Source organism: Lepidochelys kempii, chromosome 8, assembly GCF_965140265.1.
Source record: "Lepidochelys kempii isolate rLepKem1 chromosome 8, rLepKem1.hap2, whole genome shotgun sequence".
Classification (NCBI taxonomy): domain Eukaryota; kingdom Metazoa; phylum Chordata; order Testudines; family Cheloniidae; genus Lepidochelys; species Lepidochelys kempii.
The window spans coordinates 39839411-40127768 of NC_133263.1; the positions used below are offsets into that span (position 1 = coordinate 39839411).

At 50.3% G+C, this 288358-nt stretch overlaps 1 protein-coding gene across 7 annotated transcripts; it reads left to right on the forward strand.

Annotated features, from left to right (window-relative positions):
* The first annotated feature begins 106529 nt into the window (after positions 1–106529).
* PCDH1 (protocadherin 1) lies at positions 106530–235904 on the forward strand. 7 transcript variants are annotated; one of them, XM_073356195.1, is made up of 6 exons: positions 106531–106850; positions 117670–118484; positions 120780–122972; positions 173587–173806; positions 223178–223221; positions 232443–232525. In XM_073356195.1, the coding sequence occupies exons 1-5, from the start codon at positions 106805–106807 to the stop codon at positions 223201–223203; spliced, it is 3300 nt and encodes a 1099-aa protein (XP_073212296.1). In that variant the 5' UTR covers positions 106531–106804; the 3' UTR covers positions 223204–223221; positions 232443–232525. The 7 variants fall into 7 exon arrangements, with proteins under 7 accessions (XP_073212293.1, XP_073212296.1, XP_073212297.1 ...); XM_073356192.1 differs by lacking the exon at positions 223178–223221 and having other exon boundaries at positions 106530–106850; positions 232443–235902; XM_073356196.1 differs by lacking the exons at positions 223178–223221; positions 232443–232525 and adding an exon at positions 231063–231097.
* Positions 235905–288358: the final 52454 nt, after the last annotated feature.

Consider the following 288358-nt stretch of genomic DNA (forward strand, 5'->3'; position numbering starts at 1 on the left):
AAACTCAGTAAGTGGCTGGTGGTGCATAGCTCTCCTGCTACTAAGAGGCCCCATCTGCAAGCTTTCTGCCCCAAGGAATTCTTGTGCTGAAGAAGCATTTTATGGTTTCCCTCCCCAAACTGGTCTTCTGATTAAAGAGATGGTATCATGTCCAATGTGGCCCCAAATTAAGGTTTTTGGATGTTTAAAAGCAAAATGAAAAGTTCACTTCATTGGCGCTGTAGCTCATGAAAGCTCATGCTCAAATACATTGGTTAGTCTCTAAGGTGCCACAAGTCCTCCTTTTCTTTTTGCGGATACAGACTAACACGGCTGCTACTCTGAAAAGCAAAATGTTACTGACCCAAAGTCCAATAGAAACAGTCCTAGGATTTTCATGAATTCCAGCAGAAACAAGTTAAATAAATCCTCCCCTGGGCTATTGCAGGAGAAGCATGGAATGAGCCTTCCTGCTCAGTTTTCATTGTTCAGCTCAAACACAATGCAGAAAATAAACAGGAGCACCAGGCACGCGAAGCAGGGCATGCCCCCACACCCAAACCCCACTCCCTGGCAGGAGCGCCGGGTGGGTGGGAAGAGTGGGGCAAGCCCCCATGCCCTGATTCCATTTCCCTGGCAGGAGTGCCAGGGGGAAGGCACAGGGGGCACTGCAGGCAGAAGGGGTGGAGAGGGCCCCACAAAACCCTAATCCACCCCTGCCCTGGGCTAGGGTATTCGCTCCTTTATTTCTGCCAGTCCCAGGAACAGCCCTCTGTGACTTACTGGGAATGGGCGGGAGTCAGTGGGGCCCACCGAGGGCTGGGCCTGGAGAGCCCTGTGCCGGGACCACCCACAGTGCCCACCTACCAGCTCGTAAGGCCTAGAGCAGTTGGCAAAGTGCTGGGAAGGCTGGAGAGCTGCAGCGTTTGCAGTGCCTGCTTGTGGTGCACACCTGCTCAGAGGCCCCTTCACCCACCTCCTCCTCCTGCTGATCCAGGTCAGCTGCTGCCTCTGGAGACCAGGATCCTGCTCTGCATCTCCCCGTCTGCTCTGGCCTGGCTCTGGTGTAGGGCCAGCCTGCCTGGAAGCAGGCCTAGTCCACCCTGTGGTTTGGAGGCTCTGCTGTTCATGTGTGGTCTGTGCAGGCAGACCAGCTGGCCCTGCCACCTCCCTGCTGGGCCCACTGCCCTTGCATAGAGAGCAGGCGTAGGGCTCCCAGGGCTGCACAGCGGGGCTAGCCGGAGTGGAAAATGCTTTGAGAGTGTCCCTAGTGAGACAGGCTGGGTGAGGATAGGTTTGCACAATTAAGGCTCTACAGCTGGGGAGGAGGGGGCCTGAGAGGCTGGGCTAGGGGGAACAGTGGACAGGCAAGGGCAAGCAGTCTGTGCTTGTCCTGCTAACCTGAACCAGGAGCTGCTCCCAACCACTGCATTTGTAAGTGCTAATGGGCAGGCTGCGTCACAGTGTCTGGGGCTCTGGCCCTGAGAGACCGTCTGGGGTCAAACCCTGCAGCCAGCTTTAAATCAGGGCAAGAGACTCTTGTGGTCAGCAACAGCCTTGGCAGCTAAGAGCAGAGCATACACACTGCCAGTGCCAGGTTCTGGCTGGTCTCCAGAGGGGCCATCCCGGGCACGGCTGCTCAGCTGGCCAGACATCTGGAATAGCAGGTGTTGGCTGCTGCTGGCAGACGGATACAGGTCATGAATGGTCACCGGCTCATCCCCCTTCTGAGTGCCTGTGGGCACCCTCATAGGTGCAGGAGATGCTCCCTGGCCAGTCTCAAACACCAGATGGGGCAGCATGGAGATCTGCAGAGCCTGTCCACTTGCAACCATTGTGCAAAACAGCAGTCACATGGCACCAGCCAGGCCCTGAGCCTGGGGTCACAAGGCCAGAATCGTGACTGAGAACAGGCAGGCAGCATGGAAGGGGAGGGCCATGAGGGCATGGTGTGGGACTGGAGGGCACGCGGGGAGGGCCATGGGGGTATGGCAGAGGGCAGGAGGGTATAGGAGGGGGTGAGCCAATAGGAAGGTGAGGGTGCTGGATGGCCATGGAGACAAGTGGAGCACAGTCCTGGCACTGGCAGTGCCCCGGCATTCCTTCTGTTCCAGGTCACCCAGCCCGTGTAAAGGCAGCCAGGGCACAACCCCAGCTATGAGCGCTGCAGATCAGTGCTCCCCTCTCCTGGGCCTCTCGCCATTTCCCTGACCCCTGGCCACCTGCCCCCCCCCCGTCTGCCCCTCCCATGCCGTGCAGCCAGGATGCCCTGGGGCTGCGCTATGCGGGGGCCGCCACACAGCACTGTAGCTCATTCTCCTCACAGAAAGGGGCTCTTGTTTCCCCTCAGACTTGCTGCAGGGGGCAAGGAGGCCAGGCGCGACACGGGCAGCTGCCAGCCGCCACAAGCCTATTAGCACTTGGATAGCCAAGTGGGCTCCAGCAGGCGTGGCGGGCTGCAGATCCCAACTCCCCCTGTCACCCGCCCCCACGATCGTCCCAGGGAGTACAAATGTCCGCACGCAAGGAGCTGGCTGCTGCTTCAGTGATGGGGGAGCTCCTGCCTCACACCAGCCCACAGGCCAGCAGGGACCTCCATGGGGACCCGGCCAGGAGCAGGGAGAGCCCAGGCCTTGCAGCCTCCACACACCCCTGCTGCAGCGTGTTGGGGGAAATGGGACGTGTGCCAGCACCTCCCCCTCCCCCAACAACTGCATGGGAAGGGCACGAGCACCATGTGGCCAGGCTCCCCAACATGGAGACCTCATCGTCCTGAGGCCAGCTACCGCCCCACTCCCTGTACTAACATCTCCCTCCCCCAACCCCTGCACCAGCACCTCCTCCCTAGCCTGACACCCTGATCCCTCCACCTGCATCTCCCCTCCCTTCTCCCCAACACCCCAAACCCTGTACCAACACCTCCCCTCCACTGACACCCCAATCCCTGCACCACCTTCCCGTCCCTCAACCCAATCCCTGCATCAACACTTCCCCCATCCTTCCCCTGCATGAACACCTCCCCACCCCTCCCTGACCCCATGCACCAACACCGCCTCTTCCCTCCCACAATTCCTGCACCAATACCTCCTCCCTCCCCTGATACCCTGATCCCTACACCTGCAACTCCCCTCTCCCTCCTCCCATCCGGATCCCTGTACCAATACCTCCTCTGATCCCCGCACCAACACCTGTCCCCTCCCCAGCACCCTGATGCCTGAGTCAACATCCCTGCACACTGAGACCCCTCCCTCGCACTAAATCCCTGCACTCAGACCTCCTTCCTACCCCAAGGGTCTAATAGAGACTGACATGGGTAGGCTGTAAGCCTGGCGTTCCCGGCCTATGCCCTGCACAGTAGGTATCTTGGAGGGCACTGGAAAGGGCACCTGAAGAGGTGTTGAATCGTCTGGCGGTGGGTAGAAGCTGCCCGCTGAGGCTGTGCAGAGCACTAGCAGCCCGGCATTGTCTAATGGACTCATCAAACCCTATTGCTCAGGGTTCCACAGAAAGCCCATTCTCCATGCCACAAAAGGGGCAGAGGGCCATTCCGTTCTGGCCACCCGGCTTCTGAATCACCAGACAGGGATCACTTCCAAGAGTGGCACTGGTGGCCCCTGCGAATCTGCTCTCCATGGGACCACTTGCCCGACAGGCTCACTCCAGCCTGGGGGGTGACATGCAGCTGGCATGCTCAGATGCCTGGAGACAGGCCCTGTATGACAACCTTCGCTCACAGGGCCAAGCTGGGAGTCTGGGCTCCCAGGGCTCTGGGTCAGTTGTGATAGCAGAGCCCCCATCTGGTGGAGCGTTCCTTCCCACTGGCCTCTTGTGGGCCAGGGTTGCATTCTCTCCTGCTGGCTCTAGTGGGGACTGTGGCTGGCTCTAGCAGGGCAGGAGGCTGTGTTCCTAGGTGTTGGCTCCCGCAGGACCTCGGGCAGCGTTCCCTCCTGCCAGATCTAGAAGGACCTGGGGTCATGTTCCCTCCTGCTGCCTCTTGTGGGGTCTGGAGCTGAGTTCCCTCCTGCCAGCTCTAGCAGAGCTAGATGCTGCATTCACTTCTGATGGCTCCCACAGAGGCTGGTGCTGCATTCCCTTCTGCTGGCTGCCGTGGGGCCTGGAGCCACGTTCCGTCCTGGTGGCTCCCACAGGACCTGGGGGCCCTGTTCCTGTTTGTGGGCTCCCGCAGGGCCTGGGGCCAAGTTCCCTCCCACGGGCTCTCATGGGGCCATGGGCCACGTTACCTCCTGCCGGCTAGAGCAGGGCCTGGAGCTGCATTCCCTGCTGCTGCCTCTAGCGGGGCCTGCAGCCGCGTTACCTCCTGCTGACTCTAGCAGGGTCTGGGACCGCGTTTCCTCCTGCTGAGTTCCATGGGGCCTGGGGCCACGTTCCCTCTTGCTGACTCAAGGAGGGCCTGGGGCCACATTCCCTCCTGCCAGATCTAGCAGGACCTGGGGTCAAGTTCCCTCCTGCTGGCTCTTGTGGGGCCTGGGCCGCATTCCCTCCTGGTGGCTCCCGCAGGGCCTGGGGTCACGTTCCCTCGAGTCAGCTCCCATAGGGCCTGGGGTCACATTCCCTTCTGCCAGCTCCAGCGGGCCCTGGAGCCGCATTCCTTCCTGTCGGCTCTAGTGGGGCCTGGGGTCGCGTTCCCTCCTGATGGCTTCAGGAGGACCTGGGGCCGCGTTCCCTCCTGGTGGCTTCAGGAGGGCCTGGGGCCACGTTCCCTCCTGCCGACTCTTGCGAGGCCTTGGGCCTCATCCCTCCTGCTGGTTCTGCAGAGCTTAAGGCCCCGATCCCTCCTACTGACTCCACAAGGCCTGGAACCGCATTCCCTCCTGGTGGCTCCCGCGGGGCTTGGGTCTGTGTTCCCATCTGCCAACTCTAGCAGGACCTGGGGACACATTCCTTCCTGCTGGCTCCTGCGGGGCCTGGAGCCGCGTTCCCTCCTGCCAGCTCTAGCGGGGACAGGGGCCACATTCCCTCTTGCTGGCTCTAGCAGGGCCAGAGGCTGCATTCCCTCCTGCTGGCTCCTGCACGGCCTGGGGCTGCGTTCCCTCCTGCTGGCTCCTGTGACACCTGGAGCCGTGTTCCCTCCTGCCAGCTCCCATGGGGCCTGGGTCCACATTCCCTCCTGCTGGCTCTGCAGCGCTTAAGGCCTTCTATGATGAGATAACTGGCTCTGTGGATGAGGGAAAAGCAGAGGACGTGTTATTCCTTGACTTTAGCAAAGCTTTTGATATGGTCTCCCACAGTATTCTTGCCAGCAAGTTAAAGAAGTGTGGGCTGGATGAATGGACTATAAGGTGGATAGAAAGTTGTCTAGATCGTCGGGCTCAACGGGTAGTGATCAATGGCGTAATGTCTAGTTGGCAGTTGGTATCAAGTGGAGTGCCCCAAGGGTCGGTCCTGGGGTCTGTTTTGTTCAATATCTTCATTAATGATCTGGAGGATGGTGTGGATTGGACCTTCAGCAAGTTTGCAGATGACACTAAACTGGGAGGAGTGATAGATACGCTGGAGGGTCTGCCAGGCCCTGGGGCTACATTCCCTCATGCCTGCTCTTGGGGAGCCTGGAGCTGCATTCCTACCTGCCAGATCCCGCAGGGCCTGGGGCAGCATTCCCTCCTGCTGACTCTTGTGGGGTCTGGGGCCGTGTTCCCTCCTGCCGGCTCTAGCAGGGCCTGGCGCTGCGTTCCCTCCATCTGACTCTAGCAGGGCCTGGGGCAGCTTTCCTTCCTGCTGGCTCCCACAGGACCTGGAGCCGTGTTCCCTTCTGTCAGATCTAACAAGATTTGAACGCTCCCGCAGGGCCTGGGGCCGCATTCCCTCCTGCCAACCATAGCAGGGGCTGGGGCCGCGTTCCCTCCTGCCAGCTCCCACAGGGCCTGGGGCCACGTTCCTTCCTGCCAGATCTAGCAGGGCATGGGGCCACTTTCTTCTGTGCCAGCTCCCGCAGGGCCTGGGGCTGCATTCCCTCCTGCCAGCTCTTGTGGGGCCTCGAGTCCACAGGCACCGGCTTCTGCTGGTGCCGGTGGGTGCTCGACCCGCCCCTGTCCCCAGCACCACCCCGACTCCAACCCTGCCTCGCCCCCTCCCATCCCTGCCCCGTCCCCATTCCAACCCTTTCCCCAAAGTCCCCGCCCCAACTCCGCCTCTTCCCTGCCTCCTCCCCTGAGCATGCTGCATTCCCACCTCCTTCCCCCTCCCTCCCAGAGCTTGTTGCGCCGTGAAACAGCTGTTTTGCAGAAGCAAACACTAGGAAGAGAAGCAGGGATGTGGCGCGCTCAGGGGAGGAGGTGGAGGTGAGGTGGGGCGGAAGCGGGTTGGGAGGGGAGCTTGGCTGCCGGTTGGTGCAGGGCACTCACCAATTTTTCTCCGTGGCTGCTCCAGCCCCGGAGCACCCATGGAGTTGGTGCCTTTGCTTGAGTCTTGTTCCCATCTTCTGAATCCCGTGGGGGCCTCGGGCCACGTTCTGTCCTGCTGCCTCCCGCAGGGCCTGGAGCAGCGTTCCCTCCTGCCAGCTCTAGTAGGGCTGGGCCGCGTTCCCTCCTTGTGGCTCAAACAGGGCCTGGGGCCACATTCCCTCCTGCCAGCTATAGCAGGGGCTGGGGCCACATTCCCTTATGTCGGCTCCCGCAGGGCCTGGGGCCGTGTTCCCTCATGCCGGATCTAGCAGGTCCTGGGGCTGTGTTCCCTATTGCTGGCTGCCACGGAGCCTGGAACCGTGTTCCCTCCTGCCAATTCCCGCAGGGCCTGTGGCCGTGTTCCCACCTGCCAGCTCCAGCAGGGACTGGACTGCGTTCCCTCCTGACCGCTCTAGCAGGGGCTGGGACCGCGTTCCCTCTTGATCGCTCTAGCAGGGGCTGGGGCCGCGTTCCCTCTTGACTGCTCTAGCAGGGCCTGGGGCCGCTTTCTCTTCTGCTGGCTCTTGTGGGGCCTGAGGCCTCATTCTCTGCTGCCGGATCCTGAAAGACCTGGGCCGTGTTTCCTCCTTGTGGCTCCCGCAGGACCTGGGGCCACATTCCCTCCTACCGCATCTAGCAGGGCCTGGGGCCGTGTTCCCTTCTGCCGGCTCTACCGGGATCTGTGCCACGTTCCCTCTTGCCAGTTTCAGTGGGTCCAGAGGCCGCTTTCCCTGCTGCCAGCTCTAGCAGGGTCTGGGGTCGCATTGAATCCTGCTGGCTATAGCGGGGCCAGGGGCCGCGTTCCCTCCTGCTGGCTCTAGCAGGGCCTCGGTCAGCTTTCCTTTGTGCCAGCTCCTGCAAGGCCTGGGGCCACATTCCCTTCTGCCAGATCTAACAGAACATGGGGCCGGGTTCCCTCCTGCCAGCTCCAGATGGGCCTGGGTCGCGTTCCCTCCTGGTCGCTCCTACAGAGCCTGGGGCCGCATTCTCTTCTGCCAGCCATAACAGAGGCTTGGGCCGCTTTCCCTCCTGCCAGCTCCCACTGGGCCTGATCCCGCGTTCCCTTCTGCCAGTTCTTGTGGGGTCTGGGGCTGTGTTCCTTCCTAGCCAGCTGCCGCAGGGCCTTGAGTTGTTTTCCCTCCTGCCAGCTCCCACTGGGCTTGATGCCGCGTTCCCTCCTACTGAATCTAGCAGGGTCTGGGGCCGCGTTCCCTACTGCCAGTTCTTGTGAGATCTGGGGCCGCGTTCTCTCCTGCCGGCTCCAGAGGGGCCTGGGCTGTATTCCCTCCTACCAGATCTAGCAGGGTTTGGGGCAGCATTCTCTCCTGCCATCTCTTGTGGGGCCTCTAGTCGTTTTCCTTTCTTCTGACTCCCGTGGAGCCTGAAGCCATGTTCTGTCCTGCTGCCTCCCGCAGGGCCTGGAGCCGCGTTCCCTCCTGCCAGCTCTAGCTGGGCCTGTGGCTGTGTTCCCTCTGGTTGATCCCGCAGGGACTGGGGACATGTTCCCTCCTGCTGGTTCTAGCAGAGCCTGGGCTGCATTCCCTCCTGGTGGCTCTCTCATAGCCTGGAGCCGCGTTCCCTCCTGCTGGCTCTAGCAGGGCCTGGGCCGTGTTCCTTCCTGCCAGCTCCAGCAGGACCTGGAGCCGTGTTCCTTTCTGTCAGATCTAACAAGATTTGAACGCTCCCGCAGGGCCTGGTTCACTTTTGCCAGACCTAGCAGGACCTTGGGCCACATTCCCTCCGGATGGCTTTTGAGTGGCCTGAGGCCACGTTCCCTCCTGCTGGCTCCTGCGGGGCATGGAGCTGTGTTCCCTCCTACCAGTTCCTGCAGGACCTGTGGCCGTGTTCCCTCCTGCCGGCTCCAGTGGGACCTAGGCCACGTTCCCTCCTGTGGCATCTAGCAGGGCGTGGGGCTGCATTCCCTCCTGCTGGATCTAGCAGGGCCTGGGGCCTCGTTCTCTCCTGGTGGATCCCGCAGGTCCTGGGCCGCGTTTCCTCCTGGTGGCTCCCACAAGGCCTGGGGCTGCGTTCCCTCCTGCCGGATCTAGTTGGGCCAGAGGCCGCGTTCCCTCCTGCTGGCTCCCATGGGGCCTAGGGCCGCGTTTCCTCCTGCCGGCTATATTATGGCCTGGCATCGTGGTTCCCTGCTGCCAGGTCTAGCGGGGCCTGGGGACGCATTCCCTCCTGCCGGCTCTAGCAGCTCCTGGGGCCGCTTTCCTTCCTGCTGGCTCCCTCAGGTCCTGGGGCCACCTTCCCTCCTGCCAGCTCCCGCAGCACCTGCGACCACAGTCCTTCCTGCTAGCTCCTGTGAGGCCTTGGACTGCATTCCTTCCTGCTGGCTCCCACAGGGCCTGGAGCTGTTTTCCATCCTCTCAGCTGCCGTGGGACCTGGGGCCATGTTCCCTCCTGCCAGCTCTAGTGCTGCCTGGGCCTCCTTCCCTCCTGGTGGCTCCTGCAGGGCCTGGAGTCGCATTCCCTCCCGCCAGCTATAGCAGGGGCTGTGGCCGCATTGTTTCATGCCAGCGCCTGCAGAACCTGGGGTTGCATTCCCTCCTCCCAGCTCCCACAGGGCCTGAGGCAACATTCCTTCCTGCCACATCTAGCAGGGCCTGGGGCCGTGTTCCCTCCTGCCAGCTCTTGGGAGACCTGGGGCCAAGTTCCCTTCTGCTGGTTCCCGAGGGGCCTGGAGCTGCATTCCCTCCTGCTAGCTCCAGATGGGCCTGGATCCACGTTCCCTCCTGCTGGCTCCCGCGGGGCATGGAGCTGTGTTCCCTCCTGCCAGATCCCGCAGGTTCTGAGGACGCATTCCATCCTACTGGATCTAGCAGGGCCTGGGGCTCCTGACGGCTCTTGTGGGGCCTGGGGTCATGTTCCCTTCTTCTGACTCCCGTGGGGCCTGGGGCCATGATCCCTCCTGCTGGCTCCCGCCGGGGTGGAGCCACGTTCCTTCCTGCTGGCTCTAGCGGGGCCTGGGGCCGCATTCCCTCCTGCTGGCTCTTGTGGTGCCTGAGGCCTCGTTCTCTCCTACTGGATCCTGCAGGGCCTGGGCCGCATTTCCTCCTGGTGGCTCCCACAGGGCCTGGGGCTGCGTTCCCTCCTTCTGGCTCTAGCAGGATCTGCGACTGCGTTCCCTTCTGCCAGTTCTAGCGGGGCCTGGGCCATGTTCCTTCCTGCTGGCTCTTGCCTCTATTGACTTTACTTCTCCTGTGCACCTTAGCAGTGATCACATGGGATAATCTAGTTGGGGTGAATGTGTTCCTTGGAAGGTAAATTCAAAAGTGGGAGAGAGTTGTAAATGCAATTTTAGGGTGGGGAAAACAGCATGAAGGATAAAGACGGGACACCAGGCAGCCCCAGTGCCCCCTTCAGGGGTTCCCTCATCACCCCTTCCTCTGGGTATGATTGGGCGTACCTGTCCTACCAAATCCCAGAGCCCCTCTGTTCCCACCCCCAGTGCTCCATACATCCAACCAAAGGGCTGAGAGAAGCGAAGCAAGCTCCGCCACCAGCCTTGTGTTCCCGGGGCCCTGGTTGGGCTGTTTCCCTGCAATCTTTCCAGCGCCAGAGTCACAGCGGGGGCAGGGGGTGAGGGCAGGTTGCCAGGCTCTGAGCAGCTCTGTGTGCAATGTGTCTTGTCCATGAGAATGCAGCCCTGATCCCCACCATCTCCTCACCCCTGCAGGGCACTCTGGGCCATGGAGCAGGTGTGGGTGAGGCAGGAGGGTGCGGAAACCCAGAGCAGCAAGGGAGGAAAAGGGTATTGGAGAGATACGGGGCCACCTGTGTCCCGTGGAGATGATGGGACCATCGGTGGATGGGAGAGCTGGGTAGCCTGTGGGGGTTGGAATCTGGTGAAACTCAGCATTGGGGCAGCCAGGAGTATCGGGGATGGGGGGGCAGTGAGCCTATGTTGGGAGCCCTGGGTGGGGGGACTGGACCTGGGGAGGTTGCAGGAGCCTTCCCCATTCTATGCCTTCTCCTATGCCCTCCAAACCCTCCCTTCCCAGCTGGGGGCTGAGGGCACTGCCCCCTTCCCACTCCACCAGGTTCCATGCTGCTCAAGGGGCAGTGAGGTGGGGAGAGACTGCCAGCTCCCTGGGGCCGGGAGAAGAAACTACAGCCCAAGCCCTGCTGCTCACAGAGCCCAACACAGCAGGTGGAGGTGCCAGTGCCACAAGATGCCAGGCACACGGCTGGACTGTAGGGGGATGACATGTCCATGTCCCAGAGCCCCCGGGCCAGTCCTGGATCCCACTGTGGTCCCTGTATGATGAAATAGGACCATTATGAATTTTTCATAATGTTTTGTATGAATACTGTGTGCCTCAGTTTCCCCTATGTGCTGCTTGGGTAACTGGTGCATGGGAACTGTGTGGGCTCCTGGAACTGCCCATGAGACAGGCATGGGGGTGGCACTCAGCAGCTCAGAGGTGCTGCTCAGATGTGGGCTCCTGCATGGGCTTGGACCGTCCATGCCCAGCAGGGCTCTGGCTCGCCCTCCCCAGGCCTGGCTTGCCCACACAGGCCTCACTCACTGTCTGTGATGACTGGCGTTACCTAGGCTGGTGCGTGGGGCTCTCCTCCAGCCATGGGATGTGCTGGGCTCCTGACCCCTGCCTGACTCCCCACCTCTCTCCCCTGACTCCCCCTAGGGCTGTGAGCAGCTCTCCCATGCTGTAGTGCCAGAAGTGGGCCTGCTGGTGAACCCGTGCCACCCTACACAATGGGGGGTGGGGGTTGAATGCCAGTGGCTGCCTGGAGCCCTGGCTGCTCTAGCACTGCCTCCATTGTTCCCACCAGGGGAGCCATCCAAACAGCAGCACCAGGGGCTTTTAGGCGATCAGGTCTAGTGAAAAAGCAGCCTTGTGCCTGGCTGCCTGTCCCTGCCCCTCTGCAGGGGCTGGGATCCAGGGGTAGGGTTGCCAGTCATCTAGTTTTCAACCAGAATGCCCAGTCAAAAAGGGACGGTCAGCGGCGCAGCAGGGCTAAGGCAGGCTCCCTGTCTGCCCTGGCTCCATGCGGCTCCCAGAAGTGGCCTGCATGTCCCTGCGGCCCCTAGACATGACCCTGAGCGCCAGCTCACAGCTCCCATTGGCTGGGAACCGCGGCAAATGGGAGCTGTGGGGGCAGCACCTGCAGACGGGGCGGCACACAGAGCCCCCATGGCCTTGCCTCCACCTACGGCCGCAGGGACATGTCACCGTGTCCGGGAGCTGCCTGAGCTCAGCGCCGTCCACAGTCCACACCCCAAACCCCCTCCGACACCCCAACCACCTGCCCCAGCCCAGAGTCTCCTCCCACACCAAAACCCCCTCCTGGAGCTGCACTGGGCACCCCCTCCCGCACCCCAACCCCCTGCCCCAGCCCTAAGCCACCTCCAGCACCCAAACTCCATCCCAGAGCCTGCACCCCTTCCTGCACCCCCAAATCCCTCATCCTCAGCCCCACACCAGAGACCACACCCTCAGCCAGAGCCCTCACCCCCACTGCACCCCAATCCTCTGCCCCAGACCAGAGCCCCCCTCCCACCCTGAACCCCTCATTTCTGGCCCCACCCCAAAGCCCGCACCCCCAGACCACAGCCTGTACCCCCTCCCACACCCTTTCCTCCTGCCCCAGCCCGGAGCCCCCTCCCAGACTCCAAACCCCTCATTTCTGGCCCCACCCCAGAGCCTGCACCCGCAGCCAGAGCCCTCACCCCCTCCCGCACCCCAACCCACTGCCCAGCCCGGTGAAAATGAGGAAGTGAGCAGAGGATGGGGGAGAGCGAGTGATGGAGGGAGGGGGGGTGGAGTGAGCAGGGGACAGGGCCTCAGGAAGGGGCACAGCAGGGGGCAGGGCAAGGGTGTTTGGTTTTCTGCAATTGGAAAGTCGACAGCCCTACCTGGGGGTGACAGTGCTGGAGGGCTCCTCAGGGCTGGTTGCTGTTCTTCAGTTTGTAGATGACGGAGGGGAAGTTCCGCACACAGTCCTGAGCCCATCTCACCTTGGGTGCAGGCCCCAGGGCAAGGCACCCCACCGCGGCCATTGGCACTGCAGGAGGCAGCTCACTGGGAGCAGCCAGGAGCAAATCACAGGCTGTATATTACACAAGCACCTTAGCAACTCACTGAATCTGCTGTGCATAGCATAGCATAGCATAGCAAGGAGAGAACAGCCACTCTGGGGCACCCGCCCCTCAGCTGGGTGCAGGGCTGGAGAGCAGCTGCTGGCACTGGAGCCATGGCAGCCAGTGACAGGGACAGGAGAGTTCACTGCATCCCCTGGACTGGATCAGTGCAGACTGGATCCCCTGCACCCTCAAGCCAGCCCAAGCTGGCACCCCATGCCGGGAGAAGCCCAGGCCTTTGGCAGAGCAGGGCAGGCCAGGCAGCAGAGGCTGCAGCGGATCCAGGCAGGCAGCATGGGTATATTAGTGCCTAGGCCCTGCAGTGGGCCATCCCTCAGGCCTCATCCACTCAGGGAAACCTCTGCTTCTCTCAGCCCTGCTATCCAGCTAACAAAGTGGGAGGGAGTGGGATGGAGCAGGGTCTGGGGGTGATAGAGTAGGGTAAGGGATGGATCCACTACCACAGGAAGGCGCTGTGCCCCAGGAGAAGTCACTGCACAACCAGCCTGGGCCCTGCCCCTCCTGCCCCAGAAGCTCCCTGCCCTCTCTCCACCCTGTGCCCAGGATCAGTGCTGCTCACTCCACAGTTAGATTCAAACCTGAGAGGAGGGCTTTGCTTTTTCTGCTGACTAGTGTGAGCCCTGGATCAAGTAGGGGCCCTGGCCCAGACTTATGGAGGTCCTGCTGCATGATCCCCAACGTGACTGGGGGCCCCTAGGCCCAGATCCAAGGGGGGCCCTGCCATGATTCAAGGCGATCCCTGCAGCCTGGGCCCAGCTCAGAAGGGGGATCCCAGGGTTGGGGAAGTACCAGCCCCTCAAGAGGGAGCAGGGCTCTCTCCTGCCTGGGCTGCAGGATCATACCGTTTCCCATCCATCTGCTCTCCTGTCACATCCCTGTCTCCCTGATTATTTTAATGAGTATAATGATTCACACCTGGGCAATTCAAACCCGCTAACAATAACAATTTTAATTAGTTTCCACTACAAATCTGAAATGTCGTCATTAACATTTAAAATGCCTGCAACTGGCAGCTCCCTGCAAAGCAGAGCATGGGTGGACCTAGGGGGTGGAGGGGAACTGGGATGGGTGGGCCATGGGGCAGGTTGGAACTGGGGCAGGTGGATCAGCTGTAGGGCTGGGGAGACTAGAATAGGCCAGGGAGAGGGAGTGGAATGGGGCAGGCAGATGGGCCAGCTAAGAAGAGGGACACATAACCTCTGTCATGTGCCATGGCTTTGCAAACCCCTCTCCTTGTGCCCCCCTTGCCACCACCTCCATTTTAACCCAGCTCCGAGGCAGACCAACAAGGAGGGGAAATAGCTGTGAAGTAGGCTGCCTGGTGACTAGGGTACCCCAGCGAGGGATGGGCAGGCAGGGCCAGGGTGCAACAAGCTTGTCAGATGTTCCTGAGTGAATGGGCCAGCTGGGTGTTTGGCTGGCACTGGCTCTTTCCATATCACTCTCAGATCGATAATGGTCCATGCGAGCTGTGTGCTCAGTGCTGCCGTCAGGGGACGGTGCAAAGGGCCCTCGGGTATAGGGGCTATTTAAAGAGCTGGACATGTCAGTTGGAGGCTGGTTATAATTTCACACAGCTCTCTCTGGAGCTTTTAATGCTCTACAAGGCTGGAGGCAAGAGGCAGGCTGCAGTGTGAGATCAGGACCATCAGGGACACTGGGAACCATCAACACACACACAGGTGCATTCACTGACAGACACACACGGGCACACTCACTGACACACACACACACACACACACACTCACTGACACACACAGAGACACAGATGCACACATGCACAAATGCTTGCACACATAGACAAACATGCGCACAAACACACACATACGGGCTGTTCTGCTTTCTACTTCTCATGGGAAAGCCCTAGTGGCCAATGGCAAGGGCACCTCAAGCCAGGAAAAGGTTTTGCATCTCCAAATGTTGGCTAAGACCTTCCTCCTGTACCGAGTCATCCAGAGCCCTCACTTATCCTAGCATCGCTCTGGGGCATTTTGGGGTCAGCACTGACTCTGTGGGGAGAACTTCTCCTGGTGAGCCCCTTGCAGCACAGCGCCCCCTAGCACCATGTTGGGACACTGGGGCCAGCACTGACTGTGTGGGGAGAGCACCCCTCATAGAGCCCCCGCCCTGCTGCCTGCAGCACCCTGAAGATATTCCCAGGCAAGCACTGCCCTGCTCCAACCCTGCTTTGTTTCTGAACTCTGAGCAGTGAGACAAAGGGTTCTCTACTGCTGAGACAGCCAGCCCCATGCAGGGAAAGACACTGGCATAGGAGAGGATGGGGGGCAGAAGCAGCAGAGTGGCACTGAGGCACAGAGAGAGCCCCTCCTAGAGCGAGGCCCAGGGACCTGGGGGGTGAGGGACAGAGATCACACTTTCATGGGGATGGAGAAGAGAGGAGCTGGGGTGAGAGAAACAAAGGCAGCTCCCTCCCACTCAGTGCAGAGAAGGCCTGGGGTGAGGGGGCTCAGCAGGTGGCTTGTTGGTTGCCCTGGAGTCTGTATGTGGGTCCCGGCCTGTGGGTGCACAGAGAGCAGGCACTCAGAACCTTGCAGCAGAGTCTGACTCAGCCCCTCAGAGCTCTCCCCACTGGGTTTCTCTTCCTCTCCCCACTGTGAAGAGTAGAGTGTTGGGAGAGAGGAGAAAGGGCGAGGGGCTTCCTGGGCTGCCACTCCAGCAGTGCACAGGACTCTGTGCTCATCCCAATGCTACTAGCTGGGGGCGGGAGGAGGGGCAGGATCCGCCACACAGGCACGCTCAGCCATGAGATTTGTTTGATGTCTTGATTTGACTGGTTCCCCTCCCCATTCCTGGTCTTTACCATCACATCCTGGCCAGGCTTGGAATTCCTCTCCAGAACCAGCCATAGTCTGTCCAACAAAGGAGCTCCTTATTCATCCCCAGAGCAGCAGGAAGGGGGGAGGGGAGCTGGGCTCGAGGAAAGGATGTCATTATTAGGGTGACCAGATGTCCTGATTTTATAGGGACAGTCCTGATATTTGGGGCTTTGTCCTATATCGGAGCCTATTACCCCCCACCCCCGTCACGATTTTTCACACTTGCTGTCTGTCACCCTAGTCATTATCCAAAAACTAGCAGTAACAGCCCAGGGAATTCCTAGAGCTTAAGGCCAGAAGAGACTTCAACTGGCAAATAATGTTTATCTTAAAAGGTGTCCAAACATGCTAAGCTATAGAAATGTTCTGCCATGGAGACACCATGCAATAGGCATACAGTCATGTTTGGTTCATGTTAGTACTTGTGGACCGAGGTCAGACTAAACCAATTTTTAAAGCCTTTAGACTTTTTTATCCTGATTTTTCCTCAGGGCATCACTGCGGGACAGAGTTCAGTGGTCCAGGTGCATTTCCATTGTTTAACATGACTAGGTTTCTTTTCATTTAACCTTAACTCTGAATTCCCTGCCCTTGTGATGCATGTTTCTGGAATAACTCCTCTTGCCCTGTAAGGTAGGTTACTGCTGTGTGCTCTCCACCTTCACTGCAGCGAAACTTCCCTTTTAAAAATGTACCCATTTCCCCCATGACCAGTAAACCAGCCACTCAGAGGATACTCCAAAGGGCTATTGCGAAGGAGCTGAAGGTCTGTAGAACCAACCTGGACAGTTTATTTTAGCTTTTAGGGGCACATTGTCCAGCACACTCTCTGCTGTCCCAGAGCAGCCAGCAGGGATAGGCCACTTCTGCTGCATCGACAGCTCTCTGTGCAGCCAGAGCAATGGAAGGTAGCTGGGGTCCACACCTATCTTCCCTGGCTGCTGACCTCTGCATTGCCCCTCCCTCCTGGCCTCTACATTGTACAGCACGAGTGCCCACCACACGCACATGCACTGCCTTCTGCCCCAATGGTCTCCTGTGTTCCTGATGGACGTGATGCCAAGCTGCCCTTGGTGAGTGCGACACCCTCCAGTGCTGGCAGGAGGCTGCGAGGAGTGCTGTGAATGGCTGTAGTGGCCATCTTTGTAAAGGGCGGTCCATGATGTCAATTCCATTGAGAGCCATAGGAGATGTCAGCCTGAATGCAGGAAACAGCCTGGAGTAAACCTCCCACCCGGCCCATAAATGCCATCTGTGCACCAGGAGCTAGATGCGGGTGCAATCCCTCTTCCACGTCAGTGCCAGTCCCTTCAGCCTCTGCATGGCTCTCTCTGCCCGCCCGGCTCCCTGGGCTGCTGCGGCCTGTTCCCAGCTGAGCTGGGCTCTGTGTTGCCCAAGGAGGCCCCAGCTGTGTCTGACACTGGTGTGGTGCTTGGCCAGTCCCAGAAAGGCCTCACCAGCCTTGCCCAGCTGGGCTATGGGTAGGCTGCTGCGCACAGAGAAGCTCAGAGGGCTGTGCAGGGTGGCCACAGGACAGATAGACGGTGGCCGTGTGGGGACAGGGCAGTGGGCGAGGTGGGCACTGAGGGGGCCAGAGGCTGTAATGCTGAGTGCAGGGAGCCAAGAAGAGATGACCAGGAGCAGAGTGCCCTGGAATTTCACCAGGGCTGACCCAGCCTCGTTGGGGATTGCAGCTCCAACCCTTCACAAATGCAAAGCTTGGCAACAGGTTGGGCAGGTTTCCTGGGTGCAAGCAGGCAGCAGGCCAGGAGCTGCAGGGGCAGGGAGCCATGTAGGACTGCTGCACACTCTCCCCACAACCCCTCGGAGCAGCACCGGCTGTTGTCTGAGTGTAAACAAGGTATTTATTATGCAGATGAGCTCATTAGCATCTCCTGGTTTCAGCGGCACTGTGTCTGCAGCTGGACTCATGGGACGTGTCACAGGAAATCTCAACACAAAACTTTTAATTACAGACAAATGGGTGGACACGTTGTTGTTGGCAGCTCTGGGTGCTTCCTGCCAGTCAGGCTCAGCTCCCGTTGCCAACCTCACCTGGACGGGCAGAAGCATCAGTCCGCCACCGCCTGAGCCACAGGCTGCTGGAGAGGAGCGTGTGTGGAGCCAAAGCAAGAGCAAGGCTTAGGGTTGCCCGGCGTCCGGTTTTGACCAGAATGCCCAGATGAAAAGGGACCCTGGTGGGTCCGGTCGGCACTGCCAACTGGGCCATTAAAAGTCCGGTAGGGGGCACAGTGGTGGCCCACGGCTAAGGCATGCTCCCTGCCTGCCCTAGCTCTGCGCAGCTCCAAGAAGCGGGCGCCAGGTCCCCGCAACCCTTAAGCGCATGGGTGGCCAGGGAGGCTCCACATACTGCTCCCTCCCCAAGTGCCGGCTCCGCAGCTTCCATTGGCCGGGAACCGCAACCAGTGGGAGCTGCAGGGGCAGCAGGAGCAGGCAGGACCATGGCTGGGGGTGACGCCCTGGTCTCCCTGGGTAGGGGAAAAGCAGGCAGGCCTGCTGGTCCTGTGCTGCTCACAGAGTGAACAGGGCACATGGTTGTAGTTCCACCCTGCTCAGGGGCTGGCCTAATTTGCCCTCAGCAGTGCCCCTGCGCAGTCTGATGTGCCATCCCTGCCAGACTCCCCCATGTGCCAGGCTGGAGGCCAGTCGTAGAAGGTCTGGAGGTGGAATCACTGCCAGGCTCTCAACCCTCCAGGCTCAGGCATCTGCCAGCCAGCAGAAGGTGCTCATGCTACCTGGTGCTGTCCCGATGCTGCGGAGTGGATGTCAGGGGCGCACAGACAGCAGAGCCACGCTGCCTTTGGCTCCCTGGGGCAGTGGAGCAGGGTAAGGGTGAGGGGGAAGCCCTCACAATGCCATGGCTCTGCCCTGGCATTGCTGGGCTCCTCGGTACAGGGAGCTAGTGCAGTGACCATCACTGTCCTCCAGTTAAACCCCCGGGGAAAGTGTTGCAATCCCAGCATTGCTTCAGAGTCACGCTAGTGTCCCTGGGTCCGCATGCTCACACCAGCACCATGTGTGACCTGCCAAGGACTCACTCCTTGGGAGGCTCTTGTGCCTTGGCGTCTCCGTTGGTAGGCATGGTGTTGGGGTTCAGTCTGGGCTGATCTGGCTGTGGAGGGGCACTGGGAGCTGGGTGGTGATTGGGCATTCACTCTGCCCACTCACAGGCAGGCTGGGGGCAGCGTCCCAAGCACAGACATCCCATGGCAGGATGCTCCTTAAACCCGTGTGAACAAACCCAAACGCAACTACAGAGCTTAGCACTTCCAAGGGCCAGTGCTGGGGCAGCCAGGCCCAAAAATGTCTCCCCCTCCCCCCAGGGTTCTTGCCATGTCCTCATCCCCTGCCCCCCGATCTCCACTCGCCAGGGGGCTCTACGTGCGCAGAACACAGAGACCCCAACCCAGTCTCCTCAGCCAGCAGAGCCAAGGGAAGACGGGCCCAGCCCAGAACTCCCCTGCCAGGTCCCTGGCAGGGCTGAGGCAGATGCTGCCTTGTCAGAAGGGAAGGCTTGGCCGTGAGCAGCCAGGGCCAAGGGGGACTCCAGGTGTGAGCCTCCCAAGAGGGGGAAGGTTGCTGAGTTAGGGCTCATCTCCCCCCACATACATCATCCCCCCAAGATGGGTATCAGAGCCATCGGGTTGCCCCACAATCCTCCATATCTCTGGGGCACAGACTGCTGGGAAACAGGGACTCCCTCCACTGAATGGGACCCTCGCCATATAGCCCCCGGACTCCAGGCTGCATAACACTGGCTTTGCTGGGCCCCCCAAGAGCTGCCTCAGCCCCTCCATGAACAGCTGCCATGGAAAGGGAGCCAGTCAGAGTGCTTAGGCTCCAGCAGCTTGGGGGCACCTGGCTGGCATTGCTTAGCCAATGTGATTGAGATCCCTTTGGATCATGCTGCCCCTTCCTCCACCAACCTCCCTGGGGCCAGCCCTGCTCTCCTGACTTCTGCATTTCTTCCCTTCTCTTCCCCACTCTCAGTTCTTTCCTTCATTCTCTCTGGGCTGCTGCAGCCCCTTGGAGCCTCTGTCATTTTGTGCTTACCTAATATCCAATAGAAACTTGTAACTGAACAAAAAGAATTGGTAGGGCAGCTCCGCGGCCAATTGCCTGCTAGGGAGTAGCCAGAGCCCGGCCTGTGCCAGGATCTGCTTGTTATTTGGTGAAAGAACAGTCATCCCAAGCTGTATCCAGGGCATGCGCTATTCATCTGTCACTGTAGTCAAGAGCTAGTCAGTCAATGATGGGGGCAGAAAGTCTAGCATGTGACCACAGTGAGCACTCATGCCGTCCATCGAGGGCCACACATTGTCAAAGGGAGCCCATGCCATGCCAGGCTGGTATGACCCAGCCAGTGAATCCAACATGTGCTGGTTCTTATCACATCTGTGATCCCCTCCAGCCCGTCCCAGGTGCTGCACAGACAGACGGAGACAGGGCCCCCCACAGGAGCTCAGGGTGCATGAGTGCAACACTGAGGGCTGGGGAGCGGCGGGAAGAGGGGAGGCTGCTCAGATCTCACCGTTCCACGCGTCGCTCTCTGCAGCATCTAGGAGCTGCTCCGAGTGACAAGCGTGTGGGCAGAAATGGGGCTCCGGGCGCCAGTGAGTCACAAGCAAACACAAGGGTAGGTACGCAGCAGCTATGGGCCCCGAGTCGTTGTCCCAGCTCCCAGGGTGGGTACTCAGGATATCCCCTCCCCTGTGCCATGCCCCAGAGCCCCTAGCACTTGACGCTGCTGAGTGGGTAACAGCAGCCAAGACAGCAGCAAGGTTACACTCAGAAAGCAGCTGCATTTCGCCACTACTAACCTCTAGGCATCTGATCCTGATGCTGATCCCCTTCCCAGGGAAGGCAGGCGCTAACCACTCTGGCGTTCCCTGGGGGCTGCCCAGATGCATTGCTTTCTCTATCTGCAGCAACTTTTGCCTCACACAAGGAAACTGAATTCCCAGCAATTGGCAGCTAATGCCCGGCCAGTCTGAAAAGCACAGTTATGTCAATGTAAGTATCTTTTAGCACTGGGTCATTAGACCCTGTCCAGGCAGGAGCTGTCCCCTCCAATGCAGCATTGTGCAGGGAGCCCCTTTCCTCACTCTGATCACAAAGAGCAAGGACAGACTCAGGCAGAAAGCCTGCAGGACAGCACCACGCGTGGGACTCCCTGCGGGATCTGCTGCATCCACCCTGCATCCCACTTTGACATCCCGACATGGCCTGTGGGTCAGTGCTGAGAATAGGCACCTCCAGGCTGGCCTATGGAGCACCAGGGATGGAAGGTCCGCATGGTCAGAGTGTAGCTGTCTGGTCATTTGCACACTTGCCAGGGAGGGCAGACAGCATTGCAGGAGGCGGCAGGCAGGTGTGGTGCTACCCTAGAGACCATGGAGCAAACAAAAGGCCTTGTCTCCACATTGATGCAGAGCCCAGTGAAGGCCCAGCACCTGTATGAACTGCCACTCGTGCCCGTGCAGGGTAACCAGATCTCACCTGTGCAGATCCCAGGCAGATGCTGGCAGGACTGAAAGCTGACACCCACACAGTGATGTAGTGCCAGGGACCTGAACCAGGCATCGGGATTTGGCTGGGGCCTGGGTTGGAGTAGGTTTGACCAGCAGACCAGTTTGAATGGCTGTTCTCATGGGGTGAATTGGAGAGAAGACTGGAAAAAATTAAATTCAGTCATGTTTCAGAGTAGCAGCCTGTCACGGAGTCCCCAGGCGATGCTCTGGAACTGCTCCCTACGAAGCCAGTCAGGACTCTGGGGAAGTTTCCTCTCTGTGAGCAGACTGTCTGCAGGGCAAAAAGCTCACATGGCTTCCACCTCCCTGGGTCTGACCTCGGAGCATTCAGCATCCTCTGCCCCTCCATGCACTTCCCACACTGAGTCTGCCCAGGCGGGGTCCTGGGGAAACCAGAGGGTCCTGCACCCCAACTTCACAGTCAGATGTGACTCTCAGCCAGCCAGTAAAACAGAAGGTTTATTAGACGACAGGTCTAAACTAGCTTGTAGGTACAGAGAACAGGACCCCTCAGCCGGGTCCATTTTGGGGGGGAGTGAGCCAGACAACCCCGTCTGCACTTCACTCCATGTCCCCAGCCAGTCCCAAACTGAAACTCTTTCCAGCCCCTCCTTAGAATCATAGAATCATAGAATATCAGGGTTGGAAGGGACCCCAGAAGGTCATCTAGTCCAACCCCCTGCTCAAAGCAGGACCAATTCCCAGTTAAATCATCCCAGCCAGGGCTTTGTCAAGCCTGACCTTAAAAACCTCTAAGGAAGGAGATTCTACCACCTCCCTAGGTAACGCATTCCAGTGTTTCACCACCCTCTTAGTGAAAAAGTTTTTCCTAATATCCAATCTAAACCTCCCCCACTGCAACTTGAGACCATTACTCCTCGTTCTGTCATCTGCTACCATTGAGAACAGTCTAGAGCCATCCTCTTTGGAACCCCCTTTCAGGTAGTTGAAAGCAGCTATCAAATCCCCCCTCATTCTTCTCTTCTGCAGGCTAAACAATCCCAGCTCCCTCAGCCTCTCCTCATAACTCATGTGTTCCAGTCCCCTAATCATTTTTGTTGCCCTTCGCTGGACTCTCTCCAATTTATCCACATCCTTCTTGAAGTGTGGGGCCCAAAACTGGACACAGTACTCCAGATGAGGCCTCACCAATGTCGAATAGAGGGGAACGATCACGTCCCTCGATCTGCTCGCTATGCCCCTACTTATACATCCCAAAATGCCATTGGCCTTCTTGGCAACAAGGGCACACTGCTGACTCATATCCAGCTTCTCGTCCACTGTCACCCCTAGGTCCTTTTCTGCAGAACTGCTGCCTAGCCATTCGGTCCCTAGTCTGTAGCTGTGCATTGGGTTCTTCCGTCCTAAGTGCAGGACCCTGCACTTATCCTTATTGAACCTCATCAGATTCCTTTTGGCCCAATCTTCCAATTGGTCTAGGTCCTTCTGTATCCTATCCCTCCCCTCCAGCGTATCTACCACTCCTCCCAGTTTAGTATCATCCGCAAATTTGCTGAGAGTGCAATCCACACCATCCTCCAGATCATTTATGAAGATATTGAATAAAACCGGCCCCAGGACCGACCCTTGGGGCACTCCACTTGATACCGGCTGCCAACTAGACATGGAGCCATTGATCACTACCCGTTGAGCCCGACAATCTAGCCAGCTTTCTACCCACCTTATAGTGCATTCATCCAGCCCATACTTCCTTAACTTGGTGACAAGAATACTATGGGAGACCGTGTCAAAAGCTTTGCTAAAGTCAAGAAACAATACATCCACTGCTTTCCCTTCATCCACAGAACCAGTAATCTCATCATAAAAGGTGATTAGATTAGTCAGGCATGACCTTCCCTTGGTGAATCCATGCTGGCTGTTCCTGATCACTTTCCTCTCATGCAAGTGCTTCAGGATTGATTCTTTGAGGACCTGCTCCATGATTTTTCCAGGAACTGAGGTGAGGCTGACTGACCTGTAGTTCCCAGGATCTTCCTTCTTCCCTTTTTTAAAGATTGGCACTACATTAGCCTTTTTCCAGTCATCCGGGACTTCCCCGGTTCGCCACGAGTTTTCAAAGATAATGGCCAGTGGCTCTGCAATCACAGATTGCAAAATCCTTCTCTGGGCTTTGTCCCTTTCCCGGGCCGGGAGGTCACCTGATCCCTTTGTTCTCCAACCCTTTAGCTCTCACCTGGCAGGGGGGAAGGGCCAGGCCATCAGTTGCCAGGAAACATGGTGTTGGCCATTCTCTGTGTCCAGACCCCTGCACACACCTGCCCTCTAGGGTTCTGCAATGATCATACACCCTTACCCCACCACCTAGATACTTAAGAACTGCATAGGGGAAACTGAGGCACCTCCACACTATTCAGAGGAAACATTAAGAAGAGTCATTGAACAGTCATCGCTTCATCACACAGCCGTGTTAGTCTGTATCCGCATGTGCGCCCAGAGACAGCAGGGCTCAGGCCCTGCCCCTACAGCCTACATAGGCCTCAGCCACTTGAGTGCCTGTTGCCCCTGTCAGCCAGTGTCCAGGGGGACTTCACCCTCCCTTGGCCAATAGGTCACAAACCTTTTGATAGGCAGCAGCAGAACACTGGTGATCAGGGCTCCTGGGCTCTGGTCCCAGCACTGGGAGGGGAGAGTAGCCATTCAGGTGGGACTTTCAAAGGCCCTGAGGAGGTTAAGTGCCCAGCTGCTATTGATTTTCTGCTACCCTTTGAGTGTCTGAGACTCGCCCTGGCTGAAAGGCAGTCTGGCTTCGCAGCTAAGACTGGGGCCTGCTGTATCAGTGACTGTCAAGGTTCCTCCCCCACTCTGAACTCTAGGGTACAGATGTGGGGACCTGCATGAAAAACCTCCTAAGCTTATCTTTACCAGCTTAGGTCAAAACTTCCCCAAGGTACAAAATATTACCCCCGTTATCCTTGGACTGGCCGCTACCACCACCAAACTAATACTGGTTACTGGGGAAGAGCTGTTTGGACGCGTCCTTCCCCCCAAAATACTTCCCAAAACCTTGCACCCCACTTCCTGGACAAGGTTTGGTAAAAAGCCTCACCAATTTGCCTAGGTGACTACAGACCCAGACCCTTGGATCTTCAGAACAATGAACAATCCTCCCAACACTTGCACCCCCCCTTTCCTGGGAAATGTTGGATAAAAAGCCTCACCAATTTGCATAGGTGACCACAGACCCAAACCCTTGGATCTGAGAACAATGAAAAAGCATTCAGTGTTTTACAAGAAGACTTTTAATAAAAAATAGAAGTAAATAGAAATAAAGAAATCCCCCCTGTAAAATCAGGATGGTAGATATCTTACAGGGTAATTAGATTCAAAAACATAGAGAACCCCTCTAGGCAAAACCTTAAGTTACAAAAAAGATACACAGACAGAAATAGTTATTCTATTCAGCACAATTCTTTTCTCAGCCATTTAAAGAAATCATAATCTAACACATACCTAGCTAGATTACTTACTAAAAGTTCTAAGACTCCATTCCTGTTCTGTCCCTGGCCAAGACGACTACAGACAGACACAGACCCTTTGTTTCTCTCCCTCCTCCCAGCTTTTGAAAGTATCTTGTCTCCTCATTGGTCATTTTGGTCAGGTGCCAGCGAGGTTACCTTTAGCTTCTTAACCCTTTACAGGTGAGAGGAGCTTTCCCCTGGCCAGGAGGGATTTCAAAGGGGTTTACCCTTCCCTTTATATTTATGACAGTGACACAGTGCTATTCCCAGCCCGCTTGAACCATGGCCTGGGGAATGTTTTCAAAAGCAGGTTGGTGACTCAAGTCCTTAAGAGGCAAATTTGTAAAGACACCCAGGGAACCAGACACCCAGGCACCATACATCCAGGGAGCCCAGACACCCAGGGAGCCAGACAATCAGGGAAGCATACATCCAGGGAGCCAGGGTGCCAGACGCCCAGGGTGTTGGGCACCGCCATGAGTTGGAAAGTCCCACTAGGTCCCTTAATACTGTTACAAATCTGACCTAAAGGCTCATTTTCCAAAGTGATGTAGGCCAGGCGCTCCTTATCTGCCAGCACCTCGGCTCTGCCTCGGGGCAAGTCCCACTCCCACTATGGCTTCCCAGGAGTAACCCACCTTCCCTTTCCAGCAAAGCACCTGTGCTGCAGTTTAGAGCACTTGGCAGAGCAGAGGCAGCAGTGAGATCCCGGATGCCCCCACAGGGGTGGCTGCTTCACAGGGACACCGTAAGATGCAGTACCTGGCTGTCGGCAGAAGCGGCTGTGCTGCTCTGCGTATGCACACTCTTGGCTAAGTTTCTGTTACGCACTTTGATTCCTGCTCTTCTTATGTGGAGTCCCAGGGCTTCAATGATGCAACAGCCGAATACCTTGCCTGAAGCACTGTGATGCTATCCAAGCCCATAAGCTAGGAAAAATTGGTTCTGATTAGCACTCGCACAGCCCTCCTGAGATCATGGAGCGTGCAGCACTCACATGTTGTTTGTACCCCACACGGCAGGTCTCCCATGGGCAGGGCTGCCTTTCACCCACCGCTTTTTTTACTGCTGAGGTTGTTCATGATTTTTCTTTTTGATTTAAATGTGATTGTATGTGCATGAGAGAAAGAGAGACAGTGAGGTGGTGACTGAGTGTACCCTCACCTGTGTGTGTGTCAGTTCTGTATTGCTGTAGGGCCAAGGGGTGCCAGTCATGGACCAAGGCTCCATTGTGCTAGGCGCTGTACAGGCAGAAAGCTTGCAATCTTGGTGTCAGAGGACAGACAGCGGAGCAAACAGATGGGAACCCAGTGAGCTGATTGCAGACAGCCGAGCCATTGTCCAGGCTCCTGTTGGCCTTCCTGCAGAGGGGAGAGGTAAGGAAGGTTTGAGGGATCAATGAGGGGATTTGTGCAGGTCCTCCCATGTTAGGGGGCAGCATGGGAGAAAGTGCAAAGGGGCTTGCTGGAAAATCTAGCAAAGGGGTGATTTGCTTAGGGTTGGCACCATTGGCCAGACCAGGGCTGCACAGCGGGGTGACATGGTCCAAGCAGGGATTTCCCTCCCCCCCCCCCGCCCGGCGAATTTCCCTACCCCCCCACCCCCCAGTTTAGTGAACTACTTACATGCCGTGTTGCCAGTTGAGTGATTGTTTGGGAATTTGAATTGAAACTGAAACATTAATACACACTTTAAAAGCATATACAGTGTATGATAAAATACGTGTATCTGAAAAAGTATAATAGATTTGAAAAGTATAAACTGACTAGCTTCCTTCTACAGTTGTTGTTTTTTATGACAATGTCAGTGCATTCATTTCAGTGTTGTTGGCCAACCTAATTCAAATTATGATTTGTAAGCAAAGTCTAAATGAGCTCTCCCTGACAGCTAGTGATGAGCTGCGGGGAAAGGCTTCAAGACCAGATTGTATTTCCATTCACACCTAATCTACCTAGGTATCCAGCAAACAGAGCTGCATTGCCCAAGTGATAGATTTTGGCTGGGGCTGGGTTACAAATCACGTGAATGTGGGGGTTGGGGGGTGGGGGTAATGAAATGTTGTTATTCTTATTGTAGGAGTAAAGAGCACTAGAACTGTACTTAGGCTGTGCTGATTGAGGGCATCAAGACAGAGGGTGGGGACACGTGTTTTACTTGATGGTCTGCCTGAGTCACAAGTACTATTTGACCTGCCCCTCTCCACTGTTTAAAGACAGAGCTGATTAGTCTCCATAGAGAGTCTTTTGTTCTGTTAAGTGACCACTACAGCTGAAATCACTGATAATCAGATCTAAGTGCTCAGAACTGCTGGGGGGCAGTGTTTCTGTGGAAGAGACGGCCCAGTCTGCACTAGGAGCGAGGTTCCCCCACTGAGAGCTCAGCTGAAATCACTGAGAGCTGGGTGGAACCTCAAGAGACCAACTCGCAGAGGTCACAGTGGCAGCAGAAGGTGACGGTGCAGGACCATTGGCAGCAGAGCGATGGAGTGAATGGTGGCACAATGAACAACAGTGGCCAGAGCGAACAGTGAGCAACTGGAGAAACGAGCAAGGTGCCTTCTTGCCCCACACCTGGGAGGTAAACTCATGTGAAAGCACCTCTGAACTCTGAGTCTCCACTGCCCAAGGACAACACGGCTGAGTGTTAATGAGGCTGTTAACAATGCTGGAGATGCAACACAGTTCATGAGAACAAACATGGCTGCGGCATCATACTGTCTATTTAAGAAGAGATACCACACACTACAAACTGGAGGCCAATGTTAAGTGAATTGTCACTTGTTCATCCTCGAGTTGAACACTGGTTCCAAACAAGACCAGCAGATGCTCTCACTGTCTTTCTGCAGGAAACTCAGCTGACTGGCTAGACGCATGCGGTGCAACAGTGAAAGACTCAACAGTTGAAAAAGTGAAGAACTCTCACCACATTCAAAAAATTTGCATACATGGCTGATGAATGCACCGATGCAAATAGGCATCAAGTGTTAAGTCATTGTGTATGTTATATTGATGTCAGTGGTAGGCCAGTAGATGCATTTCTAGATGTTCAAGTTATAGAAGACACATCGGCTGCATCTTTGACAACCCAAATCTTAGAAGAGTTAAATAAATGCTTATCAGTTGGACCCCAAACAGATGGCTGCTTGTGCATTCGATGGAGCTGCAAACTTCTCTGGAAGACATGGTGGAGTACAAGCTTTGCTCAAGAAAAATGTAACCCTAATCTTTCCTATACACACTGCAGAGATCATCTACTCCAACCAGCGCTAGTACAAGCTGCAGGCTCTTCAAAAGACATTTAAAAAGCTATAAATGTAATGTCTTCATTATATTATTTTTTCAGCAAGAGTCCAAAAAGACTGGATATCTTGGAAAATATAGAAGAGACACTGGGACTGAAGTTCAAATTAGTCCAACCTGGGAAAACCCTCTGGCTTTCTCATGAGAGATCCTTGGCTGTTGTCTTAAAATTACTCCGGCCATTATTACTGGCTTTGGAAAATATGGGATGGATCTAAGTAGTGAGACTGGTGGATTACTTTTGCTACTATGTTCAGAGAAAACTATTGCCATTCTCTCTCTTGTAAGTCTACCGCTGAAACTAGTTGGACAATTAAACAATGCCATCCAGGCATCTGCTACAACAGTAGTAGATCTTTGTCCAGCAATAGAAGCTATATTTGGATCAATCAGAGAGCTATGCATTGAGAAAGTACTGGAAGAAGCAAAGACTTCAGTCCAGAAGTTGACTAATGAAGGCATTTATATTGAATCCTTAAGTGAAGAGGACAAGAAGAGTTTGTTAAGGCAACTGAAAAAGTACACAGACTTGATTCTTAAAAATCTACAACAGCAACTTCTAGAGTCTACTCAACCTCTGTAAGCTTTTCCAGATCCCTGTCCTATAAAACACCAACATTTGAGTGGAGAGAGGCACTACCAGTAATGGGGCTGCCATGTGCTCAGGACAGAATAGAGAATTTGAACACAGAGTGGAATATCATATGACGAATGAATGAAGATTTGACTTCAACTTCTTTTTTATCATCACTAGTGGCTTGACCTGATCTTTATGATATGTTTCCTGGGATGAAAGAAGTAGGAATTCCTGGGGAAAACACTGGGTCCAAGTGACAAGCTGGAAAAATGATCTTTGCAGGAGCATTGTGAATGGATCTGAGTGGAGGTAAAGTGGGATGTGTCCAGACCAGGCAAGAGGAGGGTGTGAGATGTTGAGAGCCTGGAGGAGAGAGCTAGCTGCGTGGATGGAAAGGAAAGGGAGCAGCAAGGTTTAAACACAGCCTGGAGGTGAGGAACTAGAGAGATGGCTGAGTTGAAGATGATGCCCAGGCTACAAGTCTGAGTGACAGGAGTAAGGTGATGCTCTCCGTGGGGACTGAGAAAGAACATTTGTTCCCATGTAGGTATTTACAGACTGTGATCAAATTCCCCCTTAACCTTCTCTTTGTTAAACTAAATAGATTGCACTATAAATAGATTGACTATCACTGCAAGGAACATTTTCTTATCCTTTAATCATTTTTGTGGCTCTTCTCTGACCCCTCTCTAATTTATCAACCTCCTTCCTGAAGGCTGGACACCAGAACTGGACACAGGATTCCAGCAATGGTCACACCAGCGCCAAATCCAGAGTTAAAACAACCTCTCTGGTCCTACTCTAGATTCCCTTGTTTATGCATCCCAGGATTGACAGCATCACAATGGCAGCTCATGTTCAGCTGATTATTCTGGATGACCCCAAAATCTTTTTCAGCCACTGCTTACCAGGATAGAGTCCCCCATCCTGTTACTATGACCTACCTTCTTTGTTCCCAGATGTATACCATTATAGTTAACTGTATTAAAGCTCATATTGGTTGCTTGCACCCATTTTACCAAGTGATCCAGCTTGCTTAGTATCAGTGACCTGTCCTCTTAATTATTTATCTCTCCCCCAATTTTTGTGTCATCTGCAAACATTATCAGGCTGCGAACTGATCCCTGAGGGACCTCACCTGTCTGATGATGATTTAGTGTTTACAATCACATTTTGACATTTATCAGTTAGCTGGCTTTTAATCCATTATAATGTGTTCTGTGTTAATATTATATTTTTCTAGTTTTCTATTCAAAATGGGATGCCATTCCAAGTCAAACGCCTTACAGAATTCTAAGTATATTACATCAACACTATTACCTTTATCAACCAAACTTGTAATCTCAACAAATAAAGATAGCAACTTTAGTTTGACAGGAGCTATTTCCCATAATCCCATGTTTATTGGCATATTGGCACAACACTGGCTTTGTTCCAGTCTTCTGGAACTTCCCCAGTGATCCAAGTGTAACCCTTCTGCCCGTCAGAGTTGGCAGCAACAAGGGCCAGGTTCAGTATCTAGGGGTTCCATTCCAATAACACAATGCAAAACTGGCTCGAGCCCCCACCCTGTGACCTGGGACAAATATATACCACCCCTGCTGGGCGCCTCTAAGAGGCAATACTTCCCCTCTCGCAAGCACAGAGTCTAACGGTATGTCTACACTATGAAATTAGGTCGAATTTATAGAAGTCGGTTTTTTAGAAATCAGTTTTATATATTCGAGTGTGTGTGTCCCCACAGAAAATGCTCTAAGTGCATTAAGTGCATTAACTCAGCGGAGCGCTTCCACAGTATTGAGGCTAGAGTCGACTTCCGGAGCGTTGCACTGAAGATAGCTATCCCACAGTTCCCGCAGTCTCTGCTGCCCATTGGAATTCTGGGTTGAGATCCCAATGCCTGATGGGGCTAAAACATTGTTGCGGGTGGTTCTGGGTACATATCGTGAGGCCCCCGTTCCCTCCCTCCCTCCGTGAAAGCAAGGGCAGACAATCGTTTCGCGCCTTTTTTCCTGAGTTACCTGTGCAGATGCCATACCACGGCAAGCATGGAGCCCGCTCAGGTAACCGTCACCGTACATCTCCTGGGTGCTGGCAGACACAGTACTGCATTGCTACACAGTAGCAGCAACCCATTGCCTTGTGACAGCAGACGATGCAATAGGACTGGTAGCCATCATTGTCATGTCCGAGGTGCTCCTGGCCACGTCGGCCAGGAGCGCCTGGGCAGACATAGGCGCAGGGACTAAATTTGGAGTGACTTGATCAATTCATTCTCTTTAGTCCTGCAGTCAGTCCTATTGAACCATCTTATGATGAGCAGGCAGGCAGTATGGATTGCTAGCAGTCGTATTGTACCATCTTCTGCCGAGCAGCCCTGAGATGTGGATGGCATGCAGTCCTTCTGCACCGTCTGCTGCCAGCCAAAGATGTAAAAGATAGATGGAGTGGATCAAAACAAGAAATAGACCAGATTTGTTTTGTACTCATTTGCTTCCCCCGCCTCCCCCGTCTAGGGGACTCATTCCTCTAGGTCACACTGCAGTCACTCACAGAGAAGGTGCAGCGAGGTAAATCTAGCCATGTATCAATCAGAGGCCAGACTAACATCCTTGTTCCAATAAGAACAATAACTTAGGTGCACCATTTCTTATTGGAACCCTCCGTGAAGTCCTGCCTGAAATACTCCTTGATGTAAAGCCACCCCCTTTGTTGATTTTAGCTCCTTGAAGCCAACTCTGTAAGCCGTGTCGTCAGTCGCCCCTCCCTCCGTCAGAGGAACGGCAGACAATCGTTCTGTGCCTTTTTTCTGTGCGGACGCCATACCAAGGCAAGCATGGAGGCCGCTCAGCTCACTTTGGCAATTAGGAGCACATTAAACACCACACGCATTATCCAGCAGTATATGCAGCACCGGAACCTGGCAGAGCGATACCGGGCGAGTAGGCGACGTCAGCGCGGTTGCGTGAGTGATCAGGACATAGACACACATTTCTCTGAAAGCATGGGCCCTGGCAATGCATGCATCATGGTGCTAATGGGGCAGGTTCATGCTGTGGAACGCCGATTCTGGGCTCGGGAAACAAGCACAGACAGGTGGGACCACATAGTGTTGCAGGTCTTGGACGATTCCCAGTGACTGCGAAACTTTCGCATGCATAAGGGCACTTTCATGGAACTTTGTGACTTGCTTTCCCCTCCCCTGAAGCACATGAATACCAAGATGAGAGCAGCCCTCACAGTTGAGAAGTGAGTGGTGATAGCCCTGTGGAAGCTTGCAACACCAGACAGCTACCGGTCAGTTGGGAATCAATTTGGAGTGGGCAAATCTACTGTGTGGGCTGCTGTGATGCAAGTAGCCCACTCAATCAAAGATCTGCTGATATCAAGGGTAGTGACCCTGGGAAATGTGCAGATCATAGTGGATGGCTTTGCTGCAATGGGATTCCCTAACTGTGGTGGGGCCATAGACAGAACCCATATCCCTATCTTGACACCGGAGCACCAAGCCTGCGAGTACATAAACCGCAAGGGGTACTTTTCAATAGTGCTGCAAGCTCTGGTGGATCACAAGGGATGTTTCACCAACATCAACGTGGGATGGCCGGGAAAGGTACATGACGCTCGCATCTGCAGAAACTCTGATCTGTTTCAAAAGCTGCAGGAAGGGACTTTATTCCCAGACCAGAAAATAACTGTTGGGGATGTTGAAATGCCTATAGTTATCCTTGGGGACTCAGCCTACCCCTTAATGCCATGGCTCATGAAACCGTACACAGGCAGCCCGGACAGTAGTCAGGAGCTGTTCAGCTACAGGCTGAGCAAGTGCAGAATGTTGGTAAAATGTGCATTTGGACGTTTAAAGGCGCGCTGGCGCAGTTTACTGACTCGCTTAGACCTCAGCGAAACCAATATTCCCACTGTTATTACTGCTTGCTGTGTACTCCACAATATCTGTGAGAGTAAGGGGGAGATATTTATGGCGGGGTGGGAGGTTGAGGCAAATTGCCTGGCTGCTGGTTACGCGCAGCCAGACACCAGGGCGGTTAGAAGAGCACAGGAGGGCGCGGTACGCATCAGAGAAGCTTTGAAAACCAGTTTCATGACTGGCCAGGCTACGGTGTGAAAGTTCTCTTTGTTTCTCCTTGATGAAACCCCCCGCCCCTTGGTTCACTCTACTTCCCTGTAAGCTAACCACCTTCCCCTCCTCCCTTCGATAACCGCTTGCAGAGGCAATAAAGTCATTGTTGCTTCACATTCATGCATTCTTTATTCATTCATCACACAAATAGGGGGATGACTACCAAGGTAGCCCAGGAGGGGTGGTGGAGGAGGGAAGGAAAATGCCATACAGCACTTTAAAAGTTTACAACTTTAAAATTTATTGAATGCCAGCCTTCTTTTTCTTGGGCAATCCTCTGTGGCGGAGTGGCTGGTTGGCTGGAGGCCCCCCCACCGCGTTCTTAGGCGTCTGGGTGTGGAGGCTATGGAACTTGGGGAGGAGGGCGGTTGGTTACACAGGGGCTGTAGTGGCAGTCTGTGCTCCAGCTGCCTTTGCTGCAGCTCAGCCATACACTGGAGCATACTGGTTTGATCCTCCAGCAGCCTCAGCATTGAATCCTGCCTCCTCTCATCACACTGCCGCCACATTTGAGCTTCAGCCCTGTCTTCAGCCCACCACTTACTCTCTTCAACCCGCCACCTCTCCTCCCAGTCATTTTGTGCTTTCCTGCACTCTGACATTATTTGCCTCCATGCATTTATCTGTGCTCTGTCAGTGTGGGAGGACAGCATGAGCTCACAGAACATTTCATCATGAGTGCGTTTTTTTTCCTTTCTAATCTTCACTAGCCTCTGGGAAGGATAAGATCCTGTGATCATTGAAACACACGCAGCTGGTGGAGAAAAAAAGGGACAGTGGTATGTAAAAAGACATTTTATAAAACAGTGGCTACACTCTTTCAGGGTAAACCTTGCTGTTAACATTACATACATAGCACATGTGCTTTCATTACAAGGTCGCATTTTGCCTCCCCCCACCAGGTGGCTACCCCCTCAACCCTCTCCCTTCCCCATGGCTAACAGCGGGGAACATTTCTGTTCAGCCACAGGCAAACAGCCCAGCAGGAACGGGCTCCTCTGAGTGTCCCCGGAAGAAAAGCACCCTATTTCAACCAGGTGACCATGAATGATATCTTACTCTCCTGAGGATAACACAGAGTTAAAGAACGGATGTTGTTTGAACGCCAGCAAACATACACTGCAATGCTTTGTTGTACAGTGATTCCCGACTACGTGTTACTGGCCTGGAGTGGTAAAGTGTCCTACCACGAAGGACGCAATAAGGCTGCCCTCCCCAGAAACCTTTTGCAAAGGCTTTGGGAGTACATGCAGGAGAGCCGCGAATGCCAGGGCAAAGTAATCCTTTCACATGCTTGCTTTTAAACCATGTATAGTATTTTAAAAGGTACACTCACCGGAGGTCCCTTCTCCACCTGCTGGGTCCAAGGAGGCAGCCTTGGGTGGGTTCAGGGGGTACTGGCTCCAGGTCTAGGGTGAGAAACAGTTCCTGGCTGTCGGGAAAAGCGGTTTCTCCGCTTGCTTGCTGTGAGCTATCTTCATCCCCCAAACCTGCTTCTGTGTTGCCTCCATCTCCATTGAAGGAGTCAAACAACACAGCTGGGGTAGTGGTGGCTGAACCCCCTAAAATGGCATGCAGCTCATCATAGAAGCGGCATGTTTGGGGCTCTGACCCGGAGCGGCCGTTCGCCTCTCTGGTAGGCTTGCCTCAGCTCCTTAAGTTTCATGCGGCACTGCTTCGAGTCCCTGTTATGGCCTCTGTCCTTCATGCCCTAGGAGATTTTGACAAAGGTTTGGCATTTCGAAAACTGGAACGGAGTTCTGATAGCACGGATTCCTCTCCCCATACAGCGATCAGATCCTGTACCTCCCGTTCAGTCCATGCTGGAGCTCTTTTGCGATTCTGGGACTCCATCATGGTCACCTGTGCTGATGAGCTCTGCATGGTTACCTGCAGCTTGCCACGCTGGCCAAACAGGAAATGAGATTCAAAAGTTCGCAGTTCTTTTCCTGTCTACCTGGTCAGTGCATCTGAGTTGAGAGTGCTGTCCAGAGCGGTCACGAGCACTCTGGGATAGCTCCCGGAGGCCAATACCATCGAATTGTGTCCACAGTACCCCAAATTCGACCCAGCAAGGCCGATTTAAGCGCTAATCCACTTGTCAGGGGTGGAGTAAGGAAATCGATTTTAAGAGCCCTTTAAGTCGAACTAAAGGACTTCATCGAGTGGACGGGTGCAGGTTTACATCGATTTAACGCTGCTAAATTCGACCTAAAGTCCTAGTGTAGACCAGGGCTGAGTGTAGCAGAAGCCTTTTAATAACAGAGAAGCAATGTGGCATTATGTTGGGGAAACACCACCAACAGGATTCATAACACAACCCATGAGCAAAACCCATCCCAAGCAAATTGGGCCATGTCCTTTCCCTTTGGTTCTTGAGTCCAGCAACCCAAAAGTCACTCAACCCAAAGTCTCTGCTCCTGGTCAGTGCAGCCCCAGAGTTCTAAAGTTTAGCTACAGAGTTTTACCTCCCAACCTGGGTGGAAATGGGAGGGTTAAGGGGCACCTTACGTGGTCTGAAGCCAATTGCCCTGCCGCTCCACTCCACCAGCCATCCCACAACTGCTCCGCTCCACCAGCCATCCTGCAAACTGCTCCGCAATATATCTTCAGGCTCCCCCACTGCTTAACACAACACTCAGTTATTTCAGCTCTTAATAATTTTAGCTCTTTTGTGATTTCAACTCTCACAAATCTTGGGAGACAGGCCAGTCCTTGCCTACAGACAGCCCCCCAACCTGAAGCAAATACTCACCAGCAACCACATACCACACAACAGAACCACTAACCCAGGAACCTATCCTTGCAACAAAGCCCGTTGCCAACTGTGCCCACATATCTATTCAGGGGACACCATCACAGGGCCTAATAACATCAGCCACACTATCAGAGGCTCGTTCACCTGCACATCTACCAATGTGATATATGCCATCATGTGCCAGCAATGCCCCTCTGCCATGTACATTGGTCAAACTGGACAGTCTCTATGTAAAAGAATAAATGGACACAAATCAGATGTCAAGAATTATAACATTCATAAACCAGTCGGAGAACACTTCAATCTCTCTGGTCACGCAATTACAGACATGAAAGTTGCGATATTACAAGAAAAAAACTTCAAATCCAGACTCCAGCGAGAGACTGCTGAATTGGAATTGATTTGCAAATTGGATACAATTAACTTAGGCTTGAATAGAGACTGGGAGTGGCTAAGTCATTATGCAAGGTAACCTATTTCCCCTTTGACAGGTTTCAGAGTAACAGCCATGTTAGTCTGTATTCGCAAAAAGAAAAGGAGTACTTGTGGCACCTTAGAGACTAACCAATTTATTTGAGCATGAGCTTTCGTGAGCTACAGCTCACTTCATCGGATGCATACCGTGGAAACTGCAGTAGACATTATATACACACAGAGACCATGAAACAATACCTCCTCCCACCCCACTGTCCTGCTGGTAATAGCTTATCTAAAGTGATCATCAAGTTGGGGAAATGGCTCAACTTGATGATCACTTTAGATAAGCTATTACCAGCAGGACAGTGGGGTGGGAGGAGGTATTGTTTCATGGTTTCTGTGTATATAATGTCTTCTGCAGTTTCCACGGTATGCATCCGATGAAGTGAGCTGTAGCACGTGAAAGCTCATGCTCAAATAAATTGGTTAGTCTCTAAGGTGCCACAAGTACTCCTTTTCTTTTAGCTTGTAGTAGGGGAGCCTCAGAGCTAGTGTACCATTGGCCCAAAGTGAATTCAGCTCAGCAGCCTGTAACTAGACTCCTAATAGAATCAAAGTTAGCTCTAACATTCCACAGTGAAGGGGGAAGAAGGTGCAATTGTAGGGTCCTCACCAGGAGCCCATACACCAGGTATTAATACCTGTCCCCAGCCTCTATCCATTCACTGCATTTGGAACCCATGTCCCTTGCCTAATGAATGCTACTTAGTTGATGGCGAGTCCCTCCATCATAACAAAAGGCCAAGTATAGTTCCACTGTCCTTGATTCACATAATCAGGATAACAACAATTTATTCTTCCTGCCCCAATAACAGAGGAACTGGGGGTCCCACAGCAGCCAAAGTGAGCATTTAGGCAGCTATGGGTTCATGCTAGGCGGGGTGGGTGTGCCAGTGCAAATGAGATCAGCCCCTGAAGTTCTTTCACAACTTGCCACAACTCACCACCAGATGTCAGGGTGGAGCTCATCCTGACTCTGCTTACACAAGACTTATTGAAAATCAACATTAACAGTCCAGGGAACTCCTCAGCCAGCTCTTTTAAAACTCTGGGATGCAAGTTTACTGGACCTGCTGATTTAAAATGTCTAACTTTAGGAGCTGCTGTTTAACATCCTACTGAGATATTAGTGCAAGAAAAAATGTTATCAGATGATATGACTACATCGTAAATGGAAAAGAAATATTTATCAAACACTTTTGCCTTTTTCTTATTGATAGTTCCACCATTTCTATCTCACAATGAACCAATACCAATACTAGGATTCTTCACTGATGTCCTACAGGTATTTATTAACAAGCAGGAGAAACAAGAATCAGGGTAGGTTATGTGACTGTTTCATAGGCTTTTTAAAGCTTTTAACTTATTCTGGCAGTCAGGACTCACCCTTAAATTGCTACCTGATGGAATTTGTAGAAAATCTAAGAGCATCACTGAATTATAGAAATCATAGAAATGTAGGATTGGAGGGGACCTTAACAGGTCATCTAGTCCAGTCCCTTGCACTGCAGCAGGAATAAGCAGACCATCACTGATGGGTGTTTGGCTAACCAGTTCTTAAAAACCTCCAATGACAGGATTCCATGAACTCTGTAGGTAATTTGTTCCATTGCTTAACTGTCCTGACAGTTTGGAAGTTTTTCCTAATGTTCAATCTAAATCTCCTGTGCAGCAATTTAAGACCATTGCTTCTTGGCCTGTGATCAGTGATTAAGAAGAATAATTTATCACCCTCCTCTTTATAACATACTTGAAGATTGTTACCATGTCCCCCCTCAGTCGTCTCTTCTCCAGACTAAACAAAGCCAATTTTTTTTCAATCTTCCCTCACAGGTCATGTTTTCCAGAACTTTTATCATGTTTGTTGTTCTTCTCTGGACTTTCTCCAATTTGTCCACATCTTTCCTGAAATGTGGTGCCCAGAACTGGACACCGTACTCCAGCTGAGGCCTTATCAGCACTGAGCAGAGTGAAAGAATTATTTCTTGAGTCTTGCTTACAACACTCCTGCTAATACATCCCTGAATGACGTTTGCTTCTTTTCAACAGTGTTACACTGTTGACTCATATTTAGCTTGTGATCCACTATGAGCCTCAGATCCCTTTCCACAGTATTCCTTCCGAGGCAGTTATTTTCCATTTTGTATTTGTGCAACTGATTGTTCCTTCCTAAGTGGAGTATTTTGCATTTGACCTTATTAAATTTCATCCTATTTACTTCAGATCATTTCTCCAGTTTTGTCCAGATCATTTTGAATTTTAATCCTTTCCTCCAAAGCAGGAGTTTTCAACCTTCTTCTTTCTTTCTCCAGATAAAAGCCAGGTCGAGGATTAAGGGGTAGGAAGCAGGGCAATTACTAAGCTTCAGCTTTGGACATTGGGGTTCGGGGCCCTATCAAGTCTAATGCCAGCCATGCTTGGCAGACCCCCTGAGATCTGCTCATGGCCCGCAGAGGCCCCCGGACCCCTGGTTGAGAACCACGGTTCCAAAGCACTTGCAACCTTTCCCAGCTTGGTATTGTCTGCAAACTATAGAAGTGTACTCTATATGCCATTATCTAGATCACTGATGAAGATATTGAACAGAACTGGACCCAGGACAGATCCCTGCAGGATCCCACTAGATATGCCCTTCCAGCTCAATTGTGACCCACTGGTAACTACTTGGTTTTCCAAACAGTTGTGTACCACCTTATTGTAGGTTCATCTGGGCTATATTTCCCTAGTCTGTTTATGAGATCACAGAATCATAGAATATCAGGCAGGGACCTCAGGAGGTCATCTAGTCCAACCCCCTGCTCAAAGTAGGACCAATCCCCAACTAAATCATCCCAACCAGGGCTTTGTCAAGCCTGATTTTAAAAACCTCTAAGGAAGGAGATTCCATCACCTCCCTAGATAACCCATTACAGTGCTTCACCAACCGCCTAGTGAAAAAGATTTTCCTAACATCCAACCTAAAACTCCTCCACTGCAACTTGAGACCATTACTCCTTGTTCTATCATCTGGTACCACTGAGAACAGTCTAGATCCATCCTCTTTGGAACCCCCTTTCAGGTAGTTGAAGGCAGCTATCAAATCCCTCCTCATTCTTCTCTTCTGCAGACTAAATAATCCCAGTTCCCTCAGCCTCTCCTCATAAGTCATGTGCTCCAGCCCACTAATAATTTTTGATGCCCTCCACTGGACTCTTTCCAATTTTTCCACATCCTTCTTATAGTGTGGGGCCCAAAACTGGACACAGTGCTCCAGATGAGGCCTCACCAATGCCGAATAGAGGGGAATCATCACTTCCCTCAATCTACTGCCAATGCTCCTACTTATACAGCTCAAAATGCCGTTAGCCTTCTTGGCAATAAGGGCATACTGTTGACTCATATCCAGTTTCTTGTCCACCGTAACACCTAGGTCCTTTTCTGCAGAACTGCTGCCTAGCTACTCAGTCCCTAGTCTGTAGCGGTGCATGGGATTCTTCTTTCCTAAGTGCAGGACTCTGCACTTGTCCTTGTTGAACCTCAGATTTCTTTTGGCCCAATCCTCTAATTTGTCAAGGTCCCTCTGTATCCTATCCCTACCCTCCAGGGTAGCTACCACTCCTCCCAGTTTAGTATAATCTGTAAACTTGCTGAGGGTGCAATCCACGCTATCTTCCAGATCATTAATGAAGATATTGAACAAAACCGGCCCCAGGACTGACCGTTGGCGCACTCCGCTTGATACCAGCTGCCAGCTAGACATGGAGCCATTGATCACTACCTGTTGAGCCCGACGATCTAGTCAGCTTTCTGTCCACCTTATAGTCCATTCATCCAGCCCATACTTCTTTAACTTGCTGGCAACAGTATTGTGGGAGACTGTATCAAAAGCTTTGCTAAAGTCACGGAATAACACGTCCACTGCTTTCCCCTCATCCACAGAGCCAGTTATCTCCTCATAGAAGGCAATTAGGTTAATCAAGCATGACTTGCCCTTGGTGAATCCATGCTGACTGTTCCTGATCACTTTCCTCTCCTCTAAGTGCTTCAGAATTGATTCCTTGAGGACCTGCTCCATGATTTTTCCAGGGACTGAGGTGAGGTTGACTGGCCTGTAGTTCCCCGCATCCTCCTTCTTCCCTTTTTTCAAGATGGGCACTGCATTAGCCTTTTTCCAGTCATCCAGGACCTCGCCCAATCACTAGGAGTTTTCAAAGATAATGGCCAATGACTTTGCAATCACATCCGCCAAGTCCTTTAGCACCCTCGGATGCAGCGCAGCTGGCCCCATGGACTTGTGCTCGTTCAGCTTTTCTAAATAGTCCTGAACCACTTCTTCCTCCACAGAGGACTGGTCACCTCCTCCCCATAGTGTGCTGCCCAGTGCAGTCGTCTGGGAGCTGACCTGGTTCATGAAGACAGAGGCAAAAAAAGCATTGAGTACATTAGCTTTTTCCACATCCTCTGTCACTAGGTTGCCTCCCCCATTCAGTAAGGGGCCCACACTTTCCCTGAGCTTCTTCTTGTTGCTAACTGTGACAAAGTTCCTCCTCTGCTTTGGTGGATCCTGTGCTTTTTGGCAGATTTGCTCACCTCAGATGTTCACAGCAGCCCTCAGTTTGGCTGCTTCTGCTAGAGCCTCAAACCTGCCGTTCACTAAGCAAATCTCATCACTGGCCAGCATGGAGGAAATGGAGAACAATCTCCACAGTCTCTGTTTCCCACGTAGTGGGTCGGGGACAGGCCAGGTCCCTTTCCAAATTAGACCTTCCCTTCTGTTGTTGCTCACAGACCAGGTCCACTCCTCCTCCAGGAGTTGGGGTAATGGGGGGAACCCGGGCCCACCCTCTACACCAGGTTCCAGCCCAGGGCCCTGTGGATAGCAGCTGTCTAGATCTCTTGTAACAGCTGCATGACAGCTACAGCTACAACTCCCTGGGCTACTTCCCCATGGCCTTCCCCCAACACCTTCTTTATCATCACCACAGGATCTTCCTCCTGAAGCCTGATCACGCTTCTCCTCATATACTCCTCAGTCCTCCAGCAGCATGCCTTCTCACTCCTTGCATGCACTCCACTAACTGATGGGAGGTCCTTTTTTAAACCAGGTGTCCTGATTAGTCTGCCTGCCATAATTGATTCTAGTATGTTCTTAATTGGCTCCAGGTGTCTTAATTAGCTTGCTTGTCTTAATTGGTTCTAGCAGGTTCCTGATTGCTCTAGCGCAGCCCCTGCTCTGGTCATTCAGGGAACAGAAAACTATTCATCCATTGCCCAGTATATTTGTCTTCTACCAGACTCCTGTACCCCACTGGTCTGGGTTTGTCACATAACATGCCTGTAGAAACCCTTCTTGTTACTCTTAACATCCCTTGCTAACTGCAACTCCAAGTGTGATTTGGCCTTGCTGATTTCACTCCTGCATGCCTGAGCAATATTTTTATACTCCTCCCTGGTCATTTGTCCAATCTTCCACTGCTTGTAAGCTTCTACTTTGTGAGACAGTGTCAAAAGCCTTACTAAAGCTGAGATATATGACATCTATAGCTTCCCCCTATCCACAAGGCTTGTTATCGTGTCAAAGAAGGATATTAGGTTGGTTTGACATGATCTGTTCTTGACAAACACATGTTCTTGAGAAACCTATGTTGACTGTTACTTATCACATATTTTTCTTCCAGCTGCTTACAATTTGATTGTTTGATTATTTGCTCCATTATCTTTCCAGGTACTGAAGTGAAGCTGGCTGGTCTGTAATTCCCTGGGTTGTCCTTATTCCCCTTTTTATAAATAGGTTCTATATTTTCCCTTTTCTAGTCCTCTGGGATCTCTACTGTCCTCCATGAGTTCTCAAGGATCATCACTAATGGCCCAGAGATCTCTTTAGTCAGTTCCTAAATTATTCTAAAATGTGATTCATCAGGCCCTGCCAACTTGAAAACATCTAACTTCTCTAAGTGTAAGTCTTCACAAGCGCTTTAATGTGATTGTGTAGTCGTGGCACCAGCGCTGGGAGAGGTCTCCCAGCACTGTAAAAAAACCACCCCTATGAGGGGAGTGGCTACCAGCGCTGGTGCACTGTCTACACGGGCACTTTACAGCGCTGAAACTTGCATCACTCAGGTGGGTGTTTTTTCACACCCCTGAGCAAGAAAGTTTCAGCGCTGTAAAGTGGCAGTGTAGACAAAGCCTAAATAATTCTTAACTTGCTCTTTTCCTATTTTAGCTTCAGACTCTCTGTTACAATGATGTTTATTATATTAGTCGTCTGATCACTGCTAACCTTTCTGGTAAAAACTGAAACAAAAAAGGTATTTAACACTTTGTCCCTTGTTGAGTTTTCTATTATTGTCTTTCCCTCCTCATTGAGTAATGGGCCTGCTGGGTCTTTAGTCTTCCTCTTGAGTCTAATGGATTTGTAAAATGTTTTCTTGTTACCCTTTATGTCCCTAACTAATTTAATCTCGTTTTGTGCCTTGATCTTTCTAATTTTGTTCCTACATACTTGTGTTGTTATTTTATGTTCATCCTTTGTAATGTGAGCTAGTTTCCTCTTTTTGTCTGACACTGACTCCTTTTTGAGTTTCAGGTAATTGAAGATCTCCTGGTTGAGCCAGGGTGGTCTCTTGCCATAATTCCTACTGGTGAGTGCATGCATCAATCCATCAAATGCAGGATCAAAAGAAACAACAAGCAGACAGAGCCTTCAGGTTAGAAAGGGGAGAAGAACAGGGACGCAACCTCAACCTGACCCTCCTCAGCACAGACATCAGGGACTTACCAGCCCTGCTGGAACAAGCCCCAGATGGGGACTCCAGGGCTTGATGCTCCATGGTGCTGAGCAGCCTGGGCTCCTGTTGATTGTGGGTGGTGAGGGCCCTTGTACCCCGCAGGAGTGCTCAGCACCTTGCAGGGTTGAACCCAAAGTACCTGCTGTGTGCAGTTGATCTGGTCTGTCACCCCTACCTGATGGTCTCTAGGCCTGTCATCCTGGAAAATACAGTCAGATAAAGCCTGCAAACACCGTGAAGTATTACAGAGACACGGGGTGAAATCTGGGTCCCTGGAGTCAGTGAGGTGTTTTCCAAGATTTCACCCTAGAGGACTGAACCCATCTGAAGTGGTGGATTCCTGGGCTTTGTAATCAACACCTCAAGAGCTTCTGCCTGGCTGTACAGACACTAAAGCCCAGATTGGGAAAGGTGGTTGGGTGTCGCTGCGCCCAGCATTGCAATGCCTAACTGAGTTAGAGCCTCGGGCTCATTTTCCAAAGAGAATTAGGCCCTTACACACCAAGATCCCATTCACTGGCACTGGGATATCGGCTCCTAAGGGCCTTAATCATGGCTAAAAATAAGACTTAGGCCTGGGCTACACTTCAAGGATCGCCCTAGTGCTCCGTCCCTCAGAGCTGTGACCAGTTGTGCCCCTGAAGCTCCATACATAGGTGCCTGGACCCCAGTGCAGATGCAGAGCTCAGTGGAAGAATTCTTCATTCACCTTGCTGCCACTTCCCAGAGAGGCGGATCAATGACAGTGATCCATCGATGTAGGAAGCGCCTGCACTGCAGTGACACAGCTACAGCACTGAGCACAACAAGGCCTAAATACCTCCCCAAATCCAGCCCTTAGGCTCCGTGGGTCTCTGTGCCAAAAGCAGACAAAGCCCCGCTGCCCCTCCTGCCAGGAGTATTTGACAGTGGCATGTGCCAGCCAAGCTGGGGCTTGAACACAAGCTGTGACAAAAGCCCAGTAAAAACCTCACACCTTCACATCACGCTGCAGCCTGGGAGCCTGCAGCTGGAGCCCTCCAGCACAGAATGGCCAGATCTTGCTTGCTAATCAGCGTGGGGGGCGTCTCAGCCATGGCAGCACAGTCCCTGCCCCAAACCCAAAGCACCAGGGAGTCGAAAGCTACAGTGAGAACACATCCCACTCTGAACCCCGGCCTCAGGACTAACAGCCTGGGCACAGGTCCAAGACCGGAGCCTGGTGCTCAACACACGAGAGCCTGGGAAGATCACAGCCCAGTGCGATGGCTCTGGCTGCCTGCCCAGGTCTATCATACACCGCACCACAGCCACGTGTGCAAGCCAATGACAGACTTGCAACACATGCATCAACAGTGACCAAGGATGAGAGCTGGAGTGAGAGGAGCCCAGTGTGAGCCAGGAGCGGAGCTGTGGGGTGGGAGGATGTATGCTGGGGGCTCTGAAATACAAGGAAGTGCAAGAAACTCCCACACATCTTCAGATAAGGGAAAGTGTGCCTGAGCATAGGGGGGAGCTGGCACTGAGCTGGGGCACCCTGCCCCAAAGCAGACGCGGGAGCCACTGGCACATAGGCATAGGGATCAAACAGCATGTGGCCTGGCCTGGGTGGATTGTATCCCCTTGGAGTTGGCACAGCCCAAAGGCTCTGACTCTTTACACCGTGGCCACAAGGGTCTAGCTGGGCAGGCCAATGAAGTATTATTATAGAAACACATTGACAATGTGTGGGAGTGAGTGACTGTGAGTGTGAATACGACAGTGTCTGTGCACAGGTCTCTGGCTGTGTGTGATGATGAGTATGACTTGTGACCATCTTTGGATATGTGTGAGTGTGACAGTCTTTGAGTGAATGTGATCATGAGTGTACTCGTCTCTCCATGTCTATGTGAATGTGACTCTATCTCTGGGTATGTTAGTGTGGCCCTGAGTGTGACTGTGTCTAGATGTGGCTGTGAGTGTGTGTCAGTGTAGTAGTGTCTGGGTGCAGTTGTGTGTGACTGTGAGTGTGATTGGGTGTGGCTGTGAGTGTCAGTGTAGTGGTGTCTGAGTGTGTCTGTGTCTGGGTGCAGTGGTATGACACAGTGACTGGGTGTGGCTATGCATGTGACTGTCTGGGTGTGGCTGTGAGTGTCAGTGTAGCGGTGTTTGGGTGTGTCTGTGTCTGTGTGCAGTGGTATGACACAGTGACTGGGTGTGGCTATGCATGTGACTGGGTGTGGCTGTGAGTGTGAGTGGAGCGGTGTTTGGGTGTGTCTGTGTCTGTGTGCAGTGGTATGACACAGTGACTGGGTGTGGCTATGCATGTGACTGGGTGTGGCTGTGAGTGTGAGTGGAGCGGTGTCTGGGTGTGTCTGTGTCTGGGTGCAGTGGTATGACACAGTGACTGGGTGTGGCTATGCATGTGACTGGGTGTGGCTGTGAGTGTCAGTGTAGCAGTGTCTGAGTGTGTCTGTGTCTGGGTGCAGTTGTTTGACACAGTGACTGGGTGTGGCTATGCATGTGACTGTCTGGGTGTGGCTGTGAGTGTGAGTGTCAAGTGTAGTGGTGTCTGAGTGTGTCTGTGTGCAGTGGTATGACACAGTGACTGGGTGTGGCTATGCATGTGACTGTCTGGGTGTGGCTGTGAGTGTCAGTGTAGCGGTGTCTGGGTGTGTCTGTGTCTGGGTGCAGTTGTATGACATGGTGACTGGGTGTGGCTGTGAGTGACAGTGTGCAGGTGATTCCAGTGAAGAGAGGGAGCGAGTGTCCACGCAACTGTTTTTTCTCTTTCATCGACAAGTATTTGCAGCAGCCAATGTGCTGCTTCCGTCTGGAGTGCTCTGAAGCTGCTTCTACTGCATTTCTAATTCCTGCTTATTGGTGAAGCCTGTTGGGAGCCCATCTCCCGCCTGCTCTGTGTCGAGCTCGGTGTTCTGCCCCTTACAGGGCATCCCTCATGCTTCACTTTGTGCTTCTTTCTTCCCTGAAAATCTGCTTACATCCCTCTCCTGCTTTTCTGGAGTGAACAGAAATGCAGCGAGGGTGAAGGACTATCCTGTGGAGACAGAAATCCATCTGTCTGTCTGCCTCCCCTATGCCCTGCGCATCCCGCTGGGCTTGGTGGAAGCAGAACTCACCTGGCAGGCTGCAGAGTCTGTTGGCCTCTCTCTGGTCATAGGTGGCCCCATCTCAGCCCAATCTATCACACTCCTGGGAACAGAGGCAGTTAGGGGTTTTTGGGGCCCTGGGCCAGAGCAAGTGGGGGCCCTTCCCAACCCCTTTTGCCTGCAGTCCCCCCGCCCCCACCTCCAGAGCTCCTGCTGGGGAATGGGGTGGAGGCGCGGAGGCTTCCCCCACTCCCTGGCAGGAGCACTGGCTGGGCAGAGCAGGTCTGGGTGCAGGAGCACCCATTTTTCCAGGGTTCTCCAATTGGCTGGGGCCCCAATTGGCTGGGGCCCCTGGGCACGGGCACAGACCCCATTGGCCCAGTGACTAATCCGCCACTGCCTTGGAATGAGGCATGGGGCATCCAGCCCCATCATCATGCTCCAACTTCGGGATGCCTCTTGGTGCTGGTGTGAATCCCCCCACCCCGAATGTCACTGCCCAGCCCTGGCAGCTGGGGGACACTGTTGGTGTCTTGCTATTGTCACCACAGAAGGGGAGTCTCTGGCTATCCACCCCGCACCCCAGACAAAGGGTCTCAAAGGGTTGTCTCATGCCCCTCGTTCTGGGGCCCCCACTCATCAAGGACAGGCCCAGGAGGGGTCCTGGATTCCTGGGTTCAGCGTCCCAGCCCCTTCTCAGAAAGGCTCAGCCACTCATGCCTCTCTGCTGCACCGACCCCTACCCACCTAGGGGGCAGCAGGGTCATTGGAGCAGGGCAATTAGCAGGAACTCACCAAGAACATACATGCCACACAATTAGGGGCTTTATACCAAAGACAGGTCACCCAGTTACATGGGAAGTGCCATGGGCATTGTGCCACCTGGTGACTGGGTGAGCGCCATGGGCATTATGCCACCCAGTGACAGGATGAGTGTCATGGGCACTGTGCTACCCAGTGACTGGGTGAGTGCCATGGGCACTGTGCCACCCAGTGATGGGGTGAGTGACATGGGCATTGTACCACCTGGTGGCTGGGTGAGTTCCATGGGCACTGTGCCACCCAGTGATGGGGTGAGTGCCATGGGCATTGTGCCACCAGGTGACTGGGTGGGTGCCATAAGCATTGTGCCACCCAGTGATGGGGTGAGTGTTGTCGTTCAGAAGAGAGACCTGCAGGGCCCAGACCAGACTGGCCTGGGAGATGGCCTGTGGGTATAGCTGCAGTTAGTAGGAGCTACGAACTTTCCTTGCCTCCTGCCCTGCATGGAGCTCTCTTCATTGCCTGGTCCTTTGTGGGTTAATGACACAGGTACAGGCATGGCGGAGAGGACAAGGCAGAACCTGGGAAGGAAGGACATGGGGTTTGGGGTTCCTAGAGTCTGGAGGGGTGCCCAGAGATGGGGCTGTGTGGGGAGCACCCATTGGCAGGAGGAGAAGAGGCACTGCAGAGGCAAAGAGCCAGAAAAGAAAGGCAGGGAAAGAAGAGGGGCTCTCAGGAGACAGCACTGGGATGCAGAGTGTGAGCGGGCAAAGCAAACAGTATGGAGGAGACAGGAGGTGATTGCTGCCCACTGTGGGCTACCACCCTTCTGCTGGGCAGCCAGTGCCAGTAACAGGACCCTGACTGAGATGGGCCCTGCCCTGAACTGTGGCTGCCCCAAGCATGCTGGATCTGATTGGGAGGCTGCTCTTTGTGCTGCCCATGTTCGCTGACGTACAGCACCCCAGGATCCAGGCGTTCCTTGAGCCGTCCTTAGCTCAGGCCTCGCCCCAGCCGCTGGCCCATGTGTGGGCCAAGCACTGTGAAGCACCCCGCACAGCAGGGCCAGGAGGCGTCAGCAACCTCTCTGATTAGGGGGCTTAAATCAGCTGTGCAGGTGAGGGCAGCCTGACCTTGCATTTGGCTCTGGCTTGTCAAGCGTGCGTCATTTTATTCCCACCCCGGATCTTCACCCAGAGCCAAGGCAGATGCTCCGCCCCATGGGCTCTGTTCATGCACAATCGAATGGGCGCTTTCTCTGGTCAGCCCCAAGCCTTAGTGATGGGAAGAGCCAGTGTGAGCATGGTGCCCCCAGCTCCAGGCTGCCTTCAGTCGGAGGAGGGTGGTGCCTTGGGCCCTAGTAAGGTTGTCAACCCTCCAGGATTGTCCTGGAGTGTCCAGGAATTAAAGATTAATTTTTAATTAAAGATTATGTCACGTGATGAAATGCGGGTTGTTAGGCATCCGCCGACCGAGCCACTAAAAGTCCGGTCAGTGGCACAGTGGGGGTCCGGGGCTAAGACAGGGTCCCTGCCTCCCCTGGCTCCACGTGGCTCCTGGAAGCGGCCTCCAGGTCCCTGCAGCCCCTAGGTGCTGGGGTGGCCAGGGAGGCTCCACGTGTGGCCTCCGCCTGAATGCCAGCTCCACAGCTCCCATCCCATTCCCCTACCCCAGCCCTGAACCCCCTCCTGCAGCCGAAACCCCTCATCCCCAGTCCCACCCTCACCCCCTCCTACACCCCAACCCCCTGCACCAGCCCATAGCCCCCTCCTGCACCCCAAACCCCTCATCCCCAGCCCCACCCCAGAGTCTCACCCCCAGCCGGAGCCCTCACCCCCTCCCGCACCCCAACCCCCAGCCCAGTGAAAGGAAGGGAGGGGGGAATGGAGCAAGTGGGGGCGGGGCCACGGGGCAGGGATGTTCGGTTTTGTGCAATTAGAAATTTAGCAACCCTAGATGAAATCTCCAGGACTTCATCCAACCAAAGTTGGAAACCCTAGGCCCAAGAAGGTTCCTCCCCCCACACCCTCCAAATCTTCCAGAGAAGGTTGCCGCTGAGTGGCAGAGGTGTTTGGAAAGGAAATGCCCAAAGCAGCTGTTACCACTCTGCTAGGGTAATAAACAAAGGCCCGTGTGCAGAGAGCAGAAGCACAAATCCATCCTGGGATGTAAGGGGAGGGAATATCTTGGCTGGGGGTGGGAGGACGTCTGGGAAACACACAGGAGCAAAAGGATGTGACCCCCCACTCATTTCACCCATGAGCCCAAGGGACTGGGTGCCCCCCCTCAGGAGCCATCTTCATGCGGGCGGGGAAGGGGCAGCCCTGCGTGAGGCTGGCCTGGCTGGTCAATTTGCATTTCTGGGATCCATAAATCTTTCAGCTGGTGTTTTAACTGGGCTTTGGAGACTAGCCAGGGAACAGCTTCAGCTGAACCAGCCCAGGACTGCACAGGCCAGGTGAAATCATGGCACCAGCCCTGAAGTTGCCCAGGGCCTCTCCCCAAGAACTAGGGTTCTCTCCCCTCCCCACTGTAAACCCTCCTCTCCCCCAGGACCTTCAGCACAAAAGCCAGGGCCTGTGCGACCTGAGCCAAAGCAGAAATGCCATTCGCTGGCAACAGTAGGAGGCTGTTCAGCGTGGACCAGCCACAAGAGCAGCCATGGCATACTCCCCTTGTGTGCTCTGCTGCTTAACCTCAGCCTCTGAGGCAGGATCTTGGGTGCTGAGGGAGGCTGTGATGAGTGGTGAGCCGGGGGGAGCACGCAAGCCGGGGTGTCTGCTTCCTCCCACTGGCAGTGCGATGGGGGCAGTTACCGCTTGCCAGCCACATGGTTCCCTGCATGCTGGAATGGCCCTGTGGGCAGGCTGCAAGAGGGGCACTGGGAAGAGCTGCATCGCCCCAGCCCAACCCGCTTGGGAGTTCAGCTAGGAGCCACCTGCCTCGCCTCTGCCCTGCCCACCCTCACCCCCACCAGCTCTGCTCTCCTGGCCAGCCCGGCGCCTTCCCTTGCTCCCTCCCAGCTCTTCCTCCTCCTCCTGCACTGGGCCCTGGGAGGGCTGTACACGGAAATCCGTTTGCAGCTGCCTCGAAGCCGGAAGAGCTGGCAGTCAGTCAAAGGCAACCAGGCCTCTCCAGCTGGGTGCAGGAGCTGGTCGCTGGGACAGCAGGTCACCCAACGGGCCCAACAGTCGCTCCCCTTCGGGGGAGAGGGCCAGGCCAGAAGGCTGGGCACTCCCACCCTAGCTGGGGAGGGTAAATAGCACTTTGCCCATCCTGTGTTGGGGATTGCCTAGAGCTGCAGGTCCAGCAGCAGCCCCCTCCCCCCGCCCGCTTTCATAGTCTCACCTGTGAAGGGGGATTTTGAGCTGGTCCTGGCGAGATGAGGAGCGGCATGCGGGAGGGGGCAGGTGCAGAGGTCTGCCTTGCAGGTAGGTCGTGCAGCACAGACACACAGGGCAGGGCTCTCCCCCACCAGCACCAGTCATGCCAGTGCCACTGCATGGCACACGGGACCAGCGCCTGACCCCCCCGAGAGAGCGAGCAGAATCACAATGGCCTCAGCCCTCCACACACGCACGAACATGCACAAACACAGGCATATGCAGCACACACACACAACGTGCACATACACATACTTGCACACACATGCACCCTTGCAACATAGACACATGCACATTCAGACATGCAAACATGTGCACACCTACACTCGCACACTCATACACACGCACACATACATACCTGCATGCACACACATTCATACACATATGCATGCACATACCCATACCCAGGCATACACCCATATGCACCCGCACAAACACATACACATATACAAACATATGAACCTATGCACACACATGCACGTGCACACTTACACACACAGATGCACATACACACACATACATATCCACACACACAAAACATACACATGCATACACAACTACACACGCTCACGCCCACACACAGGCACACACATGCATGCATGTGCACACAGACAGACATACAGTCATGCGCATACACACACATACAAATGTATGCAGACATACACAAAGATATACACAGGCACACAGGCACACATTCACACACATGCACACACACATATACTGAGCACGTACACACACATACATATACAGACACAGATACACACGTAGGCACATACACACAATAGACATATACACAACCACACAGATACACCCACGCACATACCCATACACACCGTCTGACTCGGCTTCTCTCTCTCTGCTCTACCCTCAGTCACTGCAGGCCATGCGGCCCCTGCTGGATGGGGTGGAAGGGTGTCCCTGCTCAGTCAGGTTCTCCCCAGGGGTGACGTGCCTTCCCAGGGCTGGCTGATGGCAGGGCTAGACTGATCCCACCCTCCCACCGAGGCAGGGCCTGGGGAGCTGATTGGTGTTAGTGATCGCTTACAGACCTGTGGCGGGTAGGGCTGGGGAGAGCAGGCTAGGATTAGCGCAGTTTGTTCTGGGATTACAGTATTGTTTAGCAGTAGCACAGCCGGAGTAACCCCGCTCCGCTCTCCTGATCTCCATAGGATTAATACTTTGTTCCAGAGGATTACGGCCATTATGAATGTTGTGGGGGTTGGACTGCAGGATGCAGGCTGTGCTCACAGACAGCACAGAATTAACAGGCGCACCAGATCAACAGAACAGTACAACAATCACCACACTGCCCAGCCCAGCGGGCAGGGGCAAGGGTGCCAGGCTCCACAGCTAGGGGCAAAGGATTCAGATCCAGCCCTCAAGGGCAGCTGCCCAGCCCCAGCCCCCTCAAACCAGACCCACGCCCCCAGCGCACCAGCCCCCTTGTGACCATGTGGGGGATCCATCAGTGCACATATGGATTCTGGGTGTGTTGCAGCTCTGAAACTGTTCTCATGCAATTCCTGTATCAGTGAATACCTCTGTGTAAATGTGGAATCCATCATGACTGGCAGGGCCTGTAGCCCCCACCCCTCAGTTAAGCGGGGACAATGAGGAGCAGTTAACCTTAATGACTGTACTTGGACTGCACAATGGTTATGCTAAGGAGGCTGGCTGATTCCATGAGACCCAGCTTTCCCCACCCCTCAACAGAGAAAATTCCCAGCAGCAGAACAAAGGAACCAGGTGTTGATGGTGAGACAGGAAACTCCAAAACCACAGGGACAGGAGCAGCTCAAGCTTTGGGCAAGCAGGAGAGGAGAAGTGTCAGAGGAGGTCTGCTTTCAGGGTGGGAGGAGGGCTTTAGCTTCTCTGACCAACCAAGCAGTCAGAGGAAGCAAGCTGAGACTGAGGGAGAGGGCACAATCCCCTTCCTCACCCAGTCTCCCAGCAGACTTCAGCCCTGCCCCCTCACCCAGTCTCCCAGCAGAGAAACACCCCCCTCACCCAGTCCCCGCAGCAGAGCAACCACACCCTGCCCTCCCAGCAGAGCAAAACACAAAGGTAAACTGAGTACTGAAAAAGGAAATCCCAGCCTGCCTGACCCACTTTACATAATTCCACACCCTATACAACTCAGCCCCACCCAACCCCAGCCTGCCCTGTCCAACCTCACACCCTGACTACCCACCCAACCCAGCAGCCTCCACCCAGCTCAGCTGGACAACAGGTGCAGAAAGAGGAAAGCAGCACTGACCTTCAGCAGTGTTTGGGATGCCCTCGGAGAGCCCCACCACAGGGTCCTCTCCTAGAGACCTCCTGATAGACATAATGCAAGGGTTCCCAGGCGCAACAGGGCTCCCCCTTCCTGACGTGAGGCCCAAATAGCTGTTCTGTAATGATCCACTTGTGCCATTCCAGCATCAAGGAGGGGGCCTTAGAACCAGCAGCCCTCCACTGGCATGACTCATCTTCATGGTGGGCAAACAACAAACATCTATCATCCTCTTCAGTGTTCCACAATAGTCCGTCTGGCATCGATGGATCTTCCCTGCTGGACAGGATGTCACACTTTCTCTTGGAGACCAGCACTATATTCCAGTTATTGTCTCTCTCTTGTCTGGTGACTTATGCAGTCACAGAGGCTTACCGTACAACTGCTTAAATATTGCCGACTCATACAAGGCGTCGGCAGCAGGGCTCAAACCTGGAACCTCTTCAGCTAAATGCATGACCGTCTTCTGACTGAGCTAAAAGACATGTCTCTGTTAACAGGGACTGTAGCAAGCTCATCAATCGCTCGCTGGCCTAGCCACCACTAGAGGGGGGACAAAGTGTCACTCTGACCACCCAGGCCAGGATGGTCACCTTCCCTCTCTCCATCTGGCAGCGTCCCATGGGATGCACACTCTGCAGGAGGGATAATGTTGTCTCCCCTTTAGCTTGCACCTGACTCGGACCTACACAGGTTCCCTGTTCTCTGACACAGGCCATCTCCTCTTCAGTTTGCCTCATTCTCCATTCAGTTAGCGAGCATGAAGTGGCGCTCAGGATCAGCTCCCCACAGCGCACACAAGTTACAAGTCCCCCCTGGTAATCCAGACTGGGAATTTACTCCATTTCCCTGGGAATCAGCAGAGGTGTATTTAAGGGCTGGGTTAAAAGACAGGATCCCAGCAGTGGCTCCAATGTAGCACCTCCACTCCACCCAGTTACCTCCTTTCATAGAAACATAGAAGATTCGGGTTGGAAGAGACCTCAGGAGGTCAACTAGTCCAACCCCCTGCTCAAAGCAGGACCAACCCCCACTAAATTATCCCAGCCAAGGCTTTGTCAAGCCGGGCCTTTAAAAACCTCTAAGGAAGGAGATTCCACCAGCTCCCTAGGTAACCCATTCCAGTGCTTCACCACCCTCCTAGTGAAATAGTGTTTCCTAATATCCAATCTAGACCTCCTCCACTGCAACATGAGACCATTGCTCCTTATTTTCTCATCTGCCACCACCGAGAACCGCTGAGCTCTATCATCTTTGGAACCTGCCTTCAGGAAGCTGAAGGCTGTTATCAAATCCCCCCTCACTCTTCTCTTCTTCAGACTAAATAATCCCAGTTCCCTCAGCCTCTCCTCGTAAATCATGTGCCCCAGCCCTCAATCATTTTTGTTGCCCTCTGCTGGACTCTTTCCAATTTGTCCACATCCTTCTATAGTGGGGGGCCCCAAACTAGATGGAATACTCCATATGTGGCCTCACCAGTGCTGAATAGAGGGGAGTAAACACTTCCCTCGATCTGCTGGCAGTGCTTCTACTAATTCAGCCTAGTATACCGTTAGCCTTCTTGGTAACAAGGGCACACTGTTGACTTATATCCAGCTTCTCGTCCACTGTAATCCCCAGGTCCTTTTCTGCAAAACTGCCACTTAGCCAGTCGGTCCACAGCCTGTAGCAGCCTTTAGTGCCAATCTCCTTACAAGTTTGAATGGGCAGGCCTGTGTTCTTCTGGGTCCCCACACATCCAGTCCTGCCCTTTCTGTGGCTGGCTCCAGGCTATCCCCATAATGGCTTCTTACCCATCCAGGGCTGCTGGGGAGGGCAGGTCACACCCTATTGGTCAGGCTAGCTCGTCTTCTCAGGCTTTCCCTTGTCAGTAATTTGACTCTGCCTCCTCCTCCTAGCAGGCTGCCTGCAAAATGCAATCTGTCCCCAAACCAACAAGACCCCTGCTGTATCTCTCTTCTCTCCCTATGGGTTGCTGAGCAGACTCTGAGTCTGCCCTTGGCTCCCGCTCCCTACCACAGACAGGGTATGTCTCCCTGAGCTACCCACACATAGAGCCCGGGGACCTCCGGACGCCCCTGTGGGTTACAAGGGATACAGATGTTATAAGTGGGATAAATGCATGCGGAACTCACCAGAAGTCAATGAAATCTAAACACTAAACACACTCTAGTTTAACAACACTGACACACGGGTGAGCCAGACTGATCCCAGCTCTGTATTTGTCAGTGTTCAGGTGAGACCTTGGCATGAACTGGCACCTGGTCTGCCAGCGTCACAAAGACAGATTAGCACCGTTCAGCTCTGTGACACCTTGGAGGCCAATACATGGATCTGGTTGAATCTCTTATCTTGGGGAGGCACCGGCCCTCCTCGTGCCTATCTCAGTGCCAAGGGCTGTCCTTCGGGGGAATCAGAGAGCTCTTCTTTGCAAGCCCAAGGGCCTGAAGCATGGCGAGGGGCCGTCTGGGTCACCTCCTGAGCAGCTCTGGAGGAGGATACTCTGATAAATATGGCATAAGCTTTCGTGAACTACAGCTCACTTCATCAGATGCATCCGATGAAGTGAGCTGTAGCTCATGAAAGCTTATGCTCAAATAAATTTGTTAGTCTCTAAGGTGCCACAAGTACTCCTTTTCTTTTTGCGAATACAGACTAACACGGCTGCCACTCTGAAATCTGATAAATATGTCACCTAAGAATAGTGCAAATGCCTTCCTCTGTTCCTCAGCCTTGCCATGACCACCACTTCCAAGAACCCCCCGAGCAGATGACAAAGGCTCTTGCCTGTGTGATAGTCCCTAATGACCATGGCCCAGAGTCACAAAGGGACTTGGGCATTGTGACACTCAGCAGTGCAACACCTAACTTTTGTGTACCTAGAAAACCACAGAAACTTGCTGTGGTTCACACAGCCTAGGTCTGGGCACATGGGTTCCCAGTGTAACGCATGAGGAGAGCGAGGCACCCTCTAATGGGATCCGTGACACTGCACCCCATATTCTTCACAATGATATTATTTTGATATGATTACAACATAGTTATGATGTATTTATGCAAGATAAGTCATGTGAGATGTCATTGGAAAGGTTATGATTTGCTGAATATGATTATCCTATTTGTGTGTATGTATCATTTTTGTATCTGAAGTTATGAATATTGACTATGTAGCTGTATTTCATATGTAGTTACATCTGGGTAATGCCCACTAGACAAGATGCTTTCAGTCTAGTTAGTGGGTGGGGAATGGGCCATTAGGAAAACAATAAGCCTTAGGGCATGGCTACACTGGAAACTTCAAAGCACTGTTGCAGGAACTCTCTCAGCGCTCCTGGTAATCCACCTCCACGAGGGGATTAGCTCCAAGCGCTGGGAGCCTGTTTACACTAGCGCTTTAAAGCGCTCTGACTTGCTGTGCTCAGGGGGGTGATTTTTCACCCCCCTGAGCCAGCAAGTTAGAGCGCTATAAAATGTAAGTGTAGCCAAGCCCATAGAAGAAGCTTATCTCCTACCTGGGGAGCCTTCCTGAAGATGCTACAGACAGCCTCCAAGTAATGGCTGCTGTGACTGTAAAAAAACAAGTTATCTGACCACGTCTCTAGACTCCATCTAGCGATGTGTTTTTCCACAGACCAAGCTTTGAAACAAAGGGTTCTCACCATATGCAAATGCTATATAAGGCAGTGAGTGACATCATCTGGTGTTCTTTGCTCCCCCTCAAGGAGACTCCTGGAAACACCTGAGGAACAAAGACTGAACTGGGGAAAGTGCTGGACCCCAGGCTAAAGGGATTTTTAGCCTGTGAATGGAACACATGGGGATTCCAAGCTGTAAGCAAGTGCATCTTACCTCTTAAGAATCTGCAGCCTGTTTGTATCACCTCTTAGGGTGAGACTCTGTTCTTCATATCCAATCTATTTAGTATATTAATCTTAGTTTATGTTTTTTGTTTATTTGCTGGGTAATCTGCTTTGATCTGTTTGCTGTCCCTTATAATCACTTAAAATCTATCATTTGTAGTTAATAAACTTGTTTTTACTTTATCTAAACCAGTGATATGGAGTGAGGTGTGTGGGAATCATAACTCAGGGGCAAAAGGCTGTTGCATGTTCCTCCCCACACTGAGGGAGGGGGCGAGTGTTATGAGTTTACGCTGTACAGTTCCCTGTGCAGCGCAAGATAGTATAATTTTGGGGTTATACTCCAGAGGGGGTGTATGCCTGAGAAGCTGGTACTTGCCCTAGCTGTAGCCTTCCTATGCAGGGGCTGGTCTAAGCACCTGCATATAACTGCAGTGGGGTGTGTCCCTACCTGTATGTATGTTGGTGAAAGTGCAGCCTAGAGGGTTTTGCAGTTTGTCACAGCAGTGCAGTGTGAGAGGGAGCCCAGGCTGGTGGGTCAGGGGCAGTGGCATTTTTTCCAGAATAAGCAGTTAGCTGTTGTTGTTGGTGCTAATGCCTGAATGGGGCTCAGTGGGGTGAAGGCACTGAGCAGAGGCTTCTAAAACCTCAGGCAGACACAGGACTAAGGGCTCCATGATTAAGGGAAGGACAGGGACTGAAAGCTGGGAAAAGTTCAGCCAGCCTCCCCCCAACCCCAACAGGTGGACAAAGTTTTGCACATTCCTGGCACCTGCATGAGATTCGGGGAGAGAAACTCCTGCCTCGGGCCCTGCCCTGTCCCTTGGGGGTTTGGAAGAACAATGATGGCATCTTGTCCGGTGACTGACTCTGTGTCCCCCAAACACACAGTTCTGAGTTCAAGGAAAGATTTTTAACATGAGAATTTTTACAAACTGGAGCAATGGCTCCTGACCAGTTCCCGTATCGATGTAACCTATATAACTGTGTCTACCCCAGGGCTGTCACTGGTATTGAAATGTCACCCAAATGTCACCCCCATAACCACCATCGCTATACTGGGACTGTCTATGCACACCAGGCCTTAGTCTCCAGTTCTGTCATAGATCCCAAGGCCAGATGGGACCACTGTGATCATCTAGTCTGACCCCCTGTATAACAAGATGGAGACCTATCCCCAAATCATTCCTAGAGCAGATCTCTTAGAAAACAGACCATCTTGATTGAATAATTATCAGTGATGGAGAATCCCCCATGGCCCTGGGTAAATTGTTCCAACGATTAATTACCGTCCCTGTTAAAAATGCCTTGTTTCAGTTGGAATTTGTCTAACTTCAGCTTGCAGCCACTGGATGGGGTTAGATCTTGCTCTGCTAGCCTGAGGAGCCCATTATCAAATATTTGATCCTCAAATTTCTTTAGCTGCCCAGACTCAAGCCAAGCTCACTACTCGGCCTGGCGCCAGGAGCCAGGACCAGTGACTATAGCTGTTTTGGGGGTGAGCTCCCTGCCCCTTAGTGCTGCATGGGTTTCTTTCCTTTCCTCCAATGAGTGCAACCCCCAAATATCCGGGGTTTGCATCCCTGTCATGTGCACGGCCGGCAGGGAGCTTTCCTGGATGAGTCCATCAACCTCTGCAGCTTCTCTGTGTTCATTAAAGACTTGAGCCCTTCCAGGAACGGCACCAACTTCCAAACATGCCCTGAGTGCTGTGGAGGCTGGGCTGCCTTCCCCCGCTGCAGCAAGGCTCTCAGTGCTCCCCCAGGCAGCAAGACTTCGATCTGTTCCGCTCTGCAGCTGGGAAAGCTCCCAGCACCAGTGGAAAGGGGCCAGGAACTATTCACTGGGGCTCCGTTGGTGTACAGTGGAGACCCCCCCTACGCTCCCCTCCTGTCCCACAGCCAGAGGCTCTGGGGCGAGGAACAACAGAGTGAGAACAGAGAGAGTGCACCACTTGTCCAGGACCAGGGACCTGCGGGGGGACATTTTCAGCCCTCTAGCTGTGAGCTGACACTGAGATGGAGGCCCTAGGCCCAGTAGGAATCCCAGCATCCTTCCCTTTCTGTGCCTCTAGGCAGGACGGGAGCTGGCGCCGCACGGTGGCACACTGTATCCCTCTGGGTATCGTGTAGGTGATGGGTGGGGGAGAAGGAAGCTGGGGAGGGGACTGAGACACACTAGAAAGGAGCGCAGCCCTGGGAGCCTGGGGGAGAGGAAAGGCAATTGGAAGTGAGAGATCCTGGCCAGAAGGAGAACAGAGGGATGGCCAGGGGAGAAGGAACTGAGGAGCTGCCCCAGGAAAGGGAGGCCCAGGGTCTAGGACAGGCCAGGGCTGGTGGATGGAGCCAGGTGGGGGGAAGGTAACAGCAAAGCCAGAGGAACCATTGTAGAGAATGCTGGGACGTGGCTTCTGCCCACCCCGTGGAGTTCTCCCAAGCGGTAGCTGTTGGCCCATGGACATTGCCCCAGCTGGACTCCATCACGCTCAAACTGTTCACACCCAGGAGTGGGTTAACCAGCCTGCGTTAAATCGGGCCAATTTCAGTTAGAACCGGTCCAGGGTCTCCTGCCAGCGGATGGGAACTCAAGCAAGGCTTCTCTCGATATATATCATCTGTAGCTATGTGGCTCACTACATGTATGCGCATGCACACACAGACTCAGATTTAATTAAGGAAAATTGTTTATCACTTTGCACTGTGCACAGAACCAGCTCTCATGCCGGCACCCAGTAGCTGACGAGTGCCTCTCCTCACTGTGGGCCATTCGTGGATGGGATCTACTGCAAAGCCCACTGCAGTGAGGGACCGGAAATGAACTTTCCATTTTTCTGACACTCCAGGCTCCATTCATGTACATTAACCACACTTGTTTCTCTCCCATTTCATGGTGTTCTCTTGCCTGCAGCTCACCTGTGGTGCTGCTCTTGTGGGGTGGGTGGTCGGAGATCAGCTGGTGGGATCGTTTGCAAGCATACCTGGGTGAGCCAAAGGCAGATGGGAAGAACGCAGCCTCCTTCCTGCGTGTGGTGGCTTGGCCTAGCCTGGCGCGTCCGGCTGTGCTGTGGTTTGAGTTAACTGACTTCCAGTTAACTTGATGTAGCTAACAGGACAGTAACGCTAACACAGCTGTTTTACAAGGGCTGTTCCCTGGTCATATGCATTCCTGTCAGTTAACTCCATTTAATGGGTGATCAATAAACTTCAGTTCTCACAGGGACCATATCCTCTAGTCTAGACAAAGCCCTGGTGGCCCTAGGAGGCAGAACCTGGTCAGGCTCTGATGAGATGTTTGTGTGAGCCAAGCACTTTTCCTAGCCCAGACCAACTCCTTGTGGACTTGTCAGGACCTGCATGAACTGGCAATCAGCTAATTAAGCAAACAGCTCTGCGCACTAACAGTCACACCCCTAGAGTAGCCATGCCCCATGTGGGCTGCCATGCTGGGCACAGGAGCAGAGAGGTGCAGAGAGCAGTTCCCTGTTCTCTGCACTGTTGGGATGCTCAAGGGATGCTCATATAGCAGGGGATTGCAGGGGCCTGGCACAGATGGGGCTGGCTCTTCACAAGCCCAGTATTTGCCAGCCACACCCCGCTCAGCCCACTGCCGAAGAACGGGAATGACATGAGACAAAATTTTGTTCTTCAGCTGGTTCGTGGGCTCTTGTGTTCTGGATGCTGCCTGTTCAGGCCAAGGCACTTCGTTAGGTAAAACTGGGCTGGAACACGGTGCCTCAGGGCAGGGCTGGATGAATCTTTTGGGGGCCTGCCAGAGGCACTGAGCTGAGGACTGAGCAGAGGCCAGCTGGCTCAGCTGCTGGAGGCAACATCCAGTACTCAGGGCTGGATTAATCTTTTGGGAGCCTGGTGCCAAAAATATCTGTGGGCCCCCATGGATGCAATTGGAGCATGGAGTGGGGAATTCAACCCCTGGAGTGAGGGGCTGGCCAGGGGCATGGCATGGTAGGGACAGCCCCACTCTGCCCAGCCCAGTGTGAAGGCACTATTTAAAAACTGGCGGGCCACTGTGCATTTGGCAACGGCACAGCCCTCTGCTGCTCTTTCCCTCGGGGGCGGGCCCGTGCCTCACCACAGTCATCCCGCCCAACTCACCCCTCGACTCCCTATGGCCAGAGCCCCCCTGGACCTACTATGCCCACCCCCCCCATCCCCACCGCCCCCCTACCACAATCGCCACAAATGCACAGTGTCCTGCACAACACCACTCCTGCCCAGTGCCACCCCTGCCCACAGCCCCCCCACCACTGCCCAGTACCCCACACACAACCCTGACTCCCTATTGCCCCAACACACACACGTTTTCAGTGCTGCCCAGTGCAGTAGTCTGGGAGCTGACCTTGTTCGTGAAGACAGAAACGAAAAAAGCATTGAGTACAAGTGTGATTTGGCCTTCTTGATTTCACTCTTGCATGCCTGAGCAATATTTTTATACTCCTCCCTGGCCATTTGACCAATCTTGCACTTCTTGTAAGCTTCTTTTTTCTGTTTAAGATTAGCAAGGATTTCACTGATTTCAGAGTAGCAGCCGTGTTAGTCTGTATTCGCAAAAAGAAAAGGAGTACTTGTGGCACCTTAGAGACTAACCAATTTATTTGAGCATAAGCTTTCGTGAGCTACAGCTCACTTCATCGGATGCATTCAGTGGAAAATACAATGAGGAGATTTATATACACACAGAACATGAAAAAATGGGTGTTACCATACACATTGTAAGGAGAGTGATCACTTAAGATGAGCTATTATCAGCAGGAGAGCGGGGGTGGGGGAGGGAAGAAAACCTTTTGTAGTGATAATCAAGGTAGGCCATTTTCAGCAGTTAACAGGAATGTCTGAGGAACAGTGGGGGGTGGGGGAGGGGAAATAAAACGGGGAAATAGTTTTACTTTGTGTAATGACCCATCCACTCCCAGTCTCTATTCAAGCCTAAGTTAATCGTATCCAGTTTGCAAATTAATTCCAATTCAGCAGTCTCTCGTTGGAGTCTGTTTTTGAAGTCTTTTTGTTATAATATTGCGACTTTTAGGTCTGTAATCGAGTGACCAGAGAGATTGAAGTGTTCTCCGACTGGTTTATGAATGTTATAATTCTTGACATCTGATTTGGGTCCATTTATTCTTTTATGTAGAGACTGTCCAGTTTGACCAATGTACATGGCAGAGGGGCATTGCTGGCACATGATGGCATATATCACATTGGTAGATGTATAGGTGAACGAGCCTCTGATATTGTGGCTGTGATTAGGCCCTATGATGGTGTCCCCTGAATAGATATGTGGACACAGTTGGCAACGGGCCTTGTTGCAAGGATAGGTTCCTGGGTTAGTGGTTCTGTTGTGTGGTGTGTGGTTGCTGGTGAGTATTTACTTCAGGTTGGGGGGCTGTCTGTAGGCAAGGACTGGCCTGTCTCCCAAGATATGTGAGAGTGATGGGTCATCCTTCAGGATAGGTTGTAGATCCTTGATGATGCGTTGGAGAGGCTTTAGTTGGGGGCTGAAGGTGATGGCTAGTGGCGTTCTGTTATTTTCTTTGTTGGGCCTGTCCTGTAGTAGGTGACTTCTGGGTACTCTTCTGGCTCTGTTAAGCCAAGCTGGTCACCTGCCATATTTACTATTCTTTCTACACATTGGGATGGTTTGTTCCTGCAACCTCAATAAGGATTCTTTAGAATGTAGCCAGCTCTCCTGGACTCCTTTCTCCCTCATTTCAGAGTAGCAGCCATGTTAGTCTGTATTCGCAAAAAGAAAAGGAGTACTAGTGGCACCTTAGAGACTAGTACTTCTTTTCTTTCCCCCTCATGATATTCTCCCAGGGGATCCTGTCCATCAGGTCCCTGAAGGAGTCAAAGTCTGCTTTTCTGAAGTCCAAGCACTTGAGATAACTCGCTGATCATCCTTCTTTCCCAGTACGAGGCAGCAGTCCTCCCCTCTTGTGCTCTCCTGCTCATGCTTCCTCCTGGTATCCCACTTCCTCACTTACCTCTGGGCTTTGGTCTCTTTCCCCCGGTGAAACTAGTTTAAAGCCCTCCTCACTAGGTTAGCCAGCCTGCTTGCGAAGATGCTCCTCCTTCTCTTCGTTAGTTGGAGCCCATCTCTGCCTAGCACTCCTCCTTCTTGGAAAACCATCCCATGGTGAAACAATCCAAAGCCTTCTCTTCCACACCACCTGCATAGCCTTTCGTTAACTTCCACAATTCAACAGTCTCTACCTGGACCTTTTCCTTCCACAGGGAGAATGGAAGAGAACTTGCACCTCAAACTCCTTTATCCTTCTTCCCAGAGCCACTTAGTCTGTAGTGATCCACTCAAGGTCATTCTTGGCAGTATCATTGGTGCCCACGTGGAGAAGTGGGAAGGGGTAGTGATCCGAGGGCTTGATGAGTCTCAGCAGTTTCTCCGTCACATCATGAATCCTAGCTCCTGGTAAGCAGCATACTTCTCAGTTTTCCCAGTCAGGGCGGCAGATAGATAACTACCAGTCCCCCTTAGGAGAGAGTCCCTGACCACCACCACCCACCTCCTTCTTTTTGGAGTGGCGGTCATGGAACCCCCACCCCTAGGACAGTGCATCTCACGCCTTCCAATCGGTGGAGTCTCCTTCTGCTCCCTTCCCTCAGATGTATCATCTAGTCCACTCTCCGCATTAGTACCTGTGGAGAGAATATGAAAAGGAGACTATGAGAGGAGCTGGCAGGTGGGGCTAAGAGGTGGAGAGGAGCCCTCGGCCAGCAGGCAGGCCAAGTGGAGCAAGTCGTGGGCAGAGGGGAGCCAGTGGGCTGGTAGGGTCTTGGGGCATAGTGCAAACAGAGCAGGCTGGGGCCCCTTTTGAGCATGGGCCCGGCTCCAGGGTGCCACTGGCACCACTGTAAACCCAGTACTGCCTTAGGGTCACTTCCTGGAGATTTTAGAGTTGTTATTGCTAAGTGACAACTTTAATCTTTTCTCTAACAAAATACCTCTCCTATGGGCTCAGCTGGGTGCCTGGGCCTGGCTTCCCCTCAGCGTGGCTCCAATGCCCGGCAGGTACCCTGGGCCTGGCTTTCCCTCAGCATGGCTCCGATGCCCTGGTGGCACCCTGGGCCTGGCTCCTTGTTGACTAGCAACAATGTCAATGGGCTCTGTGTGTAGCCCACCTGTGCCTGGTATGAAAGGAGCCGTTGCTCAGTGTGGCCTGGGCTGGGCAGGTCTCCACACTCTGACCAGTCCTCTCCTTCCCCACATGCGGTCAGGTGCAGTGAGATAATTAACAATGTTGGCATCTAACTAGCATCACCGACCATCCCCACTGGGACTGGTGGGGCTGGTCCCACCTCCAAGCCTCATTCTGGCTCTATCTGCAGACACAGGCAGAGACAGCTCATTTATGCTCCGTTCACCTTTTCAAGGTTTCCTTTGCAGCCATCACAGCTAAAGACTGAGGTTTTCCAAAGGAAAGCTAAGATTCAGGAGAACAAAGGAGAGGCCTGCGAGTGCCCCCTGGGCACTCCACTCTCTGGGAGACCCTGCGCTCTTATTGGAAGGAACAACTTCAGCTGATGTGCCCAGTGTTCCTGGCTGCTCAGTGCCTCTGCTGGTCTTGGACTGAGTGTATGTGTTGGGATTTTCCAGCAGATGCAATACAAGTCATAGGTGTCAACTTTTACTTTTCCCTGGGGGTGCTCCGCCTGGAGGCCCCGCCCCCACTCAGCCTCTTCCTCCAAGGCCCCATCTTCTCTCCGCCTCTTCCAGCTCTCATCCCACCCCTTTCCTGAGGTCCCACACTCATTCCGCCTCTTCCTGCCCTCGCCCCTCCCCGGAGGCCCCTCTTGCTGCTTGCCATCCTCCCCCAAGCCCTTCCCTGAGCCACCAAACAGCTGTTTGGCGGTGCTCCCGAACAGCTGTGGCTGGAGGGTGTTGAGCACCCACTATTTTTTTTCCGTGGGTGCTCCAGCGTCAAAGCACCCTCAGAGTTGGCACGTATGATACAAGTATCATTAGAAATCCCTCAATGAGAGAAGCACTAGACTGAAAGGGGGGGGGTGCTCTGCCCCATATGCCATGCTACCGGCTTTCAGTTTGTTCCGGGGCAGAGTGAGCCAGCTGCAGGCTGAGTGTTTGTTCCTCATCCAGTGGGTTTTCCCCCACAAGTAATCAACAAAAGGAAGTAATATTTGGTCCCAGTCTAAGGCCTGTCCTGGTGCCTTGTAGCCGGCCTTTTCCTAAGACAGAGCACATGGCATGAATGCAGAAAGTTGCTACTGGTGATCTGGGAGAAACCTGCATTTTGTGAGCATAAAGTGCCACCTGGCCAAAACCCTTTTGAGTAAGAGCATGTCGATATTTGGCAATTTACCAAAATAGTTATGCTGGGTGCCAGAATTTTGGTCAATTTCCGCAGGTAGAGAAACCCTGAGTCTCTTGTCCTGCACACAGCCCGGTGCAGAGGGCTGAAGGCTGCATTTCCCCGCATCATGTGTGACAGCGCCATTCCAGGAGTTTTGGCACAAGGGTTTGGTGTACACTTTTAATGGCGAGGGTAGTTAACCACTGGAACAGCTTCCCAAGGGTGGTGGGACCTTGTGCAGTAAAGATCGGGTGTGTTTCTAAAACGTCTGCTGTAGTTCAAACAGGAATCAGTTCAGGGCACTTCTCCGGCATGACTAGATAGTCACAATGGTCCCTTCTGGCCTTGGAATCTGTGAATTTTCTGGCTACTTCACCTCTGGAGCCCCTGGACAGGAAGGCTAGAGTGGGGAACCATAATGGTTGGAAAAAATGTATCCAAGTGTGAGGCCTGTGAAGCTGGCTTTGCTCCAGAGTCGAGTGGCTGCCTTTCCAGCTTACTGAAGGCCTCACAGTCTCCTGGTATGCTTGTTGGCACTGGACAGAAGCTTTTTGGTGTGAGGAATCTGATGGGAGCAGGATGCTCATTCAAAGCCTTTATGCAGGTTTTCTTGATGGTGCTAGTATGAAATTTGTCAACAGTTTGCATGCACTGAGAATCTGTATCAATAGGGTGGAAATCTCTCACACATTATTGACAAGTTTCTAGTCTCTTGTGGTTTGGAATAAAGTCACAAATGTTTTGGATTTTCCCTCTGACAGTTCTCCTTGTAGTATTAGGGTTGGGTGGGCAAGTTGCTCTGGATGTAACATGCAGAGAGTTGTCTGTTTGCACAATCCTTGATCTGTGTAGGGTCTTACAACAATATATTGACTGGAGTGTGAGGGGTCACAGGGCCCGGCCCATCAGATGTTGTTCAGTTCTGTTTGCTGAGCTTCTCAAGAAGTGAAGTGATTAAGGAAGAAGTTGGGCGTACTGCCCCTTGCCCCCAGTTCCTGCACTGAGATTCTGTTTTCTCGGAGCTATGAGCTTGTAAAGAGCAACTTTGATAGCCCAGTGGGTTTGAAAGGGGCAAGCAAACCTTGGTAAGACAGACAATGTCACTGTGTTACCTCTCCTGATAAAACATCAGCTGTGGGGAGGGGTGACACTGGGTTTAGACTGAGTCTGCAGATTCCTTCTAGTGCTGGCTGCTCATTTAGGATGTTGATTAGATCTCTGCCCTTAGTTGTGTTTGTCTCATCTGAAAGGGGTCGGGGGGCAGGGGACGACTCTCTAACAGGACCTGTTCCCAGTAGAACTGAATAGTGGGGCTCCCCCTTTCTTTGCAGCCCTGGGCATTCCCCACAGCCTGCCAATGGACACACTAGGGCAGGCAGGGAGATGTGGGACTATGCAGAAGTTGATCTCACCCCACCAGTGAGATTCCAGCCTGACTCCTGTGACCTGGGGAGTTTGCGGCTCTGACTTGTCTGTCAAATCTCTCAGGGTCTCACTGCTGGGTGAGCACTGAAGGATCAGAGTTGAGAGGACTCTAGTGCCAGCCAGGGCAGAGTTTGTGCGGGGGGAGGGGCCATGCTGCCTGCGCCTCTTTGCAAGGCCAGGCTACAGATCAGAGTCCAGTTTTTATAGAGGTTGGGTGAACAGCCCTTAATTTATAACCTGCTGGAGCCACCTGGCACTGAGTGGGCTTGTTCCAGAGTGCGGGAAATGGGGCCATTCTGCCACCAGTAGCTGTCATCTGTCCTTCCTTTGCCACTTGCCCAAGGATGGGGGTTTGAACAACCGCCAAAGCCCGTGTGAAGTGGGCCAGCCCTGGGCAAAGCTGGAGGGATGGGTAGGAATGACTGAGACTGATACTGATGCGTCATATGGTCACAGTGCCATTGCCAGCGGCCTGCTGGCACTGGAAAGAGTTCACCCTTTAATGGTTAATGCCCAGGCCGGCGCTTTCGGAAATACTCCCTGTGCCTCACTTCTGCCTGCTGTAATGTGGGTGAGAACAGGTCAGACTCGGCCCCTCCATCCATACTGGGACAATTAACTAAGGTGTGCGTCTGGAGGTGCCTCATGTTACGTACCCGCCTTTAGCTTCATTGATTTCCCCAAGGGCACTGAGTGAGTCAGCGGCACGGCCAGGATTAGGGCTCCAGGAGCTTGCTGCCTTTATGCCTCTAGGCCAGTGTTCTCAGCATTCCTTCCACCATGGGACCCCAAAGCCCTGAGTCTCCCAGCCCCCAGGCTTCGGTGCTCTTTTTTCCTGAACAAGCATCTATTTGAACACCACCACCACTGGCTTGAGGGGCTGGGTGGGGGGTGCTGGTGCTGGAGGTTAGGGCTGGGCTAGTGGCAGCCTGGTATCTGGCAGTGGGATTGCCAGGACTAGGCGGGTGCCCCAAGGGTTTGCTGGGATGCTGTCATGATGAAATGGGAGCCCGGGAAGGTGAGGGAGGAAGCCAGGGCGATGGGTGGGGGGTGGGACAGGGGTGCTGGAACAATTTGTGAAGTGGGGTTGCTGAGAGCCCTTGAATCAAACTGTAAACCTTGTATATAACAGAAACCACTTCAAGCCAGGGAGTGCAGCAGCACCCCCAGCACCCCTAATTCCAGCACCTATGGAGGTGGGGGGCGGCAGTTAGTTAGCTGTTCATGTCTGTGCAGTGGCCAGAATTAATTTATAATTGTTTTCTTGGCAGGCTCCAGGGGCTGCTGTTCCCTCCCTTTTCAGTTAGCTAGATTGTTAGCAAGGTCTGTTGCAGGGTCTCCACCCTGGCTCAACTGCCATTGATTGTGGGGACTGACAGTGGGCTGGGTCTCTTATTTTCAGCCCAAAGGCCCATTGAAATTAACAAAGCAGGGTTAAGTAGCCTCTTCATCAAATCACTTAATGTCTCCTCCTGCAGCCAGGACAAAGCATCAGTTTAGGACTAAAGCTGAAATGAACAAACGCTTCCCTTGCAGGGAAGAGAATGGAAAACAAGTGAATGCTCTAGACCTGCTGCCTTGTTGGAGTCCATGGGTGTGTGTCCACAAGGATAGATAAGGAAAAAAAGGTGCAGTATGACCTGGGAGCACAGATCTGAAAGGTGTTAAACTACTTCTCTGCCATCCCTAGGCAGCATTACGAATCACTTGAGCAAATTTGATTTGAAAAAGCACCCTTTTCCTTATCAATTTCCCAGCGCCCGTGGCACGGGCCCTGGATCTCCTTGCTCCCTGCAGTTAAAGAGAGAGGGAATCGCCCTGCACTCCTCTGGCACTGTTAATGACACAGCTGGGGCAGCTAGGGCTTGTCTACACAGTGAAATGACATCACTAGTCATCGCAGTATAATGCTCTTTCTGGACACTCTTATTCTGGGCTGAGGGCCTTGCTCTTATTGCTTTGAAAGTGGCTTAAACTAAACCAGAAAAAAGGCCTTGTTATTCTGCTAGACAAGCATCCACGCAGGGACTTATGCCACTGTAAGCAGAGCATAGGATTATGCCAGTGAATTTCACTGTGTTGACAAGCCCTTAGTAACGCTGAGAAATGGACGTGAGCAGCTATTAGGTGAGGGACCCACCTGGGATGCAGAACTAGCGCAGCAGTGAGAACAGGGTTTAGGGCCTCTGGACATTTCCCCTTCATTCCCACCCCAAAGCACGCCACACTCTAGCTCCAGGCTCTCCAGTATGTGCTCGCTATTGACTCTCTACTGCCTCCTGTTGGGCATAGTTGGGTTTCTCTCTCTCTTTTTTTTAGTGTTTGTTTATTTAGGAAGTTTTAACAGGTTTACAGCTCCTTGCCATGTAAACATCAGAGCCAAAATAATAATCATTACATTACAAGAGTGAGCTGTTGTTTCGAACCGTTGTACAGTAATACAGCAGAGTCGTCAGGTATCTCTGTGGAACAGCCTGTTTCCATACTACAAACTGAGCATCTGTAGCTATCCACCATGTGTTGCTTCTGGTAATTGTACTAAATCAAGTGACATCTCTGAATACACATTTTTAACAAACCAGGCATGTCTATCAAATGTTAATAGTAAAAAAAAAACCATACAGGTGTGCTGGGGTTTTTGCAGGTGACTGAATGTACTTTGTCTGAGCATTGAATACATAGAAACCAAATATCTACAAATCTGTTTGTCTTCTGTCTGTTTTGCTGAGGATGTAATTGGTGTGTTCATTTTACCATAACAACCACCTCCCTTATTTTTTGACCCATTCCTCTAGAGCTGGACTAGTTTTCTTTCCCAATGACAGGCTCTCAGCCACTGAGCAGCTACTAACAGATGAGAGATTAAGGCTTCATTTCCTTTTGTGTCATTTCCACTAGGCACCCACAAGAGACTTGCCAAAGCAGCATTTGGTAATAAACACCCATCCATTTGTGATGTCTGGTGATGGAGCATGTCCCAATGCTCGCTAGCTGGACATGTCCACCATGTCCACCAAAAATCTCTTCTTTCACCATAAAAAGAAAAGGAGGACTTGTGGCACCTTAGAGACTAACAAATTTATTTGAGCATAAGCTTTTGTGAGCTACAGCTCACTTCATCAGCTCGAATAAATTTGTTAGTCTTAAGGTGCCACAAGTCCTCCTTTTCTTTTTGCGGATACAGACTAACACGGCTGCTACTCTGAATTCTTTCACCATGTCTCCAACATTTATACCCATCCAGATCTCTCTGTATTTTAACCTGACTGTGGTAAGTTGCTATTGAAACAGTATCGTAGGAAATTTTTCTTGTATCATGTTACAGACTGAGATTGCTGCTCTGTTTGGCATAGTTTTTAATAACTGAAATTGTCTGTCCATCCTCCTCTCCTGCTAATCCCTCATTCTTTGTTCTCCTTTCCCCTCCACTCCTGCTCTTGCTTTTCTTCACCACCTCAGTCCAGTCTCCTCAGCTCCCTAGCCCTACCTCACTGTGTATACAACTTACCTAAGAAGAAAGAGACCATGCACCGTGCCTACTCCAGCATGTATCCAGTGCTGGGTACACTCTCGAGCCTTGTCTGGCTAAAGGGCGGCTCTTCACACAGGCTTGCACCGAAATACCTACACGTGAATTCAAAGCCATGTTCATAGGTGCTGGAACTAGGGATGCTAGGGGTGCTGCTGCATTCCCTGGCTTGAAGTGGTTTCCATCATATACAGGGTTTACAATTTGGGTCAATGGCACTCAGCACCCCCACTACACAAATAGTTCCAGCCCCTCAGCCATATTGTTAGTTCAGCGCAGGTTTACATGTAGCCCAGCCCTGAGACCAAAGGTGTTCTAAATCATGTGAGCTGGCACATATGGTTACAGCTCAGTGCCAATAGGACAGGCTGGTTGAGGTGAACCCACCAGGGAGGCCAGGCTACAGCTTGGCCTGCTAATGTCTTCAAACCCACTTGCCTCATCTGCACTAGGGTTTTTACACTGTGTTAGTGAAAATGCAGTGCCAGCGGGCTGGGCCTCTGTCCATAATTCAGCCTAGGTCATGACAATAGCAACCCAAACCTTGCTTGCCTTTGGGGATTTTAGCAAGAAGCCTGACCAAATTCAGTAAAGTTACTGAGCTTTACTCTAACAGGGAGCTTCCTGGCAAGTCTAAGGAAGTGTAACCACAATCAGACAAGCCAGTCTGGGAAAGGTGGTACCTAAGCTTGGTCGTTAGGCCTGTGAAAGGTGGCCATTCGCGAGTCAGCCTCTCCTCAGCAGGCTGGCTCCGGCAGAGAATGGCCTATCTGGATCCTGTGGTGTGACACGGAGTTGGAGAAATCTGGTTTGGAAGTGGGGTTTGTTCTGCTGAAATGTGTGTGTGTGTGGGGGGGGGGGGTTGCTAAGAAGATTGAGGGAGGGAAGTGACTTACCCAAGGTCCCATGTTATGGCAGAGGCAGGACTAGAATCCAGGTCTCCCAACACCCAGCCCTGGGCTTTGCTCCAGGACCACCCTCCTCTCCAAATGAGTGGCTCTTTTCTGCTCAAGGTGATGTTTAGGTGCAGCTCCTTGTAGTATGCATTGCACCGACACAGCCTGCAGGTGGCAGGCAGGAGTAACCAGTTTACAGACCTGAGTCAAACCCCTCAATGGAGGGAGCCAATATCTACTCAGCCAGCTCCTCCAATTCGTCCCCTAGCCTGCCAGCAAACCTCTGCTGTCTCTGGCCCATGCTCAGGGCTGATGGCATGATCTCCTCCTGCAGAACTGAATAGGCCCTCATTTATCACCATCCCTTTGGGCCAGCCCCCCGCTGTAGGGCAGGCCCCAGATTGCCACTGAGACCACATGTTAGATTCATTGGCCTAACACTTCCTTCCCCCCACTTATGGGTGGGGGAGGTAACACAAGCCTCCCTCCAGTGCCGGCTCGAATATCTGCTCCTGGGGCAAAGCTTTGGTTGGCATTTCCAGCTCTGTGAGCATAAGGCTAGTGTCTTGGTCCCTGTGCTGGGATGGCCAAAAGCCTATTTGCTCCAGCAGCACGCCAAGCACACGCTGCTGGACTTTCCCACCACAGAGCTTCCCTGCTGCCCGTTTAGAGCCGCCTACCTTCTAGGGCGTCAGGTAAGGGACTGGGCTCACTGGAGGTCCCCTCCAGCCTAGAACCTCTCATCTTCTGGTTGCTAGACTGTAGATCCCTGGCTGACCAGGGCAGGATTGGAAGCCCATGACTGTCCCAGCAGTACAGGTTTCACCTGTCCCATTGCAGCCCCCTGGGCCTGAATGCACACTCCTGACAGACACATGTGGTCATGCCGAGTGTGCTCTAAGAGACTTCACAGCCGCTCCAGTGTCAGTGGGTCCAACAGCAGGTTCCCCCTCGTCTGCCCTTCACTTGGGTGGTTTTCTTCCCTAGGCTCTCCTGTGGCCTTAGCTCCTGACCTGTGCTCTGCCCTGTAGCATCGCATGTCGAAAAAGGACCCCTGCTAACATAAGTCCTAGCACTAGCATAAGCCGGCGGCTGTTTCTCTGGCCCTGACCTCTTTACCTGCCAGGCTCTGGGAAATTGGGCTCCCCCCACCCTGAACAGCAGTGTTCTCCTGTGTGCCATGTCCTGGCAGGTGTGTCCGGCAGCATTCACTGTGGGATGGAAGTGAAGGGAGAGATTTATCTGCAGGGAGTAGGATGAGGACAGGTTCCCCAGCCTGTCACGGGCTTCCAAGCACCACGGGGTGCTAAAGCCAGCTCCACGAAGGCCAGTGCCCAAAGGGGAAGCAGCAGAGCAGGAGCTCTGGTTTCTCCGGGACAATCTGCACTAACTGTTTCAGAGTAGCAGCCGTGTTAGTCTGTATCCGCAAAAAGAAAAGGAGTACTTGTGGCACCTTAGAGACTAACAAATTTATTTGAGCATAAGCTTTTGTGAGCTACAGCTCACTTCATCGGATGTGATTTAGTTGGCGATTGGTCCTGCTTCGAGCAGGGGATTGGACTAGATGACCTCCTGAGGTCCCTTCCAACCCTGAGATTCTATGATTCTATGACTCATCCTCCAAGCAAGCCCAGCCCCACACCAAGGCTGCTGTAAGGAAGGAGGTGCCATACAGCCAGTGCCTGAGAATGCTGCCATGCAAAGCAAGCTCCAGGCACAAACAGGGTCCAGAATCCCAGCATCCCCCACCCTACCACTTGAACCTGAGCTCCCACCAGATGCCCTGAGCCAGGGGAAGATCAAGAGCCTGCTGCTTTGGAATGCAGAGAGCAGAGGAACAAAGGCCCTGTGCTGGGGAGAGCTTGCAGGAGCAGAGTGTGGCCAGCTGGCCAGGCCTCTCATGCCGCCCACATTAGCAGCCTGCCTGGGATCTGTGTATTAGCCGTGAATTAATGTCCTGCAGAGACTGGGAACCTGGATCAGGCGGGGATTAAAGAGGCATTACCCCTTTGTTAAAGCTGATGTTTTGGGGATAATCTGGAAGCTTTAGCTAATACATTATTACAGAAACTTCTTCAATCACAGTGGCAGACAGTAAGCAGATTTGGATATTACTGCCTACCGGTGTGCAGGGCCTGCTGCTCCCGGGGGAGTGGGTTTGCATCATGGCAAACACATGCCTGAGCTCCTCAGGCACTCTGGAGGAGCAGCAGGGGGACAAATGGGGGGCAGCGGGAAACAAGGGAAACTCAGCCGCACCCAGGGAATAGGCTCCTGCCCCACTGGGAGAGGGCCCCAGGTAGGGTAACCATATGTCCAGTTTTGGCCGGGACAGTCCCTTTTTAAAGCCCTATCCCGGTCGTCCTGACTTTTTGGCAAAAGTGAGCATTTGTCCTGTTTGCTCTCGCTGACTTGATCAGTTGGCAAGAGCAAACAGGAAAAATGCCCAGTTTTGTTAAAAAAAAAGGTGGATTGTGGAAGAACTTGTGGAGGGGGAGATGAGCGTCAATGGCAGCCCCACACAGTGGGGGAGGCAGGGCTCAGATGAGGGGCAGGCAGGGCTCAGGTAAGCAGCAATGCCAGCCCCAGCCTCACGTGGGAGCAGACAGGGCTCAGGCGAGCAGTGACACCTGCCCCAGCCCCACGTGGGGTGGGGGGCTGGGAGTGCAGCTCGGCCAGCCCTGTGTGGAGGGGGCCTCAAGAGAGTGCCTTGGACCAGTCCCGGGTTGGAGGGGTGGGGGTGGGGGTGGGGGATTCAGGAGAGCGGCTCGGGCCAGCCCCGCATGGAGAAGGGGGTCTCGGGTTAGCCCCACCCTCCCTTTGGGAAATATGGTCATCCTAGCCCCAGGGAGTGCCATGCAAAAAAATTGGCCTGGTCTCACTCACCAGAGGCAGCAGCAGCCAGGGAGACCTCTGAAGAGGCCACTCAGGCCCACCCCACTCCTTACCCCCACTGGAGATTGCTGGGATTGGGTCTCTAGGAGCTGCAGTGTCCTCCAGTCTGGCTCACTCCAATAGCCCAGAGTTTGCCATCTTTCTAATGGCTGGTAACCAGACCCCCTAGGCCTTGCCCCCTGCTCCAGCTCTTCCATCAAAACCCTGCCCTTTCTCTGCTTCTTCCCCCAAGGCTCCACCCCTGCTCCGCCTTCTCCCCCCCCTTCCGCGACCCCCCAAATAAAAAAACCCAGACATCAAGGCATGTCAAATGGCACCAGGAAACACAAGCCAAAACCCAGACTGTCCGATGGCAACTCGAAATACCCTCCAGCTTTACTGTTCAGTTCCTGCCACAACAGGTCCATGGGATCTGGCAGTTGGGAGAGGAGCCCCAGATGGGGAGATCCCCAGCTTTCCAGTCAAATGGGCGCTAGGTGCCAATGACTCTGCTGGGGGCAGTAGGGCTTGGATGAGGCAGCTCAGGGCATGGCCTCACCCATTCCAGGCTCCAACGTCTGGGGGAGGTTGCTCCCTCCTAGCCCAGGAGAGAGCAGGATCCAGAGCCTGGGATGATCAGGGCTCAGCCTTGCAATATGGAGGCAGCAGGAACCAGGGGAGGCTATTTTGTGCCTCTTCAGCCTGCCAGAGGCTTCTGGGCTGAGGACTGAGCAGAGGCCAGCTGGCTCAGCTGCTGGAGGCAGCATCTGGTGCTCAGGGCTGGATTAATCTTTTGGGGGCCTGGAGCCAAAAATATTTGTGGGCCCCCATGGAGGCAATTGGAGCATGTAGTGGGGAGTTCAGCCCCCCCACCACTGCCCAGTACCCCACACACACCCTAACTCCCTAGTACCCCAACACACAAACATCTTCCCTGCCCCCTCACTGCTCAGCACCACCCCGCCCCCATATCCTCCCAGAGACCCACTCCCCCATGCCTTGCCTCCCAGCCACACTCACTGGCACTGCTCGGAGGCAACTGTCTGCCGGGCTGAGCCGGGGTGGGGAATTGCTCCGGCCCCTCGGGAGTGGCACAATCAGCCAGGCCAGGGCCTGCCTCAACCAGGCCACCTCAGGACCCACTTGCCTGGAGGGACCCAGCCAAACCCCCCACACTGTCTACCTCTGCCCCTTCCCTGCCACAACCGGCCAAGACTGGGAAGGCTACTGCACCAGTCAGAGGTGGCTCCGTGAAGACAGGCAGGGCCCCACAGGTAGAGGGAAGCAGAGACTGCACGGAGCTGGAGGTGCACTGGGGTCTGGCCAGGGGGCAGAAAGAATCATAGAATCAAAGAATATCAGGGTTGGAAGGGACTTCAGGAGGTCATCTAGTCCAACCCCCTGCTCAAAGCAGGACCAATACCAACTAATGACAGGTTTCAGAGGAACAGCCGTGTTAGTCTGTATTCGCAAAAAGAAAAGGAGGACTTGTGGCACCTTAGAGACTAACCAATTTATTTGAGCATGAGCTTTCGTGAGCTACAGCTCACTTCATCAGATGTTTACCGTGGAAACTGCAGCAGACTTTATATACACACAGAAATCATGAAACAATACCTCCTCCCACCCCACTGTCCTGCTGGTAATAGCTTATCTAAAGTGATCAACAGGTGGGCCATTTCCAGCACAAATCCAGGTTTTCTCACCCTCCACCCCCCCACACAAATTCACTCTCCTGCTGGTGCTAGCCCATCCAAAGTGACAACTCTTTACATAATCAAGTCGGGCTATTTCCTGCATAGATCAAGGTTTTCTCACATCCCCCCCACCCCCATACACACACAAACTCACTCTCCTGCTGGTAATAGCTCATCTAAACTGACCATTCTCCAGGTTTAAATCCAAGTTAAACCAGAACATCTGGGGGGGGGGGGTAGGAAAAAACAAGAGGAAACAGGCTACCTTGCATAATGACTTAGCCACTCCCAGTCTCTATTTAAGCCTAAATTAATAGTATCCAATTTGCAAATGAATTCCAATTCAGCAGTTTCTCGCTGGAGTCTGGATTTGAAGTTTTTTTGTTTTAAGATAGCGACCTTCATGTCTGTGATTGCGTGACCAGAGAGATTGAAGTGTTCTCCGACTGGTTTATGAATGTTATAATTCTTGACATCTGATTTGTGTCCATTTATTCTTTTACGTAGAGACTGTCCAGTTTGACCAATGTACATGGCAGAGGGGCATTGCTGGCACATGATGGCATAGATCACATTGGTGGATGTGCAGGTGAACGAGCCTCTGATAGTGTGGCTGATGTTATTAGGCCCTGTGATGGTGTCCCCTGAATAGATATGTGGGCACAATTGGCAACGGGCTTTGTTGCAAGGATAAGTTCCTGGGTTAGTGGTTCTGTTGTGTGGTATGTGGTTGTTGGTGAGTATTTGCTTCAGGTTGCGGGGCTGTCTGTAGGCAAGGACTGGCCTGTCTCCCAAGACTTGTGAGAGTGTTGGGTCATCCTTTAGGATAGGTTGTAGATCCTTAATAATGCGTTGGAGGGGTTTTAGTTGGGGGCTGAAGGTGACGGCTAGTGGTGTTCTGTTATTTTCTTTGTTAGGCCTGTCCTGTAGTAGGTAACTTCTGGGAACTCTTCTGGCTCTATCAATCTGTTTCTTTACTTCTGCAGGTGGGTATTGTAGTTGTAAGAAAGCTTGACAGAGATCTTGTAGGTGTTTGTCTCTGTCTGAGGGGTTGGAGCAAATGCGGTTGTATCGCAGAGCTTGGCTGTAGACGATGGATCGTGTGGTGTGGTCAGGGTGAAAGCTGGAGGCATGCAGGTAGGAATAGCGGTCAGTAGGTTTACGGTATAGGGTGGTGTTTATGTGGCCATTGTTTATTAGCACTGTAGTGTCCAGGAAGTGGATCTCTTGTGTGGACTGGACCAGGCTGAGGTTGGTGGTGGGATGGAAATTGTTGAAATCATGGTGGAATTCCTCAAGGGCTTCTTTTCCATGGGTCCAGATGATGAAGATGTCATCAATATAGCGCAAGTAGAGTAGGGGTTTTAGGGAGGAGCAGTGAATTTGTGTGGGGGGGTGGAGGGTGAGAAAACCTGGATTTGTGCTGGAAATGGCCCACCTGTTGATCACTTTAGATAAGCTATTACCAGCAGGACAGTGGGGTGGGAGGAGGTATTGTTTCATGATTTCTGTGTGTATATAAAGTCTGCTGCAGTTTCCACGGTAAACATCTGATGAAGTGAGCTGTAGCTCACGAAAGCTCATGCTCAAATAAATTGGTTAGTCTCTAAGGTGCCACAAGTCCTCCTTTTCTTTTTGCGAATACCAACTAAATCATCCCAGCCAGGGCTTTCTCAAGCCTGACCTTAAAAACCTCTAAGGAAGGAGATTCCACCACCTCCCTAGGTAATGCATTCCAGTGTTTCACCACCCTCCTAGTGAAAAAGTTTTTCCTACGATCCAATCTAAACTACCCCCACTGCCACTTGAGACCATTACTCCTTGTTCTGTCATCTGCTACCACTGAGAACTGTCTAGAGCCATCCTCTTTGGAATCCCCTTTCAGGTAGTTGAAAGCAGCTATCAAATCCCCACTCATTCTTCTCTTCTGAAGACTAAACATCCCCAGTTCCCTCAGCCTCTCCTCATAAATCTTGTGCTCCAGTCCCCAATCATTTTTATTGCCCTCCACTGGACTCTTTCCTATTTTTTCACATCCTTCTTGTAGTGTGGGGCCCAAAACTGGACACAGTACTCCAGATGAGGCCTCACCAATGCCGAATAGAGGGGAACGATAGGGGCTGTCCCTAGCTATTCTGGGGCCCTACACCGCCTCCCCGCGGGAGGTGTGTGGAGGGCCCCAGACCTCCATGGGGGGGGGGCGAGGCGGGGCTGGCATGGGGGGCCAGGGAGGAACTGCCTCCCAGCACTTCCCGCCACCAGTGAGTGCAGGCCCAGCCCTGCTGCAGTTCTCAGGAGAGTGGGGATGGGGATGGGGCGGAGCAGGGGGAGGAAGACACAGGGTGGGGGCAGAGCAGGGCAGGGGCTTTGAGGATGGGGTGGAGTGGGGGCAAAGCTGGGGCGGGGCAGGGGTGGAGCAGGGATGGGGGCCATGGACCAGGGGCGGGACAGTGGCTGGAGCCACATGCAGCTACGCAGGGCATCAGGAAATTTGGTGCCCCAAATTTCCTGGTGCCCTACGCAGCTGCGTACATTGGGTATGAGTAGGGATGGCCCTGGGAATGATCCCGTCCCTTGATCTGCTGTCAATGCTCCTACTTATACAGCCCAAAATGCTGTTAGCCTTCTTGACAACAAGGGCACATTGTTGACTCATATCCAGCTTCTCGTCCACGGTAACCCCTAGGTCCTTTTCTGCAGAACTGCTGCCTAGCCACTCGGTCCCTAGTCTGTAGAGGTGCATGGGATTCTTCCTTCCTAAGTGCAGGACTCTGCACTTGTTCTTGTTGAACCTCATCAGATTTCTTTTGGCCCAATCCTCTAATTTGTCTAGGTCCCTCTGTATCCTATCCCTACCCTCCAGCATAGCTACCACTCCTCCCAGTTTAGTGTCATCTGCAAACTTGCTGAGAGTGCAATCCAGGCCATCCTCCAGATCATTAATGAAGATACTGAACAAAACCAGCCCCAGGACCAACCCTTGGGGCACTCCGCTTGATACTGGCTGCCAACTAGACATGAAGCCATTGATCACTACCCGTTGAGCCCGACAATCTAGCCAACTTTCTATCCACCTTATTGTCCATTCATCCAGCCCATACTTCTTTAACTTGCTGGCAAGAATACTGTGGGAGACCGTGTCAAAAGCTTTGCTAAAGTCAAAGAATAACACGTCCACTGCTTTCCTCTCATCCACAGAGCCAGTTATCTCATTATAGAAGGCAACCAGATTAGTCAGGCATGACTTGCCCTTGGTGAATCCATGCTGACTGTTCCTGATCACTTTTGTCTCCTCCAAGTGCTTCAAAATTGATTCCCCGAGGACCACATCCATGACTTTTCCAGGGATTGAGGCGAGGCTGACTGGCCTGTAGTTCCCCGGATTCTCCTTCTTCCCTTTTTAAAAGATGGGCACTACATTAGCCTTTTTCCAGTTATCCGGGACTTCCCCCATTCACCATGAGTTTTCAAAGATAATGGCCAATGGCTCTGCAATCACAGCCGCCAATTCCTTTAGCACTCTCGGATACAAAGCGTCCAGCCCCATGGACTTGTGCACGTCCAGCTTTTCTAAATAGTCCCTAACCACTTCTTTCTCCACAGAGGGCTGGCCACCTACTCCCCATGCTGTGCTGCCCAGTGCAGTAGTCTGGGAGCTGACCTTCTTCATGAAGACAGAGGCAAAAAAAGCATTGAGTACATTAGCTTTTTCCACATCCTCTGTCACTAGGTTGCCTCCCTCATTCAGTAAGGGGCCCACACTTTCCTTGACTTTCTTCTTGTTGCTAACATATCTGAAGAAACCCTTCTTGTTACTCTTAACATCTCTTGCTAGCTGCAACTCCAGGTGTGATTTGGCCTTCCTCATTTCACTCCTGCATACCTGAGCAATATTTTTATACTCCTCCCTTGTCATTTGTCCAATCTTCCACTTCTTGTAAGCTTCTTGTTTGTGTTTAAGATCAGCAAGGATTTCACTGTTAAGCCAAGCTGGTCACCTGCCATATTTACTATTCTTTCTACACGTCGGGATGGTTTGTCCCTGTAACCTCAATAAGGATTCTTTAAAATACAGCCAGCTCTCCTGGACTCCTTTCCCCCTCATGTTATTCTCCCAGGGGATCCTGCCCATCAGTTCCCTGAGGGAGTCAAAGTTTGCTTTTCGGAAAAAGAAAAGGAGTACTTGTGGCACCTTAGAGACCAACCAATTTATTTGAGCATGAGCTTTCGTGAGCTACAGCTCACTTCATCGGATGCATACCGTGGAAACTGCAGCAGACATTATATACACACAGAGATCATGAAACAATACCTCCTCCCACCCCACTGTCCTGCTGGTAATAGCTTATCTAAAGTGATCATCAAGTTGGGCCATTTCCAGCACAAATCCAGGTTTTCTCAACCTCCACCCCCCCACACACAAACTCACTCTCCTGCTGGTAATAGCCCATCCAAAGTGACAACTCTCTTCACAATGTGCATGATAATCAAGGTGGGCCATTTCCTGCACAAATCCGGGTTCTCTCACCCCCTCACCCCCCTCCAAAAACCACACACACAAACTCACTATCCTGCTGGTAATAGCTCATCCAAAGTGACCACTCTCCCTACAATGTGCATGATAATCAAGGTGGGCCATTTCCAGCACAAATCCAGGCTTTCTCACCCCCCCACCCCCATACATACACAAACTCACTCTCCTGCTGGTAATAGCTCATCCAAAGTGACCACTCTTTTCGGAAGTCCAGGGTCTGTATTCTGCTGCTCTCCTTTCTTCTCTGTGTCAGGATCCTGAACTCTACCATCTCATGGTCACTGCCTCCCAGGTTCCCATCCACTTTTGCTTCCCCTACTAATTCTTTCCTGTTTGTGAGCAGCAGGTCAAGAAGAGCTCTGCCCCTAGTTGGTTCCTCCAGCACTTGCACCAGGAAATTGTCCCCTACACTTTCCAAAAACTTCCTGGATTGTCTGTGCACCGCTGTATTGCTCTCCCAGCAGATATCAGAGTGATTGAAGTCTCCCCTGAGAACCAGGGCCTGCGATCTAGTAACTTCTGTGAGTTGCCGGAAGAAAGCCTCGTCCACCTCATCCCCCCGGTCCGGTGGTCTATAGCAGACTCCCACCATGACATCACCCTTGTTCCTCACACTTCTAAACTTAATCCAGAGACTCTCAGGTTTTTCTGCAGTTTCACACCAGAGGTCTGAGCAGTCATACTGCTCTGTTACATACAAAGCAACTCCCCTACCTTTTCTGCCCTGCCTGTCCTTCCTGAACAGTTTATATCCATCCATGACAGTACTCCAGTCACGTGAGTTACCCCACCAAGTCTCTGTTATTCCAATCACATCATAATTCCTTGACTGTGCCAGGACTTCCAGTTCTCCCTGCTTGTTTCCTAGGCTTCTTGCATTTGTGTATAGGCACTTGAGATAACTCGCTGATCGTCCCTCTTTCTCAACATGAGGCAGGAGCCCTCCCCTCTCACGCTCTCCTGCTCGTGCTTCCTCCTGGTATCCTATGTCCCCACTTACCTCAGTGTTTTGGTCTCCTTCCCCTGGCGAACCTAGTTGAAAGCCCTCCTCACTAGATTAGCCAGCCTGCTTGCGAAGATGCTCTTCCCTCTCTTTGTTAGGTGGAGCTCATCTCTGCCTAGCACTCCTCCTTCTTGGAACACCATCCCATGGTCAAAGAATCCAAAGCCTTCTCTCCAACACCACCTGCGTAGCCATTTGTTGACTTCCATGATTCGACGGTCTCTACCCCGGCCTTTTCCTTCTATGGGAAGGATGGACGAGAACACCACTTGCACCTCAAATTCCTTTATCCTTCTCCCCAGAGCCACGTAGTCCGCAGTGATCCTCTCAAGGTCATTCTTGGCAATATCACTGGTGCCCACATAGAGAAGCAGGAAGGGGTAGCGATCCGAGGACTTGATGAGTCTCGGCAGTCTCTCCATCACATCGTGAATCCTAGCTCCTGGCAAGCAGCAGACTTCTTGGTTTTCCTGGTTGGGGCGGCAGATAGATGACTCAGTCCCCCTGAGGAGAGAGTCCCCAACCACCACCACCCGCCTCCTTCTCTTGGGAGTGGTGGTCGTGGAACTCCCATCCCTAGGACAGTGCATCTCATGCCTTCCAATTGGCGGAGTTTCCTTCTGTTCCCTTCCCTCAGATGTATCATCTTGTCCGCTCTCGGCATTAGTACCTGTGGAGAGAACATGAAAATGGTTGCTTACCTGTATCTGTGCTGCTGGTACATGGACGCTCCCCTTTCTTCTTCTTTGTATCAGTCTTCACTATAAAAGATGCTGGGGAGGAACTGACCCCAACCTGCTCTCGTGGGTAGTACGAGATTGAAGTCAGCAACTGAGTTTTCAAAAGAGGAGGTGCTGGAACAAACATAAATAAAGAGCAACAAATTCGCCAGCCGAGACAGCACAGACAAGAGTTTAGGAGGAACTTCCGAAGTGCCAGGGCTGCCAGTGGTAATGTCTCATCAAAATCAGCTACTGTAGTGGAGGGCAGCAAACCTTGTGCCTCTATTTTTAAAGGGCCCTAGCGTGACCCAGGAATTACAGACCAATTAGCTTTGCTTCAGCACAAGGTAACTGGTTGAAACTATCACTTAGAGCCATATGATAAAACACCTAGAGGGATGTAAATATTGGGCTACTCAGGGCAGGAGTATCCCAAACCCCTAGAGTACCAGTAGCATGCCAAGAATCCCACCACTCTCCACGTTGCAGGGGCTATAGCTGTGGTGGGTCCCAATAACCGCTCAGGCACTCAGGGAAAGGTTATTTTCCTAGGGCTGGAAGGAAAAGGCAGAGTACAGACACCCCTAGGTACAGAGGCCTAAACAGTTACATTTCGAAGTGAGTAGCAGCAGTTCCTGGTTGGATCCCTGCTGGGGCTGTCTAATCCAGAGTCAGGGGTGTCCCTCCAGTCCAGGCTCTATTCAAGCCAGCAGGAGCTTGCAGGTTTCCAGGCCAAGCTCAGGGAGTGTCTCTCACTGGCTCCCTGCCCAGCAGCTGCTGCTCCTCACACAGACCTGCCCTCAGCTTGATGTCTAGCCATCACAGCCTGTTCCAGATGGGGCTCACATTTCCGGGGAAATATTTTTGCCCTCATGAGGCTGCTGCTTCACCAGCCCACCGGCCCTCCTCCTCGATCAGGACCCTCCCCACACCTAGCCAGGAGGTAGGGGACGTGAGTTGCAATCCTTGGGTGACCATATTTCCCAAAGGGAAATGGGACACAGGGTGGGGCTAATCCGAACCCTCCTCGTCCACACAGAGCTAGCCCAAGCCACTCTTCTGAGCTCCCCTCCACACGGGGCTGGCCGAGCTGCTCTCCCAAGCCCCACACCCCCACCCTGCACGAGGCTAGGGCCCTGCCCGAGCCCTCACTGCCTGAGCCCTGCCTGCCCCCTGACCGAGCCTGCCTCCCCCATGCGCGGGGCTGGCATTGACGCTCACCCCCCTTTACATTCCTTCACACCCCACTTTTCTTAACAAAACTGGGCATTTGTCCCGTTTGCTCTTGCCAACTGATCAAATCAGCAAGAGCAAACAGGACAAATGCTCACTTTTGCCAGAAAAGTCAGGGCATCCGGGACAGGGCTTTAAAAAGGGACTGTCCCAGCCAAAATGGGGTGTATGGTTACCATAGGAACAGCTCTGTTCTCTAGTGTGCTTAAGGCCTAACATGGTGCAGCCAGGATAGGTATCTGTGCTGAGACCTCATCCAGCCACCACGGCAGCAGGGTCAGCGCTGCTCTGGGCATGGGGTATAAGGGGACACTCCCTTTTGCAGACGAGGCCTCAGCACAGGTCTGCATTAGAGACACTAACCCGTCCTCATCACACTGGCTGGATGCACTGCTCAGGGTGTCTGTGTCCACCAGTGCAATTGGTCTGGGCAGCCTTACAAGTGGGCTTGAACCACCTCCATTTGCCCTGCCCACTGCATATGCATCTGAGACCTCCTGCAAGAGCTGCCAGCAGCAGTGCCTTCTGGGTGATTTCAAAAAGCCTCATGGGGTTCCACATGGGTGCCCTGAAGAACTGTGGTAGAGGAGGTCCAAGTCCCAGAAGCCCCTGGGAAATCCCCAAGGGACTCCCATAAAGTTCCCTTCAGCCGTGGCATTTTCAAGCAGCATCCGCAGCATGGTGGGCAAACAGCATGCTTGGATCCCATGTCTCGCCTGGAAGCTGCCAAGGTTTGTGCTGCTACCTATGCAACATTTTATGCAAACTAGTTAGCAAGGTCATTTGAACATAAGAACGGCCATACTGGGTCAGACCAAAGGTCCATCTAGCCCAGTATCCTGTCTTCTGACAGTGGCCAATGCCAGGTGCCCCAGAGGGAATGAACAGAACAGGTAACCATAGAGTGATCCATCACATCGCCCATTCCCAGCTTCTGGCAGACAGAGGCTAGGGACACCATCCCTGCCCATCCTGGCTAATAGCCACTGAATTTGCATATTTACACATAGATTCATAGATTCATAGATATTTAGGTCAGAAGGGACCATTATGATCATCTAGTCTGACCTCCTGCACAACGCAGGCCACAGAATTTCACCCACCACTCCTGCAAAAAACCTCACACCTATATCTGTGCTATTGAAGTCCTCAAATAATAGTTTAAAGACTTCAAGGAGCAGAGAATCCTCCAGCAAGTGACCCATGCCCCATGCTACAGAGGAAGGCGAAAAACCTCCAGGGCCTCTTCCAATCTGCCCTGGAGGAAAATTCCTTTCCGACCTCAAATATGGCAATCAGCTAAACCCTGAGCATATGGGCAAGATTCATCAGCCAGATACTACAGAAAATTCTTTCAGGGTAACTTGGATCCCACCCCATCTAATATCCCATCACAGGCCATTGGGCCTATTTACCATGAATATTTAATTACCAAAACCATGTTATCCCATCATACCATCTCCTCCATAAACTTATCGAGTTTAATCTTAAAGCCAGATAGATCTTTTGCCCCCACTGCTTCCCTTGGAAGGCTATTCCAAAACTTCGCTCTTCTGATGGTTAGAAACCTTCGTCTAATTTCTAGTCTAAATTTCCTGGTGGCCAGTTTATATCCATTTGTTCTTGTGTCCACATTGGTACTGAGCTTAAATAATTCCTCTCCCTCTCCAGTATTTATCCCTCTGATATATTTATAGAGAGCAATCATATCTCCCCTCAACCTTCTTTTAGTTAGGCTAAACCAGCCAAGCTCCTTGAGTCTCCTTTCATAAGACAAGTTTTCCATTCCTCGGATCATCCTAGTAGCCCTTCTCTGTACCTGTTCCAGTTTGAATTCATCCTTCTTAAATATGGGAGACCAGAACTGCACACAGTATTCCAGGTGAGGTCTCACCAGTGCCTTGTATAACGGTACTAAAACCTCCTTAGCCCTACTGGAAATACCTCTCCTGTTGCATCCCAAAACCGCATTAGCTCTTTTCACGGCCATATCACATTGGCGGCTCATAGTCATCCTATGATCAACCAATACTCCAAGGTCCTTTTCCTCCTCTGTTACTTCTAATTGATGCGTCCCTAGCTTATAACTAAAATTCTTGTTATTAATCCCTAAATGCATGACCTTACACTTTTCACTATTAAAAATTTCATCCTATTACTATTACTCCAGTTTACAAGGTCATCCAGATCCTCCTGTAGGATATCCCTGTCCTTCTCTAAATTGGCAATACCTCCCAGCTTTGCATACAACCCTAAACTTCATTTGCAACAAATTGTGTGGCCCATGCAGCCCTGGGGACGAGCCCTCTGATTATCTCTGGGCAGCGGCAGGGCAGCTTCCTCCACTCCCCACCCTGCCAGCAGCCTCACACTGGTCTGGGAGTTGCCTCTCGGGGCCATGGGGCGGTTTAGTTGCCATGGTCCAGGCTGCTCTGCTGGGTCAACCAATCAGTGCAAAGCAGTTGACATGGGAGCTGGCACTGAGACCCCTCCAAACTCATCCCAAAAAGGGGCATCCCGAACTGCCCCAAGGATGGGAACAGCTGGTCTCTGGGGAGTTCTGATGTTACACATGGACAACGAGACCATTTTGGCTGAGAGACGTTTATTCAATGCAGTCGTGGCCTGTGTGGAGCTCTCCTAGGCAGGGTCTGCCCCTCCCTGTTCCCCAGCAGCATTTATCACATACTGCACTTCAAGGACACAAATATTAACACAACCTCCAATTTCATCCGACAGGGGGTTTGCAATGAAACCATTCCAACAAGGACAGCCCACAGACTGATGGAGGGGAGCAGGGAACCTATGTAAAAACACACACCATGGGTACAAGGCCTTGCTTAGTCAGGAGGGTTACAAAGAGTTGCATGCAATTATATTTATGTTTTATAATTGTTATTCTGTATTTTGGGTATTTCTTATTATTTCATTTGATCCATTTCCTCCCTGAGGGTTGGTCCTACCCCTGGGGTGAGGGGAGTTGGGAGCCCTGAGTGGGGGATCAATCCTATCCCTGGAAGATGCAGAGCCCTGCGGGAGGTGGAGGACTTAGCTTGTACCTCACTGCACATTCTTCTTGGCTATGTAATGGTGTTGGCGGCGGGGGAGCTCTCTGAAAAAGCCAGGCATCTCCCCTACAAGGCAGGCAGGCCTGACAGACAGGCCTAGCACAAGTGTGCCATGGCAAACACAGGCTATGGGGCAGGCCCAGCTGCCGCAGCTCTCGAGAAGCCATTGCAGCTGAGGCTGGTGCAGGCGGGCAGGGGGTGCGGATGAGGGGAGACCTGATCCAGCAGCCTCCAGAGCAGGCACAGCTGGCCCTGCCCGTCAAGCACATGGCTTCATGCTCTGCTCTGCTGCTGGATAAGCTACAGCAAGTGGTGGGTGTGAGCAGGAGCCTTGCATGGTTCATCCTGGGGCCTGCAGGGAGCAGGGGTAGCTGGACACTGGGTGTGATTGCCTGGGGCCCTGCCCCAGGCAACCCAGGGTACAGGAGGCCCAAAGGCATATAGCCCCCTTTGTCTGGCTTCTACAGGCAAACAGGCCAATGGCGCTGTTCCCATGGCCCGGAGATTGGGGCTCCTGAGGTGCTTGGTGACAACTCAGTAAGTGTCACCCTGGCTGGCAATTCACTGCTGGCAGAGCCCACGTGGGAAGAGGGGAGGGGGAACCATGGGATGTGCTGAGAGAGGGGGCTCATTTGGGATTGGCACTGGGTGGGGCTTCATGAGATATTGTCCAATTGGACCCATGGGAACAAAAGGCTGTGGGAATGGAGCCAAAGGGGAGCCAACATAAGGAGTACAGTGGAGCCCAGTGCATCCCTGCCCCAGCACGAGAAGCCTGGCATGTCCTTGGCCTGGCCTGGGGAGCCTGGTGCATCCCTGTCCTACTTTCTGCCAGCCCCCTTATGCAGGATCACACTGTGGCCAAGGATCCAAAAAGAAAAGGGCTCAAGGTGCCAGGAAGAAGGTGAAAGAAATGGGAGAACCACCAAGCTTCAGGCACCAGAGGGGCCATCTTCAGATATGCCAACTCCCCATATCTGACCCTACATCTTTAAAAAAAGTAAGAAGGAGAACCTGGGGAACTTAGTCCCTGGAAAAATCATGGAGCAGGTCCTCAAGGAAGCCATTTTGAAGCACTTGGAGGAGAGGAAGGTGATCAGGAACAGCCAACATGGATTCACCAAGGGCAAGTCATGCCTGACCAACTTGATTGCCTTCTATGATGAGATAACTGGCTCTGTGGATATGGGGAAAGCAGTGGACGTGGCATATCTGGACTTTAGCAAAGCTTTTGATACAGTCTTCCACAGTATTCTTGTCAGCAAGTTGAAAAAGTATGGATTGGATGAATGAACTATAAAGTGGATAGAAAGCTGGCTAGATTGTTGGGCTCAATGGGTAGTGATCAATGGCTCAATGTCTAGTTGCTGCTGGTACCCAGCAGAATGCCCCAGGGGTCAGTCCTGGGGCCAGTTTTGTCCAACATCTTTATTAATGATCTGGATGATGGGATGGATTGCACCCTCAGCAAGTTTGCAGATGACACTAAGCTGGGGGGAGAGGTAGATACACTGGAGGGTAGGGATAGGGTCCAGAGTAACCTACACAAATTGGAGGATTGGGCCAAAAGAAATCTGATGAGGTTCAACAAGGACAAGTGCAGAATCGTGCACTTAGGACGGAAGAATCCCATGCACTGCTACAGGCTGGGGACTGACTGACTAAGCAGCAGTTCTGCAGAAAAGGACCTGGGGATTACAGTGGATGGGAAACTGGATATGAGTCAACAGTGTGCCCTTGTTGCCAAGAAGGCTAATGGCATATTGGGCTTCATTAGTAAGAGCATTGCCAGCAGATCGAGGGAGGTGATTATTCCCCTCTATGCGGCACTGGTGAGGCCACATATGGAGTATTGCGTCCAGTTTTGGGCCCCGCACTACAGAAAGGATGTGGACAAATTGGAGAAAATCCCGCGGAGGGCAATGAAAATGATCAGGGGGCTGGGGCACATGACTTACAAGGAGAGGCTGAGGGAACTGTGCTTGTTTAGTCTGCAGAAGATATGAGTAAGGGGGGATTTGATAGCAGCCTTCAACTACCTGAAAGGGGGTTCCAAAGAGAATGGAGCTAGGCTGTTCTCAGTGGTGGCAGATGACAGAGCAAGGAGTAATGGTCTCAAGTTGCAGTGCGGGAGGTCTAGGTTGGATATTAGGAAACACTATTTCACTATGAGGGTGGTGAAGCACTGCAATGGGTTACCTAGGGAGGTGGTAGAATCTCTATCCGTAGGGGTTTTTAAGGCCTCGCTTGACAAAGCCCTGGCTGGGATGATTTAGTTGGTGTTGGTCCTGCTTTGAGCAGGGGGTTGGACTAGATGACATCCTAAGGTCTCTTCCAATCCTAATCGCCTATGATTTTTCTATGATTCTACAGAGCACCCGGCTCCGTCCCTCTGTGGGCCTATGGAGTGATCTGCTCTGTCCCTCAGTGACCCAATAGAATGACCGGCTCCGCCCCTCTGTGGCCCTATGGAGTGCCTGACTCCGCCCCCCCGTGGCCCTATAGAGTGCCCAGCTCCATCTTTCAATCACCCTATAGAGTGCCCGGCTCCATCCCTCTCTGACCGTATAGGTCATTCCCCTCTGCCCCTGTTTGTGGCTCTGGAGGTCATGCTGAGCCAGTCTCCTTATTTTGGGGAAAATGCCAGCTGAACCCCAGGGCCTGATCACAGCCAGGAGGGTGGGCCCAGCACTGTGCGGCGGGGGCAGGGAAAGCTGGCTCGCTCATGTGCACTCCCTGAGGTTCTTGGTGATGACATAGTCAGTGTGGGTCCCCGTCTAGCTGTGTGTGCATCTCACATGCTGTCAGGGCTGCATCCCCACTCTGTCACTCCGAGTGCAGAAGGTGGGGGTCCACAAGGATTCTAAAAATTAATACTTGCCACTCCAGGCTTGTATTAAACTCCCAGATTACAGCTTTTCTCTGACCTTGGCTTAGTAAACGCTGCCACCACCCAAATGCAAAAAAAAAACAACCTTGCACCCAGGAAGGAGCACTTGGGAATTCCTCCCTGTGGGGTACCCTCAAGCCCTTTCACACACACACACCCCCTCCCAGGGAAGAGCTGAGAAAGAAAACAAAGGAAATTATCTGTTGCCACCAGCTAATCAAACAGCATATGCACAAACGTCTTAGGGCACCAAAAATCCAATCCTGTTCTTAAAAAAGGTAAAAATTTTAAAAATAAAAAGGAAGAAAATGCATCTGGAACTTAGGCTTTTGCTAGATTTTAAAAGAGCAATTCCAAAAATTAAACACCTAAAATACATTTCTTGGGAGTTCAGCTTAAAGGTTACAAGCAAACAAAAGCATTTGGGGTTAGCACAGAGGAGTCCACAAGCCTTAAATATAAACAGAAATAAACCCAATTGCATCTTCCTAAACATTCCTAATTTACTTACATATTTGGGTTGTTAAATGTAGTTCTAGATATGATCTGATGGTTTTCATATCTGGTTCAAACTTTACACAGCATTCCTGCTTATAGCATTTTTGCTCCAACAGACAAAGGGAAAGTTTCTTTCCCAATTTTAAAAAGTTCTATCTTTCCATTGGCTCTTTTGGTCAGGTGCCCACTTCCTTTTCTTTACTTGGGGGACTTTTAACCCATTACAGGTAAAGCAAGCAGAGAACAGCTACCAAGAGGGATTTTACAACTAACTGGCTGGCTGGATGCCCATCAAAGGGAGCTACCTTCCCCCGCCACACACACACACACACACACACACTTCATTTATCACATGTGCAAGGTCAGAGTTTGTGACCTTATAAAATGTTCTGCAGGATGGCCCAATCAGGAGTGGATGCTGCTTGCTATCACGCGTAGCCAAAGTGATGGTGACCAGAAAGGCCACCCTGACCATGAGATGCTGCAAAGAGCAAACTGAGAGCTCCAAAGGGGGCTCCATGGGATTCAGGAGGACAATGTTGAAGTCACATGCTGGAGCTGAGTCCGACAGGTGGGTAAACAGTTAACAGGCCTTTGAGGAAGCTTGAGACCATGGGGTGTGATCAGACTGCAAATGATTGCACCAGATGACAAGCCAAGATTGCTGCAGGGTGGACCTCGATGGAGCAGAATGACAAGCCAGACTAGTCAAGGATTTTTGGTAACAGAGCCTACACTGGGCCTAGGCTATGCTGGGCTTCCCACACTGAGAACCTCTAAATTTCAATCCATGTCTCTCACAAAGATGTTTTCCTGCCCTGTATCAGGATCTCCTGAACTCACAGGAGCAGTCTCTGTTTATAGCACTCAGCAAGCCAACATTCATGCTGTCGGGTGCAGAGACTTTGACTCCAGGTGCAGTGTATACATTTAATGGGTGGCGCACCTGAGCCCACTTATCCACTGATGCTTTAAAAACTCCCACACCCCAAACTGGATCTATGCTGGTTATGTGATATGTATGTACCTTTCATTATGACAGGTTTCAGAGTAGCAGCCGTGTTAGTCTGTATCCGCAAAAAGAAAAGGAGTACTTGTGGCACCTTAGAGACTAACAAATTTATTAGAGCATGAGCTTTCGTGAGCTACAGCTCACTTCATCGGATGCATAAAGTGGAAAATATAGTGGGGAGATTTTTCTACACAGAGATCATGAAACAATGGGTGCTACCATACACACTGTAACAAGGGTGATCAGGAAAGGTGAGCTATTACCAGCAGGAGAGCTGTGGGGGGGAGGGGGGGAAGAGAAACCTTTTGTAGTGATAATCAAGGTGGGCCATTTTCAGCAGTTGACAAGAACAGTAGGTGGGGGGAAATAAACAAGGGGAAATAGTTTTACTTTGTGTAATGACACATCCACTCCCAGTCTTTATTCAAGCCTAAGTTAATTGTATCCAGTTTCCAGTATAGGGTGGTGTTTATGTGACCATCGCTTATTAGCACCGTGGTGTCCAGGAAGTGGATCTCTTGTGTGGACTGGTCTAGGCTGAGGTTGATGGTGGGATGGAAATTGTTGAAATCCTGGTGGAATTCCTCAAGGGCTTCTTTTCCATGGGTCCAGATGATGAAGATGTCATCAATGTAGCGCAAGTAGAGTAGAGGCATTAGGGGATGAGAGTTGAGGAAGCGTTGTTCTAAGTCAGCCATAAAAATTTTGGCATAATGTGGGGCCATGCAGGTACACATAGCAGTACTGCTGATTTGAAGGTATACATTGTCCCCAAATGTGAAATAGTTATGGGTGAGGACAAAGTCACAAAGTTCCATCCCACCATCAACCTCAGCCTGGACCAGTCCACACAAGAGATCCACTTCCTGGACACTACGGAGCTAATAAGCGATGGTCACATAAACACCACTCTATACAGGAAACCTACTGACTGCTATACTTACTTACATGCCTCCAGCTTTCATCCAGGCCACACCACACGATCCATTGTCTACAGCCAAGCTCTACAATACAACTGCATTTGCTCCAACCCCTCAGACAGAGACAAACACCTACAAGATCTCTATCAAGCGTTCTTATAAATACAGTACCCACCTGCTGAAGTGAAGAAACAGATTGACGGAGCCAGAAGAGTACCCAGAAGTCACCTACTACAGGACAGGCCCAACAAAGATAATAACAGAATGCCACTAGCTATCACCTTCAGCCCCCAACTAAAACCTCTCCAACGCATCATCAAGGATCTACAACCTATCCTGAAGGACGACCTATCACTCTCACAGATCTTGGGAGATAGGCCAGTCCTTGCCTACAGACAGCCCCCAACCTGAAGCAAATACTCACCAGCAGCCACACACCACACAACAAAAACACTAACCCAGGAACCTATCCTTGCAACAAAGCCCGTTGCCAACTGTGTCCACATATCTATTCAGGGGACACCATCATAGGGCCTAATCACATCAGCCACACTATCAGAGGCTCGTTCACCTGCGCATCTACCAATGTGATATATGCCATCATGTGCCAGCAATGCCCCTCTGCCATGTACATTGGCCAAACTGGACAGTCTCTATGTAAAAGAATAAATGGACACAAATCAGATGTCAAGAATTATAACATTCAAAAACCAGTCAGAGAACACTTCAATCTCTTTGGTGACTCGATTATAGACCTAAAAGTGGCAATTCTTCAACAAAAAACTTCAAAAACAGACTCCAGTGGGAGACTGCTGAATTGGAATTAATTTGCAAACTGGATACAATTAACGTAGGCTTGAATAGAGACTGGGAGTGGATGTGTCATTATACAAAGTAAAACTATTTCCCCTTGTTTATTTCCCCCTCTACAGTTCTTGTCAACTGCTGGAAATGGCCCACCTTGATTATCACTACAAAAGGCTCCCTCCCCCCTACCCTCGCTCTCCTGCTGGTAATAGCTCACCTTTCCTGATCACTCTTGTTACAGTCTGTAGGGTAACATCCATTGTTTCATGTTCTCTGTGTATATAAAATCTCCCCACTATATTTTCCACTTTATGCATCCAATTAAGTGAGCTGTAGCTCATGAAAGCTTGTGCGCTAATAAATTTGTTAGTCTCTAAGGTGCCACGAGTACTCCTTTTCTTTTTGTATGTACCTTGTAACCGATACTTGCAATCCCCCATAACCCAAGCCCGACCCCAGATGTACAGTACTTTCCCTCTTAACTTGTGTAAATTTGATTTTAAACATTAACTTTAATAAAATTTTTAAATCTGATCTGCCTGTGGTTCTGCGGGAACAGGTCTGGGCACTCTGGCCAAGCTGGATAAATGGCTGCTTGGGCATCTGCAGGAGGTGTCAGCCAGAACTATCTCAGCTAGTATGGAGCTACAAGGATGATTGTGGCTCTGACCCATCAGATCTTAGGTGTCACACTGGGAAACCAAAGAATCAGTGGGAAGGCCTATAGGAGGCCTTGATTCCGCAGCTGAAGGAAGGCATCTAGTAGCAGTCCTGGACTCATGTCCCCCTTGAGCAAAAGTGCACATATTCCAAGGTCAGCAAGCACCATTGTGACTATCTAGTCTGACCCCCGGGATAGCACAGGCCAGAGACTTTCCTGAGAATCAGTTCCAGGGCAGAGCCAATCTCGATTGAACAACTGCCAGTGATGGAGAATCCACCATAACCCTGGGTAAGTTGTTCTAATGGTTAATTACCCATCACAGGTTTCACTGTGGCACCTGCTCATGGCAGGATCCAGAGATCAGCTCCCATCAGGTCTAGCACCCTTTTCCGTCACTCTCTCGCCCAGGACTCAGCCCTCCAGCCAGATCACTACACAGTTTTCTCCTTCCAGCATAACCAAGTCCCACCTGACAATCTGCCCCTATGCTGTCTCAGGCAACCTTCTGTAACTCCCAGTTTGTGCCATTTCCCCAGTGACTGGCCAGGGAACCCGGCCCAGGGATTCTATTATTAGTTGCCAAGGTCTGCACTGTTTCAGCCCTCACTGCTCTTTCCCTAGGCTTCTTCCTACTCTACCATCCACAGGCGTTCTTCCCTGTACCATCTCCGGGTAAACTTGTCTTGCAGGGCTGGGATCCCAGAGCCTTTGCCCACCCCCTTCTACCCGCAGGGTTTCTTTTTAGCCACCTCTCTGTGCCCAGACAGTGCCTATAACCTCTTCCCCTTCATGCTCACAACTTCCTGGCTTTATACAAGCCCACCCTGCTCCTGCCCAGCAGGGATTCATCTCCAATTAGTGCTTATTAATCAAGCCTGACTCTTCCCCAGGTGTGCCCTATAAGGTTAATTAACCATTTCAGGGCAGGTGTGGGGGGAACACCCTATCACATCCTCACTGTTAAAAATGTATGCCTAATTTCCAGCCTGAATGTGTCTAGCTTCAACTTCCAGCCATTGGATCGTGTTATCCTTTCTCTGTTCAACTGAGGAGCCCATTGTAAATATTTGTTCCCCGTGTAGGTACTTACAGACTGTGATCAAGTCTGCTTTTCACCTTCTCTTTGTTAAACTAAACAGGTTGAGCTCTTTGAGTCTATCACTATCAGGCAGATTTTCTAAACCTTTAATCATTCTCGTGGCTCTTCTCTGACACCGCTCCAATCTATCAACATCCTTCTTGAATTGTGGACACCAGAACCAGACACAGGATTCCAGCAGCAGTCGGACCACTGCCAAATCCAGAGATAAAATAACCTCTTTGCTCCTACTTGAGATTCCCCTGTTATGCATCCCAGGATCCAATTAGCTCTTTTGGCCACAGCATCAGGCTGGGAGCTGCTGTCCAGCTAATTATTAATACCCTCCTCCTTCCCCTGCCCACCAAATCTTTTCCCCTGGATAGAGTCCCTGTCTTGTAGGTAGGGCCCACATTCTTTGTTCCTAGATACACACATTTACATTTAGCTGTATTAAAACACATGTTGTTTCCTTGCATGCAGCTTATCAAGCAATCCAGATCACTCAGTATCCATGACCTGTCCTCATCATTATTTACTATGCCCCAGTTTTTGTTTCATCTGCAAATTTTATCAGTGTTGATTTTATATTTTCTCCCAGGTCATTGATAAAAAATGTTAAAGAGTGTATGGCCAAGAACTGACCCCTGTGGGAGCTCACCCATTCAGTGATGATTCCCCATTTACAAACACATTTTGAGACCAATCAGTTAGTTAGTTTTTAATCCATTTAATGTGTGTCACGTTAATTTTAGTTTTTTAGTCAAGATGCCTTACAGATGTCTAAGAATGTATATATATTATAAAAGCTCTGAGACTTGGTGTTGTTTTTGCTGGCAAGCAGGTCTATTATGGGAATTCCCCACTGGCTGAACACCAGCTCCAAGATGGACCCTGGCAGTGACTGGGGACAGACTGTCTTCTTAGGAAGTCCGCTAGAAGTTGCTGACTCTTGGTAGGTGAAGATCCATTGGGGTTATTCTGTGTCAGTGGCACCATGTCCGGATACCTTACTGGCAAAGTGGTGATGGCAAAGTGGCAAAGCTGCTTGTGTGTTTATGTAGTATATTGATGTCACAGAGTGGGAATTTTTCATAATATTTTATATGAATATTGTGTGTGCCTCAGTTTCCCCTATGTGCTGCATGGTTAACTAGGTGGGGGAAAAGATCGTTTACTCTTTGCAGAGGTCCAGGTGTGATGGATGCCTGGCTGTCTGGGGCCTGGGCTCATGCTCATGGAAAGTCCCAGAAAACAATGCCCAATTGGCCACTCCAGTTGCCCAGAAATTTGGTACCTAGCAACTAACGACCACAGTTGGCCGACCCCTCTGCAGAAAGGCAGCCAGGTGTGACCAGCTAAGTAGGAGGCCAGGTGAACAATGACAAAGGACTGGGGAGAGACCAGGTGGGGGGATTAAGTGTGGGCTGCTGAAGGCAGAGAGATGCTTCTTGACTGGGACTAAGGAGGGGTCAGGAGAGCACTGGGGTCTGGAGGAACCCAGACCGGACTTTGCTGTAACTTTCCATTCTCTGTGTTAACTAAGGACTCTCTACGCCGTGTTCCAAACATCTAATGAACTCTCCTGATTTTACAGTGCTCCAGAGCCAGGAAGCTGGGACTGCATGGCTCCCTTTGGGTGTGTAAGTCTCCCTCCCATGTCCAGTCCAGGTGGACTCACTGCAGGGACCTCATGGCGTGAAGTAGGACAGCGGAAGACTCTGAGGTTCCACCTCAGAAGGTGGTGAAGCCCAGGGACGTACCCAGAGAGAAAGTGTGACCCTTTGGGGGATGACACACTGAGGGGTCCTCCAAGAAACTGTTCCAGAGCCAGGCCTGTGGATCTGCAACAATTGCAGATGTCTGTCAAGATCTGCACTATGGAAATCCATAGAACAGGTAGGAATGCCATGCAAGCTAGTCTGATGACCCAGAGCTCCACCATGTTTATGTGATGTCCCACGTCTGCAGTGGACCAGCTCCCTGCATTTGTACATGGTCCAGGTGGGCTCCCCAGCCTGTAGGAGCCGTGTAAGATGTGTCCAGTATCAAAAGTCATTGTTGGGGAAGGGACCGAGACAAAACCTCCCTTCGCACATTTTGGAGGGCCTACCCAGTGTGACAGGATCCCTGGGGTGCAGCCTGGGACTGTGGGACCACTGTGCCCCCTTAACTCTCTCCAGCCTGGGCTGTCTCTCTCAATGCCTTGCTAGTGACCAGCAGCAAACCCCTCCAGGTGCTGTGATCACTCAGCACAACAGCATGTGGAGCCCCACACACCCAGCTAGATAGCATGAATGCTCCCAGAGCCACTCATGAATCTCACAAAGAAAGGCACCAAAGCCAAATCCCTCAGCTCCCAGTACTGTACCCCAGGAATATACCATCTTGCACTGCTCAGGACGAGCAATGCAGATGTCTTAATTGGTTCACTACTTCATCAATGTAAAATGGATATACACCAGCCTTGGCAAAACCTGAGCAGATTTGCCACACACTTCATACAAACTCACTGGTAAAGATAAACAGTTAAACAAATTTATTGACTACAAAAGATAGATTTTTAAGTGATATTAAGTGATAGGCAAAAAGTTAGAGTTAGTTACCAAAAGTAAAGAAAATATATCCACGCAGTCTAAACTCTCAACCCTATTAGACTGGGCAACATCTAGATTAAGCAGTTTTTCTCACCCCACTGGATACTGCAGTCCTTAATATACAGGTTTGTTCCTTAAACCTGGGCCAATCTCCTGTGTTGGAGTCTTGTTTTCTTCTCAGTGTCTTAGTTGCTTGCAGAGTAGCTGGGGCAGGAGAAAAGGCCCTGCATGTGGCCACTGTGTCAGTTTTATACACTCAGTCCTATGTGCTTGGGGAGCACAAGTCCAGGCACATCTGGGGGCATTGCTGAGTCTCCAGGCAAGGTTGAGCAATTTCCCTGGTGGGCCTCATGCAGGTGAGTCATCGAATTGTAGCTCCCTTGCTGGACAATGGCTGTTGATGGGTTGTTTCACACCCCACATGGGTGTTGATTACTTTCCTTGCTGTTGCCTCTGTGGAGCTAATATCTGGCTGATTCCACAATTTACCACATGTTTTAGTGACAACCATACAACACAATTCTCGTAGTTTCATATGCCTGAATGACATACATATATGGATAGAGAAATGATTTTCAGCAGATCATGACCTTTCCCCTGATACCTTACAAGGCATTCTTTATATGTGAGATCACAATTATATAAAAATGAGGGATATGGAGGTTACAAGATGCTCCCCCAAGGTACAGTATGTCACACACACCCATTCAGCTTTGAGATGACATGAGCTGGGATGTGACTTTCTTGATCATCTGGCATCTCATTGGGGAGTAGATGGACCTGAGCCAAAGCTGAAGGGGCCAGAGGTGAAGTCTGGCAAGCGTTGGCGTGTAAGTGCCCCGGACATGCTGCCTCGCCATGTGAAGCAAAGCTGGATCATGTGGTTGGGTCTGATTATATTCCACTTAGTAACAGTAACAATGGTAGCAATCTGTCCTCCAGAAGATAATTCCTGGCTAACCTGGAAGCAACCATGGCTCCTATGAGCTCTATTGCCTGTGATGGGGTGAGGGAAGATTTTTCACAGTACACAAGGAGGCCCGCAGAGAGAGAGCATATTTGGGGTTTGCTGTCATCTCTTATGGGGCTCTGTCCCTAATCAGCCAGTCATCCAGGTCAGGGCAGATATGGCTACCTCCCCTCCTCTGCATGCAGCCTCCACCGCTAGACATTTCTCAACAACTCTCAGTGCCGTAGAGAGTCTGTAGAGAGTACCTTGTGATGGCAGTTGCTGGGCCGCAGCGCAGATCTGCGGTACTTCCTGGGTGCTTCGTGGAATTTCACATCCTACAAATTGAGTGCCGTGAGCCAGTCTGAGACTGCAGAGACTGTGGAATGATGGAGGCTAAGGCTACCACCCAATCTCAGGCAGTGGAGCATTTGTTCAGTTGCCTCCATTCTAGGACAGGCCAACCCTTTTTTCTTCAGGTTAAAGACATATCAGGAGTAGATGCTTCTTCCCCTAGAATCCTGTGATAATTCTTCTGTGGCTCCCAGACAAAGCAACAAGGCCATTCACTTCTGTTTGCAATAGGTTCTTGTGAGAAGGATCCCTGAAGAGGGCTGGGACATGGGGACAGGGGTGGATCAGGGGGAGAGTATGGTAATAGATGAGGTGACAACATCTAGCACCCATTCACTAGCTGTAATCATAGCCCAAGCCAGTGGAAGGGGAAGGAGGGGGCTTTCAAAGATGATGGTGGGCTTTAGGTTGGTGTTAGAGACTGGGCCATGGGTGGGCAGGGCTAGTGGCCAGAGCAGAAGCTAGGAAGAGGATCCAAACCAAGGGTCAGGGCTGGAGTCAGGACCCGGAGTCAGGGAGAGGAAGCTTGAACTATGAGAAAGGTGAGGTAGCGGGGACTGAGCAGGAGCAAGGCAGGGGAACAAGGCAGGAACAGAAGTAGGAATATGGCTTGAGCAAGCCAGGAGCAAGATGAGGAGCTGCAGACTCAGGGAGCATCACAGCTGCAGGTTTAAATGCATGGAGCAGCCAGAAAACTGCTGCTGCTACTGGGCTTAAAAGCCATCCAGCCGTCCTTCCTGCCCAGTCAGGTGGCGCAGTCAATCAGACAGCCTGCACAGGCCAGTGGTGCTTGTTGGGTGGCCAGGAGACAGATTCTGCCATAGGCCCTGATCCCTGACGTTTGGCTCCGGTACGGCTCCCAGCAGTCCCGTCAAGACTGCTACCTCTGCAAGGATGCTGGTGTGTGAGGGAGAAGAGCAATCACCTCCTGGAGTCAGGGCCTCCTCCTGGGAGGGTACTGCAGCTGTCAAGTCTGGAGTAGGAAGGGTATCTCTGCCTTGGTGGGGCTGGTGTTTGCATGGCTTGTGATGCGGTGTAAATCCCTGATTGCAGGCTGGCCCTCGAATCCTTCAGGCAGTGGAGCCCTTCGTCTGCTTGGCTGCTGAAATGGCAGGTCCTGCATGGTGCACTGCACCTCCCGTGGGATGCCAGACACTTGGGGCCAGGAGGCCTTTTTTGGGGTGACTGCCATGGCCATCAACCTGGCAGCTGTGTCCACTGGGCCATGGCCACTTGTCAGGCTGTGTGTGTGGCCGTTTCACCCTCATTAATGAACTCTCTGAGTTCCTGCCCATTGTCCTGTGGTGGGAGTTTGTCAGGAAAGGGGCCACTTGCTCCCCTCTGAGGAAATGATAGTTCATGCTCATGGCCTGATCGGTCGTGACCCAGCACTGTAATACTGCAGAGCAATAGGCCTTGTGCCCCAGGAGTCCAGTTTCTGATGTCCCTTCCCTTTTGGGTGCCACTTGTAGACCTGGATTTTTCCTGCACTGGATTAGGATGGCACAAACGTATTCAAAGCCCTTTTATTGAACCTGCTACCTCTTTCTGATCCTTTTGCACAAGGGAGGAAGAGTCACCAGGGTCTGCCAAAGTCCTTCGCTGGCTCGAGTCTGCCCTCGTTGTTGGGGAGGGCAATTTAGCTGGGGTCAAGGGGCTAAGGATGTCAAAGACCTTGTGAGACAAGGTCGGGGAGGGGATATCTTTTATTGGACCATCTGCTGTTGGTGAGAGAGACAAGCTTTCAAGCCACAACAGAGCTCTGCTTCAGGGCTGGGAAAGGTACCCCAAGCATCACCCTTGCCCAGACCTGAAGAAAAGCTCTGTGTGGATCAAAAGCTTGTCTCTCTCACCAACAGAAGTTGGTACAATAAAAGATATCCCCTCCCTCACCTAGTCTCTCTCACCTCCCGGGACTGACATGGCTACAACACCACAGCAGACAAAAAGCTTGTAGGACTTTTCCTGGATTCTAGGGGTTTTGATGGCCCCGGTCTCTGCAATCTGGGACAACTTTGAAGTTGTCAGGTGCCCTTGTCAGGGCAAATTCCTCACCTCGTCTGGTGATTGTGATGACTTCTTCACAAGAGAGAGAGATGCTGCCTGTGTCTGGCTCTGACATGGGAAGCCTCATTATTGACATCACTGAGGAGCAAGGTCTTCTCCTCTTCCATGAGACCTGGGAGGGAGATCTGCTCCATCCTGCACGTGATGGTGCTCCCAGTAGTACCAAGGTGGCATGCTGCACAAGTATTGTCTAGCTTGAGAATGATCTGCACACTGCCACTCATGCTTTTCCTGTGATGGAGTCCTGTGTGATCCCTCTGATTGTATAGGAGACAGGACCTGGCTTAGCATTGGGGAAAACGCATGGGTCAGCCAGGGCAATGATGAGTATATGTCCTTCAATGGTAGCATGTTGGACAGCGTGACCCTTGCCAGCCACAGTCTCAATGTGGGGAGTGGCCTTAGTGGAGATAGGGATTCCTCCACCAAAATGTCTCTTGGCATCATGATGAGCTTGGGCCTCAGGGTCAGTGCCAATGTGAGCATGGACGGGTTGGAGGTTTGTCACTAGGGGACTGGTGTTTATATCTTTCCATCTGAGATGAGCCGGGATGGTGCTCAGAGCTATACTTCTACCCAGAACCTGTCCACGCCTATCTCTTGAGGCCAGTCTTTGGAGCTGGGTCCATCAGTGCCCAGGGTTGATGCCAGGGTTGCCAGTACAGAGAGTGCTGGTTCTGGGGATGCTGGTGCCAAAGCAGATGGTGGTGTGGAGGCTGCCCATGCTGGGGTTGCCAGTGCCAATGTTTTCAGCAGCTTTTTCTCATTGTTGGATTGTGGGTGCCTGCTAGAGGGGGCACTTGGCGGGGACAACTTCTTTGGCTCTGGTTTGGGTGTGGCTGTGTCCTCTGGGTCAGAAGTGGCCCTCTAGCATGCTCTAATAGACGCAGTTTCAGATGAGCATGTCTGCACTTATGGAAGAAAAGGAGCAGCAAATGGGGAGCAGCAAACAGAGCATCGGTTTGGAATGTGGCTCTCCCCAGGGCACAAGAGGCCGTGGCTGTGGCCATCTGCGAGTGAGAGGAGCCCACCCGAAGATGGGCAGATCTTAGATCCAGATGTTTTAGATTCCCCCATTAGGTGTGGCAGTCTGCACACAGAGCCAGGCCCCGCTGTATGAGGGGTGTCCAGGGCAGCTTCCAGGGGTACACGTCCAGGACTGTGCATCAGGGGTGGGAGGAAGGAGTCATCCTTTCCTCTCCTTTTCTTGGTTGTTTTCAGTCCCATCAGGTCTGTTTGATAAGCAGGATTCTGTGGTGGGTTTTGTTTATAAATCAGGATTAGCAAGCTCCACAGACAGCAGCAGGTCAGATGCTCATTGGGTCCCCTCTCGCTGCTCTGAGCAGTAAGAGGAAACTGAGGGAGGCCTGTGGTTGCTCCATCCTCATTCCCTCGCACAGGGACACAAGAAGGTGCAGGGCTCATGCACGGCCCTGACAGACACAGCCGTCCTCCCCATGAGGCACATGTTCACCTAAAGTAGGATCCACACTGACACATACTGAAAGCAAAGGGGGTACGCTATCATATGCCCTCCCAGACAGGAATTTGGGTAGAGTCAGACAGAAAAGGACAAGCTGGTGCTGGCCACCTCCTCTACCTTCCCAACAGGGTTTTTCTATTAGTGGCTAATTTATTTTTGCAGAAGTTAGTTAGGTGCCTGTATCCCCCTGGGACTCTCCCTGCGGTTCCTAGCTCCTGTATCTCCTGGGACTGGTGGGGCTCCCAGCTGCCCATATGTCCCTTGCATTAATCACTGGCTTCCCTCTCAGGGTTCAGGCCAGGCCCTGCCAGGAGCAGATGTGAGGTGTCAGTGAATGGTGCAATCCCAGCTCCACAGGAGGTGCTCAAAGCCCAAGCAGGGAGGGGGAGCGTCAGGGCTTCTGACTGGGCTGGGCAGGCAAATCAGATGGAATCAGCCAGCCATTTTTTCCATGTCATTTAGCCTTAAGTATGAGTGAGACAGAGCTTGTGAGTTTGTGCCATTGGGGCCAGATCCCCCCAGATGATGTACTGCCTGGGGTCTGACCCTTCTTTCCGTGTCAGCAGTAATGGAACTGAGGGGGGCTGCCGCACCCCATGGCTCGAAATGGTTTCCATGAAATACAGGGTTTACAGTTTGGTTCAATGGCTCTCAGCTCCCCCACTGTAAACATTGTTCCAACTCCCCTGTGTCCTTGCCTGCTCAGGGGCTGCCCTTTCAGCTCCTGTGTTTGAGCCAGAGAGCGTGCAAGGGCCTGGGTCAAGGACAAAGGAAGTGGAGTGTGTAAAACACTAGGAGCCTGTGAAAAAGGCTGGGGAGATCCCCTCCAGGCCAGCAGCATTGTCAGAGCCAGGAACTTTTCCAGAGAAGCTGAAGGTCAGAGCCATGCCCAAGTACAGAAAGATGGCCATTCACAGCATTTCTAGCTGCTTTCACTTGGCTTTACCTGGGTTTCCTTTAGGGGTCTGATTTGCCTTGGCAGGTACTGGGAGCTGTTCCCCAGAGAAGCGGAAGTGAGCACTGGGGAGGGGTAGAGGGAGGGGGCCCACTTCCAGCATTCAACCGCAGACCTTGGCTTGAGGGGTCCATCAGATGGTGGGATCACAGCCTGAGCAAAGATGGAACCTAGGCATGAAGACAGGAGATGCGTTTGTGGGGACTGAGCTAGCTGGAGGGCTGGGGCTTCCACCAGCCTGCCGCATCTCTGGGCCTCCCATCGCTGCAGAAGCTGGGCCAGATCTGCATTTGCAGCGGCCGACACAAGCTGCCTCTGTTTTCCTATTTTTGTTATTTTTGAGAGGATATTTTAGTGCTGAGCACATTCCCTCCTGTTGCCATGGCAGCCGTGACAGGGGTTATATACCGTGAGAAAAATACCAAAATTAATGAGTGAGTGAAAGTGCAGCCGAGAGAAAAACAAGGTTAAAAAAAGAGTTAAAACAGTAATAAAAACAATCTCTCAATAATTCGGCAGCAGGCATCCTGCAGGCAGGAGAGAGAGAGAGAGACCATTCCAAGAGTGCATGCTTCAGCCTCCACCACAAACCCAGCACAGAGGCATATACCCCACAATCAGAGCAACGCCTTCCCAGCTACAACCCACAATCAGCACAACACCTCCCCAGCTACATCCTACAATCAGTGCAACATCTTCTTTGCTACACCCCAGACACTGATGAGTCTCCCTTGGGATCCCAGTTATGGTCTGGATCCTGGCTGGAGTCTCCAAGCCTCCCTCTATCTCTGCACCCGTACGTTATCAGGAGTGGAGGTAGGCATGAGGGGAGCAGTTCTTTCATGTTGCTCATTTCCTTGTGTTTAGTTTTGGGGATCTTTTGTTTTTAATTGGAGGAACGAATGCATTGTCAGAACATCTGGGTTATTAGCATTTGCTGCCCAAATCCAGGCTGCTGCCTCTCTCGAGGAGCCCAGAGCAGATGAGAGAGAACAGAAGAGCCTTTGAACTCCTCACAGCAGACAGCAGACAGGTTTGCTGCGTGTGTGTTGGGGAGGGGGTATTTATTCTCTTGTAAGGTTCATTTGCTTGCCTTGTTTCCCTTTCTTCTTGCTTTCCCAGAGATTTATCTGGATGCTCTTCACTTGCAGGCTTTGTTCTTCTGACAAGGCCCCAGTGGCCCTGAGGAGCAGCTGTCTCTGTGTGATGCCAGAGCAGACCAGCCTGGGGTATCCTGCCTGGGCCATACTGCAGCCTCAGCACCCTCCTGGAGGGTGAACTGGGCCAGGGGCCTGGGAGACTGATTTTCCATGGCGGTTATTGAGAGGGGTCCTTGGGGACGGAGATGGAAACCAAATGCTATGTCCTGGATTTGGGGGACTCCCTCATAATGGTTCAACTTGCCTGGCCTGGGACCAGCACTAGCACCAGGATGGGAGGAGGAAAGGGGAGTGAAGGCAAGAGGTGGGGTGGGCAAAAGGGCAGGGGCTCCCCATGGGACATGACCAGCACCTTGCTTGGCCCCATTTTCAAATGCCAATTGGCACAGAGAGAAAAATGTCCCTGCCTCCCCTGCACTCTCGTGCTGCCAGTGCCGATGCCCTATGCTATGGAATTATCCTGACACCTCCCCTTCTTAGAGGACATCGGGTCGTTGGTCTGACTGTCACCCAGGCTTCAGCTCATCGAGTCTGATAAGCCTCAGCTGACTGGTCAGATTCCCAGCCAGGGTGCTGCACTGGGCTACCTGGTTTAGGCCCTGCCCAGGGTGGCACCTGCACTTGGCACTGCACACCCAGACAGCGGGCAGTGCAATGCACTGTACGGGTTGGCATGCAGCACAAAGGAGCACAGTGACTGGTGGAACCCATTCCAATGCAGACACCTGGAGAACGTGTCCAATATGTTGGAAGAGGTGCCCATGGTGATATGCCCACCCAGGTCTCTGTACAGGATGGCATATATGCATGTATGTCACCCCTGGCCTCGGAAGCAGCATTACATAAGAATGGCCATACTGGGTCCATCTAACCAACAGTGGGCAGTGGCAGATGCTTCAGAGGGAATGAACAGAACAGGATCAAGTGCTCCATCCCCTGTCACCCAGGCAATGACACCTCAGGGAATGGTTCCTATCAGTGCTGGGCTCCAGACTTTGGGGACAGACCAGAAAAAAATGAGTCCTGATTCCATCACATTATTTCTTCAATGCTTTTACAGTTGGGGCCATGTGTGAATAGGCACTTGCAGACACCCTCCAGGCCTGTGCAAATGCGCAGTCGAAGCAGGGATGCATTTGCAGTCTCCCTCCCTTATGTACAATTTGTACAAAATGTACAATTTTGGGAACCAGACATGCAATTTAGCCACATATTTTTGAAAATATGGGCCTCCAACTGTCACGGAGTGTGGGGGAGTCCAGGCCCTGCACCCCTCTTCCTGGGATTCACTGAGACTCTCAGACAGCCAGTAAAACAGAAGGTTTATTGGACAACAGGAACACAGTCCAAAACAGAGCTTGTGGGTACAACCAGGACACCTCAGTCAAGTCCTTCTGGGGGAGCAGGGAGCTTAGACCCCAGCCCTGGGGTTCCCTGCGTTCCTCCACCCAGCACCAAACTGAAACTAAACCCCCCCCAGCAGGTTCCCTTCTGCAGCCTGTGTTCACATTCCTGGGCAGAGGTGTTACCTCCCCCTCCCGGCTCAGGTGACAGGATCTCAGGTCTCCCATCCCCAGCGCACATTCCCAGGTCAACACTCCCCGCTCCCTGCTGCGTCCCATCGTCACACCAACATATCTCAGATGTTGGGGCTTCTGCCCTGAGTTTATATCCATGGTTCCATAGTGTCTCTTAATGGAACCCATCTTGAATCTTCAGGGCTCACCTAAGACAGTGCTTCAGACTATCGGCCTCTCTCTGCTTCTGGATCTTGGCCCCTTCTCTGAAGCCCTATAATGAAGGCAGCTGTTTGCATTCTGTCTCTAGGCTTGTTATTCCCTCTCTTTAATAATACAGTTATGAATAATAATAAATAATCCCTGGCTCTCAGCCAGCTCTGATTTCACCAGCTCCCTTTGCAGAGGGGCATTGACCTTCAGGGGGTCTGGTCTCCTCCGATTTTGATGTCTTCTGCTGATTGGATTGCAGGTGAATTTACACGAAAGAAAAACCTGGCCCAGCTGGGCAGGAGCAGAGAAGTTTGCCATTAAAAAGATCCAGGAAAGCCTCTGAGTTCCCTGGGAGGGCAAGACCCCCACCCCAAGAGGAACCAGTTCCTGACAACTCTCTGCCTCCCTCCCCTGCCCACCAGGAAGGGAACCACGCTTCGGTGCCGCCCGCTGAAACTCAGCCAGGAAGAGGCGGATGGATTCCTCCTCGGAGAAGGAGCCTTGAACCACGGCCAGGGCTGCCGGAGCCGGCTCCATGGAAGGAAAAAGCAGCCTCTAAAAGATGGTGCAGTGGGTCATCAAAGGCGAGGTGACAGCAAGTGTGCGAGGAGAGGGGCGGGGGGCTGTGCTGTGCATGCAACAGGTTCATGGAGCTCAGCAGGAAGTAGGGCTCCTCCGTGCCGCCCACGCCCTCAGCGGCGGGAGAGCGGAGCAGGAGCTCCATCCCTGGGCAATAAATCTAGCTGTCAATCCGCTCCTGGGCAGGGATGTGAAGAACTGCCTCCTCCCCCCCGCCCTACCGCTCCGAGCCCCCAGCCTACAGATTTCACTCGGCACCAGAGAGCACCTAGCCTGTCTGGTCAGCCACCCCGCCCTTGGCCAGGAGAGTCCCCGCGCAGCTCGGCTGAATGCTGCAGAGACTGACTCCAGGCTGCAAAGGCAGGCAATTCGCTCGCACATTAACGGAGCAGAGGGGCCAGGTGTCACTGGAGCGGCTGGCACAGGGAATGGACTGCCCTAGAGCACACGGGCTGTGGGGCGTAGCCCTGACAAGGAATTGTCTCCCCTCCCCCCATCAGGCTGCCATACACAAGAGGTTCCAAGAAGTGCAAACAAGGTGCCTGACCCAGCCCTGTAGTGGGGGAGGGGGGAGTTGCACTGTCAGTGGGGAACCTGCAGCTGCTCAGCTCTGCCCAACGGGGGTCTGACGCCTGTAAGAAGAGCGTACGTGACTCACCAGGGTGCTGACACCGGCTCAGTGACCTGCTCTTTTGCCACCTTGGCACCCCCGGACCTGGGGCAGGGCTCCAAGCCGCAGCCAGGCAGCCTGTCCCCGCCGGCCCAGGGTCACTGACTCAGGAACGGGGCATATACTAGCTCTGCGCCTTGGCCCACAGCAGGCCCGCGGAAGCCAGAGCTGTTTGTTGGGAGGAGCTGAGCATCCCTGGGCTCCTCCCTAGCTGCATTTCTTGAAGGGGCGGCTGCTGGCTGGGCTGAGAGCGGCGGGGCACACTCACCAGGGGCCGGTGGCAGGGCCTCGACCAACCCCTCTCCTAGCTCCCCAGCGGGCTAGTGAAGCCAAATTCTGGCCTGCTGTTCCATGGGCAACACCTGGCTCTGGCCCCTTCACTGAGCTGCGCTCCGGGCTCCGGCTGGCAGGGAAGCCCAGGGTGGGAAGGGGCTTGTGGGGGAGAAGGGCAGCCGCGCAAGGTCTGTTGCGGGTGAGGGACCGGTCGCGTGCGCTGCTCATAGGGCTCCTCTGCTCCAGGGGAGCGCACCGGCTCGTTGGGAGCCGTGGGCAGCATCTCAAGCAGCTCCAGGAGCGCAGCTCTGCCTTGGAGTCATGGGGCCAATTCCTCCCGCTCCCACGGGGGAAGGGCTGGGCGGGCCGGGCAGCTCCTTGGCCCCCGGAGAGGCGGGATGGGTTGGGGGGGGGGGGGCAGCCGCGGACGCGCCGGCCATTGGGCTGCCCCGGGGCCGGAGCTCTGCGGAGTGGTGGACAACTGGGCGCTGGCTCCGCTCTCCAGCGAGGCTTTCGGGGACACATTGCTCAGTCCCCAGAGAACTGGAGGTCGCTCCGGGGCTCTGCCCTAAGCGCTAGCGCAGGGCTGGGGTCTGGCTTGGTTCCTGGGGAGATTAGCCATGCGCGCACCGATCCGCCCCCGGCCGGGCAGTGCAGGTGGCGGCCCGGGCCGGCTGCTCGCAGGGGAACAGGCGGGTAGCTCCGGCTCCGACCCACCGCAGCGCAAGCTAGAGGCTCCAACTGCCTCCCAGCCGCAGAACTCGGCGGATCCGCTGAGCCCCCGCCCCGCCGGGCTCCACCTCCCGGTGCTGGCGGCAGCAAGAGGCGGAGCAGCAAGGGGGAGGGGGCTAGGTCGGCTCGGTGCGTCCCTGGCACAGCCTCACACACGCCGAGAGCCGGACACTGCGACGGACACGGCTGCGCCAGCCCCGCTCGCCGAGCCGGGAGGGAGCCGCAGCCCCGACCGGCCGCCCCGGGTCCCCCGGGATTCCGCCTATTTCGTGGGGAACCAGCCGGAGGCGCGGAGCGGAGCCGGTCCCGGCAGGGGCAGGGGATGGAGAAGCCGGAGGAGCCGCGCACACGGCGCTCCCCGCAACCAAGTAAGAGCCGCAGCCGGAAGCCTGCCCGGTGCTCGGTGCCCCAGCGCGGCTGGACCCGGGAGCCCCCAGTTGCCCCACAGCGATGCCTCTGTGTGTGTCGGAATGCGGGAGTGCGCGGGTCTTCCTGGCCGGGTCCGCGCGGGCAGGGAGCGAGGCGGGGGCCGGGTCTCGGGGACCAGGCGGCTGCGCTGGCTGCTGGGGCTGCGGGTTGCGTCCAAGTGCGGGGCAGCTGGGTGCCCGGGAAGGGGGAGTGGAGCCCAGAAGCGATGCTGAGTAGCGAGGCGGATGCTGCGCCCAGCGAAGGAGGGACGCGCCTCCCGGCAGCCGGGCGAGGGAGAAGGGGCCAGGAGCGGCTGCCCTTCCGCCGCTTGTGCGGCCACCAACTTTCTTTCCAGGCTCTGTGCTGAGCTCTGTGCTGAGCCGTGATCAGAGGCTGCCCGGGGATCGGAGCCTTATTGGGGGCGCAGCCGCCCCGTCCCCGCCATGGGCTCCCGGGCTTCACCCGTCTCGTCCCTGGAGATTCCCGTGGCTTGTTGGGCGGGGAGCTCCCCCTCTCCTCGGCACCAAGGGTGGATCGCGGAGCTGCCCTAGCCCGAGCCAGGGCCGGGAGGGGTGGAGCTGCTTGCGCCAGGGGCTCTCGCCGGCTGCTCAGGGCCGGGGCCCGGGGCTGGCGAAGCGAAAGGGCTGCCGGGCTGCGCGCTGCAGTGCCCTGGCGTCGCCTGACCGGACAGCAGCGCCGCACGCGGCTCCTGACACTTGTTGTGCTGCTGCCTCCATCCCCGGGAGAGGCTGCCCAGAGCCCGCCAGGAGACCAGCGCCTCCCCGATCGCCCACCGTGGCGGAAACGGGCTCATCTGCATCGCTCCCCACTGGCCGCCGAGCTCCCGACCTGCCCTATAGCTTCCCCAGGAAAACCAAGCCTGCTTCGGGTGCGGGCAAATGCTGCTGTAAGTGCCAGAAAGGGAGTGGGAGCGCGCGCGCGCGCGCGCGATCGCCGCTGGCACAGTGTGTGCGCGCGCGCCACTGGCATGGGGTGAGTGATGTGTTTGTGTGTGAGCGCCACTGGCATGGGGTGAGTGATGTGTTTGTGTGTGAGCGCCACTGGCATGGGGTGAGTGATGTGTTTGTGTGAGAGCGCCACTGGCATGGGGTGAGTGATGTGTTTGTGTGTGAGCGCCACTGGCATGGGGTGTGTGATGTGTTTGTGTGAGAGCGCCACTGGCATGGGGTGTGTGATGTGTTTGTGTGTGAGCGCCACTGGCATGGGGTGAGTGATGTGTTTGTGTGAGAGCGCCACTGGCATGGGGTGTGTGATGTGTTTGTGTGAGAGCGCCACTGGCATGGGGTGTGTGATGTGTTTGTGTGTGAGCGCCACTGGCATGGGGTGAGTGATGTGTTTGTGTGAGAGCGCCACTGGCATGGGGTGAGTGATGTGTTTGTGTGAGAGCGCCACTGGCATGGGGTGAGTGATGTGTTTGTGTGAGAGCGCCACTGGCATGGGGTGTGTGATGTGTTTGTGTGTGAGCGCCACTGGCATGGGGTGTGTGATGTGTTTGTGTGTGAGCGCCACTGGCATGGGGTGAGTGATGTGTTTGTGTGAGAGCGCCACTGGCATGGGGTGAGTGATGTGTTTGTGTGTGAGCGCCACTGGCATGGGGTGTGTGATGTGTTTGTGTGTGAGCGCCACTGGCATGGGGTTTGTGTATGTGCCACTAGCGCTGCGTGTGTGTGTGCCTGTGAACGAGAAGGTACCAGGGAAAGCAGGTGTCCCTTTCTAAATGGCCCAAGCGAACCCTTATCCACCGCTTTCCTTGCCTGGCCCTAGCTCCATGACGGCAGCTTTGGGATTTGGCCAGGGATTAGTTCCCCGAGAGCTTGTAGAGTGTGTGCCCCTCCCCGCGCGCGTGTGCCTTGCCCCTGGGTGCGTAGTGGGAAGGGGGGGGGGTGACCGGACCTGGCATTTCCCCTTTAATCCCTTTCCCCCTTTTTTCTGGAGTCACTACCCAGTTGCCAGCCTCCCTCTGGGACTCAGCTCCCTCAGGGTTCTTGCCCAGGGCCAGGCTGTGCTAAGTCCTGACAGCTCCAGCCTGGCGCGGCTAAGGTTGGGAGGGCTGGTCAGTGCTGGAAGTGCCCCGGCTCTGGGGCAAGTGGGCAAGGCAGGGCAGGTGCGATCTCGTGCATAGTGTAATGTGACTGTGGGTGTCAGGCTCCAGGCCGCTGGTGCCTGCTTCGCAAATCTTGCTCCCTCTGTGCCTAGGAATGGTCTGGGGGTTCCTGCTGCCTGTAGCTGCTGTGGTGGGGGTGGGCCTGAGAGCCCTGGGCAGGGACTTGCTGTGGTGGGATGCACAGGTGTGATTCTCCCTTGCCCTGTTTCAGGCTACTTGGCCAGGCAGCACTGCCTGTAGCTATGGCTGCCAGGATGAGATCTTGTTTTTAGTTGCTTGTTGGTATGATTTTACCAAACGCCAAATCTTCAGGCTGGAATTTCTCACACTCGCTGTCTGCCTTCCGGCTGGATCTTTTGGAAGGGTTCAGCTCAAAGGGCTCAGCCATTTCTGAGAAATACCATGTTTGACCATGTTAGAAACGTTCCCACTGCTGTTGGGTTGAGAAGCTCTGTCACCACCATGCTTGGGGGTTAAGGCTTGAAAGGGGGTCACTCCAATGCTGGGGAGGTGCCTTTTGCTGTTCCTGGGAAAAAACACCCAAATTTGGTCAAGTGAAAAGCCTTTGAAAAATCTTAGTGTGCACATGCTCAGTAGAGAGAGGTTCAGCCTCTAAAATCTCAAAGATTCTGTCTGAACTGAGCATGCTACAGCCTAGGACTGCAGGGCCTGAGCAGGACTTTCCCTGCTGTTTCTCCCCCAAAGGCCAGAGGCTGCTGTGGAGCAGGGGAGCTGTCTGTCCTATGCCCTCAGTGCCCCCCTGCTGTGTCCAGGCAGGAGGAGGAAAAGGGTGTGGCAGGTACTCATAAGAAGGGATGGAACAGAATGGGGGGCGGAAGATGGCAGTGGGGACAGAACAAGGTAGTGGAGGGAGGGGGCAGGAGCCATGCGGGGGGGGAATAGGATCAGGGTGTGAGCATGGCAGGAGCTGGGGACAGATGCGGGGGATGGCAGCAGGGAAGGGGAAATGGGGGGAGAGTGGCAGGACCATGAACTCTGGAGTGGGAGGCTAGGAGCAGAGCTGGGAGTAAGTAGGGGCAGGAAGACAGGAGATAGCAGCAGGGAGAGGGACAAGGTGAAATGGGGCAGAGAGATCTGTAACCACTAGAGAACACTCCCCTCCAGAACCTGGGACTGAATCCAGGATTCCTTGGTTTCAACTTTACTGTTCAGCAAGTATGTGTGAAACCCACTGGTAAAGTATGTCTCCAGCCCCCTCTAGTGGTAGGTCCATATTGAGGTTGACAACCTACTACTGCTATCAGTGAATGTTAGCTTACATGGTGGAGGACTGTGCTAAGGATCCCAGACCCACTGATGACCCACGTTGGTGTCGGTACAGTTTTACACAAGGAAATTAGTGTTTCTTTCAATTGTTAAGTTTTTTAAAAGTAGGAAATAACATCTGCAAAGGAACATTAAGGTTGCAAAGTCAAGCACTCAAAATTAGGGAATGCCTGAATTAATTTTGCATGTAATCTTAATTCAGTCCTCTTGTACCTATGCATTATGATACAGCCTTTAATTATGTGTTCACGTACTTGCTTTTTGCACTGGGCCCCTGTCTCCTTCAGTGCACAGGGCGGATCTGCTCTAGGGATGAATCAGGGTTGTGTAGTGAAGGAGGCTGCTTTCTGTGGAGCCCCTGCCTCCTCTGCTGCAGAGGTTGGAGAGTGGGGAGGGAGTGAGGTGGTAGTGGGGGGAGGGGTTGCAGGAAGAGAAAGGATGGTTTCACTGTGGCAGTTGAATACTGCCTTTAGGACTGGGGTCTCTCCCTCTCTCTGGAATAGGGTCTGTAGCCTGCATGAGGTGTAGGGTAAACTGGAATCTGCACAGGTGGCAACTTAGGTGTTTCTCATTGTGGGGCATCTGGCTTAGGACACCTTAGGCCAAAGCTGCAGAAGTGCTGAGTGCTCACAGCTGCAGCTGAAGTCCACTGGAGCTGTGCTTTGAACATACTAGATCGGGGTCAGCAACCTTTCAGAAGTGGTGTGCCGAGGCTTCATTTATTCACTCTAAATTAAGGTTTTGCGTGCCAGTAATACATTTTAATGTTTTTAGAAGGTCTCTTTGTATAAGTCTGTAATATATAACTAAACTATTGTTGTATGTAAAGTAAATAAGCTTTTTAAAATGTTTAAGAAGCTTCATTTAAAATTAAATTAAAATGCAGATCTTATCAGTTTAGTGTGATCTTTGCCCTTGCTTTTCCTTGCTGAGTTTTCCAATGTCTGGCACGTATTTGGATACTTTAAGCTGCACACAGGCTTCTGAGTGATCAGTTGTTAACCAGCTCCAAGAGGGACAGAGGACAGATTTCATGTGTGAAAATACCTGTTCACACAGGTATGTGGATCCAAATGCTGAAAGCATTGCAAATGCAATTTTCTTCAAACAGTTAAATTTCACTGACAGGGACGTCCAGCTGGTCAGTACAGAGGCTCAACAATCTCTCTCGGTAACTTCAAGTACACTCCACAGAACTCCAAACTTAGATGCCCACAATTCTGAGCTTTTTAACTGAATGAGCTGCATTTCGGAAATCTTCAACACCCATCCACTGAAATACAGACAGATGCAAGTCGCTTTTGTTGAAGTTTTCAGGTTTAATTATAAAAGAAAGCATTGGGCCAAATCACTGGAAATCTTGAAATCTGTCTGAAAATTCTGATTCCAGTTCTTGCATGTACATTCTAATCTCAACATCAAACGCAGTGTGCTGTTCCACGTGGCGTCATAGTGATGTCAGCAGCAAATCAAGACTTAAAAATATCCCAGTACAGTGGCGCTGGAACAATTTTTGTTGTTGCTGAGCCCCCTCTTGCTGAGCCCCCTCTTGCTCCTGTCTGCACCCCTCACTGCCCCAGGCTGGGGCCAGTGGGTCACAGCTGGTGGTAGCTGCAGAGCCCTGGGCTGGTGGCCGGGACCCCAGGCTGACAGCAGAGCCCCCCCGACCGGTGGCTGGGACTCGGGGCCGGCAGTCGGCTAAACGGGGCCAGCGGATGGAACCCCAGCTGGCAGGGGGCCGGCAGCCGGTATCCCAGGCCGCCTTTGGCACATGCCATAGGTTGCCTACCCCGTACCAGATGTTAGCGAATGTTAAGATTGGGCCTTCTCAGATTTGGGCATCTAAAATTTGTTCAACACCTTTGGCAGTTTTGGCCTTAAACTCTCTGCTTCTCTTCCCCATGTGCAAAATAGGGACAACATCCCCTCTACCTGACAGGCATTGTGAAGACACATTCATTAATGTGTGTGAAGCACTCAGATGCTGTAGTGATGAGCAATATAGAAAAGCCCCGGAGGAAATGAATTATTCTTTATTCAGGTCATGGTTTGAGTGGTGTGCAGTAAATAAGACCTGGGGCCATGCAGTGAATGATGAGGATAAACAGAAGTATTGAACATGGAGCACTGTCCACTATGTGCCCTGAATGAGGCAGGGTCCTGTGGAAACAACAGTATGTGAGCATGTAATCCAAGACTGTCTCCTAATGCCCACGCACAAAGGGGATTAATGAAGGTCCCACAGGGAACCTTAATTCTGGCATTTCTTAACTTTTGAGTTCTGGACTTTGCAACCCTCATGTTTCTGTACACAGCGCCTTGGGTGTAATTCTGTAGAGGTTCTGATCCCACCCTCATCACAGCAGTATCTGAGCACCTTCTGATGGTGCATTGAGTGATGCCATGTGTGGTTTGCTCTGTTGCTCACCCTCTTTCTGGGGGAGAGTTGTGTGTGCAGTGGAGTGGTTTGGGTTGTAAATGGTAACTGCTCCCGGTGTTCAGCGGTGCAGGTGGGTTGTAGGAGCGTGCCTGGCTCTCTGAGCAGAAGCTGGGGAGATCTGGTACAGTCCTTAGCTCCTGGAGGAATTGGTTCCAGTGCATCCTGAACAGATGAGCTTTACCATTGGTGGACAGCTTCACTGTGCCCAAGGGGCCGCGCTGTTGGTCATGATTCTCAGGCTGGAGCTCTGCAGCATGTCATTCAGAGCCATGCAGTGAGTGGGAGTTGTTCACGCACCCTCTCTGCACCAGCAGAGGATGGTGGGGGACCAGAGGCAAAAATACAGCGCCTGCTCAGGCCAAGGTGAATTGTCCTGCGAGTGAGTGTTGGTCCATGTTCTGCCTCTGGCTCCTGCTGCAGTGAGAGAGGTAGCAGGGTGAGTGCTGGGCTTGCCCAGCCCCACTAGTGGTCACAGTGGAAGCTGCTGGGTGCAGAGCCCTGCGAGACACCTGGCCCGGAGCCTAGGAATGGGTGACTCAGGTTGCCTGCTAGGCACAGGGACTGCCTTACCCTATGACTTTCACCTTTGCCCCAAACCTCACCCAATGGGAATGACAGTTGGAACCCATGCCTAGAATAAACAAATATGGGGAAACAACCTCTGGGAGCAGCTCCAGGCCCAGCTGCAGCTCCAAAAGGGCCTCACCAGGGAACTCAATAGATCCCGACCGACTCTTGGGGTCTGTCCAACTGGGACTCCCCCAGGCCCGGTGGTTAGATAGTATTTGTTTGTCTTGCTCCATACGCGGCCATTTTCTAAGATACTACCGAGCAATAGGGTGCCTGAGAAGGGCACGCACACTTGCGGTCCAGGCATGTGGCATACTGTGGTTGCTGTCAGCCTTTTGCCTTCCTCTGGGAGCCATTCTCCACCAAAGCTGATTTTGCTCTGTTTCTTCTCTGTGCCTGGCAATGTGCTTCTCCTGGGTCAGGGCTGAGTCTCGGTGTTGATGTCCCTTGCCTTGTTACTGGGAGGGGCTTGTTTTGCTCTCACACTTTGCCAGGACAAATGGGCCTGCCCCACACATGGGCAGCTCCTGGGCTGGATGCTCCTGCCATCCCAGAGCCCCCTGTCTCACTCATGCTGCCAGGGAGGGGTGGATTTCTTAGTCCTGCGTGAAAGGCACTTAGCAAAGCGGGACAGCTCTTCCAGGGAGGGAGAGCCAGGCCCCACGGCTGGGAGCCTGGGAGCAGGGCTGCTAAGACTTCCCTGCGATTGTCATCTGTGCTTGTGGAAGAGGCTGTGGTCTGTGCAGGAGAGGAGGGGCTGCACAGGGTCCCCTCTGCTGGGCTGGGGTCAGGGACTTGTGATGGGCTGTGAGCTAGTGGCTCGAGGACTGCGCTAAACTGTGTGGCACCCTAGCTGCTCTTGGCACTGCCTGTTGCCCCACTCACTTATTCAGGGGAGCACGGGCCCACCCAGGGTCAGAGCACCATGTAGCAGAGTGGGGGTGGGGAACTGAGGGATTCCCTGGGGTGGGGGGGAGGAGAGCTCACAATGAATGGGAGTGGGGTAGTACCCCATGGGATCACTTTGTGCTGTGGAGGGAGACTCAACTCGCTATGTGTGGGGGAGTGGGGCTGGCCATATGTGGGGGAAGGGTAGCATGGGGGCTGGCTCTGTGTTGGGGGGCAGCTTACTGAGTGTGTGGGTGGAAAGAGAAGGGCTGGGGGAGTTTGCCGTGTGGGGGGTGGTCTGGAGCTTACATGGGAGAGGGGTCTTCTGGGCTGGAGGGATCCTTGTGCTTGGGGTTCCCATTGCTCAGGTGTTGCCTCCCACAGGCTTGAAGCTGCAGCATCTCTCTAGGGGCTGTGCTCGTTGCCAGGCAGCTGTAACCCTCCCCAATGCCCCCCATCCTATGGGCACTCGGAGACGCTCCCTGCTGGATAGGGTGAGGTTTGGGAAGGGCACTGCCAAGGGTCCTGTGCTCTGACCCACTGGGGCCTGGCACTGCTCGTGGGGTTGATTTTCAGGGAAGGCAGTGAGGCCAGGCATGCTTGGAGGGGCTGGACCAGGTAGGCATCTCTCTTGCCATTATCTCAGCTGCAGCCCCAAAGGGTGTGCCTGGGACTGAGGGAAGGGGAGGTGGAACTCTGTAGGGGAGTGGGGTGTTGTTCTCATGGGCATCTCCTGCTGTTTTCTCGGCCCTTCCCTTGCAGAGCCTGCCTGTTCAGAGAAGAGCTCGGAGCTTAGAGCTGAAGGTAGCAGCCAGGATGGGGGGCTGAATGTCATGGGGGAGGAGTGAGGGGTTCAAGCCTTGTGCCCGGGGGAGATGCTGGCTCTTAGTGCAGTAACTGAACCAGGAAGAACTGGAGAGGAGGGAATTGTGTGTTTCGGGGTTGAGGTGGGAGGTGTGTGTATGGTGGAGGTTTGGGGTTGTGTGGGGTGCGTAGTGGATAGTGTTGAGGGGCTGGGGGCTGCAGTGTGGGGAGGGAGGAGTACGGCATTGCATGTCTGTTCATCACAGGAGGTGTTTCTGTGGAGGCGTGAGGCTGGGGCATGGGCAGGGTGATGGGTTGCGGGGAGCAGTGCTGTATGTGGGTCCCTGGGAAATAGGGGGTGTGGGGCCATGATTCTGGTTCTGGACAGTCATGCTAGAGGTTGGCAAGTTTGTATAGTGCTTGCGTTTAGGTGCTTGGCTGGGATTGTGTTGTTTCTAGGGAGGAAGTTGATGCGTGTATGTGTCAGGTACATGGCTTTCACTGTGGGCTGCTTATTGGATCTGTATTGGTAGTCAAGCCCTCTGTCTCTTGGGACGCTCCGGTGTGTTGGTGGGGGTCAGACAGTGTGTGAGTGTCGGGGGGAGGTTACTCTGTGTGTGTGTGTGTGCGTGCATGGAGGGTGTCAGACAGTGTGTGTGTGTGCGCGTTTGGTGGGGGGTCAGACAGTGTGTGTGTGTGTAGGGGGGGAGGTTATTTTGTGTATGTATATGTGCAGAGGGAGTCAGTGTGTGCGTGTTGGGGGGAGGTTACTGTGTGTGTGTGTGCGTGGCGGAGGTCAGACAGTGTGTGTGTGTGTTGGGGTGATGTTACTATGTGTGTTGGAGGGGTCAGACAGTGTGTGTTTGGGGGAGGCTACTGTGTGTGTGCTGGTGGTGGTCAGTCTGCGTATGTTAGGGGATCAGACAGTGTGTGTAGTCGGTAGGTTACTGTGTGTGTTGGCGCGGGTCAGACTGTGTGTGTGTGTTGGAGAGAGTTTACTGTGTGTGTGTGTGTGTTGGAGGCAGTCAGACTGTGTGTGTTGGGGGAGGTTACTCTGTGTGTGTGTATGTGTGTTGGTGGGGGTCAGACACTGTACGTGTTGGAGGTCAGACTGTGTGTTGGAGGAGGTTACTGTGTGTGTTGGTGGGGGTCAGACTGTGTGTGTTTGTTGGCAAGGTGTGTGTGTGTTGGAGGTGGTCAGACTGTCTCTATGTGTTGGGGGGAGGTTACTGTGCTTGTGTATCTTGTGGGGCCGGGATAATGAGGAGGGGAGGGGTCTCACCTTGCCTCTCTGCCCCCCACCTGGTGTATGCCCACAGCTCGTACCAGTGTGAGCAGGGGTGGGGCCCCAGCCTGCCCTGTGTAGCCAGGGAGCCCAGCTCGGGGCCAGCACAGCAGTGCTGTGGGGGTTGCACTCCACATGGGGCAGTGCTGAGGTTAGGAGCTGCTTTATGGGGTGGCCCCAGTGCCCTGAGAGTCTCTTCTCCTGTCTGCTGTAATGCAGCCCCCAGGGGCCAGGAGTCAGGACTGGGTCTGTGTGTGTGTGGGCGCAGTTTGTGTCACTGCAGCATGGGGGGTAAGCGTGCGCTTGTAGCAGGTGTCTGTGCCGCACGGGGGGGGGTGCACTTGTAGCGTGTGTCGCTGCAGTGCTGGGGGGGGCACCGTGTCACTGTAGTGCCGGGGTGTGGGTGGGAAGCTCATAGCATGAGTCACCATAGCACAGGGTGTGTGTGCGGTCGTAGCATGTGTCACTGCAGCACTGGGGGGGCGTTGCACACTTGTAGTGTGTCGCTGCAATGTCCGGGTGGAGGCACTTGCTCACAGCATGTCGCTGCAGCGCTGGCGGGGGGTGGGGGGGCAGGGTCTCTGGTCTGCGCCGCGAAGCTGTCTCTCTGGCTAGAGCACGTGATGCAGTGTGTCACTGCAGTGCCAGGGGGAGGGGGTGCATGCTCATACCATGTGTCACTGCAGTGCCGGGGGGGGGAGGGAGAGGGGAGGCGCTTGCTCACAGCGTGTCACTGCAGTGCCGGGATGGGGACACTCATAGTGTGAGTCACTGTAGGGTGGGGGTGGGGATGGGGATGGGGTGCGCTCGTAGCATGTGTCACTGCAGCACTGGGGGGGTTGCACACTTGTAGCGTGTCACTGGAGTGCCAGGGTGGAGGCACCTGCTCGCTTACAGCATGTTGCTGGAGTGCTGTGGGGGATGCAGGGTCTCTGGTCTGCGCCTCGAGGCTGTCTCTCTGGCTAGAGCATGCTGTGCACTGCAGGCGGAAGCCCTCTGCAGCATGCCCTGCGTGCATCTACCTGGGTACAGTGTCTGTTCGCACTGTGACTAGCTGGTGGGCAGGGACAGGCGTGGGGCTGGGTTTCAGTGCCTGTGTCCTTACGCAGGCAGGGCTTGCAGGAGCCTTTCCCCTGGGCACCGATGTTGGGGGGTTGCAGAGGGCTGCTGGAAATCAGCTCCTGTGACTAGCTCAGCAGGGAGGTGAGTGTGTGGAGCAGGGAAGTGCTCAGCTGCTTCATGGCTGGCAATAGGACTGGGGTTTCTCATTCCTAGCCAGGTTGGACATGGAGTGGCAGCGAATGGGGCCTGTGGGGAGCGAGGAGGCCCAAGGGATGGAGCATGCTGTCCCTAATCTGTGGTGTCTTTGCTTCCTTGCAGCCCCTGTCCAGCACAGGATGACGTGGCTGGCAGCCTGCCTGGGCCTGTGGCTCTTCCTGCAGCTCCCCATCTTGGGCGCTGGGACACGCGTGGTCTACAAAGTGCAGGAGGAACAGCCGCCCAACACACTCATTGGGAGCTTGGCTGCCGACTACGGCTTTCCTGACGTGGGGCACCTCTACAAGTTGGAAGTGGGGGCCCCCTACCTGCGTGTGGATGGCAAGACTGGGGACATTTACACCACGGAGACCTCCATCGACCGAGAGAGCCTGCGGGAGTGCCAGAGCCAGTTCCCAGGGGACCGCTGCTTCTTGGAGTTCGAGGTGTCCATCACGGACCTGAAGATGAACAGCAGCCCACGCCTGCTGGAGGGGCAGATCGAGGTGCTGGACATCAACGACAACACGCCCAACTTTGCCTCACCCGTCATCACGCTGGCCATTCCTGAGAACACCAACATTGGGGCACTCTTCCCCATCCCCCTGGCCATGGACCGTGATGCAGGAGCCAATGGGGTGGCCTCCTACGAGCTCCTGGCTGGGCCTGAGGCGCAGGAGCTCTTTGGCCTACAGGTGGCTGAGGATCAGGATGAGAAGCAGCCACAGCTGATTGTCATGGGGAACCTGGACCGAGAGCAGTGGGACTCCTATGACCTGACCATCAAGGTGCAGGATGGAGGCAGCCCACCACGGGCAAGCAGCGCCCTGCTGCGCATAACCATCCTGGACATGAACGACAACACCCCCAAGTTCGAGAAGGCCCTGTACGAGGCGGAGCTTTCGGAGAACAGCCCCGTGGGGCACTCCGTCCTTCAGGTGAGCATGCAGCGGGGCACCAAGCATCGCGCACAAGCTGCACCACCCAGGCCAGCTTCCCACTTTCTTCATCAGTGTTCAAAGGGGGGGTGTGGAGCAGCTGGAGTGTCTCTATATTACTTACTATGATTATTATTTATTAGGTGTATTATGGGAACACTAAGGAGGCCCAGTCACGGACCAGGCCCACATTGCAGTAGGCACTGTACATTATTAGGAGTATTACAGTATCTCTCATCGGCTCCAGTCATGGCTCAGCCCCCTGTGGCCCCAGATGCTGTACAAACACAGAACAAAAAGAACAGTCTTTGTCCCAAAGGCCTCACAGTCTGTCTGTCTGGAAATGTGCTGAGGCACCACCGGGGACCTGGTTTCAGGCATGGCATGATCACAAGTGGCAGGGGTTTTGTTAGTTAGGTTTTGTAAGTTGGTAAGATTAGGAATGGAAAAGAAGTGGGGGAAGGCCAGGGCTGGGCTAGCAGGGGCTGCAGGTCAGGATAGAGGGGCACTGGCAGCGCTGTGCTTGGGAAGCCTGCCCACTGCCTAGCTGTGCTAAATGCTGGCTACAGACAGGAAATTAGTCTCCCTTTCAGCAGCATTAGATGCCTCTGAGAGTAAAGCAGGCTCCTTTGGCTTGGCAGCCCCTGGGAAGTGCCTGCTCCCCGGGGAGATGTGGGATGGTGCAGACTCTCTTGTACATGCACAAACAAAACGTGGCATGGCTGTCTCTGAAGCCCCGGGGCAGCCAAAGGCCGCTTGCATGCCACAGACTCCACAGAGAGAATTTTGAGCCCAAGCGTGGCATCCTAATGCCCATCTTGATTGGCTGGGGGCCCTGAGGGGTGGGTCTCTGTGGATTTGGTGGAAGGGGCACTGAGCTGATGGGAGCTGACATCTGTTTATCTGCAGCTGCCATCTTAATAAGCGGAGCGCGGCCAGCGCTCGGCTGCTCGGCTCGCTAATTTTGATGTGAATTTTAAGAATTCATTTTTCACTGTTCAGAGAGCGAAAGTTGGAGGCAGATAAGGCAGAAGCGACAGGAGAATGGGCTGCAGCTCTGCTGCTGCCATTGCTCAGCTTTTATCTTTCAGGAAGAAAATGACTCCTCAGCTCAGGGAGTGGAGGTAAAAGGTGGAATTTACATTTAACAACTTTTGTTCTCCATCCAAATCTGCTGAGCGAGATAACGGCAGAGCCGCAAATGGGGCAGAGAGGAGCCCGCTTGGAGAGCTGATTAGGAAAGCAAATGTTAGACAAACCTCTGATTCTTTAGAAAGCAAATAATAAATGTGGAAACAGGCTTATGTGAATGCAGAACTCCTGACCAGGAGGTGTGTGTGTGTGTGTGTGTGTGTGAGTGTGAGTGTGAGTGTGAGTGTGAGTGTGAGTGTGAGTGTGTGTGTGTGTGTGTGTGTGTGTGTGTGTGTGTGTGGGGAATAGAGCCATGCAGCGTATGGGCAGCTCTCCTCTGTCCCTCCACTCAGCCAACATCTCTCAGCCCCAATCTGGAGCTGTTCCAGCCCTGGGACCCACCTCCCCCACTTCTGCTGCTGCCCCTCAATCCCAGCCTCTCCCCCCTACATGCTATTTCTGTCCTCGGTTCCCCCACTCCCCAGCTACGCTGGTCCCCATAGTCCTGACCCACAGCTCCCTGCCACCCCCCCATGCTATCCCAGCCCTGAGCTCCTCCCCAGCTCTGCCATTGCCCCACAGTACGGAACCTCAGCCCGCCTCCCATTGTTCCTGTCCTGGGCTCCCCCAACACTCAATTCCGCTCGAGCTCCTCAATCCCAATCTGCAGCCTCCTGCTGTCCCAGCCCTGAGAATCACTAGCTGTCTGCATTGAACTGCAGCAGCCTCTGGACTGGCTTTGGGTCAGGACGGCCCAGGAGCAGGCACTGGGCTGCCTGCGTGGCTTCAGAGCAGCAGCCCAGAATGGGAAGCAGTGGGTTCTAACCCAGCCTTCCCGGGTGGTGTCTTTGGCTGCATGTAACTAGCTTCACTGCAGTGTGGCGGTGGTGAATCAGGGTTCATTTTAGCAAAGAGGTGTGCAAGGGCCCAGCAGGGTGTGGCCGACTCACTTGGACGGGCTGCATTCTAGTTCCTGGCTGTTCCTTCCTGTTGCTGGGTGTCAGACCTGCTGGCTGGCTGGTTCCCATGGAGAATTCCTTGCATGCCAGAGCAGGACAGCAGGGAGTGGGGCTGAGGCAGCCTAACCGGTCAGGCCAGTTTCACTGGAGCAACATGGACAGGGTTGCTCCTGTTCACCTTGTCCTCCTCTTCCTCCTCCCACAGGTGAAAGCCAACGACTCAGATCAGGGCGCCAATGCCGAGATTGACTACTCCTTCCACCAGGCCACGGACATGGTGCGCCGCCTGCTGCGCCTGGACAGGGCCACGGGCCTCATCACTGTGCAGGGGCCCATTGACCGGGAGGACATCAATATCCTCAAGTTCTCTGTCCTGGCTAAGGACAAGGGGGCCAATCCCAAGAGTGCCCGCACCCAGGTGGTGGTGACCATCAAGGACATGAATGACAACGCCCCCTCCATTGAAATCCGGGGCATTGGCCTTGTCACCCATCAGGACGGCATGGCCAACATCTCTGAAGACGTGCCTGTGGAGACGGCTGTGGCTCTGGTACAGGTGTCTGACCGGGATGAGGGTGAGAACGCTGTGGTCACCTGTGTGGTTGCTGGCGATGTCCCGTTCCAGCTGAGACAGGCCAGTGAGACGGGCAGTGACAGCAAGAAGAAGTACTTCCTGCAGACCACCACGCCGCTGGACTACGAGGCGGTGAAGGAATACACCATCGAGATCGTGGCTGTGGACTCGGGGAACCCGCCCCTCTCCAGCACCAACTCTCTCAAGGTGCAGGTGGTGGATGTGAATGACAACGCCCCAGTCTTCAGCCAAAGCCTCACCGAGGTGGCCTTCCCCGAGAACAATGCACCTGATGACCTGGTGGTGGAGGTGAGCGCCAGCGACGCTGACAGCGGCTCCAATGCCAAGCTGGTTTACTCCCTGGTCATGGACCCCTCCTCCAAGGGCGTCTTCTCCATCGACCCTGACTCAGGCGAGATCCGAGTGAAGACCGTGCTGGACCGGGAGCAGAGGGAGCGCTACGAGTTCCTGGTGGTGGCAGCTGACAAGGGCAGTCCCAGTCTCAAGGGCACTGCATCTGTGGCCATCAATGTCGTGGACAGGAACGACAACGACCCCAAGTTTATGCTGAGCAGCTACAACTTCTCAGTGATGGAGAACATGCCTCCCCTGAGTCCGGTGGGCATGGTGACAGTGATTGACGCTGACAAGGGCAACAACGCCCGAATCCAGCTGTCAGTGGAGCAGGACAACGGGGATTTTGTCATCCAGAATGGCACTGGCACGATCCTCTCCAGCATCTCTTTTGACCGGGAGCAGCAGAGCACGTACACCTTTCGGCTCAAAGCTGTGGATGGCGGGGACCCTCCCAGATCCGCCTACGTGGGGGTGACCATCAACGTGCTGGACGAGAATGACAATGCCCCTTTCATCACCTCCCCTTCCAATGCCTCTTACAAGCACATCCTGCCCCACACCAGCCCTGGGCAGCAGGTCAGCAAGGTCAAGGCCGAGGACATTGACTCGGGGGTCAATGCAGAGCTGACTTACAGCATCACGGGGGGTAACCCCTTCGAGCTGTTCCAGATCTCGTCGCAGAGCGGGGACATCACGCTGGAGAAGGAGATCCTGCGCAAGCACCACGGCCTGCACCGCCTGGTGGTGCGGGTCAATGACAGGGGCAAGCCCTCACGCCACGGCACCGCACTGGTGCACTTCTACATCAATGAGACCCTGGCCAACCGCACGCTGCTGGAGACCCTGCTGGGACACAGCCTGGACACGCCGCTGGACATCGACATTGCCGGCGACCCCGAGTACGAGCGCGGCAAGCAGCGCAGCAACATCCTCTTCGGCGTCATTGCCGGCATCGTGGCCGTCACCCTGGTCATAGTACTGGTGGTGCTGGTGCGCTACTGCCGGCAGAGGGAGGCCAAGAGCGGCTACCAGGCGGGCAAGAAGGAGACCAAGGACTTGTACGCCCCCAAGCAGGGCAACAAGAGCAGCAAGAGCAAGGGCAAAGTGAAGAAGAGCAAGTCCCCCAAACCGCCCAAACCGTCCGAGGATGAGGAGGAGACAGGGCTGCAGAAGTCCCTCAAGTTCAACCTCATGAACGACTCTGTCAGTGATAGCCCCCGCATCCACCTGCCTCTCAACTACCCGCCCGGGAGCCCGGACTTGGGGCGCCACTACCGCTCCAACTCCCCACTGCCCTCCATCCAGCTGCAGCCCCAGTCACCCTCCGCCTCTAAGAAGCACCAGGTGGTGCAGGACCTGCCTGCCACTAACACCTTTGTGGGCACTGGGGACAACAACTCAACGGGCTCCGAACAGTACTCTGACTACAGCTACCGCACCAACCCCCAGAAATACACCAACAAGCAGGTAGGAGAGCTCGTTCTGAGCCCGCCGGACGCACCCCCTCTGCATCGGGGCGCCATCTGGACGGAGGTGTGGGAATGAGCATGGACCCACCCCCGGCCACACGGGAATGGCCTGGGGGGCTGGCAGAGGACTAATGGAGCACCTAGCCATGGCTCCTTCCTGGGGCAGGAAAGGGCAGGGGCTGAAGCACTGTGACCTGTGGGCAGCCGCCTGTGGCTGATGGGGGTGGTAGCTGCTGAGCTACATTGCTGGGGGTTCCCCTGACGGGAAGGAACCCTGCATGTGCTGGGTGAGGGGTGTGGATGGACTGGATCCGCAGCCCCTGGGCCCCGGTAGCAGCCAAGCACTGGGCTAGAGACCAGGCCTGCCAGCACCAGCAGATGGCAGTGCCCACCCCTCCCATCCCGTGAGTCGCGCTTGCTTCAGCTGCGCTGGGCTGCCTGGGGCCTGCCTGTTGCTGGTCCCACAAGGAGCTGACTTCCTGCCCTGCCTGGGTCAGGGGTGCTGTGCCCAGCCCCAGCCCATTATTGCTAGCAGCAGCCTCTGAAGTGCCAGCTCTGGGCTTCTGGGGGAGGGGCAAAGCAAATCTGTAAGAGAAGCTTCTTCGGCTCCTGGTGTGGCTGCCTGGGGTGGGGAGCCTGGCCTGTGTCCCAGGGCCAACCCTCGCTGCCTGGGGTGCTTGGCCCTTTGCTCCAGCTTGAGCATCAGGCTTGTCTCTGGAGCTGCAGGAGCTGATGCTGCAGCCTCTGCTAAGCCCACTGCAGAGGAGATCAGAGCACAGCTTGTTACCATAAATGAGGGGGCTGGGCTGCACCAGGGCTGTCTGTGTGTCGGGAATGGGGAGCCAGGGCTCGCGGAGTTGGGGTCTCTGCTGGGGAGCAGGAGATGGCTGTGCCAGTCAGGGCTGGGGAGGGTCTCTGCTGGGGATCAGGTGGTGGCTGTGCCGAGTGTCGGGGCTGGGGAGCCGGGACTGTGGTGGTGGGGTGTCTCTGCTGGGGAGCAGGAGGTGGCTGTGCCGAGGGGAGCCGGGACTTAGGGGGGTGTCTCTGCTGGGGAGCAGGAGGTGGCTGTGCTGAGGTTCAGGGCAGGGTCACTGCTGAGAGTTGGGGCTAGGTGTGTCTTGCTGCATGAGGGGACAGAGCAAAGGTCCTGGCTGCATCTTGAGGGACCTGGGGGGGCTGGGGGGAGAACGCAAATCTGGGAGCCAGGCTGTGGAGGTGATGGGTGAGGTGGAGGGTTCAAGGCCTTGAGGACATCCTGCCTGGCTGCCTCATCTTGCTGGGCTCCTGCTCTGTGGGCCCTGTTGCGATCTGCCCATGGGGGGAGGGGGGGCGCTTCCCACCTGCAGCATTGGCATTATATCCTGTGTGTCCTGGGGCTGGGCTCCCCTCCCCCTCCATTGCATTGTAGGCTGTGTGTCCCATGGGACTTGGCTCCCCCTGTTGCATTGTAGCCTGTGTGTCCCATGGGGATGGGGTCTGCCATGGGCCTGGACTGCCCCCATTGAATTTGCCCTCAATAAAGTTTTATATTTTTGAATGCTGTGTCTTGTTTTCCATAAGGCCCAGAGGCGCGGGGAGGGGGAGTGAACAAAAGGGGGCTCTGCCTCCCCCGCCCCCGCTTCCCCCCCGCAGTCCATCCTCCCATAGTACAGCTGGGGGCAGTGGCACATTATCCACCACCCCAACCACATCCACATTATCCTCCACCCCAACCTCTCTCCATGTGAGGACGTAGCAGGTGAGCCTAGAAATGGCATTACAAGGCCCGGTCCTGTGCAGTCAAGGGGCAGCAATAGTTTGAGGTGCCTCCCCCACACCGTGGAGCCTAAGTTGCACCTGGGGAAAATTTCCAGGGCTGCTCCCCACAGCAACCCCCGTCCCTGGGTCAGGCTCCGCTCCTCCCATCCCTGGGGTTTGTGCCTGTGCCTTGGGGCTAGTTCCTCTCCTGTGCCCTGGCTTCCTTGTGCCTGAGTCCTGTTTTCCTGCCCGTGGGATAGGCCAGGGCAGGGTGGCTTGGGAGGGAACATGGCATGTCCCTGGCTGGCTGTGCCGTGCTGGTGAATGATGGGGGCTGTCGCAGACATCCGGCCCCTCCCTGTGCTGGAATCAAGCTTTGCCACTAGGGTTGCCAACCCGGCAATATTTAAAAACTGGACACTCCAGCAGGGGTGGAACCTCCCCTGCCCTGCCTCTTCCCCCTGAGGCTCCACCCTGCTCTGCCTCTTCCCCCCAAAGCCCCACCCCTGCCCATCTCTTCCCCTGAGGCCCCGCCCCCATCCATTCCCCTTCTTCCCTCCCACCCCATTGCTTGCTTCTGTCTCCGCCTGCCTGGGTCGGGGCTGGGAGCTGCAGCCGCACAACGAAGGTAGGAGGTGGCCCTGATTGAGTAAAGGCTGGAGTGGGTGATGATCTGGCAGCTCCCTGTCTCCCCTGCTCACAGTAACTGGATTTTGGGTGTCCAGTCAATAGATCCGACCGGACGCTGTCAGGTCCCCCTTTCAATCAGATTTTCTGGTCGAAAACTGGGCACCTGGCCACACTACTTGCCACGAGGGAGCTCCAGCGTGCCAGCACACGCCTGGAACTGCTCCATGCACCCTACTGGGTGCAGCGGGATCAGCAACGGTCAGTGCTCGCACCCAGCAGGGCAGCGTGGTGCGTGCATGCAGAGGGGCTGCCTCTGGGAGCACTTACTGACCAGGTCTCGATACTGCAGTGGGGTCTGCGTGGGAGAGGGAGCGAGGAGCCATGCTCCAGCAGGAGAGGGAGCTATCCCTCTGCTTTGCCCTCACACTCAGTCCCTGACCACTGCCCTGTGGGATCCATTCTCTCCCTTGCCCCTTATCCCAGGGGTTGGTTCCTGCACTCTTGTGCCCACTGCAGGCAGGTGCCTATGGAGGTGTGCAGGACACTTGAGTGTCCCGTTCCTTGTGGCATAAGAACGGCCATACTGGGTCAGTATCCTGTCTCTGACAGTGGCCAGTGCTAGATGCTTCAGGGGGTATGTACAGAAGAGGGCAATTGGAGGGTGATCCACCCCATCTTCTCTCCCAGCTTCTGGCAGTCAGAGGTTTAGGGTCACCCAGCGCATGGGGTTGTGCCCCTGATCATCTAGGCTAATAGCCATTGATAGGCCTATCCTCCATGAACTTATCTAATTCTTTTGTGAACCCAGCTATACTTTTGGCCTTCACAACATCCCATGGCAATGAGTTCCACAGGTTGACTGTGTTGTGTGAAAAAGTATTTCCTTATTTATTAAACCTGCAGCCTATTAATTTCCTCGGATGACCCCTGGTTTTTGTATTGTGGGAAAGGGTAACTAACACTTTTCTAATAATTTTCTCTGCACCATTCATGATTTTATGGACTTCTGTCATATCCCCCCCATGTCTTCTCTTTTTTAAGATGAACAGCCAAAATCTCTCCTTGTAGTGAAGCTGTTCCACACCCTTGATAATTTTTGTTGCCTTTCTCTGAACCTTTCCCAGTTCTACTATAACCTTGTTGAGATGGGGTGACCAGAACTGCACGTCATGCTCAAGGTATGGGTGCAGCATAGATTTATATAGTTGCTTTATCTTATTTTCTGTCTTATTTTCTATCACTGTTCTAATGGTTCCTAACATTCTGTTAGCCTTTTGGACCACTGCTAAATTGATGTTTTCAGAGAATTATCCACAATGACTCTGAGATCTGTTTCGTGGGTGGCAACAGCTAATTTAGACCCTATCATTGTATATGTATAGTCGGAATAATTTTTTTCAATGTTCATGACTTTGCATATCAACACTTAATTTCATCTGCCATTTTGTTGCCCACTCACCCAGTTTTGTGAGATCTCTTTGGAACTCTTTGCAGTCAGCTTTAGAATTAACTGTATTGAATAATTGTGTATCATTTGCAAACTTTGTGATTTCCATTTTCCAGATCATTAATATGTTGAACAGCACTGGTGCCAGTGCAGACCCTTGGGGGATCCTGCTGTTTACCTCTCTCCATTCTGAGAACTGACCATTTATTCCTGCCCTTTGTTTCCTGTTTTTTAACCAGTTACTGATCCATGAGAGGACCTTCCCTCTTATCCCATGACAGTTTACTTTGCTTAAAAGCCTTTGTGGTGGGACTTTGCCGAAGGCTTTCTGAAAGTCCAAGTACACTATATCCACTGACTAACCCTGGTCCACATGCTTGTTGCCACTTCAAAGAATTCTAATAGATCCATGAGGCACAATTTCCCTTTACAAAAGTTGTGTTGACTCTTCCTCAACTAATCGTGTTTATCTATGTGTCTGATAATTCTGTTGTTTACTATAGTATCAGCCAATTTGTCTGTCCTGAAGTTTGCCCTGTAATTGCCAGGATTGCCTCTAGAGCCCTTTTTAAAAATCGGCATTACATTAGTTACTGTCCAGTCATCTGGTCCAGAGGCTTGTTTTAGTGATAGGTTACATATACCACAGTTAGTACTTCTGCAATTTCATATTTGAGTTCCTTCAGAACTCTCAGGTTCTGAAGGTCTGGGCCTGGTGATTTATTACTGTTTAGTTTATTAATCTGTTCAATTTGTACTGCGACATCAATGTGGGGCAACACTTTAGATTTGTTACCCACATCAGAGCTAGCCTTTTGGGTATCCTTTTTTGAAAACCGATGCAAAGAATTCATTTAGCTTCTCTGCAATGGTCTTGTCTTTCTTGAGTGCTCCTTTAGCACTTCGATCGTCCAGTGGCCCCACTGATTATTTGTCAGGCTTCCTGCTTCTGATATATTATAAAAAATTGTTACTGTTTATTTTTGCGTCTTCTTGTGAATGCTTTCTTGGCCTACCCATACCCTGGGCAGGAGGCTCTGCTGGGGCCATGCGCGGCCTGTACCCTGGGCAGGAGGCTCTGCTGGGGCCATGCGCGGCCTGTACTCCAGGCAGGAGGTGCTGCGGGGGCCGTGACTAGCCTGTACCCCGGATGGGAGGCAGTGTGGAGTTCTTGCCCGGCCTGTACTCTGGAGTGTGGGGGGTGATGCTGAGTCTCTGTGTAATTCTCTGGGAATGGGGCCCATCAGGATTTGTGAGATCCTTGCAGCCGTGCTATTAGTGGGACAGGTTACCCCTGATGTCTGTGCTGCCTGGGGACTGGCTTTGCCCCAGAGATCCTAGCCATGCTACAGGCAGTTCCAGCTGCCCAGAGCATGTTGTCCCAGGCTGGCTGGAGCCTTCGTAGAATCATAGAATATCAGGGTTGGAAGGGACCTCAGGAGGTCATCTAGTCCAACCCCCTGCTCAAAGCAGGACCGATCCCCAATTAAATCATCCCAGCCAGGGCTTTCTCAAGCCTGACCTGAAAAACTTCTAAGGAAGGAGATTCTACCACCTCCCTAGGTAACGCATTCCAGTGTTTCACCACGCTCCTAATGAAAAAGTTTTTCCTAACATCCAACCTAACTCTCCCCCACTGCAACTTGAGACCATTACTCCTTGTTCTGTCATCTGCTACCACTGAGAACAGTCTAGAGCCATCCTCTTTGGAACCCCCTTTCAGGTAGTTGAAAGCAGCTATCAAATCCCCCCTTATTCTTCTCTTCCATAGACTAAACATCCCCAGTTCCCTCAGCCTCTCCTCATAAGTCATGTGTTCCAGTCCCCTAATCATTTTTGTTCCCCTCCGCTGGACTCTTTCCAATTTATCCACATCCTTCTTGTAGTGTGGGGCCCAAAACAGTTCCACTTCCACTTCCTTTTGGCTGTTACTTCCCTTCTGCTCTGGAGCTGGGTGCTGGGGCTGTCATCCTCCTGCTGCCCCTGGGACCTAGGGGCTGGGAAGAATGGGTTTCTGGCCTAGTGCTCTATGAGTGCCTGCAGGTCAGAGCAAATGGCTGCAAAGCTGCCAATCGTAGTCACATCCCCAGGGCCTGGAGCAGCTGTGCCAAGGGGCAGCATCCCATGAGGCAGCTGCTGCGTGGCTGGGGATCTTTCACAGGGCCTGGGATGAGCGGAGCAGAGCTGGACCCATCTGCAATGCAGCTTCCCAATCAGCAGCATGCGGCAGGGTGGGGCCCTGGGCAAAAAGCCGGCAGGGCACAGATGTCACTCAGGCTCTGGCTCAACATGGCCTAAAGCAGTGGTTCTCAAACTTTTGTACTGGTGACCCCTTTCAAATAGCAAGCCTCTGAGTGTGACCCCCCCTTATAAATTGAAAACACTTTTTTATATATTTAAAATCATTATAAATGCTGGATGCAAAGCGGGGCTTGGGGTGGAGGCTGACAGCTCGTGACTGCCCATGTAATAACCTTGCGACCCCCTGAGGGGTCCCGACCCCCAGTTTGAGAACCCCTGTCCTAAAGGCTGATTCTGGGCTCAGCCCGTGGAAGGAGCCTGTGCCCCCGGGGGGTGTGTGTGTCAGATCTGTGTGCATCGACTCCATGCAGTGTGCCACGCTCACAGCGCCCCTATGCTGTTGCCATGCCATGCTTCTGGATGCACCTTCAGCTAGCACCACACACTGCTGAGAGAAAGAGCTGCCTGGGAGTGCCCCGCCATCAGGCCCTCCCTCATGCTTTGTGTGGGGGAGTCTCTGCCCTACGCCCCCGGCAGGGTCCCCATTTGCCTGTTGCTGTGCCTCTGCAGCATAGCATGGAGCTCCGCATTGGCCTGGCCCTGACTCGGCCAGGGAGTTGCGTGGGGATTTTGTTAATTACCGAAGCCCTGGCTGTTTGTGCGCCCTGCTGGGGATCCAAGTGGCTCTGATTGATATTCCCAGCACTGCCTCTCCCCGGCTCCATTGCAGAGCTGCTCCTTGGTATTCACAGTCCTTCTGGAACCAGGCCAGAAGCTGAGTCTGGCAAATTATTCACCCAATTACTGGGGCAAAAATGGATTCGGCGGCCCTCTGCTTGGGTGTGTTCATAGGCCTTTCTGTCAGTAGCCAGGCTCCTGTGGAAGGGTGGGTATCAGTGCCCAAGGCGCCATGGGGCAGGCAGGGGTGGAGGGCAGGGTGCTGTGGGGTAGCGGAGGTGGAGGGTGCTATGGGGCAGGGGATAGAGGGCAGGGTGCTGTGGAGCAGGCGGGGGTGGAGGGCAGAGTGTTGTGGGGCAGGAGGAGGTGGAAGGCAGGGTGCTGTGGGGCAGGAGGAGGTGGAAGGCGGTACTGTGGAGCAGGTGGGCAGGGTGCTATGGGGCAAGAGGGGGTCAAGGGCAGGGTGCTCAGGGCAGGGTGCTGTGGGGCAGGAGGGAGTGGAGGGCAAGTTGCTCTGGGGTGGGGCTGTGCTTGGGACGTGGGCCAGCTGTTTCCCTGTGGGCAGCTGTGTCGTGTCAGAGTGGGGCTGGCCAGTGCCCGGGTTTTCCCCGTGGGTAGTAGGCAGAATGTACTGAGAGGCGTGTGCTGGTCTCGTGTCAGTTACAGCTGGGGCTGGTGTCTGGCAGTAGGGGCATGTGGACTGTGGGTTACTTGCTCCTATAGTGCGGGGGATGGAGTGTGAGGCAGCCCTGCCCCTTGAGAACCATGGGGTGAGTGCCAAGTCTCCTTGCGTGGCAGGAGTATGTGGGGTGTGACTGCAACTCAGGTGAGGCCCCCGGGGAGCTTGTTGCTGGGATTACACCCAGTGATGCCAGGGGATGAGTGTTTCCTGGGGCCACAAGGGATGGAAGCTCCTGGCTGTGCCGTGGGGGTCAGTCTGCCAGGGAGGGCAGTGCTGGGCAGCTGGGAGGGAGGTGCGCATTTGTGCAGCAAATTCTGTGTGCGGATCCCACTCGTGGTACGTGCGCCTTATGTACGAGGTTGAGATCTCTTGACCTGCAGTGTCTATTGGGGCCATGCATGTCCTTGAGCCCTCCCACACATGAGGGCATATAGGGTAGGGCAGCCCTGCCAACCTGTAGTAGTGAGTTGTCTTTCTGCTGCCCTGTAACACCCCTCCATCCCGTCCGCTAGTGTGTATTTGACTGGCTAGGGGAACTGAGTAGCACGTTTCTGCCCTGTTGGCATCTCTGTTGATTGTTTTCTTTCTTTAAAATCTCTGTCATTCCCATAACTACACTTAGCGCTGAGGCACCTTCCTGCCCAATCACCCAGCCTAAATCCTTGGTCCTCAAGCCATGTACAGTGTGTGATGGACTTATCTTATTAACCAATGGACATGGTTAGTGTCTCTTCGCTTTGGGCGAAAGACGCATTCCAGACTGTGTCTGTGTGCACTGGTCACGGTTTCAGAGATATCCAGCTAAAACTCGGCCTATTGGAGCGATCCATGAGAGGAGCATCAGACTGGGGAGATGTTCCTCTGACTCCACAAAAGGACTTTTCTCCCAAAGATCCCACTCCTTCAGGGCCCCTGTAAGTAGCGATTCTTCCCTGAAGGCTTCCGATGCGAGTACCGAGAACTGGCCTGCATCCCGTTCAGGTAGTCATTCTCAGTTCTCCAATCTGAGTCCCATACTGGCTGGGAGCTCAATGCTAAAGCACAATACCACCTCCACCTCATTAGTGCAGGGCAGATCTGAGCACTGCTCTATGTTCGACTCATGGCACCTATCCTCTTTCCCCAAAGGGAGATCAAAGAAACTGAAAGTGATAGGTCTTCTGACTCTTCTAAACCCAAGCCTTGAGGCCAGCTCACCCTGATGGTGACTCTTTGCCTCACCTGGTTCCGAGTTGGACCAAATCCATTCTGTCGATGACACCCTTGGTACTGACCTCGGTGTTAGTACCTGTCACGGAGTCCCCGGGCGATCATCTGGAACTGGGGGAGCCTCCTCTCTGTGAGCAAACTGTCTTCAGGGCAAAAAGCTCACACGGCCTCCACCTTCCTGGGTCTGACCTCTGAGCATTCAGCATCTTCTGTCCCTCTGTGCGCTTCCCACAGCGAGTCCGCCCAGGCGGGGTCCTGGGGAAGCCAGAGGGTCCTGCACCCCAACTTCGCAGTCAGACGTGACTTTTAGCCAGTCAGTAAAACAGAGGTTTATTAGATGACAGGAACACGGTCTAAAACACATCTTGTAGGTACAGAGAACAGGACGGCTCAGCCGGGTCCATTTTGGGGGGCAGTGAGCCAGACAACCACGGCTGCACTTTGCTCCTCGTTCCCAGCTAGCACAAACTGACTCACTCTCCACCCTTCCTCCTCTGGGCTTTGTCCCTTTCCCAGGCCAGGAGGTCACCTGATTCCTTTGTTCTCCTTGCAGGGGGGAAGGGCCCAGGCCATCAGTTGCCAGGAGACAGAGTGTCAGCCATTTATGTACTCTGGCCCTTTGCTCTGCAACAATTACATCCCCTTATCCCACCACCTAAAGACTTAAGAAATGCATATGGGAAACTGAGGCACCACTATAGTATTCAGAGGAAACATTAAGAACAGTCCCACTTCATCACAGTACCGAAAGACCTTTACTATCTCTTGACGTTGAGTCCCCAGCACTGACCTTGGTACCAATGTCTCTGACACCAATCAGAATTAAACCCTTGCTACTGGTAGTCTCCTATCCTAGCACTGAGAGGACAGGCTTACTCCTCCTCCTCCTCTGGCCACTCTTCCTCTCCAGAATCAAGCTGAGCCCCTTCTCTAGACGTCCATTCCCCTCCACTTCCTAGGGAGCCTCTGAATACAGCAACTCCCAGATCACTGCCAGCAGACTTTAGGGGTCCCAGAGTTCCTAAATATCCCTGAGATGTCCTCATATCCCTTAGCAGATGTCTCCTCAGGCCTCAGCATCTTCTTCGCCCTGTCCCTTTAGCTTCCCATCTTAACCATATTGGCATTCAGGGTCCCTGGTCTAGACCCTCTAGAAGCTGCTCTCCCTCTCACATTACCCACAAATTACTATATTCCCGTCACCAGTTAGGTGCCGACTAGCCCACTAGAAAGAGAGCGAGAACAATATTAGGAGGCAGAGGCTCAAGAGGAAGCATCATAAGATTATGGTTCTCTCCTACAAATCTGTCTTCCTCTTTGCAGGATGAGGTGGTGATGTACACTCCAGTACCACGCCCTGCAACTTCAGTCCTTCCAGGAGTTACTGGGTAGGATGCAGACACTTAATCAAGCTGAGTTTTGATACAAGTTAGTTTCCCGCACCCCTACCCTGCTGCTCCCCTTGGAAGGCTGTTCCAGAACTTCACTGTCTTTGATGGGTAAAAGCCTTCATCTAAACTTGTTGTTGACTAGTTTATAGCCAATTGTTCTTGTGTCCACATTGATACTTAACTTAAATAACTCCTTTCTCACCTGGGGTGTTTATCCCTCTGATGTACTTACAGAAAGCAGACATATCTCCCCTGAGCCTTAGTTTGGTTAGGCTAAACAAGCCAAAGTCCTTCAGTTTCCTCTCATAAGGTATGTTTTCCATTCCTCTGCAGCCCTTCTCTGCACCTGTTCCAGTTTGAATTTATCTTTCTTAAATATGAGAAACCAGAATTGCACAGTGTTCCAGATGAGGTATCACCAGTGCCTTGTATAATGGTACTGTATATTTCTCTGTTGGAAATGCCTCGCTTGGTGCATACTAGTATTGCATTAGACTTTTTCCTGGCCATAGCACATTGGTGGCTTATAGTCATCCCCCTGTGATCAACCAATACACCCAGGTCTTTCTTCTCCTCTGTAGCTTCCAGCTGAAGCATCCCCAGCTTGCAGCAGAAATTCTTGTTGTTAGTCCCTAAGTGCAAGATCTTACAGTTTGCACTATTAAATTTCATCCCATTTCTATTTTTCCAGTTTTCAAGGTCATCCAGATCTTCTTGTATGATATTCTGGTGGTCCTCCGTATTGGCAATATCTCCCAACTTCGTATCATTCACAACTTGTATTGCGCACTCCCACTTTTTATGCCAAGGTCATTAATGAAAATATTAAATAAGATTAGTCCCAAGACTGATCCCTGAAGAACTCCACTAGTAACCTCCCTCCAGCCTGATAGCATGACCCGTTGTAGTCTCCCTTTTAACCATCTCCTTACCCATCTTTCAATTCTTGGATTAATCCCCATCTTCTCCAATTCCACTAATAATTTCCCATGTGGAACTATATGAAATGCCTTACTGTAATCCAGGTAGATTAGATCTACTGCATTTCCTTTGTCTAGAAAATAGGTTATCTTCTCAAAACAAACAAACAAAAAACCAAAAACCATCAGGCTGGTCTGGCACAAGGTATCTTCTGTAAAACATGTTGTATTTTGCCTCAATTACTGTTTACCTTAGCTATTTTTCCTTCAGAATTTGTTCCAAAACCATGTATACAACTGAGGCCAAACTAATGGGCCTGTAGTTTCCTGGATCACTTTTTTTCCTTTCTTAAAAATAGGTACTGTATTAGCAATTCTCCAGTCATAGGGTATGACCTCTGAGTTTATGGATTCATTACAAATCTTTGCTATTTTGGTCTTGCAATTTCATGTGCCAGTTCCTTTAATAATCTTGGATGGAGATTAGCCGGGCCCCCCAGTTTGGTCTCATTAAACTGTTTGAATTTGACTTCCACCTCGGTTGTGGTAATTTCTACTTCCTTGTCATCATTCCCATTAGCCATGCTGCCACTACCCCATAGATCCTCATTACCATTATTAAAAACTGGGAAAAAATGTTCATTTAGGTGTAGGGCCATGCCTAGATGATCTTTAATCTGCACCCCTTCCCAGTGTTTAGCCATCCCACTTCTTCTTTCCTTGTTTTCTTTTTATTTATATGGTAAAAGAACCTTTTACTGTTGGTTTTAATTTCCTTTGCAAGGTCCAACTCTGCTTGGCAGTTCTCACTTTTACCCTACACTTTCTGATCTCCAAGAGGTCGCTTTCATTGCTGATCCAGTCCATCTTCCATTATTTGATTTAAATCACTAGTCAGGAAGACTCGATTTAATCATGGTTTTCTACATAAAAGTGCATTCTTGTTGGTTGTTATAACCTTAATACATATTCTTCACAACTGAGAGTTAGATGTAGGTTTCATTTTTAGGAGGTATGCACTATACATTTTAAAGCAGTGATCTATTTTGAAAACTTTTAAGATTAGTTTTACAGCTATATCAGAAAATGAATGATTGGTGATGTTCTCCTCCTAATACAGCATGGCAAGAAAATCCTCCAAATATTAATGATTAACCTGTTGAATTGGAGATAGTTCACCTCCCAATGACTTCATAAATATCTGCTTCAATTACCTTTGGTAAATGAAATAACCAGACAGACATTTAAATTGTTTTATTTAACTAAAACAAGGTTAAGTATTCTGGATTTTTTTCTTCAACAGCAAACATATAATATTTTAACAAAACAAGCATATGTTCCTCACTTCTCACATTTATCTCCAGACTTCTTCTCCTTGTCCAGGTCTATTCCGACCCCAACAATCTTATATTCATTGAACTTTTTGAAACTTTGCACTTTTAGAGAGAGGTAAGAGATTGACTCTGTGTACACATATTTGCAGAGGGACAATAGAGTTGAGGTCTGTTATTTCTCACCTATGCATGTTATTTATTTATTTAAAACATTTTTGCTGTTAACAAGCCAGTTACCTCTGGAGACACAAATCCACAGTTTGAGAACTGCAAAACTAAGCATCTCTGATGGTATCTTCTAGACTGAGCACTGAGTCCCATTGGGTAAATTGAAAGATTAACCTAAATAATCCATACAGAAGCCTGTGGAACCCATAAGATTGGGTCCCTAAATAAGATTGAGTCCCATGAACTATTGGACCTCATATACAAAACTTTTCTTAAACATTACATGAATATATTGTCTCATCCTATAGAGTTAGAATTTATAATCCCTATTCCTTGATGAGATATCTTTGAGCTATAATGTATCTTAATTAAAACTATCTTTAGTTTTTTTTCCTCAGAAAGCATTTTATGAAAAAAATCCAATTTTAAATTAAAAAAAAAAATCATTTATTTTTATCCACTCTGCCTTGTAGAAGTTCTGTTTTCTCTCAATCACCTGTTTGAAATGCTTGCTTATCAAGCTTGGTTTGCAACCCGTCCCTACCAATGTTTTCCCCTTGCTTGGAATACAGGCTTCAGATAGCTTCTGCAACTTTGACTTAATGTAATTCCAAGCCTCCCCCACATTAAGATCCTTGAGTTCTTCAGTTCAGACCATTTGCCTAACTTATTCCCTTAATGTTTTAAAGTCTGCCTTTTGAAATCAAGGACCTTTGTGGCAGATCTATTTTTGTTTGTTTTGTTTAAACTGAATTAACTCATGATCACTCAAACCAAGGCTGTCCTCTACAACCAGTTCTTCTATGAGCTCCTCGCTATTTAGCAATACTAAATCTAAAATGGCATCACCTCTTGTTGGCTCAGTGACTCTTTAGAGAAGAAATCTGCCAGCTATCACATCCAGGAATATCTGGGCCCTACCTTTGTTTGTAGCACTTGTCCTCTAATCTATATCTGGGAAATTAAACTGTCCCATAATCACACAATTCCCACTTGTATTTATTTCATTAAAAATATTAAAGAGGTCTCTACCCATATCCAAATTGGATCCTGGGGGTCTGTAGCATACTCCAAATGCTATCCCAGTGGAGCTTCTGTTAAGTTTCTTCCTCAAAGTGATTTTGATCCTAACAGATTCTGTTTTATCCATTCCATCACTTCTAATTTTTTTACAGTCTACCTCATTATTATTATACAATGCTACTCCACCACCTTTGCCTTTATTTCTGTCTTTGCTGAACAGCACATACTCTTCAATCCCTGTATTCTAGACATGACTGCTATTCCAACATGTTTCTGTTATCCCTATGATATCTGATTTCACTTCTTGCACCAGTAGTTCTAGTTCCTCCATTTTGTAACCCAGGCTCCTTGCACTGGAATATAGACACCTTAATATAGTTGTTGCTTGGCTTAGCCCAGATTCCTCACTTGATTAGGTACAGTCATTCTACTGCCAGTATCACTGACCTGCCTGTTAGTGCCGAAACCAATGACGCTGTATTTCCTCTTGATGTCCATTCTCCTGCCCTCTATTATTCCTTTCCCTGTTCCTGTGTCCTCTCTTACTTGATTTTCCTCCTGCTCAATATTACAATCAGGTGTGGAGATTACATGAGCATCTCCCAATGGTCTCCCCTGAGTTCCTAGTTTAAAACTCTTTTAATCAGTTGTGCCAACCTCCATCCCAGAAGTCTGTTTCCCTCTTTACTCAGGTTTAGTCCATCTCATGAGAACAGTCCTCTGTCCATGAATGCCTTCCAGTAGTCTAACATCCCAAAGCCCTCCTTATCGTACTACTGCTTGAGCCATCTGTTGATCATCATAGGTAGAATCCCACTGAAGATCACCTGAGCCTCTATTTCTTTAAGCATCTTCCCAAGCATGGCACAGTCTCCCTGGATGTGTTACCATGGTAATCTAGCAGTATCGTTTGCTGCCACATGAAAGTGGGTTCTTTCCTGCTCCCATTAGGATCCTCTTCAGCCTCAGGTCCACATTCTGTATTTTAGCTCCTGGCAGGCAGCACACCCTTCTGTTCTCCAGCTCAGCTCAACCAGCCTTTCTCCTGTTCTTTCTGGATGCAAGTCCACTTGTCTTCTGTTCTCACTTACAACCTTCTGTGAGTCATCCTCTATCCTGCTGTGAACTCTGGCGCTCTCCATTGACTCTTCCCCTTTTCTTGTAGGACTAGCTGCTCTTCTCTTTTTCCTTGCCCTCCCACCTTCTGTTACTGCCTGCTGTGCCCCTTCATTTTCCAGATGAGCAAACCTGTTCTTCAGCTTTATTTATCCTTCACTAGCCGGTCTTTTCCTCTTCTTGTTCTTATAGTCACATGCTTTCACTGGCCACTTTCCTCATTTAGCAGTCTACCATCACAGTTCTCCAGTCCAGCTTGCATGAGCAAGTCTTGAGTTTTCCATTCAGCCTCCTTTCACCTTCCCTCCATCATCTGGTCAAATCCACCTCAAAACTCAGCCGTAGTTTCTACCTGCATCTCCAAACCTCAGATCGTGTTTTCCATCAGATCTATCAGGCAGCACTTTATAAAAACCTTTCAGATACCCTGTCCAGGATAATGTACATCCTGCAGCTTCCACATCCCGTCATCTTCACTGTCTTTTCCATTCCTAGGGTCAATACCAGTGCTGCCTTTATAGCTTTCGTACCCTTCACTCCTAAGCTCCTGTCAAGAAAAAACAAAAAACAAAACCCCACACACTCCTTCCATAAACTCTCTTGTTTTCAACTCTGTTTCCTGGCTCCTGTGGTGCTGTCCAACTGACACCAAGGCCTGGTAGAGACTTATCCACTGCAGGAATCAATGCACCTCACCAGCATTGACAATGACACTCACCCAGCGCTGTCAACACAATCGGGCTTATTAGTCAACTGGACACAGCACATGAAGTCTTTAAGGTTAGCACAGAGACAGGAAAGTTAAAGCATAGCCCAAGTTCATCTTGGCCAGCACAGAGCCCAGCCATGCTATGGTGAACCCCATGGCTCAAGCTCTGTCTGTCTCCGACTGACCTCCTTAGTCAGTTCCCAGGTGAGAGTCCCGACTCCTTCCTGCAGCCACCTCTGATCCCCCTCCTCATCCCTTCCCAGTCCCTTGTTCTGGAGCTGGGGTCTGTGCTCAGCTCTCCTGCTGAGAGGTGGGGAAATCCATCTCCCCCGGGTCTCTGGTTGCTAGGTGTCCATGACCTAGTGACTTTGCTGTTGTCTTCTCGGATTCTGAGCCAGTCCTTTCCCAATGACCCATTCAAACTCAGACAGCTAGTGACATTCATACCTATGTCTCATAGCCTGCCCTGAGAGCAAAGAGTCCTTTGCCACCCACTGGGTAACAATGAAGCATGTAGGGAAAACTGAGGCATACATAGGGATCATAAAAATAGTGCTGAAAATCCCCATTTCATCACAGCTATCACTTACCTGGCATCATTTTCCAAACAGCAGGCACCATAGGCTATTGGAGATTATTATCAAAGTCACTCCATATAGTTCCAGTGTTTTCTCCTCTCTCACTCCCTCTTCAAGGACCCATTTAATGAGAAACAACTGAGGGAAGAAGGTGGATTCCTTACTTTATCTAGGAGTAAGTAAGAAGGACCGTAGGAGTGTAGAGGGAGGGGTGTCTATTCCTGTTACGGTACGCCTCCTGCCCTGGGCCTGAGACAACTAAACACATTCACACACCCAGTTCAATTCAGAATGGTGACACTAGCCTTCAGCATCTCTGCCGTAGAAGCTTAGGATTGGCTTGCAGCTCTCAACACTTTGTCCTGGAGGCTTAGTTTCATGTAGTGAGGATTCTGGTGCACAGTAGGACATGGCCATGACAGTACAGCTCCATGAATGTTCACAAAATTCCTGCCAGTAGTGGTGGCCCATCTGAGCTGGCAAGGAATACACATCTACCTGTACTTGGATGACTGGCTTCTGAGAGGGAGAGTCCCCTCCAAAAATATCTGGCACCCTCAACATCCCATGCTCCCAGCCTGTCCACAGAATTTATAGAGGCCCTTTCAGATTCCAAGTCAGCAGAGCTGTACCTCTCTCTAGACAGGTTTCAGATCATCACATGCATGACTTCCATTACAGCAAGAGCCTATCAAACTCTTAGGTCACATGGCGCTATGCTTATGTGATGCCTCCTGCTAGACTCCACCTCCCCACATCCAAGACTGGCCGATCTGTTTACCTACCCTCCTAACATCTTATAGATCATCTCTTCAAAGTCCTGACTTCTCCTTGCACTGGTGGGCAAAACCACACATGGTCCCCAGAGGGGTCCCATTCTGCACTTCTCCTCCACAACAGGTTGGTGAGGGCCATCTAAACCACCTACAGATTCAAGAGTCCTCGTTGTCAATATGCTGGAACTCCAAGTAATTAGAGCAGCCCACAGAGCCTTTCTGGTGCTCCTGCAGGGGACCACAATACAGATCCTTACAGACCAGAACTCCACAATGTAGTATCTCAACAGTCAGGGTTGCCTGCTCATCCCCTCTGTGGCAGGAAGTGATCTAGCCTGGACATGGTGACATTCTCATATGATAACTCCCCTTTGGTCCTTCATCTATCAGGAACAAACAGCAATTGGGCAGGTCACCTCAGCACACAGGTCTCAGCCAAATACAAGCGGTTGCTGAAGGATTCTGTTCTTGAGGCTGTATTCTGCAGATGGGGCTGTCCTGTCATAAACCTGTTTGTCAGCAACAGAAATAACAAGTGCCCTTCTGCCACAGCAGGTACCAACCCACTGTACCTCCAGGATGCATTCATCCTTCATCCATGCAGTAGCTAAAGTCTGAAAGTCTCCTTTATGCCTTCTCCCCCATCCCACAGATTGCTCTTCCAGGATCAAGGACAAATTCTCCACCCAGACCCCACATCTCTACTCTTGGCAGTTTGGAAGTTGACTGTCTGAGTACAATAGACAAGGACTGTTCCAGAGAGATCCCAGAGATCCTCATACAGAACAGGAAGCCTTTTACCCCTCTCCAATATCAGTCTACAGATCCAAGTGGAAAAGATTTTCCATTTGGGCTTCACAATGAGGTCTCGACCCATTGCAAGCTCCTGTTCCCAAGAGTCTGGATTACATCCTCCAGTTCAGGTTGAGGGGTCTCAGCGCTATCATGGTCTAACTAGCAGCTGTTTCAGCATGCTACACACCCGTTCAAACTTACACTAGTGTTCTCTCACCCCTGTTTCAGAATTCCTAAAAGGACTGGTCTGTGCCAATCCCTTGAGTCAGGAGCCTCCCCTGTCCTGGGACCTTAATGTTCTTATGGGCCTTATGGACACCCCCCCTCCCGCTCTCCCTCCCCTTTCCCAAGTGCTCTCTGCACTATCTCACTCTCAAGCCGCCTTCTGGTGTTGGTCACCTCAGCCAGAGCTCCACCCTATGTTACCTTCTACAGGGATGAGGCAGTGCTGAGACCTTCACCCTAAATTCTTTACCAATGGGGTGTCTGATTTTTTCACTGAAACCAAATAATTCACTGCCCCATTTTCTTCTTCAAACCTCATTCAAACCTGGGAGGAACCAAGCTCCACCCTCTAGCTGTCCAGAGCCATCCTCTATTATTCAGACAGAGCAAAGCCCTTCAGGAAATCACTCTGTTTATTTGTGGTGCTGGGGGAGACTGCAGAAGGTCAAGCCATCTTTTCCTAGAGATTATCCAAGCTGATCACCCAGTATCACAGTCTGTTATCCACTGCAGATGTGCTCCTTCGTTCAGGTATCAGAGCCCACCCAACTAGAGCTCTGGCAACCTCATCAGCATGTGTAATAAATACTTCTGTATCAAAGAGCTGTGGGGCAGCCACTTGGTGTTCAGCACATACCTTTACCAAGCATAATGCCTTGGGTTTGGCAACTAGCTCAGAGGCCAGACTCAGGAGAACAGTTCTGCAATCCTTTATCTATCTGTAACTATGTCCCTCCTGTTAATTTGGGAACTGCTAACTAGCCACCATGAGTGGGATCAAGATGGACAAAGACTCTTTAAAGAAAGAACAACTGCTGACCTAACAGTAACTGTAGTTCTTCAAGATGTTTTGTCCATGTGGATCCCAAACCCCACCTTCCATCCCTGCTCCTTTGCTGTCTGGCTCTTCTGGGATTCTGAATTTGCAATGGAAGTGAGAAGCAATTAGGACCACTCTATCCTATGTACCCATTGGTGCGGGGCATGAGGACATGGAGGACACAGGTGCAGTCCCCCCAGATACTGCTGGTTGAGAGATTCTGATCTTGCGCACGTGAGGTGCTCGCACACCAGGAGCGGGATCCAATGGACAAAGCTAATGCTGAGGCGGGGAGGATGTGTTCTGGGTATGACTGGGAGGAGAGGAAGGGAATTGCCAATCATGCTGGAAGGAGTGGGGGTGTTAAAAAGGCTGAGTAGGGATCACTGCTAGCAGTAGTGTGGGTCACGTGTGAGTGTTCTGCAGGCACACAATGGCCAATGCCTGGGCGTGTACTCATGGGCCAACTGCATCTAGTGTGTTCTCACCGGCATGTGTTTTCCTAGGGTTAGTGACAGGGGTGTCTGGAAGCAGGGACTGTGGAGTGATTGCCAGTCCCACAGAGGGCATGAGTGTGTACCTAGGGCATTGGGGACCGCCTGCCCAATGTTATGGGAGTTGCCTCTTCAGCTGGCTGGGGCTGCAGCACACCACAGTACTGCTACATCTTGCCCTGGGACTGGGGATCTGGATCACACCCCAGGTTTTCCCTAATGATCTTTTTTCCACTTTGCCCTTCTCAGCAGCTCCCTCTTGGGCCACTCTATGTTTCCTTTGGTGAGCTGTCCAGTCCCTTTGTCTCCAAGCTGCCACCTCATGCCCTTTCCCTGCTCTGCCTGCTGCATCCCTGCTCTCTCAGACGAATGGTCTGGACTCTGCCCTGCCAGGTGGCAGAATCAATATGTGATACAGCCAAAGGGAGAGTCGGAGTCCAAGGCCATGGAACAGGGCCACTGACCCATGTGATCTCAAACAGCCTGGAGCCCCCAGCGCGAGCTTCTTCACCTGGCTGAGGACACCAGCAAAGGGGGAGGCAGCATGGCATGTGCCCCCAGGCTAAATGAGTGCTCATATGGGCTTCTTACCTACTGTGCCAGCTGAGAACAAGTGCACTTCCTTGCTGTCCACTGATGTGGGAGGGGCTGCCCCAGGTTATTCCCCAGGGAGCAGGGGGCATCCTGCCACTGTAATTTCCCTGGGAGAAATAAGTCGGGGGAGGGGTCAGCCTTAGTAATACCCCCTTTCCCCACAGTGTGAGACCCACCCCAAATAAAACACAATAATGACATCACTTCCCCTCAACAGACACTCAAGGCTAGTGCAAGCCCGCTATGATCCCCCACAGGGTGGCAGGGTGAGAAGGGGCTCTTCCATTAGAGGAGTACAGGTGGGCAGGTGGATGTGGATTTCCCCTCTGGAGGAAGTGCAGGGTGCGGTGTCTGCAGTAAGGTGCAAAGCTCCAGTTTGGAGGCTACCCTTGTACCTCCCACCAATGCCCCTAGAGCTCAAACATCTGCCACTGTGTCCCACCCCTCCACAAAAGTCTTCCAAAGCGCCGAATCCTCTCGCCTGGGGACCCGTTATCCACAGACCAAGCAGAACAAAGCAGTAACAGTTTCTCCCTCAGCAGATTCATGATGCTGTTTGTGAATCATCCCTGCCCATCCAATCTGTCCCCTGCCTTCTGACATGTCCCTGCCCGAATAATTCCTTCCGTACCCTCTGACCCTCCCCTGCCCTCTGACACGTTCCTGCCCGAACGATTCCTTCCCTACCTTCTGACGCATCCCTGACCTCTGACCCCCCCACCCAACCAATTTATTCATTGCCCTCTGACCCATCCCTGCCCAACCGATCCATCCCCTGCCCTCTGACATGTCCCTGGCCAACCAATCCATCCCCGGCTCTCTGACCCCTCCCTGCTCAATCGATTCATCCTCTGTCCTCTGACTGCTCCCTTTTCAATCATAGAATCATAGAATATCAGGGTTGGAAGGGACCCCAGAAGGTCATCTAGTCCAACCCCCTGCTCAAAGCAGGACCAATTCCCAGTTAAATCATCCCAGCCAGGGCTTTGTCAAGCCTGACCTTAAAAACCTCTAAGGAAGGAGATTCTACCACCTCCCTAGGTAACGCATTCCAGTGTTTCACCACCCTCTTAGTGAAAAAGTTTTTCCTAATATCCAATCTAAACCTCCCCCACTGCAACTTGAGACCATTACTCCTCGTTCTGTCATCTGCTATCCATCCCCTTCAATCCATCCCCTTCCCTCTGATCCATCCCTGCCCAACCGATTCATCCATAGAATCATAGAAGATTAGGGTTGGAAGAGACCTCAGAAGGTCATCTAGTCCAACCCCCTGCTCAAAGCAGGACTAACACGAACTAAATCATCCCAGCCAGGGCTTTGTCAAGCTGGGCCTTAAAATACCTCTAAGGATGGGGATTCTACCACCTCCCTAGGTATCCTATTCAAGTGCTTCATCACCCTTCTAGTGAAATAGTGTTTCCTAATATCCAACCTAGACCTTCCCCACTGCAACTTGGGACCATTACTCCTTGCTCTGTCATCTGCCACCACTGAGAACAGATGAGCTCCATCCTCTTTGGAACCCCCCTTTCGGGTAGTTGAAGGCTACTATCAAATCCCCCCTCACTCTTCTCTTCTTCAGACTAAATAAGCCCAGTTTCCTCAGCCAATCCTCATAAGTCATGTGCTCTAGCCCCCTAATAATTTTCGTTGCTCTCCGCTGGACTCTCTCCAATTTGTCCACATCCTTTGTGTAGTGGGGGGCCTCAAACTGGATGCAATACTCCAAATGTGGCTTCACCAGCGCCGAATAGAGGGGAATAACCACTTCCCTCAATCTGCTGGCAATGCTCCTACTAATTCAGCCCAATATGCCATTAGCCTTCTTGGCAACAGGGGAACACTGTTGACTCATATCCAGCTTCTTGTCCACTGTAATCCTCAGGTCCTTTTCTGCAGAACTGCCGCTTAGCCAGTCAGTCCCCAGCCTGTAGCAGTGCATGGGATTCTTCAGTCCTAAGTTCAGGACTCTGCACTTGTCCTTGCTGAATCTCATCAGATTTCTTTTGGCCCAGTCCTCCAATTTGTGTAGGTCACTCTGGACCCCATCCCTACCCTCCAGCGTATCTACCTCTCCCCCCAGGTTAGTGTCATCTGCAAACTTGCTGAGGGTGCAATCCATCCCATCATCCAGATCATTAATGAAGATGTTGAACAAAACCACTCCCAGGACCGACCCCTGGGGCACTCCGCTTGATGCCTGCTACCAACTAGATATTGAGCCATTGATCACTACCTTTGAGCCAGACACTCTAGCCAGCTTTCTATCCACCTTATAGTCCATTCGTCCAATCCATACTTCTTTAACTTGCTGGCAAGAATACTGTGGGAGACTGTATCAAAAGCTTTGCTAAAGTCAAGGTATTTCACATCCATTGCTTTCCCCATATCCACAGTGCCAGTTATCTCATCATAAAAGGCAATCAGGTTGGTCAGGCATGACTTGCCCTTGGTGAATCCATGTTGACTGTTCCTGATCACTTTCCTTTCCTCCAAGTCCTTTAAAATGGATTCCTTGAGGACCTGCTCATGATTTTGCTGGGAACTGAAGTGAGGCTGACTGGTCTGTAGTTCCCCGGTTTCTCTTTTTTCCCTTTTTTAAAGATGGGCACTATATTTGCCTTTTTCCAATTGTCTGGGACCTCCCCCGATCACCACGAGTTTTCAAAGATAATGGCCATTGGCCCCTGCCTTCTGACATGTCCATGCCCAATCATCCATCCCCCGCCCTCTCACATGTCCCTGCCCAAATGATTCATCTCCTTCCCTCTGATCCATCTGTACCCAACGGCTTCATCCTCTGCCCAATGACCCATCTGTACCCACCTCATTTATCCCGTCCTCTGACCCAGCCCTGCCCAGCAGATTCCTTATACAGAGTTCCAGAATAATGAACTATGCTGACTATTTGGAATGTACAGCTGTGTCTTGGCTGGAATAACCATGATGAGATACATGTCCCGCAGATTGACTGGGTCTTTGAACTGTAGATGAGCCCAGTGTTATACACAGGCCACTGGGAATGATAAGCAATGGGAATGCCAGGGATGCTGCAATTTCACACTGACCAGGGGGAGCAACCATCTTGAGGAATGTCTGGGGAGATCACTATGAAACTCAGGCCATGTAAAACAATGGACACAGGAAAAGCTGGGGAGGTCACAATCATCCGTAGGCTTCAGGAAACTGTGGGTTCAGGGAATGGTAGGAAAGCCATAATTATAGCAAGGTTGCAGTAAAGAGTTCACACAGTTACCAGGGAGAGAGGTTATAGTTACATGGAGGCCACAGGGGGTGATAGGCTCAGTGGATTCCGGGGGGGGCCAATATTACACACAGGCCACGGGAGCAATGGGTTCAGGGAATGGTTTGGGAGGGGCACAATTACACACAGGCCAAGGGGAGCAATGGGCCCAAGGAATGGGGGGAGATGATACTATTCTTCTTCTATGACAATTATGTATTCCCACTTGTGGGGTTCAGCTCCTCTGTCATTGTGATGTAGAATTGTCTTCCAAATGCACGTCTATTTGGGTGCACAAGCAGAGAGGGACTGGTACTCAGCACCTTTGTTTTGCTAGAGCCGTCGCTAATTTTTTCTGTGTATATTTGTAAATATAATGTTATTATAGCATTATATGTAGATATAGGATAGTCATCTTTCCTTTCTGTTGATCCTGGGTCCTCGGCTGGTCCTGTTTTTGTCCTTGAGCTCCGTATCTCTTGTCCCTCAGTCATCCTGGAGACTGCTGCTCACATCCAGTGACTCATGTGCCTGTGAGGATCTCATTCAATTACTCAGTGTGTGGCCTACCATGCCTTTACAGCCCAGACAAAAAGGGAAAGGTACCTCAGATTCCTGGCCCATCTGACCTCTCTGTTCCTGCATCCCATATCTCGACCAGCATCAGTGCCAAGGTCCTGTATGACAGTCCCCTCAACCTCACAGACTGGACTGGGCCACTCACTTCAGCACTTTGGCTATAAAATAGAATCCATTGTTGATCAAAGCCTACTTGAATCTATAGAATGCATACAAGGAGCGTGGGCAGCTGCAAGAAGCTATTGAGCATTATAGGCATGCGGTACTCCTCAGAGAAGATTTCATTGATAGGTATACTAATCTGGCTTCTGCACTGGTAGCTGCAGACTATACGGAAGGGGCAGTATAGGCCTATGTCTCTGCCCTTCCTGTAAGTAACACTCTACTCCAAGAACTCTCTGTCCTACCTGACCATCAAACATACTGCTGCATCAGTACAGATAGAGAAATTTTTGTCTTTAAAAAGTTTGTTTGGAGAATTAAGACTGGAGCCCTAGCCACAAATTTAGAGTTTCTGGTGGTCAGGTTTTTTACAATTAATATTCTATTTACAGTTTTTAAAGGGCATTACATTCTTTGTTTGAGCTGTCTCTGCAAAAATCTTCATCGGGGCATGTTATGCAACTGCTGGTATATGCTTATTGCATAACTGAGATAATAAAGGAAATTTCCCAATCAGTGACTTTGGAAAAGATTTGAGGGTCATAATAGATAATCAGTGAAACATGAGTTTCCAATGCAATGATGGGGCCAAAAGGGCTAATTGATCTTTAAATACATAAACAGGGAAATCTTGAGTAGGAGTGGAGAGGTGTTGTATTTCACCTCTGTATTTGGCACTGGTGTGACTGCTGCGGGATATTGTGTCCAGTTCTGGTGTCCACAATTCAAGAAGGATGTTGATAAATTGAAGAGGGTTCAAAGAAGAGCTACAAGAATGATTAAAAGATTAGAAAATATGCCTTACAGTGGAATCCCCCTCCCTATAATCAACATCATCAAAAGCTTCTATTCCAACTTTACCTGCAGTATTGATCACAGTGAGGTCAATTTTGAAGTCAAAACAGGAGTACGTCAGGTGTGTGTCATGTCTGCAATCCTCTTCAACATTGCCGTCGACTGGGTAATGTGGCGTACAACAGAAGACATACCAAGAGGCATTAGATGAACACTCTTCTCATGCCTTGAAGACCTGGACTTCACAAATGATCTTGCTCTCCTATCACATACCCAACACCGTATACAAGAAAAAACAACCTGACTCAACACATTCAGCCAGCAAATTGGACTGAAGATCAACCGCAATAAGACAGATATCATGACCCTTAATATTACCTCACCATCACCAGTATGGATAAAGGATCACCAACGTAGAAACATTCACATACTTGGACTGTATCATCAGCCAAGATGGTGGAACAAGCCAGGACATCCGGAACAGAATCAGTAAAGTCAGAAACACCTTCAGGAGCTTAAATACAGTCTGGAAATCATCAATATACAACACGAAAACCAAACTCAAGATTTATCAGAACTGTGTACTTTCAACACTACTTTATAGTGTAGAATGCTTGGGAATGACAAAGTATGACATGTCCAAACTGTCTTTATTCCATACAACCTGTCTCAGAAAAATCCTCTGTATCTTTTGGCCCAGAACAATCTCAAACCAAGATCTATTGACACAATGCAGGCAAGAGGATATGAGCAGCATCATTGCCAGGAGGCGTTGGATATGGATCGGTCATGTGCTTCAGATAGAAACTGATTCCATCACCAGAGTAGCAATAAGATGGTCACCTGAAGGCAAGCAAAAATGAGGCCGCTCGAAAACAACATGGCGAAGAGCTGTGGAAGCTGAGCTTAAAAACCTGGGGCACAGCTGGGGAACCATTGAAAGACTTGCCAGAAACAGACAGGAGTGGAGGTGCTTTGTCACTGCCTTAAATGCCAGAGGAGTAATGGGTACTAACTAACTAACTTACAGTGATAGACTCAAAGAGCTCAATCTATTTAACTTAACAAAGAGAAGGTGAAGCAGGGACTTGATTACAGTCTATAAATACCTACATGGGAAACAAATATTTAATAATCATAGAATATCAGTGTTGAAAGGGACCTCAGGAGGTCATCTAGTCCAACCCCCTGCTCAAAGCAGGGCCAATCCCCAGTTTTTGCCCCAGATCGCTAAATGGTTCCCTCAAGGATTGAGCTCACAACCCTGGGTTTAGGAGGCTAATGCTCAAACCACTGAGCTATCCCTCCCCCAATAATGGGTTCTTTAGTCGAGCAGAGAAAGGTCTAACACAATCCTATGGTTGGAATTGAAGCTAGACAAATTCACACAGGAAATAAGGTGTAAATTTTTGCCAGTGAGAGTAATTGACAATTGGAACAATTTACCTTGGGTCATGGTGGATTCTCCATTACTGACAATTTTTCAATTAAGATTGGATGTTTTTCTAAAAGATCTGCCCAAGGAATTATTTTGGGGACGTTCTCTGGCATGTGTTGTACAGGAGGTCAGACTAGGTTGTCACAATGATCTCTTCTGGCCTTGGAATCTATGACCTCATCTGAAAATTGACCCTATTCCTAGGCACCAATCATCAGCCATTGGCATCTACTAAGGCTAAGATAACAGTCAAGCTTAAGCTGGCATTGATGGCATGGGCCACTCTCTTGGCTCCAACTAGTGCCCCAGCACTGAGCACAATTTCTGCACTCTGCATTGATGGGAATCCTCCAGGGCCAAATGGTCCCTTTAAGAAAAAGAAGAGGAAACATGTCCTTTTGGAGAATATTCATAAAAAGAAACAGAGGAAGCATCAACATTCTGTGTCTTACTCATTTCCTCAGAACTGCCTTCAGACTCTCTTCTCAGTGCCATCGACACCATCACATCCCACTTTCCCAATGTGGATCATTCTGGCTTGAACTTACCTGGATACCTTGCCACTGAGTATTCTGAGGACTCAATCTCCATGCTGGAGTGTGAGAATACTGGGGTGGATTCTGGTCACCTTCCCTCAGCACTTTGTGTCATCCAGCTTTCACTTATCATCTAGCCATCCTCTTTTGTCCCAGAACTGACATAGAGAATCTGTTATGCTATTGGGGATTCCCATACAGGCCTTAGGTCTCAAATTCTTTGTTTCAACCATCAGCCTCATCTCATACAAGGAACTGCCCCACTATTGATGCTGTCTTACATACAAGACTTAGACACTTCTGGGCGAATGTCATCTGCACTGATGTAACCTTTGGCTCTTCAAGCCCTTCTTTCTTGCCACGCATTAGGAATCATGCAGACGCCAGTGCTCTTGGCACCAAAATTTTTCCAAGACACGTCTCAGACAATGTTATCACTGGCACTGGGTCACCCAACATTGATCCCAGTGCCCCTTCCTAGCTCTCATAAAGATCAGTCTGGTGAGGATTACTAGGAAGAGAACAGGCCCTTGAAGAATTGTACAAGTATTCCTTGAAGGACATCATGGGAGCCGCCTCCCCTGAAAACCAGATTGGAGCTGCTTCTGCGTTTCCAGCTGATGAACAGACAGTTTCAAGAGCTCCTGGGGAGGATGGCACAGACTGTTCAACTACAGACAGAGGCATGACACTGGAGACTCCCAATCCCTTCCTTGAGATCCTGCAGTCACATCGGAAGGAGAAACTATCTTTCTTACTCAGTTCCAACCTCTTGAACCCAGCCAGGGACATTTGGTTTTCTCCCTTCTCATCATCCCCTTGTTTCCTAATGTGCAAACAGGATGCAGGCAGTACCATCTGAATCATAGAATCATAGAATATCAGGGTTGGAAGGGATCTCAGGAGGTCATCTAGTCCAACCCCCTGCTCAAAGCAGGACCAATCCCCAATTAAATCATCCCAGCCAGGGCTTTGTCAAGCCTGACCTTAAAAACTTCTAAGGAAGGAGATTCTACCACCTCCCTAGGTAATGCATTCCAGTGTTTCACCACCCTCCTAGTGAAAAAGTTTTTCCTAATATCCAACCTAAACCTCCCCCACTGCAACTTGAGACCATTACTCCTTGTCCTGTCCTCTTCTACCACTGAGAATAGTCTAGAACCATCCTCTCTGGAACCACCTCTCAGGTAGTTGAAAGCAGCTATCAAATCCCCCCTCATTCTTCTCTTCCACAGACTAAACATGCCCAGTTCCCTCAGCCTCTCCTCATAACTCATGTGTTCCAGATCCCTAATCATTTTTGTTGCCCTTCGCTGGACTCTCTACAATTTATCCACATCCTTCTTGTAGTATGGGGCCCAAAACTGTACACAGTACTCCAGATGAGGCCTCACCAATGTTGAATAGAGGGGGACGATCACGTCCCTCGATCTGCTCGCTATGCCCCTACTTATACATTTCAAAATGCCATTGGCCTTCTTGGCAACAAGGGCACACTGCTGACTCATATCCAGCTTCTCGTCCACTGTCACCCCTAGGTCCTTTTCCGCAGAACTGCTGCTGAGCCATTCGGTCCCTAGTCTGTAGCTATGCATTGGGTTCTTCCGTCCTAAGTGCAGAACCCTGTACTTATCCTTATTGAACCTCATCAGATTGATTTTGTCCCAATCCTCCAATTTGTCTAGGTCCCTCTGTATCCTATCCCTGCCCTCCAGCGTATCTACCACTCCTCCCAGTTTAGTATCATCCGCAAATTTGCTGAGAGTGCAATCCACACCATTCTCCAGATCATTTATGAAGATATTGAACAAAACCGGCCCCAGGACCGACCCCTGGGGCACTCCACTTGACACCGGCTGCCAACTAGACATGGAGCCATTGATCACTACCCGTTGAGCCCGACAATCTAGCCAACTTTCTACCTACCTTATAGTGCATTCATCCAGCCCATACTTCTTTAATTTGCTGACAAGAATACTGTGGGAGACCGTGTCAAAAGCTTTGCTAAAGTCAAGAAACAATACATCCACTGCTTTCCCTTCATCCACAGAACCAGTAATCTCATCATAGAAGGCGATTAGATTAGTCAGGCATGACCTTCCCTTGGTGAATCCATGCTGACTGTTCCTGATCACTTTCCTCTCATGTAAGTGCTTCAGGATTAATTCCATGATTTTTCCGGGGACTGAGGTGAGGCTGACTGGCCTGTAGTTCCCAGGATCCTCCTTCTTCCCTTTTTTAAAGATTGACACTACATTAGCCTTTTTCCAGTCATCCGGGACTTCCCCCGTTCACCACGAGTTTTCAAAGATAATGGCCAATGGCTCTGCAATCACATCCGCCAATTCCTTTAGCACTCTCGGATGCAACTCGTCTGGCCCCATGGACTTGTGCACGTCCAGCTTTTCTAAATAGTCCCTAACCACCTCTTTCTCCACAGAGGGCTGGCCATCTATTCCCCATGTTGTGATGCCCAGCGCAGCAGTCTGGGAGCTGACCTTGTTCGTGAAGACAGAGGCAAAAAAAGCATTGAGTACATTAGCTTTTTCCACATCCTCTGTCACTAGGTTGCCTCCCTCATTCAGTAAGGGGCCCACACTTTCCTTGGCTTTCTTCTTGTTGCCAGCATACCTGAAGAAACCCTTCTTGTTACTCTTGACATCTCTTGCTAGCTGCAGCTCCAGGTGCGATTTGGCCCTCCTGATTTCATTCCTACATGCCCGAGCAATATTTTTATACTCTTCCCTGGTCGTATGTCCAACCTTCCATTTCTTGTAAGCTTCTTTTTTATGTTTAAGATCCGCTAGGATTTCACCGTTAAGCCAAGCTGGTCGCCTGCCATATTTACTATTCTTTCGACTCATGGGGATGGTTTGTCCCTGTAACCTCAACAGGGATTCCTTGAAATACAGCCAGCTCTCCTGGACTCCTTTCCCCTTCATGTTAGTCCCCCAGGGGATCCTACCCATCTGTTCCCTGAGGGAGTCGAAGTCTGCTTTCCTGAAGTCCAGGGTCTGTATCCTGCTGCTTACCTTTCTTCCCTGTGTCAGGATCCTGAACTCAACCAACTCATGGTCACTGCCTCCTAGATTCCCATCCACTTTTGCTTCCCCCACTAATTCTTCCCGGTTTGTGAGCAGCAGGTCAAGAAAATCTCCCCCCCAGTTGGCTCCTCTAGTACTTGCACCAGGAAATTGTCCCCTACGCTTTCCAAATACTTCCTGGATTGTCTATGCACCGCTGTATTGCTCTCCCAGCAGATATCAGGAAAATTAAAGTCACCCATGAGAACCAGGGCATGCAATCTAGTAGCTTCTGCGAGCTGCCAGAAGAAAGCCTCATCCACCTCATCCCCGTGATCCGGTGGTCTATAGCAGACTCCCACCACTACATCACTCTTGTTGCTCACACTTCTAAACTTAATCCAGAGACACTCAGGTTTTTCTGCAGTTTCGTACCGGAGCTCTGAGCAGTCATACTGCTCCCTTACATACAGTGCTACTCCCCCACCTTTTCTGCCCTGCCTGTCCTTCCTGAACAGTTTATAACCATCCATGACAGTACTCCAGTCATGTGAGTTATCCCACCAAGTCTCTGTTATTCCAATCACGTCATAATTCCTTGACATCACCAGGACCTCCAGTTCTCCCTGCTTGTTTCCAAGGCTTTGTGCATTTGTATATAAGCACTTGAGATAACCTGCTGATCGCCCCTCATTCTCAGTATGAGGCAGGAGCCCTCCCCTCACAGACATTCCTGCCTGTGCTTCCTCCCGGTATCCCGCTTTCCCACTTACCTCAGGGCTTTGGTCTCCTTCCCCCGGTGAACCTAGTTTAAAGCCCTCCTCACTAGGTTAGCCAGCCTGCTCACAAAGATGCTTTTCCCTCTCTTCGTAAGGTGGAGCCCGTCTCTGCCCAGCACTCCTCCTTCATGGAACACCATCCCATGGTCAAAGAATCCAAAGCCTTCTCTCCGACACCACCTGCGTAGCCATTCGTTGACTTCCACGATTCGACGGTCCCTACCCAGGCCTTTTCCTTCCATGGGGAGGATGGACGAGAACACCACTTGCACCTCAAACTCCTTTATCCTTCTTCCCAGAGCCACGTAGTCCGCAGTGATCCGCTCAAGGTCATTCTTGGCAGTATCAAGGTCACCAGTTTTTCACCAACAGCCACCTCTATACTAGTGTCTGCAGCACAAGGAAGATCAGAGGGAACTAGAGCCTCATGTTTTGCCCTTTTGGACAGGCGTACATATTGGTCATGTTTGGCAGGAGAGTATATTCATCTGGCTCTTTTGGCCTAAGAGTAGCCAATTACATCACCATCATACCCCAGTATGATTTTGCCCTTTGGGCTGCCATGATTTTTATCCTGCATTCCCTTCCAGAGGAGCAAAAGGAAGCAGTAAAGAACCTAGGAATGAAGAGTCACATCCTGGCCAGGCTTTCTTTAAGAGCTGCCTGTGAGTCCTCTGACTCACGTACCAGAACTATGGTCACTGGGGTGGTGTAATGAAGATATTCCTGCCTAAAATTCTCTGGTCTTATGTTGGAAATACAGGACAGGATTAAAGATCTTCCCTATGAGGGCAGCAGCTTCTTTCATGAAAAGACTGATGAGGTCTTGGAGACAATTAAAAACATCCAGTTCTGTCCCAGGCCTCCTCACCTTCCTCTCCCTTTTCCTTCCCTCTTCACAAACCCATCTCATGAGAGTTCTACTGGAAGAGGTGGAGTCCCTTTTCAGGAAAAGAGTCATAGAGGAGATCCTGCAGGAACACCAAAAGAAGTGATTTTATTCCTGCTATTCCCTGACTCCCAAGAAGAGCAACCTCAAAACTCAACAGGAACATAAGAACATTTACATTCAAGATGCTCACTTTTTGGTAAATTATCCTTTTCTTATTCCAGGGAGATTGGTATGTGTCTGAGCCTGGGGTAACTACTAGATGCGTTGCTCTGATAGTGGAGGCTGGTTGTATGCCTTTCCAGCAATTCCCTGATTCCCAGGGTGATTTCCAAGATCAAAAAAGACAAAGCCATGATCATCCTGGTAAATCCATACTGGCTGAGATTTGAATCGACTCAACAAGTTCATCCGCCTTTCAAATTCAAGACAGTAACAGCCTCTATAATCCCATCCTTAGGTTCCTGGGCCTGGTTTGTGGCTCTTGTCTTACAAGATGCCTACTTTGACATATCAATTCACCTGGTTCACAAACTGAGATTCCAAGTGGGAGGTTCCCATTACAGAGTTCTTCTCTTTCAACAGCACCAAAGGATATTCAAAGAGTGCTTGGCAGTGGCTCACCTAAGATGACAAGAGAGCCAAATATACCTGTACCTTGAAGATTGGATCATTCGAGGGAGATCACCACAGCAGGTGATCGACTCTTCTCCTAATCCTACATGTTTTCACTATACTGCATCTCAGGATCAACAAAAAGAAGGCATCACTGTTGCTGACCCAGAAAATAGAGTTCATGGGGCAGTGGTGGATTCCACATCGACAAGAGAGAGATTCAGGACTGTGGTAGACCTCATCAATCAGGGGCAGACTTAGCCACAAATGTCTGTAAGGGTATACCTCCGATACCCGGGGTTACATAGTCTCCTGAACTTATGTCACACAGCATGCCAGACCTCAACTCATGCTCCATGCAGGGGCAGTTGAAATCTGTGTATCTACCCAGCACATGACACATGGATATGAGAGTGCAGGTCCCCTGAGAAGTCCTCTCATTGTTCGATTGGTGGAAGAACCCTCTCCACGTATGCAAAGGAGTACTCTTTTCTCCATCTCTACCTACCAAGATGACGATAATGGATACCTTCACACTTGGATGGGGAGCACACCTGTAGACCACCATCAGACCCAAGGCCTCTGGACTCCCAAAGAGACTCACCTCCACATAAATGTTCTAGAACTCAGAACTATTCATCTAACATGCACAACATTTCTTCCTATGCTTTGCAGACTAACAGTCTAAGTAATGTATGCAGTGTTGTTGTAGCTATGTTGGTCCCAGGATATTGGAGGGACAAAGTGGGTGAGGTAATATCTATAACTGGACCAACTTCTGTTGCTGAGAGAGACAAGCTCTGAGCCATAGAGAGCTCTTCTTCAGGTCTGGAAAACTAACTATGAGCTTTTTTGGTTTTGTAACTGATAAACTATAATTAGCGTAAAATAGCTAAACAAAAGGTCATTTCAGACTGAAAAATACCTGATAAATTCATCAAAACTGACCTTTTCCTGTAAACAATTTCAGTTTTGACAAATCAGCATTTTCTGACAAAAAAGGTTCATCTAAAAATGATTGACGAGCTGTACTTAAAAGCCCCGCTTCCTACTATCCAGGATGCTTAGGTACCCCGAAAGCAGGGATTGGCAACCTTTGGCATGCGGCCCTCCAGGGTAAGCCCCCGCGAGGCCGGGCCGGTCTGTTTACCTGCTGCGTCCGCAGGTTTGGCTGATCGCAGCTCCCACTGGCCGCATTTCGCTGCTCCAGGCCAATGGGGGCTGCGGGAAGCAGCATGTACTGAGGGATGTGCTGGCCACTGCTTCCCGCAGCCCCTGTTGGCCTGGAGCAGCGAAATGCATCCAGTGGGAGCTGCGATCAGCTGAACCTGAGGATGCGGCAGGTAAACAAACCGGCCTAGCCCGCCAGTGGGCTTACCCTGGTGGGCCGTGGGCCAAAGGTTGCCTATCCCTGCCCTAAAGCACTCAGGACTATCCATCAGCTCTATCAGGGACATTTAATAGCAACATCAGCTCATCATCCTCCTGTCTAGGATCACACCATATTTTCCCATCCTATAGTTGCTAGATTCCTCAGGGGCCTTATTCATGTGTTTTCCTCAGTTCAGGAGCCCTCTCCTTCTTGGGATCATTAGAAAATCTTAGAAGATTTAAGGGATCTCCTTTTGAGTTCTCTGTCCCATCTGTCTATGAAAACAGCCTTTTTAGAAGCTAAAATATCAGCTTGAAGGGTAGGGGACGGGACATTCAGGCCCTCGCAGCTGGTCCAGCTTACACCTTATGGTGTTCTATCAAAAAAAAAAACTCAACCTAAGTTTTTACCAAGGTTGTTTCAGATCTTCATCTGACTCGGATGATTTCACTTGCCAACGTTCTTTCCCAAGCCTCATTCCAACCAGTAGGGAGCCAAATTGCACACCCTTTTACTTGTTACAGTTCATTTATATTACCTTGATAAAACAAGACCCTTTAGAAGCTCCCCCAGGCTGTTTGTAGCCTTTGCTGTTGGGGTGATATATCAGGCAATATCCACTCAGAGACTGCCCACAAGGGATTCTAATTGTATTATATCATTCTCTGAGTTAACAAGATTAGATTCACTTGTGCAGGTTACAGCCCGCTCCATCAGGGCTCAGGCAGTTTCTGCAGCTTGTCTAAAAAGCATACCATTTTCAGAAATTTGCAGGGCAGCTACATGGGGATCAGTTTATGCTTTCACCCAGAACTGTTCCTTAGTTGAGGGCTCAAGATCTGATGCCTGCTTTGGTAGAGATGTCTTATAATTATTATTTAAATAGGACGTAAGCACCTATCTCATTGCTTGCTAGTCTCCAGAAGTAAAATCCATCTGGACAATCACACAAAGAAGAAAGAATAGTTACCTGCCCTACAGTAATTGTGGGTTTTTTTTAGATGTTTTGTCCATATGGATCTCACAACACACCGTCTTGCCTCCCTACTACAACCTCCTATACCACCTGGAGTATTTATGTTGGGCCCACTCCACCCTTTATGCTCTTTGGAGTGGACATGAGAGCATCTAGAGCACAAGCACAGATTTAACTATCACTGGTGGCCAGAGATTCCGATCTTGTGCACATGGGGCTCATGAGGACCAGAAGTAGAATCCAACAGTGAACAACACAACTTGAAATACCACAGTTACTGTAATGAGGATGATGCAGGAATCAATGGGTGAGGTTCTCTGGCTGGTGCTATGCAAGAGGTCAGATTAGATTATCATAATGGTACCATCTGGCCTTAAAAGCTATGAATCTTTCCTAGAGTTATCACAATTAGTTGAGTTACCATAATTTCTGACACACACTTTGTGGAAGGGATATTAAACCTCAGGCTTCAGGGTTTAAGCCAGTCTCTAATGATTAGAGATCGGGATGAGGTCTAATTTGGGGGAGCAGGGAGAGGTTGCCCCACATCTGCCTATGGCTCTGAAGCAGTTGGTGCTGCCCACTGTTGGCGGCAGGACACTGTACTGGGTGGAGCTGGGTCTGACCGAGTCTGGCCGTTCCTATATTTCTAAGGCCACGTCTACACAATCCACCGGATCATCGGGTAGTGATCGATTTATCGGGGATCGATTTATAGCGTCTAGTGTAGACATGATAAATCGATCCCCGATCACTCTGCTGTCAACTCCGGAACTCCACCAGGGAGAGAGGCGGAAGCGGAGCCAACGGGGGAGCGGCAGCCATCAATCCCGTGCCACGAGGACGCGAAGTAAGTGATTCTAATTTGATCTAAGATGTGTCGACTTCAGCTACGCTATTCTCGTAGCTGAAGTTGCGTATCTTAGATCGATTGCCGCCCCCCACCCCCAGTGTAGACCAGGCCTATGAATCACTGAACTTGCTGGGGTAGTTCTGGATCCCCCATGCATTGAAATAGTTGTAGCCCAGTGGATCCTGTTAATCCTGCTGCTCCTTGTTCTGCCTCAATTCTCCCCCCGACCCCGACCCTTAGATAGTATTTAACAGTATCAGGACAGCTGATTGAAGAATTGCAACTCTGGGTTGGTCTTGTATTCACACTGGGCTATCGCAGTAGCCTTGTATCTCTGAAGATCTGGGACCTTGAGGTGATCAGGGGACAATGGGGACATGCGTGAGTGCTGTGGGAAGAGGCCTGATCTCCAGGTCACAATCAAGGAAGAAAAAATATCTGGGGATAGGTCACTGGAAGTGTCCAAAGTCACTAGGAGTACATATGCCCTTTGTCCGTCATTTTCAAATACGCCTTCTATAACAAATGTGCTCTTTGTGCTGTGAACTGTCTACATCTCAGATGATGATCCCAATATGCCAGCATGATGCAAGGGATATTGTGCTACAGGGAGTGGTGTGAGTGACTCAGTAGGGAGTACTTTTCTCTCTGAGTCAGTGCTGACTGATGCCCCAGTATTGTGCTAGGGGTCATTGTGCTGCAGGGAGTGGGTAATTTGATAGGGGAGTGCTGTCTGCTCTGAGTCAGTGCTAACCCCAAAGTACTAAGACAGGGGTAGTCAACTATTTTTTGTCAAGGTCCAAAATTTCTTGGTCAAGATATAGTCAAGGTCCAGACTCCAGAGAAACATTTTTCACATCACAATAACAATAATGATAATAACAAGTAAATAAAAAGATTTTGTGATGCGTTCAAAAGTGTCTGGTTGTCCAGATTTGGCCCGTGGTCCTCCTATTTACTACCCCTGTACTAAGGGATGCTGTGCTGCAGGGAATACTGGCATTCAAATGAGGGTAAAACCAAAAGGCTGATCACTTATGGCCATTGATGATCTAAGGTCTGGCTTTCTAAGAGCATAAGTTCTTTACCCTGGACAATTTGAAACTAGGTAATTCAAATTCTGCTTCCATAAATCCCTGCAAGTGGTTTCCATCATATACGAGATTTCCCTTCATTTCTAGTCCTTAGATACTGTATTGCACTTCTGTATGCCTGTGTTCTCCCCCAGATGCAGCTGCTTTTCAGTGACAAATGAAGAAGTCTCCATGTGACGCACAGTCAGCCTGTGGAACTCTTTGCCAGAAGATGTTGTGAAGGCCAAGACTATAACAGGGTTCCAAAAACAAGTAGATAAGTTCATGACGGATAGGTCCATTAATGGCCATTAGCCAGGATGGGCAGGGATGCTGTCCCTAGCGTCTGTTTGCTAGAAGCAGGGAATGGGCGACAGGGGATGGATCACTTGATGATACCTGTTCTGTTCATTCCCTCTTGGGCACCTGGCATGATGGACCTTTGTTCTAACCCAGTATGGCCATTCTTATGTTCACAAACAGTAAGGACCCTATGTATAGTGAAGTAAGCTGGACCTGTAGTTCTGTGGCAAGACTGCCTGGTTGGCACAGCAGACTAGAAATCTTGCAGTAGCTCTGGATCAATTTAAAAAGTATTTAATTAATTAATCTGAAATTGACCATCTCATTCACCACCGTGGCCCCCATATCAGGGCTGTTTTGATATTCTGTACATTTGGCTTGGCTTTTAGAGTTTCAGTACTGTAAGGTACTGCGATTGTAGTAGCTGGTGGAGAAGCTGGAGATTTTGGCAACTGACTAGGGGGTAGTTGGGACTTTTGGCATCTGGGGAGGCATCAGAATTAATTGGCAGTTGTCAGACAAGCACATTAGCGATGTTTCTGCTATAATAATTGACATTTGAAGTATCACAATTAGGTTTCAGAGTTAACCCTGCTTTGGATTAATGGGGCAGTTCACACTTGCCTGAACTGTTGTTCCAGGCTGCTTCTCTTCACCAGTTGGGGAAGAAACCAACACCCGCACCTAGGCCAGAGGTACCTGACCAGCAGTTGGCATGATCCCTTCCTCTCTGCTTCTCAGAACCAAGAAGACTCTGGAGATTTCACCAGCAGGGCTGAAGGTGTGAGAACCTCACTCCAGCCACACACTTGAGCCAAACCCAGCCTCGGCACACAACTCACAGGATCCATTGGCTCCATGAGGGGAGACAGCTACACAGCCCAGGGCTCTGGTGACTTTGAGTAGGGGCTGTCAGGTCAGAGATCATGTCACTCGGTGTGGGGTAAGTACCCTCTGAAGTGAGATTGTGTCGTTCAGTGGGGTAGGGCTAGGTGTTTCTGAGGTGAGAAATGGTGTCAGTCCTGAGGGCTGTGAAAAGAGATGGTTTCAGTATGCGGGAGATCCCTGAGGGGAGAGTTGGTATCAGTGGAAAGGAATCTGAGGTGTGAGATTGCGTCAGCTGGGGAGTTAGGAATTGGGCAAGGATGGTGACCCTTGTTGGTGGCGCCCTACTAGGGAGGGCTCTGGCTGAGAGATGGTATCAGTTGTGGAGGGGGCAGCTCTGAGCGGCGTGGTAATGTCAGTCAAGGGGGTTCTGAGCTAAGATATGGAGCCAACTTGGGGAGACACCTGAGGTGAGGAGGTGTTGTGAGTTTGTGTTAAGGCTGTGAGGTGAGAGATTGTGTCAGTCAGGGGTCAGGTATACTAGGGACTCTTCTTCACTGTGCTCTGCCAGGGAGGACTCTGATGTGAAGGATTGCACAGTGGGCACATCATGTCAGTTATTCATTGGTGCCAGAGGGAGGGCTCTGAGTTAAGAGATAGTGTGTCATTTGGGAATTGTTCTGAGGTGAGAGTTGGTGACAATCGAAGGGTTGTTCTGAGGTGAGAGCTGGTATAAATCAGGGTGCGCTCTCAGGTGAGAGTTGCTATTGATCAGAGGGGTGTGCTGAGGTGAGAGTTGGTATCATTAGGATGATTGCTCTGAACTGAAATTTAGGGTGTGTCTACACCAGTGGTTCTCAACCAGGGGTCTGGGGCCTGCTGGGGGGCCGTGAGCAGGTTTCAGGGGGTCTTCCAAGCAGGGCCAGCATTAGACTTACTTGGACCCAAGGCAGAAAGCCAAAGCCTCACTGCATGGGGCTGAAGCCGGGGCCCTGAGCCCCAACAGCTGGGGCTGAAGCCAAAGCCTGAGCAATTGCAGGGCCCCTGTGGCATGGGGCCCCAGGCAATTGCCCTGCTTGCTACTTCCTTACATCAGCGCTAGCTTTTATACGCAGAAACCAGTTATTGTGGCACAGGTGGGCCTTGGAGATTTTATAGCATGTTGGGTGGGCCTCAGAAAGAAAAAGGTTGAGAACCCTTAGGTTATACTACAGCATAATCATCTGGACCCATGGCAAAGAAGCCCTTGAGGAATACCACCATGATTTCAACAATTTCCATCCCACCGTCAACCTCAGCCTGGACTGGTCCACACAAGAGATCCACTTCCTGGACACTACAGTGTTAATGAGCAATGGTCACATAAACACCTCTCTATACTGGAAACCTACTGACCGCTATACTTACTTACATGCCTCCAGCTTTCATCCAGGCCACACCACACGATCCATTGTCTACAGCCAAGCTCTAAAATACAACCACATTTGCTCCAACCCCTCAGACAGAGACAAACACCTACAAGATCTCTACAAGAGCATTCTTACAACTACAGTACACACCTGCTGAAGTGAAGAAACAGACTGACAGAGCCAGAAGAGTACCCAGAAGTCACCTACTACAGGACAGGCCCAACAAAGAAAGTAACAGAATGCCACTAGCCGTCACCTTCAGCCCCCAACTAAAACCTCTCCAGCGCATCATCAAGGATCTACAACCTATCCTGAAGGACAATCCACCACTCTCACAGATCTTGGGAGACAGGCCAGTCTTTGCTTACAGACAGCCCCCCAACCTGAAACAAATACTCACCAGCAACCACACACCACACAACAAAAACACTAACCCAGGAACCTATCCTTGCAACAAAGCCTGTTGCTAACTCTGTCCGCATATCTGTTCAGGGGACACCATCATAGGACCTAGTCACATCAGCCACACTATCAGAGGCTCGTTCACCTGCACATCTACCAATGTGATATATGCCATCATGTGCCAGCAATGCCCCTCTGCCATGTACATTGGTCAAACTGGACAGTCTCTATGTAAAAGAATAAATGAACACAAATCAGATGTCAAGAATTATAACATTCAAAAACCAGTCGGAGAACACTTCAGTCTCCCTGGTCACTCGATTACAGACCTAAAAGTGGCAATACTACAACAAAAAACCTTCAGAAACAGACTCCAATGAGAGACTGTTGAATTGGAATTAATTTGCAAACTGGACACCATTAACTTAGGCTTGAATAAAGACTGGGAGTGGAGGGGTTATTACACTAAGTAAAACTATTTCCCCATGCTTATTTTCCCCCCTACTGTTACCCACACCTTCTTGTCAGCTGTTGGAAATGGGCCATCCTGATTATCAATGCAAGAGGTTTTTTTTCCCCCCCCTCTCCTGCTGGTAATAGCTCACATTAACTGCTCACTCTCGTTATAGTGGGTATGGAAACACCCATTTTTTCATGCTCTCTGTGTACATATATATCTTCCTACTGTATTTTCCATTGCATGCATCTGATGAAGTGGGTTTTAGCCCACGAAAGCTTATGCTGAAATAAATTTGTTAGTCTCTAAGGTGCCACAAGTACTCGTCGTTCTTACTACAGCATAAGTTGACATAAGTCATGTAGCTCAGGGGTGAGACTGAGCCACTCCCTGAGTGACATAACTTATATTGACTTAAGCGCCAGTGTGCAGATTCTCCTGCTGACATAGTGACTGCCTCTTGTGAGGCTGGAGTAGTTAAGTTGACGGGAGAGCTCTCTCCTGTCGTCTTAGAGCGGCTACACTAGAGAGCTTACAGTTGCATTGGTGCAGCTGTGTCGCTGTAAGCTCTCTAGTGTAGTCATAGCCTTAGTGTCAGTCGGGGGTTGCCCTGAGGTAAGAATTGGTATCAATCAGAGGGTTGTTCTGAGGTGAGAGTTGAGATCAATTGTGGGCTTGCAGTGAGGTCAGAGTTGGTGTAAATTGGGGGGCTGCTGTAAGGTGAGACTTGATATCAATTAGGTGAGGTTGCTCTCAGGTGAGAGTTATCAGTGGTCCTTCTAATTTTTTATGTCCGTGTGCGGAATGAATTTTGTTATGTGTACCAATATGGAGGTGATGTGTGAAACATCACCTTCATATTGGTGCACATAACAAAATTCATGTGAGGGGGGTGGGGCCGATAGGTTCGAAGTGTGGGAGGGGGCTCAGGTCTGGGGCAGAGGGTTGGGGTGTGTGTGGGTGAGGGCTCTGGCTGGGGGCTCTGGGATGTGGCTAGGGATGAGGGGTTCAGCAGAGGACTCAGGGTTGGGTGCAGGGGTTGAGGGTTCTGGCTAGGGGTGAAGGCTCTGAGGTGGGGCAGATGAGGGGTGTGGTGGGGTGCTGGCTGTGGGGTGGGGCCGGGGATGAGGGCTTTGGGGTGGAGGCTGCCCCGGGACTGTGGTGGGGAAAGAGGACTCACCCCAGCCCTTGCCGCAGCAGCTTGGGGCCGCAGGAGAGGTGCTTCTCCCTGGCTGTGGCAGCTCCGGTGGGGCTGGGCTGGGCTGAGGGAGGGGCTCCTCTCCCCCGGCCACAGCAAGTCCGGGTGAGGTCCGTGTTGGGGCCGTCAGGGAAGTATTAATGGGAGGTTCCTCCGACGTGGGAGTTAGTGTCAATGGGCAGGGGTTGCTCTGAGATGAGAGTTGGTATCAGTTGAGAGGTTGCTCTGAGATAAGAGGTGGTATAAGAACATAAGAATTGCCATACTGGGTCAGATCAATGGTCCATCTAGTCCAATATTCTGTCTTCTGTCAGTGGCCAGTGCCAGATGCTTCAAAGGCGATGAACTGAACAGGACAATTATCAAGTGATCCATCCCATCAACCATTCCCAGCATCTGGCAGTGAGATGCTTGGGGACACAGAGCATGGGATTGCACCCCAGACCATCTTCGCTAATAGCCATTGATAGGCTTATCCTCCGTGAACTTACCTAATTCTTTTGTGAACCCAGTTATAGTTTTGGGCTTCACAACGTCTCCTGGCAATGAGTTCCACAGGTTGACTGTGCCTTGTGTGAAGAAATACTTCCTTTTTTTTGTTTTAAACCTGCTACCTATTAATTTCATTGCGTGACCTCTGGTTCTTCTGTTACGCGAAGGGGTAAAATAATGGTTTCTTATTCACTCTCTCCCCACCACTCATGATTTTATAGACCTCTGTCATATCCCCCCTTAGTTGTCTCTTTTCCAAGCTGAACAGTCCCAGTCTTTTTAATCTTTCCTCATATGGCAGCTGTTCCAAATCCTTAATTTTTGTTGCCCTTCTCTGCACCTTTCCATTTCTAATCTATCTTTTTTGAGATGAGGCAACCAGAACTGCATTCAGTATTCAAGGTGTGGGCATGCCATGGATTGATATTGTGGCATTATTTTTACTGCCCTATTATCTGTCCCTTTCCTAATAGTTCTTAACATTCTGTTAGGTATTTTTTGTCTGCCACTGAACACTCAGCAGATGTTTTCAGAGAACTATACACAATGACTTCAAGGTCTCATTCTTGAGTGGTAACAGCTAGTTTAATGCCCCCATCATTTTGTATGTATAGTATGTTTTCCAATGTGCATTACTTTGCATTTGTCAACATTGAATTTTTTCTGCCATTTTGTTACCCAGTCTTGTGAGATTCCCTTTGTGACAATTTGAAGTCGCTTTGCACTTAACCATCTTGAATAATTTTATATCATTTGCAAGGTTTCCCACTTCACTGTTTACCACTTTCTCCAGATCATTTATGAAGATGTTGAACAGCACTGGTCTCACTACAGATTCCTGGGGTCACCACTATTTACCTTTTTCCATTCTAAAAACTGACCACTTATTCCTATCTTTTGTTTCCTGTCTTTTAGGTTCATAAGAGGACCTTCCCTCTTATCCCATGACCCCTTACTTTGCTTAAGAGCCTCTGGGGAGGGACTTTGTCAAAGGTTTTCTGAAAGTCCAAGTACACTATATCCACTGGTCCACATGCTTGTTGCTGTCTCAAAGAATTCTAATAGATCGATGAGTCATGATTTCCCTTTACAAAAGCTGTATTGGCTCTTCCCCGACTAATTGTGTTTATCTATGTCTCTGATAATTCTGTTCTTTACTATAGTTTCAAAGAATTTGACTGCTACTGAAGTTAAGCTTACCAGCCTGTAATTGCCAGGATTGCCTCTGGAACTTTTCTAAAAAATTGGTGTCACATTAGCTATCCTCTAGACATCTGATACAGAAGCTGATTTAAGTGTAATTTACCTACCACAGTTAGTAGTTCTGCAGTGTCATATTTGAGTGTCTTCAGAAATCTTAGAATCATAGAATCATAGAATATCAGGGTTGGAAGAGACCTCTGAAGGTCATCTAGTCCAACCCCCTGCTCGAAGCAGGACCAATTCCCAGTTAAATCATCCCAGCCAGGGCTTTGTCAAGCCTGACCTTAAAAACCTCTAAGGAAGGAGATTCTACCACCTCCCTAGGTAACGCATTCCAGTGTTTCACCACCCTCTTAGTGAAAAAGTTTTTCCTAATATCCAATCTAAACCTCCCCCACTGCAACTTGAGTGATATCTTGGGTGATACCATCTGGTCCTGGTAAGTGCTTCTTGAGCACCTTGGTCATCAAATTGCCCCACTAATGGTTTGGCAGACTTCCAGCTTCTGATGCACTAAAAATGTTTTTGCTGGTTTTTTTGAGTCTTTTGCTAGTTGCTTGTCAAATTCTTTTTTGGCCTGCCTAATTTTACACTTGACTTGCCAGAGTTTATGCTCTTTTCTATTTTCCGCAGTAGGATTTGACTTCCAATTTTAAAGGATGCCCTTTTGCCTCTAATTGTCTCTTTTACTCTGTTAAGCGACGGTGGCATTTTTTGGTCCTCTTACTGTGTTTTTTATAAGAACATAAGAATGGCCCTACTGGGTCAGACCAAAGGTCCATCTAGCCCAGTATCCTGTCTTCCGACAGTTGCCAGTGCCAGGTGCCCCAGAGGGAATGAACAGAACAAGTAATCATCAAGTGTTGCTCATTCCCTGCTTCTGGCAAACAGAAGCTAAGGACACCATTCCTGCCCATCCTGGCTAATAGCCATTGATGGACCTAAGCTCCATGAATTTATCTAGTTCTTTTTTGAACCTTGTTATGGTCTTGGCCTTCACAACATCTTCTGGCAAAGAGTTCCACAGGTTGACTGTGCGTTGTGTGAAGAAATACTTCCTTTTATTTGTTTAAAACCTGCTGCCTATTAATTTCATTTGGTGACAACTAGTTCTTGTGTTATGAGAAGTAGTAAACACTTCCTTATCTACTTTCTCTACACCAGTCATGGTTTTATAGACCTCAATCATATCTCTCTTTAGCCGTCTCTTTTCCAAGCTGAAAAGTCCCAGTCTTATTAATCTCTCCTCATACAGAAGACGTTCCATACCCCTAATAATTTCTCTTGCCCTTTTCTGAACCTTTTCCAATTCCAATATATCTTTTTTGAGATGGGGCGACCACATCTGTACACAGTATTCAAGATGTGGGAGTACCATGGATTTATATAGAGGCAACATGATATTTTCTGTCCTATTATCTATCCCTTTCTTAATTATTCCCAGCATTCTGTTCTTTTTTTGACAGCCACTGCACATTGAGTGGATGTTTTCAGGGAACTATCCACAATGACTCCAAGATCTCTTTCTTGAGTAGTAACAGCTAATTTAGACCCATCATTATGTGGGGTATGCATTTAATATGAGCCTCTGTTATGGCCTTTTAAAAAAGTTTCCATACAGCTTGTAGGCATTTCACTGTTGTGACTTGTTCCTTTTAATTCCCATTTAAGAGGGGTGGGTTGGCTTTGTGGTGAGAGTTAGTTTCGGGGAGGAGGGGGAATTGTGCTGAGGTGAGACTTAGTGTCAATCAGAGGCAGTGGTTCTGAGGTGAGAGTTAGGCCATGTCTACACTACCAATTTGTATCGACAAAAGTGTTGTGACACCCAAAAGTCAACATAATAAAAATCACAATTTCATGTTCATACTTTCTCCCTCTGTTGGCAGATTGCGTCCACAGTGGGGGGGGACCATCATCAGTGTGAGCAATGCACTGTGGGTACCTATCCCACAATCCTTCTGTCGCTAGATGTTGTGGGACGATGGAGCAGATCGTGGCGCATGTTGGGACAGTGCTAAATGTCCCGTGATGCATTGCTTTCTGTTCCAGCACTCCATGGGCTTCTGGCTTTCTTTCGCAGCATTTTTTCAACAGCTCTTCTTTGCTCTGCACCCCAGCATCTTTGTGAGAAGGGATGGATCCTGCACTACTCTCCTATGTCTGTTAACTGTCATGAAGACTGACAGGTTCAGACACAGAGAACCCCTTGGGACTGTCACCTGGCGTGTTGGAATTATCTCTGAGCCTGTTTTCCACTGCCAGCTTGGGACACCAGAACCCTGCCTTGTTGAGCCAGACACACTAGTCTGCTGCAACAGAGACCCAGGTCTGGTCCACGCCCCCAAAGCTGCAGACATTAATCAAAAACTGCTCAGTAAGTCACTTATCTCCAGCACCCAGACACCCAGTTCCCAATGGGATCCAAACCCCAAATAAATCTGTTTTACTCTGTATAAAACATATACAGGGTAAAATCATAAATTGTCTGCCCTCTATAAGACTGATAGATATGCACAGCTGTTTGCTCCCCCAGGTATTAATCACTTACTCTGGGTTAATTAATAAACAAAAGTGATTTTATTAAGTATAAAAAGTAGGATATAAGTGGTTTTAAGTAATAACAGATAGAACAAAGTAAGTTACCAAGCAAAATAAAACAAAACATGCAAGTCTAAGCCTAATACATTTAAGAAACTGAATACAGGTAAATCTCACCCTCAGAGACGTTCCAATAAGCTTCTTTCACAGACTAGACTCCTTAGTCTGGGCCCAATCCTTTCCCCTGCTACAGTTCTTGTTAGTTCCAGCTCAGGTGGTAACTAGGGGATTTCTCATGACTGGCAGCCCCCTTTGTTCTGTTCCACTCCCTTGTGTCTTTGGCACAAGGCGGGAATCCTTTTAATCTCTCTGGGTTCCCACCCTTCCTTCTAAATGGAAAAGCACCAGGTTTAAGATGGATTCCAGCATCATGTGACATGTTCACATGCTCTGAGAGACTTCATTACTCATTGGCTGGCACCAACGGACACAGGAAGGCTTACAAATAAACAGCCATTTACAACCAATTGTCCTAATTAATAGGAGCCATCAACATTCCAAGCCTCCATTTATGGTCCACACTTTGCATAGTTACAATAAGACTTCAGACTAATAGTTCATATTTCTAGCTTCAGATACAAGAATGATACATTTCAGAGTAGCAGCCGTGTTAGTCTGTATCTGCAAAAAGAACAGGAGCCTAGACAAATTGGAGGATTTTGCCAAAAGAAATCTGATGAGGTTCAACAAGGACAAGTGCAGAATCCTGCAGTTAGGATGTAAGAATCCAATGCACCGCTACAGACTAGGGACCAAATGCCTTGGCAGCAGTTCTGCAGAAAAGGACCTAGGGGTTACAGTGGATCAGAAGTTGGATATGAGTAAACAGTGTGCCCTTGTTGCCAAGGCGGCCAATGGCATTTTGGGGTGTATAAGTAGGGGCATTGCCAGCAGACCAAGGGACGTGATTGTTCCCCTCTATTCAACATTGGTGTGGCCTCATCTGGAGTACTGTGTCCAGTTTTGGGCCCCATACTACAAGAAGGATGTGGAAAAATTGGAAAGAGTCCAGCAGAGGGCAACAAAAATGATTACGGGACTAGAACACATGACTTATGAGGAGAAGCTGAGGGAACTGGGGATGTTTAGTCTTCAGAAGAGAAGAATGAGGGGGGATTCAACTACCTGAAAGGGGGTTCCAAAGAGGATGGCTCTAGACTTGTCAGTGGTAGGAGATGACAGAACAAGGAGTAATGGTCTCAAGTTGCAGTGGGTGAGATTTAGGTTGGATATTAGGAAAAACTTTTTCACTAGGAGGGTGGTGAAACACTGGAATGCGTTACCTAGGGAGGTGGTGGAATTTCCTTTGTTAGAGGTTTTTCAGGTCAGGCTTGACAAAGCCCTGGCTGGGATGATTTAGTCGGGGATTGGTCCTGCTTTGAGCAGGGGGTTGGACTAAATGACCTCCTGAGGTCCCTTCCAACCCTGATATTCTATGAAGGGGTTGGAATGGGGGCCGGACGGGGTGGGAAGAAGCGGGGCAGGTGTGGGGCCTCATGGAAGAGGTGGAGGGGGGGCGGGGCCAGGGGAACGGGGGGTGTCAGTGAGGGCCAATGCACTAGTCCTCATGTGGCCCTCGTGGTCATTTGAGTTTGAGACCCCTGGACTAGACGATCATAATGGTCCCTTCTGACCTTAAAGTCTATGATGGGGGGGAGGGATAGCTCAGTGGTTTGAACATTGGCCTGCTAAACCCAGGGTTGTGAGTTTAATCCTTGAGGGGGCCATTTAGGGATCTGGGGCAACTATGGGGGATTGGTCCTGCTTTGAGCAGGGGATAGATTAGATGACCTCCTGAGGTCCCTTCCAACCCTGATATTCTATGAGTCTAGTTGAAAGCAGCTATCAAATTGCCCCTCATTCTTCTCTTCTGCAGACTAAATAATCCCAGTTCCCTCAGCCTCTCCTCATAAGTCATGTGCTCGAGCTCCCTAATCATTTTTGTTACCCTCCACTGGACTCTTTCCAATTTTTCCACATCCTTCTTGTAGTGTGGGGCCCAAAACTGGACACAGTACTCCAGATGAGGCCTCACCAATGCCAAATAGAGGGGAATGATCACTTCCAATCCTCTAATTTGTCTAGGTCCCTCTGTATCCTATCCCTACCCTCCAGCATAGCTACCACTTCTCCCAGTTTAGTGTCATCTGCAAACTTGCTGAGGGTGCAATCCAGGCCATCCTCCAGATCATTAATGAAGATATTGAACAAAACCGGCCCCAGGACCGACCCTTGGGGCATTCCGCTTGATACCGGCTGCCAACTAGACATGGAGCCATTGATCACTACTCGTTGAGCCCAATGATCTAGCCAGCTTTCTATCCATCTTATGGTCCATTCATCAAGCCCATACTTCTTTAACTTGCTGGCAAGAATACTGTGGGAGACCATATCAAAAGCTTTACTAAAGTCAAGTAATAACACGTCCACTGCTGTCCCCTCATCCACAGAGCCAGTTATCTCGTCATAGAAGGCAATTAGATCAGTCAGGCATGACTTGCCCTTGGTGAATCCATGCTGACTGTTCCTGATCACTTTCCTCTCCTCTAAGTGCTTCAAACTGATTCCTTGAGGACCTGCTCCATGATTTTTCCAGGGACTGAGGCAAGGCTGACTGGCCTGTAGTTCCCCACATCCTCCTTCTTCTCTTTTTAAAAGATGGGCACTACATCAGCCTTTTTCCAGTCATGCAGCTCCTCCCCTGATTGCCATGAGTTTTCAAAGATAATGGCCAATAGCTCTGCAATCACATTTTCCAACTCCCTTAGCACCCTCAGATGCAGTGCATTTGGCCCCATGGACTTGTGCTCATCCAGTTTTTCTAAATAGTCTTGAATCACTTCTTTCTCCAGAGGACTGGTCACCTCTCCCCCATACTGTGCTGCCCAGTGCAGTAATCTGGGAGCTGACCTTGTTCATGAAGACAGAGGCAAAAAAAGTATTGAGTATATTAGCTTCTTCCACATCCTCTGTCACTAGGTTGCCTCCCCCATTCAGTAAGGGGCCCACACTTTCCCTGACCTTCTTGTTTCTAACATACCTGAAGAAATCCTTCTTGTTACTCTTAACATCTCTTGCTAGCTGCAACTCCAAGTGTGATTTGGCCTTCCTGCATGCCTGAGCAATATTTTTATACTTCTTATAACACCTGTCACCTAAGCACTACTGAGGGTGTTGCGCTTAGGTGACAGGTGTTATCAATCGGGAGGAGCACTCTGAAGTAAGAATTGGTATCAGTGGCTAAGGTTACACTGAGATCAGAGTTGGTATCAATGGGAACGAGGTTGTACTGAGGTGAGAGTTGGTGACAATCGGGGGGTTGCTCTGAGGTAAGAGTTGGTATAAATTGTGGGGGGTTGCTCTGAATTGTGAATTGGTATCATTCAGGAGGTTGCTCTGTGGTAAGAGCTGATATTGATTGGGGGCTGTGATGAGGGGAAAGTTGGCATCGATCAAGTTGGTTGTACTGATGTGAGAGGTGGTATCAATTGGGGCAGGGGGGTTCTCTGCTGTGAGATTTTTTGTATCTGTGGGGGGTTGTGCTGAGGTGATAGTTTTAATGATCCGGGGATTGCTCTGAGCTGAGAATTGATGTCAGTTGGGGTTAATCTGAGGTGAGAGTTGGTACCAACTGGGGTTGTGTGTTACTCTGCTGTGATAGTTGATGTCATCTGGGTGTGTGTTCTCTGAGGTGATAGTTGGTATCAATTATAGGGGTTGCTCAGTGTTCAGAGTTCCTGTCAATTGGGGGGGGGAGAACTGGTATCAGTCAAGGGGGTTGCAATGAGGCGAGAATTTAAATCATTTTGGGGTTGTGCTGGGATGAGAGTTAATATCTATTGGAGGGTTGCTCTGAAATGAAAGTTTGAGTCAATCAGGGGCCTGGTGTAAGGTGAGAGGTGGTGTAAATCAGAAGGGTTGCTCTGAGGTCAGAGTTAGTTTCAAGTGTGGGGGGGGGGGCAGTTCTCCTAAGATGAGAATTAGTGTGAAATGTGGGGTTGCACTGAGAGGGGGTGGCATAAATGAGGGCGGTTTCTCTGAGTTGAGAGTTGGTATTAATCGGGGAGTTGCTCCAAGGTCAAAGTTGGTATAAATCCTGGGGATTTCTCTCATGGGACTGTTGCTGTCAATCGGGGTAGTGCTCAGGTTAGAGTTGGTATTGATTGGGATGGAGGGGAATTGCACTGATGTGATAGTTTGAATCAATCAAGGTGATTGTGTTGAGGTGAGAGGTGGTATCAGTCGGTGCCCTCTGATGTGAATGTTGGTATAAATTGGGGGGTTACTCTGAGGTGTGAGTTGGTGTCAGCTGGGGGTTGCATTGAGGTGAGAGTTGGAATCAATCAAGGGTATTGTACTGAGGTGAGAAGTGGTGTCAATCCGGGGTGCCCTCTGATTTGAATGTTGGTATCAGGGGAGGATTGCACTGAGGTGAGGGTTGGTATCAATTGCAAGGTTGCTCTGAGGAGAGAGTTGGTAGCAGTCAGGAAGGGTTGCTCTACGGTAAGAGATGGTATCAATAGTAAGGTTTGCACTGAAGTAAGAGTTGGTATCACTTGGGGGACTCTGAGATGGGTGTTGGTGTCAGTGCGGGTTGAGGTAAGAGATCAGTAAATATTTCCAACAGCTGGAATTGGGACACTGGGGAGGGCTCTGAGTATAAAGAATTCTTTCCCAGGTGTCTGGCTGGTGGGTTGCATTCACAAGCTCAGAGTCTAACTGATCCCCATATTTGAGGTCAGGAAGGAGTGTTTCCCTAGGTTAGATTGGCAGAGACCCTGGTTTTTTTTGCCTTCCTTTGTATCATAGGGCACTCTTAATTTGCTGGTTTGAAGTAGAGTAAATGATGGATTGTCTGTCACTTGCAGTCTTTAAATCAAGATTTGAGGACTTCCAGCATTCATCCAGAGATTATGCTCCTATCACAGGAGTGGGTGAGTGAGTTTCTGTGGCCTCTGAAGTGAAGGAGGTCAGACTATATGATCATGATGGTCCTTTCTGGCCTTAAAGTCTATGAGTTTATGTCAATCAGGGTCTCTGAGATGAGAGATGGTTTTAGTTGAGGGAAGACCCCTGAGGTTAGAGGTGGTGTCAGGTGTGAATGGGACTTTGAGGTGTGAGATTATGTCAGCTGTGTAGTCAAAGATCAGGCAGTTCTGGCACCCTGTTCTGTGGAACTCTGCTGGGGTTCCTCTGAGTTGGAGATTGTGTCTGTTGTGGAAGCAGTTGGCTCTGAGATAAGAGTTGGTGTAATGTAATTCCTGTGTGGGACTGTGAGATGAGAGATGATGTTAGCTGGAGGACTGCTAGTCAGGGACGGTTCTGAGGTAAGAGATTATGTCAATTGGGGGTTCTCTGAGGTGATATGGTAGTAAGGGAGATGAGGGGGTGATTCCATGGAGCTCTGAAATAGGAGATGATGTCTGTTGGGTGGTGGGGTGTTTCTGAGATGGTGTAAATTGGAGGGTGGACTCTGAGGTGAGAGATCATGTCTGTTGGGGGGCAGATTTCTTTGGTGAAAACCAGAAAGACCCCTGAGGTGAGTGATGGTGTCAGTCAAGGGGAGACACCTGAGATGAGGGGAGGTGACACTTTTTTTTTGGGAGGGGAGTGGGGATACTCTGAGGTTGGAGATGTTGTCCATTGGGGGGCTCATGAAATGAAAGATTTTTTTTCAGTTGGCAGGGCTTAGGGTCAAGAGAAAGCTGTGGTTCTTTGTCCTCAGTGCTTTGCTGGGGAGGTCAGGTTTCATAACCAGTCCTGATCACTCCCTGTGGGTGGCTGGTATCCCCTCTTATCTCTTTTCTTTTCTGCTTTGCAGTTACCTCATCGCCGAGTGACATTCTCTGCAGCTAATCAGGCACAGGACTTGCAGGACCCCTCTCAACATAGTTACTATGACAGCGGGCTAGAAGAGTCAGAGACGCCAAGCAGCAAGTCATCATCAGGGCCCCGGATTGGGCCACTAGCTCTTCCTGAGGATCATTATGAGCGCACCACACCCGACGGTAGTATTGGGGAGATGGAGCACCCTGAGAACGGTAAGAGAGCCTGCTGCATGCATGTCAGCCTCCTTCCTGCAGATTGTCTTGGTGCAGGCACTTCAAAGCCTTGCAAATCTGCATCCCATGGAGGAGGGATAGGTGGGGGGGTTAGTAGCCATGTTGGGACAGCCTTGGACAGCGTGAGGCAGGGAGGCCAGAGAAAGTCACAGTTCTGAAGGCAAGAGACCACCAAGGATGAGAAGGGGCTCAGAAAGGTGGTCACTGGAGAGGAAGAAAGGAGAAAAGAGGACTTTAGAGGTAGGAGTAAAGGAGTTAAAGGGATGCCTGGGGCTGATATGGCACAGGAAGAAGGGGAACCAGAAGGCTTTGATTTGAGTTGTCAGTAGAACATCATGGAGGATAGTTGGAGGGGAGATCTTGGGGGTTAGACTAGATGACCTCCTGAGGTCCCTTCCAACCCTGATATTCTATGATTCTATGATACAGTTTGTGACTGAGCCCATGGGCAAATCACAACTCTTTGTGTCTTGGAACAAAGGCCAGGGGAGTGTCTAGACTAGCATGTACAGTTATATGTTATATGTTAAAACTGGGTCCCAGACTCTTGTTTAAACAGACTCAGAGGAGCAGTTGGGGTAGAAACAAGATGGAGTGGAGAGGGCCTATGGGATTCCTTGGTGTAGAGGTGGATATTGAAGCCATGGGAGCCTTTGTAGTGGCAGAGAGGGAGAATACAAAAGGACCAACCTTGGGATAACAATAGACATTGGAAGAAGAGGGGACATGGTGCAGTATGATTGTGGCAAACCCAAAGGCATCAGGGCTTTCCATTGAGTTTGTTCGCCATAACAGCCTAACTCTTTTTTTTATGGTCCCATCAAAAATGTTTCTTCGCTCCCACCGCAGATCATCTGCCTCTTCTCCATCTCAGGCATGGCGTGGGCACTGTCTTTGGCCCTCCGAGTGCCAGGGGTCTGTCTGTCTCCAACTAACCACTTCCCCAGGCTATCTTCTGTCAGGCTAAGTTGCCTCCTCCTGCCCAGGCTCTGGCCATGTGCCCAATACCTTCCTTACTCTGCTGTCTGCATTCTGACATACAGGAGTTTTCCTCTGAAATGAGGCCTCTCATTAAGTGGGCTGCAGAGAAACCTTTGGGGAAGAGCAGGGCAGCAAAATTGTCGTTGTGAATTTTCCTAGTGCTGGGAGAGATGGAAATAAACAGGGGTTCTCTTACTTGGGACAGGGTAGATAAAGGGCATCTGCGTGAGCACATTGCTGGGCACTTGCTGTGGCCAAAGCCTGTGGGGGGGGCACAGGCAGCCTAGGGGGTTGGAAAGCCACTGGATCTCTCCACTGGGAATACCCTTGGTGCGATGGGGATTGCATGGTGGCAAAGGCCTGGTGAGATGTGCCTCAAATCCCCCCTTATCAGTTTCTGGGACAGGGGCCTGAGAGGATATGGCTGGAGTGCACTAAGCTCCAGCTATTCTGGGCTGCTCAATGAACCCAGCAGGAGCTGCCAGACCAAGTTAGAGCAATCTCTAGGACTGACGTGGCCCCTGAATCCAGGATGTGCTAAAATGGCATAAAGCTCCCCCTCTATCTGTGGGAATTTCATACAGACCACTTCCTCCCAAAGAGGAAAAACATTCAGCCTGGAAAAAAGGGAGAAAGGGGAGGTCTGGGGCCTGGCTGATGGGGTTCTTGGGGTCTCTTGCGTATGCTGTGTAATAACCCTCAGGTAACAGCTGGGTGAGTGGAAGGGACTGTTGAGGGACCTGTGAGGAGAATTCTGATATGACACCGTGTCAGTTGGGTGAGCAATGACTGAGTGTCATCAATAATGACAGTGTTCTGGATAGGATGAAGGCCGTGTGAAAACAGAGGAGGGAATAGGAAAGGAGGAGAGACTGGAGCTGGACAGAGGAGGAGATGAAGGAAGGAGAGAGAGAACAAGGGACAGATGGGGACTCACAGAAGGCTGAAACAAGCAGCAGAGTAGAGTTCCCACTGACAGCATATGGCATCTGCCGGGGAAGATTTTGGTGGGGAAACTGAGGCTCAGCAAGAGGAGGTGACATGGTCAGCCTGCAGTGTCAGCAACAGAATCTTGGCCCTGTGCTTTAGCCACACAGTCCTTCCTCTGGCTAGTGAGACCTGCAGCTGCCTTTAGCCTCTGGGATTCTGACTATTCTGGACTCTTTTTCCCTTCTTGATGATTAATCCTGTTCAGGTCAGTTTCAGCTCCAGCAAAGCTGTCAGCATGCTATTGGAGAGACCCCTTGACTAGCCAGCAGAGGGAGATAATTTAGATCCCACTATGTTGTTGATCTCTGAGATATTCAGTTCTCAGCAGGGGATCAGAGTGCAAGGAGTGAGCTAGACCAGTGGTTTTCAGACTGCGGGTTGTGACCCAGTACTGGGTCACGGAATGTAAGGCACTGGGTTGCAGCCAGCTCCTAGGTTGGGGGGCCACAAGGCTCTGCACATGCCCCTGCCCCGCATGCTGCCCCTGCCCCAAGCACCAGCTTCCATTGGTTCCCAGCCAATGGGAGCTGGGGGTTGGGGGGGTAGTGCCTGCACGTGAGAGCCGCTTGCATGCCTCCGCCTAGGAGTCGGAGCTGCTGCTGGCCACTTCTGGGCCGCAGTGTGGTCCGTGGTGCCAGAAGAGGCAGGAAGCCCCCACTGCAACGCTGACTGGGAGCTGCCTGAAGTAAGCCCACTCCCCAACCCCATGCCCCAATCCCCTGCTCCAATCCTGAGCCCCCCCCAACCCAAAGCCACTCACTGCACCCAAAACCCCTCATCCCCTGCCCCACCCCAGATCCCTGACCCCCTACTGCACCCCAATCCCCTGCCCCAGCCCTGAGCCCCCCCAAACCTGGAGCCCCCTCCTGCACCCCAAACCCCTCATCCCCAGCCCAGAGTCTCCACCCCAAGCCCAGAGCCCTGACCCCCTCCCACACCCCAACCCCCTGTCCCAGGCCAGAGCCCCTTCCATACCCTGAACCCCTCATTCCCGACTCCATCCCTCAGCCCTCACCCCCGTACCTCAACCCTCTGCTCTAGCCCTGAACCCCTCCCACATCCCAAACCCCTCATCTCCAGCTTCACTGGGGCACGGGCATCAACAATTTTCTTCAACTAGGTTGCCAGAAAAAAGTTTGAAAACCCTGAGCTGGACCATAGACAGGACAGGGGACACTCGTCCCGGGTAGTGCCCTGCACAAAGGAGGCACATCCTCTGACTGAAGTACCTGAACATGACTCTCCTGAAAGCTGAAAATATCAGTCTCTGCTCATAAACTTTTCCCCTCCCTCCTATAGTAAGGTGCCTTCACTAACATGCTCACTGCCATGGACAGCAGCCAGGTGTGCACACACACACACATGCACACCACACATACGTGCTTGCCAACACACACATGCATGCACATGCCATGTTCACATACACAACAGGGCTGAAGAGATACAGAACTGTATTTTGTGGCCATCATCACCTGGCCTGGGTCAAGCTCCCCTCACATGTTAGTCAGGCTCCCCTGTTTCCTGAAGCTGCTGGTAAACGCACACAAACTTGATGCAGTGCAGAAAGAGTGAGAGGCCAGGGCTCCACTGATTCTTCTGACATTAACTCTAGCCTGTCTCTATGTTCTTCAGATTGTCTCACAAAGATAATTATATCAACAGAGAATATGAGAATAGGGTCAAAAATTCTGATCCACCTAGGCGATACACTGGGTGACTGTGGAACCAGGCAAAGGGATCTGTAGCTTGAAAGGTACCTAGTTACACTGCTACCTTACTTCATGATAATTGGCTAGAGATTCCTCTGGTGAGGCTAGCATATTAAGATCTGATCCATTAGGAATTTCATAGCTCAGACTAGTAGTGTGACCCAAATTAAGGAGTCCTATGGAGCAGATATCATCATGACTTTGAATCGGCTCATTCAGTTTCTCCAGCTAGTCCTCTAACAGTGCCAACTCAACAAGGGCCATACAGGGAAATCTAGTTTTGTTTCTGAGATCTTGGAAGCATAGGCCATTCTTGCCCACAGAATGAGAAGTTAATGCTGGAGAAACACTATTATTAGATCCCACACAGCTTATCATCTGTGGCAGGTGCAGGACTGCACCCTATTGTACATTTTCTAGAGTTTTATCTAGTCTAGTAATAAATGTTCAAAATGATGGGTCTTCACCATTTTCCCCAGGAGACTGTTCAAAGCCTAAGAGATCTGATGGGTGGATGATCATCTTTTGATATCTCTTCTGCTGGAAGGCAAACTGCATGGTAGTTGTGTCTTTTCTTCCGTAAGTCATCCCTTATTTGGTTATCACAGACACTTTTGGATCCTTCCTTATTGGACACCTCCTACCGTGTAAGCTGCAGTGAAGTTCTGAGTTGCAAAGGCTGCATGAGCCTTTCCAAAAAGATTTAGTAGGCTGTTGAGGGAGAGCTCTACAGTATTTTGGCATTGACATATGCCATCTTCCCTGGTAACACAATTGGTTGGTACCTTTAGTACCTGACTAGGATGTCCCCCACTTCCTATCCAGCACTCTGCAGTGCTGTCATCTGGTAGAGTGTGAAATACTGAGCTGGGGACCCCTGCATTACTTACCTGTAAGGCTGCCAGCTCCCTTGCTCACTCTGAAGACATCTGTTCCCATAATATTGAAACTTGCTCTGGTAAGGAAAGGCTGGGAATTGTTTAAGAACACTTTACTAGATGCCCAAAAAGCCACAGTCCCACAATTTAGGAAGAATGCCAAATTGGTTAAAAAACTACCCGGGGATTAGTGGAGAAGAAAAGGCAGCAATAAAAAAAGGAAATATTTCAAACAAATGGAAGAAAGGGGATGTTGATAGTAACGAATATAAATCAGAAGTTAGGAATTGCAGAAAATTGATAAGGGAAGCAAATGGACACAAAGAGAAATCTGTGGCTAGCAGAATTAAGGATAATAAAAAGAAGCTTATTAGGAACAAAAAGATGACCTCCTGAGGCCCCTTCCAACCCTGAGATATTCTATGATCAGTCCTTTGTGTAGAGCTTCCGTTTGTAGCAAAGTCCCTCCAGAGGTAAGAAGCAGGGTTGAAGACAAGATGGAGAAGCTGCAGCAGCTTTTTATAGTCTCTTGCCATGTGGTCTTTCTTTCTTTGTCCCAGGGACAAGCTGTCCATCACATGGCCTGGAAAAACCTCAGAGTTCTGTCCATAGGCATGTCCCTGCATACCTTGCTCAGTCACAAGGCATGTCTGCCTTCTCTCAGTGGGTCAATTGTATAGCTGATGGTCCTTGGTGTCAGGCTAGGCAGAGCTGACACCAATTTGTCTGGGGTGTCACCCAGAAGCATTGCATAAGTTTGAAATACAGACAGTATAGAGACAATATGCATAACTTCAACTACAAAAATGATACACATATACAGATAGCATAATCATAGCAAGAAAACCATAACCTTGTTTTAGACACCTTATTTGACCCCCTTTCTACAAGATTTGGAGCCACTACAGGACTTTGGTTGCAACAACGATCTATACAGTTACAGATTCTGTCAATAACGTCACACAAGGTCTATGTGGTTGCTCAGACAACTTCCTGGGCCAACACCTGGGATTAAGTAGGGGCACTTGGCCAATCAGAGGACTGCAGGGTACTGTCACTCTGGGTCTCGTGGGTGGTAGTTCCTGCAACGCCTATTCACACCGCTTCCTGGCTGTGCCTCTGCAGGGCCTTCTGCTGATATGGTGGGAATATCAGCCACCCCAGGCTCTGCGTACCTAGGTTTTATTCCCTGCATCCTTACAAAACTGAGGCAATTGAAATGTTTAATTTCAATCTCACTCAAAATGTTTTGATTTACTGAAAATTCAGAACATTTTGGTTTTAAGTTCGATCCAAAACAAAACTTTTTTTGGGGGGGAGGGGGGCGTAGAATTGCCTGTGAATTAAAAAAGCCACTATTTTCCCAGCTCTCTTTCTTAGGCTGGGCAGAGTATAGGCACTGTCAATCTGGCTATGGGCCTCCAGGAACACATTCCAGGTGCCAACCCGATACACCAATTGCCTGGGCCCTGAAACCAGTGCTGGCTTTCCTTAGATCCCCAAGAGCTCGTGCATGCTCTCAGAGGACAACTGAAGCTGCCAGTCTTCCAGTGTACTGCTTTCCCCTTTGGGGACTACATGAAAGTGTAAGCAAATAACACACAAACACAGCTAAGGCATTTCTAAATACATACACACTTAACTCTTAGGTAGCACAAGAGATATACAGATATCCTGTACCCAAATCCCTGTCTTAGTTTCCTCACTCCAAAAGGCCTTTGGGATTTGGCCTGTGTGTTTCCAGGTGGTTCAGGATTCTTCCTCTTCTTTTTCTCATGGGTATTAATGACCCTGCCCAGGGCAGCATGTGGCTATGTGTTGTGCTTTATGGGTGTTAGCAGTCCTGCTTGGGGTGGTATGTGGCTACATGTTGTTGATATGGAATTACTGGGCCTGCCAAAAGAGAGAACATTGGACGCTGTCCCTCTCCTGACGGAACTTGTGCTCCTGGTGGGGGGTGGGGAGCTGCAAGGAGCTGAGAGCCCAGGCTCTTAGCCCCCCCAACACTGCCCCTCTTAAGTCAGTAGAAGTGCTCCTGGTGAAGATGCACATCACCAACAGAAGGATGTGGATGTGAACCGCTGCAGTAATTACTGCAGTGGCTATAAGTCAACCTAAAATAGGTCAATATAAACTTGTAGTGTAGACATGCCCTTAGATTTCACCAACCAATTATCAAGTGAAAACTCCTCAAGCACTTTAACAGCCTTAACATGGAGTCACAGACAGTCCAATCTGGTACTTTGGTCTATCTTGCCACCCAGGTAAGCTTTCCTTTGTGATAGATGGTCCCTTACATCAAGGATCAGAGCAATATTCAAGTTAATCCCAGTCACATACCCCAAGTTAATTGCATCTTTAGATCTCAAACCAAGATAAAGTTTGTAGCTAATCCTATAATAAACTGTCTAAAGATTTATTAAGTAGTTGCCAAAGGAAATAAGAGTTATTTACAAGGTTAAAGCTGGTAAACATATATACACACAAATGAGTTCCAGTCTTAAGTTTCAAAAAGTAATAGAAGCTACTATAATAAGCAAGTTCTATATGTCCTTTAGAGCTAATTTAGTCCAAGCATGGGGATCATTTGCTTATGCTTATCAGTCCTTGCCCCTGAGAGTCCAAGCAGTATAAAAGCTTTGGACAGCTTTGCTTAAATATCTTGAGTAATTTTGTATCGTCTGCAAATTTTGCCACCTCACTGTTTATTGCTTTTATGAACATGTTGAAAAGCAATGTCTCAGTACAGACACCTTGCTTCATTCTGAAAACTGACCAATTTTTCCTACCCTTTGTTTCCTGTCTTTTAACCAGTTACTGATCCATGAGAGGACCTTCCCTCTTATCCCATGACAACTTACTTTGCTTATGAGCCTTTGGAAACGGACCTTGTCAAAGGCCTTCTGAAAGTCCAGCTATACTGTATCCATTAGATCACACTTGTCCATATGTTTTTTTGACCCCCCCGCAAGGAATTCTAATAGATCAGTGAGGCATGATTTCCCTATACAAAAGCTGTGTTTACTCTTCCCCAACAAATCGTTTTTATCTGTGTCAGATAATTCTCTTCTTTACTATAGTTTCAACCAATTTGCCTGCTCCTGAAGTTAGGGTTACCAGCCTTTTTATTGCCAGGATTGCCTCTGGGACCTTTTTAAAAATTGGCATCACATTAGCTATCTCTCAGGGCCGACTGATTCTGCCTAAAAGTGTGGGGACCCCGAGTCCCCACCCCCTCCATGGCCTCACCCCTGCCGCTCCTCTTCCTCCTAAGGCCCCACCCCTGGCCAAGCTGGAAGCTGAAGCCAGGCCACGGAACCCAGTCCCCTCAACCTGCCTGGGGTGGGGTGAGGGCCTGAGAGAAGCCCTTAGCCCATGTCCCTGCCCTCTGAATCCCCACCCCAGGCAGATGGAGGGTCAGGGGCTCCCCCCTGCTGCCTGGGCTCTGCAGGCTGCTCTTACCCAGATGGGGTCCAGCTTCTAGCCTGACCAGGGGGTGGGGTCTCAGGGGGAAGAGAAGGGGCAAAGGGCCAAGCCCATGTCAAAAGGTAGATGGGCCAGGTCTGTCTACTTTGAAAAAGTGGGCGGGCCATGGCCCCTAGGCCCCCTCTATGCCAGTGCCCCTGCCTCCACTCATCTGGTACAGAAGCTGATTAAAATGATTGGTTACATACCACAGTTAGTAGTTCTGTAATTTCATATTTGAGTTCCTTGAGTGGGTGAATACTGTCTGGTCCGGTGACTTATTACTGTTTAATTTATCGATTTGTTCCAAAACCTCCTCTATTGACACCTCAATGTGGGACAGTTCCTCAGATTTGTTACCTAGATAAGAACGGCCATGTTGAGTCAGACCAAAGGTCCATCTAGCCCAGTATCCTGTCTTCCGACAGTGGCCAATGCAGGTGCTTCAGAGGGAATGAACAGAACAGGCAATCATCAAGTGATCCATCCCCTGTCACCCATTCCCAGCTTCTGGCAGACAGAGGCTAGGGACACCATCCTTGCCCATCCTAGCTAATAGCCATTGATGGACCTATCCTCCATGAACTTATCTAGTTCTTTTTTTAACTATGTTATGGTCTTGGCCTTCACAACATCTTCTACTAAAGAGTTCCACAGGTTGACTGTGCGTTGTGCGAAGAAATACTTCCTATTGTTTGTTTTAAACCTGCTGCCTATTAATTTCATTGGGTGACCCCCTAGTTCTTGTGTTATGAGAAGGAGTAAATAACACTTCCTTATTTATTTTCTCCACCCAGTCATGATTTTATAGACCTCTATCATATCCACCCTTAGTCATCTCTTTTCCAAGCTGAAAAGTCCAGTCTTATTCATCTCTCCTCATATGGAAGCTGTTCCATACCCCTTTTAATTTTTGTTTCTTTTCCAATTCCAATATATCTTTTTTGAGATGGGGTGACCAGATCTGCATGCAGTATTCAAGGTGTGGGTGTACCATGAATTTATACAGAGGCAATATGATATTTTATGTTTTATTATCTATCCCTTTCCTAATGATTCCCAGCATTCTGTTAGCAATTCCTTAAAGGAATGGCTTAGGTGTGGGAACCTCCCTCACATCCTCTGCAGTGAAGACAGATGCAAAGAATTCTTTTAGCTTCTCTGCAGAAAAGGACCTGGGGATTACAGTAGATGAGAAGCTGGATATGAGTCAGCAGTGTGCCCTTGTTGCCAAGAAGGCTAACGGCATACTGGGCTTCATTAGTAGGAGCATTTTCAGCAGATCGAGGGAAGTGATTATTCCCGTCTATTCTGCACTGGTGAGGCCACATCTGGAGTATTGCATCCAGTTTTGGCCCCCCCACTACAGAAAGGATGTGGACAAATTGGAGAGGCTGAGGGAACTGGGCTTGTTTAGTCTGCAGAAGAGAAGAGTGAGAGGGGTTTGATAGCAGCCTTCAACCTGAAAGGGGGTTCCAAAGAGGATGGAGTTCAGCTGTTCTCAGTGGTGGCAGATGACAGAACAAGGAACAATGGTCTCAAGTTGCAGTGGGGAAGGTCTAGGCTGGATATTAGGAAACACTATTTCACTAGGAGGGTGATGAAGCACTGGAATGGGTTACCTAGGGAGGTGGTGGAACCTCCATCCTTAGAGGTTTTTAAGGCCTGGCTTGACAAAGCCCTGACTGGCATGATTTGGTTGGTGTTGGTCCTGCTTTGAGCAGAGGGTTGGACTAGATGACCTCCTGAGGTCTCTTCCAACCCCAATCTTCTATGATTCTATGCAATGGCCTTATCTTCCTTGAAAGCTCCTTTAAGTCTTTGGCTAATTACTCTTCAAAGTCGTCTTTGGCCTGCCTAATTATACATGACTTGCAGAGTTTATGCTCCTTTCTATTTTCCTCAGTAGGATTTAACTTCCAAATTTTAAGGGATGCCTTTTTGCTTCTAACCACTTCTTTTACTTTGTTTAGCCATAGTGACACTTTTTTGATTCTCTTACTGTGATTTTTAATTTGGGGTATACATTTAATTTGACCCTGTATATGGTGCAGATCTGCAGTGACTTTAATCCTTTCATAAAATAGGATCCTGAAGTCAGGCTACATTTTTTACTTATTGAGGTAGGCTTGAGACCTCTGTCAGAGCCAGGTCAGTCAGTATGTTGTGTCAGTTAGGAGTGTGCCTCCTACTTTGCCTGAGTTCCAAAACGGCTCACCCTCCCGATTGCCGAGGAAGAGTCATAAGACCTCCAAGCAGCCCACCAAAAGAAGATCTCTGGCATCGAAGTCTGCTAGGCATGGGGTTAAGAGGAAAGTGCAGCTGAAGTCCAAGCACTCCTCTTCTCCAGCACCCAAGAAACCAGCAGCAATGACTCCAGCATCGAGGCAGGTACTGTTGAGTCCAGGCCCTGAGGAAGCACCTTCCACACCTGTGGAACTGCACAAGAAATTTCTGGCAGCCTCAAATGCCTAAAGCATGCTCAGTACCAATGATCTCTTGTCACTTTCAGTGCCGGTATCACCAACAGTACAGGAGTCGGCACTCTTGGTACCACCGGACACAGGGGCTCCAACAACATTGCTGTAGTGCTCATTACTGTGTCAGCCCCATTTGCCTCAGATGGCTTGCTATCTGCGACTTGCTGCGACTTGCGATTTGGCCTCAGTCACTGGTACCATCAGTAGCAGCACCTCCATGGCTACCGGAAGGAGAGCTGTCCTCCTATTAATCAGAGGTTGGGTCTTACATTTTCCAACCTTGGAGCCACTTTCTCTAGTCCCCATCGAAGCACTACTACCCTGCAAGGGATCCTTCTGCAGGAGTACCATCAAGTGGGTGGTCAGGAGGTCACTTGGGGCCTACACCTGTCCAGTTGCCTTTTTGGAATCTGTGGGATTTCCCTATGTTTTCTAGATTATATTTTAGGCATTCTTATTCAGTCACCTTGGAGAGGTGTGCAGTATCTGCCCACCAGGTACCTCCTGTTTTTGAACCTGTTCCTGAGCCCAGTACCAGGTGCCAAGAGCTGGATGAGGAGGTCTCCACTGGACAAGTGATGGAAGAAGAGCAGCCTGAGCCTATGCTGGCCCCCTCTTCATCCTCTCCTGATGACACAGGCTCATCAGGGGGCATTTCACCTCCCGCAGATGACTATAAGGCCCACCAAGAATTGTTAAAGAGGGTGGCCTTAAGCCTGGGCATCCAGGTGGAGGCAGTGAAAGAATCCTTGCACCTCCTGATAGATATTTTGGCCTCAGCAGATCCTTCCAGAGTGACCTTGCCTCTCAGTGAGGCAAATATGGATCCCGTTAAGGCACTCTGGCAGACCCATTCATCCCAATAGGGTGTGTTAAACTTCCAAGGTTACAGTTTCTCTCTGACCTTGGATGGGTAGATGCTGCCACCACCCAAATGCAAAAAAACCCCTCCCTTTTTTGAGAACCCAGAAAGGTGCACTTGGGAATTCCTTCCTGTGGGGTACCCTCAAGCCCTTTCACCCCCTGCTTCAGGGAAGAACTGAGAATGAAAAACAAAGGAAATCAGCTGTTGTCCTCAGCTAATTAAACAACATGTGCACAAACCTCTTAGGACACAAAAAACCCAATCCTGTTCTTAAAAAAGGTAAATTTTATTAAAAACAAAAAAAGAAAATACATCTGGAACTTAGGCTTTTTGCTAGATCTTAAAAGAAACAATTACAAAAATTAAACATCAAGATAGCTCTCTTGAGGTTCAGCTTGAAGGTTACAAGCAGAACAAAAGCATCTGGGGATAGCACAGAGGAGTCCACTAGCCATAAGAAATAAACAGAAATAAACCGAATTGCATCTTCTAAACATTCCTGATTTACTTACACATTTGGGGGTTCCAAATAAGTATTTCTAGGTATGATCTGATGATCTATGATCATACCTGGCTTAAAGCTTCTCATAGCATAACTGCTCTCTGTTCCCCTCTTTCCCAGAGAACAACAACGGACACAAAGGGGAATTTTTTTCCCCATTTAAAAAAGTTCTAGCCTTCTCATTGGCTCTTTTGGTCAGGTGCCCAGTCCCTTTCCTTTACCTGGGGGACTTTGTTAACCCTTTACAGGTAAAGCAAGCGGAGAACAGCCACCAAGAGAGACTTTATAGCTAACTGGCTGGCTAGGTGTCCATAAAACAGAGCTTAACCCCCACCCCCCTTCATTTATCACAGAATGTTAGACAATCACCAGTCAGAGAAGGTCTAGATAATACTTAGTCCTGCCTTGAGTGCAGGGGACTGGACTAGACGACCTCTCCAGGTCCCTTCCAGTCCTATGATGTTATCTTCTATAAGATGCAATCCCTGAATCAAAAGATGCAAAAATTTAGATCTGTTTGTCAGGAAAGTTTATTCTACTCGGGGAGGAGAAGGCTGCAATTTAGGATTGCCAACCAGCAGGTGCTCTTCAGCCAATATAATTTTAATGTCTGTGATACCATGCTCAAGTTTAGAGACATGCTGCCAGAAGATACTAGGCAGGAGTTCTTGTAAGTGGATGAGGGGAAATCTGTGGCAAGAGCTTCATTGCAAGCTGCACTGGTTTCAGTGGACTCAGCAGCCAGGTCCATGGCTTCTGCAGTGGAGGCCATACCAGTTCCCAGGATGTTAGACCCCATTTTTGTTTATTTGCAAACTGCCTTTCCCACTTTCTCAGTGCTTGGTCCTGCATTACTAAGGACCATTGGGTGTTAAGCCACGTGGAAGTGAGATATACCCTCCAGTTCAGTTCTACCACACTCTCCCTCCCCTTCAGTCTTCAGGGACTACTTTCATGGCAAACTCTTAATTCAGGAGGTTTAGTCTCTCCTTCAGCTGTAGAGGAGATTCCGCAGAGTCTCAGAGGAAAGGGGTTCTACTCCTATTTCCTAATCCCCAAGCCAAAGGGCAGTCTCAGACCTATTTTGGACCTGTGTCAGCTCAACAAAAAGATAAAGTTCCACACAATCACCCGGGCTTCTATTATTGCCTCCCTAGATCCTGGGGACTGCCTACAATTTAAGAGATGCCTACTTTCATGTGGCAATTGTGAAGTTCCCCTCTGGTGTTATCCGGACCGGTGATCTGCTAGGTGACTCCAATCCTTGACTCTGGGAGCCAGCCTTACCATGCTCTGCTGTGAGAACCCCCCACTCCTGGGCTGTTCACGCACAGCCTCTGGCATGTAAGCTGCTCCTTGGATTGTGCAACCGAATGACACTAGCCAATACCTCCGGTCCCAGACACAACCCTAGGAACTTCCATCTTGCAGTGTCCAGTTATGTCCTCTGGACACTGCAAGCTTATATGAGTTTGTCAATTTAACAAAGAAATTGATATGTATCAGGCTTGTTATCCCAAGGGAGGCCTCTGACACACTTCAAACAAAACACACTGCTTCAGGTAGAATAAACAAACAAATTTATTAACTATAAAGATAGATGTTAAGTGACTATAAGTCAAAGGATAATTTGGTGAAATGAAATAAAAGCAAAATGCATTCTAAACTGATCTTAACACTTTCAATGCCTTACAAACTTAGATGCTTCTCACCACAGGCCGGATGGTTGCTCTTCAGCCAGGCTCTCCCCTTTGATCAGCGTTTCAGTCACTTGATGTGGTGTTTGTAGATGGAGGTGGGAGAGAGAGAGAGCATGGCAAACGTCTCTCCCTTTTATCATGTTCTTTCTTCCCTCTTGGCTTTCCCCCTTCCCCCCCTTCAGAGTCAGGTGAGCATTACCTCATCACGGTCCCATACTGACTAAAGGAAGCGGGGGGGAGGGGGGACGACTCACTTGAACAGATCCTTTTGTTGCAGCCTAGGCCAGCGTTCTTTGTTCCTCTGAGGCTGGGCTGGGTTTGTCTGATACCTGCCCTGATAAGTTGTGAACTGCCTCTCTGCTCTTGGAGAGTTTTTGCCTGGGCTTATTTTAAGCCATGAGGATACATTTTCAGCCTCATAACTATAACCTATAACATTACTGTAACAATTACTATAACAACAGTGCTCAGTGCTTCATGAGCCTTCTGAAGACACCCAACATAAGAAACTTTGCATTGGATACCACCCAATCATTTTACAAGGATGAACATTGGGGTGCTGGGTGTTTCCCTGAGGTACAGAGCATCACAGCAATATATCAAGGTCACGAATGGTGTCTCAGGTTTGCATTTTCCAACATATAGACCTGTTTCCAAACAAGGCCAATAGAAAATGTCATCAATTTGCTTGCTGCAAGGCTACAATTAGTTGAAACAATAGTAAAGAATAAAATTGTCAGGCTGTATCATAGTTGCTTTTCTGCTACTCTAGCTGTTTTATCCTTTTCCCCCAATCACAGTCCTTCCCAGAGTGCTACTGAAGATCAAGTGGAACCAGGCCCGAGTTATTAATAGCCCCAACGTGTCTCGCCAGCACTGGTTCTCCTCTCTACTGGACCTGTCAGAGGCAACTCCAGTTTCACTCTCATTACACTCGGACTTGATCTCCCAAGATCAATATCAGTTGCTCCACCCAAACCTGCAGGCCCTTCGTTTAACTGCCTGGAAGCTCCATTGCTAAATCTCATGTAGCAGTCTTGTTTGGAGTAATTTCGCCATGTCTTATTAAATAGTAGAAAGCCCTCTATCAGAGCTGCTTACCTGTCAAAATGGAGGCATTTCTTTACCTGGATTTGTCAAACTGGAATCTCACTGATGCAGTCCTCTATCCAACATATACTGAACTATCTATTGCACCTAAAAAAGGCAAGAGTTAGCAATCATAACATTCTTTTGATATATTTTTGAAGTAATTGGGAAGCCAGTTCAGTACAGTCAATACAGTTTTTTCAGGTACACAGGCCAAAATATGACTAAAGGAAGGATGGCCCAGTGGATCAGAAGCTTGGGAGAAATGGGCTCAATTCCTTACTCAGCCACTGATTCCCTCTGTGTCCTTGGGCAAGTCACTAATTTCTCTGTGCCTCAGCTTCCTATTGGTAAATGGGTATAACAATATTATTTCCATAAGGATTGTGAGGAACTCAGGCACTAAAATCATGGGAACCATGTAAGTATTTTAGACAGATAGCTAATATATGTTTTAAGTATTTGTATGCAAGTCATTTATAATGACCTGGAAAGCAAAGTGCCAGGAGATTGCCCAGAGCCCTGGCCTGTCACACCCTCAACACTGCATCGTGTGTGTGTGTGTGTGTGTGTGTGTGTCCCAGCAGCTGCTGGAAAAAGTGGAGCCTGACTGACATGTGATGGGACCTTCTTCCAGGTAAAGTCATGGAAGCCAGGAAATAGAGTTCAGGATCTCCTCAGCCCTGTTGTGAACATGCATACGTCGTGGGCACTTGCAGCTGGGTTCATTTGGGGCCAGCAAGCCAAGGCTCAACAGTCTCTCAGAGTCTCGGGATGGCCTTGCCAGGCAATCTGAAGGTCTAGTGACCAAGTTACAGTCCACCATCTACTGGACTCCATGGGTTCCCCAGGTCTGGTGAAGGAAGAGGAAAAAGTGTAGGGGGACCCACGCCCTTCCTCTTCACTGGCTCCTGGCGCAAGGCCCAAGGGGGAAGGGATGAGTTGATATTCAGTCAGCTCTAGCTTTTACAACAGACCAGTCTCCCTTAGGTCACTTCCTACCTCCCCCTGTTCTATCTTCAGTTTGGAACGTGGTTGTGGCACTCAGCTTCTCCCTCTGCAGAGGGTTTCTTCCTTCGGGGGGGAGGGATAGCTCAGTGGTTTGAGCATTGGCCTGCTAAATCCAGGGTTGTGAGTTCAATCCTTGAGGGGGGCATTTAGGGATCTGGGCCAAAAATTGGGGGTTGGTCCTGCTTTGAGCAAGGGGTTGGACTAAATGACCTCCTCAGGTCCCTTCCAACCCTAAGATTCTATGATTAACAGTCTCAATAGTTCAAACACTCATTTGGGTCTTCCCAGTGTCCACCTACCCCTTTTGTAGGTGACAAATCTGAGGAATTGTCACAGATGGAAGTGACACTAGAGGAGGTTTTGGAATTAATTGATAAACTTAACAGTAACAAGTCACCAGGACCAGATGGCATTCACCCAAGAGTTCTGAATCATAGAATATCAGCATTGGAAGGGACCTCAGGAGGTCATCTAGTCCAACCCCCTGCTCAAAGCAGGACCAATCCCCAACTAAATCCTCCCAGTCAGGGCTTTGTCAAGCTTCACCTTAAAAACTTCTAAGTGGCGATTCCACCACCTCTCTATGTAACGCATTCCAGTGCTTCACCACCCTCCTCGAGAAAAAGTTTTTTCTAATATCCAACCTAAATCTCACCCACTGCAACTTGAGACCATTACTCCTCGTTCTGTCATCTGCTACCACTGAGAAGAGTCTAGATCCATCCTCTTTGGAACCCCCTTTCAGGTAGTTGAAAGCAGCTATCGAATCCCCACTCATTCTTCTCTTCCGCAGACTAAACAATCCCAGTTCCCTCAGCCTCTCTTCATAAGTCATATGTTCCAGTCCCCATATCATTTTCATTGCCCTCTGCTGGATGTTTTCCAATTTTTTCACATCCTTCTTGTAGTGTTGGGCCCAAAACTGGACACAGTACTCCAGATGAGGCCTCACCAATGCTGAATAGAGGGAAACGATCACGTCCCTCGATCTGCTGGCAATGCCCCTACTTATACAGCCCAAAATGCCATTGGCCTTCTTGGCAACAAGGGCACACTGTTGACTCATATCCAGCTTCTCATCCACTGTCATCCCTAGGTCCTTTTCTGCAGAACTGCTGCCTAGCCACTCGGTCCCTAGTCTGTAGCGGTGCATGAGATGCTTCCTTCCTAAGTGCAGGACTCTGCACTTGTCCTTGTTGAACCTCATCAGATTTCTTTTGCCCCAATCCTCTAAATTGTCTAGGTCCCTCTGTATCCTATCCCTACCCTCCAGCATATCTACCTCTCCTCCCAGTTTAATGTCATCTGCAAACTTGCTGAGGGTGCAATTCACGCCATCCTCCAGATCATTAATGAAGATATTGAACAAAACCGGCCCGAGGACCAACCCTTGGGGCTCTCCACTTGATACCGGCTGCCAACTAGACATGGAGCCATTGATCACTACCTGTTGAGCCCGACAGTATCGCCAGCTTTCTATTCACCTTATAGTCCATTCATCCAGCCCATTCTTCTTTAACTTGTTGGCAAGAATACTGTGGGAGACTGTATCAAAAGCTTTGCTAAAGTCAAGGAACAACACGTCTACTGCTTTCCCCTCATCCACAGAGCCAGTTATCTCATCATAGAAGGCAATTAGATTAGTCAGGCATGACTTGCCCTTGGTGAATCCATGCTGACTGTTCCTGATCACTTTCTTCTCCTCTAAGTGCTTCAGAATTGATTCCTTGAGGGCCTGCTCCATGATTTGTCCAGGGGCCGAGTTGAGACTGACTGGCCTGTAGTTCTCCGGATACTTCTTCTTCCCTTTTTTCAAGATGGGCACTATATTAGCCTTTTTCCAGTCGTCCGGGACTTCCCCTGTTCGCCATGAGTTTTCAAAGATAATGGCCAATGGCTCTGTAATCACATCTGCCAACTCCTTCAGCACTCTCGGATGCAGCGCATCGGGCCCCATGGACTTGTGCTCGTCCAGCTTTTCTAAATAGTCCCGAACCACTTCTTTCTCCACAGAGGGCTGGTCACCTCCTCCCCATGCTATGTTGCCCAGTGCAGTAGTCTGGGAGCTGACCTTGTTTGTGAAGACAGAGGCAAAAAAAGCACTGAGTACATTAGCTTTTTCCACATCCTCTGTCACTAGGTTGCCTCCCTCATTCAGTAAGGGGCCCACACTTTTCTTGACTTTCTTCTTGTTGCTAACATGCCTGAAGAAACCCTTCTTGTTACTCTTAACATCTCTTGCTAGCTGCCACTCTAGGTGTGATTTGGCCTTCCTGATTTCACTCCTGCATGCCTGAGCAATATTTTTATACTCTTCCCTGAAAGAACTGAAATGTGAAATTGCGGAACTATTAACTATGGTTTGTAACCTGTCCTTTAAATCAGCTTCTGTTCCCAGTGACTGGAAGATAGCTAATGTAACGCCAATATTTAAAAAGAGCTCTAGAGGTGATTCCGGCAATTACAGACCGGTAAGTCTAATGTCATCACCGGGCAAATTAGTTGAAACAACAGTGAAGAATAAAATTATCAGACACATAGAAGAATATAAATTGTTGGGCAAAAGTCAGCATGGTTTCTGTAAAGGGAAATCATGTCTTACTAATCTATTAGACCAAGGAGTACTTGTGGCATCTTAGAGACTCACAAATTTATTTGAGTATAAACTTTTGTGGGCTAAAGCCCACTTCATCAGATGCATGCAGTGGAAAATACAGTAGGAAGATATATATATAAACATGAAAAAATGGGGGTTGGCATACCAACTCTAACAAGAGTAATTGATTAAGGTGGGCTATTATCAGCAGGAGAAAAAAACTTTTGTGGTCATAATCAGGATGGCCCATTTCAAACAGTTGACAAGAAGGTGTGAGCAACAGTAGGGGGAAAAATAAACACAGGGAAATAGTTTTTAGTTTGTGTAATGACTCATCCACTCCCAGTCTTTAGTCAAGCCTAATTTAATGGTGTCCAGTTTGCAAATTAATTCCAGTTCTGCAGTTTCTCGTTGGAGTCTGTTTTTGAAGTTTTTTTGTACAGACTAACTCGGCTACCACTCTGTAATCTATTAGAGTTCTTTGAGGGGGTCAACAAACATGTGGACAAGGGGGATCCAGTGGACATAGTGTACTTAGATTTCCAGAAAGCCTTTGCAAGGTCCCTCATCAAAGGTTCTTACGTAAATTGAGTTGTCATGGGATAAGAGGGAAGATCCTTTCATGGATTGAGAACTGGTTAAAAGACAGGGAACAAAGGGTAGGAATAAATGGTACATTTTCAGAATGGAGAGGGGTAACTAGTGGTGTTCCCCAAGCCATCGCACAGTCAACCTGTGGAACTCCTTGCCTGAGGAGGTTGTGAACACTAGGACTATAACAGGGTTTAAAAGAGAACTAGATAAATTCATGGTGGTTAATTCCATTAATGGCTATTAGCCAGGAAGAGTAAGGAATGGTGTCCCTAGCCTCTGTTTGTCAGAGGGTGGAGATGAATGGCAGGAGAGAGATCACGTGATCATTACCTGTTAGGTTCACTCCCTCTGGGGCACCTGGCATTGGCCACTGTCGGTAGACAGAATACTGGGCTGGATGGACCTTTGGTCTGACCCAGTGTGGCCATTCCTATGAGAAGCGGGGAAAAAGGGGGTCAGACACTTGGCCTCCCAGTTGGATCTTACCCACAGTCCAGACTCTTTCCCTGCACATCCCTCTGTTCCAGAAGCTACAGCCTGGCTTCCTGTATGCAGGTAGTCTCTCCTTCATTCTCCTCCTGCTTACCTGTCAGAGTTTCTTTTTAAGCAGACCTTCCTTTTGGAGCATGCTCTGCAGCTGCTGAGGGGAGGGGCCCTCGTGGTCCAGTACTGTTCCATTACTCCTTTAACCCTATGGAAGTGTCTGTAAACCCCATCACTCACCCTCCCCCTCAGGCTGGACATCGCAGGGACAGTCTGTGCAAACAAGTTCCCTGTCCCTTGAGAAGAAGTCTGCATTCCTATGGTCTTTTTCTGCTCAGTGTAGTACCTTGAACCTGTATGGCTGCAGTGAGAGGTAGCTTCACATGATCCGAGGTTATAATCTTTCATGGCATGCAGTCACTGATGGGGTGAATGATCCACTACCAGATGGAATGGCTGGGCCCATACATAATAGCGGAGCACTTTGATAGCCCATTTCACTGCCACAGTCACCTTCCAGATTACCGAGTAAGAAACTTCTTGGGAGAACAATTTTTGGCTGAGGTAAAGAATTGTGTGTTCTTCTCCCTCAATTTCCTGTGAAAGCATGGCCCCATGGCAAACATCAGAGGTGTCCATCTGCAAAATGAAGTGTTTGGAAAAATCAAGGTGGAACAGGACAGGTTCCTCAGTCAGTGGATCCTTTAATTTTCTGAAGGCTATGGTGCAGTTGTGGAACCACTGGACCTTCTTGTTAGCTGCATCCTTCACCAGGTCCATCAGTAGGGCCACAACTGTGGTGAAATCCAGAATAAGCCATCTATAATATCCTGCTTATCCCAGGAAACATCAGACCTGCCTCTTTGTGGCAGGCATTCTGCTAGGGCTTGGACTTTCCCTACCAATGGGCATAGATGCCCCTCCCCACCATATACTCTAGGTACGTCTCCTCCCAGTTAGCTAGGCAATACTTGGATGGGTTAGTTATAAGTCCAGCAGTTTTGAAGGCATGGAAGATTACCACTACCTGCTTTAGAACAGTGTTTCTCAACCAGGGGTTGAGACCCCCAGAGGTCTTCCAGGGGTTATATCAACTCATCTAGATACTTGCCTAGTTTTACAACAGGCTACATAAAACCACTAGCAAAGTCAGTGCAAACTGAAATTTCATATAGATAATGTCTTGTTTATACTTCTCTATATACTATACACTGAAATATAAGTACACTATTTATATTCCGATTGATTTATTTTATAATTACATGGTAAAAAAGAGAAAGTAAGCAATTTTTCAGTAATAGTGTGCTGTCACACTTTTATATTTTTATGTGTGATTTTGTAAGCAAGTAGTCTTCAAGAGAGGTGTAACTTGGGGGTACTCAAGACAAATTAAACTCCTGAAAGGGGTACTGTAGTCCAGAAAGGTTGAGAACCACTGCTTTAGATGTTTTCTTCAGGATGTGCTATAGATGATAATTTCATCAATGTATGCAACTGCACATTGGAAGGTAGCTGCTGCGCCATGTAGGCCAAAGGGCATAGTCTTAAATTGTTATATGCTGAATGGCATGTAGAAGGCTGTCTTTTCTCAGGATTCTGGAGTCAAAGGGATCTGCCAGTAACCTCTGGGTGGGTTGATGGTGGTGATATAACTGGCAGCCCCTAACCTCTCTAACAACTCGTTTACCCTTGGCATCAGCTAGGCATTGAATTTTGACACTGTTGACCTTTCGGCAATCTATGCAGAATCTGGAAGACATGTCCTGTTTAGTTGCCTATGCTATGGGGCTTTGCCACTTGCTCTGTGACTCCTCAACTACCCCGAGGTCTAACATAGCCTGTAGCTCTTCTGTACTATTTCCCACTTGTATCAGCAACTGTAGAAAATTCTCTCACCTCTTTTTCTGGCTCAGTCTCTGTGTGGTGAAACACCAGGTGAGTCCGTCCAGGTACTTCAGAAAAGACCAAAGCTAAGGACTGAGCCAGTTTTCAGATCTGCTATTTTTGTTCCATCTGCAGGTTCTTTCCCACTGGAACTTGTTTAGAACTGAGGGTTACAGGGGCCTGTGGCTCTAGTTCAGGTTCTGGGCGAAATGGTGCTACCAGGAGCCCCTCCCAATTTTTCCAGGCCTTTAACAGGTTGACGTGGTATACGTTAGTGTCCTGCCTCTTGCCTGGCATGGTTTACTGCTCCAATCCATCTGATCACTTCAGAAGGGCCTTGCCATCTGGCCAATGGTTTGGATTCTGAGGTGAGGAGCAGAAGTAATACTTGGTCTCCCAGTTGGAACTGCCAGACACAGGTTCCCTTGTGGTAGGCTTCTGCTTACCCTAGATTTTCCCTTGCAAATTCACTTAAGGTCTTTAATTTCTCTTTCAGCCATAACACATACTGTATCGAGTTAGTGGCTTTGGAATCTTGTTCCTCCGATGCCTCACAAAGGAGATCTAGTATTCCTCTCAGCTATCTCCCATACAGTAATTTGAATGAGAAGCCCATCAATGCCTGTAGGACCTCGCAGACAACGAACAGGAAGGGCGGAAGCAGTTGGTCCCAGTGGCAAGGTTCCAGGGCTTCGAACTTTTGCAGCATACTTTTTAGTCTTACTGAATCTCTCCACTAATCTGTCAGATGGGGGATGATACACGGATGTTCTTAAGGATTTTATTCTCAGCAGGCTGCACAACTCTCTCATAAATTGAGACACAAAGTTGGTTCCCTGATCAGTAATTATTTCCAGAGCGATCCCCACCTGGGCAAATACTTTCATGAGCCAAGGGCAAGGGAGTAGAGTGGAGTGGAATCACCTTGGGGTATCTCATGCCATAGTTTTGTATGATTGATATGTATTAGAAACCTGCTGCACTCTTCTCTAAGAGACCCACCAGGTCCATGCCAATTTCACTATGGGGTGGGATATCAGGGAGGCCTGGGGTACCATCTTCTGACTTGTCCACTAGCATTCTGGGCAGAAGGGGTAGTACTCTCACACCTCCTGTTGGACACCTGGCCACTAAAACCACAGTGTCACTCGTTTTTGTGTTTTCTCCAGAGCCAGATGTCCCCCATAGGATATGGTGTGGGCCAATTCTAATATTTCCCTGTAGTACTTCTTTGGGATGAGAAGTTGCATTTTAACCTCTCCAGTCTGCTGGTCTTTCTTTGCTCTACACACTTTTTCTCCCTGTAATTGTAATTTGTCTCCCTCTCATTGCTTCAGGAATCAGGACTCCACAATCTCCCCATTAACTCAGGCATGGTGTTTGTAGGCTAGCCTTAATGTTGCGTCCTTCCTCTGTTCCTCCACAGAATCAACCTTGTCCAACAGTAGGTCGGTCTCCATAGGCTCATTTAGACCCTTCTGTTGTTCGTCCCCCATAAGAGAAGTCAGGCCTGCCCCAGTCGTCTGTGGGGACTGATGTTCCTTTCCTTGGGTCCTCCTTCTCCTTGCCTGCTAAGATTTGAGGCCCCGCAATCCCCACATCACTAGTATCACTGCCTGTCCCTTCCAGGGCTCCCCATTCTCAGACTTTATTAAGTCTCTAAAAACCTCCAATCCCGTCTGATTATCAGAGAATATATGAAGTTTGGAGCTACCCCTACACAGATTTCCTCGTTGTGATTCTGCACCATCATCAGCACTTTCTTTGTCAGGTAAGGGCACACTTCCCCACGGATGCACTGCAAATAGATGGTGTCCGTGGGAACTGTTTCCAGTCCCGCCAGACTCACCCTCACCAGAGTCTGGCAGCAACACCAGTCCATCAAGCCTTGCACCTCCACTCTGTTCACTTGCATGGGCTCTAGTAGTATCCGTGGCCCCTTATTACAAGCCCTGGAGTCAGCCACCCATACTTGGTTGTAAAGACAATCGATGTACAGGCAGTCTCAACAGAAGTGCCTGACTCCTCCTGGTCTCCCGCACTCCTTGTCAGTTTCAGAGAAGGGCTGTTGCCTGAACCCACCACACTTCCTAAGCTGGGGGCCTGGCAGAGGCGTGTTCCCCACCACCACTCTTGATCTGTGGCTGTCGCCTTGCTGGGATCAGGTTACCATGTCCTCAGTCCTCACCTCCCCCTTCCTTGCTCTCCCTTCCACCACCTTTGTCAGCTAAGGTGAGGGACAGACCACCCTAGGGGGTCTCCACCATAGGCCCCATGGTGACATGATAATTCTTTGCTTAAGTTAAGCCTTGGACGGGGTTGCAGGCTGTTGTCGCACCCTTCAGTAAACTGCACTAGGACAATTCTTTTGGCTACCTGAGCTCCCATTTTTGCATTGCATAGGAGCCATCACCCACCACCAATATTCTCTGAAACACAGGGCCACTGCCATGGTCATGCCCCAGGTGGGAACCTTTCCCATCAGAATCACTGGTGATGAGTCTCTGTCAAAATATCAAAGGCATCTAAGATGGCTGCCTTAAATTGAGAGTGGACTTGTGCAGCAGTCACATCTGGTACACAGACTTAGCTGTATCTGTTAGGTAGGGGGCTAGCATGTGGTCAGGTTCTCCACAGGCCAGCGGGTTTCCATGGCAACCCTTTCACAAGGAAAGCCATTGAATGTCATCCAGCCCCACTTTTTTAGCTTTAGTGGTGTAGTAGGAAGAGAGCCTAAGACATAAGCCCTTTTATTAGAGGCCTGGTATGAGGCCTGAGGTCTAGGCTAAAGTAGCTGTCAAAACTTTGATAAAAATAAAGCAAAATCTGGCTTTGAGCTAGAGGCAGGCCCTGCCCACAGAGTCTGGTAAGAACAGGGCTGATATTTTTCAGAGTAGCAGCCGTGTTAGTCTGTATCCGCAAAAAGAAAAGGAGTACTTGTGGCACGTTAGAAACTAACAAATTTATTTGAGCATAAGCATATGCAGTGCATGCATCTGATGAAGTGAGCTGTAGCTCACGAAAACTTATACTCAAATAAATTTGTTAGTCTCTAAGGTGCCACAAGTACTCCTTTTTTAGGGCTGATATTGCAAAAACACACATTCCTAAGAGGTGCTAGGTACAGAGCACTCATGCAAACACATTCCAGAAGGGTTGTACCAAAATACCTTGATACCAACACATTCCCTAAAGATAACAGGAATACACTGACCCATCCTAAAGATAATGTCAGGATGACAGTGTGATGGATAGAGATGTACAAGGTAATGGGTGGTAACTGGTCAAAGGGTGTCAACTAACTACGTCAAAGGGGCAGTATGTAACTTGTTTGTATTGATGCATAAAATAGAGCCTCACAGGAAGTTTCTCTGTCTAGCCTAGGGAGGAACGGAGTGTCCCACAGTTTACTGAGTTGTTCCATTGTTATGGTCATACATGTATTAGTGGTCCAGTAGAGTCAGTGGAATACTAGTATTCATTAACAATAAACCTGGCCTGGTGCCTTCGTCCATTAATGGATCTTGTCTTCTCAGTTATAGTTCCAGTCAGAGCCAGATTTACGCCTTACACGTCCTGAGGCATAGTATCTTCAGCACCCTCCCTGCTTACAGCAGACCTTCATATTTTCTGTAAAATATAAAAGGAAAAGAAATATAAACAATAATTTAAATACAGTAGAACCTCAAAGATACGAACACCAGAGTTATGGACTTACTGATCAACCGGACACTCTGTGGAACCGGAAGCCCTCAATGAGGCAGCAGTGGCTCAGTTATTCAGCCATGGGAAGGCTGGAGCTTCAGTGTCAGGGCTCCAGACTTCTGACCCTAGGGAGCACTGGGTCTCAGGTCTTTAGACAGGAGGGAGCGCTGGGGCTTGGGGCTTTGGCACCATGGCTCTGCTCCTGGTTTCAGCCCCAGCACTCCCCCCATAGCTAAAGCTCTGAGCTGTGGCCTCCACAAGGCTGAAACCAGGAGCGGAGCCATGGGGCTGAAACCCCAACCCCAGCACTCCCCCCAGGTCTAAAGTGCTGAGCTCCAGGGCTCCCACGGGACAGAAGCCCTGAGTCCCCTGCCCAGAGCCCTGACAGTCAGAAACCCCGACTCCACTGCTTCCCCAGCCCAGAGCCCTGACACCCCCATCTTCATTCCCCCGCAGCTGCAGCCCCAACCCTCCATGTGGCTGAAGTCCGTAACCTCTTCTTCAGAGTTATGGAACATTTCAGAGTTACAGACAACCTCCATTCCCTTTTAAACTTTTAACCCACTTTTAACTTTTAGGAGCCCCTAGAATGCTTGCACCGCTAGGCGTGTGCCTAGTGTGCCTAATTGGAAATCCAGCCGTGGTGCCAGTTCCCCTCTTGAAAACCATTTCCAGTTAAGAGACAAAGACTCAGTGTGGAAGGATGTTCCCTGCTGGTTTTTTTCACCTGTTTGAGCTTCCTTTGTTTCCCTTCCTGCTTGATGACTCTGTTTACTGCTTACATGCAAATTAAGACAAGTATATATTCCATTGTGTAGAACAAACCTATCTGCCAACTTCTGTTTAGGCAGGGCTGCTGGTTTGGGTTTGGAACATGTGTTCATAACATCATAGAATTTCAGGGTTGGAAGGGACCTCAGGAGGTCATCTAGTCCAACCCCCTGCTCAAAGCAGGACCAATCCCCAATTGTTGCCCCAGATCCCTAAATGGCCCCCTCAAGGATTAAACTCACAACCCTGGGGTTAGCAAGCCAATGCTCAAACCACTGAATTATCCCTCCCCACCATGCTCTCAACAACATCATATTGGGAGTTCTTATAACTTCACATACAATGTTGCCACACATATTTTATCAGGGCAGCACTGACCAGCAAATTATGAGCTTTCAAATGATATCATACAAGGCATACCTTGTAAAAAGACTATTACAATAGTGTGTAGGTTCTGAATAGAGGGGTGTATTTAGTCACAGCAGTAGTGCGGGCTAGGAACGTGAGTACCTACCGAGGGTATTCCCACAGTATTCTTGCCAGCAAGTTAAAGAAGTATGGGCTGGATGAATGGACTATAAGGTGGATAGAAAGCTGGCTAGATTGTCGGGCTCAATGGGTGGTGATCAATGTCTCCATGTCTAGTTGGCAGCCGGTATCAAGTGGAGTGCCCCAGGGGTCGGTCCTGGGGCCGGTTTTGTTCAATATCTTCATAAATGATCTGGAGGATGGTGTGGATTGCACCCTCAGCAAGTTTGCAGATGACACTAAACTGGGAGGAGTGGTAGATATGCGGGAGGGTAGGGATAGGATACAGAGGAACCTAGACAAATTGGAGGATTGGGCCAAAAGAAATCTGATGAGGTTCAACAAGGACAAGTGCAGAGTCCTGCACTTAGGATGGAAGAATCCCATGCACAGCTACAGACTAGGGACCGAATGGCTAGGCAGCAGTTCTGCAGAAAAGGACGTAGGATTTACAGTGGACGAGAAGTTGGATATGAGTCAGCAGTGTGCCCTTGTTGCCAAGAAGGCCAATGGCATTTTGGGCTGTATAAGTAGGGGCATTGCCAGCAGATCGAGGGACATGATCTTTCCCCTCTATTCGACATTGGTTAGGCCTCATCTGGAGTACTGTGTCCAGTTTTGGGCCCCACACTACAAGAAGGTTGTGGAAAAATTGGAAAGAGTCCAGCAGAGGGCAACAAAAATGATTAGGGGACTGGAACACATGACTTATGAGGAGAAGCTGAGGGAACTGGGGATGTTTAGTCTTCAGAAGAGAAGAATGAGGGGGGATTTGATAGCTGCTTTCAACTACCTGAAAGGGGGTTCCAAAGAGGATGGCTCTTGACTGTTCTCAGTGGTAGCAGATGACAGAACAAGGAGTAATGGTCTCAAGTTGCAGTGAGTGAGATTTAGGTTAGATATTAGGAAAAACTTTTTCACTATGAGGGTGGTGAAACACTGGAATGCGTTACCTAGGGAGGTGGTGGAATTTCCTTCGTTAGAGGTTTTTCAGGTCAGGCTTGACAAAGCCCTGGCTGGGATGATTTACTTGGGGATCGGTCCTGCTTTGAGCAGGGGGTTGGACTAGATGACCTCATGATGTCTCTTCCAACTCTGATATTCTATGATTCTATGAGGGTTCCAGTCGTGTTTCTGCAGCCCTTGCTGCAGCCCACATCTTCACTGCTCTTTGTTCTCACACTACCTACAATTTAAGCTGCAGTCACACTTCTGACTGCAGTGTAGACATACCCTGGGTGGGACCTACAAAATCCCAGGTATTGTGCTTCCTCTGCTGGCTAGGAAAGTGGTCTGTTGAGAGCTGTGTTTTTTAATTTGGGGTATACATGTAAGTCGAGCCTCTATTATGGTATCTTTGAAAAGTGTCCATGCAGCTTGCAGGGATTTCATTCTAGTCACTGTACCTTTTAATTTCTGTTTACCTAACCTCCTCGTTTTTGCATAGTTCCCCTTTCTGAAAGTAAATGCCACAGTGTTGGGCTGTTAAGGTATTCTTCCCACCACAGGAATGTTAAATGTTATTATATTATGGACACTATTTCCAAGCGGTCGTGTTATAGTTACCTCTTGGACCAGATCCTGCGCTCCATTCAGGAATAGATTGAGAGTTGCCTCTCCCCTTGTGAGTTCCTGTAACAGCTGCTCCAAGAAGCAGTCATTTAAAGTATCGAGAAATTTTGTCTCTGCATTTCGTTCTGAGGTGACATGTACCCAGTCAATAGGGGGATAATTGAAATCTCCCACTATTATTGAGTTTTTTATTTTGATAGTCTCTCTAATCTCCCTTAGCATTTCATCATCACTATCACTGTCCTGGTCAGGTGGTCGATAATAGATCCCTACTGTTATATTCTTATTACAGTATGGAACTACTATCCATAGAGATTCTATGGAACATGTGGATTCATTTAAGATTTTTATTTCATTTGATTCTACATTTTATTTCATGTATAGTGCCAATCCCTGCCCCCGTACGACTTGTTCTGTCCTTCCAATATATTTTGTACCCCAGAATGATTGTGTCCCATTGATTGTCCTCACTCCACCAGGTTTCTGTGATGCCTATTATATCAATATCCTCCTTTAACACGGGGCACTCTAGTTCACCCATCTTATTATTTAGACTTCTAGCATTTGTATACAAGCACTTTAAAAACCTGTCACTGTTTATTTGTCTGTATCTTTTATGATGTGTCAGATTCATTATGTGAATGTTTCTCATCTGATCTGGCCCATACTTTATCCTCTTCCATCCCCTCCTCCTGACTAAAACCTGGATAATCTTTATCAATACACTCTCCTCTAAGAGAAGTCTCTGTCTGATCCATATGCGCCTCTGCAGCAATCGGCTTTCCCCCATCTCTTAGTTTAAAAACTGCTCTGCAACCTTTTTAATGTTAAGTGCCAGGAGTCTGGATCCACTTTGGTTTAGGTGGATCCCATCCTTCCTGTATAGGCTCCCCCTATCCCAAAAGTTTCCCCAGTTCCTAATAAATCTAAACCCCTCCTCTCTACACCATCGTCTCATCCATGCATTGAGACTCTGAAGCTCTGCCTGCCTACCTGGCCCTGCGGATTTCTGAGAATGCCACCATAGAGGTCCTGGATTTCAGTCTTTCCTAGCAGCCTAATTTGGCCTCTGGGATGTCTCTCCTACCCTTCCCTACATCATTGGTACCTACATGTACCAAGACCACTGGCTCCTCTCCAGCACTACACATAAGTCTATGTAGATGCCTCACCAGGCAGGTAAGTCACCATATGGTTCTCCCAGTCATCACAAAACCAGCTATCTATGTTTCTAATGATCTGTCTCCCTCATGATCCCCCCAAGAGCTTGGTGTTTGCAGATCCTCCTTGGACTAGCACAAATCTGAAGTTTCCATGGGTCTGTGGTGGCCAAAGCAGCAACGCAAAAGCTCTTCCCCACACCGGGCAAGCTGCCCTCAACGTGCCTCAGAGCCACCGTGGCTTAACAACCATGTAAAAGAAGCAGTGAGAGATAAAAAAGTATTGTTTAAAAAGTGAAAGTCAAATCCTAGTGAGGTAAATAGAAAGGAGCATAAACACTGCCAAATTAAATGTAAAAATGTAATAAGAAAAGCCAAAAAGGAGTTTGAAGAACAGCTAGCCAAAAACTCAAAAGGTAATAACAAAATGTTTTTTAAGTACTTCAGAAGCAGGAAGCCTGCTAAACAACCAGTGGGGCCCCTGGACGATCAAGATACAAAAGGAACGCTTAAAGACAATAAAGTCATTGCAGTGAAACTAAACCATAGAATATCAGGGTTGGAAGGGACCTCAAGAGGTCATCTAGTCCAACCCTCTGCTCAAAGCAGGACCAAGCCCCAATTTTTGCCCCAGATCCCTAAATGGCCCCCTCAAGGATTGAACTCACAACCCTGGGTTTAGCAGACCAAAGCTCAAACTCCTGAGCTATCCCTCCCTATCCCAATTCTTTGCTTCAGTCTTCATGGCTAAGAATGTTAGGGAGATTCCCAAACCTGAGCCGTCTTTTGTAGGTGACAAATCTGAGGAATTGTCACAGATTGAAGTGACACTAGAGGAGGTTTTGGAATTAATTGAGAAACTTAACAGTAACAAGTCACCAGAACCAGATGGCATTCACCCAAGAGTTCTGAAAGAACTCAAATGTGAAATTGCAGAACTATTAACTATGGTTTGTAACCTGTCCCTTAAATCAGCTACTGTACCCAATGACTGGAAGACAGCTAATGTAACGCCAATATTTAAGAAGGGCTCTAGAGGTGATCCTGGCAATTACAGCCCGCTAAGTCTAACGTCAGTACTGGGCAAATTAGTTGAAACAATAGTAAAGAATAAAATTGTCAGACACATAGAAGAACATAAATTGTTGCGCAAAAGTCAACATAAAGAAAAGGAGGACTTGTGGCACCTTAGAGACTAACCAATTTATTAGAGCATAAGCTTTCGTGAGCTACAGCTCACTTCTTCAGATGCATATCGTGGAAACTGCAGCAGGCTTTATATATACACAGAGAATATGAAACAATACCTATTCCCACCCCACTGTCCTGCTGGTAATAGCTTATCTAAAGTGATTTCCAGCACAAATCCAGGTTTTCTCACCCTCCACCCCCCCACACAAATTCACTCTCCTGCTGGTGATAGCCCATCCAAAGTGATAACTCTTTACACAATGTGCATGACAATTAAGCTGGGCTATTTCCTGCATAAATCCAGGTTCTCACATCCCCCCCACCCCCATACACACACAAACTCACTCTCCTGCTGGTAATAGCTCATCCAAACTGACCATTGTGTAAAGAGTTATCACTTTGGATGGGCTATCACCAGCAGGAGAGTGAATTTGTGTGGGGGGGTGGAGGGTGAGAAAACCTGGATTTGTGCTGGAAATCACTTTAGATAAGCTATTACCAGCAGGACAGTGGGGTGGGAATAGGTATTGTTTCATATTCTCTGTGTATATATAAAGCCTGCTGCAGTTTCCACGATATGCATCTGAAGAAGTGAGCTGTAGCTCACGAAAGCTTATGCTCTAATAAATTGGTTAGTCTCTAAGGTGCCACAAGTCCTCCTTTTCTTTTTGCGAATACAGACTAACACGGCTGTTACTCTGAAAAAAGTCAACATGTTTCTGTAAAGGGAGATCATGTCTTACTAATCTATTAGAGTTCTTTGAGGGGGTCAACAAACATGTGGACAAGGGGGATCCAGTGGACATAGTGTACTTAGATTTCCAGAAAGCCTTTGACAAGGTCCCTCACCAAAGGCTCTTACGTAAATTGAGTTGTCATGGGATAAGAGGGAAGATCCTTTCATGGATTGAGAACTGGTTAAAAGACAGGGAACAAAGGGTAGGAATAAATGGTACATTTTCAGAATGGAGAGGGGTAACTAGTGGTGTTCCTCAAGTTTCAGTCCTAGGACCAACCCTATTCAACCTATTCATAAAATGATCTGGAGAAAGGGGTAAACAGTGAGGTGGCAAAGTTTGCGGATGATACTAAACTGCTCAAGATAGTTAAGACCAAAGCAGACTGTGAAGAACTTCAAAAAGATCTCACAAAACTAAGTGATTGGGCAACAAAATGGCAAATGAAATTTAATGTGGATAAATGTAAAGTAATGCACATTGGAAAAAATAACCCCAACTATACATACAATATGATGGGGGCTAATTTAGCTACAACTAATCAGGAGAAAGATCTTGGAGTCATTGTGGCTAGTTCTCTGAAGACGTCCATGCAGTGTGCAGCGGCAGTCAAAAAAGCAAAAGGGATGTTAGGAATCATTAAAAAAGGGATAGCGAATAAGACGGAGAATATATTATTGCCCTTATATAAATCCATGGTACGCCCACATCTTGAATACTGCTTACAGCTGTGGTCCCCTCATCTCAAAAAAAAAATACTGGCATTAGAAAAGGTTCAGAAAAGGGCAACTAAAATGATTAGGGGTTTGGAACAGGTCCCATATGAGGAGAGATTAAAGAGGCGAGGACTTTTCAGCTTGGAAAAGAGGAGACTAAGGGGGGATATGATAGAGGTATATAAAATCATGAGTGGTGTGGAGAAAGTGAATAAGGAAAAGTTATTTACTTGTTTCCATAATATAAGAACTAGGGGCTACCAAATGAAATTAATGGGTAGCAGGTTTAAAACAAATAAAAGGAAGTTCTTCTTCACTCAGTGCACAGTCAGCCTGTGGAACTTCTTGCCTGAGGAGGTTGTGAAGGCTAGGACTATAACAGGGTTTAAAAGAGAACTAGCTAAATTCATGGAGGTTAAGTCCATTAATGGCTATTAACCAGGATGAGTAAAGAATGGTGTCCCTAGCCTCTGTTTGTCAGTGGGTGGAGATGGATGGCAGGAGAGAGATCACTTGATCATTACCTGTTAGGTTCACTCCCTCTGGGGCACCTGGCATTGGCCACTGTCGGTAGACAGGATACTGGGCTGGATGGACCTTTGGTCTGACCCAGTGTGGCCATTCTTATGTTCTTACAGGCAGGAGTACTGCCTGAGGCAGTGCTATTGAAGCCAAAGGCCAATGCTAGCACAAGAACAAATGGGGATAAACTGGCCTTGAACACGCTCAGGCTGAAAATGAGAAGAGGGCTTCCAACCATCAGAGGAAGGAAGTTCTGAAGCAGACTCCCAATAGGGGTTGTGGGAGCAAACACCCAAACTGATTTAAGATGGTGCATGATAAGTTTATAAATGAGATTATATGACAGGGCTGCCTGCAATAGCAGGAGATGGAACTTGGTGATCCAGCAGGTCCCTTCCAGTCCTGTATTCCTGTAGTGGGCAGGAGCTCTGGATAAGGCACATTCCTGCATCTCACAGGATCACCTGGAAAGAGCAGCACAGCAGAGGGCCTGGTGCCAGAGCTATGCACCAACCAGCCCCTACTAGCAGGCTCTGTGGAGAAGTTGGGAGCAGTGCCAGGGTCAGCACGCACAGGGCTCCTGGGAGGGGCTAATTGATGGCTCCATTTTATCTCTTGTTACTCAGTACACAGGTCTGGCACTCCCAACCCACTCCTAATAGAACAAGCCCAATTCCCAGCCTGGCCCAACCACTTCATCATATGGGCTCAAGCACTCCCAGTCCACCCACCTTGGCAGAGGTGTCCCAGGCTATCACTGGCTCTGTCAAGTCATAAAGCAGATGGCAGAGAGACAGGGGGCTTGTGTGAGGTGTTGGCACAGGTGACTTCCTTCTCTGGATCAGAGGAGCTGAAGTACTCAGCAATAGAAATAGCAGGATGAGCAGCTAGGCAGGTCAGATTCACCACTTGGAATCCTGCAGGAGTACGGAGAATCCTGTTCATAGGGATTGCTGCACAAGAGAGATGTCTGTGAAAAGGGTCAAGAAGGGACGCATGCAAGAGACAGTGGTTTATGCGTGTGACAAATAGGATATTACCTATAAGGGGGTGTATGAGTTGAAGCCTTGTGTGAGTGGCATGTGTGTGTTTCCATACGTATTTGCACAGACATTTAAGCCAATGCAGGGGAGGGCTGAATGCACAGAGGCCAGAAAGCCATTCTGCTGGGCAATCCCATCTCCACATTTCAGAGGGAGAAGAGCAGGAGCTGCTGTGCTATGGTGTGTCATTCCTTTCCTGACACTTGCCCAGGTACCAGATGGGCTCACAGATTCACTTTAACAGATTCACAGATTGCAAGGCGAGAAGGGCCCACTGTAATCATCTAGTCTGTCCCTCTGTATAACACAGGCCAGAGACCTGCCCTCAAATAATTCCTAGACCAGATCTCTTAGAAAAACATCCAATCTTAATTACAGAATTGTCAGTGATGGAAAATTGACTGTGACCCATGGTAAATTATTCCAGTGGTTAATTACCCTCATTGTTAAAAATTTACACCTTATTTCCAGTCTGAATTTGTCTAGCTTCAACTTCCACCCACTGGATCGTGTAATACTTTCTCTGCTAGACTGAAGAGCCCATTATTAAATATATGCTCCCCATATAGGTATTTACAGACTATAATCACGTGCCCCCTTAACCTTCTCTTTGTTAAGCTAAATAGATTGAGCTCCTTCAGTCTATCACTATAAGGCAGGTTTTCTAATGTGTTAACCATTCTTGTGGCTCTGCTGTGAACCCACTCCAATTTATCAACACTGTTCTTGAACTGTGAGCACCAGAACTGGACACAGTATTCCAGGAGTAGTTGAAGCAATGCCAAACACAGAGGTATAATAACCTCTCTGCTCCTACTTGAGAGTCCCGTGTATCCAAGAATCACATTATCCCTTTTGTCACAGTGTCACACTGGGGGCTTATGACCCACAAACCTTTTTCAGAGTCACTGCTTCCCAGCATAGCCCCCCATCCTGTAACTATGGCCTACATTCTTTGTTCCTAGATGTATATAGTTATATTTAGCCATATTAAAATGCATATTGTTTGCTGAACATAAGAACAGCCATACTGGATGAGACCAATGGTTCATTTAGTCCAGTATCCTGTCTTCCAATAGTGGCCAATGCCAGGTACATCAGAGGGAATGAACAGAATAGGTGAGTGATCATCAAGTGATCCATCCCCTGTCGTCCACTCCCAGTTTCTTGCAATCAGAGGCTAGGGACACCCAGATCATGGGGATGCATTCCTAACCATCTTGGCTAATAACCATTGTGCCCACCTTACCAAGCAATCCAAACTGCTCTGTAACAGTGATCTATCCTTTTCATTATTTACAACTCCCCCAATTTTTGTGCCGTCTTCCAACTTTATCAGGGATGATTTTATGTTTTCTTTCAGGTTATTAATAAAAATGTTAAATAGTGTAGGGCCAAGAACCTATCTCTGGAGGACCCGACTAGAGGAACACACCTGTTCGATGATTTCCTGTTTACAGTTACATTTTCAGACCTATCGGTTAGCCGTCTTTTAATCTATTTAATGTATGCCATCTTCAATTTACATCTTTGTAGTTTTTAAATCCAAGTATCATGCCATACCAAGTCAAATGGCAGAAGAAGTCTAAGCATGTTACATCAACTCTGTCACCTTTATCAATCAAATTTATAATCGCATCAAAAAAAGATATCAAGTTAGTATGACAGGATCTATTTTCTATAAACTGGTGTTAAATGGCATTAATAATACTACCCTCCTTTCATTCTTTATTAATCAAATCCCATATCAGCCACTCCATTATCTTGCCTGGGCTGGATGTCAGAATGACAGACCTATAATTACTTGGGCCATCCCATTTACCCTTTCTAAATGTTGGCACAACTTTATCTTTCTTCCAGTCTTCTGAAACTTCCCTGGTGTTCCAGTCTAACTGAAAAACAACATTAACAGTCCAGTTAACAGTCCTGACTGACTGCTCAGTCAGATCTTTGAAAACTCTTGGATGCAAGTTATCTGGACCTACTGATTTAAGAATGTCTAATATTAGTAGCAGCTATTTAACAAGGAAAGAGTGTTATCATCTTATGGAAAGCAGTCTCATCATATATTTTTTTCTTAAATACAGAACAGAAATATTAATTGGACACTTTTGCCTTTTCTGCATTATTATTGATAATTCTACTATTTCCATCCAGTAATGGACCAATACCACCGTCCGGTTTCTTTTTGTTCCTAATATACTTTTAAAATTCCCTCTTATTTTCCTTTACTCTGATAGCCATAGATTTATCCTTGTGTTCCTTTGGCTCCCTTGTCAATTTTCTACAATTGCAAGCTTCTTATTTATATTCATTACTATTACTATTAACTTCTATTTGTTATATATTATTATTTTTATTTTTTATAGTTGCCTTCATTTCTCCTCTAAACGAGGTCATTTTTTAACCAATATGGCCTTCTTCCTCAATTGTGACTTTTTGGGTGGGTATCTAGTACCATGTTCTTAAACAATTCTCAATTATCATTCATATTTTTCTGGTTAAATTCTTCCTCCTAGCTCATGTGGCTCATAATTGTTTTCAGCTTTATTCATTGGCTATAGCACCAAGAATAAATATCATGGTCTGGACTTTATTCTTTTTCACATTATAATGCAGAAAATGCAAAAGTGTTCAATTAATATTTCTGTTCTGTGTCTGAGAAAAAACGTATGATGAGACTGCTTTCCATAAGATATTAACACTTTTTCCTTTCCACTAGTATCTCGGTCTGCAAAGCATTCTGTGTGTTTTTTTGCTGAGGTCTTTGGTCAGTTCAAGGAGCTGCCTATTGCTAAGGCTGTTAGTCAATCTGGACAACTTCCAGACTGGCTATTGCAAAGCCATTGGTTGATCCAGGAATATATCTGTCCTGGTATGGCAAGAGTCCTTAGTCAGTCTGGGGAGCTGCTTGTCAAGGTGTTGCAAGGACTGTTATTTGGACTATGGTTAATCTGCAGAGCTGTCTATGTTGGTGTCACAGGGCTCAATTGGGACCAGCTGTCTACCTGGATAGTGTAGGTTTCAGGATGTAATTTTAAATAAATTATTAGTATAGTATAGGCACTGCAGGTAGCAAACCCTGTGTTAAGATAGCCTAACACTTCCTATTGTAGGACCCCATTTTCAGATGCTTATAACTTTGTCAAACTTTTAACTGGTTTCAGAGTAACAGCCATGTTAGTCTGTATTCACAAAAAGAAAAGGAGTACTTGTGGCACCTTAGAGACTAACCAATTTATTTGAGCATGAGCTTTCGTGAGCTACAGCTCACTTCATCGGATGCAAAGCTCATGCTCAAATAAATTGGTTAGTCTCTAAGGTGCCACAAGTACTCCTTTTCTTTTTGTAAACTTTTAACTGTTAAGGCTTAAATATTCCCTGATCAGCATCTACCTTGGGCTGAATATTTTGGGAAAGTTTCAGCAAAACCAGTTCAGTCATTTCAGAGAATGAAGCTAGGGGAAATATGTTGTTTTGCCCATGATAAAAATGCATTCTGCCATTTAATTGAGAAACTCTAGCACTTCTATGCTTTCGAGTAGGAACTTCTTGCAATCCCCTGCCTCACTTGCTACACACCTTATAGCTTCTGCACCAAATGTGGTGGGACTCCTACAGACTACAGAGCATCGTCCATCTAGTGCACTGAATGAGGCAGGGGTTCTGTGAAAAAAATGGTATGGGATTATGTAATTAAAGACTGCATCATAATACATGCAAGGGAGATGAATTAAGCTTGCATGGACAACCCTAATTCTGACATTTCCTAACTTTTGAGTGCTTGACTTTGTAACCTTCATAATATTCTTTAACATAATTTTTAAAATGTAATTATTGTTGTGTTTATTATGATGGTGCATAAAGATCCTGATCAGGAATGGAAGCCCATTATTCTAGGCTCTGTATAAACACAAAGGAAGAAATGCCTCCAGTACCAAAACCTTAAAATCTAATGTGCCTGTTGTAGAGGCTTGAATATGGTCTTGAATAACTATCCATCTGGGTGTTGTTGGGACCAGTGTGGAGTCTGGGAGCTGTCTGGGGTTTGAAAAGGTTATTGTTTGTCAATAACAATAGTCTTGTGTCTGGGTGCTGTGACGGCTTTGGCAGAGTCTGAGGAGTCAGCTGTTTGAGTGCTGTGAGGATTGGTGCTGCTCTCTGGAACTTGTCTATCTAGGTATGATAGGAGCCAATGTTTGGTCTGGGACAGCCCCCTGTCTTGGTGGTGGCGTGTTTAGATGGGGTTTGGGAAAATAGATGCCTTGGTTTTGTAGGAGTTATTCTGGTATGTTCTAGGGCCATTGTTTGGTTTCTGGCGCCCACTGTCCGGATTTAGTAGAAGTGGTTAATTCCAGAGAGAGTTGTCCATATGTGTGATTTAGGTGCCATTGTTTAGTGCCAGGGGAGCCATCTGTCCAGGTGTTGTAGGGATGAGTGTTGGTCCTGGGGAGCTGTGTGTATGTTGTTGGGACTTGTGAGACATCTGTCCTTTTGTTGTGGTGGTCAGCACTAGTTCTGAGGATCCTTCTGTGAAGATATCGTAGGGATGGTGTTAGATTTTTGGAACTGTCCGTCTGGGTGTTGTAGGAGGTCAATGTTGGCTCCAGGGAGCCATTTCTGTGTATGGACAATGTTGGGTTTAGGGAGCCATCTGTATGAGTGTTTAGGAACAGGTATTGGGTCTTGTGTGCCAGCTGTCCGATTTTGTAAATATCATGTTGGGACCCAGGAGCCACCTTTGTTGGAGTCACAGGGTCAGTATTGGATCCCTGTAGCTGTCTACCTGGGTTTTGCTGTGATGATGCTGGGGCTCAGAAGCTGTCTGGGTGTTGGAGGGATGGTGTTGGTGCTCAGGAGAAACTGTCTGGGTGTTGGGGATATACTGTTGGGGCTCGGAAACTGTCTATTGGAATGTTGGAGGGATGGGGTAGGATCCCAGAAGCTGTCAGTCTGAGTGCTATAGGGACTGATGTGGGGCCCAGGGAACTCTCTGTGTGTATGTGTTTTCATCCCTTACTCTGCAGATCCTCGATCTCTAGGATCTCTCTCCACAGTGATCTGCTCCAATTCATTGCTTCCTCTTGTGGAAGTAAGCACCATTCCAGCAGCCTGCCTCAAGGGATGAAAAGTGAAATTGATGCTATGCTGTGCGGGAGGCAAAGCTCTCTGGCCTGTGTCCATGTGCAGTGATAGGAAGGCAGAGATCTTAACAAAGCTGGTATGGGGAGCTCAGGGAGGCTGCATTGCTGGCCGCTCCTTCCCTAAGCCAGGAACCTCTGTGTGCCCTTTGGCAGTGTAAGGCAGATGCTGTGCCCAAGGCTGTCTGCTGGGTGAGGTTGTGGGTTGGGAGAACAGGCTGCTGTCTGGATGGTCTAATATCCAGATCTGGGTGGACGGGGTGGGGTGGGGGGGTACATGAGTGGGAACCCACAGCATGGCCAATCCTTCAAAAAAGTCAGTTCAAAGGGCAGTTTGGGTGAGAGCTATTAAGCTTCTGCCAAGCCAAGCGCCTGCTGAGCCTTGCTTTTGAGGAGGTCTGGCATGCTGAACTGGGAGGGCCAGGCTGCTCAGCACTCTCGCCCTGGGAATTCAAAGGAGGGTACTTAGGACTATTGGGATCTGTACGTGGCCCACTCACAACTGCCTCCAGAGAGAAGGGGTGTGGTGGTGTTGTCAGTACCCAGGAACAGTACCCAGAGGGATCCAATACAGAGCAGCCACATCTCATGTGAGATGCAATATGAGGGAAGGGTGCCCAGGGGGAATACTGCGGATGCATGCCTATGAAGTGGGCTGTACCCATGAAAGCTTATGCTCAAATAAATGTATTAGTCTCTAAGGTGCCACAAGTACTCCTGTTCTTTTTGTGGATACAGACTAACACGGCTGCTACTCTGAAACCTGTTAGGGGGAAGTAGCACTGTAGCAGAGAGGTGCCCAGGGGAGCAGAGCTGTAGGGAAGTGATGATACGAAGGTTCATAGCCATAGAGGTGCAATGCCCGGGGTAGCAGGGCGATAGGGAAGTGATGCTGCAAAGGTTCGTTGTCATTGGGATATGGTGCACAGGGAAGCAGGGCATTGGGGAAATGATGCTGCCAGGGTTCGTAGCCATAGGGATACAGTGCACAGGGGAGCAGGTCAGTAGGGAAGTGATGCCGCGAAGGTTCATTGACATAGGGATGCAGTGCCCAGTGCAGCAGGGAGATAGGGAAGTGATGCCGCGAAGGTTTATTGCCATAGGGGTGCAGTGTTCAGGGAAGCAGGGCAGTAGGAAAGTGATACTGCTAAGGTTCATTGCGTATGGTTGCGGTGCACAGTGGAACAGAGCGGTAGGGACATGATATTGTGGTTCTTTGCCATAGAGGTGTGGTGTCCAGGGAAGCAGGGTAGTAGGGAAATGATGCCACGAAGATTCATTTCCATAGTGGTGTGGTGCCCAGGAAAGCAGAACTGCAGGGAAGTGATGCCGTGGTTCATTGCCATAGGGATCCTGTGCTCAGTGGAGCAGGGCGGTAGGGAAGTGATACCATGAAAGTTCATTGCCTTAGCGGTGTTTTGCCCAGATGAGCCAGGCTGTAAGGAAGTAATGCCGCCAAGGTTCTTTGCCATAGAGGTGCCGTGCCCAGGGCAGTAGGGAAGAGATACCGCAATGGTTCATTGCTATAGGGGTGTGGTACGCAGTAGAACAGGGCTGTAAGGACATGATGCCATGGTCCATTGCCATAGGGGTTGGTGCCCAGGGCTGCAGGGCAGTAGGGAAGTGTTTTTGTGAATGTTCATTGCCATAGGGGTGCGCTGTCTAGGGGAACAGGATGGTGTGGAAGTGATACCATGAAGATTCATTGCCATACGTTTCCGGTGCAGATTGAAACAGGGTGGTAGTGACTTGATGCCGCGGTTTATTACCATAGGGCAGTAGTTCTCAAACTTTTGTAATGGTGACCCCTTTCACATAGCAAGTCTCTGAATGCGACCCCCCCCTTATAAATTAAAAAATAATTTTTATATATTTAACACCATTATAAATGCTGGAGGAAAAGCAGGGTTTGGGGTGGAGGCTGACAGCTTGCGACCCCCCCCCAATGTAATAACCTCGCGACCCCCCTGAGGGGTCCCAACCCCAATTTGAGAACCCCTGCCATAGGGGTATGGCACCCAATGATGCAGGGCAGTAGGAAAGTGATGCTGTTGTTCATTGCCATGGGGTAAGGCGTCCAGGGCAGCAGGGCAGTAGGGAATTGATTCTGCAAATGTTCATTGCCACAGGGGTGTGATGCTCAGGGGAGCAGGGCTGCATGGAAGTGATGCCGTGGTTCATTGCCATATGGGTGCCTTCCCAGTGGAGCAGAGCTGCAGGGAAATGATGCCATTGGGGTACGGTGACCAGTGGAGCAGAGTGGTGGGGACACGATGCTGCAAAAGTTCATTGCCTTAGCAGTGTTTTGCCCAGGAGAGCCAGGCTGTAGGGAGGTGATGCTGCAAAGGTTCTTTGCCTTAGGGGTGAGGTGCCGAGGGCAGCAGCATGGTAGGGAAGTTATTCCGTGAATTTTCATTATCATAATGGTGCAGTGTCCAAGGGAGCAAGACCGTTAGGAAGTGATGCCGTGAAGGTTCATTGCCGTACGGTTGTAGTGCACAGCGGAACAGGGCAGTAGGGATGCGATGCCGTGGTTCATTGCCATAGGGGTGCGATGCCCAGTGGAGCAGGGCGGTAAGGAGTTGATGCCATGAAGGTTCATTGCCGTACAGTTCTGGTGTGCAGTGGAACAGGGCCGTAGAGTCGTCATGCCGTGGTTCATTGCCATAGGAGTGAGGTGCCCAGAGCAGCTGGGAGGTAGGGAAGTGATGCCACGTATGTTCATTGCAGTAGTAGTGCGGTGTGCAGGGGAGGAGGGTGGTAGGGAAGAGATACCGCGATGGTTCATTGCCATATGGGTGCAGTGTGCAGTGAAACAGGGCGGTGCGGATGTGATCCCATGGTTCTTTGTCAAAGGGGTGAGGTGCCCAGGGCAGCAGGGCGGTAGGGAAGTGATTCCGCTAATGTTCATTGCCATATGGGTGTGGTGACCAGGCGAGCAGGGCAGTAGGGAACAGATGCCGCAAAGGTTCATTGCTGTACTTTTGTGGTGCACAGTGGAACAGGGCAGTAGGGACATGATATTGTGGTTCATTCCCATAGGGATAAGGTGCCCAGATAGCACGGTGGTAGGGAGGTGAAACCGCGAAGGTTCATTTCCATAGCAGTGCGGTGCCCAGGGAAGCCGGTCTGTAGGGAAGTGATGCCGTGGTTCATTGCCATAGGGGTGCGGTGCCCAGTGCAGCAGAGTGGTATGGAAGTGATGCTGCGAAGGTTCATTGCCATAGGGGTGCAGTGTCCAGGGAAGCAGGGCAGTAGGGAAGCGATACTGCTAAGGTTCATTGTCGTATGGTTGCGGTGCACAGTGGAACAGGGTGGTAGGGACATGATATCATGGTTCTTTGCCATAGTGGTGTGGTGTCCAGGGAAGCAGGGTAGTAGGGAAATGATGCCATGAAGATTCATTTCCATAGTGGTGTGGTGCCCAGGAAAGCAGAACTGCAGGGAAGTGATGCCGTGGTTCATTGCCATAGGGATCCTGTGCTCAGTGGAGCAGGGCGGTAGGGAAGTGATACTATGAAAGTTCATTGCCTTAGCGGTGTTTTGCCCAGATGAGCCAGGCTGTAAGGAAGTAATGCCGCCAAGGTTCTTTGCCATAGAGGTGCCGTGCCCAGGGCAGTAGGGAAGAGATACCGCAATGGTTCATTGCTATAGGGGTGTGGTACGCAGTAGAACAGGGCTGTAAGGACATGATGCCATGGTCCATTTCCATAGGGGTTGGTGCCCAGGGCTGCAGGGCAGTAGGGAAGTGTTTTTATGAATGTTCATTGCCATAGGGGTGCGCTGTCAAGGGGAACAGGGTGGTATGGAAGTGATGCCGCAAAGTTTCATTGCCGTACGTTTCCGGTGCGCATTGAAACAGGGCGGTAGGGACTTGATGCCATGGTTCATTAACATAGGGCAGTAGTTCTCAAACTTTTGTACTGGTGACTCCTTTCACACAGCAAGCCTCTGAGTGTGACCGCGCCTTATAAATTAAAAACACATTTTTATATATTTAACACCATTATAAATGCTGGAGGAAAAGCAGGGTTTGGGGTGGAGGCTGACAGCTTGCGACCCCCCCAATGTAATAACCTCGTGACCCCCTGAGGGGTCCTGACCCCAATTTGAGAACCCCTGCCATAGGGGTATGGCACCCAATGATGCAGGGCAGTAGGAAAGTGATGCTGTTGTTCATTGCCACAGGGGTGTGATGCACAGGGGAGCAGGGCTGCAGGGAAGCGATGCCGTGGTTCATTGCCATAGGGGTTTCAGAGTGGTGCCGTCCCAGTGGAGCAGGACTGCAGGGAAGTGATGCCATCAAGTTTCATTGCCATTGGGGTACAGTGACCAGTGGAGCAGAGTGGTGGGGACACGATGCTGCAAAAGTTCATTGTCTTTGCGGTGTTTTGCCCAGGGGAGCCAGGCTGTAGGGAGGTGATGCTGCAAAGGTTCTTTGCCATAGGGGTGAGGTGCCGAGGGCAGCAGAGTGGTAGGGAAGTTATTCCGTGAATTTTCATTATCATAGTGGTGCAGTGTCCAAGGGAGCAGGGCTGTTAGGAAGTGATGCCGTGAAGGTTCATTGTCGTACGGTTGTAGTGCACAGTGGAACCAGGCAGTAGGGATGCGATGCCGTGGTTCATTGCCATAGGGGTGCGGCACCCATGGCAGCAGAGTGGTAGGGAAGTGAAGCCACAAAGGTCATTGCCATAGGAGTGTATTGCCCAGTGACACGCAGGGTAGTAGGGAAGTGATGCTGTCGTTCATTGCCATAGGGCTGAGATGCCCAGGGATCAGGGCAGTAGAGAAGTGACACCGCGAAAGTTCATTGCCATAGGAGTGTGATGTCCAGGTGAGCAGGGTGGTAGGGAAGTGATGCCACGAAGGTTTATTTCCATAGGGTGTGGAGCCCGGGGAGCAGGGCCGTAGGGAATTGGTACCATGATAGTTCATTGCCATAGGGGTGCGTTGCCCAGGGGAGCAGGGTGGTAGGGAAGTGATGCTGCGAAGGTTCATTGGCATTAGGGTGCGGTGCCCAGGAGAGTAGGGTGGAAGGGATGTGTAGAAAGAATAGTAAATATGGTAGGCGACCAGCATGGCTTAACAGTGAAATCCTTACTGATCTTAAACACAAAAAAGAAGCTTACAAGAAGTGGAAGATTGGACAAATGACCAGGGAAGAGTATAAAAATATTGCTCGGGCATGCAGGAGTGAAATCAGGAAGGCCAAATCACACCTGGAGATGCAGCTAGCAAGAGATGTTAAGAGTAACAAGACGGGTTTCTTCAGGTATGTTAGCAACAAGAAGAAAGTCAAGGAAAGTGTGGGCCCCTTACTGAATGAGGGAGGCAACCCAGTGACAGAGGATGTGGAAAAAGCTAATGTACTTAATGCTTTTTTTGCCTCTGTCTTCACGAACAAGGTCAGCTCCCAGACTACTGCACTGGGCAGCACAGCATGGGGAGGAGGTGACCAGCCCTCTGTGGAGTAAGAAGTGGTTCAGGGCTATTTAGAAAAGCTGGACGAGCACAAGTCCATGGGGCTGGATGCTCTGCATCCGAGAGTGCTAAAGGAGTTGGTGGATGTGATTGCAGAGCCATTGGCCATTATCTTTGAAAACACAATGCGATCGGGGGAAGTCCCGGACGACTAGAAAAAGGCTAATGTTGTGTCCATCTTTAAAAAAGGAAAGAAGGAGGATCCTGGGAACTATAGGCCAGTCAGCCTCACCTCAGTCCCTGGAAAAATCATGAAGCAGGTCCTCAAGGAATCAATTCTGAAGCACTTAGAGGAAAGGAAAGTGATCAGGAACAGTAAGCATGGATTCACCAAGGGCAAGTCATGCCTGACTAATCTAATTGCCTTATATGACGAGATAACTGGCTCTGTGGATGAGGGGAAAGCAGTGGACGTGTTGTTCCTTGACTTTAGCAAAGCTTTTGACACAGTCTCCCACAGTATTCTTGCCAACAAGTTAAAGAAGAATGGGCTGGATGAATAAACTATAAGGTGGATAGAAAGCTGGCGATATTGTCGGGCTCAACGGGTAGTGATCAATGGCTCCATGTCTAGTTGGCAGCCGGTGTCAAGTGGAGTGCTCCAAGAGTCGGTCCTCGGGCCGGTTTTGTTCAATATCTTCATTAATGATCTGGAGGATGGCGTGGATTGCACCCTCAGCAAGTTTGCAGATGACATTAAACTCGGAGGAGAGGTAGATACGCTGGAGGGTAGGGATAGGATACAGAGGGACCTAGACAAATTGGAGGATTGGGCCAAAAGAAATCTGATGAGGTTCAACAAGAACAAGTGCAGAGTCCTGCACTTAGGAGGAAAGAATCCCATGCACCGCTACAGACTAGGGACCGAATGGCTAGGCAGCAGTTCTGCAGAAAAGGACCTAGGGGTTACAGTGGACGAGAAGCTGGATATGAGTCAACAGTGTGCCCTTTTTGCCAAGAAGGCCAATGGCATTTTGGGCTGTATAAGTAGGGGCATTGCCAGCAGATTGAGGGACGTGATTGTTCCCCTCTATTCAACATTGGTGAGGCCTCATCTGGAGTAGTGTGTCCAGGTTTGGGCCCCACACTACAAGAAGGATGTGAAAAAATTGGACAAAGTCCAGCGGAGGGCAACAAAAATGATATGGGGACTGGAACACATGACTTATGAGGAGAGGCTGAGGGAACTGAGATTGTTTAGTCTGCGGAAGAGAAGAATGAGGGGGGATTTGATAGCTGCTTTCAACTACCTGAAAGGGGGTTCCAAAGAGGATGGAGCTAGACTGTTCTCAGTGGTAGCAGATGACAGAATGAGGAGTAATGGTCTCAAGTTGCAGTGGGGGAGGTTTAGGTTGGATATTAGGAAAAACTTTTTCACTAGGAGGGTGGGGAAGCATTGGAATGCATTACCTAGGGAGGTGGTGGAATCTCCTTCCTTTGAAGTTTTTAAGGTCAGGCTTGACAAAGCCCTGACTGGGATGATTTAGTTGGGGATTGGTCCTGCTTTGAGCAGGGGGTTGGACTAGATGACTTCCTGAGGTCCCTTCCAACCCTGATATTCTATGATACAATGATTCTGTGAAGGGAAGTGATGCCCCCAAAGTTCATTTCCATAGGGGTGCGGTGCCCAGGGGAGCTGGGACATAGGGAATTGATGTCGTGGTTCATTGCCATAGCTATGCTGTGCCTACTGAAGCAGGGCAGTAGGGAAGTATTCCTGTGAAGGTTCATTTCCATAGGGGTGCGGTGCCCAGGAGAGCAGGGTGTTAGGTTAAGTGATACCGCAAAGGTTCATTGCCTAGGGGTGCAGTGCCCATGACAGTACGGCAGTAGAGAAGTGTTCCCCCGAAGATTCATTGCCATAGGTGTGCGGTGCGCAGGGGAGCAGGGTGCTAAGGAAGTGATGCTGCAAAGTTTCTTTGTCCTCGGGGTGCAGGGGAGCAGGACAGTATAGAAGTGATACTGCAAAGTTTCATTGCCATAGTATGCAGGGGAGCAGTATGTTTAGCAGATTCTAAAGTGATGCCACCAAGGTTTATTGCCACAGGGGTTTGTTGCCAAAGGGATCAGGGCGCTAGGGAAGTGATGGTTCATTGCCATAGGTGCTGTAACCAGGGGTGCAGGACCGTATGGAAGTGGTACAGCAAAAATTTATTTCCATAGGGTTGTGGTTCCCAGGGGAGCAGGCCAATGGGGAAGTGATACCGCAACGGTTCATTGCGCAGTGCCCAGTCTAGCAGAGTGGTAGGGAATTGATGCCATGAAAGTTCATTGCCATTGGGGTGTGTTTCCCAGAGGTGCAGTGCTGCAGGGAAGTGATACCGCAAATACTCATTGCCATAGGGGTGCAGTGCGCAGGGGAGCAGGGCAGTATAGAAGTTACACCACAAAGGTTTATTGCCATAGGGGTGTGTTGCCCAGGGGAGCAGGGCTGTAGGGAAGTGATACCTCGAAGGTTCATTGCTGTTGAGGTGCGGTGCCCAGGGAAGCAGGAACCTGAGTGTTCATCATTTTCGTAAGAGCCCTTTCTGAGGGAATCAACACCAAGGCACATTTTTGAAGTGTAGTGCAGTGTTTGGGTGGCTGTTCCGGGAATCACTGTACTGTTCTCTGCCCTAAGGGGAGGCATGTTAGAAATAGTCCCAGCTGTGCTTTCACACAGCAAGGGCTGGAGAAGATGCTGGAGTGAGACGCTGATGGAGCTTAATCTGTGCGCTTCAAAAAGAAGACTTACAGGCTATAATTTCACTGTGTAAGTGCTTTCATGGGATGAAAATATTTCTAGCAGAGAAAGAGTGCAAGAGCCAATGGCTGGAAACTGAAGCAAGACTTTCACATTAGAAATAAGGCATATCATCTTAGCTATGAAGGTGATTAACCCTGGGAACAAACTGCCAAGGGAACTGGTGTATTCTCTAGCTCTTGATGTCTTCATATCCAGCTGACTGCCTCTCTGGAAGATGCTTTAGTCAAACACAAGTTACTGCGCCCAGTACAGGAATGAATGGTTGAAGTTCTCTGGCTTGGGCTACACAGCAGGTCAGACTGGATGAACTGTTGGTCCCTCCTGCTCTTAAAATATGTGAATCCCACATCTCATTGTGTTCCCCCAATGCTGCCTCCACTGCTGTGCTTCCCTGCCCCTTCCCACCCTGCCATACCCCCCCATTTCCCTCTCTGCACACTCCCAGCCCACCACACTGCCATTCCTCTTTGCTCTCCCACACTCTTCTGTGCTCACCCACTCCACCGCGGTCCATTGTCCCTCCCATGCCACAGTTATCGTCCCTTGCTGCTGCACCATGTTCTCCCATACTCCCACCTCATTTCCCCCATCCCTCCTTACCCTACTCTTCAATCCCTTCCCTCCTTGCCATGCTCCCTGCCCCACTGCCCTACCCCGTCCCTTCTGCACATGCACAGCACCTTGCCATGCTCACCCGTGCACCCCTTCGCAACACTCTGTTGACTCTCCCCAATGTACTCCCCTGCTGTGCTTCACCACCGCTACCCACCCCACTTCTTGTCCCTCTCCATAATGTTGCCATGCCAGCTCTCTCAGCCTCCCTCCCTCTGCCAGCTGCCTGCCTTTCACTACCTATCCCCAGGCACTTTCCTATTGTCCCACTCATCTCTCCCTGCACCCTCCGTCATTGGCTCAGCCTCCTCTTCCCTCCATCCTACCCCCTGATTTTCTTGGCCCTACATGCTTCCCTCCCCCTTATCGTTGCTTACTGCTCCCTTATGCCCCCCCACTGCAGTCCCCCTCAGCTTGCCTGACCCCCCAGCTTACACAATGCTGAAAGCACTACTTGTCCATTTCTCTGGGCATTTATAGGGATTTCTAAAAGGTTTTGCACAAACACATGTAGCCCTCACTGAGTCCCAAATTTTTACTCCCTTCCATGCACAGACACACTCAGATGCACAGCCCCTGGAAATAGCATGGCCCATACCAACACTGACTCCCCTCCCTCCTAAGTGCAGTTGAGCTCCTCGGGCCTGCATGGGCAAATCAGGTGTTTTCGTGTGGGCATGTGCAAGCCTTTTGTCATTAGCACCTGTCATGGGTGAGCACCTGATTTTGCAGCTGAGCAAATGGACATCGCTGTGATGTGTCCATTTATTTGTGCCCGTCTGTGTGTGTGAGTGTTCACATCCAGGTGTGTGAGAGCACGTTTGCCCATGCATGTATGTATGCATGTCTGTGTGAGTGTATGTGAGCGTGAGCGTGTGACTGTGCATGTTTGTGTGATTGTGCACATCTGTGAGTGTGTGACTGGGCACGTCCATGAGTGTGAGTGGGCATGTCCATGTCTGATGTGGGAGTGCCTGTGTCTTTGTGCTCTACTAGTCAGGTGTCCCCTGCCCTAATCTAACTCCAGTGCCAAGCTCTGGGGCAGGGAGTTGCTTGGTGATGGAGTTGGATATGGATAGGGCCCTACTAAATTCGTGGCCATGAAACATGAGTCACAGCCCGTGAAATCTGGTCTTGTGAGTGCTTTTACCCTATACTATACAGATTTCATGGGAGAAGCCAGCCTTTCTCAAGTTGGGGGTCCTGACCCAAAAGGGAGTTGCAGGGGGGTCATAAAGAATTTTACAGGGGACTTGGTATTGCCACCATTACCTCTGCGTTGCTTTCAGAGCTGGATGGCCAGAGAGTGGCGGCTGCTGACTGAGGGCCCAACTCTGCAGACAGCAGCGCAGAAGTAAGGGTGGCAATACCATACCGTGCCACCCTTACTTCTGTGTTGCTGCTGGCAGTGGCTCTGCCTTCAAGGCTGGGCTCTCTGCCAGCAGCCGCCGCTCTCCAGCTGCCCAGCTCTGATGACAACGCCACCGTCAGCAGGAGTGCAGAAGTAAGGGTGGTAGTACTGCAACCCCCCCTATAATAATCTTGCAAACCCCCCCCCCCCACACACACACACACACAACTTCTTTTTGTGTCAGGACCCCTATGATTACAACACCATGAAATTTTAGATGTAAATAGCTGAAATCATGAAATTTACAAATTTTAAAATCCTATGACTGTGAAATTGACTAAAATGGACTGTAAATTTGGTAGGGCTCTGTATATGGAGGGTGGCAGAAAGAAAGCAGAGTTGTGGAGAGTGAAGAAAAACTGGTGGGAAAGGAGAGAGATCCAGAGGCTGGGAGCTGGCATGGTCAGTGGTGGGGAAGGGCTGGCAAAGACAGGGGACTAGTGAAGGATGGAGGTGGGTGGTACTGGCTGGGGTTCTGCAGAGGCTGAGCCGGGGCCAGTGGAGGTCTGGGGGAACTGGAGCAGGTTAGGAGGAGTAGGTTAGGGGAAGACCTCATTGGGCAGTGTTGGCCAGATAGTTTGGTGGAGCCTAGGGTGGGGCCAGTGGCTCCCAAGTCACTGGTAAAGACAGCAGATATCAGAGGAAGCCTGGGGGAAAGAGGTGCAAGGCAGAGATGCAGGGGTGGGCTGATGCAGGCTGGAGGGGCTGGCAGGGTCCTGTGGGGAGTGTGTAGACTGGGGGCTGTATAATGATGTGACCCTGTCGTCCTTTTTCTGCTCCTAATTAGAGTCCCCTGAGCGGAACAGGCTGTGAATGGGGCTCTGAACCGAGGTATGTCCGCACGGCTTCCACCAGGGTGTTGCAGCTAATGTGCCCCAGGGGATGGGCCATGGGAGGACCCTCCCTGCCCATGGGAGGGACTCACAGGGGGTGACATAACCGATACAGGAGCTGGGGGAGGGAGAACCTGTGGGCATGATATAGCCGCTGCAGTAGCCAGTGGTGTGGGGGGCACTATGGGGACCTCACAGGTGATGCCGGAGCAGCGGGTGGGAAGCAATGGGGATGAGGCAGTCACTGCAGGAGCTGCCGGAAACCAGTGGGGGTGACACAGTTATTTCAGGAGCTGCAGGTGTAGAGTGTGGTGGCTGATGGGTTATTTTTGAAAAACAACAATTTCAAGAACATCAGTTGATCATTAACTCTGACTCCCAGTGCCAACCCCTTCTGTCTGACCTGCAGCTCCTAGCCCCATAGCTCTCACCTCTGACTCAAGCATCCAATCTGTGTGGCTTGACCTCTGATCCCCAGCACCTGATCCGTGGCGCCAATCCCCTGACTCACTGAGCTCAGATTTTGAGCCCTGGCTCTGCAGGGACCTGGCTTAGTGAACTTATGTATTTACTTGTAGGAAGTCTGCCTTGTGTGAAACCAGTGCCAAAGGAGACTCAAGAGTCACTGTGCCCAAGAGCTCAGAGCTGTGGGCAGGGAAGCAGGCAATGGAAGGGAACTATTGGAGAGGGGCATTGGGGCACAGTAGAACTGGGAAGGATTTTCAATGGGTGTCAGGGTTCCCCCCACACACTCTGAACTCTGGGGTACAGATGTGGGGTCCCACATGAAAGACCCCCTAAGCTTATATTCTACCAGCTCAAGTTAAAACTTCTCCAAGGCACAAATTCCTTTCCTTGTCTTTGGACGGTATATTGCTGCCACCACCAAGTGATTTACACAAAAATTCAGGGAAGGGTCACTTGGAATCTCTATCCTCCCAATATATCCCCCCAAGCCCCTTTACTCCCTTTTCTGGGGAGGCTTGAGACTAAAATACCAACCAGTTGCCTTAGCAATGTGAGCTCAACCAGACCCTTTGTCTTTAGGACACAGAAATCAGTCAGGTTCTTAAAAGAAGAACTTTTATTATAAAGAAAAAAGTAAAAGAATAACACCTGCAAAATCAGGATGGAAGATAACTTTACAGGGTAATAAAAGATTTAAAACACAGAGGATTCCCCTCTGGGCTCAGCTTCACAGTTACAAAAACAGGAATGAAACTACCTCTGTAGCATAGGGAAATTCACAAGCCAAAACAAGAGATAACATAACGCATTTCCTTGCCCTACTCACGGTTTCTGTGGTTTTAGATGGATTATTCCAGGTATATGTTTTAGGAGATATTGTGTCTGCTTGGCTTCTCCCTCCGGAGAGGGAACAACACACAGAATAACAAAACAATCCTTCCCCCGCCCAGATTTGAAAGTATCTTCTTTCCTCTTTGGTCCTTCTGGTCAGGTGCCAAGTAGGTTATTTGAACTGCTTAACCCTTTACAGGAAAGGCAATCCAGTACAGCTGCCAATCATACACAAAGGTTACTACCCTTCCCCCTATATTCATGACAGTGGGAGTGACATGGGGACCCTCTGTGGGTAGCAGCAATGTCTGATGCTGTGTCACACTCCAGGCTCTGGGCTGGCGATGTGGCAGCTGGGTGGTTTTTCTCCCCCAAATTGTGGTATTGTATGCCTGTTTCTGTGGGGGAGTAGTGTGTGTGTGTGTGTGTGTGTGAGAGAGAGAGAGAGAGATGGTGTTTCCAGGGTGGAGAAGCACTGTGCACATGTTTGTACAGTACAGTGTTTTCCTTGGGAACCAGAGTATTGGGGGAGGGTGATGTGGGGGGGATACTGTTATCTGTGTGATGAAGTATTTCTGTGGCGGGGGGGGGGGTATAAGGTGTCTGTGGAGGAGATGGGGAGAGCATTGTGTATATGTGTGGATATTGTGTCTGAGTATTTGATGTGTATATCCAGCATTGTGTCATGTATTTACGTGTTGGAAAAATTGTGTATGTGTGATGAGTTTGTGTGTGGTGGCAGTATTGTAGATATATTGTGTCTCTCTGGAACAGTATTGTGTGTCTGCAATGTAGCATATTGAGGGGAATCCCACATGTTTTGAGGTGTATTGTGTGTGGTGTTGAGTATGTGGAGTGTGTTTGTGGTATACTGTGTGTGGGTGTATTCTCAATAGCACAGTGTATGTGAGAGATGTATAGTGTGGGGGTGTATTATGTGTGTTATAATGTGTGGAGGATGTAATGTGTGTGTGTGAGAAAGGAATGTTGTGTGCATAGGAATATAGTGTGTGTGGTATTGTGTGTGCAAAGGAGTAGTATATGTGGCATAGTGTGTGTGTGTGAGAGAGAGAGAGAGAGGGAGGTGTAATGTGTGTGGTATAATGTGTTCTGGGTGGGGGTGACACAGAGGCAGAAGGGAGAAGTGTACGTGGCATTGTGTGCATGTGTTTATGTGTGTGAGAGAGAGGGGTGTTGTATGCGTGGTATACTGTGTGGGGATGAGGGTGACAGATAGGCATAAGGGAGTAGTGTGTGTGTGAGAGACAGAGGGGTGTTGCGTGTGTGGTATAGTGTGTGTGGGTGAGGATGACAAAGAGGCAGAAGTGACTAGTGCGTGGCATTGTGTATATGTGTGTGTGTGTGAGAGAGAGAGAGAGGGGTGTTGAATGTGTGCTATAGTGTGTGGGGGTGAGGGCGACATAGGCAGAAGGGTGTAGTGTGTGAGGCATTGTGCGTGTGTGTGTGTGTGTGTGTGTGAGGCGGGAGTGTTGAATGCATGATTTTGTGTTTATGGGTGATGATGACGGGGCAGAAAGGAGTAGTGTGTTTGGCATTGTGTTTATGTGTGTGTATGTGAGAGAGAGAGGGGTGTTCTATGTGTGGTATAGTGTGTGGTGGGGAGGGTGACAGAGGCAGAAGAGAATAGTGTGTGTGGCATTGTGTGTAGGTGTGTGCATGGGGGGGTGTTGTGTGTGTGGTATAGTGTGTGGGGGTGAGGGTGACAGAGGCAGAAGAGAACAGTGTATCTGGCATTGTGTGTATGTATGTGTGTGAGAGAGAGAGGGGTGTTGCATTCATGGTATAGTGTGTGTGGGTGAGGATGACAGATGCAGAAGAGTAGTGTGTGTGGTATTGTGTGTTTGTGTATATGTGAGAGAGAGGGGGTGTTGTGTGTGTGGCATAGTGTGTGGTGGTTTGGTGCATGTGGTATTGTGTGTATGTGTGTGTGAAAGAGGGGTGCTGCGGGTATGGTGTGTGTGAAAAAGGGGTGGTGTGGTATTGTCTGTGACAGAGGCAGAAGGGAGTAGTGTGTGTGGCATTGTGTGTGTGTGTGTTTGTGTGAGAGAGAGGGGGGGTGTTGCATGCATGGTATACTGTGTGTGGCTGAGGGTGACAGAGAGGCAGAAGGGAGTAGCGTGTGTGACACTGTGTATGTGTGTGTGGGGGAGCTTGCATTTGTGGTATAATGTGTTGGTGGTGAGGGTGACAGAGAGGCAGAAGGGAGTAGTGTGTATGGCATTACGTGTGTGTGTGAGAGAGAGGGGGGGGTGTTGTGAGTGTGGTATAGTGTGGGGGGTGAGTGACAGAGAGGCAGACAGGAGTAGTGTGTAGCACTGTGTGTGTGTGAGAAAGGGTGGGGTGTTGTGTATGTGGTATAGTGTGTGTGGATGAGGGTGACAGAGAGGCAGAAGAGAGTAGTGTGTGTGGTATTGTGTGTGTGAGAGAGACAGGGTGTTGCATGCGTGGTATGGTGTGTGTAGGTGAGGTGAAAGAGAGGCAGAAGGGAGTAGTGTGTATGGCATTGTGTGTGTGTATGTGTGTGAGAGAGAGGGTGTTGCGTGTGTGGTATATTGTGTGTGTGGGTGTGAGCGACAGAGAGGCAGAAAGTAGTAGTGTGTCACTGTGTGTATGTGTGTGTGTGAGAGAGAGACAGAGAGAGAGAGACAGGGGTGTTGCGTGCGAGATATAGTGTGTTTGTGGCTGAGGGTGACAGAGAGGCAGAAAGGAGTAGTGTGTGTGTGTGTGGGGCACTGTGTGGATGTGTGTGTGTGAGAGAGAGAGGATGTTGCGTATGTGGTATTGTGGGTGAGGGTGACAGAGAGGCAGAAGGGAGTAGTGTGGGGGGCATTGTGTGTATCTGTGTGTGTGGGAGAGAGAGTTGGTGTTCTCTGTGTGGTATAGTGTGTGGCGGGGAGGGTGACAGAGGCAGAAGAGAATAGTGTTTGTGGCAGTGTGTGTGTGTGAGAGAGAGAGAGCCGGGTATCACGTGTGTGGTATAGTGTCTGTGGGTGAGAGTGACAGAGAGGTAGAAGGTAGTAGTGTGTGTAGTATTGTGTGATCCCTGCAGCACAAAAATAAAAGAGGCCAAAGCAGCCTCCCTTGGGTCCCAGCACCTGGCTGGATCTCTCAAGGTGGGTGCTCTGGAGGGGGGTGTTCTGTGTGTAGAGCAAGGAGGCCCTGGTATGTGTGTGTCCATTTGGGAGAGTGGTGAGCGGGGTGGGGGGATTTTTGTGACTGGTACTCCAATTACTTGGCTGTCCCAAGGGCAGAAGAGCAGTTGGTACTTGGTACAGCCTGCTTGTGCCTGGTGCAGAGGAATGACTGGTGCCCAACGATGCCTGGCTGTGCCTGAAATAGGGGAGTGACCTGTGCCCAGGGGTGGCTGGCTGTGCCTCAGCAGAGAAAGTGGATGGTTCCCAGAGATGCCTAGTTGTGCCCAATATGAGGGAGTGCCTGGTGCCCAGAGATCGTAGAATCATAGAATATCAGGGTTGGAAGAGACCTCAGAAGGTCATCTAGTCCAACCCCCTGCTCAAAGCAGGACCAACACCAGCTAAATCATCCCAGCCAAGGCTTTGTCAAGCCTGACCTTAAAAATATCTAAGGAAGGAGATTCCACCACCTCCCTAGGTAACGCATTCCAGTGCTTCACCACCCTCCTAGTGAAAAAGTTTTTCCTAATATCCAACCTAAACCTCCCCCACTGCAACTTGAGACCATTACTCCTCGTTCTATCATCAGCTACTACTGAGAACAGTCTAGATCCATCCTCTTTGGAACCCCCTTTCAGGTAGTTGAAAGCAGCTATCAAATCCCCCCTCATTCTTCTCTTCCACAGACTAAACAATCCCAGTAACCTCAGCCTTTCCTCATAAGTCATGTGTTCCAGTCCCCTAATCATTTCTGTTGCCCTCCGCTGGACTCTTTCCAATTTTTCCACATCCTTCTTGTAGTGTGGGGCCCAAAACTGGACACAGTACTCCAGATGAGGCCTCACTAATGTCAAATAGAGGGGAACGATCACATCCATCAATCTGCTGGCAATGCCCCTATATATATATCCCAAAATGCCATTGGCTTTCTTGGCAACAAGGGCACACTGTTGACTCATATCCAGCTTCTCATCCACTGTAACCCGTAGGTCCTTTTCTGCAGAACTGCTGCCTAGCCATTCGGTCCCTGGTCTGTAGCGGTGCATGGGATTCTTCCATCCTAAGTGCAGGACTCTGCACTTGTTCTTGTTGAACCTCATCAGATTTCTTTTGGCCCAATCCTCCAATTTGTCTAGGTTACTCTAGAGTCTAGACCCTATCCCTACCCTCCAGCGTATCTACCTCTCCTCCCAGTTTAGTGTCATCTGCAAACTTGCTGAGGGTGCAATCCACGCCATCCTCCAGATCAAATATTGATCAGATATTGAACAAAACCGGCCCGAGGACCGACTCTTGGGACACTCCACTTGATACCAGCTGCCAACTAGGCATGGAGCCATTGAACACTGCCCACTGAACCCGACAATCTAGCCAACTTTCTATCCACCTTATAGTCCATTCATCCAGCCCATACTTCTTTAACTTGCTGGCAAGAATACTGTGGGAGACCGTGTCAAAAGCTTTGCTAGAGTCAAGGAACAACACATCCACCGCTTTCCCCTCATCCACAGAGCCAGTTATCTCGTCATAAAAAAAAATAAAAATTTTTCCAGTCGTCCGGGACTTCCCCCGATCGCCATGAGTTTTCAAAGATAATGGCCAATGGCTCTGCAATCACATCCACCAACTCCTTTAGCACTCTCAGATGCAGCGCATCCGGCCCCATGGACTTGTGCTCATCCAGCTTTTCTAAATAGTCCCGAACCACTTCTTTCTCCACAGAGGGCTGGTCACCTCCTCCCCATGCTGTGCTGCTCACTGCCATAGTCTGGGAGCTGACCTTGTATGTGAAGACAGAGGCAAAAAAGACATTGAGTACATTAGCTTTTTCCACATCCTCTGTCACTAGGTTGCCTCACCCATTCAGTAAGGGTCCCACACTTTTCCTTGACTTTCTTCTTGTTGCTAACATACCTGAAGAAACCCTTCTTGTTACTCTTAACATCTCTTTCTAGCTGCATCTCCAGGTGTGATTTGGCCTTCCTGATTTCACTCCTGCATGCCCGAGCAATATTTTTATACTCTTCCCTGGTCATTTGTCCAATCTTCCACTTCTTGTAAGCTTCTTTTTTGTGTTTAAGATCAGCAAGGATTTCACTGTTAAGCCAAGCTGGTCGCCTGCCATATTTACTATTCTTTCGACACATTGGGATGGTTTGTCCCTGTAACCTCAATAAAGATTCTTTAAAATACAGCCAGCACTCCTGGACTCCTTTCCCCCTCATGTTATTCTCCCAGGGGATCCTGCCCATCAGTTCCCTGAGGGAGTCAAAGTCTGCTTTTCTGAAGTGCAGGGTCTGTATTCTGCTGCTCTCCTTTCTTCCCTGTGTCAGGATCCTGAACTCGACCATCTCATGGTCACTGCCTCCGAGGTTCCCATCCACTTTAGCTTCCTCTGCTTATTCTTCCTGGTTTGTGAGCAGCAGGTCAAGAAGAGCTCTGCCCCTAGTTAGTTCCTCCAGCACTTGCACCAGGAAATTGTCCCCTACACTTTCCAAAAACTTCCTGGATTGTCTGTGCACCGCTGTATTGCTCTCCCAGCAGATATCAGGGTGATTGAAGTCTCCCATGAGAACCAGGGCCTGCGATCTAGTAACTTCTGTGAGTTGCCGGAAGAAAGCCTCGTCCACCTCGTCCCCCTAGTCCGGTGGTCTATAGCAGACTCCCACCACGACATCACCCTTTTTGCTCACACTTCTAAACTTAATCCAGAAACACTCAGGTTTTTCTGCAGTTTCATACTTAAGCTCTGAGCAGTCATACTGCTCCCTTACATACATTGCAACTCCCCTACCTTTTCTGCCCTGCCTGTCCTTCCTGAACAGTTTATATCTATCCATGACAGTACTCCAGTCATGTGAGTTATCCCATCAAGTCTCTGTTATTCCAATCACATCATAATTCCTTGACTGTGCCAGGACTTCCAGTTCTCCCTGCTTGTTTCCCAGGCTTCTTGCATTTGTGTATAGGCACTTGAGATAACTCGCTGATCGTCCCTCTTTCTCAGTATGAGGCAGGAGCCCTGCCCTCTCGCGCGCTCCTGCTCGTGCTTCCTCCCGGTATTCCACATCCCCACTTACCTCAGGGCTTTGGTCTCCTTCCCCCGGTGAACCTAGTTTAAAGCCCTCCTCACTAGGTTAGCCAGCCTGCTTGCGTAGATGCTCTTCCCACTCTTCGTTAGGTGGAGCCCGTCTCTGCCTAGCACTCCTCCTTCTTGGAACACCATCCCATGGTCAAAGAATCCAAAGCCTTCTCTCCGACACCACCTGCGTAGCCATTCGTTGACTTCCACGATTCGACGGTCTCTACCCAGACCTTTTCCTTCCACGGGGAGGATGGACGAGAAGACCACTTGCGCCTCAAAATCCTTTATCCTTCTTCCCAGAGCCACATAGTCTGCAGTGATCCGCTCAAGGTAATTCTTGGCAGTATCATTGGTGCCCACGTGGAGAAGCAAGGAGGGGTAGCGATCCGAGGGCTTGATGAGTCTCGGCAGTCTCTCCATCACATCGTGAGTCCTAGCTCCTGGCAAGCAGCAGACTTCTTGGTTTTCCCGGTCGGGGCGGCAGATAGATGACTCAGTCCCCCTGAGGAGAGAGTCCCCGACCACCACCACCCGCCTCCTTCTCTTGGTAGTGGTAGTCGTGGAACCCCCATCCCTAGGACAGTGTATCTCATGCCTTCCAGTCGGCAGAGTCTCCTTCTGTTCCCTTCCCTCAGATGTATCATCTAGTCCACGCTCCGCATTAGTACCTGTGGAGAGAACATGAAAACATGTCTGACTTTGCCTCAGAGTGGGGCAGGGGGTGGCCCGAGGGATGTCTGTCTTTGTTGCGGGTGTGTTGGTACTCAGGTATACCAGGCTTTGCCCTGATATCCAGGTACGCCTGGATGTGCCCAGGGTGGGGAGTGGCTGGTGCCCAGTGATTCCTGGCTGGTGCCTGTGTCGAGGGAGTGGCTGGTCCCCACGGATGCCTGACTGTGCCCGGGGAGGAATGGCTGGTACCCAACAATGCCTGGCTGTGCCTGGAGTTGGGTGGTAGCTGGTGACCTAGTTTTTCTCTCCTTTGGTGTGCTATTTTCATCTCCCTCCTGGCGTTCTGCGATATCATCACTGTCGATTGGGGAATTCCCTGTAGCAGCATGGGGGCAGGTAAATGCCAGATGCGCTGGGTCAATGGCTGTGTCTGCCTGGGTGTAAGGGCCACACTTGCAACAGGGCCTGTGCTGAGCCTGAAAGGGCCCCGGCCCCAGGGCTGCTGCAGCAGTGAGTTTGAAGATGGGGGCTGGAATCACGAGTCCCGGGTTTTAGGCCCAGCTCTGCCATGCCTTTTTATGGCCTTGGGCCAGGCTGCGCCATAGGGTTCCTCTGCCTCCCAGGAACAGGGCAATTTGTGACACGTGGCCCATGCCAGCCTCCCGGTGCTCGTGCTAACTGTGATTGTTCAGCCTTCCCCAGGGCCTCATGGCAGTGAGCTTCCAGAAGTACTGGAGTCCTCTCTGGCCTGGGACGGGATGACAGAGATGGGACATTACCTTCTAGAGTCCCTTTTGCCCCTGCCACCAGTGGAGAGGCCACGACAGGAAGCCTGTCAGCGAAATGTCCCCCAAAGTGCCATGTGCTTAGCGCTGGGGGGGGGGGGGGGAGGGGGGGCAGGGGGTGTCAGGCCTGAGCGGTGCCCTAGGATCCAGATCCAGCAGTGCTCCCATGTTGTGGGGCTTGTGCACATAGGGTTAACGCCGTTCTTACTTCCCTTCTCCACAGATCTCCGGCCTCTGCCTGATGTTGCCATGACTGGGACCTGCACCCGGGAATGCACGGAGTTCGGCCACTCTGACACCTGCTGGATGCCTGGCCAGTCCTCCCCGAACCACAGGCCCAAGAATGCCCTGAAACTCTCCACTTTTGTGCCTTACCAAGAACGGGGGAGTCAAGAGCAAGTTGGGAATGGCAGCCCCAGACTCTCGGAAGAGCGCAGCACCAAAATGGCCAACCTCCGCCTGCTCCCCACATACAGTGCCTTCTCCAACTGTAGCCATGAGCCCTGCAAGGACTCCCCTATGGAGGAAATTCCTCTCACCCAGACCTCGGACTTCCAGCCAGCCACCACCCCCTCGTCTCAAACCGCTAAGAGGGAGATCTACCTGTGAGGCTGGGCCCAAGGGGTGGGGAGCAGACACTTGAGGCCAGTTTCCAGAGGAACATTTGAAACTTTAATGCTTTATCGCTCCTGCAGCCGGTTCTCCAGGTCGTTCCCAGTTTCCACCCCCCTTCGGGTGAGATGCCCCAACTGGCCTCTGAGGACACAGGGCAGGGCAAGGGACAGGAGGGCCTTTTTAACTCATTGTCTTCGGGCAGGGGGTGTGTGTGTGAAACCTAAGGAATTTCCAAGCACTTGAGGGTGCGTCTCTGAACTGCTGTGTCAGGGAGGGCTGGGCAGGCTCCGAGTGCAGAGGACACGGCTGGGGTGAAGGGCTTAGGTACCAAAGGTCCATGCAGAGCTGGTGGAGTTCCTGGGGCACAGGATAGAGGGTGTCTCCATGCACAGGGAGCAAGCTGCCTGTTGCTTTACTGTAGACTCCTGTAAATATGAATCTTAGGAATGACATTCAAATCCTGCCTGATTGAAACTTTTATTGTCCTTGAAACAAAAGACATTTCAACAAAACAAACCACAGGGAGCAAGTTCCAGCGTTGAATGGTTTGGTGCATGGAAGAGCACAGGGGAGCACAGCTTCCAGTCCACACTCCTGTTCCATATTGTAAATAGAGATGTGATTGGTTCCTCAAACAGCTGGGAATGGGAGGAGAGGGGCAGGGGCCTGTCAGTGCGGCTGGAGGCTTTCTGGTTTTACATCCTGGCCCGCTTGCCAAATGCTGTCACTGTGCCCATGGGCTGCAGGGTGTCCAGGGACTGCTCAGTACCAGAGATGAGGGCCTATGCTGAGGGGTCCCTTTCGGGTGTGCCAGCGGATGGCAAAGCTGAAAGAGCCAGGAGGAGGCCTGGGGAGCACCGGTTTGATAACTATATCTCTGGCTGTAGATGTCCTTGGCTCTAGCTCTGCTGGAGGGAAGGGAGGCACAGGTCATTGGGCCTCACCCCTCCCCTTGCACCTGCTGTAGTGCAGGGAACTCCCATGGGGCCATCTGTGCCATGAACTTGACCTTTGACCTGTCCGCCTGTAAGCCACCATTTGCCTTTGTGAGGAGGAGCTTTGTCTCAGGGTCACACCAGGGGCCACTGGCCCCTGCAAGCTGGAGTCCCGCTGCCCTTAGGCCACAGAGCCACTCTCAAGGGCTCCAGTATCCTCTTCCAGTGTCAAAGGTCATCCAGTCTCCCTGGGGTGGCACCCTAATGCCGTGCCAGGTGCCAGCAGCATCTGAGCTCCCCTTCACAGGGTACCAAACCCAGGGAGACACTGTGCAGGGTAGAGAGGAAGGATGGGTGCCGTCAGCTTGAACAGGTGCTCATAGGAATGGCCTGTGGCTTGGCCAGCCCGAGCAGGGCATGGATCAAAGGGGTGGCCCTGGTGGGACACAGGAGCTTCTGCTGGCTCTGCTTGAACTCTCTTGGAGGCCTTGGAGCTGTTTTGGTGACTTGGTTTCTGTCCCATTCTCAATTGTTCCAGCTCTGGCCTGACCCCCTGCTCCAGACACTTGGGCTGTCCCGCCTGGAGCAAGGTGAGGGTAAGTCATGCCTCATTCTCTCTAGGGTACCTCCTTTCCTCTCCTCATCCAGTAGGGGTGCTAGAAGGGGGGTGAGATGCCCCATTGTTCTTCCCTTCCTATCTCCTCAGCACTCTTCATCACTCAGCTCTTCCTTGGGCAGTGAGGCCAATGGCAGCTTCAGGATAACATCCCCTTTCCTATCTTTGGTCCATGCTTGGCCTTTGAACATAGGGGGAGGGGGTGGGAACATTTTGTGTCTCCTGGCAGGGCAGCCTTTCCTCTCTCGTGCCTGTGGGTGGCTAGGCAGGACTTGTTCAACACTGGGTGCTTCCTGCAGGGAGAGGGATTTGCAGCTCCATCCCATCAGGCCCAGAGGCCTGCAATTCCTGCAGTGAGTCTCGGGAGGTTCGGGGCAATGGCACTTGCCCTCCCTTGCCTCCTGGTGTTCAGTCCCTTGCTGAGTAGCTCCCGACCCTTTGCTCTGGCAGTGGTGATGGGATATGGCCAACTTCATGGCGTAGCTTCCTCAGGGCTGTGTGGCCTGATGGACACAAGCTGAACCAGGTCTGCCCAAGGAGCTCAAGGCCGAAAAGGCATAGAACTGACAAGGCCTGCGGAAGGGCCGCAGAGACTGAGGCTCCTAGCTGCCCTGCCCTACCCTGCCCGCTCCCCCAGCTCCCTGTTCTTGTGTCACCCTCTCCCAGGTGATGTGATGGGGGACTGTGCCACCACAGTTCATACATCTAGAGGTGTCGCTTCAGGGAGTCAGGACCCCCCCTTCCCACCTCTCCTGTCACAGCTCCCCTGCTTGGAGGGCACTGGTCCAGTGGGTCTCTGTGGTGGACATCACCTCCAGGTGGGTGTCCGTCCAGGCATACCTGTTCTGCTCTGCTGGCAGTGCTGTGGGGCCCGTGTTCCCCCTGGCCTGGCTGCCTGAGCACGTCACTTTCCTGAATATGTTTTTATTGTAGTTCTAGTTTCAGGGCCTAACTGGGCAGAACGTGCAATTTGGCCATCTAGGCCAGGATCCTTGATTCCTCTGCCAGCTCAGATGCTCGCTCCCCACACCCAGGCTCGGGTCTGGGGCAGCATCCCTCTGGGGCAGGCTCCCCAGGAGAGCTATATGACCGACACAGATGAGGGGCACTGCTTCCAAGAGGGAAAGAGTGGGCCCTGGCTCTCCCCATGGCCTGGTCTGCAGGATGGCTCCCCTACTCGCTGCTTGGGTCACTCAGGGAACCCTGAGGCTCACAGCCCTTTGGTTTGGTTCAGGAGCTGCCTAAGGCAGCACAGCAGCTCACTCAGCCTGCATACACGGCCATCTGTGCTTCTCAGACCCTTTGGTTTGGGACTGAGGGGGGAATCTGCCTCAGCAGGGAGGGCAGAGGTGGTGCTGGGATCAGCCCACATGTGAGGGATGAGGTGGTGCTGGGATTGGCCCAGGGTGAGTGTGTAGGTGGTGCTGGGGATTGGCCCAGGGGTAGGGGTGGAGGTGGTGCTGGGATCACCCAAGGGTGGGAGCGGTTCTGGGATCAGTCCCAGGGTGAGGGTGGAGGTGGTGCTAGGGATCAGCCAAGGGGGGAGGGGTTCTGGGATCAGCCCCAGGATGAGGGTGGAGACGGTGCTGGGATTGGCCATGGGGGGAGGGGTTCTGGGATCAGCCCCAGGATGAGAGTGGAGACGGTGCTGGGATTGGCCATTGGGGGAGGGGTTCTGGGGTCAGCCCCAGCATGAGGGTGGAGGTGGTGCGGGGGATTTGCCATGGGGAGAGGGTGCTGGTGCTGGCAGGGAGAAGCTCATTTGCACAAAGATAAGCCAGAAGGATAAAGCCTCTGCACATGGGGGAGGGAAGGCTCCCCACAGGCTCCGGTCTAGACAAGCACAGTGAAGGGGGGTGGGGGGTTACAGATGCCCCTTAGGGAGGGAGGGGGGTTCACTGTATTTAACACTGCACTAGGACAAGCCAGGGGGTAAAACCAAAGGTGGGAGCCAGGGAGCAGTCAGGCTGTGTGGGAAGGATCCAAGCGACCCCATTGTAGCTCTTCAGTGTTGGTTCTATTTATACGAGATTTCATTTCCTTGCTTGTGATGCCTTGTTTTTTGTACAGTTTTATGTACATGCAGGTGTAGCTTTTCTAAAGGAGAAATCCTATGTCAGAGGAAAGTACCCAGCTATTTTTCAGATGGTGACCTATGTCTAAGGCAGCGCCTATTGCTAAGGTTGTATTGCTCTCAACGTGTGATGCATTTCCCTGTGCGGGGAAGGCTTTGGGCCTTGGGTTTGGTTTTTCCCAGGCACTGTGAGCACAATTGATTCCCTTGTAATTCTTTCTGTTCGGAGCAGTGAGCATGACACCTTGTGAGCCCCTTTCTGTTCTCTCCCCTTCTGTTTGTTTGCTGAGCTGTCAGATGACAAACTCCATTGTAATTAGCCCTTCCCAAAGCTTTACAATAAAAGTGTGAAAACCCGGGTGCTGTGCCTGCTGGATTCTTCCCCGTGGGTTGTGTCCGCAGGGTCCTCGGAATCAGGGAGAGGACTATGTGCATGAGGGGCTTTGCATAGGCTCACTGCCTCCCTGCTTCCTCTCCTCGGCCCCATAGCACTCCCTCGCTGTGGGGGGAAAACCCCTGGCCACCCACCGAGGCTGAGAGCTTGGCTCATCCATTCACCATTACCCCATTTCCAGAGTAGGGTGTTTCCAGATGGGGCCTGAATCAAGCACAAGGAGCAAATTAGCCAACCTTGCCAGGCCCTGGCCTACAGTGCCCTGGTGCTAGCCATGATTAGCTCAGCAGGCCTGACTCAGGTTCAGCACCCGACTCTGGCTCAGTGCCTATATGTCTATTCTCTTGGGATGCGTGCCTCCCCCGAATACTTACCATGTCCTGGCTCTGCAAAAGGCCCAACTGCTTCACGCCCCTTCATGAGAGCTTGTCTGTGCCAGCCTGTCCTCTGAGAGCTGACACCTGCCTGCTCTCCAGAGAGGGGATTTTAACTGTTCAGAGCCCTTTGATCAGTTAGTTCTCAGCCTGGCAAAGCAGCCATGTCACTTCTGCCTGGGGCTGGGAATATGCCATTGGCCTGTAATTGTTCAGCCAATGTTTGCCAGGAGGGTGCTTAGCTAGAGCCATTGATTTTTTTCCCTGCTTGTTTTTCCAGCAGACCCGTTTAGCTAGAACAACACACTCAGACCAGGAAGTGTAATACACACTCACACCTCAGCAACCAAAGGTCACACACACTGGTCATTAGCTTATCACAGCTCAGGGCTAGTCTACACTAGAAGCGCTACAGGGTGCAGCTGCACCGCTGTAGCACATCTTGTGAAGACACTCTATGCCGACAGGCATAACTCCACCCCCGTGAGAAGCAACAGCTATGTTGTGGAAGCTCTCCTTCCAACAGTGCTATCCTCATCGGTGCTTAGGTCAGTGTAACTTACATCGCTGGGGGAGGGGGTATTCACACCCCTGAGTGACATCAGTTATATTGCAGGAAATGGTAGTGTACACCTGGCCTCAGTGTTGTGAGATTGTTACACAGCATCACCATGTCGGTCATACACCCCAACCACTCACCATGGAGCTCAGCTCTAGGACTGGAGAGCGGCATGCCATGCAGCTTAGTAATGAGAACTTCCACCCCCACCCAGCTACTCCTCAGGGCACAATGCATTGGGAATGGGGGGTGCCCGTGGATTCAGTGCCAATGGAAGTGTGATGTGTGCGCTTGGCAGCCTTGTGCCACACTCATTGCTCACATCCATACCCTGCAGTGACTCCTGCCCCAAGGCACACTGACACAGGCTGTCTATCAGCCCCCATGGGTGCCCCAATACCAGGGAGAGCACAGCAGCTGGTAGGGACGGGATAAGAGTGGCCTCTGTCAGGAAAGGGATAGACAATAAAACAGAAAATATCATAATGCCACTCTATAAATCTCTGGTACCCCCACACCTTAAATACTGCATGCAGATCTGGATGCCCCATCTCAAAAAAGATGTACTAGAACTGAAAAAGGTACAGAAAAGGGGAACAGAAATGATTAGGGGTATGGAACAGCTTCTGTATGACGAGAGATTAGAAAGACTTGAACTTCTCAGATGGAAAAGAGACAACTAAGGGGGAATATGACAGAGGTCTATAAAATCATCAATGGTGTGGAGAAAATGAACAAGGAGGTGTTATTGACCCCTTCTCATAACACAAGAAGCAAGGGTCACCCAATGAAATTAATAGGCAGCAGGTTTAAAACGAACAAAAGGAAGTACTTCTTCACACAACGCACAGTCAACCTGTGGAACTTGTTGCTAGGGGATGTTGTGAAGGCCGAAAGTATAACTATGTTCAAAAAAGAATTAGATAAGTTCATGGAGGATAGGTCCATCACAGTGGCGTAGTGGTTAGCCAGAGTGATCAGGGATGCGGTCCCATGCTCTGGGTGTCCCTAAACCTTTGACTACCAGAAGCTGGGAGTGGTCAACAGGGGATGGATCACTGTTAATTGACTGTTCTGTTCATTCCCTCTGAAGCACCTGGCATTGCCCACTGTCGGCAGACAGGATACTGGGCTTGATGGACCATTGGTCTGACTGATTATGGCCATTATTAGGTTATTATGGTCTCTGTGACAGCCCAGGATTGGCGTGCTGGACAGCTGGTCAGGGATACAGCCCTGCCTTGGGCTTCAGTGACAGGCATCAAAGGGACATCCTAGAGATCAGCCTAATGGACAAGAGGGGGGGAGGGTCCAGAGACTCACCACCACGATCAGCCTCCCCAACAGACGCCATGGGAACCTCACCCCCATATCAGTCCCACCAACAGATGCCTCAAGGACCTCCTCCCACAGATCAGCCCCATCAATAGGTCAGGAATGGGCAGGGTCAGTGTCTAGGGATGGGTCTGGTGAATGTCTCTAGGGAGAGGGAGGATGATGGGTTGGCATCTAGGGCAAGGGATGAGTCAGCTCAGCGTCTAGAGTATGGGATGGATCAGGTCTGTGTCTTGGGGGGGTGGGGGGTGGGCGGGGAGCATCATTATCTCCCTCCCTGTCCCAGAAGCAGTGGGTGAGACTTTGCTCTGAGGCTGGTGCGCACCTTGCTTTGGGCACTTGGCCTTGCTCTCTCTGACCTGGTGCTGCAGCTCCTGCCGCACAACACTTCAGCCCTTGTTCTCTGTCCAGCCCCCAGCTGGGGGCTCTGCACGCATCTCTAGGGTGCTCCCCTGGAGGGAGTGCTTCTCCACCCTGCAGCTGGGCTGGGGCGGGTGGGGGGTGGCACTACTGCCCTTGTAGCTCCTGCCCCTCAGCAGCTTCCATTCCTGCGATTTGGTCTGCCCCACACTCTTTGCTCCCTGTCCCCTAGGCTCAGGCCCCTCCCTCCCCTGCTCTCTACTCCAAGCTGCCAGTTTGTACAGCTTCATGGGTGTGATGTATGAAAATGATTTCATGAGGAAGTTTTCATACATACTCATAATTTGCATAATAGAATAACTTTCTGGTCAGCACATCCTGCCCCAAGCAGTGGTGGAGCCGGCCTTGGCAGCTTGAAGTTGGGGGAGACAGGTGGGGTGGTGGGTGTTGGGTCAGAGGGCTTGTCAAGGTTCCTCCCCCACTCTGAACTCTAGGGAACAGATGTGGGGACCTGCATTAAAACCTCCTAAGCTTACTTTTAGCAGCTTAGGTTAAAACTTCCCCAAGGTACAAATTAATTTTACCCTTTGCCCTTGGAATTTCCACTGCTACCACCAAACTTTAACTGGGTTTACTGGGAAATGTAGTTTGAACACGTCTTTCCCCCCCCCAAAATCCTCCCAACCCTTGCACCCCACTTCCTGGGGAAGGTTTGGTAAAAATCCTCACCAATTTGCATAGGTGACTACAGACCCAAACCCTTGGATCTTAGAACAATGAAAAAGCATTCAGTTTTCTTACAAGAAGACTTTTAATAGATGTAAAGGAATCACCTCTGTAACATCAGGATGGTAGATACCTTACAGGGTAATTAGATTCAAAACATAGAGAATCCCTTTAGGCAAAACCTTAAGTTACAAAAAAAGACACACAGACAGGGATAGTCATTCTATTCAGCACAGTTCTTTTCTCAGCCATTTAAAGAAATCATAATCTAACACATACCTGGCTAGATTACTTACTAAAAGTTCTAAGACGCTATTCCTGTTCTGTCCCCGGCAAAAGCAGCATACAGACAGACACAGACCCTTTGTTTTTTCTCCCTCCTCCCAGCTTTTGAAAGTATCTTGTCTCCTCATTGGTCATTTTGGTCAGGTGCCAGCGAGGTTATCTTTAGGTTCTTAACCCTTTACAGGTGAGAGGATTTTTCCTCTGGCCAGGAGGGATTTTAAAGGGGTTTACCCTTCCCTTTATATTTATGACATGCCCCCCAAATCTCAGCTAGAGTGAAACGCTGGCTGGGATTTCTTCCTGGAGCTCTAGGAAAAACAGAGTTAATAAGACACATGCACCTCTAAATATACTACCAAGTACATAAAGACTAACAATATTTTCCACATCAAGGACGATTTTAACCAGTTGATTCTGGGAAACTTTCACAGGAGAGTGCATCAGCCACTTTGTTAGAAGCTCCTGAGATGTGTTGGATGTCGAAATCAAAATCTTGGAGAGCTAAACTCCACCGAATAAGTTTTTCGTTATTTCCCATGGCGGTATGAAGCCACTGTAGCGCAGCATGGTCGGTTTGCAGGTGGAAACGCCGTCCCCAAACATATGGGCGTAGCTTTTCCAGGGCGTAGACAATGGCGTAACATTCTTTTTCACTGACTGACCAGTTGCTTTCCCTCTCAGACAGTTTTTTGCTGAGAAACACTACAGGGTGGAATTCTTGATCAGGTCCTTTCTGCATTAAAACTGCTCCCACACCACGCTCGGACGCATCTGTGGTTACTAGGAACGGTTTGTCAAAGTCTGGGGCCCTTAGTACAGGATCAGACATGAGTGTCGCTTTAAGCTGGTTAAAGGCCTTCTGACACTCTTCGATCCACTGAACGGCATTTGGCTGTTTCTTTTTGGTTAGGTCTGTCAGTGGGGCGGCGATTTGGCTGTATTGCGGTACAAATCGTGTGTAATAACTGGCCAAACCTAAGAAGGATTAAACCTATTTCTTTGACTTTGGGACAGGCCACTTTTGGATAGCATCCACTTTGGCCTGTAGGGGGCTGATAGTTCCTTGACCCACCTGGTGTCCAAGGTAAGTCGCTCTGCTTAGGCCTATTTGACACTTCTTAGCCTTAACAGTTAGTCCTGCCTCCCTTATGCACTCAAGGACTTTTTGTAGATGTTCCAGGTGTTCCGACCAGGGATCCGAAAATATGGCCACATCGTCAAGGTAGGCGACTGCATATTCTCCTAATCCCTCTAGGAGACCATCTACAAGTCTTTGGAAGGTGGCAGGTGCATTTCGCAGCCCGAAAGCGAGTACATTAAATTCATACAGCCTGAGATATGTGGTGAAGGCGGACCTTTCCTTGGCGGATTCATCTAGCGGTACTTGCCAGTACCCCTTGGTTAAGTCCAAGGTAGAGATGAACTGGGCCCGTCCCAGTTTCTCTAATAGTTCATCTGTGCGTGGCATTGGATAGTTGTCTGGGCAAGTTACAGTATTTAGCTTACGGTAGTCCATGCAAAAACGTATCTCCCCATCTGGTTTGGGAACTAGAACCACTGGAGATGCCCATGCACTTCCAGAGGGGCGGATTACACCCATCTGTAACAGATCCTGGATCTCCCGTTCTATAGCAGTTTTAGCTTGAGGAGACACCCGGTAAGGTTGGACTTTAATTGGGTGAGCATTACCTGTGTCAATGGAGTGGTATGCCCGTTCAGTCAGTCCTGGGGTGGCTGAGAACGTTGGTGCGGAGCTAGTGCATAGCTCCTTGATCTGCTGTCGCTGCATACGCCCAAGGGTCATGGAGAGGTTCACCTCTTCCACACCACCAGTACTTTTGCCTTCGTAGTAGACACCTTCAGGCCACTCAGTGTCATCTCCTCCCTGGGCTATAAACTGACAAACCTTTAATTCTCTGGAATAAAAGGGCTTTAGAGAATTAATATGGTACACCTTAGGCTTTCGTTTGGAGGTGGGAATGCTATGAGATAATTAACAGCTCCCAGGTGCTCCTGGACCGTGAATGGCCCTTCCCATGATGCTTATATTTTATGGGCCTGGGGCGCCTTTAAGACCATGACCTGGTCCCCTACTTTGAAGGAACGCTGTCTGGCATGTTTATGATACCAGGCTTTTTGCTCTTTTTGAGCATCCTGTAAGTTTTCTTTAGCAAGGGCTAAAGAGGTTCGGAGGGTGTTTTGTAGGTTGGTTACAAAGTCCAGAATGTTAGTTCCTGGAGAAGGTGTAAATCCCTCCCATTGCTGCTTCACCAACTGTAATGGCCCCTTAACCTCACGGCCATATACAAGTTCAAATGGGGAAAACCCTAAACTGGGGTGTGGTACAGCTCTGTAGGCAAAGAGCAACTGCTGCAACACTAGGTCTCAATCATTGGAGTGCTCATTTACGAATTTATGTATCATGGCCCCCAAAGTTCCATTAAACTTCTCCACCATGCCATTTGTTTGATGATGGTAAGGAGTGGCAACCAAGTGATTTACCCCATGAGCTTCCCAAAGGTTTTCCATAATTCCTGCCAGGAAATTAGTCCCTGCATCTGTGAGGATGTCGGAGGGCCAACCTACCCTGGCAAAAATGTCTGCTAGTGCCTGGCACACACTTTTAGCCCTGGTGTTGCTTAGAGCTACTGCTTCCGGCCATCGGGTGGCAAAATCCATGAAAGTCAGTATGTACTGCTTTCCTCTGGGTGTCTTTTTCGGAAAAGGACCCAGAATATCCACAGCTACTTGCTGAAATGGAACTTCAATGATGGGGAGTGGCTGGAGAGGGGCTTTGACCTGGTCTTGGGGTTTTCCCACTCTTTGGCATACTTCACAAGACCAGACATAGGTAGAAACATCCTTGCCCATTCCCTCCCAGTGGAATGACCCCCCCCAAATGGTCTTTGATCCTGTTCACCCCAGCTTGGCCACTAGGGTGATCGTGGGCTGAGCTCAAGAGCTTGGCCCTGTATTTAGTAGGAAGTACCAACTGTCTCTGAGGATGCCAGTCTTCCTGGTGTCCACCAGAAAGAGTTTCCTTGTATAAAAGTCCTCTTTCTACAACAAACCTGGATCGATTAGAAGAGCTGAGAGGTGGTGGGTTGCTCCGTACCACCGTCCAAGCTCTCTGGAGGCTTTCATCTGCTTCCTGTTCGGTCTGGAACTGTTCCCTTGATGCTGGAGACATCAGTTCCTCATTGGATTGTGGACCTATGCTTGGTCCCTCTGGAAGCGATGTAGGGGATGGGGCTATTTCCATTGACTGTGAACCACTCTCCGCTGGGACACTATGTTGGGGTTCAGGCTCCAGCTGAGCCTCTTGTGTAGGGTTATGGGCTGCTGCCGGTTCAGGTTCGGTGGGGGCCTCTGGTGTTGAGGTTGCAAGTACTGGATTCAGTGCCGGCAATGGATCTGGTGCTGGTTGTTCCTCTGGTTCCGGTTCTGGGACTGGTTCCGTCTGGGTCTCTGGGACTGGATCCACTACTGCTGTTGCAGACATTGGCCTGGGGTCCAGGTCCATCACCTCTGACCGGGTCCTGATAGAAGTTTCTGGAACAGAGCTAGGCTTCACGGCTTGTTTAGCCTGGCTGCAGGTGACCATTCCCACCCTCTTGGCCCGCTTCACATGATTGGCCAAGTCTTCCCCCAACAGCATGGGGATGGGATAATCATCACAGACTGCAAAAGTCCACGTTTCTGACTAGCCCTGGTACTGGACGGGCAACTTGGCTGTAGGCAAATTGAAAGAGTTGGACTTGAAGGGTTGAATCGTCACTTGGATCTCTGGATTGATTAAATTGGGGTCCACTAAGGAAGCATGGATAGCTGACACTTGTGCTCCGGTGTCCCTCCACGCGGTGACCTTCTTCCCGCCCACACTTACCTCCCAGATACCTTTGGAGCGGCCCACTGTATCTGGGACTGCGGACCTCTGGTGTGATTCCGGTGCAATGAACTGTAATCTGTTGGGGTTCTTGGGGCAGTTGGCCTTTACATGCCCCAGCTCGTTACATTTGAAACATCTTCCAGCTGACGGGTCACTGGGGCGAGGTGGGTTGCTGGAGAACGGGGTGGTGGGACGATAAGGTGTCTGGAGGGTTCTTTGGGAGGTAGGTGGGGCCTTGGGCGGCCCCTGGTAATAGGGTGTGGTCTGGGGTTGTCCCTTCTGGTCTCCGCTCCAACTGCGAACAGTTTTCTTCTTCTCTGCCACCTCCACCTATCTGGCTCCAATCTCTCCTGCCTCAATTACAGTTTTGAGCTTCCCATCTAGGATGTATCTTTCTATTTCCTCAGGAACACCCTCTAAGAATTGTTCCATTTGCATTAGAAAGGGCAAATTTACTGGAGATTCAACACTTGCTCCTGATATCCAGGCATCCCAATGTTTCACAATGTGGTAGGCATGTCGGGTAAACAACACGTCTGGTTTCCACCTTAGGGCTCTGAACCTCCGACGAGACTGCTCGGGTGTTATCCCCATTCTGACTCTCGCCTTGGATTTAAACAGTTCATACTTGTTCATGTGTTCTTTAGGCATTTCAGCCGCCACCTCAGCTAAGGGTCCACTGAGCTGCGGCCTCAGCTCTACGATGTATTGGTCGGTAGAGATGCTGTACATAAGGCAGGCCCTTTCAAAGTTTTCTAAGAAGGCCTCCATATCATCGCCTGCCTTGTAGATGGGGAACTTTCTGGGATAGGAAGTGGTACCTGGAGAAGGATTGCTAGGATTTGTTGGAAAAGATAAAGGCTCAGCAGAATATACCTTCTCCTCCAGTTCTTTGGCCCTTGCCTCCATTTCCCTCTTGTGGGCAGCCTCCTGTACCTCCTTCTCCAGCCGCATGAGTTCTATCTGTCTTTCATGTTCCTTTTGTTTTTCCTCAGCCTGAAATCTGGCTAATTCCAGCTTTTGTTGAGCCGTGGATTCTGTCATCCTAACCTCTCTGTTTTTAACTAACTTTACACCCGAGGTTTAGAAATAAACAAGCAAAACTTGGCTGTAAAATTTTGCTGTGCTGGAATAGGATACCTATTCTCTGATAGTGATTTGTCAGCCTACAGAAAAAGACAATTCCCTATGTCTCTGCTCTGGCCCCAAATCAAAGCAAAAAACCTCCAACTACTTGGAAACCTGCTTACCAGCAGCCCAAAGGAAAAAAAAATTCCTCTCAAGCCTGTGCTCCTTGTAAAAAAGAATCAAAATCCTAAAATAAAAAAAACGCTGCCACTTTTGTCTCCAGGCAAGTGGGTAGAACAACCCCCCCCCCCCATTTACTTTTAGGGAAAAAAAAAAACCTCTGGTTTGCAAAGACTGTGAATTTCCCTGCAGGAGTTAATTACTCCGCCTCCAGGCAAAGAAAACCTGCAATTCACAAAGATCATAGAATATCAGGGTTGGAAGGGACCCCAGAAGGTCATCTAGTCCAACCCCCTGCTCAAAGCAGGACCAATTCCCAGTTAAATCATCCCAGCCAGGGCTTTGTCAAGCCTGACCTTAAAAACCTCTAAGGAAGGAGATTCTACCACCTCCCTAGGTAACGCATTCCAGTGTTTCACCACCCTCTTAATGAAAAAGTTTTTCCTAATATCCAATCTAAACCTCCCCCACCGCAACTTGAGACCATTACTCCTCATTCGGTCATCTGCTACCTTTGAGAACAGTCTAGAGCCATCCTCTTTGGAACCCCCTTTCAGGTAGTTGAAAGCAGCTATCAAATCCCCCCTCATTCTTCTCTTCTGCAGGCTAAACAATCCCAGCTCCCTCAGCCTCTCCTCATAAGTCATGTGTTCCAGACCCCTACTCATTTAATCAGATAATCCCCTTTTGTCTCTGCTCTGGCCCCAAAGCAGAGAAAAAACTAGCTGCTTTCATTTGGACCTCCTTTCCAGCAGCCCCAAAGGAAAAAACAATATTTCCTTTTTAAAATCTGTCTTTCTGGTTCAAAAAATCTCAAATTGATCTCAAAAGGATTTCAGGTTAATCCCACCACGCTGCCACCATGTCAAGGTTCCTCCCGCACTCTGAACTCTAGGGTACAGATGTGGGGACCTTCATGAAAACCTCCTAAGCTTACTTTTACCAGCTTAGGTTAAAACTTCCCCAGGGAACAAATTAATTTAACCCTTTGCCCTTGGAATTTCCACTGCCACCACCAAACTTTAACTGGGTTTACTGGGAAACATAGTTTGGACACGTCTTTCCCCCCAAAAAATCCTCCCAACCCTTGCACCCCACTTCCTGGGGAAGGTTTGGTAAAAATCCTCACCAATTTGCATAGGTGACCAGAGACCCAAACCCTTGGATCTTAGAACAACGAAAAAGCATTCAGTTTTTTTACAAGAAGACTTTTAATAGACGTAAAGGAATCACCTCTGTAAAATCAGGATGGTAGATACCTTACAGGAAAATTAGATTCAAAACATAGAGAATCCCTTTAGGCAAAACCTTAAGTTACAAAAAAGACACACAGACAGGGATAGTCATTCTATTCAGCACAGTTCTTTTCTCAGCCATTTAAAGAAATCATAATCTAACACATACCTGGCTAGATTACTTACTAAAAGTTCTAAGACGCCATTCCTGTTCTGTCCCTGGTAAAAACAGCATACAGACAGCCCCAGACCCTTTGTTTTTTCTTCCTCCTCCCAGCTTTTGAAAGTATCTTGTCTCCTCATTGGTCATTTTGGTCAGGTGCCAACGAGGTTATCTTTAGGTTCTTAATCCTTTACAGGTGAGAGGATTTTTCCTCTGGCCAGGAGGGATTTTAAAGGGGTTTACCCTTCCCTTTATATTTATGACAGGGCTGGATAGCAGGTTTCTGGGGGCAGTGAGTGCTGGAGAGTAATGGGGGGCCAGGCTTTCTGGGTGCTGTCTGGGGCTGATGCTGGAGGCTAGGGTGACTAGGTACTGTTGGGGTTGGGTGGGGTGTTGGGACATCTGTGGGTGCTGGGGCAGGTAGGTTTGTGCTGGAGTCAGTTTGGGGGCCTTGTAGATGGAGGCAGGGGTCCAGCTGAAGGTCAGGGATGGAAGTTTGGCTGGGGGTGGGAGGTTTTTCAGGGAGCTACGGGCTGACTGGAAGGCAGAAGGGCTGGGGTACTGAATCCTTGCACCTTCTGTCCACCCCAGGCCATGTGTCTCCAGCAGCTCCTTCCCTGCTACAGCTCCGGGACAGCAGCCCACACAGACAGACTATGGCCTGGCTGCCCAAAGTTGGGACCCACAGCAACCACAGGGGGATCTGCATCTCCGGCAGCATGAGAGGTTCTAGCTGAGGTGCAGGAAGGCATGAATGTCCCTGCAGTGTCCTCCTCTCCCACCCACCCTGGGAACAGCTCCCAGGTCACCCCAGGGCAGGCACATGGTGCCACCTCGCAGCCCGCTGAAGTGTCCTCACGTGGGCTGCAGCGAGGAGCCAGGTCTCCGCTTCAGCTCCCCACCTAGGGTTCCAACGCTCCCCCTTCTCTGCTCACTGCCACCCCACTGGCCCTGCCCCTCTCTCAGGAGCACAATAGGGAGTGGGAGGAGCTCAGCACTCTGTTGCCTGGGCCTGAGCAGCTCAGTCACCCCAGTGGTAGCCATGGAAGGAGGAGGATGGCACCAGGGGACTTCCAGTGAAATTCAGGGGGAGACAGACAGGCTCATGGCAAGACAAAGGGCCAGGGGAAGGGGGACAGGCCAGGCAAGGCAAGGAGAGCAACAACAGTGATGGGTGAAGGTCTGGGATAGTGATGGGGAACAGGAGAGGGAAAGGGACCAAGGGAACGCTGCAGGGCCAAAAGGGGCAGCATGGGCTGGGGACTTAATGCCGAGGCCAGGGATCCACGATGCTGGGATCCAGTTGCAATCCTACCACTGACTCGCTGGGTGCCCAGGTCACCACACCATACCTCAGTTTCCTACTCTGCAAAATGGGGATAACAACATTGTCCCCTCCCACCCCTGGTGTGCCAGCACCGCCAGACCTGAGCTGGGAAGGTCAGTGCAAACATGAATGGGAGACGGGTTGAGTCAGGGAAGCTGCGCACTGCCTGGCCCCTGCAGCAGCTGCTTGGCAGCGGTGTGTGGCGATGGTGTAGGGCAGTGTTTTTCAAAGTACAGGCCCTGCACAGCGGGTCCTGCTGAAGGTCAGTACTGGGTCATGGAATGTCAGGCACTGGGTCACCTTGCTGATTCAAACGCCAACGATTGTTGCCATGCAGCAGCTCTAAAGGGGGACCTGGAGAGGAGAGAGGTAGGGGGTGGGTGGGAACCGGGGAGAGGAGCAAGTTGGGCCTCTCCCAGGCCCCAGAGCTCACTGCTGTCAGCAGGGAGAGAGAGAAGCCTTTCTCCCGGAGCTCTGTATTCCCTGCCACCTGCCTGCAGTGGGAGAGCGGGTCCCCTTCCCCCAGAGCTCTGTGCTGCCAGCGGGAAGAGGGCTGGGGGGCGTCCTCTAGCCCCAGCCCTGGGGCAGCCTGCCTGCACCCCAATTTCTTCATCCCTGGCCCCACCCCAGAGCCTGCACCCCCAGCCAGAGCCCTCACACCCCTGTTTCCCAACCTTCTGCCCCAGTCCTGAGCCCCCTCCTGCATCCTGACTCCCTCATCCCCAGCTCCACCCTAGAGCCCTCACCCCCAGACAGAGCCCTCACCCCCGCACTCCACCCTCTGCCCTACCCTGGGCCACCTCCCACGCTCCTTACCATAAGCTTACTAATGCTAGTGTCTAGTGTTAGTTATGTAAAGTGGGTTAAGCTGGAAGGTATTGCAATATTATGATTTTATGAAAACTCTAGTCAAAAGATATAATTATGTTGGGTCACGGGCATCAACAATTTTCTTCAGCTGGGCCATGAGGAAAAAGTTGAAAACCACTGGTATAGGGGAGCAGCCCATTAACATTGCCTGACACTTCCCATCATACAGTAGTGATCAATGGCTCCATGTCTAGTTGGCAGCCGGTGTCAAGTGGAGTGCCCCAGGGGTCGGTCCTGGGGCCGGTTTTGTTCAATATCTTCATAAATGATCTGGAGGATGGTGTGGATTGCACTCTCAGCAAATTTGCGGATGATACTAAACTAGGAGGAGTGGTAGATACGCTGGAGGGCAGGGATAGGATACAGAGGGACCTAGACAAATTGGAGGATTGGGCCAAAAGAAATCTGATAAGGTTCAATAAGGATAAGTGCAGGGTCCTGCACTTAGGACGGAAGAACCCAATGCATAGCTACAGACTAGAGACCGAATGGCTAGGCAGCAGTTCTGCGGAAAAAGACCTAGGGGTGACAGTGGAAGAGAAGCTGGATATGAGTCAGCAGTGTGCCCTTGTTGCCAAGAAGGCCAATGGCATTTTGGGATGTATAAGTAGGGGCATAGCGAGCAGATCGAGGGACGTGATCATTCCCCTCTATTCGACATTGGTGAGGCCTCATCTGGAGTACTGTGTCCAGTTTTGGGCCCCACACTACAAGAAGGATGTGGATAAATTGGAGAGAGTCCAGCGAAGGGCAACAAAAATTATTAGGGGTCTGGAACACATGACTTATGAGGAGAGCCTGAGGGAACTGGGATTGTTTAGTCTGCAGAAGAGAAGAATGAGAGGGGATTTGATAGCTGCTTTCAACTACCTGAGAGGTGGTTCCAGAGAGGATGGTTCTAGACTATTCTCAGTGGTAGAAGAGGACAGGACAAGGAGTAATGGTCTCAAGTTGCAGTGAGGGAGGTTTAGGTTGGATATTAGGAAAAACTTCTTCACTAGGAGGGTGGTGAAACACTGGAATGCATTAGGGAGGTGGTAGAATCTCCTTCCTTAGAAGTTTTTAAGGTCAGGCTTGACAAAGCTCTGGCTGGGATGATTTAGTTGGGGATTGGTCCTGCTTTGAGCAGGGGGTTGGACTAGATGACCTCCTGAGGTCCCTTCCAACCCTGATATTCTATGATTCTATGATACACATGCATCCAACCGTTTAGTTTAAGAGCTCTCCCTCCTTCCTGGCTTGCAGCAGGAGGAGCCTGATATTTGAATGCAGATTGCATTTGCTGGCAACCTTAATTTGGGCATTTCTTTACAGTTGAGTGCCTGACTTAAAAATGGAGAGTCAAGCACACAGCACTGGCATTGTGAAAGGCAGAATGGCTCAGTGGACGAGAGATGGGTTTTGTTCCTAACTCTGTCACAAATGACCTAGTACAAATTCTCAGTTGCCCTATCTGTGCAATGTGGGGTGGTACAGGCTGGCCTCCTAGAGCAGGAGTATGAGTTCTTGCTCAGTAAGGAAGTCTGTGAAGATTAAAGACTTAATAACAACACTCAGAGGAAGAAATGAGATTGGGACTCATGGTCCCCTTGTTCCCAGCCCAGAGCACCCTCCCTTAGGCTAACAGGAATTTTCACAAGCAGGCGGGCTGGGCAGCACCTCACTTTGGCCTGGGAAAATGCACAGCACCGTTGTAACATTCAGAGAAGTATGGGGTCAGCATATAGCAAGGGCCAAGTTTCTATGGCTTATCTTAGCCCAGCTAAAATGGATTTTTATAGGCACCTCCCTGACCCAAGCGAGACCCCTGCCAAATTTCAAGCCCTAGCTCCAAAGCCTGGAGGCCTAGAGCTATTCAGTTTTAGGTTGGCAAAACTGCCTCCTCAGCAAAGCTGCCTTCACTGAAATGTTCAGAAAGAAAATCATGCGGTGGCTGAGCGTGAGAGCGGGAGTTCCAGCACTGGCGGCTGCAAGCTGGCAGAGCTGTAGGCAGCCAAAAGCAGCGTCTGTACTACAGACTTTGGCCGGCATGGCTGTGTCGCTCGGGGCGAGCTCTGACTGGCAGAAGTCCTTACCGTAAATGCAGCTAGATGGCAAAGGCACTTTTACCAAGTCAGCTTATTTTGTTCATGGGGAGGGATAACCTATAACTGCACCAGCCCAGTGGTGCCGGTAAAGCTGCGCCTGCACTAGGCACAGTGCTCTGGGCTAGCTCTCCTGGTGACGAGCTCCTGGTGTCCCCTGGCCTAGGAGTGGCAGTGTCAGGCAGCCTGACCTATCTGCATCACTACATGCTCAGCCTGAGCAGTGCCTCCTGGGGGGCCAAGCCTCAGTGTCTGTCAGATCAGCGACTGCTTTCCTGGGTGGCACCCAGGCACCACAGTGAGGGGTACAGTCCTAGCCTGCCCGCAAGGGATGGAACCCAGGCCCGTTGCTGGGCAGACTCAGGAAGCAGCAATAGTGCTTGGCCTTGCCTTGGGGAAGCCACAAGTCATTTCTGCCAGGCTGGCTTTCGTTTGTGGGAGGTCGTGCCCTCTGCAGTTATCCCCTGTCTGCGTATTGCTGGTACTCACTGGATGAGTGGGGCACGTCTGCTCCACGCCTTGCCAAGGGAACTGGCCTCACACCTGGCCCAATGGACGTGGGGTGGAGGGTGGCGGGATTTCTTGGAGTAGGAGGGTAGCCCCTGTAATCGCTCACAGGATGGCTTGGACAGAGGCAGCGGGAAACCCAGCCCAGCCTTTGCTCCTATCTCTCCAGTTGTCTGGCAGTGTTGATGAAAGGGATTAGGAAATTTAGAACATCCTTCCCCCAACCCTTGAATTGAAGCCCCAGCAGAGTTTGCAATTCAGTCTATTCCCAGAGGCAGGTTAAGGCAGAGGAGTTGCAAACAGCAGCTAATCTGAGAAGCCACAATATTCCTTCTGCATTTGCAGGGCGAACTGGGATCTTCCAAACCAATGGTATCTACTCAGCTACCTCAACTGCCAACCACTGCCAGCCACTTCTGACCCCACACCTCAGACAAGCCTGCACCTCACTTTGCTATTTAACAAGTCCTGACTAATTTTGTTCACCCCAAAGCTCTGTCAAGGCACCTTAGCCCTGAACACTCCATCGCCACCATTCCAGTTCTGGGCCCTTCCACAGCTGTGTAAATACATCTCAATCCTGACTGAACACTCCCTCACTTCCCACTGCTACTTTGCCAGTCCTGGGCACCCCAATCACAGCTCTGCTGATGCCCCTCAGTCTTGAGCTACAGCCCCTGGAATGGTTGGTTTGTATTGTGTTTTAATCACACCAGCACCAAGGAAGTCACTCAGTTCGAAAGGGAGTGGTTAGGACTGAGTGCAAATATGAGTGTAATTAGTGACAATGAGTCATACAGTCTGTTACAGCTGCCACCACAAAAGGGGAGAAGCCTTCTTATACAGTATACAATTATAGAATCTAACCTCATCATCTATCTATCTATCTTTCCAGAGTGCCAATCACCATATTATCTCAGCTCCAATACTGTAAAGATCAGCCAGAGTGACTGGGACAAAAGACAAAGAGACACAAACTATCATTTCAGGCTTTTCCAATGAAGCAATAGGTGTGAGATTTATTGGTGGTTTAGGTGTTAATCCCCCTCCCCCTGTTCTCAGCATGGATAGCTGGCTGCCATTATAAAGCCCCCTTTTGGCCCCACTGTATCTTTGGCTTGGGAAATAGGGTTGGCCTGAAAATTGCCAGATTTACCCCTGCAGCAAAGGGGAATATTCCACAAAGTTTGAAGGCAAGGCTTTGAAATGTCCCCTGTCTCCATAAGGACTTGTTGCTGCCCTTCCAAGCTTTCCATAGGGCATGTCTTTACCGCTGTGAGCAGCCCAGGTGATTGGCACCAGGTCAGCCTAGCCCAGGTGTGAGCAGCCCCGGTGCAAAGCCCTGCTGGGGTTATTGCATCCTCGCTGGTGCTGAGCTCCCTAAGTGTGTCCCACTCCCTGCTGCATCCACGTCAGGGCCGGCCCACAACATTTTGGCACCTGAGGCGGGGAGCTCAAATGGCGGCCCCATACCCCCTCGCTTGGGCCAAAACTTTGAAACTCTGGGTCCTAGTGGCGCCCCCCCCAGCAGCTGCCTCAGTTCGCCTCATGGTAAGGCCAGCCCTGGTCCACATCCTGTGGCTCTTTGTGCGGCACTGAGCTGAGCTGCTCTGCCATTCTCTCCCAGTGAATTGTGGGAGAACTTGCTTGTCCCGGGCCCAGGGGACAATGGGGAGGAATTGGCAGACTGGCAGCCCTAGTTTTTGTTATTATTAATAATTGTCGTAGTGCCTGGGAATCCCAGGCACTGGCCACAACCCCCATATTGTGTCAGGCGCTTTAAGAACATAGAACAACAAGACAGTCCCTGTCCCACAGAGCTGACTGATTCAGGTGCCTTGGCCTGCATTCCCACTGCAATGCAGGCGGGTGACCTGCCCGAGGCAAAGCCTAAACCCCAGGATGAGCCAGCTACCATGGAGTAAAGCCGCAGGGCATGGAGTGATAGGGTTTTGTGTGCGACTGGGAGGCAGGTTAGTTAGCACCCCAGCAACAGCCCAGCTTAACACTGCAGCCAAGACAAGCGCAGAAACACCTAGACAGCTTGGTGCTGGCTTAATTGGAGGAGGCAGGTTTTAATTAAGCCAAGTTGTTAACAACGTGCAGCTGACCCTTTCAGCCCAGCCATGCTCCCATTGATTTCAAGAGGAGTTCTTTGCCATTGGCTTTGGGGAGAGCAGGGCAGGGCCCCAGCTGCATGAGAACGCTGCCCTCTATTGGCTGTTTGCAGCTTAGAAAGGGCAGGGAACCATTTTGGTGGCAGCTGCTCATAGCCCTTCTGCTCAAGCAGGAGAGGCCTGTTCTCCATGGCGTGCTGGTCCCAGGTGTATTCCACCCTTGGGTGCCCATATGCCATGTGCCTGGATTCAGAAGTTTTTTCCAAGCAGCATTAATTGACCCGCACATGTGCAACATCTCCCCTCGTACTCCCTATTCAGGGTACAAGGGGCAGTGAAGGTCGATGCCCCTCCAGTTCCTTCTGCCTGCTGCCTGGCCTGAGTTGGATCCCTGTCCCCCTTCCCTCTTCTAAGCTCTGGAAGGGTTTTTGTACGTCTTTGCTACCAATAGTTATCCTCTAGTTTAGAAATCTTAATTGTACATAGTATAGTCTAGTATAGCATAAGAAACGTCCTTCCCCAAGTTGGGGGAAACCCTCTTTGTTGGGGTCCCAGGTTTCCAGAACTGTGTCTCCTGCCCTTGCTCCTTTCTCAGCAGCAATAAGCATCAACGGTGCTACTACGGTCTGGGCGAGGTGAACATATCTGCGAAGTGCAGCATCTGTAAGTCCTTTCTGCCCAGAACCAGAAAGGCCTGAGCACTCAGGCTGAGGAAGCACCTGATGGGAGAGGCTATGAGGCCCCAATCTGACCCTGGCCCAGGAGACCCCCTATACGTTGGCCTCAGCCAACCAGTGGTGCCTCTCTGAGCATGAGAGTGGAGCGGAGCCGTCGGCACCGAAGCCCAAGTACTGAGAACACAGGGCTGCCCATGAGAGTAAGAAACACTGTTATGGGCATGAGGGCAGATCACCGCAGTGAACTGCCCACAAGAAGTGTGTTCCCTCCCTGAGCCATGCCAAGTCAGGTGAGATGTCATGTACAGATCCCATGGAACCAGCACCGAAGGGTCCCTGCTTGATGGGTAGGGTGAAGAAGAGGGATCCAGTGGTACTGACAGTGACCAGGTACAAGGGCATGCAGCTAGGCCAATCCCATCCACCAACACCTGTCCAGATGTACCATCGATACTGCCTCAGCAATATGGAGACTGGCCAGTGTCAGTGGTCAAACCAGGTCCCTCTGGTGTCTCGATGGGAACCCCACAGACTCTGAGCTATACAGAGACTTTTCTGACACTGGAAGAGGTCTTCCTCCCCTATCCACAGTCCTCGCTTTTGTTGGGCCTGATGGTTCTCAGGGAGGCTCCTACTCTGCCGCAGGAGAGACCATTCATTATCAATTGGACAGGGGCCTCCTGGTACCAACAGTACCACCCTTTCCCATGGCACCATCATCAGACTCAGAGGAAATAGTCCCACTGATGTCTCCGACATGGTGCAGAAGCCCAGATACACAGCTGCAGCTACCCTACCCACCCGGGTATGACTGCCCCGCCCCCCCACCCCGGGACGCCTGGTATCACTTTGCGTGGGGACCACCACAACCCATAGCCCCCTCCTTTTGGCTGTATAGCAGACTCCCGGACCTGTCACAGGAATCCTACTGCTCTTCCCCCTCTTGTCAGACCATTCTTTCAGTGTACCAGAAGGAAGATGCCGAGCTGGTACTGCCGGATCCTCCTAATCACCCTCTCTGCCAGATGACCACCGGCAATATCAAGATCTGCTCCAAAGCGTGGCTACTGCCTTGAAAATCCTGCTGGAGGAGATCCAGGACCCCCAACATGGTCTCCTGGATATTTTACAGCCACAGGGACCATCCAGAGTGGCCCTCCCCATAAATGAGGCCATACTGGAACCTGCTGGAAAGGTCTGGCACACACCAGCATTGTGTGTCCCCACCCCAAAGGGAGCCACGAGACTCTATTTTGTGCCAGCCAAAGGGGCTGATTTCCTCTTGACACACCCTGCCCCTAATTCACTGGGAATGCAAGCAGCCACAGAAAGGGCTTAGCAGCACTCCCAGAAATCCACCCTGCCAGATAAAGGATCAAAGAGGCTGAATCTCCTCAGCAGGAACATCTGCTCTCTAGGCCTTCAGTTTCATATTGCCATCTACAGGCGTTGTTGGCTAAATATGACTAAGACTTACACCAGGCTGGTGGGGTTCAAAGACAAACTCCCTGCTGAAGATCTGGCCCAGTCCTTGGTGGATGAGCGAGGCTGGTGGCAAATGGACACAGCTGATACTGCATCCTGATCCTTAACCATAGGGCTGGTCATGCATAAAGACTCTTGGTCCAATCATTGGTCCAAAATACTATTCAGGACATCCCTTTTGATGAGGCCAATCAGCTAAAAGATGAGTGGATGTCTGCAATCCCTGAAGAATGTGAGATCCACCCTAACGTCCCTGGGGATCTACACTTCAGCCCCCAGGAAAAACATCAAAACAGCCCTTCAGATCATGGCCACCCTCTTCCTATTTCTCCTACTACCAATGGCCAGCTGAACCTCCCTGAAAGCACCTGAGATCCCAGACAGCCTGTTTCCTGGCTCCTCCCACTACCACATTGTCTATGTCCTCCCAACCTCAGGGCAAAGGCCACTTTTGACATCCAGGTTGAGACCCATGCACCACCACTGATGCCGCCTATTTCACCACCCATCATCTTTGGAGGCCACGTCACCTTCTTCGCCCACAGTTGGAGCAAGATCAGCATGGACAATTGGATTCTGGAGATCATCCATCATAGCTACTCCATAGACTTCCTTTCCTTCCCACCTCACAAACCACCCACCTGGCTTCCCCTCGGGGCTCCCTCCTGCCAACTGATTCTTCAACAAGAGGCAGACTCCCTACTTCACTGGCAGAGACTGTTCTGCCTCAGTACCAGGGAAGATATTTCCAATATTTCCTCATCCCCAAGAAGGGAGGAGGCTGGTGACCCATCCTGGAACCTTGACAGCTCAATATTTTCATCAGGAAGCTGAAATTCAAGATTCATAGATTCATAGATTCATAGATATTTAGGTCAGAAGGGACCATTATGATCATCTAGTCTGACCTCCTGCACAATGCAGGCCACAGAATTTCACCCACCACTCCTAAAAAAGACCTCACACCTATATCTGTGCTATTGAAGTCCTCAAATTGTAGTTTGAAGACCTCAAGGAGCAGAGAATCCTCCAGCAAGTGACCCGTGCCCCATGCTACAGAGGAAGGCGAAAAACCTCCAGGGCCTTCCAATCTGCCCTGGAGGAAAATTCCTTCCCGACCCCAAATATGGCGATCAGCTAAACCCTGAGCATATGGGCAAGATTCATCAGCCAGATACTACAGAAAATTCTTTCCCGGGTAACTTGGATCTTACCCCATCTAAAAACCCATCACAGGCCATTGGGCCTCTTTACCATGAATATTTAATTACCAAAACCATGTTATCCCATCATACCATCTCCTCCATAAACTTATCGAGTTTAATCTTAAAGCAAGATAGATCTTTTGCCCCCACTACTTCCCTCGGAAGGCTATTCCAAAACTTCACTCCTCTGATGGTTAGAAACCTTCGTCTAATTTCTAATCTAAATTTCCTAGTGGCCAGTTTATATCCATTTGTTCTTGTGTCCACATTGGTATTGAGTTTAAATAATTCCTCTCCCTCTCTGGTATTTATCCCTCTGATATATTTATAGAGAGCAATCATATCTCCCCTCAACCTTCTTTTAGTTAGGCTAAACAAGCCAAGCTCCCTGAGTCTCCTTTCATAAGACAAGTTTTCCATTCCTCGGATCATCCTAGTAGCCCTTCTCTGTACCTGTTCCAGTTTGAATTCATCCTTCTTAAACATGGGAGACCAGAACTGCACACAGTATTCCAGGTGAGGTCTCACCAGTGCCTTATATAACGGTACTAAAACCTCCTTATCCCTACTGGAAATACCTCTCCTGATGCATCCCAAGACGACATTAGCTTTTTTCACAGCCATATCACATTGGCAGCTCATAGTCAACCTATGATCAACCAATACTCCAAGGTCCTTTTCCTCCTCCGTTACTTCTAGTTGATGCGTCCCTAGCTTATAACTAAAATTCTTGTTATTAATCCCTAAATGCATGACCTTACACTTCTCACTATTAAATTTCATCCTATTCCTATTACTCCAGTTTACAAGGTCATCCAGATCCTCCTGTAGGGTATCCCTGTCCTTCTCTAAATTAGCAATACCTCCCAGCTTTGTATCATCTGCAAACTTTATTAGCACACTCCCACTTTTTGTGCCCAGGTCAGTAATAAAAAGATTAAATAAGATTGGTCCCAAAACTGATCCTTGAGGAACTCCACTGGTAACCTCCCTCCAACTTGACAGTTCACCTTTCAGTAGGACCCGTTGTAGTCTCCCCTTTAACCAATTCCCTATCCACCTTTCAATTTTCCTATTGATGCCCATCTTATCCAATTTAACTAATAATTCCCCATGTGGCACAGTATCAAACGCCTTACTAAAATCTAAATAAATTAGATCCACTGCATTTCCTTTATCTAAAAAATCTGTTACTCTCTCAAAGAAGGAAATCAGGTTGGTTTGGCACGATCTACCTTTTGTAAAACCATGTTGTATTTTGTCCCATTTACCATTGACTTCAATGTCCTTAACTACCTTCTCCTTCAAAATTTTTTCCAAGACCTTGCATACTACAGATGTCAAACTAACAGGCCTATAATTACTTGGATCACTTTTTTTCCCTTTCTTAAAAATAGGAACTATGTTAGCAATTCTCCAATCATATGGTACAACCCCTGAATTTACAGATTCATTAAAAATTCTTGCTAATGGGCTTGCAATTTCTTGTGCCAATTCTTTTAATATTCTTGGATGAAGATTATCTGGGCCCCCCGATTTAGCCCCATTAAGCTGTTTGAGTTTCGCTTCTACCTCAGATATGGTGATGTCTACCTCCATATCCTCATTCCCATTTATCATGCTACCATTATCCCTAAGATCCTCTTTAGTCTTATTAAAGACTGAGGCAAAGTATTTGTTTAGATATTGGGCCATGCCTAGATTATCCTTGACCTCCACTCCATCCTCAGTTTTTAGCGGTCCCACTTCTTCTTTCTTTGTTTTTTTCCTATTTATATGACTATAGAACCTTTTACTATTGGTTTTAATTCCCTTTGCAAGGTCCAACTCTACTTGACTTTTAGCCTGTCTCACTTTATCCCTACATATTCTGACCTCAATAAGGTAGCTTTCCTTACTGATCCCTCCCTTCTTCCACTCCCTATATGCTTTCTGCTTTTTCTTAATTACCTCTCTAAGATGCTTGCTCATCCAGCTTGGTCTACAACTCCTGCCTATGAATTTTTTCCCCTTTCTTGGGATGCAGGCTTCCGATAGCTTCTGCAGCTTTAATTTAAAATAATCCCAGGCCTCCTCTACCTTTAAACCCATAAATTCTTCAGTCCAATCCACTTCCCTAACTAATTTCCTTAATTTTTGAAAGTCAGCCCTTTTGAAATCAAAAACCCTAGTTGCAGATTTATTTTTGTTAATCCTTCCATTCAGTTTGAACTGAATTAGCTCATGATCACTTGAGCCAAGATTATCCCCTACAACCATTTCCTCTATGAGATCCTCATTACTCGCCAAGACCAGATCTAAAATGGCATCCCCTCTAGTCGGTTCAGCAACTACTTGTTGAAGGAATCCATCAGCTATCGCATCTAGGAAAATCTGAGCCCTATTATTATTACTAGCACTCATCCTCCAGTCTATATCTGGGAAGTTAAAGTCTCCCATGATCACACAGTTTCCATTAGTATTTACTTTATTAAAAACATTAAAAAGGGCTCTATCCATATCCAAATTAGATCCCGGTGGTCTATAGCACACCCCAAGCACTATCCTAGGGGAGGCTCTAATAGTTTTCTTCCCCAATTTAATTATTGCCCAGACAGACTCAGTCATATCCATTTCATCGCTTCTTATTTCTTTACATTCTATCTCATCATTGATATACAGTGCTACTCCACCACCTTTACCTTTATTTCGGTCTTTCCTAAACAGCACATACCCTTCAATACCTGTAGCCCAGTCATGACTACTATTCCACCAGGTCTCTGTTATACCTATAATATCTGGTTTCACTTCCTGCACCAGTAACTCTAGTTCCTCCATTTTGTTACCTAGGCTCCTTGCATTAGTGTACAAACATCTTAATTTTTGCTGTTTGGCCTCACTCACATTCTGTACCCTATTAGGCACGGTTATTTTACTACCAGTATAACCTATTAGACTTGTATCTACACTGCCCTTCCTCCTACCTACAGCTGTATCCACTCTTACTTCATTTTCTTTCCACTCTATGCTAAATTCTGGCGTGGAGATTACCTGGACATCTCCCAACCATCTCCCCCAAATTCCTAGTTTAAAGCTCTCTTAATCAGTTGTGCCAGCCTCCATCCTAGAAGTCTATTTCCTTCCCTACTCAGATGAAGTCCATCCCGAGAGAACTGTCCTCTATCCATGAATGCCTCCCAATGGCCATACATCCCAAAGCCCTCCTTATAGCACCACTGCCTAAGCCATCTATTGATAGTCATAATCTTGTCACACCTTTGTTGCCCTTCTCTAGGAACAGGCAAAATCCCACTAAAGATCACCTGAGCCTCAATTTCCTTAAGCGTCCTCCCCAGCCTAACATAGTCTCCCTTAATACTTTCCAGTGAGAATCTAGCCGTATCATTTGTTCCCACATGAAGGATAATTAGGGGATTCTTTCCCGCTCCCTTTAGAATCCTTTTTAACCTCAGGTCTACATCCCGTATCTTAGCACCTGGAAGACAGCACACCCTCCTATTTTCTGGATCAGCTCTGGTTACAGGCCTATCTATTCTTCTCAATAAAGAGTCCCCAATCACATAGACCTGCCTTTTCCTAGTGACGGTGCTATTCTCCAGTCTATCCCCTGTTCCCTCTGGCTGCAAGTTTTTTCCATTCTCATTCTCCCTTGTAATCCTTTTTAACCCATCCTGTATCCTCCTGGGGCTCATATTTGGTGTAATCTCCATTAACTCTTCCCCTTTTCCTATAGGACTAACCGCTTTTCTCTTCTTCCTTGCCCTCTCACCTTCAGTGACTACCTGCTGAGCCCCTTCTTCATTTTCCAACTCTGCAAACCTATTCTGAAGCTCTATTTCTCCTTCACTAGCCCGTCTTTTCCTCTGCCTAGTTCTTTTAGTCACATGCTTCCACTGACCACTTTCCTCACCCAGTCTCCCCTCAAAATTCCCTAGTCCTGCTTCCATCTGCAAGTCTGAGCTTTTCCCTTCAGATACCTCATGTCTTTGCTCCATAATCTGCTCAAACCCCTTCCTAAACTCTACCAGACTTTCCACCTGCATCTCCAAACCTCTGATCTTTTCCTCCATCAGCTCTATCAGACGGCATTTCATGCAGACAAAACTCTTACCAGGTGCCCCCTCCAGGATCATGTACATACCACAGCTTCCACATCCAGTCATCTTCATTGTGTCATCTGCTACATGGGTCACTCCCACTGCCACCTCTGAATCTGTCATAGCCTTCCCACCTAAATCCTGTTAATCTGGGAAACACAAACCACACCAAAACACCACCACCCACAGCAAAACCAAACCCCACACAAGCACCACAAGACAAACTCTGCTTTCAAACTCCCACTCAAACTCCCCTGTTTACAGCTCTGTTTGCTAGCTCCTGTGCTGCTGCAGCTGTCTGTGCTGCTGCCTGACTGGCTGCTACCTTTATAGGACCCCTAGTCAGTGAAGCCCCGCCCCCTAATCAGGGCTCAGCTTCTCTTCCAGCACAAAGCCCCTACAAGCCTCTACACATACAAATACTACCAATACAAAGCCAAACAAACACAAATACCTTCTCCTCCAACAGAACTCCCACTCAAACTCCCCTGTTTACAGCTCTGTTTGCTAGCTCCTGTGCTGCTGCAGCTGTCTGTGCTGCTGCCTGACTGGCTGCTACCTTTATAGGACCCCTAGTCAGTGAAGCCCCGCCCCCTAATCAGGGCTCAGCTTCTCTTCCAGCACAAAGCCCCTACAAGCCTCTACACATACAAATACTACCAATACAAAGCCAAACAAACACAAATACCTTCTCCTCCAACAGAACTCCCACTCAAACTCCCCTGTTTACAGCTCTGTTTGCTAGCTCCTGTGCTGCTGCAGCTGTCTGTGCTGCTGCCTGACTGGCTGCTACCTTTATAGGACCCCTAGTCAGTGAAGCCCCGCCCCCTAATCAGGGCTCAGCTTCTCTTCCAGCACAAAGCCCCTACAAGCCTCTACACATACAAATACTACCAATACAAAGCCAAACAAACACAAATACCTTCTCCTCCAACAGAACTCCCACTCAAACTCCCCTGTTTACAGCTCTGTTTGCTAGCTCCTGTGCTGCTGCAGCTGTCTGTGCTGCTGCCTGACTGGCTGCTACCTTTATAGGACCCCTAGTCAGTGAAGCCCCGCCCCCTAATCAGGGCTCAGCTTCTCTTCCAGCACAAAGCCCCTACAAGCCTCTACACATACAAATACTACCAATACAAAGCCAAACAAACACAAATACCTTCTCCTCCAACAGAACTCCCACTCAAACTCCCCTGTTTACAGCTCTGTTTGCTAGCTCCTGTGCTGATGATTACACTGGCATCAATAATCCCTCCCTCCAGAAAGGGAGTGTGGTTTGTGGCTCTCGACATGAAGGACACATATTTCCATGTGGACATTCACCTATTATACAGGAAATTCCGAGTATTCAGCACTGGACAGCCACACTACCAGATTTGCGTCCTTTCCTTTGGTCTTGCAATGGCACCAAAGGTCTTAACGAAAATGTTTACGGTAGTAGCCGCCCAGATGTGATGCCAGGGTCATACGACTTACCTGGACAACTGGCTTCTGGTGGGACATTCTCAAAAAGAAGTTGTCTTCTCAAAAGAGTCTCTTAGAGGCTGCATAAACAAAGACAAGTCCGTTTTGTCACCCACACAGACGATATATTTCATAAGATCATGTCTGGACTCGGTCTTGGCACTAGCTTTCCTTCTAGCCAATAGATTTCAGATGATGAGCAGCCTGATTGCTCGCATCATCCCAAGCCCCACATGACGGTGTGTCAGTCCCTTTCCCTCTTGGGCCATAAGGCTGCCAGCACCTACGTGCCATCTTTTGCCAGGGTCCACTTGCGGTGCCACTCGACCTACCATCCAACCAGGGATTGCATCAATTCCAGAGTCACTGCTCCCTCAGGAGTTCTTGCCTCTTTGGCTTGGTGGTCCAGCCCACCCAAGGTCATGGAACAATCCCCTTCAGCCCTCCCATACTGAGGCCACCATTGTGACAGGCACTTCCCTTATGGGATGGGGCGCTCACCTGGATTGCCACACAACCCAGGATGCATGGATGCCAGGGGAAGCCCGGCTGCACAGAAATCTGTTGGAGCTCAGAGTAGCCCACCTTGCCTGCAAGGCCTTCCTTCCCCTCATATGCTACCTCCACAAGCAAATACTATTGGATAGTATCACCGGCATGGTATATATCAACAAACAGGGAGGAACGAGGTCTCATCCCCTCCGCCTGGGACAGTCAGACTGTGGAACTGGTGAGTCAGAAACCAGGTTACCATAGAGGCCGTATACCTCCTGGGTGCTCAGAACTATTGTTGGACAGTCTAAGCAAAATTTTCTACATTGACTATGACCATAGGAAATACACAACACAATTCTGACAAACATCTTTGCATGGTGGGGCACTCCCTTATGGGACCACTTAGCATCCCAGAAGAACAAGAAGCTTCCAATGTATTGCTCCAGGGGGGCCAAAGGCAGCGACTCACAGGGTGATGCTCTCCTGCTCCCCTGGATGGGTAACCTCTAATACATCTTTCTTCCTATGCCCCTCATACCACAATTTCTCTGGAAGATTCACCAAGACACAGCCACCATCCTCATCCTAGCATCCTATTGGCCCAGACAGTTCTGGTTTACTGATCTCCTAAGGCTATCCACATGCCCATTCCCAGAGCTCCTGACACAAGACAATGGGAGGCTCAGGCACCCGCACCGGAGCTCACCCCACCTCACAGTTTGGTGTATGGATGAGCGTCTGACAGAGGACTCTCATGCTTTGCCTAGGTCCTTAACCAAGCAGGAGAGAACTGACCAGAACATGTTACTGTGTGCCACTTCTCGACTGAGTGCACTGCCACAACCATCCTCTTGCTAATGGTGAGCATTCCAATTATCCTCAGCTATCTCTTAGCCCTGAAAATACCTCGCAGCGATTAGCGCCTTCCTTCCCTGGTGGAGGACGCTCCATTTTCACGCATTCAATGACAGTACATTTTATGAAAGACTTGATCAGAAACTTCCCACCAGGCATCAAACCCATGCCCCAGTGGGACCTTAACCTTGATCTGTCAACTCTCACAGGGCTGCCCTTGGAACCTCTGGCAATCTGTGCCATGACCCACCTCTCCGTGAAAGTTGCATTCACTATCACTTTGGCCAGAAGGCTCAGTGAGCTAGCAGCCATGATGGCAGACCCTCCCTTCACAGTATTCCACAAGGAGGTCACCCTCCAGTTATACCCCATGCTCCTCCCCAAGATTGTGTCCAAATTCTGTACCATTCACTTAGCTGTATTTGTTCCAAAACTCATGCCTCCCCTGATGACAAGACACTTCCTCGATGACAGACATGCCCTAGTGTTATATCTGCAGAGAACCAAACCTATTAGAAAGTCTCTGAGACTCTTTGTTGCCGTAGCAGAAATATCAATGGGCCAAGCCATATCCTCACAGAGAATTTCTAAGTGTGTCTCAGGATGCATCCTAGAATGCTATAACATAGCAAACCTCCCAGGGGTGTTACAGCTCATTCCATGTGGATGCAAGCTGCCTCCACGGCATCATTATCAGACATCCTATTGCAGGACATTTGCAAAGCCACATTTCTGGCACACTACACCCTGACACTCATCAGCTGTGGATGCAGCAACAGGCAGGGTCATATTGCAAAAGGCTCTGCCATCAATCTCCTCGCACCCACCTCCACACTGATCACTGCTCACACGTCACCCACGTGTGGAATACACGTAGGGCCCAGCACTCAGAGAAGAAGAAGAGGTTACTTACCATAACTGGAGGCTCTTTGAGATGTGTGGTCCCTATCTGTATTCCACTACCCACCTTCCTTCGCCTCTGCTTCAGACTTGATTACACTGTGGTAAGAGGAGGCACTAGAGAGGCATTGACCCACACCTCCCCTTATGTCCTCGGTTGGGAGCACGAAGGGAGACACTGCACATGTGTGGATCAATGGACACTGCTTGGAAAACTTCTGGACTTGAGTGCATGGCACACATGCGCACCCACATGGAATACTGTTAGGGCCCACACATCTCAAAGAACCTCCAGTTGCAGTTAGTAACCTCCACATTCTGAAGCAGAAGGGCTAGTGCTTCTGGCTCTGCAGGGCCAGTGCATGTTGTTACTCAGGTGACAGCATGGAGAATAGCTAAGGTGGCACCTACAGTACTATCAGAGAGCTGATGTGGATCCCATTATGACTCCAAAACCGATAGGAAGGGAGGGAACGCCTCCTGCTTTCTAACATTTCATGGCAGGTTTCCCTGACACATTCTCAGCTTCAGAAAATCCTAGACTTCCCAAGAATCAAAGACTCACTGTAAAGGGCTCCCTCCCCCTGGCCTGAATTCCCCCCTCTCCACCCTGTGAGAGAGAATCACACCTCAGCATCTGACCCTGTGCAGAATGTGACCCTGACTCATGCAGTAGGCAGTTCTCAGTGGCAGGAATAATGCAAACAGCAAAAAAATGATGCCTTTAAGAAACAGCTCTTTGAAAACCAGACAGGAGTCTCTGTCAATAGTTGATGGAGAAACAATGGCAGGGGAGAACACATTTATTGTCAAACAGGAGAAACACCAAGGTAGATATACACTCTCCATTGCTTCCCATGCCCCTCACCATAACACCCCTTGGCCTGGGGGGAGTGTGCTCAGGTCCATTTTGTAGACAGGGCAATGAAGCATAAAAGACGTCACACTGTTTTGGGGACTTAGGTGTATTGGAAGACTGCCCTGAATAGGGTATAACCCCCAAACTGGTTGTAAGCACTATATCTAGATTTCACCAATCAACAACAATTGCAACCCCCTTAGGCACTATAAGCGAACTCAAGAGGTCACAGACAATCCCCGTAGGCACTCTGATCCACTTTGCTACCCAGGCAAACAAGACTCTGTGATAGAGGGTTGCTTTACTCCAAAAATCAATCACAAAATTCAGGTTACCCCCAGTCCCAAGAGACCAGCCCCTCACCTAGGTCTATTTGCATCCTAGATTTCACATCAAAGACAACGCGGGTAGTCAGTTCTATAGTAAACTAACTAAAGGTTTATTAGCAAAGAACTGAGAGTTAATGAGAGGTTACAGCAGATAAAATATACATGTACTGATGAGTCATAAGGCAGCAGAGATGTAATCTGCCAGTTTCCCAAAAGTCTTTCCGGGCTACTCAAAGTAACTCTGGGGATTTCTGCCTTCTCCTTCAATTATTCTGGCCTGTTAGAATCCAAAGAGTCCAGAGATGAAACATTTTTTTCTTGTGTCCATATGTATAGCTTTTTCTTACAGAAACCAAGCTGACAAAACAGCATCCATGTGGGTCCTTTCTTTCACGATGGAGAGGGAGAGAAATGCGCTTAGAGACTGATCTTTGATCTCTCACACACAATGACCATTTGTGTTCCGTGTGCAGAAATTAGTACTTTCCAGTTAGAGTTCTTAATTTGCATTGCACAGACTTCTTTCTCCTTTGATGAGTTACAGGGGTATATTCTATGCAAATGCTTAATATAACTTTATACCATGGGCTGTAGAGCTTATAGGTGAGAGCAATACATGCAGCATCCTACAAGCATTTTCTAATGTCTAAACATTAAACACATTCTTATCAACTTACCATTTAATATCTAGTATGATTATGGTAAAACACAGGGAAGCAAGACTGGTTTTCAGCTATGCATTTCCAAGTGTTCATTGAGCCCTGAGGCCTTGGCATGAGCTGACACCAGATCTGCCAGTGTCACAAGAGACCTAAAAGAAATTTCCAAAACTTGCATAAAAAGTTTATGGCAGATCTAGGAACAGTCCCTTTATTAGCTGAAGATGAGCTCCTAGTGCTGTGCTGTGGCCCAAAGAGCTAATACGATCCTGGGATTCATAACAGCGAAATCTCAAGTACGAGCAGAGAGGTTATTTTACCTATGGATTTGGCCCTGGTGCGACCACTGCTGGAATCCTGTGTCCAGCCACAAGAATGATTGAAGGATTAGAAAACCTGGCTTGTAGTGATTGAGAGACAAGATGGGGGAAGGAATAACTGTTATTGGCCCAATATCTGTTCGTGAGAGAGACAAGTTTTTGAGCTCACAAAGGGCTCTTCCTTTTCTTCCCTTGAAGAAGATCTCTGTGTAGCCCGAAGGCTCAAAGGCATTTGCAGTGACATTCAGACAGCATTGTCAAGTCAGTTGGGTTTATTCATTAACGGGCACATAGCACAGGAAGTCCTTAGGTTAGCACAGAGATATAAAGGTTAAAGCCTTGTCTATTCTGGTCATAGCCCAGCCAAGCTGTAGTGAACCCCTGGGTTCAAGATCTGTCTGTCTGTCTGACCTCCTTGGTCCCAATCCCAGGTCAGAGCCCCCCAACTGCCTCCAGCAGCCAACTCTTAACCCCCAACCTCAAACCACTGTAATTCTTTGTTCCCGAGCTAGGGAAATGCTGCTCGGCTTCCCCAGTAGATCAGTGAGGCCTGATTTCCCTTACAAAAACCATGTTCTTCCCCAACAAATTATATTGACCTGTGTGTCTGATAATTCTGTTCTTTACTATAGTTTCAACAAGAATTCTTTGAGGGGGGTCAAAAAGCATGTGGACAAGGGTGATCCAGTAGATGTAGTGTACTTAGATTTTCAGAAAGCCTTTGACAAGGTCCCTCACCAAAGCTTTTAAGCAACATTAGCTGTCATGGGATAAGAGGGAAGGTCCTCTCATGGTTCAATAACTGGTTAAAGGATAGAAAACAAAGGATAGGAATAAATGGTCTGTTTTCAGAATGGAGAGAGGTAAATAGTAGTGTCCACCAGGGGTCTGTACTGGGACCAGTCCTATTCAACATATTCATAAATGATCTGGAAAAAGGGGCAGACAGTGAGGTGACAAAATTTGTAGATGATACAAAACTATTCAAGATATTTAAGTCCAAAGCAGACTGCAAAGAGTTACAAAGAGATATCACAAAACTGGGTGACCGGGCAACAAAATGGCAGATGAAATTCAATATTGATAAATGCAAAGTAATGCACATTGTAAAATATAACCCAACTATACATATAAAATGATGGGGTCTAAATTTGTTATCACTCAACAAAGAGCTCTTGGAGTTATTGTAGACGGTTCTCTGAAAACATCCACTCAGTATGCAGTGGCAGTCAAAAAAGAGAACAGAATGTTGGGAATCATTAAGAAAGGGAAAGATAATAAGATGGAAAATATAATAATGTCACTTTATAAATCCATGGTACCCCCACAGCGGGAATACAGCAAGCAGATCTGGTCACCCCACCTAAAAAAAAATGTTGAATTGAAAAAGGTTAAGAACAGGGCAACAAAACTGGTCAGGGGTATGAAACAGCCTCCATAAAAGGAGAGACTAAAAAAGACTGGACTTTTCAGCTTGGAAAAGGGATGACTAAAGGGGGGCAGGTCTGATAGAGGTCTGTAAAATCATGACTGGTGTGGAGAAAGTAAATAAGGAAGTGTTATTGATCCCTTCACATAACACAAGAACATCACCCAATGAAATTAATAGGCAGCAGGTTTAAAACAAACAAAAGGAAGTATTTTTTCACACAATGCACAGTCAACCTGTGGAACTCCTTGCCAGAAGATGTTGCGAAGGCCAAGATTATAACAGGGTTCACAAAAGAACTAGATAAATTCATGGAGGATAGGTCCATCAATGGCTATTAGCCAGGATGGGCAGGGATGGTGTCCCTAGCCTCTGTTTGCCAGGCTGCTTCTGGTCCCAGGATTTCCCCTCACCACAAAGGGGTGCAGGGCTCAAGGTGCAGATTACACAACTACACTAAACTCCAAACTGTAGTCTCCTACCTCAGCGTCCAGACACACTCACAGCAGGCAGCAGCCCTGGACTAGCAGCCAGAGCAGAGCTGACCATGTGGTGACTGGTCTCACCTAGGGAGCTGGAGGACTAACTCAGCCTGGCTGGGGAAGTTTCCCAGCAAAACTCTACAAACTGGGAGTCATCAGTGGAGAGGGGAAAGCCCAGCTGAGGGATCTTGCTTTCAAGTCCCTAGAGGCCAATTCTCAGTGGAAACCCTGCATGCAGGCCTAGGACTCACCAGCTCCCCACACAGCCAGTCCTGCCCTTGCCCTGGCTGGCTCCAGACTGACTCAAAAATGGCTTCTCCCCTTTCCCAAGCTCCCTATTGGTTGCCGGGCAGACTCTGAATCTGCCTTGGCTCCCCTTCCCTACCAGGGGCAGTGTGCCTCTCCCTGAGCTGCCACCAGGAATCTAGGTAATCTCCTTGGGAGTTACACCGCCATCCCCCTCCTGCCTTCCCCAACCCCCCCATCCCCCACCTTCCCCAAATCCTCCCACCCTCTCCTGCCTTTCCCGAAGCCCCCATCTCCCATCCCCCTCCTGCTTTCTCTGAGTTACCAGCAGACTTCCCCTGTCTCACCAGGTTTAACTTTGTCCCTCATCCTTCCACAGGATGTTCAAGGTTCAAACGAACCCTGGCTAGGACAGATCAGACTCCTGAAAGGGGGACAGCGCTCTGGAAAAGTTGAGAGCTAGGAGATTATAAATGCCTGTTTCCTTTCACAAGATCCATTTCCAGTCCAGTGTGATATTGGCACGAGCTCCAGCATTACTCGTTGAAGGAAAAGTTCAGTGTGACAAAGCCCACACGGGGGAATAATTTGGACTCTCACACACATTGCCGGGCTCTAAATTAACTGGAGCTGCTTAGAAAGAGACCTAAGCATCCCGGTGGGCAGCTCAGTGCAGCCCTTGCCTACATGTGTGGCTGTGGGCAGAAAAGCAAACAAGCATGCAGGAGCATAAGGAAGGAGATGGCAAACAGTACTGAGCCAGTGATAACGCCATTAGCTGGCTTGATGGGACACTGGGTCAGTGCTGGTCAGCCTGTCCCCAAATGACAGAGCAGCAAAGGGGTTCAGAGTCAGGGAAGAAGAATGATCAGCGGCCTGGGGACCCTTCGTATCTGGAGGAATCGAAAGGGTTGAGGCTGATTAGTGTAGAGAGGACACTGTGAAGAGGGGACAGGCTGCAGATGGAGCAAGCGATGGAGGATGCAGAGAAGAGAGGCCAGGCTTCCAGCGACCAATCCTTAGAGCACAAGGACAAGGACATACTCAATGCAAGGAAAGGCCAGCAATGTACAACTGAACGAAGGAGTTCAGTTCTCACACCAGCTCCATCAAGTTGTGGACATTGCCACGAGGCACTCCACTGGTGTTTCCAATCACTGTACTGGTGCTGGTCCTTTTTTTTTCTCCACCTGGGACAAGCACAGACAGACCCTGGCACCAAAGGGCTCCGTGCTGGGAGACGTGGCACAGAGCTGAAAAGCTGGTGGTCACTGCCAGTATGGGCAGCCGTGGCATTTTTCCCAACAAGGTCAGTGTATGGAAGGTCACTGAAGCCAAAAGCTGAGGGGAGCTGAAAGGGGATGAGACATTGATCTGGATCCAGTTACATTCAATAGGATAAAAAATACCTTTATAATGGATCTAACCCCTCCTGCTTCTGAGTGCAACCCAGATTCTCCCACAAGTGTGTGTGTGCGCGCGGTGGGGTTGTTTCCTAGATCTATAGGTTCCAAGGCCGGAAGGGCCCATTGGGATCATCTAGCCTGACCTCCTGCATGGTCAGGGACCTGTCCCCAAACAATTCCTGTGTGGACTAGAGGAGATCTTTAAAAATAAATTAATACATCCAATTTTGATTTAAAAGTTGCCTGTGATGGAGAATCTCCTATGATCCTTGGTAAACTGTGAGGGAGGGAGTTCCCATAGGGAGGCATATCCCATAATTGTCCCTTAAGGTTTTTCTTATACAATCATAGTACTGTGGGGCTGGAGGTGACCCTGAGAAGTCATCAAGCCCAGCCCCCTGCTCTGAGGCAGGACCAAGGAAACCTAGACCATCCCTGATGGGTTTGTCCACCCTGTTCTTAAAAACCTCCAGTGGCGAGGATTCCACAACCTCCCTTGGAGCCTGGTCCAACTCCCCTGAGAGTTACAAAGTTTTCCCTAGTATCTAACCTAAATCTTGCTGCAGATTAAGCCCATTGCTTCTTGTCCTACCTTCAGTGGGCATGGAGATCAATTGATCACCGTTCTCTTTGTAACTGCCCTGAACATAATTGAAGACTGTTATCAGGTCCCCCCTCGGTCTTCTTTTCTCCATACTAAACATGCCCACTTTTTTAACCTTTCCCCACAGATCAGGTTTTCTAAACCTTTTATCATTTTTGTTGCTCTCCTCTGGATTCTCTACAATTTGTCCACATCTTTCCTAATCTGTGGTTCCCAGAATTGGACATGGTACTTCAACTGAGGCCTCATCAGTGCTGAGTAGAGCAGGACAATTACCTCCCAAGTCTAACATATGACACTCCCATTAATTAATAAACTCCAGAATGATATCAGCCTTTTTCACAACTGCATCACACTGCTGACTCATATTCATTTGGTGATACACTATAATCCCCAGATCCTTTTTAGCAGTACTACCGCCTAACCCAGTTATTGCCCATTTTGTAGTTGTGCATTTGATTTTTTTCTGCCTAAGTGATGTACTTAGCACTTGTCTTTATTGAATTTCATCTTGGTCATTTCAGACCAATTCTCTAATTTGTCCAGGTCTTTTTGAATTTTATTCCTGTCCTCCAAAGCGCTTGCAACCTCTCCCAGCTTGGTGTCAGCTGCACATTTTATAAGCATACTCTCCACTCCATTATCCAAGTCATTAATAACAATATGGAATAGCACCAGACCCAGGACTGAGCCTGCAGGACCCCACTAGATACACCGTCCCAGTTTCACAGCAAACAATTGATAGCCGCTCTTTGAATATGGTCTTTCAACCAGTTGTATACCCACAGTGCCCAGGGACCCCATGGTGCCAAGTAGAGGGGGTACATGGGTGTGCAGGGATACAGAGATCCCCTGAGTCTGGTATCTAATCATAGTTCACCGGAAGGTGTCTTGTCAGGTCTCTATACAAAGCCTGTGTCACACTGGTTATCAGTCAGTGCCAAATGTACGTATGGATGATATGTAAGAAGCTATGTATCTTTTCTAAAAATTATGATCTTAAGATCTGTGAGTTGGGGCTGCTCACCAAAAGGTGATAAACAAGTTTCTTTCAGGTAGGAGACACTTCTCTACTTGGCTGGCTAGATGTGAACTAAGTATTGTATACTTTACAGTGGCTGCCTATTTACAGTCTGAACAAAATGCCAACCAAGGGAGCCAAATGTTAATCAAGAGATTACAAAGTCTCCAGGAGAGATTCTCTGCAGGAAAGCACAAGCAGTAGGGGTTGGGAGTTACCCTGTTTAAAAGTGAAGACAAAGGATGGATGGAACTATATCTTCGGGGGGAGGGGGCAGAGATACACCCAGTTATCCTTCACCGAGGGGACAAGCTGTCAGCTGTCTCATCTTATGAATGGAGGATCGCAGCTGGTCTGGCTGTTTAATGTGGGAGAGAAACTTTGGGTGAGCCAACCTATATGGGACAGGTGACTGACCTATATGGGACAGAGGACTGGCTTGTTTGGTAAATTTAGGCTCTAGAGGGTGCATGAAGGGGGAGAGATAGCTCAGTGGTTTGAGCATTGGCCTGCTAAACCCAGCGTTGAGAGTTCAATCCTTGAGGGGGCCATTTAGGGATCTGGCGCAAAAACTGGGGATTGGTCCTGCTTTGAGAAGGGGATTGGACTAGATGGCCTCCTGAGGTCCCTTCCAACCCTGATATTCTATAATTTTATTTTCTAGGTGATCCTTTGTTTCCATTAATTCTACTCGTTTCACGAGGCTCGGTTCTCTGTTAAATACATTACCTGTTTTCATTATAAACATGTCCAAGTGCTATGTGTGAGAGGCACGATGACCCTGTGATGGAACTGATAAGTGGGTGTGCACTGGTCCGGTGGGAGTAGTGGCTCTGTGCATTCTGTGAGTGCCCAGCGGAGCAGGGGCTGGATATGCCAGTGGAACTTGGAGGTCTCAGGAGTGGGAATGTGTCTATTGCTTTGAGCAGCGGGACAGTAGATTCTGTGTGGACTGAGAGGGAAGTGCTTTTGCTACCAGAGGCTGGTGGTGTCAGGGAGCTGGGCCCTGGCAGGCACAGACAAGTCTCCCTCCCACTAAAGTGGACGATAGCGAGGAGCCACACAGCCCAGGTACCCCAGGAAGCGTTGCCCCCACCTTATAGCAATTTAATCCAGCCTGCATTTCCCTAGTTAGAGTATGAGAATGTCATGTGGGACTGTGTCAAAAACCAGCCTAAAACCAAGGTATATCACCTCTACTGCTTCCCCTATCCACTGGCCGTGACCCTGTCAGAAAAGGAAATGAGGCTGGTTTGGCATGATTTGTTCTTGACAAATCCATGCTGGCTATTCCGTATAACCCTGTTACACGCTGGTGTTTAATCATTTCTTCCGAATATCTTTCCAGGGATTGAAGTTAGGCTGGCTGCTCTGTGATTCTGGGGGGTGGGGGTGGGGGTGGGGGGCTCTTTGCTCCTGTTTTTAAAAAAGGTTCTGTGTGTGCCCTTCTCCAGTTCTCTGGGCCTCACCCGTCCTCCAGGCATTCTCAAAGGTCATCGCTAACAGTTCTGAGATTGTTTCAGCTAGTTCCTTGAGTACCCTAGGGTAAATTTCATCAGGCCCTGCCCACTTGAATTCACCCAACTTATCTAAATATTCCTTACCTGGCCTTGCCCTATTTTGGCTTGTGTTCCTTTCTCCTTGTTAATATTAATTATGTTGAGTATCTGGTCATCATTAACCTTTTTAAGGAAGACTAAAGTGAAATAGGCATTAAACATGTCAGTTTTCTTGACATCATCTGTTATTAGGTCTTCTTCCCTGCTAAGGAGAGAACCTTCACTTTCCTTCATCTTTCTCTTGCTAAAGAACCTCTTCTTACTGCCTTTGTGCCCCTTCCTCTGGAGCATCTGGTGCTGGACACTGTCAGAGGGACTATTGTGATCACCTAGTCTGACCTCCTGCACATTGCAGGCCACTGAAACTCAGTATCCCTCCTGTGCAGATTCATCCCCTACTGATCTCTGGGTTCTTTGCCAGCAGATCTACCATCCGTGGGCCACTGCAAAGTGTTCAGTTCAGGTGCCATTGGGTGTGAAGCTGCTGCTGCTGCTTCTCTTTGCCCTGTCTCCCTGGACTTTGGCAATGGGTGTTTGCCAGAACTTGCATCTCTTTTCTCTGCTGCATTTTATCACTTTGTGTTCCAGCAGCCATTGCTTTCAGCTGGGTTTTTTAGGACCACCAGTCTAGCTGCAGCTGTGGCTATTTCCCAGGACAGCATGGCTCCTCCCTGAGCATTTCTCTCAGGCCTCGTTTACACACAAAAGTAACATTGCTCCGACTCTACCGGAATAGTTTACCCCCCTCCTGTGGGGACACAGTTATACTGGTATAACAGTATAGCTATTCCCATATGGGAAGGAGGACAAGCTATACCGGCAGAAGGCCCCTTTACACCAGTGCAATGACATCTACACTAGGGCTTGTACTGGTATCACCTCATTGGTACAAAGTAACTTCCCAGATGGCATAGTTGCGCGGGTACAACTGACTCTGTAGAACAGGTCTTGGGCCTTGTGCACACACACACATTGCATGGGTTTAATTAAATCAGTTTAATACCCTTGGACTTAAACTGGTGTAAATCCTTGTGCTGTCTCCTATATTGGTTCAAAATTGGTTCTGTGGGTTTAGCTTGTGCTTGTAATTTACTGACAAAAGCTAACCTGAAATATGCCCAGTAGGATACAGTGAAAGGGTGTCCACATAGCCAACAGTTTAACTCATTTGCTTTAAAGTCACAACTTTCGTTAAACTGGTGCAATTTTGTGTGTAGCTCAGGACTTGGAGTTGGAGCTGAAACTCTGTCCATGTCCTCTCTGTGTATCCAATCTGAGGGCTTGAGTCTCCTTTACCTTACCCGTGGGCAGAGCAAGGGCAGCGTCTGACATCCACCTTGCGCTGGTGCAGCTGACTCCAAAGGCGCAAGGCAGTGGAGAATTAGGCCTCAGAGTCTGTGCCAAACAGGCTCCACTATGTACAAACTGTGAGAGGCACAGGCTAATTAGGAGAAGCAAACCAGGCTTTGAGGGCTGGACTCTGCCCAGGTCCTCAGGGGGTCTGAACCCACATTGCTGATTGAGAGAAATGTAACTGCATCTTTTTATAAATTGAATTAAAGCTACTAAATAAACAAAACCAAACTCAGGAGGTGAGCCAAAATGACCTTAAAGTTATGACTCTATAGGCACATTCGCAAAGCAAAGCTACAGTTAGTAACGCTAAACTAAGCTAAACCTAAAGCAATTCAACTATCATGCCAGGATCAGATCAACAAGCTGGTATCAATATTGGATTGGAAACAAATAATCAAATTAGTCCAATCGTCAGGTTCATTCAACACATAATCAATCATTATAAATCCTAAGAAGTGATCTAAAGAGGTGGCTTCCATTTGGTTAGAAATCCCAGTTACAGATCATCACCAAAGGAAGGTCTGGATCGGAGCTGGTTAGATATTGAAACCAAATGATTGTTTAATGTCCTAACTACAACCCCAAAGCTAAAAAGTCCCTTCCCCACCCAGGTATCACAATACAGGCTCAGTGGAATGCTCCAAGAAAAGGAAGTTGGACAACTCCTGCTTAATGTTTTACAGTTGACAGCTGTATGTTTCTTGCATTCTCAAGAGCACAGAATGCAGAACGCTTGACCAAGAACCTTGGGGGCAGCTAGGACTGTTCAGACCTGGGGAACTTTGTGGCACCTGCAGCATGTGGGCCTCCACTGGTGCTCACACACACACGCTTCTGCACACGGTCACACTTCCATTCCCTAAAAGCAAAGACTAAAAGCCTGGGACATCTCCCAGTTAATAAAAACAAAAGGTAAATAAGAAAAAGAAAAAATAAGATGCTGAAGCTACCAGGGGACTCGCCAACTCTTCAGGTTTCTCGGTCTTCGGAGCTCTTTCAGCATTGGAAGTGGACAAGGAGCCAGACAAAGGTGCTACGGGCACAGCACTTCTTGCTAACAGGACCTTTTGGATACCAGGGGGCTGGTCAAAGGCTGGCGTAGCCTGTTTGTTGATATTTGGACTTCTTCTCCCTAAGCAGGCCCACCTCAGCTTCCAGAAATGTCAGGCTTCCTGCAGGGCACTTGTTGACCTGAACGGGGATGCGTCTTGGCCATACCTTTCATTCTAAGAGTTTGCATCTTTGCAAGGTGCATCTTTGCGCCTCCCTCCAAGGTCTTCAGACAAAGTTGCTGTGAGGCAGATCTTGGAGCCCTGCAGCTTGGTCCAGCTCTGTGTGAGTTGCACTTTCAGTGGGTATCAAACCTGGGAAAAGGCCTTCTTAAGTCAGCAATTTAAAATAAATATTTGATGTTTGCATCCCACAGAGGCTGCATGTCCATGACCTCCCCCCCTAAAATAATGTTATGCTGGGATGGGTGGACAATCAGACTCCCTCTTGAAGATGTTGGGTGGGATACTGCTTTCCATTCAGGCTAAATGAGGGAACAATTAAATGCCTCATTGCTGAGTGATAGCTGAAGCAATGGAAAAACACTGCCCAAGGACTTAGCCTCAAGCAAGCCTGGGCAGTGGCAGGGCCATGAAGTCCAAGAGGTTTCCTAGGGATCTGATATGTAGGGGCTGGGGATTGATTTGATTGTAGCTGTGTGTGTGAGAGAGAAGCAGGAGAAACACTAGAGAAGCAAGCAGAGAAGGCATCAAGGAAGCTCCAGACAAAGCCAGAAAAACACTTGTAGTGTGACTCTGAGAGAAAAGCAAGAACTTCTGGGGGTGAGTGATGCCTGGAAAGAGGCTTGGAATTGTCAGCAAAGAAACTGTCTCCACCTCTTTTCTCCTTGCTGTGTTCAGGAAAACAGGACTTTGAACATTCCTTGTAAATAAATAAGACTGCACCAAAGAAATACCTGATTCATATAATCAATTTCTCCTCTTAACAGAAACAACCAAGCAAGACCCTGAATATTAGCTAACCACCCAGGCCAAAAGGGGTAACAATATCAAGAATACTAAACAGAGACCAGGTTTGAGGAAGCACCCCAGGCTGAATATGCATTAGACACAGTGGTGTCAGTGTAATGTGTTATAAAAGCTGTATCCCAGCCTGTGGGCAGGAGAGGCAGAGATTTGGCTGTGGGAGGTGCCAGGATGATGAGGTGATGATGAGGAAGGTGATGGGGATGGGGATGAGGAAGATGATGGCTGACATTTCAGGTTGTTCTGAGAGGGGTGGTGTGAGTAACTGGATGTGCAGATGGATATTCTGTGTTATTTCTGAACACCATGCTGGGTTAGAGTGTTTGTGACTTTGCTAAATGTACTATATGAACTATTATCAACAGTTCCTGAAGTGAGAGCATTGCAGTTGTGAACATCAGGGTTCCCAGCTGAACAGTGATTTTGATAATACTGGGCCTGAAAGTTTGACAAGAACCTGTCAAACCTCGGAGTGATAAGTGGGAATTCTTAAGTAATCAGTATGATTAATACAGAATCTATAAATCAGGCTACAATTACTGATTGAAAAAGACCCTTAGCAACAACCACCATTCAACATTCATCCATTAGCAAAATTAAAAATAAAATAGAACATCTTATGTCCAGATATCACCATTCACTCCTTTAAATGAGTCAGCTTTATGGTAATCTTTACATTTAAGAAGTAGGTGACAGTTGCCATCTTGATGGAGAAAAGTTACTTTCATCCGGCTGGAATCCCTTTACAATACAATAATTAAAATGCTATTAGGTCTGTATTCCCATTGTACCATTTCCCTCACGAAAGAATCCTGCCCTCATGACTCCTTGCTATTTCTCATGGAGTCTGTATGTAGCAAAAACTGGGTTTCCTATTTATCAAACTAGCTTTCCCTTCCCATAATCCTCTGCCCCAGAGTCCTGCATGCTAAGATGTCTTGGTCATGCTAATGTGTTAATTGCATGCCACAACGGGCCCAGCTGAATAAGGTGCAAGTTCCTGCCAGCACCTCAGTGCCCAACACCTCCATTCCCTCCACCGCAGTCTCCTCCCTCCCTCACTTTCTCCCTGTGCTTCCCCACAGCCTCCTGCCCTGGCCTGTCCCCTGCACTCACATGTCCCCACATTTTCCCTCCCTTTCTCTTTACAGTATCCAGTGTGGCCAACCCCAGCATTGAGTCACAGCCCCCAAAAGTGTGAGATTGGCTTCAGATCAGGAGATATTTTTAAAATACTAAGGCTGGGTTCTTTGCTTTGCTTGCCAATCTCTGAACCTGCAGGATGCCCTTGGCAAACTGCCAAGGTCTTCCCTTTGCAATGAAAGCTGAGATTCTCCTGTGGCCTCTTGATTCCAGGAGCTGGGGCTTTAAGAAAAGCACCAAATATCGTCAGATCATGCTCAGTTGTGAAATATCTTACTCCACATTTTCCCGCTGCCACCTCCTGTTCTCTGCACCCCTCAGCCTCCTCCTGCCCCTCTTTAGTCTCTATCCTGTGCCCCAACTCTCAGTCTCCCACTGCATCCCACATTTCCTTGCACCTCTCCATCTTCTTGGCACCCCAATTCCCTTAAACTCCCACAAGTCTCCATCCCTGCATCCGCATTCCTCTCTCCGCACCCTCATTCCCCTGGGCCCTCAGTCACACCCCTGTCCCCCAACCCCCCCAGCCTCTAGGATCTTCAAAGTTTCTCTCCAGCCCCTTCCGTAATGGCCATTCTCCCTGAGCAGCCTGATCTATACAGTCATAGGTTTTACCCCTAGTCTGACCACCTGCCTCACACAGGCCATAGAACCACCCTGAATTCATCCCTCTTTGAAGCAGAGCAGAGCTTTTCACCTGGCATCAGTCCCACTGGAAGCAGTGGGAGTTGGTGACCACCTTGACTAGGGCCAGCCTCTCTTCCACATGCAAAGCCTTCAGGGGAATGGTGCCTTCCTGGCCTGTGGGCAGTGTGACGTCAGCCCTCGCGGAAGCGACGGCATATGCAGATATTTGGCATGAGGGGAAATTCATAAATTTAATACCAGCAATTGTGAAATCCTGGGAAGCTTTTAAAACCGCAACTACTGGAGAAGGGTGTGAGCCCGGAACTTTGCTCACTTTCACTTGGCTGGTGTGTAACACCAGTGACTGTCCCACAACAAGTCTTGCTCTCGGGCCTCTCCCAAATCCTGCTCCCGGGGGGTCCTGACACAACCTACTGGGCCCTGACCTCCCTGGAGCTGCTGCTCTTTGGGGCTGCCTGCCTGCTATGATAGCCTCCCACTCTCTCCACAAAGGGGTTAGCAAGCCCCTACACACCAGCTCCTGGGCATCAGAGCCAGGCTCTCAGCTTTGGAGCTAGCGGCAGTTAATCAAGTGCAGCCTCGTCTGCAGGAGTTTAGTGGGGCCAGGGACCAGAGTTGATGGCCAGGGATCGATGTAGGTGAGACACTGCTCCACAATCAATCCACTGCTCACCCTGATGTCTCTTGTTTGACCAAGCAGCCCACAGGGCTCATTGGGGATAGGCTGGAGCAGGTGAGGACTGGGGCATTTAACTACCAGACACACTAAGTAGGGAGAAAAACAAGAGAGATGCACACCTCTGCAGGGACACTGTTGTGATCCTGCTGACACCATGTGTGATGTTTCCCTCTGGTGTTATCTGGACCGGCAATCTGCTAGGTCATTCCAATCCTCGACTCTGGGAGCCAGCCTTACCCTGCTCTGCTGTGAGACCCCCACTCCTGGGCTGTTCACACACAGCGTCTAGCATGTAAGCTGCTCCCAGCTATGTGAGTGATCACTTTGTCCAGCTGCTGCTGGGATTGTGCAACCGAATTACACTAGCCAATATCTCCGGTCCCAGACACGACCCTAGGACCCTAGGAACCAGTTATGCCCACTGGACACAGTAAGCTTATATGAGTTCGTCAATTTAATAAAGAAATGGATATGTACCAGGCTTGTTATCCCAAGAGGAGTCTCTGACACACTTCAAATCAAATACACTGCTTCAGGCAGAATAAACAAACAAATTTATTAACTACAAAAGATAGATTTTAAGTGATTATAAGTCAAAGCATAACAAGTCAGATTTGGTGAAATGAAATAAAAGCAAAATGCATTCTAAGCTGATCTTAACACTTTCAGCGCCCTTACAAACTTAGATGCTTCTCACCACAGGCTGGCTGGTTGCCCTTCAGCCAGGCTATCCCCTCTGATCAGCGCTTCAGTTGCTTGATGGTGGTATCTGTAGATGGAGGTGGAAGAGAGAGTGAATGGCAAATGTCTCTCCCTTTTATCATGTTCTTTCTTCCCTCTTAGCTTTGCACCCCCCTTCAGAGTCAAGTGAGCATTACCTCATCATAGTCCCAAACTGACCAAGGGAAGGGGGGTGACTCATTTGAGAGTCCAACAGATCCTTTGTTGCTGCCTAGGCCAGTGTCCTTTGTTCCTGTGAGGCTGGGCTAGGTTTGTCCCATACATGCCCTGATGAGGTGTGAACTGCCCCTTTGGTCTTGGAGAATTTTGCCTGGGCTTGTTTTAAGCCATGAGGACACATTTTCAGCCTCATAACTATATACATTAAATTACAACCTATAACATTACTATAGCAACAATGCTCAGGGCATCATGAGCCTTGCAAAGACACCCGACATGACAAACTTTGTATTGGATACTCCACAATCATATTATAAGGATGAACATCGGGGTGCAGGGTGCTCCCCTGAGGCACAGAGCATCACACCATGCTCCTTCCCTCCTCCCCCGGGGAAGGACATTATGCCCCTGCCCTCCTTCATCAGCGGCACCATCCCCTGCCCTCCATCACAAGGGGAAAAGAATCTGTGCAATGGCCATGGTCCATTACTAGATGGAAATGATAAAATTATCAATAATAATGCAGAAAACACAGATGTGTTCAATGAATATTTCTGTTCTGTATTTGGGGAAAATAGAAGATGTAGTCATAGCATATGATAACACTCTTCCCATTGCACTAGTATCTCTGGAGGATGTTAAACAGCAGCTACTAAAGTTAGACATTTTAAATCAGCAGGTCCAACAATTTGCAGCCAAGAGTTTTAAAAGAACTGGCTAAAGAGCTCTCTTGACCTTTAATGCTGCTTTTCAATCAGTCTTGGAACATGAGGAAGTTTCAGAAGACTGGAAGAAAGCTAATGTTGTGTCTGTATTTAATAAAGGCAAACAGGATGACCCAAGTAATTATAGGCCCGTCAGCCTGACATTGATCCCAGGCAAGATAATGCAGTGGCTGATATGGGACTCAATCAATAAAGAACTAAAAGAGTGTGTGATGGGGTGTTCACCTCACACTGCCCCTGAAGGGGTTAAGGCAGGTGAGAAAGGGCTAATTAAGATGGCAGGCCATACCTGGGAGAGAGGTAGGCTTGATTAATAAGCACTGATTGAAGAGGGAGCCCATCTTGGCAGGTCCTGTGTACAGCCAGGATGGGAGAGCAGAAGGTACTGCTGTGTAGAATTCTGCAGTCACTCTCTGGGCTCAGAGAGGAAAGGAGGAGGGTTCCTGACTCTGAGGGAAGGACATACCCAGAGGCGTGGTGGAGAAGAATAGGAGGGAGCCCAGGTAACAGAAAAAAAAAAAAGTCTGCAATACTGCAGAATTTGGCTGCTCATTGTAAGGTCACTGGGCAGGTCTAGGTTCCCCTGCCATCCATGGGAAAAGTGGCACAGTATTGATTTGGAAGATTGCCTGGAATGGCACCCAGACAGCTGGTCTGCTGAGCCTTTGTTACCCCAGAAGGAGAAAACTGTCTGGTGAGCTGGCTGGAGGGCTAAGTCATGAAGAGGAGGGGCTAAGCCACGAAAAGAAAGCACTACGACTCCTAGAAAGCAAGTGGGCCCCTGGCATGAGTGATTGACAGAAGGGGGCATGAGCCTGGGCAGAGCTAATTCTCCGACGCAGCCACAAGGAGGTGCCCCAGTGGTGACAGAGGGTAATATAATTACTGCCAATCAACATGGCTTTATAGAAAATAGATCCCGTCAAACTAACTGAATATCTGTTTTTGATGAGAAAAGGAGTACTTGTGGCACCTTAGAGACTAACCAATTTATTTGAGCATGAGCTTTCGTGAGCTACAGCTCACTTCATCGGATGCATACCGTGGAAACTGCAGCAGACTTTATATACACACAGAGAATATGAAACAATACCTCCTTCCACCCCACTGTCCTGCTGGTAATAGCTTATCTAAAGTGATCATCAGGTTGGGCCATTTCCAGCACAAATCCAGGTTTTCTCACCCTCCACCCCCCCACACAAATTCACTCTCCTGCTGGTGATAGCCCATCCAAAGTGACAACTCTTTACACAATGTGCATGATAATCAAGTTGGGCCATTTCCTGCACAAATCCAGGTTCTCTCACCCCCTCACCCCCCTCCCAAAAACCACACACACAAACTCACTATCCTGCTGGTAATAGCTATCACCAGCAGGAGAGTGAATTTGTGTGGGGGGGTGGAGGGTGAGAAAACCTGGATTTGTGCTGGAAATGGCCCAACCTGATGATCACTTTAGATAAGCTATTACCAGCAGGACAGTGGGGTGGGAGGAGGTATTGTTTCATATTCTCTGTGTGTATATAAAGTCTGCTACAGTTTCCACGGTATGCATCCGATGACGTGAGCTGTAGCTCACGAAAGCTCATGCTCAAATAAATTGGTTAGTCTCTAAGGTGCCACAAGTACTCCTTTTCTTTTTGCGAAGACAGACTAACACGGCTGTTACTCTGAAACCTGTTTTTGATGAGATTACAGGTTTGGCTCATAAAGGTTGATATAATATACTTAGACTTCTCTAAGGCATTTGACTTGGTACCAGATGATATTTTGATTAAAAAACCAGAATGATATAAAATATACAGGGCACACATTAATTGGATTAAAAACTGGCTAACTGATAGGTTTCAAAATATGATTGTAAATGAGGAATCATCATCAAACACGTGTCTTTCTAGTGCAGAGGTGGGCAAACTATGGCCCGTGGGCCACATCTGGCCCACAGGACCGTCCTGCCCGACTCCTGAGCTCCTGGCCAGGGATGCTAGCTCCCAGGCCCTCTCCCCTGCAGTCATGCTGCCGCGCAGGCAGCGCAGCTTGTGCCCACCCACCTCCCAGGCTTTCCAATAAGCCTGTCCTGCCGCTCTCAGTGGCATGGTAAGGTGGCCAGGGGCGGGGGGAATTGGATAAGGGGCAGGAGGTCCCGGGCAACAGTCAAGGGACAGGGGGCAGTTGGATGCGGCAGAGGTTCAGGGTGCAGCAGTCAGGAGACAGTGAGCGGGGGGGTCGGATAGGGGTTGGGGGGTCAGGGGGTCCTGGGGGGGGAGACAGGGAGCAGGGGGGGTTGGTTAGGAGGTGGGGTCCTGGGGAGGCAGTTAGGGATGGGGGTCCCAGGAGGGGGCAGTCAGGGGACAAGGAGTGGAGTGGGGATTGGATGGGTCGCGGGTCCCAGGGGGCCTGTCAGGGGGCGGGGGTGTGAATAGGGGTTAGGGCAGTCAGGAGACAGGGAGCAGGCGGGGGTCGGGGGTCCCGGGGGGGGGGACAGGGAGCAGGGTAGGGGGTGGAGTCCTGGGAGGCAGTTAGGGAAGGAGGGTCCCGGGAGGGGACGAGGGTCCCAGGGGTGGGGGGCGGTTAGGGGCGGGAGGTCCCGGGAGGGGACGGTCAGGGGACAAGGAGGAGGGAGGGTTGGATGGGTCGGGAGTTCTGAGGGGGGCGGTCAGGGGGAGGGATTTGGGAGGGGGTAGATAGGGGGCAGGGGCCAGGCTGTTTGCGGAGGCACAGACTTCCCTAACCGGCCCTCCATACCTTTTCGCAATCCCGATGTGGCCCTTGGGCCAAAAAGTTTGCCCACCCCTGTTCTAGTGGGTCCTGCAGGGATCGTTTCTTGGACCTATGGTATTCAACATTTTTTCAATGACCCAGAAGAAAACATAAAATTATCAACAATAAATTTCCCAGGTGACACAAAAATTGCGGGAGTGGCAAATAAACAAGAGGACAGGTCATTGATTCAGAGCGAACTGTATTGCTTGGTGAGCTGAGCACAAGCAAACAATATGCATTTTAATATGGCTAAATGTAACTGTTGACATATACAAACAAATCATGCAGGTCATATTTACAGGATGGGGGACTCTATCATGGGACTCTGAAATAGATTTTGGAGTTGGGGGACAGGGGTATGGATAATCAGCTGAACAGGAGCTCCAAGTGTGACATTGTGGGCAAAAGGACAAATGAGATCCTGTGATGCATAAACACGAGACTCTTGAATAGGAGCAGAGAGGTGATTACTAGAATACTGTGTTCAATTCTGGTGCCCACAACTGAAGAAGAATGTTGCTAAATTGGAGCTGGTTCAGAGAAGAACCGCAAAAATGGTTAAAGGATTAGAAACCCTGCCCTACAGTGATAGACTCAAGGAGCTCACCTCAGTATCTGGAAAAATCATGGAGCAGGTCCTAAAGAAAACCATTTTGAAGCACTTGGAGGAGAGAAAGGTGATCAGGAACAGTCAACATGGATTCACCAAGGGCAAGTCATGCTTGATCAACCTGATTGCCTTCTATGATGAGATAACTGGCTCTGTGGATATGGGGAAAGCAATGGATGTGATATGTCTTGACTTTAGCAATGCTTTTGATATGGTCTCCCAGAGTATCCTTACCAGCAAATTAAAGAAGTATGGATTGGATGAATGGATTATAAGGTAGATAGAAAGATGACTAGATTGTCTGGCTCAACGGGTAGTGATCAACGGCTCGATGTCTAGTTGGCAGCTGGTATCAAGTGGAGTGTCCCAGAGGTTGGTCCTGGGGGTGGTTTTGTTCAACATCTTTATTAATGACAGGTTTCAGAGTAACAGCCGTGTTAGTCTGTATTCGCAAAAAGAAAAGGAGGACTTGTGGCACCTTAGAGACCAATCAATCGGCAGTTTCCACGATATGCATCTGAGGAAGTGAGCTGTAGCTCACGAAGGCTTATGCTCTAATAGATTGGTTGGTCTCTAAGGTGCCACAAGTCCTCCTTATCTTTATTAATGATCTGGATGAAGAGATGGATTGCATCCTCAGCAAGTTCGCAGATGACACTAAGCTGAGGGGAGAGGTAGATATGCTGAAGGGTAGGGATAGGGTCCTTAGTGACCTAGACAAATTGGAGGATTAGGCCAAAAGAAATCTGATGAGGTTCAACAAGGACAAGTGCAGAGTCCTGCACTTAGGAAGGACGAATCCCATGCACTGCTACAGGCTAGGGACCGACTGGCGACACTACAAGAAGGATGTGGAAAAATTGGAAAGAGTCCAGTGGAGGACAACAAAAATGATTAGGGGCTGGAGCACATGACTTATGAGGAGAGGCTGAGGGAACTGCAGAAGAGAAGAATGAGGGGGGATTTGATAGCTGCTTTCAACTACCTGAAAGGGGGTTCCAAAGAGGATGGCTCTAGACTGTTCTCAGTGGTAGCAGATGACAGAACAAGGAGTAATGGTCTTAAGTTGCAGTGGGGGAGGTTTAGGTTGGATATTAGGAAAAACTTTTCCACTAGGAGGGTGGTGAAGCACTGGAATGGGTTACCTAGGGAGGTGGTAGAATCTCCATCCTTAGAGGTTTTTAAGGTCAGGCTTGACAAAGCCCTGGCTGGGATGATTTAGTTGGGGTTGGTCCTGCTTTGAGCAGGGGGTTGGACTAGATGACCTTCAGGGGTCCCTTCCAACCCTAATCTTAGAATCATAGAATCATAGAATATCAGGGTTGGAAGGGACCTCAGGAGGTCATCTAGTCCAATCCCCTGCTCAAAGCAGGACCAATCCCCAACTAAATCATCTTCTATGATTCTATGAATGTTTGCTCTGCCAGGAAGATACATGGGCTTATTTGCCTGCAGTCTTGTGTGCATATATGTGAAATGTATGTACATGGTGTGGGTGTGCACAGTGTATGTGCATATGCTGTACTTACACATGTGTGTGTACTGTATGTGTGTGTGTGCACATGTATGTACATGGGGTGTGTGCATGCTCACTGTATGCATGTGTGTGTGTGTACTATATGTACACGTGTGTGTGTACTGGGGGGATGCTGGTGGTTGTTGGGTGTGTACTGGAGGGGATTACTGCTGGTGCATAGGGGTACACAGTGCACATGTCCATGACCAGGTGTTCGGGCTCTGCAGTTAAAGGCCTGAGGCATTTATTATTCTTTATTAGTTTTCCTGTCTCTCTGACATATTCTTCATCACTCTGTCTCCATTGCTCACTCTCTCTCCTCTCTCTCAGTCATCCGCGATTAGTTCTTCTGTCTGCCTCTCTTTCCTATATTCTTTATCATACTCTCTCTCTATGTGTCTTTCTCTCTCTGTCTCTTTCGCTCTCTCGCTCTCTTTCTACTGCTGTGGAAGCACAGTGCATTTGGTAATTGAAGATCAGTTGTGGCTCTTTTCCAGGCAGCTCATGGCTGCTCAGCTGCTGCCCCTCTAAGCAATCTCAGTCCATTCCCTGTCACTCTCCATGAACTGCTGCACAAATTCTAGACTGCAGGTGAAATTGGATTTCAGTAACTTGCAGGGAAAGACCATGCCTCCCCCCCACCTTTTGGGGTCGGAAGCTGAAGAGGGTGGACACTTGTGCAGCCCCATGGCCCTGCCTCGGGGTACCTTGGAGCCAACACTCCCATGCATAGATGCCTAGATCCTGCCTTGGGGTCACCTGGTTAGACCCTACTTGTGGGTTGGCTGGCCCTTAGGACTCGCAGGGAATTACCTTAGAGGACTTGTCAGGTGCAGTCCACTTCCTGCAGGCCGCAGCTCAGAGACACGATCAGACGCCCTGAAGCAGCCACACATCAGGGAATATGGAGCAGGGACAGTAATGCAAGAAGGGGCCAGTGATTATTGCAATGAAATAATCAAAAGGGCTGGATGCGGCCCCCGGGTCATAGTTTGCCCGCCTCTGGGCTAGGTGCAGGGAGCCAAAGTCCTAGATGTGCTCATTGGCAGGGCACGTGCTCAGAGCCCCAGGCCCATCCTCTCTCCTTTGCCAGCTGTCAAGGGTCAGGGTTGCTGTGTGGATGAGAACTCTGTTCTGTGACACTGATTGGCACTGGCCGGCTGCGTTCCCGGCGGGGTATTGATCTACCCTCCTGACTGATGGCCAGCATTGCTTGTTTACTCTAAAATAATAACTCTATTAAGAACTAACAGATACTAGCTCCCTGTGGGGCTGGCTGACGTGGAAGCCAGGCAGGCATGGGGCATAAGGGCCAGCTGGCTGACACCCAGTCGTGGGGTTGTAGAGGACCTGGTTGGTTCAGAAAGCCTGTGATGGGGCAGTAGCTCATCCCCTCCCTTCGGTGCAGCATGTGCCAGTGGTTAAAGCAGGAGGAGGAGCTGTGGGGTAGCAGTGGGAGAGTAGGGGAGTGCCCCTCTGCTCGTATGTACCAACTGCACCCTTGGGACGCCCAGTGTCTTGGAGCAGCATGACCAGGTTTGCCGTGTGATATCTGGGGGTCCAATCCCCAGCCTGTGGGCATTGTGAGCACAGGCGCCACGTCCATGAGATGCCAGCTGCCATATCCAGGCACTAGAGTGTAGCACAAACGAGTGTGACCCCTCCACCCCCCAAGCATTCGCCCAGGGCCGGCAGAGCAGCGTGCTGCCATGCTGTACGCAGAGAGCTAGTGGAGGAGAGAGGAAATGGTGGAGGTGGTGGTGGTGGGTCCATAGGAGATGAGCGGATGGCTGTTGCGTTGTTCTCTTTATTAAGACATGGATTTTATTTACCACATACACACTTTTGTTTTCACATCACTCTACCACAGCAACCGGGGCCTGCTACTCCCTGTAGCCCAGACTCTACCTTCCAAACCAGAGGATGCCTTTGGTTGGCAGTCACAGCCACATCCTTCCACA

What these genes read in the sequence shown, in the direction of transcription:
- PCDH1 (XM_073356192.1), top strand. Translation starts at nt 106,805, where the DNA reads ATGGAGAAGCCGGAGGAGCCGCGCACACGGCGCTCCCCGCAACCAA. An exon ending in ACGGCGCTCCCCGCAACCAA is followed by an intron (nt 106,851 to 117,669) that starts GTAAGAGCCGCA and finishes GCTTCCTTGCAG; the next exon opens with CCCCTGTCCAGCACAGGATG. An exon ending in AGAAATACACCAACAAGCAG is followed by an intron (nt 122,973 to 173,586) that starts GTAGGAGAGCTC and finishes TCTGCTTTGCAG; the next exon opens with TTACCTCATCGCCGAGTGAC.